Raw genomic sequence first — 288358 nt, 5'->3', positions numbered from 1 at the left:
CATGATTTTCTATCTAGAAATATGTTAGAAATATGTTAGAAACCCTGTAACTTTTTGAAATTCTGTAGAAGTTTTAATATTGCCATCAGAAGCTTCTCAGCAAATGTCACTCAAGCTGAAGTCCCTCTAATAACACAGCAACTTATTCCTTCTGCATTATAGCCAGGTACTCAGCTGAGCACCTGGCTTCCTGCTGCGATATGGTAACCTGGAGCAAATCCCAGCTGGTGCTTTGCACTTTGACAGTTAAATATACACCCATAAAGCTTCAGTATTGATCACTTCTACACTGTCAGCATTTGGAAAGAGCTAATGCGACTTTTGACATAAATGGTCATTTTCCACTCCTTCTCTCCACTTCATCTTTTCTAAATAGATTACAATCAGTGATTTCAACATTCTAGTCATGTAGATCACCCAGTGAAGCCTCAGTAATACCAATGAGGAGTAAGTCCCGCTCATAAATGAAGATTCCAGTTCTTGCTTTCTCACCAGGCTCCTAGCCTTGGAGTATAAACAATTAAGGACTTTTTGCTTCTTCACATTCCTTGGAGCTTTGATTAATTTTGTTCTTAGTGCCTTGATTTTGTGCTAAACGACTGCTCTATTTCTCTTCCTCCTCTATCCTCCCATTTTGTTATTAGTTTATCATCCACAGGCAACATTTGCTAAAGGACCCCACTGCCCTGCTGTCCAGTAAAACGTGCAGTGGAAGTTAGATGGCCCCAATGCAATGCCTGTCAAGGGACTAGAAGTGAATTCCCAATAGCAAGAGTGGAGTGCCGTCAAAGATAGGCAGCAGGAATTTCTCCAGAATTAGGCATCTTCTTCCACATTGATTCATATCCATTAAACATTGTTTAGGATATAATTTCCTGTTATGTTTCTGCCGGTAGTGAAACCACTTGAAAAAGTTCCTGTTTTCCCCACTACCAGGGCCTCACCCATGGTTTATTATCTCCCCAGAGACATTGTACAACTCCACATGGGACGAGGCTGTAAATTAGAGCTGTGAAGAGATCAAGCTTTCCAAAAACCCTCTTCTTCAGCAGGCTGGGAGGGTGGGAAAATCTGCAGGAGAGCAGCACAATAGGCACTTCTGCACAGTGACTACAGAGCTCTCCTGAGCTGACTGAAAGCAGTGCTCTGAGTCACCATCTGAATTTGCAGATCCTCCTGGCCCTTAAGCAAGTGTCTTGGACATTATACAATGGGGAAGACATAGGCAAAGAGGTATCTTTTGTGATAATGCTCTTCTCTTGTACCCAGAAAGCTGGTGCAAAGAACAGAGGAACATTTTCCAGGTACGTGACTAACTAAGTCCATAGAGAGTAGGGAAGGTCTTTAATGGATCAGGTTTTGCTCATCGGCTTAAGAAGTTTATCAAACAACAGCATCACATTTTTTGTCTTGGCAATAAGATAACAGCAAACTATGCTGTGGTCTGTATGTGCTATTTGAAGAAGATCCTTTCCATTTATCTTTCCTGAATGGTGTTTTTCTTCAACTATATAGCTGCAATAGAGATTTAAGGTAGATAAAATATGTAGAGATGGTAGTAACAAGACATTACTATGCTAAAAGAAGATACATGCTGGATAAATATTAAGCTTTCAAAATACTAACTGTATATTAGTTTAGTTATAATAATAATAACCCCAAAACATTTTTTTTTCAGATTTCTTTTCTTTTTCTGTTACAGTACAATAAAGAAAGTTTAGGTCAAACAATTCCTCAGGATCCTTTGGTGAAATGTAGCTGTAACAAAACTGTAAAAATCCTAACATCTCACTATACAAACTGTGAAGTAAACCTCTACCCTGCTATCACCAACCTATCTGAGAGCCATGAATGTGAACTAAGCTTTAATCTTTAACTATGATTCTTTTTTTTCTTTTGTAGAAATGGGCTCTTGAAGTTTCTACCAAGTTGATTATTTAGAAGTAAGTATCTTTCATTTAGCGTCTATTTTGTTCTCTCTCACTCACTTGGTTAGCTTCCCTTCTTTAAACCTTTCTTTAAAATTAATCTCTGACATACTTCTTCCAGCATGAAACATGGATTTCACAAACTATTGAGACACAAGTAAGCTTAAGAAGTAACTACCTGAACACTGAAGCCTGATGTTACCCATTTCAGTTCTTTTTATGAAATACTTTTGTTCTAAGCTGTGGTTTAAATCTAAATTGAATTCTTCAGGACAGAGATTGTGTCTTCAACTATATCATAAAATGTTTAAATCCCTTGGGCATTTAAAAAAATGAACATTAAAAGGGCTAGAACACTAAAGAACTGGGATGTTTAAGCTCCTATTTTGTGCATCTTGTTTTGCTTATGTTGTTAAGATTTATTGCAGAGGTTTTTGGTTGCTCTTAAATTCTCCCAGAATTTCAAAGTGATTTAATTTATTTTTTTTCTTTTGCTGTGGCAGATGTCAAGTCTCCCAGTTTTCCTGCAATTAATACTTTTTCTAATTTTTCATGGTCTGCCTTGAGGTTAGATTTGAACAAGAAAGGTTCGTCAGTTCCTGCAGTCACTGGGTCCAGGACCTTATTTTAATTGTTCCTACATTTTATGATTTTTCTTTAAGATTTGTTATTGCTTCCTTCTCCTTGTGACTTTTATTGAAGGTCCGGCGTATTTCTTTACACTCCTCTCTGGAGAGAGCCATCCTTCTTGAAAGACCTTTTTCATTCTCTTTGTGGACGCAAATCACCCATCTCTATTTTTGTTTTTAGGAAATTATGCATATTCTTTCTTTTTCAGTATTTAAGATCTTGAGGTACATTTCCTCATGTCCTCACCTAATCTCATATTTTCCTCATTCATCCTTCTAACTAGCTATTTTACTATAATTTTACTAACCCATGTACCCATGCTAGAAGCATCACAAAACAAGACAGACTAACTTTGACTCAAAGACTTCCCAGGCAACATGAATTTTACCAGAATTTTTGTACAAGACTGTGCAAATTAAGAAAATTCCTCCTTTTGACTGAACCTTAAGAAACCACATGATATATAACAGTGAATAAGATGCTAAATAATGTAAAAGAAAAGATCATTTATTTCTGAGGATAAAGGTTCAGCACTGTTTCTACCATTATAGTCAGTAAAAGTCCAAAATGAATCTCAACTTCAGTCTTTCTCTCAGGATTATATTGTCTAACAAGGTTTAACCAGCCTGGAGTAATCTTTCATTACTTGATAGGAAGATTTTACATAAATAAATCGTCCATGGTAAGGCAATATTTTCCAATTACGTTCTATTCCTCCTCCTGTTCTTTTTTTTCGGCTATTTTACTCCCTGACACTGTTCACACATATTGACTCACTTTCTTTTTGCTCTCACTGCCTGTAGGTGTTGCTTCTGTAACTGAGTTTTCTTCACTTCACTCAAGTTCTTTCCTCAGTTGCTGAAATCCCTTCAATACCCCAAATTTCCTTAAGAGCTTGTGGTTCATTTGCAGATAATTCCCACAGGAAGCTCTCAAGATGATCTTTTTGCTAGTTGTGGGGCTTTCTTTCCCATTTATTTGGTTTTGACTCTCAAAACATTAGTCAGAGCATTCTGATCATTACTTGAACATAAGGTGGAGGTGGGGAGCAGGAATCACTGCACTGTAGCCTGCGTGACTACAGGGAAAACCAGAAGATTCAGTGATAGTGGAAATTCTTTGTACTTCTTTCCCATTATATCCATTTGTTCGAAAAAAAATTGAAAATACAATCAAGAAATGGAGATACATAAGTCTTGCAGGTTTTGACATTGCCGAATTTCCCTATTATAAGTAAGTCTTTGTCTTGATTCTATTTGTAGCTTTCTTTTTAATTATCTTCAGATGAGATGGGAAATGAAATGTAAGTGATAAAAACAAATATCAGAAGTGAATAACCAAGTTATAAACCTCTTTTTTCCTTATAGTAAGAACTTTCTCCTGCAAATATGCAGAGTAATAATGTTATAACAAAAGAATAAACAATCTTGTTCTCCATGCCCTCTGCAACTATATTACTAAAGTGATTTTCATTTCATTAAACAAGATTCTAGTAGTGGATAGAGCTGACTGGGATAATGCAAATCATTGTGAATAAAGGAATATGATCAGTGTTACTTTTTTTTTAACACAGGCTTGTATGAGTTGAATTCATTTCTCTCCAAATTTGCCTGCTTTATCTCTCCTTGATGTGCTTATTTTGAATGATTCACTCAAGGTGATCTTTTTACAGCATACATATGGCAGCCGCCATCTCAGTCAACATAGTGGGACTGTTTTAAGAATCATTACCTATCCAGAAGCGTATTCAGTCCATAAGATCCTAAGCTTCCCTTCTCTCCCTCATATCTCTGCATATCCACCCCGTATGCCATGCAATCGGCTTATGGATACATCAATTGCACAGCAATAATCTGCTTCCCTGATGGCTGTGACTTTTGCAAAGGAGTAAGACCTTCTTTTTACATTTAAATGGAGCTAAGCCTCCCACCCCTTTTCTGTCTTGATTATTCCTTCCATGCAGGCCCACACAATTTTTAACAACATTGCAGCCAATGGGAATTTCTGATTAACAGTTACGCCTTCATGTGCTGGAAAGCGTAGAGCAGCTCTGCACTTGCCGTGGGCACGACTTTGGTTTCTGAGCTAACCTGTCTACAGCTGCTCAGAAAGAGTAGTTAGCACCTGCATTTCCTTGGTTCATGAGCTTTTTGATTAGCTCAGGTGAACAACGAGCAGAGGGGAAAGGTGACTTTTCAGTGATATAAGCTAACATTTGCTGTTAGTTTGCACTTCATATGGATTCTAAGGCTGCAAAAATAAAAAAAGTAAAAAAATGGATCTCAGAGAAGCAGGGGCTGTGGGGCATCTGGTCTAAAAGAGGGCACCTCAGATGTGTCTATGTTAAAAGTCCTAATTCCACCTGTAATAATAAACTGTGCAAGTTTCTTTTTTTCCTTCTTCATACAAATGGAGTACATAGACACAGGAGAGAAAATAGAAACAACAGAGAGGCTGAAGTTTCTAAGTTTTAAAAAGCTACCCGTATTTCTTTAGTTTGTAGAACTTTTGTGCATTCACATTTGAGACTGACTGCATCTATTGTCTTATATCAAGTTGTATATTTTAAATATGGGTGGTCAACAGAGCATAAATATGTTGTGCATGTGCATTCTGATGGCACATATATCAAAATAAATTTCAAGTATAAAGTGCATAAAAAAAGGCATGAAAACATTTCTTTATATCACAGCTAGTCCTTTACTAGCAAAATGCCAGAAAGAGTGTTAAAAATACTGTATATATGCAACTCAAAGTGTGTTTACATTTGCAATATGTTCTTTTATGTGAAAAAACAGAGACAGAATGAAAGGAGAATCCTCTCCTTGTTAATGACTATTTTAATGTCTGCCTATATCTTTGTACATAATCAGCAATATAAAATATAGTTATAAAAATTAATCATTATCTCTCAATAAAACAGAATAAATTTTTCATTTGACCTGTCATATAAAAGTCTATGAATATTGTATTTATTTTGTTCCTTCTGTTCTGTCCTAATACAAGCAATGTGGAGATTTATAACATCTTAGAAAACTACTCTATAGTATACCTAGTTCCCTATTTTTTTTCCAAAAACTGCAGTCCTGAACAGGGATTTCAGGAATGTTTAATCTTATAACAGAATGGGTCAAAGTCAGAGAACATTTAGGGCATGAAAACTTATTTTGATTACTTACGCAAACTTCCCTCATCAGTAGGATGCTGAGAGATATATTAGTGAAACATACTCTTTTTCATATAGGCCAAATGTTTCCTTGAGGAAAAGGCATGATGAGAAAATAGTGGAAGAGTACATTTTAACTTAAATGAGAAGACTTTTAAGTGTAGCTTAGTCATTGGAAAAATTATTTTAAAAAAAGAGGTGATTATTAAGCAATTTTATACTACCCTATTTTGAGAAAGAGGTGGTAACTGATGACTGATATGCTGTCAAGGAGTTTTATCATCTTGTTTATATGTAGCGTGCTGCTGTTATTTGGTCACAAGACGTGACATATGCTCCATATGCCAAACCGGGAAATATTTTCATTCTATTTGTTGGCATAGTGAATAACAGCACATTTTGTGTGATAAATTACTTACAGTTGGATGAGATCAAATGATTTAATGCAGGGAAGGAAAACAGTAGCAAACGTAGCATGATACAATATAGAATACCAATGTAACAAAGGATGCCTCTGGGGCCTCCTTCAGGATTCTTTCAGGTCAATTTTAAAATGAAAAAAACTTGCATGTTTCCATTTTCAAAAACAATGAATGATGAGGTGGAAGTCATGAGTGCTGCATTGTGACTCAGGCTTGAAGTCCTGATTTACAGAAAGCAAGACACAAGCACAGATGCATGAGTTTAACCTGGTGGGCAAGAGAAAGGCATGCAGCAACTCTTCTCCAAGATTTTCTTTTCCTCCACACAGTCTCCAGTTCTCCTGCAAATTAAATTGGAGTGCAATTTCCAGATGGGATCTCTGGCGCACTCCAAGCAATACCAGCCAGTACATTGCAGGCCTCAGGGCTTAGCATGCTGTGCAGCAGAAGGCAGCAGAGATACACCCCAGAGAAGTCATTAAGTCATGCTTGTGTAGGGAGCTTTGGGGAGTTTTCAGTGTAGGTGAGATAGCAAACTGGAAAATCTTGCTTTGCTGCTGTTGTCTGAAGATTTTACAGATCCATTTTGTGTTCAGTGGGTAAAAAAAAACGAGGCTGCTAATCAAGAGTGTTGATTTTCAGTGCTCTGCCTCTTAGAGTACCAAGAACAGTGAAAGCTTCAAGAAGAGTCTCATTAGAAGGTCTGAAAGAGGTGGTCTGTGTACGGAGCATGTAATATAGTTACAAGCATTGGTTCTTAGATCTTTTATGTCAATAAAAATCAACAGGAAATACTATGAAGTGTAGATTATCTGAAATCTTGCTAGTAGCCACTTCGCTGCAGTTTTCAGTTGGCGTGTATATGAAGATGGAAGCAGAAATGCTTTTCCGCGATTAATCTTTTGTGAATTCCATTTAGAAAGGTATAATGGATCACAGTGATCTTATAAAGTGTGAGCCAATAGGGAAAATATGATTGAAACTCTCTTGTACATAACATGGTTAAATAACTTTCTTTTCTCCTGTTAACAACATAGTTCATACTGTAGCTTGTAGCTACTAGATCTTATGTGACTAATCTGGAGAACCAACTATGTACTACTCTGTTGACAAGGAAACTGTCCTAATCACCAGTTATACCATAGTAGTAAGATGTTTTCTCATGTTCATGGTAAAAATGGGCCATTATGCAAAGAGATGGCAGAAAGGGAAAACCAGCTGTAACAAGCCATTGACAAGAGTGTTCAGCTGGAAAGGAAGATTCTTCCAGCTTATGGTTGCTGCTCCAAATACTGTTGGTGTATTTTATGCTATTATTATTAAATACACAGTCTTGGGATTAGGGAGGTCTAAATCTTCAATGCTAGCCCAAGGACTGTACTGAATTTCAACTACAATTGCACATTAGGGACTACAAACCCCACATAAATATTTTGAAAATAACTTGAATATAATCACAGTAGTTTTTTTCTAAATAAATATGCTATAATTACTTCTAAAGCAAAGAAAGAGAAGTGAAATAATATAATGATCTTATAAGAGGAAAATCTTATAATTGTGCATTGAACAGGTTATCTGCATTGTCAACAGCTGAAGTTAGTAAGACGACTCCTACTGTATCAGTGGCAAGTCAGTCTTTTTTCTTTCTCAAATAAAACCTCAGAAGATGTAGAATAAATGACATCTCCATGATACAGGAGAAAATATATTACCTGTTGTAGACACCACTGAGGACAGAGAGAGTTTAATTTGGGGAATAGTATAAAACACTCCGTACTGTTTTCGTGGTTAGCATTGCTGAGTGACGGGCTGTTTTGGTAGCTTTGTCTGCTGCGGGTTTTTTGTCGGTGCTCTGTGTCGTATGGGTTATTTGTTCATTTGAATCCAGTATTTTAAGTGGATGCACCTTGTTCAGTAAAAAAGTATCATTTGCACTCTCCACCTGAGTGATTTTGGATCGCTTTTGCACCGTGCCAGGATAAAGAGCTCAGCTTTTTTTTTTTTTTTTTAAAGTGGGCTGTAATGTCCATACAAGACAATAGCCTGATTTTCATTATTCTTCAAAGGAGGAACATCGTCAGTAGACAGCAAAGTAGTTTTAGTATTGCATATATGAAAGGAAACAAATATTTCCTTGACATATATAAAGAACATCAACTAACAGGGACATAATTGTCTCTGCTACACTTGAAATACCGTGACCAGTTCTGGGCATCTCTGTATTAAGAAAATATTGGAAAATTGAGGCAGATCTGAGAAGAATCTTAAAATTTTTAGATAGCTTTGAAAGAATAGTCACCAAGAGAAAGTAAAATATTATATACGGTGCATATATAGAAATAAAAACAAACAAATCATTCAACAGCACTGAAAATTGGACCAATATAAATCCCAACTTTAACTCAGAATTCAGAGATTTTTTTTTTGCCAAAATTCTTAAAGAATCTAAACACCTGGAACCTAATCCAATAAGTGTGAACATCAATGCAAAGCTTTCAAAAAACTGCAGCAGGCTCAGCATAAAACTCCAAAATGAAATTAAATGCTTTATATGCTAGTATATAAAGGAAAAAGGATAAATTAGACCTGCATCTAAAATTCCATCTATGGTTATCTGAGTTTTACTTTCTCACTTGTATATACTCTGATTTTTTAAATGAAGATCAGGATGCATTCAGAATATTATTTTGACATGTGAGAGTGAATGAACTGGTGCTTTAAAGAAACAGACCTACAGACAAAAGTCAAAGGAACAAGATACTGTTTTCAATTTTTTTTCCCATACGTAACTGGACTGAACAATTAGACAAATTGAAGTAATCAGTGGAGTCATCTGACAGGAAAAAGGATCTCTGACATCATCATGTGGTATCTCTGCAGTCAACAGAGACCTGATAATTACAATGAAAAGAAGCTATAGGTGCCTTTCCTCCTCAAGTAGATTCTGTGTTGACTACACAGAATAGCTTTCCACTGGCTATAAAGCCAGTTTGTTCAAAGTGATTTTTCCTTATATAGACACCTACATTATAAGCAGTTAAAGTCTGAAGCAGGGAAAGAGGATGAAACTGAGAAAACAGCATTACCAAGTTAGGGTTATGTATGTGGGATAAAGAAGGCAACCTTTTTCACGTCCTTTGCTTTAAAACTAGGAAACTAAAATGTCAGGAGAGAAATCACAGGGAATTTATCATGAAAATAAATGCCTTTCAGTCAGCAGAGCATCAATGGAACTAATATAGGAGCTTGGATGTTTTCCTTTCAGGTCAATTGGCTGCAATCTGGCTTTACTCAACTTCTCCCTGTGCGCTGAGATCAGATATTTTCTCTCTGAATAGACTCAGGTCAGCCTTGTTTCTTTACTGTATGCAAGGGTATACTGTGACAAGGGAGTCTTTGCATTACACTTTTCTTGTAACAGGGATGGTAAGTACAGAAGAAAAATGCCTACATGGGTCACATTTACTCAGATATATTGCCAAGCCCTGTAGTGTTAATGCTTCTGTAATACAGTCCAGAAGAAAACATCCACTTCTTGAGAAAGGAGTAGACTTTGCAGAAGGCAAATTGTAAAGGCCCTGTGGGGTTTCTGAACCCAAAATCTGGAGAAATTAAATTTAGACTGCAACAGATAACTAAATAAGTAAATAAGTTATGCCATAATGGCCCATTAGAGTGTAACAATATGTTGCCTTTTAGATAACTTTCAGGTTGCTAATTTGAAAATTGCAACCATATGAAAGCTTTCAGAGTAACAGCACATTTGTTTGTAGTTCAGTATTTGAATATGCCAAATATTGGTTCTATTAAGCTATTATAAAGCTAAACATCGACATCAGACACATTTTCTTTCTGCACGAACACAAAGGCATAATGTTGCATGTTTTGCTGATATCTGCATGACTAACTACATTTGTTTTCTATTTACCACAAAATGCTGTGTACTATGGAAAACCTATTTGAAACATTCAAACTTAAACTTAGGGACATTTCTCCCTGTATAATGACCAAAGAGCAATAGATGTCAGTAATCAGAGTTCTCTAAGGACCTCGATTTATGCAGCCTCATTAGTTGTGTCTTAATTAGTTGTCACCCAGGTTAGCATTAACTTGTTAAGCTCATACAGAATGCACTGAAGGGCAACTGATGTGCTCTCAAAATGTCATGTCCTGTATCCAGGCTCCATTGTATGATACTTTTCTTTAAAAAGATAGGTTTAAGTAAGAGACAAGTAGTCTTATCTCCTGACCTCTTTTAGCTCTCTTAGTAGGCTCTGTAGCTTTGTCTTTCTTTCAGGATGAAAATAATATTATTTTAGGATATTTCACACAGTCATATTCCTTTTTACAAATGCAATTTCTGCTATATATGTGCATTTACACATCCCTTCATATGTCTGTCCAACTTACGTGTTTATATCTTTATATGTGGTGTATATACATGCATGTAAAGAGAAATGTGTATATGTTACAAAGTTAGCTGAAAAATGTTGTTGCTGAATGTACATAATTGCAAGCTACTAGGTTATTTTACCATGAATGTCTGTCTTTTTTGTAGCTGTCCTGATGCTAATATAAATAAATAATTTGCTTTTTCTCACCTAATTAGTGAATGTATGTCTGTCTTGAGCTGGGGGGCTGGACAAGATAAGCTCCAGAGGTCTCTTCCAATCTAAATTATTCTGTGACCCTGGTTAAACAGCAAAAGTGTGCATACATGCTCACACACATTTCCCAAGAAAAAAATGGGTTACATAAATACCTTGAGGTTAACTAACTTCATGTTTACACGTCCCAGGTGTCTTGATAAGGTGAAGACTGAAAAACACACTCACTTAAAGGCAAGGTATATACAAGTAGCATATGTACCACAGAAACAGGGTCAAAATTTCAGGTGAGTGGAGAGATGGTGCCTTTTGTGACTCTTAATGCTGGTTTCCATGGTTTGGAAGAAGAAGCTTTTCTACAGGGAGTAAGGTGTCCCAGAATTCTGCACAACAGTTGGAACAAACTGGTTTACTTGATATTAATGCTATATGGAAGTTTAATTATGATGATAATTTTGGGATTGCTATGAGTATTGTTGTTATAGTCTTTTAGATTTTGGAATTATTTCAAGTCCTGATTTGTCTATGTCAACAGGAATCTCTACATCTCTATGGATGAGTGATGGATTGTTTGGAAAAGGGCAAAATTTATAATACCTTTGTTTATATTATGTGGATTCTTATAGAAGAGTTATGTGTGGTTTGACACTACTTGTGTTCATTTTTATCTTATAAATGTAATCTAGAACAACTGAAATTATTAAATCTCAAAAACTTCTTTAAAGGATGCTACAAATTTGATCCTTATAAATTACAAGCTATAAAGATATAATACAAAAGATATATACAAGGTCACAGGGCTTGCATGAAAGGCTTTTTTTTTCCTTACTTCTAAGTGTATTTGAATTTCAGTGATCTAAAATTGCCCCAAAGTATTTTTGACTCTGTCAGCTGCCCCTGAGAGATAAAGGGGCCATACATTCTTTTAAAGCTTTAACCAGCAGCAGTAAAACTACCTATGAGATTAAAGAGCTGTGCTACTTCAGATGGTAAAATAGCTCAGACAATTACCAGCATGTGACTCACACAAAAATATGTCGATTTGGCAAACACACTGAATGAAGTAGGCTGCTGAGGCAAGGAAGAGAAGTTCTCAGTGGAAGAAAAGGTGAAGAATAAATTAAAAGTTACTTGAAAGAAATTAACAGAAGTGCCCTCCACCTGCCCCATTGTCATCTGCTGGAGTGACATATTGGACAATATCTGGATGTCTCTTGGGTTGTTGATCTTTTAGGTAGAATAGTAGCTGGCATTAGAACATGTAATTTTGAGTAAAGAAGAATTTTTGTTTCTTTCCTGGAGAATCCAATGATGTGTTGTCAATATCCTGAAGGGATTCCACTCAAAAAAAATATGCTCTTTATTGTATGATAATTTTTTTCAGTAAGGATGTTTATAACAGAAAGTAAAGGCAAAGTAGTGGGAGGTACGTTAGCTCGTTTGCTTGCTTAGGCAGAAATGCTTTATGAGAAAAAATATCAAAGAATTAATCAATTTGCTACTTGATAAACACCTATGCAACATTAAGTTGAAATTGTCTGTCATCTGGCTTATCTCTGAAAATACCTCTTATATACTTATCTTGTACAACAGTTGTCAGCTGATAATGTTTAAAAGGTCAGATATGTTAGAACAATTGTTAATATAATAAATCAAGATCTATTTGGACTTAACCAAAACAAACATATTCAGTTGTTCTACTGTAGTGATCTGAGTCCAGGTGTGCAACAATTTTCTCTGTTCCTGCATGATGGTGCTATCAAGCAATATTATATATTTTGCTCTGGAAGTGAAAATACCCCATTATTGCTTCCCCATCAATCAGACATTTCTCTGAATAGTGATTTGGCTTCTCTTTGAGACCAGTGCTGTCTAAGCTGCTGTTTTGGGGACCCAGCTAACAAATCCTGAGGTAAACCCCTTCTTATCCTTTCGGATCAAAATGGGGCCACCAGCTACCAGAAGAGCTGTTGCAGCCTTGCACACACAAACTCATTTCCGCAGCTGAATAGCCATCTGCTGCACATGCTGTTGCTACTGATTTTTTCACTAACTATTCCAACAGATTTTTCTCAATCTAGTTGACTTCTGGGGCAGGATGAACTCTTGCACTCGCTCTTACATCTAGTCCTTTTAGCTTTCCTTTCCAGTCATAAATTCAGCTAACCTGAACTGTAGTGAGATACTTACAGAGACTTATTGCTATTTTATAGCTTAATTAGTACAGTTAATTATATTTTGTAATTATACTATGTTTTGTTTCTATAAACCTGGATGTCACATTATGTGTAGTCAGACTTACTGTAGAATTTAAGCTAATGGTTATTTAATTATGAGAACAATTTATTTTTGCAGTTTTATGACTGTATACTGTCAATAGAAACTGGGGATAATGTCCTGTATTGACCCACTTTTCGTCATTTTTTTATCAGGCTTGGTCCTTTAAGATTCTTTATTGCTTTTCTCTTTTATCAAAGATGAAAATATTCAATTTTTAAGCTTTCTCTATAGTCTTTTAGATCCCATATGGCAATCCAAATTTATTATTTCATAATAATAACATCTTAAGAGGAATTTTATTTATTCACCTGCTTAAAGATATAGAAATAAATGCAGTAATTGTTGAACACATGGCTGGGGTTTTGGTTATGTTAATGTCCTTAGGCAGTTTTTTGTATGTTATGTACTCTCTGAGGGGGCTAGGGAATTATGCTTCATTGTACAAATTAACATGCACGATAATAATAAAAACTATTCAACTTTTAAAGTTATCTTTTATTTTGGTAGCAGAATAAATCACGATTTTGTATCTAAATGCATACTGATAAGTATACCAGCATAAAATTGCCTTCCTGAAAGATTCTCAGGACATGAATGTGAATTTGAATCAGTTTGGAGAGTAAAAGTTTAATTTTTCAGTTCAACAAATTCAGTTGACATTTTTGATTGCTATTTCAGTTCTATTCTCTTGATGATTTTGGTCATGATAAGGTTTTTAATTTCATGACTATGCAGCATTGGTGAATATGACCATAATTCTTTAATGAGGAGAATTTAGTAATGTACCATCTCTGAAATTTCATAACAATGAATTCATGATATATACTATGTAAACTTTTAAGAGAATATGTTATAATAATATATGTTGATATAATCACATGATTGGATGAATCATTCAGAGAAATTAACAGCATAACAGGTATAAAGTTTTATAAGAACTGACAAAAAATTGGAAGCAAATTTACAGCCAGAATGACTTCACACCACAGTTCAGTACCTAGGTTTACTGTAACACTGCTTCTCTAGTTGCTTGCTTCCTTAATGCCAGAGCATTTCACATTGCTCATTATATTTCAACCTTTTACACTGTCATACCTCTGAACACACTAAATTTCACATGTAAATAGCAAAAAGTTAAAAAAGAAGAAGTCTCCTGAAAGATAAGAAATTAAATTATGTCAGACTTCTAATTCTTTCTCAAAACACTTTTGGTGTCTTTATTCCAGCACGGTCTGTCAAATTTTCTATAACCAAGTACAGAGAAGAGGAACTACCACAGAGGAAGTTCCAGTAAATTAGTAGATAATATCCTTGCTTCTTTTCAGCCACTGTGGGGTATGTTTTAACCATTTTGCAAATGTATGTGAACTTATATTCTATATTTTATGCAAATAATGTTTGCACTTAATATATCCGATGTTGATGAATTTTTTTTTCATATTTTTGTTAATGTGTAGTACAAACAATATTATTTTCCACATTTTGGCTTCAGTCAACTGAAAATATTGTGATTCAAGCTTATGACTCATGTATGAACAACAGTGACCTCATGTGGCTATTGCTTCAGGGATACAGTATCAGGTAGTGCAAAAAGAACGTCTGTCTTCATGGCAGGAATACAGAATAAAAACATTAAGCGGTGCCCATTGCAGGTTGGGGTTTTTTTGTTTTAAGACAATGTTAACTACAATATGTTCACTACAATACTCTTTGAGAATGGAAGTTGATGAATGCAGCCATGAAATTGTCCAATAAGTTCTGTTTTATGTCATTAAAGTTTACTAAATCATGCTCAAGAGTTTCTGACTTCTTCCATGGTAACTCTGGTGATTAACTGTCAGAGATCAAAAAATTTTTAAATTCGTACCTACAGTTTTGTAAAATTTCCTTCTCTTCCTTCCCTCCCTTCTCTTCACCTCTCTTCTGTCTTCTTTTTAATATAATACCATTAAACATGATGTAGGAGTATGTGCACTTAACTATTTTATTTTTTTCAAAGAGAGTATTCCATTAAAATATATTGACTCTTCTCCACGATGGATATTAGAAATAGTTATTAGTTAGGGAAACTTTTAAAGAATACTGATTGAGTCTTTTGCAATAAAAGTTCTGTGTCATTCCACACACTGTGTCTACATTGAATTGATATTTCAGCATGAAAATTACAGCAAAGTAGATGCCAAAGTCTTCCTTACATCACCTGTCTGGGAATAAAGCTAAATGTGGGGAGAAGAGGGTACTCTACATTTTTCTCTCTCCCCCCTCCCGCTGTAGGTTAGGTACAAGGAAAAGCAAATTCAGTGGATTTGCAATATGCACAGGTGCCTGTAGCAAGCCGCTCATGAGAAAGGACTCATCCTGACCAAGAAGAGTACATCTTGCCTTGCTGTAATAGAGACCACGGTGCTTGATGACAATACAGCCAGATTGCATTCTTAGCAATGGGCATTGTGCACAAGGATCCAAGAAGATAACTGCGTATTTCACTAACTGCAGTCGCTGCTGTGGCAATTCTGCCCTCCATTTGACCTGTACTCATTATAACTTGATTGTAATATCAATATAATAGTAAAACACACCTCCATGCTCAAGGCTACCCATCTCCTCCCTGCCTCTGAGGGAAACCACTCCCATAATCACTTCTACTGGGCATGCACAGTCAAATTTTGTCATGCAAAGCGAGACTCTTCTCCCACTCTTAACAGAATATTATTTATAGTTTTTAGTGGGCCTGCACAGTGCTTCTTCTAGGAAAGCTCTGGCAATGAGTGTAGGGGAGCTTGGGGGAGCTCTGGGGTCCAGGTATCTTTCTGCCCCTGCTGTCCCTAAAAATTGTGGCATGTCCTCTCTGGGCAGCAAGCACAGCTGGGCTGTTCGTGAGACTGAGAAGAGTGAGATATAGCGGTGAAAGTCACTGTCTCTGCTGTAGCCTCAACAGTTGTTTAAGGCACCAAAACAAGTGGTCTGAATCAGCCAAAAAGAATCAGTCTCCTACACTCTGTACTTACCACTATGGTCTTAACTACATATTTCCTACCCACATGTCACTCCTATCTATACTCAGCTGTTTGACTATATATTGTTGTTTTACATATTTCCACAAACAATATCTTATCCTCAGCTGCCACCAAACTCTTATTCAGTCACAATTTGTTATAAGTAATTATTTTTAATAAAATTGACTTATTTGCACATATACAAGTCTCAAGATTCTTACTAATTGTTAAGAGGGATTTAAAGGGAGTTTCTATTTAAACTCAATGTACTAGACGAGATTGTCTTTTTGAGATTCCTGATAGGAGCCTAAATGCAGCAGTATTGAGTAAGCTGGATAACGTTAATCATTCTGGCGTGATTGCTCAGCCCTGACAAGAACGGTTTGTTTCCATTCTTGCAAGATTGTCAGAGAAAGGGTTAAGCAGACTGTTAAACTCTCCCTCTGAAGTCTCTTGTATTCTACCTTATATCATAACACGCTGGTATGGAGAGGTTTCATTCACACTTTATGTCCTACTTATTTCACTGCAAAAGTGAAATAAGTAGGCCACAAAGAAGTAATTACATGTTTTGGGTTGTATTTTTTTTCCCTCTAGATTAACTGTAATTCTGTAAACCATGGGATAGATATATGGATAGTTACACAGGTGTGTGAATTCAAATCTACAGAAAATTACTATTGGACAGTACAAAGATCAGAGTTCACCATCTTTGATGTAGATGCACTTGAACTGATCTGATGGAGCATGAGTGAAATTTGGCATGATTGATGAGCCCATACAGCTTCTTCAGCCATTTCCTCAGATGACTGGGAACTAATGGCAAAGAAAAAACTTGGCTACTCCCTGAGATACCAGATATTATTAGGGAGCTTTAATCAACTTTTGGTTTTTGCAGACCCTCTGAGACCAGTATGGAGCAGGCTGGACCTACCTGTATCACAGTCTTCAGCTGTTCTGACACTGGGAAGGAGAATTGGCTTTGAAGCTGCACTATGCAGAGGGCAGACAGTTTCTGGACTGTTGTGGTTTAACACCAGCTGGCAACTAAGCACCACCCAGCCACTAGGTCAGTTCTCACACAGCAAGATGGGAGAGAGGATTGGAAGAGTAAACATGAGGAAATTTGTGGGTTGAATTAAAGACATTTTAATAGTTAAAACAAAAGCCATGCATGCAAGCAAATCACAATAAGGAATCCATGAACTACTTCACATCAGCAGGCAGTTGTTCAGCCATCTCCAGGAAAGCAGGTCTCCATCACACATGAATGTTACTTGGGGAGACAAATGTCATAATTTTGAATGTTCCCTCTTCCTTTCTCTTACCTCCAGCTTTTTTTTGTCCCAGTTGTTTCTCCTCCCCAACTTTTTGTGCACCCCCAGCTTGCTTGATGGTAGGGTGAAGTAGGAAGCAGAAAAGGACCTTTCTCTGTGCCAATGCTGCTCAGCAATAACAAAACCACTCCACATTGTTTACACAGTAGAAAAAATTAACACTACCCCAGTGAAAACCAGTACATGGACCTAAAATGTCCCTGCTTAAAAATGCCATCCCATAAGCTACAACAGTTCAGAAGGATTGTGTAGAGCTTGTGGAAGAGCAGGAAATCGTAAGCTTGTGATTTCCACTGTCAGGGGCTTTCTAACATGCTGGGTTTTCCAACATGCCATTACTGCCAAAAAAGACATTGACTAATTACAGTGTATTCAGCTGAGGACCACCAAGATTATTAAATCACGTGATATATGAGAGGAGGCTGAGAGAACTAGGTTTGTTTAGCCTTGAGAAGAATAAAGGGGAACTTAACGATTATCTTCAACCACCTGAAGAGGATGTGTAGGGAAAAAAAAAAGGGAACCAGACTGTTCTTGGAAGTCAACAATGAAAAGACAAGAGACAACAGGCACAAGTTGCAACACAGGAAATATATTATATGAGTATATATTAGAAAGAACAACACCAGAGTGAGTGTAATCAAAGACTGGAGCAGGTTTCCCAGAAAGGCTGTGCAATCTTGCTCTGAAAATCCTGCCCTAAGCTACCTGTACATTGAGCAAAGATGAACTCCAGAGGTAGAGAACCAAATGCAGAAATATTTAAATTATATGTAGTAGATGACTGTTCCGCCAAGTTATCCTGATTATTGCAACTGATGAGTTTAATGGTTTTGTTTTATTTTGGACTATTGGTGGGAGTGCTTTCACAGGAGATGGCTGAGTAAGTAACAGTCTTCAAATCCTGAACACAAAGCACCCATTGTCACCCAGGTGAAAAATGCGAACTCTTTTCCTGAGTAGGTACATATGTGCGTGTGTGTGCGTGTGCATGTGGGTGTGCATGTGCGTGCATGCACGTGTGCGTGGTAAACATTCTGTGGTTTAATTCTCCTGTATTCAAGATAACATCATGATCTTATTCATATTAATAAGATATCAGAAGCATCCTCTGAATTAGAACTACAAGCTAGATCCTTGTTTTATGGGTAGCTAGGGAATAAATAATAATGTGTATTTATAAGGACTGAGAAAAAATACCTCCATACCTAAATTGTGCAACCAGTTGGATACTCTCATCCAATTTGGACAAGTGAATTCTGTCATTTTTATTCAAATTCTCTACTTTTAAGAATCTCAAAATATTTATCCAGGAAGTGTTTCCTTTAACAACACTCTTTAAAGCAGTTGTGAGGCAATGTCCTAGATTTTGCATCTGCTTTGGCAGACAGCTATGAGCTGTTGAATTCCAGCTGCTGAGGGAAAAAATGTTGCCAAAAATATTAACCTATCTTTATGGCCAAAAAATAATTAAATTTGTTTTAGATTAATGCTTGCTTTCCTCTTCTCTCTGTGTTTTTGCACTAACACTCTTAAGCTGAGAGGAAAAGACAACATGAGAGTGACTGCAGAAAAAAAGGAATAATATACTTTTTTTTTTTCTTTCTGACTCACAGTACCAATCAGCCAAATCTGGCAACTATTGTTCTGCTGTTCTCCTAAAGCATGATATTTTGGTCTAACAACGATCCCTATAAACTAGTGGAATTTGGCCTTAATTAAGCATTTGTCTAATCTCAAGTATTTGAGAAGTCTCACAAGCAAAAAAAACCATTTTCTAGACCAGGATTTTCTGCAAATTTTTGTAGGTTTCCATCCTCAGCTCAAAATCATTCCTATATTTAGCACAACCTTGGCAACAAAGGACCCATCTGAATTCTAAGATGACTGATATCAGTATAGCTTGTTCTTTTAAGTGGTGAAATCTTCTGCCCTCCATGTTTTCTATTTCAAAGAAGAATTAGTAGTCAGGTCCTTTACTCCTGAAGGATTCTACGTGATGATTAAGGGAAGCAGGATTTCACCCCGTCATCCAAAAGAGCTCCTACATGCATTTCCTGGCTGCTATATTGCACTTCAAATGTAAGAAATAAGTCTCAGCAGTACATGGGCATAAAAGATATTTCTCTGAGAAAACATTAGTCTTATGTTCATAACCATTCATCCTCTGCAAGACTCAGGTATTTTCTAGGTGTTGTGGCACTTTCAATTTTAAAATAAAATAACATATATGATATAGACAATGAATTATATCTAAGCAGGCTAACAGGAGAATGGAATAGTTGTCATCTAGGCCCCCTATCCCTTTCCCATGCAAGGCTGGACCAGATGGTCTTTTGTGGTTCATTCCAACCTGACTTATCCTGTGATTTTATGATTCTGCTATTCTGTGACTTTCAGTAATCCCTTTAAAACTACAGGGATGCGCTTTTCACACTGAAGTCAATTGCAAAATTCACTTTGACTTCAAAAAGAATTGACTTCAAAAAGGAATAGGACAAAGTCTGTAAGTTATAAAATACACTTGGAGACTGAATACAGTGTAAGTTTAGGTAATGATTTCAAACTTCTCTAATTGCAGCTTAAGCCCTTAAAATAGTTGATTACCTCTGAAAGTTCTAGCCAGACATGAAAATTCTTGCTACAGTATGGTAAGTTGACATCACACTAACATTAAGTAATTAATGAGCCCTAAAGAAACAAAACACCTTCAAGTTTTGAGTTTTAGGACAGGAAAAACAAAAGGGGACAATCAGCTTAATCTAAGTGAATTATGAATTAAAGTTTGGGTTTATATGCTTTCTACATTTTTTTGTTTGCATTTGGTTCTTTGACCCATAAAACTAGCTAAAGAAAAATTGACCAAAGTGTTTTAAAACAGTGTTAAAAATTACTCAAAAGACAGGTTGATGCTAACAACTAATTGTTTTTTTCAAAATCAAGACTAAAAATAAATAGTCTTTTCGTAAATAAAAATAGTAAAAAAAAAAAATAACGGTTAAAAGGAATAGATATGAATGAATTGTCCTACCCCTCCTTACAATCAGTCTTATGAGGAGCAGCTGAGAGAATTGGGGTGGTTTAGCCTAGAGAAGAGAAGGCTGAGGGGAGACCTTATTGCTCTCTACAACTACCTGAAAGGAGGTTGTAGAGAGGAGGGAGCTGGCCTCTTTTCCCAGGTGACAGGACAAGAGGGAAAGCCCTCAAATTGCACCAGGGGAGGTTCAGGGTTGACAACAGAAAAAAATTTTCACTGAAAGGGTCATTGGGCACTAGAACAGGCTGCCCAGGGAGGTGGTTGAGTCACCATCCCTGGAGTTATTTAAAAGACTGGTGGATGAGGTGCTGAAGGGCATGTTTTATTGTTTGATCGGAATTGTTAGACTCAATGATCCTGGGGGTCTTTTCCAACCTAGTGATTCTGTGAAAGTAAATGTCATGTCTCCAAACCGAGTTTACCAGGAGCAGAATGTAGAGATATGGAATATTCAAATAGGTAATATTTTCCTTAATGCTTTCTATGGAGGTTTTGTCTTAAACAAATACATACATACACATATATTACAATTTTGGTGCTTGGAGATTGCCACTCAATATATGACAATAATCAGAAACTGAAGAAGCCAGCTGCTTTCACAAGCGGCAGCCATAGCAACCAATCTCTTCCTGGGTTAGGAGCAAATTCTACAATTTATAAGGAAATCTGTGGGTTTTTCCTGTATTATAAAGGCAAATGAACAATTCAGCATAATCTTTAGCTTCAGGAAAAGATATTTGGCTATGTTATGTATGGAAATTCTGTATCTTCAGCATGACTAAAGTGGCAATACCTATATATGAGGAAATATTATTGTTATTATTATTATCATCATCATCATCATCATTGTCATTCTCATTGTCAGCATTACAAGGATATCACCTGACAGTATAATTTAGCAGTGATAGTCTTCTGGTGTGTTTCTAGATCCAGTCTTGCAAAAGTTTGAAGATGGGATCTGGTTAAGATTATTATCAAGGCTGCATAGAAGACAGCAGTAAAACTCATAAACGAAAAGTTTGGCTCAGGAATCCATGTGATTAATGTCCAAAATTGAAAGTGTTCAATCAAAGGCTGATTTTGATTTCTAAACATTGTATATAGTAAATGCCTGAGATGATATTCAAGACAATAGAATCATGGCTTTGTTAAATAGTAGTAGCCAAAAAAATATGTCATGACAATTCTTCATTTAACATTACATTACCCAGTTAATAGCTGTTGGGGAAAACCTCTCCATGTGGTGAAAAACATTTGTGTTCCCTTAAATTCTTGGTGCAATAAAACAGTTTTCTCACTAATCTTCAGACAGCTCAGATATGCCTTGCGTAGAGAGGAATTAAAAAGAAAAGAAGCAACTACTCATGTCATTGTTTTGGAAAGTCTCCAGTTCAAGAGAAATGTACAGCAGGTACAGAGATCAAGCTGGTGAAAAATCTCAAAGCTATTGATGAATTTGGGCCAAATGCCCATTGTGAGGACATATGTTCATGACTCCAGAGCTGAAGCTGTATCTGACCACCTATTGTGTTCTGAGACAGCGCTTTAGTCATTTATTTACGTTTGCTTTGTCTGAACTGAAACTTTTCCTAGATACTTGAGTCTGGATACAGTTGTAAAATATTTCTTTTCATCTTCCTTTCATAATTTTAGGTAGGTTTGTAAGCTTACGAAAGGATTTAGCCCAATTTCTAGTAAGTTATTAAAACAGAGGTCAGGCCAAATCCAGACTGTTACTCAAGTCATTAGCAAAGATGTCTGAATCATATCAAGATCAATGGAATGTTTATATCTATATCCTTGCTTTATGCAAACAATTACTTTAATAAGTGCCTACAATGCAGCATATATTAATTTAATTAAGAGATACTATGTATTGAAAAAACATTATCGCAGGATTATAGTCTCTTGCTTCTACATAAATGCTGAGGCATTTGAATAAGTAGTACAAGCATACTGATATATGTTTGAAGAAGACATGCATGTTACGTAGTTCTTTTACTTGGCTATAATAATTTCTACTGCATCGTTTTTTTAATATAAATCTGAAGCTTGAGCTACATCTATGGTAATTTTGTGCTTGCAAATTAAGGAGTTTAATGCTACTATTGTGCTTAGAAAGAAAACACAGAATGCTTGCCTTGAGCAAACTCCAAGTTCTCGTTTTTCCAGAAAGCTTTTTCCCACTTTTTTCCTCGATTATCCCCACCCACGAAAATTACTCACTTGAGTCAGTTTTATCTAATGAACATGGTCATAGACTCATCTGACTGATTGTGAGTGTACCTAACTGTGGTAGATTTTTTTGAATTTTCTATGGAAGACATTATCATAATTTAATCTTTTCCCTAAATAGCTCTCTTTAAACCTTAATGTTATACTGTTATTATTACTACTATGTTAGCTGTATTTGATTCAGATTATTCTTTGCTGTGTCCAAATATATAGTGAGAAGATAATCGCTGCTTAAATTTTAAGCATGTAATGATAAAGAGCAGGCCAAGTGTACAGTTGACAGGAGGATGAGATGGTTGGGGTGTTTTTTCCACTTTGTAGTCACTTCTCAGAACATGAAATTATCATACCACTGCTCTCATAAATTCCTCATGTTCCAGCATAAAATGGATTAGTTTTCTGGGCCACACACTGAGCCTTTTGAAACCTGGCTCCCAAGGTGGATCGGTAGCTTCTAATTACCAACTCGAATTCATTCCTCACCAATGTACACTGATTTGGTTTATGCCAGTTCTGTCCTTCATTGTGAATCCCTCTTCCATCTTTCTGATATTTACCTTACGAGAGAATAATCAGCTCTTTTCTCCGCCTCATGTATTTAATGCCATGTATTCTTTATTAATGTTGGAAAATAAAGATCTCCTGTAAACTGTTTCAGGAATTTTGCCAATACTTTAATAGCAGGGCAGAGTTCTCTACTGTGAAGGTAGACCATACCTGTAAAACTCTTAAAACAACTTCCTCAAAGGAGTTTGACTCATCATGATCCTTCTTTCTCTTTTTGTTCTACTTATTCCCCCGCAGCCTTCTATGGCTTTAACTTTCCCTGCGACCCTCTCTTAGCTGCCTTACATTTTCTGATCAGTCCATACCCTGCAGCAAATGTGCTCCACCACATTAATGTAATATTCAGCCTCATGTCAAGAACAGGATGTTAAAGCAAAGCAAGCATTGTTAGTTCAGTAAATAACCTAAGCCTCATTTAAGGGAGCTTCTTTAAATTAATTAAAAAAAAACCTAAATAAATCAGTTAACTCCAGGTGTCCTTTCTGTAGAGGAAGGAGGAAGTTCAGTAGTATATGAGGACAATCAGATAATGAGTAGAGAAAGTTAACATCATGGGCCTAAATTCTTTGCAGAAATAAAGTTGCTATACAGATGGTGTTATTCTGCATCTGCTCAGCTTGCAGGTACACACTAGGTCCCAATTATTCCTTGCACAGAATTCTTTCCAGGCTGCTCTCGCAGGGAGGAATTTGAAAGGCACTTCCAGCAAGACTCTAACATCTAAATCCCTTAACTGTTTTTGAAAATTCAAAACAGAGTATCTGGCAAGAAGCCTTGGACTAGAAATCTAGGAGAGAAAGATTCTAACAATTCCCTCTTTGACTTGTGATTATTCTTTCATACTCTAGCAGATTTGTGTGACTACTTGATAACATTATATGAAATGCATAATTTCCTTTTATATTATTTTTTTTGTTTTTGAAATTTTTTTTATTCATCTTCTTTGAAAAACATCTTATTCTTTGCAGCACTATATCACTTTAAAATTCTGAATCATCCAAGAGTCATTTAATGGAACTATCATATTCTCTGAGTAGCAGGGGCCAGACAAATGACAAATCAAGGTCTACAATACCAAAGATCTGATTAACCAAAATCAGCATGTAGACTGCAAATAACTCAGGAATAATCCTGGCAGGATTACTTTCTTATAGAGATCAATATACATGAAAATGTTACATTTTAGAATTTGAGATAAACAAAGATACTTTACCACCTAACATCTAGAGCAATGCGGATTAAATAAGATATTAATTTCTTACTCTAACTAGAGAAAAGTGTCTCCTGACACAACATCAGTTTTCCATTCTTGCATCCTATGAGCCAGCCGTTGAATTGATTCTTTATGCTTTGGGTGATGCCCAGCCAGGGAATAGAGAAATGGTGCAGTGTAGTTGCAAGAATGTCATTCCACCTTCTCTTCTGCTTCCTCCTTCCCTATCAAATATCCTGGGGAACAAATTGACCATGCATTTTGGTATACGGCAATACACCTACAAAGGGATGTAGTTCCAGCTAGGTTCACTACAGGTGCATAGAAGTAACACCATGGAACTGTTGGAAATAGATGGATTAGCTTCTCATCTCGGTTTCAGTGGTGAAAAGTGACATCAACTTAGTTATCTTCATAAGATTTAGGCTAGTCTACATCACTGAGATAAATATCTCTGCTCTGAATTCTTTCTGTCCAAGAATGCTATATTACCATTTGTTGTAACTAAATTTGGCCCAAAAATATCATCAGAAAGGCTCTGGACATAACTTAAGTCCCTCTGTGTGTGAAGAAATGTGAAGTAAAGAATGTAGGCAAAATGAAGTTAAGAATAAAGTAAGAAATGTTATTTACCTGGTTCCTCCATGGACAAAGTAGATTGAAAATCCCAAAGAATTCCGACTTAATGTCAACTCCTTCAAGTGTTTGTTTTAATAATAAATGAATAGTGTACGCATGGCATATACAATAAAAGTAGCTAAATAGGCTAATTGGAAACTTGGCTGTTAAAGTGATAAATGCCTCCATCTCTTGCTTTTAATTCGTATATCATTATCAATAGGGTCTAATTTGTAAAATGCCTCACAGGCTTTGATTTACACTGACTGACTGGCTAGCTGTAGCTGTCTTAATGACAGACATTTGCTAGTCTCAAAAGTAAAAAGATCAGTATTACAGAAGTTCTAATATAACTTGCTTGTATGTTTGAGTTTACGAAGAATAAGTTACAACCATGGAATTGAATGTGGATTACCATTTTCTTTCTAACTCACATGTCATTGAAAGGATTTGCTTTTGTCAGAAATATTTAACCGCATTATAATAAAAGTCATTATCTTCAAACACAGGTTCTTCAATTAATGGGTTTGGTTTGTCAATGTAATTATTACAATTGGTTTACTATGCAAATTTTGTGACTCTCTGAATTCATCTCATGCAGAGATTCTTAAGCCAGTATTACACTGACTATGCAAACCTGTTCTTTTCTTAAAAAAAATAAAGAATTATCAAAAAGTTGTCCTTGGAGGTCTGTGGTTAGATCATGTCTGACAAACGAGGGACTTGGCACTTTGCTTAACGAATTAAAAAGAGCTAAGAGGATAGGATATTTCTACCAATTTCTTTCCTGAAAGAAGTGAGATCCACCTCCCAGGGTCCTGCATCCAAGATCTTCGGAGTTGCACTATAACACTTCCACAGCCAATCGTGAGAAATGCCCTGAACAATACTACAGCAGAGGGAAACATCTAAGTGCAAATGGCAGCTTCACAGTTATAAGCTAAAATCCTAATACCACCACTCTTTCCCTCATGTCTTTTAACCTCTCCTTTCCCTTATTCTGATTTTTTTTCTCTTTTGGTCTTCTGCATAAAAAAGAGCCTCATTTTGCCAGCCACTTCTTCATCTCATAGATGTTGCTAAAGAAATGTTCTGAAATAATCTGCTGTTGGTAAAGGTTTTCCCAACTACACACAAACACTAACTATCTGGTAAGCAAATACTTCATCCCATTCTGGCTGACAAAAGTAACTTTGCAGGCAGCACAGCTGTGAGCAGAAAAGGACGTGTGTCACTGCTGGGGAGACCAGACATCCTGGATTAACTAGGGCAGCCTCTTAGTTTTCTCTGTATCCAAGTATGCTAATGATTTTGAAGAACCTCCATATTTCAGAAGGTTCACATCATCTTTCTGAAGGGCAGGTTAGAATGGCATGACCTCTGTCCAGACCACTGGATTCTCTTCTTATTATGGGCAAAGAAACTTAACAATTCTGAAACACCTTGCAAAAAAACAATTAGGGAAGGGAAGCCCTAATCCAGGCTCTGAGTCTTGCACTAGGTCATGCATGCCTGAAAGAGGAATGTGGCCTCTTCGGGTTAGCCAAAAGGAGGTAAAGGAGGTCATGGTTTTCATCATGGTTAAAAAGTTGTTATATTCTAGTCCATAATTCAGAAGTGAAGCTCAGAAGCAGAAGCTGTGTTTTCTTTTCTCTTTTTATCTTCTTTTTATCTGTGTTTATATTCTTTTGTTCTGAACAACACAGACTGCAGCAATAGCATCTAAACTGCTTTTACTTTTTTTTTACTACCCCAAATGGACAGCTATTATCGTCTAAAAGCTGTGATATAAGAACTCTCTTTCTAAAAGCTTTAGAGCAAAAGCCGACAGTAATAAAAAAAATGCTGTTTAAAATTACCCTTGCTTATTTCTTTATATGTCATAAAGTTGTACTATTTTCTGTTTTTATTTCTGTATCTCTAATAGTAGCTAAAAAGATTTTGGATAGCATTTATTATGGTACTCGAATTCTGAACTTAGTTTTGCGTGGTATTATAAAGTAACAAGGTTATGAGAACAACTTTGTAAAGCCCAGCTAATCAATTCCATCTGAATTAATGCAGCAATACTATATTTTTCTAGGTTTTCTATTAACAACTGTCATTGTACTATGCAAGCTCCTAAATAGTCTTTTTAGAAAGAGAATGCCTTTAAATGACTTAAATAATATGCTGGATATAAATTAACCTTATAAAATGGGTATTTCAAGGCTTTCAAATTGTAGTGTCCTCACTGCTTTCAGAATTCTGCTAATATATGTCTTCCCTTACCTCTTCCTTGTAAGATTTAAAATTAATTCATCTCTTAAAAAAATACACTGATTTCAATCCCCCGTCTGCTTCTCTTTCTTCTTGTCCAGCACAGGAGAGAGGCTTCAGCTTAGCTAGATGCACGTATATCTTTGGTATATGTCAACTTTTTATATCCAGAACTGATTTTCAGAAAGTAAAATGTTGATTTTAGGAAAGTTGCATAATTTGAAGGCAGGTACCTAACATAAATCAAACTCAGTTATGCTCGGAAAAATTAACCACCAGCAGAATACATAAAGGATATGCTCCAAAAAGAATTTCCTTCCAGAAACATTATTAGTGGTTCCAATAGCTCTTCACTGGGGTTTTTTTGATGATGTATTTGGTCTTAAAAAGTTACTTTCTAATGAGTAATATTTCCCTCTGAAGATGACCTCCACCAGCTGCTCCCAGGAGGAAAACAGTGGATCCAAGACAAGTGCTTGCCTAGTTGGTCTTGAGGGGAAGAAAAGCCGAATATGAAGAGTGATGTAACCTGGATATTAGTTAATGTTTTGAAAAAGAGAAAGGCAAGGTTTGGTCATACTGTCTGCAGTTAGATGAATATTAAAGTAGTTAGTACAGAATGGCATGTTAACTACGACATGAAAATTGAAGTCTTCCCACATAATCCCTGAACTATGATATCACAGTCTGAGCTTTATTGCTTAAAGACTGGAATTTAAAGTAAATCTTTCCCTCGTACAACCTGGGACAGTCTTTCAAGCATTGCAGTTCTGGGAAAAAGATGGCAACCACAACTGCTTCTTACAAACCAACCCTTTGTTTACTTGTCTTCTATATATATTAACAAAGCAAGATGTATTACCCTATTGCTCACAATTAACAATAAATATTTGTTGTTATCTTACCTGAAGTGAATTTCTTTTATTTTCCTTTTTTTCTTTGATGAAATCAAATTTTAATTTCTTGCATTTGTTTTCTGCATAGCTGAAGTGGGAAACAAACCCTTCATTTCCCAGCCCCTGCTTTCCGATTCGGCCTTCCCTCTGCCATTGTAACAGAACAACCTAGTAAGCATATAGAAAGTAAGATATTGACAGGAGCAGAATCATAAGAGAGCAATCAGATTTAAAATAGGTGTGCTTTAATTTGGCACCATCAATCTTCCTTGAGTTCTATTTATGGGAATGGTTTTTAGGGAACAATAATTCAAAGCATGAACTTAAAAAATGCTCATTTTGTAAACTAACTAGCAGGAAACACACATTCAATCATCACATAAGTATTTACAGAAGGAAAGTGGGTCTTTCGAGGGCAATAAGAAGGCCTGGTGAGACTATTTTGGCAAAAGCTATCAACACTCTCTGAACTCTTGTAAGTGCCAGAATAACATTAAACTTCACATTTTGCCAAATATTTGCATGAAAGAAAGAACAGTAGTCAGAGATAGGGGGCATTAATAAAATGAATGCATACATTTAGTAATTACAAGACTGGTTTTTTGTAAGGTTCTCAGGAGATGTAGCAGGAGAAGCCTTCTGTATCCAAACTTAGCTCTTAGATATATCAAGACTTGAAATATGAAAAAGTGCCTGAACAAAATTTGAATATTTTCTCAATGACAGATAAATTATCTTGGTTTTCCATGATGTTTAATAAGAATGATTGCTAGAGCTTGGAAAGTTTTAAAGTCAATGTAACAGATATGTAAAACAGTTAAGTTTTTAACAGCCAGCAGGAAGGGTAGTTACTTCTATGAAAGAATAAATCGTAAAGAAATATTTCTCATGTCTTTTAACTACCAAGGCAGCCAAACTCTAGTGAAAACTCAAATTTAGCAAATAAGCTAGATAGGTGTTTTGCGATAGGTATTAGAGTGGCCATTTTTTTTGAAAAAAAGCATCAGCTTCTCACACAGCAATGCTGCTACTGCGTCTAAACATATGATCCTTCCCTGTCCTAATAGGAAAATAGGTGCCACATTCCTTTATCATCTCATGACCACAGAATCACTAGAGGAAATGCAGGCAAAATCATTTGATAATTATTCCTAGGGAAAGCGGAAGGGTTAGGGGAAGGGCTTGGGAAAGAAGGGAGAGAAGCTGCTTTTGCCAGAGTGACACCAGGAAGCTGCAGTCATTTGTGAGAGGAGGGAGCAGTGACAGCAACTTTTGGCAGAAGCTTTTTGCACTGGAGAAGCTATCCTGTTTGCCAGGGACCATGAAGTCCTCCACTTGGCCCTGGCTAACCTAAGACAGAAGCAACATCAGTAGATAAAATCACCCAATACTGGACATGAACTTGAGGTAGTTTCCATTGGAAGAAGACCAGAGGATTACGTGTATACTGCAAATAACCTGATAATACTAAGGCTTCTTGTGACAAGCCATTTGCATTGTAAGGAGAGGAGTTAGTACTCAGCAGCTTATGAGAGTGAAATGCAGGTGATATATGGACTGAGAGCCAAGGTCAAACCAAGAGCTGAAGAAAAGAAACAGTAAGCGTATGTTACACCTTCACTGTAGCTGTCTCAAAGCTTTCACTAGACACCGAAACACTTGCATTACTTGTACATGCTTCCCACTGTCAGAGGAGGTTGAACCCAGAAAGATGATTTGACACAGGTAAAAAGCAAACTAATGGCTTTGTTGCAAGCCTTGTAGAAATTAAAAAGGATTGTGTATTTCTTAGTCTAATTACTTGAAGGCATAGATGAAACTCAAACATACTCTCCTCCACCTGAAGGTCACACCTTTCATATAGAATCACATTTCATTTTCATAGAATCATAGAATCATAGAACAGTTCGGGTTGGAAGGGACCTTAAAGATCACCTAGTCCCAACCCTCCTGCCATAGGCAGGGAGACGTTCCACTAGATCAGGCAGCCCAAGGCCCTGTCCAACCTGTCACAGAATCACAGAATCACAGAATCACCAGGTTGGAAAAGACCCACCGGATCATCGAGTCCAACCATTGCTATCAAACACTAAACCATGCCCCTCAGCACCTTGTCCACCCGTCCCTTAAACACCTCCAGGGAAGGTGAATCAACCACCTCCCTGGGCAGCCTGTTCCAGTGCCCAATCACCCTTTCCGTGAAAATTTTTTTGCTAATGTCCAGCCTAAACCTCCCCTGGCGGAGCTTGAGGCCATTCCCTCTTGTCCTGTCCCCTGTCACTTGGGAGAAGAGGCCAGCTCCCTCCTCTCCACAACCTGGTTGGCAGGAGCATCTGTGCGTGCTGCCACCCTGGCAGAGCCTTCCCTATCCTTCCCCTAACTCCCTTACTGAGCCTCTCTCCCCCAGCAGCTCTTTTACTCCTCTTTTAACAGCACCCAGGCCCCTTGCACCAGCCACTGGCGAGCTTTTTTGTCATGCTCCTAGTATTTTCCCCCTTCCTCGTAGTCCAGCTCATTGCTGTCAACTAGCTGGCTACCCATGGCCACCCAGCCCTACCTTCCCATCGCATCCTCAAACCCTACATGTGTACGGTTCCCATGTCTCTGCCCACTGCACAGGTAGTTTTGCCAGAATGGGATGTGCTGTATCACTCTTCTGTTCCTTGTGTCCCACAGTGGCTTTCAGGAGGCAGTTCTGCAGAGCTGTGGGCAGATGAGCCCTTGCAGCGCCCTCCTAGTAGCTACACTGTGCCTGGTGAGGGGAGAGCAGATTGCAAAGAACTGAAACCAGAAGCCAATTCTGATTATGCTTCCTCGTCAGTAAGGCCTGTTTCCACCATCAGAAATTTCCATAGGAAATGGGTTTTTTTCCATTGCAAGAAATACTCGTGATGCTTACAAAATGTTCACTCTGCTGTGAGACATATCTTTGCAGTGAAAAGCCTAGCATCAGCCACATTGCTCAAAAAACTGTGTTATTAACTAGCTTTTAACTAAAATTTTCTTTTAAAGCTGACTGCTTTTTGTGAATATTTTGGCAAGGGGAGGGCAGGGTTGGGTTTCTTTGCTCACAGCTTCACAGAAAATTCTGCTTTCTGGTCTGTCCCTTTCCGTGACCATGCTGCTCCTTCTTTACAGAGGCTGTTAAACCCTTCAAGAGCCGGGTCCTACCTGGGCAGCCTTGTAAAGGAAACACATCCTGTAACTCCCAGATGCTGCTCCCCTGTTTGGGGGAACTATGGAAAGGAGAGAGGCTGGGCAGGACAGAGAAAGTATACAGGGACCCACCAGCTCCCACTGTGAACACTGGTCTTGTCCTTGTCTCACAAAAACGCTAGTTCCCATGTAATTTTTAATGGAACTGGATTGCTGTGAGGACACCTCCATGGCTGCAGAGGAGGCGATGCTGCCTAAAAGCATCCCGGGCAAATGGCTGGAATGGAGGGTAAGCAGAAAGTTTTGAAGGGAGGATGTAGCTGGCACACTGTTTCTGTCTTTGAACACCTTCAGGGATGGGACATCCACAACTTCCCTAGGCAATGTGTTCCATTGTCTCACCACTCACATTGTCAAGAAATTCTTCCTTATGTCTTGTCTAAATTTGGCCCTCTCCAGTTTATGTCCATTGTCCCTAGTCCTGTAACTACATGCGTTTGTAAACAGTCCCTCTACAGCTTTCTTGTATGCCCCCTTCAGGTACTGGAAGATTGCTCCAGGCTGAATAACCCCAACTCTCTCAGCCTGTCCTCAGAATAGAGCTGCTCCAGCCCTTGAATCATCTTTGTAGCCCTCCTCTGGACCTGTTCCCACAGCTCCATATCCTTCTTACGCTGAGGATTCCAGAACTGGACGCAGTACTCCAGATGAGGTCTCGCAAGGAAGGAATAGAGGGACAGAATCACCTCCCTCAATCTGCTGGCTACACTTCTCCTGATGCAGCCCAGGATATGGTTGGCCTTTCGGGCTTCGAGCTGGCTCATTGCTGGCTCATGTCGAGCTTCTCATTGACCAGCACACTCACGTCCTTCTCTGCAGGGCCACTCTCAATTACATCATCTCCCATACTGTATTGAAATTGGGGACTGCCCTGAATGAGATGTAGGGCCTTGCACTTGGCCTTGTTGAACTCAATGAGGTTCTCACAGGCCCACTTCTCCAGCCTGTCCAGGTCCCTCTGGATGACATCCTATCCATCTGATGTGCCAACTGCACTGCTCAGTTTGGTGTCGTCTCCAAACTTGCTCTGTGTGCGCTCAATCTTGCTGTCTATATCACACATGAATATATTAAACAGCTCTTGTCCAAGTATGGACCCGTGATGGGCACTGCTTATCACCGATCTCCATCTGGACTTTCAGCCATCGATCAGTACTCTCTGAATACGACCATTTAGAGAAGAGGATGTTGTGGGGGACCGTGTCAAAGACTTTGCAGAAGTCCAGATAGATCACATCTGTTAGTTTACCTGTGTCCACTCCTGTGGTTATCCCATCATAGAAAGCCGCTAAGTTGGTCATAAAGGACTGGGCCCTGGTGAAACCGTGCTGGCTGCCATTAATCACTCCCCCATCTTCCATGCGCTTTAGCGTAACTTCTAGGAGGAGTAGTCGAAGGCCTCTCTGGGCTGGGAAGTTTCCTGGCAATATCCCTTACGATTTGACGACTATGTTCTTTTGACTTATCATTTAATTAATTTTCTAACAGAAAATGGGCATTATAAAGAAGTAGTACTCCACTGAAAAATCAGGCTGCACAAATTAATGCTGTGCCAACAAACTAGTGCTATTAGTATGTACAGACTAATACCACCTAATGTTAGAACAAGCTCCATGGGCCTTACATATAAACTTTCCCCTTAATAACCACTGTGTGATTACTGTATATTTGTGTACAAGGGTGCAAGCATCAGTATATTCCTCTGCTCTTGGTGTATTTTGTGTGAGTTTCAGGGAGAATGGGGAACAGGAATGCTAAATCTTTCTGGTCACAAGAAGGAAAAAAAAACCAAACCCAAACCACTTCCAAGAATTTGAAGTATTTTGTGCCCTTTTTGGAACTGCTTAACAAAGATCCATTTTTACTTCTTGAAGATAGTAATGGATGGAAGAAATGCATTTGTAGAGTGCTTTTGATAGCAGTCTGGGAAGCATTTACATTGTAATCTGATGGCAGTTGCAGTTGCACCAGAACTGATTTAAAATCAGTGAGTTCAGACACCAATACTTCTGTAACATAGAAATATTCTTGAGTTTTGTCTAGTTGCAGGATTCTAAGTTAGAAGCTGTTTTACACAGCTATTTTTTTTCCAGCCTGTGGTTTCTCCTTCATCTCTAATGATGCACTGTCTTACAGAAGCAAACTGAATAATCCTCGGGGAATATTTTTTTTTGTATGAGTTCTCCTAATGCATTTACTGGACCACAGTTTTTTTTCAAATAGAAAGACACAGACTTCAGTACTGTTGTGGGTTAATCGTGATGGGCAGCTCAGCCCCTGACAGCCACTCCCTGAGTCACCCCACAGTGAGGTGGAGGGGAGAACTGGAAGGGAAGAAGTGAGAAAACTTGTGGGCTGAGACAAAGACAGTTTAATAAGTAAAGCAAAACCTGTGTTCAGCCATCTGCTGGAAAGCAGGGCTCCATTGTACATAACTGTTACTTGGGGATATAAATGCCACCACTCTGACTGTTCCCCTTCTTCCTCCTTCTTCCTCACAGATTTTAGTGCTGAGCATGATGCCATGGGATAAAAGTTATTGCTTTGGTCAATTGGGGTCAGCTCTCCTGACTGTGTCCCCTCCTAACTTCTTGCCCGTCCCCAGCTTTCTTGCTGGTGGGGCGGTGTGAGAAACAGAAAAGGCCTTGACTTTATGTAAGTACGCTCAGCAATAATGAAAACATCTCGGATTTGTCAACATTGTTTTCAGCACAAATCCAAAATATAGCAACAAACAAGCTATTATGAAGGAAAGTAACTCTATAATGTCCAAACACAGTCCAACTGTACAAATAGAATTGAGAAGAAATATGTGAACTCTTATGTACATATTTTTGGGAATAAAAAAAGGTGGAAACTTTGCAAGCAAGCTAACCTAGAAATTCAGTGAATATTTCTCTCCAGAAAAACAATTGCTGCTTGAACCTTTCATTTCAAAAGGTAAAGAAAAATTATTTACTGCAGTCCTGATGAAAGCCAGAAAATGTAATTGCATAGCTCAAAAGAGAAAGCAATTATTTAGGAACTTATAGTTAGAAGTCTCCTTTCTGATAAGATCCATGGAACTGGAATTTATGTCCATCTTTAAAAAATATACATAGCTAGTATCTTACACATTGTACATATACAAACACACAGAGTACATATACAATATAAATATACATATATACATATACATATACATACATATACAAACACACGTATACAAACACACATATACTAACACACGTATACTAACACACATATACTAACACACTACTGAGAGTAGTCTCAAGATTGTTACCTCTAGTCCTCGTGGGAGTCTTCAATTTCCTGGATATCAGCTGGGAGTATAATACAACAGAAAGGAAGCAGTCCCAGAGGTTCCTGTAGTGCGTGGAAGACAACTTCCTCACACAGCTGGTGAGCGAACCGACAAGGGACGGTGCCCTCCTGGACCTACTATTCATGAACAGAGAAGGGCTTGTGGGGCATGTGAGGGTTGGAGGACGCCTGGGACAAAGCGATCATGAGATGATAGAGTTCTCAGTGCAGGGTGAGATGAAGGAGGAGGTTAGCAGAACAGTCGCGCTCAACTTTCAGAGAGCAGACTTTGGACTGTTCAGAAGGCTGGTTGGACAAGTCCCATGGGAGGCGCTCCTTAAGGGCAAGGGAGTCCATGAGGGCTGGGCACTCTTCAAAAAGGAACTCCTAGCAGCTCAGGAGAAAACCATCCCCATGTTCTGGAAAAGTAACCAGCGGGGTAAGAAAACAGCGTGGTTGAGTAGGGAGGTCCTGAGAGACATCAATAAGAAGAGGAAGGTCTATGAGCTTTGGAGGAAGGGGCAGGCATCCTGGGTGGACTATAGGGAGGAGCTGAGAACATGCAGGGAAAAAATAAGGAGGGCTAAGGCCCAACTAGAAATCAGATTGGCCAAGTCTGTGAAAGACAATAAAAAAATCTTTCTACAAATATATCAACAGTAAAAGGAGGACTAGGGAAAACCTCCAGTCCCTACTAGATGCAGAGGGAACAACAGTAACAGGGGATGAAGACAAGGCTGAAGTACTCAATGCCTACTTTGCTTCAGTCTTTAATAGTAAGGAAAGTTGTTCCCTCTGCGCACAACCCCAGGGGTTGGAGGAGCAGAACGAGGTTCCCATGATCCAAGAGGAGGTGGTTAGAGACTTGCTTGCCCAGCTAGACGTCTGCAAGTCTATGGGGCCAGATGGAGTCCACCCAAGAGTTTTGAGGGAACTCGCGGATGTGCTTGCTAAACCCCTTTCCATCATCTTCCAACAGTCCTGGATTACTGGGAAGGTACCACTGGACTGGAGGCTGGCCGATGTCATGGCCATCTATAAGAAGGGGCACAAGGCAGATCCGGGGAACTACAGGCCTGTCAGTCTGACCTCAGTACCAGGGAAAGTCATGGAGCAGGTGATCTTGAGTGCTATCATGAAGCACTTGCAAGAGAGCCAGGTGATCAGGCCCAGTCAACATGGGTTCACGAAAGGCAGGTCTTGCCAAACTAACCTGATCGCCTTCTATGACAAAGTGACTCGGCTGCTGGATGAGGGAAAGGCTGTGGATGTGGTCTTCTTGGACTTCAGTAAAGCCTTTGATACCATTTCTCATAGCATTCTGCTTTGGAAACTGTCAGCCTCTGGCCTGGACAGGCGCACACTCTCCTGGGTGGAAAACTGGTTGGATGGCCGGGCCCAGAGAGTGGTGGGAAATGGTGTGAAATCCAGCTGGAGGCCAGTGACAAGTGGGGTTCCCCAGGGCTCAGTGCTGGGTCCAGCCCTGTTCAATGTCTTTATCAATGACCTGGATGAAGGCATCAAGTGCACCCTTAGCAAGTTTGCGGACGACACTAAGCTGGGTGGAAGTGTCGATCTGCTGGAGGGTCGGGAGGCTCTGCAAAGGGATCGGAACAGGCTGGACCACTGGGCTGAGTCCAATGGCATGAGGTTTAACAAGGCCAAGTGCCGGGTCCTGCACTTGGGGCACAACAACCCTGTGCAGTGCTACAGACTAGGAGAAGTCTGTCTAGAAAGCTGCCTGGAGGAGAGGGACCTGGGGGTGTTGGTTGACAGAGACTGAACTTGAGCCAGCAGTGTGCCCAGGTGGCCAAGAAGGCCAAGGGCATCTTGGCTTGTATCAGAAACGGCGTGACCAGCAGGTCCAGGGAGGTTATTCTCCCTCTGTACTTGGCACTGGTGAGACCGCTCCTCGAATCCTGTGTTCAGTTCTGGGCCCCTCACCACAAGAAGGATGTTGAGGCTCTGGAGTGAGTCCAGAGAAGAGCAACAAAGCTGGTGAAGGGGCTGGAGAACAAGTCTTACAAGGAGCAACTGAGAGAGCTGGGGTTGTTTAGCCTGGAGAAGAGGAGGCTGAGGGGAGACCTTATTGCTCTCTACAACTACCTGAAAGGAGGTTGTGGAGAGGAGGGTGCTGGCCTCTTCTCCCAAGTGACGGAGGACAGGACAAGAGGGAATGGCCTCAAGCTCCGCCAGGGGAGGTTCAGGCTCGACAGAAGGAAAAAATTCTTCACTGAAAGGGTCATTAGGCAATGGAATAGTCTGCCCAGGGAGGTGTTTGATTCACCTTCCCTGGAGGTGTTTAAGGTGCGGGTGGATGAGGTAATGAGGGGCATGGTTTAGAGGTTGGTGGGAATGGTTGGACTCGATGATCCGGTGGGTCTCTTCCAACCTGGTGATTCTATGATTCTGTGATTCTATGATAGACATATAAGATATGGCAATTTGTGTTGCCGATCAAAATAGTCAGAAAAGGAAAGGTAGAAGAGTGCTGGAAAAAATTAATAACTAATAATAATGACTAGTAACAAATAAGAACTGATAACTTGATTTTTAGAGAAGGTCTGCATGTGTCATAGTAATATTAATGAAATGTACAAGTCTTTCTCATTTTTCATTATTAAAATATTCAAATCTGGAGGATGAATTTAAGAATGCTTCGATGGAAATCAATGTGTCATCTCTCAAGTTAGTTCAATAATTTTTATAAAAGTTACATTAAAGACAGCTAAAATTTGACACTAACATTTGAAACTTTAGCATAAATCTATCAGAAGAAATAAGTAAAATTATACAAGAAGAATTTTTGAAACCTTTTTGTTTTAGAAATATTCAAGTATTAATCTTCAATTGGAGTTATTGGAACAGCGATGTTCTCTATTACTTATGTGAGGGTATGGTGATATTGATGTCATAAATGGCAGAAGTGTCTTGATGAAACAATCGTATGGGGGCAGAAGTCCCAACAAAGTGTGAAAAATACTTGCAAAGACAGACTTCTTAGAAATATATATTTTCTCTAGGGCTATAGCCAAAATTGCCATGGTGTACTGTCAGAAACGCAGGAGAATGGTACAATTGCTGAAATAAGAAATTACACAGTCTTAAACCTACAATGTTTTACAGGTCTAGAACATTTCCAATTAGGAGCCAATGCATATAGGTTTCCATGGTGATTAGCTAAATTGTGGAATGAACTTCATTTCATGATAAATTGCTACATATTTGCAGCTGAAGTACATCTTCTCATGTCAGCGTAAGATTTTTTAGGCCCTAATCACAGCTCTGGATCTGAATCTACTGAAGAAACCTATAATAAAATGCAGAGGTATGCTGCATTTGTTTTGGAGGCAGGAGGGTTTACAGGAAACTGAATGTGATTTTTGTTAATGCATTTCTTTCTTTTGGCTTTTGTTTTGGTTGTTCATGTAATCTTTAAGGTAGCAGTACATGTTCTTCTTTTTTTTTTTTTTTAATAAAAACCAGAGAAGCTTTAATGGAAATCCCTTCTTACAACACTCACAAAAAGCAGCCAGTATTTTGACTATCTGTCAGTAACACAGGGCTGCATGTTCCTCAAAGCATATATGTATGCTACAGTAATTGAATTTCACTACAGTTCTGTCATACCCTATACTTCTGCACATTTTACATCACAATACACTTGCCAGCAAAAAGTTACAGCATACCCTTTCACAATTTTATGGCATTGTGAATGTGTGCAGCAATTAAACTGTAATAATAGGATGTCAAATGCTTCTTTAATAGTGATTCTGAAAGCCATCTTTTCTTGGTGGAATGAATGACTATTTACAAACCCATTTATCTTACAAATTCTGGTTGAAACTGTGGAGAAAGGTTGACCTGCTAGATTAGGCCCTCCTGCTGGTTCAGAATTAAAAGTCCTGCTTCTCTGATGAAGGAAGTTGAAATATTCCTTAGATTAGATCGTATCGCATTTTGAACGTGAAATTCAGCTACTTTTTCCACTGGTCTCTGAGCTGATCCTATAGGAAGGAAAAAAAAAGCAATTTCATTCAACTACTAAAATTTCTTCCCTGAATATATGTTTAAAGGATTAATATCAGGTAATTCTTTAGTGACTCATTATGAAGCCAAATTTTATTTCTGTAGATGAAGGCAGTGGAAAAGTGGCAGATTCTACCCTGGGAAAGTGACAGAAATTGCCTGTGCAGACGTACTTGAGAAGAACACTAGAGTCAATTGCAGGGCTCTTGAGCCCTAAAGTTTTGGCCAGTATGCTGCAAATTGGTAAAATCATGACTGTATATGAATATGTAAATGTTTTTTATCCTTATATGCCAAATTATGCTGATACAGAAAGAAGCTGAACATATCTGGATATATGGAAAGAATTTCAAAGACCCTTGATTTTTTTTTAAAACTCAGGTGCATGACATTCACCAAAGGATTAAGTTTTGTAGAACTGGTTATTGTGTTACCTCTATGTAAACTTCTGAAATTTTTTACATGTAGCCCAACATATGGATGCTGGTAGCACAAATACTTTACTTTTGACTATTACTAGCATTATTTTAGTTCCTATGAGCTTTTGGTTGCACTATGGACTCCATGTCTTATTAGAATCCTTTATAAAAAATACTCCTCATATCTGTTCCTATGAATGATTTGTGTACAGCAGTCACAAGACACCAGAATAGTGCTTTTTAAAGTAGTTAGGTCAATTTTACCACAAGTTATGGAAGAGGTATCAAGCTGATTATTATTAGCAAGTCTTTCTGTTGCATCAGGAGGCCTTTGAAAACAACAAAAGGAAATACCCATCTTCATTGCTTTGTCATTTTTCTTTCCTTTCTTTCTTTTCTTAATATTAAAATTTTAAAATGAGTAGTCATTGCTTTAGAATGAAAGACCATTTACACAGAAATGGAAGAGTTGCTAGATCAGATTGTTTAGGACAATACAGGTTGAAAGGTAAGAAAAATGTTGAAAGATTGAAAGGCAAGAAACCACAATGAAGAATTTTCAAAGCAAACCTCTGGTACCCATTTTGTCTATGACTAAAACGTGTCACAGTGATCAGTAAAAGGATGCACTAATGAAATAACAGCTCTCTTAATCACTTGATTAAAGATGCAATAGGACTGCATGCAAGGGGCTGTGAGCCAAATTAACATCTGGCACATTGTAAGAATAGAAAAAGAATATCTGAAGGTAAGTGGATGTCTTTGCAACAGGAAATTATATTCCTCCTGTGATTAAATAAATTTATTTTCTGAATATTTTTGAACTGTTTTTCTTTAAAAATTACAAGGGAAAATAAGCATGTGTTTTGAGGTAAATCAGGAATGGAAATAATTTGTTAGTGAATTTGAGATACTGACAAGCTTAACACTGCAATGAAACATCAAATGCACCTAGTTCTCACTGGATAATCTGACCCATAGTCAGTAACACATTTCTCTTAAAGTTTACTGAAGAGTGTAGACGTGCTCAAAGGAATAACTAGAAGCAATATGATAGTATAAGCCCCTGAAAATCTGGTTCGTATTGCAAATTCTGTTGTTTAGTAATTGATGGTCTTGTTAAATATATGTTCCTCTCTATGATTTTGTTTATCATACCTGCAAATGGTAGTCAATAATGGTATCTCATTTAAGCGCAAGTTGGATGGGGCTCTGAGCAGCCTGATTTAGTTGAAAATATCCCTGTCCATTGCAGGTGAGATTGAACCAGGTGACTTGATCACCAGGTCCATTCAAACTCAAATTATTCCATGATTCTACAATTCTATGATACAGATCTTTGAGAAGCACTGATGAAAAGCAACCTGTAGGAGACACATAAATTTTCACCAACATATGCATATTTTCCACACTACTTTTTGTTAATCATGAATGTTCAGTGCCTTCATAAGTTATATGGAGCTACATAGGAACTATGATTCTGAGTGGACTTCTGTTCTGGTATAAAATTATAATTTTAGGATAGGAAGAAGTAGTCTCTTCCAGCATCTTTGCTGAAAGAGAAAACTTCAAACAAGTGAAAGGGACTACGTTTTGTAACTCCGTGTATGAGATGCAAGTTGAAAAATGATAACAGGACCACTGAACCCTGTCAAAGATTGTCTCTGAAAGCTACTGAGACTGTATATTAATTAGGATATGTCCAGTTTGATCGCACATGATAAGCTGTGTCTCTAAGGAGTTCCAGTTTGTCATGATGCCTTCCCAGCATGTATACATGGCTGCCTTACCTTGTTATTTAAATTGAGAGCACTGAATTTGAGGATGGAAATATGCACTGGAGAAAAGTACCAAAATACACTTTGGATATAAAACTCTCTCTGAAATCTACTTCTCTAATTGCAAATGTTTCTTGTTCATTCCAGCTATTAAAAACATTTACTTCTTCCTATCAGTTTTTGTAAATTGATTGAAAACTCACTAATATTTGTAGAATCATAGAATGGTTCGCATTGGAGTAGACCTTAAAGATCATTCAGTTCCAACACCCCTTCCATGGGCAGGGGCACCACCCGCAAGACCAGGTTGCTCAAGGCTTCATCCAACCTGGCCTTGAATGCTTCCAGAGACGGGGCATCCACAACCTCCCTCTTCCAGAGCAACCTGTTCCAGTGTTTCACTACCCTCATTGTGAGTAATTTCTCCCTCTTTCAGCTAGTCCTCATAGCAGAATTGCTCCAGCTCTCTTCATCTTTGTACCCCTCCTTTGAACCCATTCCAACAGTTCCATATCCTTCTCATGTTGAGGATTCCAGAACTGGACACAGTACTCCAGGAGGTGTCTCACAAGGAAAGAATAGAAGGGCAGAATCATCTCCCTTAGCCTGCTGGCTGCACTTCTTTTGATGCAGTCCAGTTATACACAGCCCAGTGAGTTACTGTTTAATACGTTTTTAATCTATATTCTTTCTGGCTGCCACACAGTGTTCTTTTGTAATCTAGATACAAAATATAAACACTAATGGAAATATGATGATTATTATTGGAGTTCTGGTATTCTCATAAATATGATTCAGAGGTGGAAATACATTTTTTACACTTTATATATGAAGGAAGGAGTGAGATTTTTCATAACAGTAGCTCCTTCTATTTCAGGATTTGTTTTAGAAAATTCGGAATAATTTTTCTCTAAACCTTATTGTTCAGATAAAGAGAGTTGGAAATCCCTCCGCTGTTTCCTCTAGCTTGTGTGCAGGACAGTGAGCAGCTGCTGATGGCCAGTAATGACTGCACTGGCAAAACTCCATCTCCACCAACAAACTCTTTGTACTAGCACACTGTGAACTGAGTTGGCAGGAAGGAGAAATACTGAGTGATACAATCTGTTATGAAGTGTGAATGAATAAATACAGTCACTTACTTAAGGCTGACTTATCATCAATTATCTTGTCTTGAGCAGCAAATGGAAAATGCAACTAACTTTGGTCTTACATGGAAGAAATGTTAGTACTGAAATATTCTTAGAGTTCAGAACACTGAAAACACTAGTAAAGCTATTTGCCTCATTCACAGCAGAGCATTCATTCTCTATTTTTCATGTTTTACCTTTTCTGTGGACCGATTCTCTTCCTTTAGGATGTAAGGACAAGGTTCTTATAGATTTGAAGCTATAGTCACTAATTAAAAGTGATAGATCAATCATTATTTGTGCAAGCAATACATAAAAAAGTAGTCCTGAAAGGATTATCTAATATTTGGGAGGAGGGGGGAGATAACAAAAATACTATGTTTTATAATTTTATATCTGTTGTGCTTGCATACTCAAAAAATTTGCCAGACTCATATACATATCTAATATATTTTATTGAATGTTTTAGAAGGTATTTCCTACTCTTCTTTACCTAAGTAACATATCACAGAAGTATCTACATGGAATAGTGACAGTCATGTAGAGCAAGGGATATTAGGGTGCTTGAAGTTCTAAGGCAATTTTCATTTTCATATCTGCCATTGCATCTTTTCTCTGCCTAGAACTGAACATCTGGTTGTCACTAACACAAGAGAAATTAATTTCTTATTAGTCAAGGTATTCTATTCTGTTACTAGGAAAACTAAAAATATCATAAGAAATACCTGGTGGAAAAAAAATTACAATCTAATTCAGGATGCAAAAGGATTGATTTAGAATAATAGAATAGAACCATAGAATAACCAGGTTGGAAGAGACCCACCGGATCATCGAGTCCAACCATTCCCACCGATCTCTAAACCATGCCCCTTAGCACCTCATCCACCCGTACCTTAAACACCTCCAGCGAAGGTGAATCAACCACCTCTCTGGGTAGCCTCTGCCAGTGCCCAATGTCCCTTTCTGTGAAAAATTTTTTCCTAATATCCAGCCTAAATCTCCCCTGGTGGAGCTTGAGGCCATTCCCTCTTGTCCTGTCCCCTGTCACTTGGGAGAAGAGGTCAGTACCCTCCTCTCTACAACGTCCTTTCAGGCAGTTGTAGAGAGCAATGAGGTCTCCCCTCAGCCTCCTCTTCTCCAGGCTAAACAACCCCAGCTCTCTCAGCCGCTCCTCATAAGGCCTGTTCTCCAGCCCCTTCACCAGCTTTGTTGCCCTTCTCTGGACTCATTCCAGAGCCTCAACATCCTTCTTGTGGTGAGGGGCCCAGAACTGAACACAGGGTTCGAGGAGCGGTCTCACCAGTGCCGAGTACAGAGGGAGAATAACCTCCCTGGACCTGCTGGTCATGCCGTTTCTGATACAAGCCAAGATGCCCTTGGCCTTCTTGGCCACCTGGGCACACTGCTGGCTCATGTTCAGTCTCTGTCAACCAACACCCCCAGGTCCCTCTCCTCCAGGCAGCTTTCTAGACAGACTTCTCCTAGTCTGTAGCACTGCACAGGGTTGTTGTGCCCCAAGTGCAGGACCCGGCATTTGGCCTTGTTAAACCTCATGCCATTGGACTCTGCCCGGCGGTCCAGCCTGTTCAGATCCCTTTGCAGAACCTCCCTACCCTCCAGCAGATCAACACTTCCACCCAGCTTAGTGTCGTCTGCAAACTTGCTAAGGGTGCACTTGATGCCTTCATCCAGGTCATTGATAAAGACGCTGAACAGGGCTGGACCCAGCACTGAGCCCTGGGGAACCCCACTTGTCACTGGCCTCCAGCTGGATTTCACACCATTTCCCACCACTCTCTGGGCCCGGCCATCCAGCCAGTTTTCCACCCAGGAGAGTGTGCGCCTGTCCAGGCCAGAGGCTGACAGTTTCCGAAGCAGAACGCTGTGAGAAACTGTGTCAAAGGCTTTACTGAAGTCCAGGAAGACCACATCCACAGTCTTTCCCACATCCAGCAGCCGAGTCACTTTGTCATAGAAAGCGATCAGGTTAGTATTTACATTCGGACACTCCTACTGTATTTCAGGCCCTTAAACCTTCATCTTTTACTGACTTTAATAAGTTCTTTCTGCTCTTTCCTAATCAGCGTTTGCTGAACCTCTTGTCATGGGGTACCTGTAGTAAACTGCTTTAGGATGATTTTCTCTTAAGGTAAGCAGATGGAGAATTCAGCAGCTTACTTCCAAAATTAATTTCCACTGCTTCCTGTTATCACATTTTCTGTTGATATCTCCCACTGTTTTCTAAAACTGCACTTTACTACAATTTGACTTTAATAACTTTCAAGAAATTGTATTTATTTGCTCCGTTCTTGGGGCCTTTCCCAATGCCATAAAGTATGTGTGCTGCTGCTTTAATTTCTTTAATGATTAGAAAGTATGTTGCCAGTCCCAATACATTGAAATAAATGATTTCTAATCTTTTTGAAGACTTTCTTTAAAACCTTTGAAGTCTAGTTGTGGAGTACACCTTGATGATGTTCTCTACAATTCAAAACTTTAATGAGGTGAGGGAATGTCTGTCTCTTGATTTGCAATTAACTCCTGTTAGTGAAAACTGAAAAATAGTATGTGCCATTTAAAATTATTTGATTAGCCAGTGGTTAGAAAGCCACATCATCCTTTGCTAGGGAGAAGCATTTGGGATTAACAGTTTCTGGCAAGCCATTTGAATAAATACACAAATTTGTTTTCATTCACCACTGAATGATCATAAAAGCTGGCCTCCAAATACAGTAATACTAGCCTCTTCAAGAAAATGCAGTCAAGTGTAAGAAGGATAGCGTTTTAGCACCAACTTAGTGCCTTACAATGTCTCCTAGCTCAGATCTCTCACCTTATTTTCCTTAAACTATCCTTGTCCATAGACAAGTTTAGAAATTTCACCCTAAAGCTGGATTCCAGGCCTGAAGATCACTCCAGTGAAACACATCTTAAAGATACATTTGATTTTTTTTCTGAGTAAATTTTTCAGGCATACATTATTTTCTCTATTTTCTTCTTTGCTGTCAGTGAGAACTTGCAGTGTCTGTTCCTTCTGTACTTCTCGCATATTCTCCAAGAAGTTAGGTACAGAAATGAAGGCTCTGTTGCAGGATGCTTGAATCCACCTTTTAACCAAAACGCTACACACTATCCTTCTGGATTTAAGTTCAGAGCAATAAAAAAGGTAAAAAAAACCCCCTGAATCTCTTTAGAGTGTTTAGGTTTGAGCTACTCAACAATGACTTGATAGAAGACTGCTAAAATCTAACCCTCTGCCTTCAAACTTTCCTTTTCATTCCATGTAAATTTTAGTTCTTTTTTAGTTGCACAAGTAGTTACAATTAAAAAAAAAAGATAATGATACATTATCTATAAGAGGAGAACCCTATGATTCAATCTTTAGACAGTGAAAATTAATAGAATTATTTATGTTCAGTGCTCAGATAGCCCTAGACCGTTTAAGCCAAGTGGTCTGTGCATATTTAAAGCAGACAGAAAGAGACAGCTTACATATTTTTATTTTACGAAGAAGTACAGCAGAAATAAGTAAATTCATGAACCCATTCTATCTTGGCACAAAGAAATGCACGCCAAGTTGAAATCTCAAGTGATGTCAATAACAGGCAAACTAACAAAATAATTTATACCACTTACAAATGTAACATTGTCAATATCAGAGAAGTCTTTAGTACGCACTGAGCCATAAGGATAATTTGAGTCAGGAGTAAAATACACATAAGAATCCTGAGTCCTGAGAGAACGCTTAAACAAAGCACAAAGCCAGAGGACTGTTTTTGAAGGGAATGTTTCTATTTATCACAATTCTCATGAAAGCTTTTTCCCTTTTTCCAGACAAGCGTTAAGACTGCAATGAAGTGTGACATGGGTACATTAGTAGCACTACTCATCCACATTAAAGTTAAAACCTGTTACATTTCAGCCTCTTATAGTGAGAGCAGGAGTAGTTTCATAGGTCTCTTTGGTCCCGAAATGCAGTGTTATAAGTTTTGTTACTAGACTGTATATAATTCCTTGTAATGAAAGACCAGGACAGCTTTTTACAGCAAAATAGAAGTGGTATAGCAAAAATTTTCCATGGGAGTTTTTGTTAGCCACCACCACTTACCATCACTACTACTACATCACTTTCATTCTTACGTAAATTTTAAATTTATTTTTCACTTTCTCTTTTATTTATTTTTTGTCTCCACTTCAGGCTCAAATTTGAAATATAGAGATGACCATATTTTGCATTTTGAGTTTCGATCCTTAAGGAGATTTGTCAGGGATCACTGAGGTAAGCGTGCTGGATTGCTAAAATGGAAAGTGTAGAAACACTGATGCAGCTGTCTCATAAATTAGGCAAGCTGTCAAATCATCTGGAAGCTGGTAGGCATGAGAAGATGGTGAAGGCTTCAGAGCAAGGATGGGACTGCTAGTCCCATAATATTCTTTTTTTGAAAAGAGACAAACCCAGAAGTCAGGGGAATTGGTATTTTGTGGCCTCTTATTTTGGTTGTTGCTTATATTCAGCCTTGTTTCTCCAGCTGTTAGTAGAGATGTTTGTAGGCACTAAAACAACTATGGTTTCTTTATGAAAATACTGTAATCATAAAGACACTGCAGCAGAGCTGCCAGGTCCCTACCTGGTGTTGTGGAGACAAGCTTCTTCTCAGTAATTGGCTCTAGATTACGCTACACACTGTATTCAAGTAAAAAAAAAAAGCCTGCCTCAAGTGACCGGTGGAGGCTCTATGTTGGAAGAAACAGTACCTGGAGATTCACAGAGTGAGAAAAGGCCTGTGGCTATTGTTGCCTGTATCTGGTGAATGTCTGTGGCACAAAATTTTCTAATAGAGACTGAATTAACTCTATGAAATGAATTAATTTCTTCTGCCAAAAATTAAAAGCTAGCTTAGTCTAATTATCGATGTACTAGACTTACTTTGTGTTGTGCTGATCTTTGGGCTAGGCAATCATGCCAAGGGTAGTTGTACAGCCTATTTCTGAGTGAAAGTCAAGGCAACCCGTTGTTGTTTACCAATCTGCTTATATGGCAATCCACCTCATTTCCATACAGATAAGTAATAGATTTGTCTAGGTAGTGAAGGACTTTCACTGCGGCAATGGGGCTCAGAATTGTAGCAGTCCAGTAGTTCTTCATAGGTATCAACTTCCACCAGTACTAGCATTTCCAAACGAATAAGGGCAAAACCTGATGGAACCAGATGAAATAGGACTGTAGAGTCAGGCAGAATGGCTTTCATGTCTCCCCTGGTGTATGTATCCTTGCAGCATAATCAAACTGCCAGAGGGGGACAGAGGTAGCTGCATGAGAAATACAGGGGGAATATTTTATTCCAGTCTTTCTTTTGTATTAGATGATGTCTAAAGCTAAAGGCATAAATGGTAAGTGCAAGGGATTTTTCTTAAAGACTTTTAGATGGAATAGTGAAATAAGGATATCAAGAAAAGACTAACTGCATCTCAAACTCAACGACAGAATCAATCTGACATTGTAAAGATTCAGAAGATGTTTGAAAATCTGAAGACAAAAGATCTAATTTGCGAAAGCTAGGTTTTCCAGAGGGAAATGAGAGACGAAGGAGGCTGTCATTTTATAAATAACTTCTAAGGGAAGTCTTTGTGATCAAGTATAGGTTTGCCTAGTTTTGGGGTTTGCAATAAAAAGGCAAATCCTCTCCTGACAAGTCATCAAGCATAGTAGACTTTCTGATCCTTCAAAATATGGTGAAGATTTTAAAATTTACCAGGAAAGGACTATAGATTAGGAATAGATCTGTGAAGTAGCTGGGCTTTATTGAAATAGTCTCACTAATGAAATAGCATTTTGGCTACAGACCAATTTTTCTAGCAGCAGTAGGAAAACAACATTCTGTTCACACCAACTATCCTTTTTTCTGCCATTCTGGTGTCTTCTGCCATTTTGGGACTACCTTAACAGATATGACCAGGCAATTTGTTTCTACAATGTGCTGAATTCATAGGTAGCTTTGCTTGCCTTTTCATTAGGGTGGTCTTGAGAATGTTCTCCTTTTGCAAAATTAGTGTATAAGCTTCACAGCAGCGAAAGATTAAATATACAAAGCAGGTGCATTCTTTCTGTTACCAGCTTGTCTTTACACAGTGGGATTGCAAGGGGTCTAAAGCTAGATTATGTTAAAAGCTGCGGTGAATATCACCTACAATTTCGAACTCTGCATTTTTTTTGTCTTTTTCCAAGTCAGAAATTGGAAAAATAAGCCTACTACCTTCATCTTGCATATACTAATACATCATGTCCTTTTGGGTTTGCATTTTGACATTCACATTTCCTAAACATACTTTCTCATGCAACCAAGTTTTGTTCTTTCCTTCTGAATTTAGCAGGTACAAAATGCTGGTCTTTCTTTCAGTGGTAATTAGGTGTGAGCAGCAGTGATCTGTTGTAACAACCAGTAAAACTGCAATTGCCACTGGAAACCTCTACCTTAATGACCCTGTACTGTGTAACTGTCAGAAGGGACAGTCAGAGAACAGTATTTCCCTCACCAGCAGCTCCTTTTTAACAGTCTCAAAATCTCTTTTATTCTCTATGTAATGTAAGTATGGACAGTATAAAGACCAAAGCATATATATTTAAGTTTGGCCTACTGGATGTGAATGCAAAAATAGCAGCTTGATTTGAAAGGAGAACTGTTAAAAAGTCTTTCAAGACTAAAGTGTTCATACAAATCACTGTGTTAATTATATATCCTAAAAATTATGCAAGTAATCTTTTCAGTGGTGAATTAATCAATGTTAATCACTTGAAAAATAACTTCTAAGTGTTTTTTCTGATAAAAATGTGTCACAATCTAATTAAAATTCTAATGGTGAACTTACATTATAATAGTTCAGTTTTATGTCTTTTTAATAGTGACAGAGAAATACTCCCTATGTCATTTTGGTGTTAAGCAACAGACACAGCAGGTGATCACATGTAAACTTACACTGGATTCCAGATTCTTGCAGAGGTTTGTGAAATAATAATTTATATTTCACATCTTAACAGTTCATTTTAGACAACTTTGGCACAACAGATATCACCCTAATGGAAATGTAAAAAGTAGATTCACTGAGAATTATTCGAACAAGGCACTTAATCTCTTCTTTAGACTTGTGGACATAAATTGCTGTCTAATCTGAAAATGTGGCAGAAAACATTTCTCAAGACCAGAGCATCAGAATCCACTTGAATAGGACTTTTATTCATGAATTATTTTATATTCCAATATATGTCCTACCCCTGGAGGTGTTCAAAGCCAGACAGAATGAGGTTTTGGGCAACTTGATCTAGTGAAATGCATCCCTGCCCACAGTAGGAAGGTTGGAACTAAAAAGAGGACAGCAAAGTTTGTGAAGAGATGTAACAGAGACGGTACATGTCCTTTTACATTGAGAATATCAAATAATAAAGGATTAAACCTTTAAACATGTGGCTACTATTTATTCATTCATTCATTTACACATTCCTTCCATAACCTGACTCAAAGCCTCTGCTATGTTGAACATCTGAAGAAAGACAGTTGGTCAACTGACTGCAAAAGTTTGGATAACTTTAAAAAAATTTGTTTTTCAATATGATCATAATGTGTACGTATTTTCAATTAATACTTATGTTTACAGTTGTTTATTGCATGTGCACTTTTCTCAAACCACAATAGCAATGCAAGTATGTACACAATACTAATGCATAGCCTGCATTATGCTTTTGAAATTTTGAGCAAGTCCACTTTCTTTAACTGTGATCTTTAACAATCTGAAAACTGGGCTCTAAATGACTGAGCTGAGGGAGTAAATGTAAGTGGTTCTTTGGTGCCAGGACCTCTGCTGTACTGCCTGAGCAACAGATGATAAAAAGCTTCTTCCATTCATACTGTAGCAGGAAAAGAATTGCTTTATTTGAAACGTTCTTATACTTCACACATGACTTCTGTCTGATGAACCACTGAGGCAGCTACTCTTTTAAAGGGGTGCACAGTTTGCTATGCTGTTGTAATACCATTTGGAAGCAGCAGAATGCAGAAACATTCTCCTTCAAACAGAACAGGATACTTATCACAAATAACTTCCACAGCAAAATGATACTGATCTGGCATCATACACGTATCATAGGATATATGTAAGCTGCTTGAAGGAACTAAAACTTGCTTTTCACCCTTCTTAATGACCTTTCATTTTTCCTCCTAGTGAAAGTTCATTGCTGATATGCAAGTAACAAGTGGTGTTCCCTGGGACTCAGTGCTGGGTCCAGTCCTGTTCAATATCTTTATCAACAACATAGATGAGGCAATCGAATGCACCCTTAGCAAGTTTGCAGATGACACTAAGCTGGGTGGAAGTGTTGATCTGTTGGAGGGTAGGGAGGGTCTCCAAAGGGATCTGAATGGGCTGGACCACTGGGCTGAGATCCATGGCATGAGGTTTAACAAGGCCAAATGCTGGGTCCTGCACTTGGGGCATAACAACCCTGTGCAGAGCTACAGGCTCGGGGAAGAACTGCTTGAAAGCTGCCTGGCAGAGAAAGATGTGGGGGTGCTGGTCAACAGCCAACTAAATATGAGCCAGCAGTGTGCCCAGATGGCCAAGAAGGCCAATAGCATCTTGGCTTGTATCAGAAATGGCATGGCCAGCAGGTCCAGGGAAGTGATTTTACCCCTGTACTCAGCACTGTTGAGGCTGCACCTCAAATACTGTGTTCAGTTTTGGGCGCCTCACTATAAGAAAGACATTGAGGTTCTGGTGTGTGTCCAGAGAAGAGGAACAAAGCTGGTGAAGGATCTGGAGAACAAGTCTTATGAGGAACGGCTGAGAGAGCTGGGGTTGTTCAGCCTTGAGAAGAGGAGGCTGAGGGGTGACCTCATTGCTCTCTACAACTACCTGAAAGGAAGTTGTAGAGAGGAGGGTGCTAGCCTTTTCTCCCAAGTGATAGTTGACAAGACAAGAGGGGATAGCCTGAAGTTGCACCAGGGGAAGTTCAGCCTGGATATCAGGAAAATATATTTCACAGAAAGGGTCATCGGACACTGGCAGAGGCTGCCCGGGGAGGTGGTTGAGTCATCATCCCTGGAGATATTTAAAAACGGGCAGACGAGGTGCTCAGGGACATGGCTTAGTGGGAGATAGGAATGGTTGGACTCAATGATCCAAGAGGTCTTTTCCAGCCTGGTTATTTCTATGATTCTATGATTCTATGATTCTATAATTCTATGATTCTATGAACCAAAGATGTTGCTTTCCCCAACTGTGATTCTTTGTTTCTTATTTGCAGAACAGGTAACATGTTACACTGAATGTAATTAATAGAAATATTATCATGGCTGCCTTCTGCAGAGTTTGGGTAAAACCCTAGCTACGTTCCTTCTCTCTAACAAAAAACCCCAAAACCCAACCCCAGTCCCTCTCAAATGCCTGTTACATAAGTGACAAGAAACATGGCTTTTCCTTGATCATCATAAGGTAGCATTGTTAGGTGAAGTGGAATCCAAATATCCAGGTTATGTTTGCTTCACAAAACCTTTCACTGAGCATGAATTTGAGCAAAAGTCTAAACTATTTATGTAACTCAGGAAAGGGGAAGAACCACGAGCGATTAGAGAAGAATGTCTTTATGGGGTCTTATATCCAAATTCTCACTTCAAAAAGTTTCTACGAATTATAAATGAACAACTACAGTTATAATAATTTCCAAGACTCACAAAATTATCTCAAGCACAAACCTTTATAGTCGAGGTCAAATCCCCCTGCTGCAGAAAATATTTGTGTCACAGTCTGGATTGTTTTGCAGTGGCACAGTGGCTCGACACGCTGCACTGCTGAATCTGGCTGCACGGCCCCTTCACCCCACAGGGAACAACTGCCAACAGCTCCTTGGCAGCTGTAGTTTGTGCCAGTTGTACCAGAGCTGTACGGTTTCCTCAGGCTCTGGGAATGCAGCTGGGCACTTCCGAAAGTCCCCAATGTCCTTGTCTTGCCTTCTGGGGACGCAGCTGAGGACCTTCTACTCTGTGTCTCTGGGGTAATACTTTTATTTTCATTTAAACAATAAATTTGGAAAAATAAATTACTTAGCTGACCCTTTAGGATCATTGTATTCCTTTGTATTTGGCCTATCTCTGTTCTGCTTTTTTCAGGGAGAGAGGTGGAAGAGTAAGGAAGACACAGCAAGTCTTTTCGGTAACTGCTTTGCAGACAGATATTCTGTATTGTTTGCATAAGAAGTTGATTTTAGACATATGTTGGAGCTTGGACAGGAATCTAATGTGATTGACAGTGACAAATGGTGATGTACTATTCAAGGAAAATTAGTATATATTTGTTATGATGAGTGGTAAAAATATTAATGCACGAATTTATTCTACTTTTAAAAGTTTATTTTTTAGAGGTACTATTTTCATTGCAGTTGCAGCTGTTAGTACTGACAAGGTTGAATTTACTAATTCATATCTTCCACTTGAACTCTGTAAAGAGGCTATATCACTCTATGAAAAAAATTCCTGTTTCGATTTTCTTCTAAAATAGTAGCAGTAGCAGTAGCAGTAGCAGTAGCAGTAGCAGTAGCAGTAGCAGTAGCAGTAGCAGTAGCAGTAGCAGTAGCAGTAATAGTAATAGTAATAGTGAGTTCTTCATCTGCAATTCTGACATTAATCTGTCCAAGAATGTGCTAGAATGAGGAAGAAAGAAAGAGGAAGCACAAAGGAAATGTATAGCTGTTGTTGAAACAAACATCTTTCTTTTTTCTATAAATCTCATTGCTGTCATGTAATTTATTTCTTATTGCTGATAGTTGCTGAAATATTTGCCTACTTTACCTTTGTTTCTCCTTTCCTCTATCTCTCTCTTTTTATACTTGTGACAAATAACTGATGTCAGTTTTTCTTGAGTATTTTGCATCCTAGTTTTTTATGTTTCTCAGTGAGTGATTGTGGTACACAAAGGGTTACTTACAGCAGCAGAATTTTGTATTTTAGGAGTGAAACACTACTATTCTGTTTCTAAACAAATAGTGCTCAGCTTGCAAGTGACTTTCATTCACATTGCCTAGATGCTCAGTGTCTGCTCTCAGTAAAGCTTGGAAAGAGCCAAAATCCAGATGGACCTCCTGAGGTTTTGGCTGGAGTTGTTTACAAGAGGAATCCTTTGCTAGTGTGACTATGGGAAATGCAGTCAAGCCTGAGTGTCTAAAAAGGCACATAATGTAACATATCAAGCAGTAAAATAATCCATTAAATAGAAAAGAAGCTGATACTTCCTCTTTATTACATCAGCAGTTTTGTGGTATGATATCTAATCAGGAGTATTGTCTATCATAAAGTGAAATACCTAGTATCATGGAAATATTCTTTTGTATCTGCTAAGTTCTATCACATACTTTTGGAGTCATTTCTTCTTGTGAAACCTAACTTACCAAATGCCCCTTAATGAGCTCAGGGTGCTAAGGTGATGTGACCCCAGTATGCTTGTTAGCTGTCCTCGGGCTCAGGATGATTTGCGTTCAGACCAGTCTGCCTACAGAGATAGGGCTTCTTAACTGTTAGTCAGTTCTTTGCACTAAATGTAGGACAAATCTACAACAGACTTCAAGTATCTCCGATGCATTAAAAAAATTGTTTAAAGGTACACTTTATGCGACACTCTAACTGAAAAATTATGCGGAATGATTTATGAGAATATTTAAACATATACCAAACCTTAACCTAGATCAAATATGATAACCTAGGGCTTGTTTAGTTATGTTCTTTGAGTGTACTTTTATATATCCAAAATAAGTGTATACTTTGATCTTGATCCTAAAACTCTTGCAACAGTTATTAATGAAATATCAATAACAAATGTAAAAACAATTACCTTGGAGTTGAGTAATTGTCCATAGAATGTCACAACTACATCTCTGGCTGATTGTGACTTCAAGGGCATCAGATTATGAATGGGTGCTCATCTTCATACTGAAAAACGCAGGCAACTGAATGAAAAATCTCATTTATAACTGTATTCCTAATTTAAAAACAAACAAAAACCAAACAAAGAGTAGAAATGTCTGTTTCAGTGGAGACCAGATGATGTCTCGAACAAATATGAGTGTTTATCTGCATATGTACATCAAAGATCAGTGACAGATGTCACTTATCCTACATTTGCTTCTGCATGTGTCTTTACTATTCACTGGGTTCAGTACCATTCACTCTCTCCCTAGCATTATACTTCCATCCAATATTTATTTCATATCTTAATGTCTAACAATAACAGGATCCACCAGATTTAACAGAGTTAAGGTTGTTTCCATTCCTTGAGTCTGCTGTGTTGCTTAACATACGCTGAGATGCAATGTCATTTTCTTTTGCTTAGTTTGATTTTGTAGAACTGAAATCTGAGAATTCCTCAGTAATGTGTTAGCAGACAAGCTCAAATATTGTTCTGTATTTTCTTGTTGTCTGACAGTTTTATTCAAATCTCAAATCCTTCCTTGTGTCAGTATGAAAGTCTCTTCTCTCATTATCTAATAATTGAATGTGAGCTATTGTCTTTCCCTATTCCATTTTTAATAACATCATCAAGGCAACCCAGAAATCAGGTCATAAAACATTTGTAGACTTGTACTTTGATTATATGAATAACACAACTTCTAATCTAAAAGCAGGAGTTTGTATTAGAGTCTGTCAAATAGTAGACCTCTGACATTTTCCTAAAATAAAATGTTCAATAATTGCTTTTCTTTCATCCATCAGTTAGTATTCTCACTGAAAGACACATTGTCTGAGATCAAGGCACATGATTACACACAAACAGCTGCAGTAGTATTTCCTTCTCCTCTCTTCCTAGGACTGCTGTCTTTTCCCTAAGCAGGCAGTTAGAGAGTGAAGAAAACATTAATTTTATATTCTTTAACCTAGACTTACATATCTCAAGATTCTGGTGTGTGGAGGTATACATAACCTGCTGCTACAACTCCTTCCATCACCGCTGAATGTGAGATCTGATCCTGGGGCAGTTCATTTCCCATGTAGTCCCTGTGAGTGTGAACAGATAACCTATTGCCAACTTGAGCCAAGACTATTACTACATTGTGCCTGGGACCTGATGTGAAGAAAACGAGGAGAAATTTTGTGTGTGCCTGTGTGTGTGTTCAGGTTTGGACATCGCTTGCAAGAACCAAAATAGTTTTCAGTGTTTTGGTTTTATTGAAGTTTGAAATATGAACAAGGATGGAGAAAGAATATTTTACTAAAGGAGAATTCCTAACAGGTTAGATAAAGGCTTCCACTAAAACACATTCTGAGTCAGGTTCGTAATATAAGCTAGGTCAAAGAATTAATCTTTACGTTGTTGGATGAAGAGCTGTACAGATTTTGTGCTGGCTTTCTGATTAAAGAAAGATTAATAGATTTCATAGATTAAAGGGGAAGAAACTTTTAAACTTGATCCAGGAACTAAACTTCTTATGTTAAAAAAGCATTCTAACCATCCCTAAATAAAATTTTGAGAATTTCTCTTGCTTAGACTCCTAACGAAGAAACATAACATTGTGTAATTTTCAGATGGCAATATACATTTTTCCAAAATAAATTTACATGCACATACACAAAAGGTGAACTTTGTTTACCTTTGTTCTGTGCATTTTTGCAAAGGCTGTGTTTATCTGCAATAAAAATGACACCTTGCTCCCTTGACTTTGTCCTTCTTTAAGGCAGCAACTGTGTAACTTCCAATTCAGTTGCCTAAAGCTATACTTGTAAGATATTTGTGCATATGACAGCATTAGCCTGCTTCCCAGAACGAATGTTTTGCATATACAAGAGGTGCAGGGACTACCAAGCGATACTCTTTCTGACCACTGGGCTGATGTTGGGGAAAATTGATTTCCAGTTGGATTCTCCCACTCCTCTCTTATATCTATGTTTCAGAATGTCAGCCCATGACTGAAGGTAAGCACAAACAGCAGCAAAGGAAGTAAGGCATGGAAGAGAGACTGCAGGTGGTAAGAGCTGAAATGGGAACAATGAGGGACAACCAACTGTATGCATACAGTTCTACCAACACATATGTCTTTGCATAGTCCACATCCTCACAATCTTGCTCCATGAAACAAGAACAAAATACAGATGTGAATATTTTCCCCAGTTCTCTCTTCTTATTTACCCAAACTGAGCTTTTACTATTTTATTTCCCATCAAATGGTAATTCAAGAGAAAGCAATCCTGACTTCACAATATGGATTAGCTCTGTGCTTGGGGTATTCAGCCGAGATGATATCTCTCACATCTTAAAAGAGTAGCATAGCTGTCAAAATATAGATGACTCAAAATATTTAACTGTTGATGTAAAATGGAACTGCTCCTACAGAAGACAATGAAGTAATTAAAGTAATAAGTAATTAATTAGTATTGCACATCCTTATGCAATTAGTATTGCAACAGGCCTTACGAGGAACAGCTGAGAGAGCTGGGGTTGTTTAGCCTGGAGAAGTGGAGGCTGAGAGGAGATCCATTGCTCTCTACAACTACCTGAAAGGAGGTTGTAGAGAGGAGGGTGCTGGCCTCTTCTCCCAAGTGACGGGGGACAGGACAAGAGGGAATGGCCTCAAGCTCCACCAGGGGAAGTTTAGGCTGAACATTAGGAAAAAAGTTTTCACAGAAAGGGTCATTGGGCACCGGAACAGGCTGCCCAGGGAGGTGGTTGAGTCATCTTCCCTGGAGGTGTTTAAGGTATGGGTGGATGAGGTGCTAAGGGGCATGATTTAGTGATTGATAGGAATGGTTGGACTCAATGATCCAGTGGGTCTCTTCCAACCTAGTGATTCTGTGATCCTAGCACCCTTTACTAACCACTGAGCTATTGTGGACAGCTGTTTTGTGATTCCACAAAACATTGTGATTCCACAGAACATCTCAGTATTCAAGAAAGAGTATTTTTTGAATTAATAAGGTTTTATCTAAAATCTTTTCATCATCCTTAGTAAGGAGGATCTTCTGAAGGGCAGGCTGAAGGAGCAAATGGAAGGTTATGAGGATGATCATAAAAGCAGACTACTAAACATCAAGCAATCAAAACTTGTCAGTGCAACAAATTAGGTCAGTAGAGCTGAAGAAGAAAGGATTGGGGATCTGACTGTAAGCTTTGACTAGAAACAGCTAACATTTTAGGACACTTGTCAGTATTTAAGTGTGTTAGATGAGAAGCAAGAGAAAAATCCTGGTGTTGACTGTAAACTGTTCAGTGACCATTCACTTCTGCATCTTGTGCTCTGGATAAACAGATTCCTTTTCTTACACTTTGCCACAGAGCCAGGTGTTTATATCTCCTGGGAGGAAGATGAGAAGCACAAATGCCAGCCCATGTAGCACAGACGAGCTGACTATAGGTTCCCTAGTAAGAACTGTTTAAGAGGGTTTCTGATTTCATGTGACGATGACATTTATGTAGAGGTATGCTGGCCTGAGGGCAATTTTTTTGCTAATTTCATTTTCATGCTTTGCCCACACAGAGTATTCCACAACTGTGAAATGGCAAGTAATGAAATGAAATGATTGCTCAGGTTTTTGAATTATTATTCTTATTTAAATTGTTAATAATTTTGTTCCTCTACATTCTTTTAGAAGTCTACTTGTTTTCAGTTTTATAATAGCTTGTTTAAAATCATGGGGTTTTGAACAGTTTACTTCCATGAATCAAACCTAAAAAAATCTTATCTGCTTAATATTTTTGCAAATTACCCTCATGCATTTAAAGTACATAAACTACTATTATTTGCATTTTTATCAGTGTTCTTTAATACTTAGATGAACTTCACAAGTATGGGTGATAATGCAGCAAATCCAAAGAGTACCAAAAAAATCCAAACTCAGGAAGTTAGCAATTTCATTGGTTTAAAGTGGCTCTGAATTATTGGCTTAATTGGCTCTGAACTGTGACTAAGAATCAAAGTGGGGAAAATTACCTAAATATACCCTCCCCCTTAGTCAGCGGTAAGCTTCATAGGACCCTCCCCAAACCAAATAAGGCCAGAAAGAATGTGCTAAGCACTGAGTGTGCTAAGAATAAAGTTGAGCTGGGATGGATAAGGTTACTTTGAACTCTATGTTTCATGTTTCCTGACATACCCCCCAAAGAACTGCAATTATGCGAGTGAGGCTGCAGGAGCGTTAAATTGTTCTTTCCCCGTTCTTTTGCTTTTTGCTGCTTTTCCCTGCATTCCTGTTTAGAGCTGGACCTCTATTTTTTATTTTTAGTATGCACAGTTCTTAGGTTATTAGAAGAAAACATACTGAAGATTCACTGTGAGGCATAGCTATTTTTGTTAGAAGCTGATACTTAAGACTGAGCTTTAAGAATTGCCTTTGGAAGGCCTAAGGTTGCTGTAGGAGGGCAACAGTCTGCAGAGGAAACAGAAAGTTCAGAGGGGTGCAGAAGAAGAAGGAACAGAATTAGAAAAAGCAGAGGACCTCCCTCTTTCTCATTCTGCAGCTCTTGAAAGAGCCAGCGACCGTTATCTAAGCTCCCACAGTAGATCTTGTCCTTTTTAACAGAGTATCTCTTATCATCATCATCATGTCGGAGATTACAGCAGAAGGTATGGTAATTATTTTCAAATACAATTAACCAAAAAAGATATGTAATTTGACAATGTCATAAAGCCAGTGTGTCAATATGATTTGTTTATTATTGCAAATAATGCTTTCATTCCAGAATAATTTCATTTTGGTTTTTGGATTGCCTTCTAATTTTTCCTGGTTTTAAGTTTTCACTCCTGTAGCCTGAGTTTCTACCAGTTACTGAGGCTAGGTCTTTGTACACCTCTAAAAATAGCTTTAGTCTCATTTGCAGAACAGCACTGCTTTGGCAGCTCCATTAGAGTGAAACAAGAAGGGAAACATCTGAATGTCAGGTGGTTCCACGCTCAAGCTTTTGCTCAGGTAAAGCTTTAGTAGTCCATTATAGCTGGAGATTTGCCAGAATCAGAAAAGCTTAGTTTGGTTGCCCTGATTTTTCTATAAGGAGCACAGAGTATTTGTAAACTGTACATGAAGTTATTGAAGGGTGAAAGCTATCAACTGTGCAAGCCTTACTCAGGTAAACTACTAAGGAAGTCGGTGAAAGTTGTGCTGAAATAAGTGTGCCAAAGCTAGGCCTTCAAGAATGAAAGGCAATTGTATTAATGAATAAATACATAGTCTGAAATATGAATATTTTATGTACTTTAATATTTCCTGACCATTCATATTTAAATAACATTTCAGATGTATAACAATATTTCATCAACCACAGTCATACAGGGGATATATTTAAAATGCAACCTTCTTTAAATTTAATACTGAATTTTTTATTTTAATTTCATTCCAACACATTTTTTTTTTGAGTGTGGATTACTCCACTGTTTATACAAATTTAATAATAACACCAGTAAAAATGCTTTTGAACAGTCTTCTGAAAGTTATTTTTACTGTACTTATCAAGGTTATGTGTCATTTCAGTGTATGAAATTTGTACTTTCCATCTTCCATTTTTCATTGTTAGAACTTGTAGGAGGATCTGCATTAAGCACTGTTAGAAAGTGAGCCTGTTGTCTTCTAAAGGGCTCATGTTAGGGCCATGCCAAATTATACAATACTTGCCTGATATCTGGTTAGATACAGCAAGGAGATAATGTCTGTATGATTTTTTAATCTACAGTTTGACTGATCTATAATTCAATTCTGGCAGCAAATACTGCCAAAAGAAGTGGCTCAGCCTGACAGACCTAACCCAAATACTAGCACTAGTTTATCTGGATATTCTTAACTGGGCTCGTTGGAAACACTGGTTATTTTGAAGCTGCTATCAGGGAAATCTGTGAAATTATACTGGTCTTCCCTAATGTATGTATTAATAACATCAGTGAAAGAGAAGCAACATGGCAGTACTTCTTGCAAGGTTCTCCAAGAAAAAAAAGCCCACCTCATTAACAAGATTTTTTAGTCCAAATTTAATAGCAAAAATAGAAGAATTTTCAGGTTGGAAGGGACTTTTCAATCATTTAGCTTATTAAAGAAAGAAAATAAAATATGCAAAAAGAAAATAAAATATGAGGAAAAGAAAGGAAATATATACATTATATGTGTTATACATATATATGTTATATATAATAGTTGTATGTTATATATTGTATGTTATATATTATGTATTATATGTTATATATTACATATTATATATTATTGTGCCTTACAGTGTTCTTGCGGGTGTTTTTTAGATGTCACATTACTTGCCTTTCTGTACTTTCACGTGCAAAGCAATAAACTTCAGTGATAAGGGACATCAGCTCCTCAGTAACATGACATTCAGCATGATGGGTAAATAAGCCATATAATTAGTTTAGCTTAATTGAGTTTTATTTAGTTTTGTTTGTTATTCTTATATTGAGAATGGACACATGTTGATTGTCTGATTTTTAAACACTGGATCCACAAGATGGAAATTTTACTTATGGCAGAAATTGAAGAATTCAGACTGGGGCTAATGTTTCACTGCAGTTTACTTTCCTATGGGGCTACTGCAGGCGCTCAGAAGGCTGAAAAGTTCAGTCTGAAAGTACAGATCTAAACTTCAGCAACATATAGTTTGGACAAATAAAAACCAATTAAAATACCTCTTGCTTCACACAATTCTTTTTTATTTTATTTTATTTTGTTTCAACCTACATCCCAGCCCATGATTTTCTGGGGTCCTTGTGACTTCCCTACTTGCTCCCTGTGGCAGGTATTCCTAACTACTTTACACTGCCAGCCACTCATCAGCTGGACTGTCAAGCAACTCCCCTTTTGGGGTGCTCTGCTGACACTCCAGAGAGCACAGCACAACTATGATGCAGGTTTTAACACTGCCATAGTCAGCATGGTTGCTGTTTTAGAGAGATGGTCCAGCCCTAGCAGAGTGATACTTTTTGTGTGCATCTCAAGACATCGTTTTCTAATCACCTAAGTCAATACCATGACCTGTTCGCAGGTAGATGCGCAAGGCACCTGGGGTGCTTTTGCAGGTTGACATCACGGTGAAGACAATGAGACTAAGTAGCTTAAAAACGTAGCCACCAAGCAATGACTCTGACCTGTTTACTTCCATTGCAAGACACACACACTGCTTATTCATTTCCACAGCTACAAATTGTTAGTTGTGGAAATACTGGTGTACTCAGTGAAAGACAAAAGATCTTTGAAGATGGCAGTTTTATAGATGTCCTTAGAAAGCTGGCAGGACTTAGGTCTTCTGCTGGTGTATATTAAGGAGGAAATCCCAAAGGATTATCTACAGCATCCTCATATTACATGTAATTGCAACCACAAAAAGTACTATTAAAATGTGGAAGTAAAACTGTATGTAAAAAAAAATCAAAATCTCAGTACTGATACCAACACTTTCAGGATCTTTTGTTGTTGTCATTATTGTTTTTATTATTGTTGCTGTTATTATTATTGTTACTTTTTGGATTTACTGAGTATTCTGTAATGGTCAGGGAGTCTGCTGTGATCCTCTTGCCTAGAAAGCCACAGGTATCTGACCAAACTACTCTGCTGTGTTTATGAACATGGGGATAGGACTGGACTCAATGGCAGATGTAGTTAGAGCTGCCACCACTGAAATCCAAATACAGAAACCCGGCCACTTTGAGAATGGCTTCTACCAACATACAACTTAATCTGTCTCTGTACAATAGCTCCACCAGTCGCATAGTTGGTCACTTCTAGTCCAATCTACTGCAGGTCACAGTACAAGGTTGATAGCTGTCCCCTGACACATTTTCCTCCCACGCAAGGAAGAATGAACAGATATTTAGCTCTGCCTGATGCAATGCATCAGAGACTGTACACTGATTTAATCTGGGGAGGTGAGGAGAGGAGAAAGGCTGGCTTCCTATGCCAGCTGTGTGTCTACCACAACTTATTTCCCCAGTGGAGCAAGAGAGAAGCAGGATTCAAACAGAAAAGTGACAGTGAGAAACAATTAGTCCTTATTTGGCTGCTGAGAGCTGTGCAACTACACATATCCTCTGTCTTGGGGCAGGCTGCAGGGAGACAGACTAGCCCCAAGGCCACATACATCTTGTCAGTTACAAAAATCAAAATTAGCTTTCAGATTTCAGCCCTTTTCTCAGGCTATATTATAACTATGAAAAGTTTGAAGATGTAAACCATTTCAAAGGGCAGATTTAACAAGATCCATATGCTTTAAGATTAATATACATAAAACTGATAATGTATGAGAAATAACACACACAAGCCACAGGGTAAAATCATAACAACTTCATGAGTGTGATGGCCAGAAGCTAACAGCAGTCTCCAGTTGGCAAAAAGTTAAGCAAAGTTACACTGTTGGGCAAGAGGGAGATAGCTACTTCTCATGGTAATTCATGAGTTGCTGCTAGAAGTGCTAGTTGTGCCGACTGCAAAAGGCGCCTAGATGAATAAATTAGATTAGACGATTCATTTTGATGGCAAAAGGTGTATGAGGTGTTTCTGGATTTCAGTGTTGATGAAGAAGTAGAGAGCATACATTTTGCAGAGGGCTAAGGAAAATGCAACAGTTCTGGCAATGATTTTTTTAAAGGAATCAGTATGTTCTTGTTCAGAAGTACTCCACAAAATCAACAGTCTGGTTAGCTGGACAGACAAGTCAGAAACTCCAGGACTGCCTGTCAAAAAAAAAATAAATCTTTGGAGGGATCAGAAGCTCCAAATTCTCGTTGAAATTCCTCAGAACTTGGATTCCCCTGTGCCTGTGGACACCAGAGCTAGTTAGTACAGTTGCAGCCTGGGTGATTTCTCCTAGCCTGTGAAGCAAGCAACAGCAAGGCCAAATTTGTTACCTTAAATTTTAGATTTAAGAAGTTATAAGCAATGTTACTCACAGCTGCTATGGTATATATGGATGTTCAGTTGGTATGAAGAAACTCTAACATATTGTTCCCTTAGATAACCCCCTAAAAAGTCAACTAGCTATGGACATTAAGAAGCCTTAGAACCTGTAAACCAGAGGTTTAAGCCGATGTGTTGTGTTGGGTCATCTTGCTTTGCTAGTCCGTGATGGGCTAGAAGTGTGTGTGTGCAGTTAACTCATATTCACTTGTGTGCAAATAGCTGGGCTGTAGGTCTGATAATTTATTCACTTTTTAAAAATGAACCTTGTGCTTATAAGTATTTGGAATGTATTTTAAGTTACTTATGTAAAGAGAAATATATTTAAAAGCCCAGTAGCATTTTTAAATGATTAGAGAGATCAATTCACACTGATTTCAGGATGAAATCTGTGCAAGTACTTAGATTGTCAAAAGTCCTAATCTACACCTTAAGGTATCTAATCCTTGAAAAAAATCTAGTCAATAAATATTTTGAGTACTTTTGCTCATTGCTTACAATAAACACTGAGTAACAGGTGGATTCGTGCTGCTTCTACTGCTCTGCTCCTGAAAGTAGAAACTGGTTTAGTTTAAAATGTTTCATAATGCAGGTCTGGCTTTAGTCCAGGACATGTTGAGGACAGAAAAAAACAGAGTTGCCCTCTTTGAGGCAGGTCAGCTGCTTTCAGAAATGGAGAAGCTTTTATTTTCTTTCTGATGCTAATGTTGACTGGTTTCTGCTCTGTTTAAGCAGATTGAACGACTAGACAGTTCATTTTACCAGATTAAACAACATTTAAAGCAGTAGAGGGTGGATTGCTTTAAATAAAAATGATTGAAAAACCTTTTAAATCACCAATTTTAATCATGATTTAAATCAACAAACAAGAAACCTGGATTTCAAAACATCAATTTTAATCTTTTTTGCGTGTATCATTGATTATTCTTTTCTGCAACAGAATGGGAGAGAGACACTGATTCTTGTTGGCTGATTGCTAATATGGTGACTAAACACAACCTCTCTACCTAAAGTTGCGCCTTTTATTCTTAGAGAGAAAGATAGCCTAAATGTCTGTCTATTATTTCTATAGTTCAGGAGCCATTTATCCAGATTCTTAGCCTTCACATGGTAGGCTTTTTGTGATAGATAATGGTAAATTGTGAATTTCTTTTTTACTAGATAATTATTTCATTTTTACTTGTAATATATGTCAAGCTTCATTAGGATGGAAATTGGAATTCAATTAAAATGGTACAAACCCAGCATTTTAAAGTAGTTTATTAGTGTACTGTAAATGTACTGTATATATAGAAAAAGTCAATTTTAAATAGAACCTGTTTTGATAAGATTTATAAAGCAAATATAATCACAGAATCATAGAATAGTTTGGGTTGGAAGAGACCTTAAAGGTCATCTAGTTCCAACCTCCCTGGTATGGGCAGGGACGTCCCACTAGATTGGGTTACCCAAGGCTCCATCCAACCTGGCCCTGAACACCTTCGGGGACGGGGCATCCACAACTACCCTTGGTAAGTCGTTCCAGTGTCTCACGACTCTCATGGTGAAGAAATTCTTCCTAATGTCTAGTCTAAATCTACTGCTTTCCAGTTTATATTATTATATATTTATTATATATATAGTATATTATACTATTTGTAATTTATTTTCTGGCCACTGCATCCTACAAGAATACATAACTGATAGAGCTCATTTTCTTTCATGTAATTTTTATTCAATGGTTAGAGAAATAAAACTTCTTTTCTACTTTAAAAAAATCCCACTTGCTTCTTGGCACAGATTAATATAATAATTGAGGTTTAAATAGTAAAATAAATTCAAATTAAGAACATATTCTTTGCATTTACAAACAGGTTACAACCTCAAAAAAAAGGCTAGCTTTGACACCATCTGTTTAGCCAGTGATTTGCAACACCTCAGTGATTTCTTTAACTTTCTTCACAATGGTTTGATCATAGCCTTTGATTTTTAAGTTTTATTTTTAAAAGCATTTGAAGAAAACTTCAGTTCGTGATTCAAAAAGCACCAATGATTATATTCCCTGCTCTCGCCCACTGCAGTATCATCTGAGTGGAGCTTAAAAAGAACTATTAAATATTAATATCAAAATGTCTTTGGTATTTGTAAATGTACAAGTAGATGTAAAACAGCAACAATGTTTTCTTCTGCAGTGCTTTTCCACTAACGTAAAACCAATTCAAAGGTATGGTCAAAGAAAACTTTACTGAGAAGTGCAGACTTGACATCGTTACTGCTAAACATGGGCAGACTGATAACAGGGAGCGTGAAGCAGATAAACAGATCTGAACTATAAAGTCACTACATCTAAAGACTCAAATAAAAGCAATGGACAACTGTATTTCCTATACATGTGATACCATTGTCATGTTCTTTTGTCAGCTTTAAACAATTTTATTGGAAATCATGATTATTTCATACTTTATTCTTAGCCCTGTGTCTTAATATAAATCTTGCTTTGTTACACTGCAATATAACCATTCAAACTTTAGATCCCTAGGTGGGAATGTGTTGAAGCAGCATGTGGACAAAAGAGACTAGCAAGATTTATCTTCTGATTTTTTCCCTTATACATGCCAGCAGCACAGGTTATTTATGTAAGTAATTCTGCTTCAGGAATTATGAAGCAAATAAGTGGCTACAAAATATTTGACCAATGGTAGAAACAGCAGCACAAATAGGTAGCAGAAGAGATACCAGATGACCCTACCAACTTATCTTTCCCTATTCTATATTCTGGTCTTTTTCTCCACAACTTCTGATACATTTTCCACTCTGTAATGGTTGTCCTTTTTCTCTTGCCCCCCCCGCCCAGTTCCAAGATCTGAAAGGCAATGCTGCAGGTAATATGCAGAGGATGTAACTCTAGTCCTTTCCCTAAATGCAAAATATGATCAGAAGAACATTGTAAAGCACATAGTAAGCAGCTACATTATTCTTCAGAATCATTAGATTTGGAAGAAAAGAGCTAAGCTAACAAAACAGAACATATAATCTACAAGAGGTTAAACAAAAAAAACAAAAGAAAAACCACCATAGAAGATACTGATTTTTTTCATCCCAAACTCTCTCATCTGCTAAAACTTACCTATGTGTCAGTCATATCTGTTCAGTTGCTCAAAATCATGATCAGTTCTGGGTTTTGCCCTTAGAAATCTGAATGAAAAAGCTGTGACTTTAAGTCCTGAATAAGCCTCATCTGAGCCCTGTGGTCGATTTGGACTTTTTTCAGATTCAGTTCTACAGCACAGTATGAACTTGTCTCTGGCCTAAAAGTTCAGCTTAGTGCCGTGCAAAACCATTTATCATAAGAAAGGAAAATATTAAATTCCAGGCACAGAAAAAACTTTTTCACTGGAGAAGTCTCTTCTTTCTGTCTTCAAAGATAGTTTCAAAAAATCCTTTACAAATATGTAATGAGTAAAGACCTTCTACTCCCTGTACATGCTTATGTTCTCACAACTTCAAAAGTATCTCTGTACCTTTGCCTGGAGTCAAATTGTCAAAGGCACAATGAATCTAAGCCTTTGTAGCCTCCTTTGGTATGCAAATCAACTCAATTTTTTCCTATATTCAATTATGTAAATTTAAGTTGTGGTTCTCTATGCATGTCAGGAAGGCTAAATCTTGTTTCAATCTTCACTAAGAGGTTATTCACAATTGACACAATTACCATAAATATGGTTTTCTGGGAACTATTTTACTGTTTTTAGAGGCATAATTTAATACATCTATTCAAATGTTAAGATCCTCAATTTGCTTTGACCTTTTCCTCCTATAACAGGTAAAACCTGAATTTTGTCTTGAGATCTATGTAACTCCTGCTGAAGTCAACTGAATTGGTACATGAACACATATATTGTAGGATACAACATAACTTCCCAGAGAGGCAATAACACGTGTACATGATATAATTCAGGCTATATACATTAGATATTTTTATAATCCAATATTTAAACTATAGTTGTGGCACGACTTCACTAAAATTTTAGGGTTTGAGAAAATGTTTTTAAGGGAAAACTTCAAACATCCTTCTTCCTAGAGATTTTGTTGCATCACCGTTCATGATAAGATTAAAGAATATTTCACAAGGAGATATCCAAAATTAGACCCCTGTAATTTAATGCTGGTTTAATTTTGGTTTTGTTTTGGCTTATTTATTTGTTTATTTGTTTAATTACACCAAAGATCCATGGTAAAGGTGGAGTGTGATCCTCTCTGGCTGGGACAGCTGCGTGACTAGATGGCTGACTACAACCTATCACTTGGAGCAGAACCAAGATGTGCTCTGCTTTTAATTTGTGTCACAATCTGTAAAGTCAGGGAAGATGTTATTTTAGTAGTAGAGTGTGAATTCTGAGGATACAAGATTTTCTTTTTGCATCAAAAGAGGAAGGGCTCAAAAAACTTTTCTTTTTTCTTTCCATATTTTTAATATGTAAATATATTTTATAAAATCATCACTGTAGTAAGAGGCATGTCAACTCAGAACTTAATACAAGTATTTTTTGCAAAGAAAGACTAGCCTTTTTATCAAATGCCCAGGCAGAATTAATTCATGTGAGAAATATTTATCATAAAATGCATCTTTTGTTCTAGACTTCATAATTTTTTGTTGATTACCTAAAAGCCACCTGAAATACTCTGGAGATTGTAATGCTCAATTCTGCTGTTAGCAAATGAGATGAAGTGATAAGTAATAGCCAAAACTCTTTTTTCCCAATTTACTCTCTCTCTTCCTTCCAGAAACAAGTGCAGCAGAGCACTCTGCCCAGAGGCACACCTCCACACCTTTTTCTGGCATGTATTTTAAATGAGAAATCCATGGAATTTGTAATATAACTTTGTTATCTTTTACTTGCAAATTGCTTTTGAAGCAGAGGTTTCCAGTGATTTCTCTTTGCTTTCTTTTCCTGGTTTGTACAGAGCTTAAGTAAGAAAGATCACAGGGGGAACTTCACTAGGTGTTTTTTTTTATGGAAAGAAAGGACCTTAGTAACTTTGGAAATTATAAAAAAAACAGCTACAAATATGTGAGTATGCAAGTTCAGGAAAGTCTTTTTGCTTTGCACTGTTAGCTTTGCACAAATAGCGATTAGGTTTCAGCACACACTTAAAATAATGTTAATTAAATGTGCATATGCAGGTATTATTGTATTGGGGTGGGAAGGCAATGTGCAATTTTGCCTGAGTTAATGAATTAAGAGAATTACAACTGCACAATCAAAACAATTATGAGGGCTAGGTTTTTGTCTTAAAAGCTAATTAGCAGGAAGTTTCTTTTAAAATATATTCACCATCATTTCATTTGTCACCCAGTAATGGCCAATGTATTTCACACTGAAGTGCTAACAGCAGTTTCATGAAAGACATACAAATGACAAAGTTAGGTTTACAACACGGTTCCAATCCACTCTTTAGTGTGTTGTACTAAGGATAGAAAACCAGAAAAAAACATTGCTTCTGCAGATGCTGCCAGAACTATAAAGCGTTTCGGATTCATTTATGAATAAAGTGATACTGGATTCATAGGATCCATTCATTCATTGAAGAGTTAGTCAATAGGATCCCTGGTATACTTTCCATAAAGCAGAAGAGCTCTCAGTCCCCAGATGTAGAAAATCAGGCAGGGAAGGGAAGAGACCACCATGGCTGAGTTGAGACTTGTTGGTCAAACTGTCTTCAGCAAGAGGGAACTGCACAGGCAGTGGAAGTAGGGACAGGGAACCTGAGAAGAGTATAGAGATGCTGTCCGGTTGTGTAGAGATAGGGTCAGGAAGGCCAAGGTGCAGCTGGAGCTAAACTTGGCAAGGGAAGTGAAGACTAACAAGAAGGGCTTCTACAGGAATCTTAATTAGAAAAGGGAGATTAAAGAAAATGTACCCCAACTGATGAATGATAATGGTCACCTTGTATCAACAGATGAGGAGAAGGCTGAGGTACTTAACAGTTCTTTTGCCTTAATCTTCACTGATGAACACTCTCCTCAACCCTCCTGGGTCATGGGACAACAAGAAAGGGACCAGGGGGGTAAAGCACCTCCCACTGTAGGGGAGAATCAGGTTCATGACCACCTGAGGAAGCTGAGCATATACAAGTCTATGGGACCTGATGCATCCCGGAGTCCTGAGGGAATTGGCTGACGTCGTGGCCAAGACACTCTCCATGGTATTTGAAGAGTCATGGCAATCAGGAGAAGTTTCTATTGACTGGAAGAAGAGTACCATTGTGCCCATTTTTAAAAAGGGGAGAAAAGATGACCTTGGGAACTATTGACCTGTCAGCCTCACCTCTGTTCCTGGGAAGATCATGGAACAGATCCCTGAAGCTATGCTAAAGCTCATGAAGGACTGGGAGGTGTTTAGTGGCAGCCAGCATGGCTTCATCAAGAACAGACCCTGCCTGACAAACCTGGTGTATTTTTATGATGGGGGAACCACATCAGTGGACACAGGATGTAATCTATCTGGACTTCTATAAAGCCTTTTACACGGTTCCTCACAGCATTCTTTTCCCTAAATTAGAGAGATATGAGTTTGATGGGTAGACTGTTCAGTGGATAAGGAAATGGTTGTGTGGTTGCACTCAGAGAGTAGTGGTCAATGGCTTGATGTCCAGATGGAGATGTGTGATGGGTGGTGTCCATCAGGGGTCCATATTAGGACCAGTGCTCTTTAATATCTTCATCAATGATATAGACAGTGAGATCAAGTGCATCCTGAGCAAGTTTGCAGACACCAAGCTGAGTGATGCAGTTGCCACACTGGTAGGACAGAATGTCATCCAGAGGGACTTGGACAAGATGGAGAAGTGGGCCTATGTTAACATCATGAGGTTCAAGAAGGCCAAGAGCAAGGTCCTACACCTGGGTTGAGACAGTCCCTGATTTCAATATAGGATGAGAAATGGCATGATTGAGAGCAGCCCTGTGGAAAAAGACTTGGGGGTTTTGATTGATAAGAAGCTGAGCAAAAGCTGTCAGTGTGCTGTCACAGCCCAGAAGGCCAACCGTACCCTGGGCTGCATCAGGAAAAGTGTGGCCAGCAGGTTAAGGGAGGTTATTATGCCCTTCTCCTCTAGTCCACTCTTGTGAGACCCCACCTGGAGTACTGTGCCCAGTTCTGGAATCCTCAATGTAGGAAGGATATGGAACTGTTGGAATAGGTCCAAAGGAGGGCTACGAGGAATATCAGAGAGCTGGAGCACCTCTGCTGTACAGACAGGCTGAAAGAGTTGGAGTTGTTCAGCCTGGAGAAGAGAATGCTCCAGGGAGACCTTATAATGGCATTCCAGTACTTGAAGGGGGTGTGCAAGAAAGCTAGGCTGGACTTTTTACGAGGGCTTGTAGTGATAGGATGAGGGGGAATGGCTATAAATTGGAGATGGGCAGATTTAAACTTGACATAAGGGAGAAATTATGCACAGTGAGGGTAGTGAAACACTGGAACAGGTTGCCCTGGAACAGGGAAGCTGTGGCTGCCCCATCCCTGGAGGTGTTCAAGGCCAGGTTGGATGGGGCCTTGAGCAGCCTGGTCTAGTGGGAGGTGTCTCTGCCCATAGCAGGGGTGTTAGAACTAAATGATTTTTAAGGTCCCTTCCAAACCAAACCATTCTATGATTCAATGATTATTATTACTTACTGTGGTAGTGCCTAGAGATCTGGAAAGCACTGGATTAGTCACTGTACTTAATGTAGTAAGAAAGAGTCTCTAAACTAGAATCTTAGAATAATTTTAACTTCTAAAAAATTCTTTGATTTCCTTAATATTTCAGTGAATAAAATCCTCTTGGTAATAATTTTAAGCTTTAATATTCTAATAAAGTAAATATTATACTATACAATTCTCAAAAGTGAATACTGAAATTCTTGAGTGTACTTCTACTGTTCACGAGCTCTATTTAGGTGTATAAATCATGTGTCACATTTTCGACTTTCTGACTGTGTTTTCTACATGAGTAACCTAAATAAGAAAAAAAAAATATTACCTCCACTCTGCACTCTGCTGATTTGGTGAGCTTCAGGACCTATGAGCTTCTTCACTGTCCCCTGCCAGAGCCATTTGCAGTGGAACACTTCTCCCAGTGCCAGACAGCTGTGAAGGTCCCCTGTCCCCAGATGCAGGAAGTGGGATACCTGAGACTGTGCTCCCCATAGGCACACATCTCTCCATCCCAACTTCATTCCTCCCTTTGCTCCTCTCCCTGATCACCCTGCAGATTAAATTCTTAGTTCTGCTATCTCAAATCACTGCTACTCCCAGCAGGACAGGAGGCAATCATTGTTCTTGGTTCTTGTACTTACTACTATTTCAAGTCTATTCTTGAGTCTCAGAAATCTTCATGAAAGAATTTTTAACCATAGCAAAATATTGTCTTTAAATAAATGTTTGTCTTTAACAAGTTTTAACGATAAGACTGCAGACCCTTGTATGTAAGTTTAAATTTAAAACTAAATGTTGGTTTTCAATCTTTCCTCTTCTATTTTGCCTTTCATAATTTTATTGTAAGAATCCAACTTTTCTGCTACATTAAATATAGAAATATTACATTTTATTCTCAACAGTGATTGGAGATACTATTGTCAATAATTTTGAATAAAACTGCAGTATTTTCTCATCAGCTGAAAGAAAAGCACCTGTTCTATAAGAAAGAGCATTTATTTTTGTTCCTTTATTATCAGTTAGTAAGATACTGATTTATTTTAGATTGCAGAAACATTTCCTTTGTTTCTTATTTCCAGCTTGCCTAGATGCTAGGGCAATGAAGTGGGAAGCAAAGGAAATCATAAATTATTTTATTCTTTATTGATTTTATAATTAGTGTTTCAGGAACACCTTTTTAGAAATAGATACTAATAATGTGAACTTCTCAACATACAGACTATTAATTTTCTATAGATCTCCTGTACAAATACCATTTTTCATAGCTTGTGCACCTCTGAAGGTACCAGCCAAATTTATTCTGTGTTAAAGTTGCCAGCCCAAATTTTGACTATATGATTCTGCAAATGCTTCAGTGCTCTAACGCTCTTTAATCTATACTTCTCTTTGCAGAGAAGTAGCTTCTGACTAAAGGTGGTTTGAATTAAAATATCAGCTGGGACAGAACTACACTGCATGTGATACAAATCCATACACTATTTTTCCATGTCATTTATATCTCACACTTTCTTATACTTGCAGAGTTTTTATCAACGTTATCAGCATTTGATCACAGGAATGGTGACACTAATAAGTCACAGATGTTTAATGGTCTTCCAAGACCATTTGTGCAGTGACCTGCTAGGGAATAGCACCCTCTGAGGAATGAATACTCAAGAGTCTCTGTCAGGCTGTAGTCTGCCTGGTAAGAGCATTTCTGGAAAGGGAGGGAAGAAATTTGAATTTGCACCTGCCCATTTAGTGACAAAGAGAATATTGCATCTGTCTCCCACAACAGGTATCTCATAAATGTCCCTTAAAGAGTTAACTATACCAGTCTTGCCCCAGTCAGCGGGATGAGCAGAAACGAAGTGTGGATCCTCAGTCTTATTTAAAGCTGAGCCTGTTTCCAAGAGATGTCTTATTTAAATCTAGTTTGCCTGGATTTAAACTAGATTTAAATCTAGTTTACCTTCAATTTTTCTCCACTTATTTGTCAAAAGTAGCCTACCTGTGCAGGTCCAAGGAGACTCAGGATGCACAGTCTGTAGACAGAGTTCTTTAAGTACATAATCCTATAAAGTTTCTTTCACACTTTTTATGTGGCACCTGGCCTAAGGTTTAAATAAAGCACCACCTTAAATAAAAAGCCAAGAATAGTTACAGCAAGAGTAGCACAATGTCTTATGGCCTATTTCTATTTCATACTGTGAATGTTATTCATTATTAGTCATTCAACTATTTTAGATACACTTTGTGTCTATTCTTTTCTTCCATCATAATACTTTAATATAATTCTGAATGCATTGTACTTTTGGGGAGACAAGTTGTGTTAGTGAGTGAAAGATTATCAGTTATGCGACCACCAGAATACGGACAATGTAAGCTGTAAGGCCGATATATCATCTGTAATGTAAATTATCATCTTCAGTAAATGTGAAAGCATGCATTTTTTATTTATTAGCACTTATCTAATTACAGCCGAAGCTGCAGTCTATTGATATAATAGAAAAGGAAATTAATAAAGAAAGGTTAGATGATGAATAGGCCTTTGACTAGAATATAACAGCCAGCAAAATCTTGCACAGATGTATACAGAATAACTAAGCAGCTCTCAAAAGCTTTCTTAAAAATTTAGAAAAGACTATCACCTTCTACATCTGCAGAGGACATCTCTATCTCTTTTCATTATATTGACAAAGTTATGAATTGAAACTGCTGTATTAATATTAAAGAAACTACAGAGAATTGCTTGAAAGTTTCCTGAAAGTAGAAAGTATCAGTACCTTTGGTATACTTAAAATCCAAGAGAGAAAGACTTCAAGAAACTTTATACACATGCTGAATACGTATAAATTGCTTGAAAGGACAGGCAAAGACTATGAACAACTACACAGAGGAAATTTCTCGTATATTTAACTTAAACATTACACATTATACAGCAATGAGCAATTAGAACAGGAGACCTGGCTTCAGCTCTGTCTCCTGCCAGACTTCCAATATGGCCTATACTCCTTCCTTAGTTGCTCCCATGTTTCCTTTCTTTCAAATGAAAGTAGCATTGTCTTACATCAGAGTGTGAACTGGAGGGAAGATAAATGTTAGATGACTAGGGACAAATCCAGATTTTAAGATGTACAAAAATGCGCAGAAGAATTTTAATATTACCAGGATGATGTGAAGGTTTAATGAACAGGAAAATATTGTGCTCATATGGATATGTTTGAGCAACACTAGAAGATCCGTGAATACAGCACAGGCAGTTTGCAATGCAATACCAGACTGAAAAATGTCCTTTCAGTTGCTTCCTCTGTTTCATTGATAAGGAACAAAAAGGTTTTTCTGTTGGATGAAAGAGTGTGGGATGAAATCAGGACCAGTATGCATAACTACTCTTTTCAGTCATCATGTTGAACTTCAGGCATAGGTATGCAAATTTGTTCTTCTTTATTCCTATCACCATGAGAGTCAGGGATTGAAGCACAAAAGACTAATGTTGAGGCAAGATAGCAGGAACATTAAATAGGTCCTGAAAGTGTCTCACATGCATGTAAGCTAGGTGGAAACTTTGCAGCACCGGCTATTGTTGTGGGCTAGGAATACTGAATCCTCTGCTACATGGAATCTGGTATTACAGAGAATGTGGGGAGGTGTTACAGCTTGTGAATGAGAGCTGAATGATTTCACAATGGCTATGCACATGCTTACAGCAGATGTTAACAATTATTTGATTTAGAATAATATAATTTAGGATTATCCTCCATAGGAGAAAATAAGGAAACTATAATTTTAGCCAGGTCAAAATTTTTCCTTGGTGTAGCTCATTTTCTGCTCCAGCCAGCACTAAAAATATGGAAGAGCCACCTTGAGATAGAGGGTTTTTTCAGGGTAGAATTAAGAGAGGCTGTGGACTTCAGAAAGACTCACATTCCAAAACTATAAGTAAATGGATGCCCAATCCAATGAATAGGGCAGAGATATACCCAGAAAGGGTAGCTTGGAGAAGTTTCAACAATTTTGCTTTATTCCTGTGCTAGTGGTGATTAGGAAAAAGCGATGAGAGTGAATTAAAATTAATGGTCAGTTTGCAACATTCTATACTCTGCATAAGCATGAGTAGGTTTTTATTTTGTTTTCTAAAACTTGGAATCTAACATTGTTTGAATAATTTCACAAATATGCCTCTCAGTAGAGATTATTTTTATTTCATCTATATTACAAATATACAGGCCTATCATTAGTGCATTCTGCCTCTTTAGGGTTAGAAGTGTAATATAAGTAGGACAAAGAGATTTTCTAGACAAACTGTATATAGAATGATGTTAAAAATAAATAGCCTTCTGGTTTAGAAATTTTTGATTTCAGAGAAGAAATTTATCTTATCTGTCACTGAATAAGTGTAAAGCACCGTTACCCTACAAGTAAATCTTTCATATGAATAACTTGCAAGATTAAGATGCCACTTCTCTGAGTCACTTAACAATTAAACCGTGGACAACAAATCTTTTTTCTTTTCTAAGTCCAGAATCCTATACCAAAACCATCCTCCTTAGGTATTATAGCTTTTATATGGCTAAATATTTACATTTTTAAGGAGGTAGGGAAAAAACATTTCTATTTTTATGATTCAGCAACTTGACTGAAAAAAAATATATATTCACATTAGGAACAGGTTTTATGCTAGTATTGGCAAAGTTGAGCTTAGTGGAAAAATGTTGCTTCAAAATAACATCATTATTGCTTTATGTAGAAAACATTAATACAGAATGTTGTGGCAAATGAAGTCAAAAAAAGCATTCATTTGGGATCTGGATTTGCTCTGCCAGATGGGAAAATAAGTTAGCACTTTTTTTCAGGAAACAGGAAAATCTTGAGCTACATTAATCAGTTGATAATTCTGCTGATTCTCTCTCTGTAAACCACAAATTTGTATAATGCTATCTATTATTGTCCACCAGGAAAGCCCAAGCAAAGAAAGTGTCTTGTCCATACAATAAAACTAACACGACACACAGACAAATATTTACTGTAATAACTCTGCACTTCTTGATATCTTCCATGCATATTTTCATGACTGTCACAGTATACATAACATTTCAAGCTAGAGTTTATGCAGAAATTGGAACTTCACTTATGGTTTGGAAATAAAACAATTAGCCTTTTTAAGTGCACACATCAAAGTCTTGCTTTTCAGGCACTCATTTTTGCAAGGAAAGGTCATATCTGACCCCTAAAATCTGAATTTAGATTTCATAGTTTCTCAAACAAGCAATAGTGGAGAGACATGGAGCTGTATTTACTTGTGCATACATTTTAATCCAAACTTAACCATAATTTCACGTGATTTTACATGCCACATGGATATCTCATCACATAGTAAGGGATATTTCTATGAATTATTATAGAGAATGGCTCCATTTCTGGAGATAACTAATGCAGCTAGGTAACCACTTCTTGACATTTATCACTGGGATAAATTAGAAACTGCTCTGAATCTCACATCTATTTGGTCACTTGATGACTTTATTATTTTATCTCATTTACTCTGCAGAGATCTGAAGACAGGTAATAGGAAGCTTTAAATTGCAGAGAAGTCTCCGGGGAGACCTTACAGTAGCCTTCCAGTACCTAAAGGGTATTTACAAGAAAGCAGGAGAGGGACTTCTTACACAGGCATGTAGTGATAGGACTAGGGGCACTGGCTTTACATTGGAAGAGGGAAGATTTAGATTAGACATTAGGAAGAAATTCTTCACAATGAGGGTGATGAGGCACTGGCACAGGTTTCCTAGGGGAGTTGTGGATACCCACTCCGTGGAAGTGTTCAAGGCCACGTTGGAAGGAGCCTTGCACAGCCTAGTCTAGCGGGAGGTGTCCCTGCCGTTGGCAGGGGCATTGGAACTAGATGATCTTTAAGGTACCTTCCAACCCAAACCATTCTGTGATTCTGTGATTCTAAGTCAATCTACAGTCCTTTGTAATAGGTAAAATTAGATGAGAAGGGTTTGTAAACCTGATTTCCAGCCCACAAAAGCAAGAGTCCCTAAACCAATCTGTAAGCTATTCATTGTGGTCTTGAGCAACTTCTCTGTGTTCATTTGTTCAGAACATGGTACTGGGAAAATCAGCAGTATCAGAAGTCTTCCAGGCTTAGTTATGGGTATAAGTCATAGTCACCAGCAGTCTCATTTGTTGTTAATTTTCTTGGGGGTAAAAGTCCAAAATTTAGTCATGGCCATGGCCTGCTGACAGGTGTTGATTGATTTGAGCTGGCAGGAGGAAAGGTGCAGGAAGTGGATATGATTACTGAAGTGATTTTGCTTTTTCCTAAGGTAACTTCAAAAAAATTGAAATGTTCTTAGTTTTCTTTCTTTTCAATGTGTAGATGAGGTGTATAGGGAGAAAAGGAAAGTTATCTAAAACTGTGTAGTGATTACTACGTAGTCATGTTTTCTCATTGAACTTGAATTGATAAGTTTTTCATATGTTCCAAAACTTGGTGAGTGAATATTGTGAATAAAATAGATTAAGATTCGACTAATTGATGATAGCTTGTTCAGGAACAACTGTGAGTAAGGAAGGGCACAGTGACTTTTTCCTAGTTGGTCAAAGATTTGCTGCTTAGAATGGGCCTCACTAGTCTTGAAACCATCAAACTTTCTCCAGATTACATAATACTTATCTGAAACATTTTTTTAATTTTGATATGTGAGCATCTGGCATAAACTTCTATTAAAGAACTTTTTGTAAGACAGTGTGAAGATTTCCCAGCTCTTGAGAATCATAGAATCATAGATTGGTTTGGATTGGAAGGGATCTTAAAGATCATCCAGATGCACCACCCCCCCCCCCCAGCTATGGGCAAGGTCAGCTTCCACTAGATAAGGTTGTTCATAGCCTCATCAGCCTGGGTTGTCTGTTCACTCCTCAAAGCATTTTGTTCCCACAAAAATGTGTAAGGAAGGCCATTTCTGTCATGACGGCCACTGCTTCCAAGAATTCTTCTTTTATGGGAACACACACTGAATACAAATATGTTACTAGAAAGCATGTTTGGGATATATTTTCATAGCCTCATGAGTTCCAAAGCAGGCTTTAGAAAAACCTTGTGTCCATGGTATTTTAGGTGCCTGTAGTAACTGTACAGATGGAGTACTCTCATATTAATTAAAGAATAACTTCCTGACATAAGACAGATCTTGGTTCATCTGTTCATGTTTACTAAGTATTATAACTAACTAACATCTCTTATGGAATTGTTTACACTGTCTTGTAAGCCTCATAACAGTTTTCTTCAGTAGATCTCTTTCTGACCTGTGATAGTTTCATACTAAACTATCATTCACAGACGAGATATATTAGTGACACAGATGACTGTCTTGCCATGAGCTCTTATTTTAGTTTTCTGCTTGTGTCAGATGTAGAATTTTGTCTCTCCTTTTTTTTTTTAGCCAAGTCTTTAAAGAGTGTATGTGTGTGTAAATATTTACTATGTAACGGTTATAATAATGATTTCTGTATTCTTGTTGGCTGAAAATGCCTTTTTCTTCTATCTCTGTTAACACAGCTGGGGTCAAGTCTCTTCAGTATGACTTATACATATACTTATTCAAACTGTATGTGATCTCCATATTTGAGGGCTATGATGACTAGATAGTTCAGTGTGGAAGACTTGGTAGACTTGCATTGTGGGATACTGCTTGCGCTGTAAGTTGAGGAGCTTATGAACTACCTTCATTTTCAGAGTCTGTAGACATCAGTCTTTTAAGATATATAAAGCTGGTCTTACCTCCATTGTCATGTTAACTTGGTATAAGCGACATTGAGCAACTGATCTAATTAATCACTAATTGGAGAGATAATGGCAGTTCCAACAGAGGAGGCAAGGATCCGGAATTTTATTTGTACTGGTAAACATGTCCAGAGTGAAGACAGAAGTATTTGTAATCTACAGTTTATCCTATGACTTTCAGTATTTATTAATACTATCATTATTTTGGAGATGAGAACAGGTATTTTTTTTCTTTTTTCCTGCAAAAAGAAGTCAGGTTTTATTTTTCTCTGATGCTCTCTGAAGGTTGCAGGGATGTGTGAAGTTGAGTTTCCAAAAACAAACAAACAAACAAGAACACATACTGTGCTCTTAGTGCAGAAGATATCATGCTATTTATATAAATGGCAACTATCTTCCTTCAACCTTCATTTTGGCGTTTTAAAAGATAAGATACACCACTCAGCTTGTATCAACTCACAAGTACATCTAAATATCCCTTTGTCACCTCTTTCAGAAATGCCAGGTTTCTAAGATGAACAGGAAGGTAAATCCTTTTACTATTTAGAGCACCATTATTTTTCCAAAGAAGGGAAGATATTGCTGCTGATTAATAAAATATTCAGGTGTGAACCAACCAAACAGTAGATTTTTCAAAGTGTGGATAATTTAGAATTCTTTGTTCAGAATTCAGTTACTCTCTTATCTACATACCGAGAAGGTGGAAATGAAACATTTGATTTTTTAACAAATCTTAATATTTCTGAAAGAAAATGTTAGTTCACAGAGAAAAATTAAAATATCTGGCTTCCATATTACGAAAAGGCAAAATCTATTGCCTTTTGGAAAGGGAGCATCTCAATGAGCCTTAACCATGCTTCATCACTAGGTTAAAATGCAGCAAATGGCATTTTTCTTGTTGTTATGACCTGTACCTCCTGTAGCTTAATTTTAGATAAGTAATTTGTTCTGATTGGTTATTGTTAACCCCTGTGGTCTTCTAAGTTCTCAAGAAATTACTACACAAAGTGATACAGTTGTAAGTAAAATGATCTATAAAATTTCCTAATAAAACTTGCATTCTTTTAAACCTGGTCCTTAAGGTTTCCCTTACTTTTCTTTCCAAAGACGTTTCAGATGGGAATTATTGCACAGAGGCTTTCAATACAATCAGTCATATAAGACTTCCAGTAGGGTCAACAACACAGGGGATATTTTAACTACTAATTAACCACTAATACCTTTCTCTACTTAATTTGAAGTATTCATCAATGCTCTACCAAACTATGACATTCAAAATTCTAAGGAAAGATGGAAATTCATCTCCAAACCTAAGTGAGCTCTCTGAAGTCAAAGGTTAGAGATATGTCAGCTGAAAGAGAAGTAACTTATTTTACCACTCATTGTATTTTAAATCAGTGTAATTAGGGTCTGACTGAAACTAGTTTCCATTTCCTCCCCGAAGTTCTCAGTGTTCTTCAAGATATCCATACAAAGGAAGAATTCCTCTTCATTACATGTAATTTATCTTATGCTGCAATTCATACCTTGGCCTATTCCAGAACAAGTAATAGTTAATACTAGTATTTCTTCAACAGGATCCAATGATGCATTCCTCAAAATGCAGCTGTTGCCTATTAGGTTTACAAACATTAAGGCCTATGTTTTGGTTTTTTTGATGTGGAGAGGAAGTGTTTGATAAGATTTTTGTTCCCGCTTTGCTCTGCAGGGTAAGTCTTTTCTCAGTTATATATCTTTATCTTTTTCAGAATCATTTGAAGACCTTTTTTCTCAGTTATCCTTGTTAGAGCAAACTGAATTTCCAGACCGTAGAGGACTTCCTATACCTGCTTCCAAGTTCTGAGATTTCCTAGATGAACAATCCTTAATTCCTTCCACTCAGATTTTTCCCCATAATGAGGAGGCCTCCCATGGGTGTGAAGATCAGGCTGTCCTCAGGTGATTCTGGCTCACCGCATACAGTTAGGGTCCAAATTTGTCATTTGAATCTGTATGTCAAGGAGGTAATCATGTATGCAAATTTGTTACGTGAGATACAATCAATCTTTTATATTAAAAGAATATCCTTCAAGGAATCTTTGTAGCTGTCCTCAGGAAAAAAAAAATGATATATGCATTCAGATAATTTTAACTAGACAGAAAATGTGGGGTTTGAAAGCATTTTGGTTTGCTATTCTTGGAACAGTATGAACAACTGTTGTGCTTCTGTTGATTAATTATTTAAAAAGATATTTGTACTAGGTATACAATGCATTATGTAAGAAAGGGTAAAATACAGTAAGGAACTCAGTTAAAAACATTACAGCTTAGTTACTGACTTTTCCATATTTCTTCTACTGAGAGGAACTAGCACTTTGCAGTAGGCTTTGAAAACTTGTTCCTTTAAAAAAAAAATCCTTCCTTACATTTTATACTTCTCCTTTATTATAAAAGGCATTTGCATAAAAATAGTAGGTTTGTTTCTTAAAAGTTCATTTTCTCTCACTTCTCTCTCCCATTTAGAATCATCTTAGTTCTCACAATAGATTGACATGGAAATGCTTGTAATATCACAATGGAAAAATTATGAGTGCAAGCAGGGTATATGCAGCAGGTTCTTAAAGCAAAAAGATCCTGCTTCTGTACAAGTAGCATTATAAATAAAGAGCAATGAAGAAGTAATAGCAGAAATAAAATACTGTTAAAAATGGACTTTTATTTTGTATTTCTTTTATGAAAATAAGGTCAGCAAAGATATGAGAAGAATCAGCGTGTCAGATGATTGGTCCAGCTGGTGCTTTATCTTGGATTCATCAGGAGACACTAGTCAAAGAAAAAAACAAAAGTCAGGCACTAAATGCTTAACCCCTGCCCTGCCAGTATACTTGTTCAGCATTTAGGGATACAAAATAAAGAAAATCTTTGAGACAGAGATTATCTCTTTGTGTTTGAAAGGCCTTCCTTTCTTTCATGCCGTTACCTATATTGTAATTCCCTATCATAAACTGTCTGTACATAACTGGAAAATAATTTTCTGTTCATAGAGTTATGGAGGTTTTCTAGTTAGCCTTATTTACACTATTTTCTTCACTTTTTTTCCACATAGCACATGTCAGTGTACTGTATCTTAAGAAATAGTTTTTATTATAATCCCAAAAGACATATCACACCTGAGAATACTGCATTTTTAACTTTTAAGCTTCTAGTTTTAAACTCATAGTACTTAGCAGTAGCAGTATGCCATTAGGATTATTTACTGATGCAGTATGAAGCACATGTTTTCTTTCAATGAGATAATGGCATGGCTTGATAGGATGCATCTTTTATTCTACAAATTTCTATTGAAATTGATGAGATCAAAAGATTAGTGTACATAATTTCTTGACGAATGAATAGGAAATATTAATACAATTTACTTCTTTAAACTATCAGATGCTCTCTATTGATCAAAAATCAAACCAATACAGATATAATAAAAGAAAAGGAAATTAAAAAAGTACACAGCACCATATGTAATTATAAATGTCTTTTCTGAATTCAATTGTTCAGTTAATTTTCATGCACCATCCTCTCCATTTTCCATAATCTTTATTCTTTTGCCATGTAGAATTGATTGCTGCATGATCTCCAAACTTATTTTACATATTTCATAAAGAATATTACATTTTTATGATTATCAGTCACCAACAAATCTGCAAATGTTCCCACACAGGCAGTCCCATTCACATTTTTCTAAGCCTTTGGTCTACAGAAAGACTACCTTTTAATTTTAAGAAGTTTGCAAACATATACATTATACATCTTAAGAGGTTTTTCTCTTTGCACTTTAGTTATATAAGCTGTAGAGTAACACTTCAGTACTCTGTGTGATGAATTTCGAAGTCTTTAAATTCTAGTATCAGATGTGAAACTCCTTTTACATATTATGACCTTTTAGTTATTCCAGTTGCACTCATTCACTCATATGTACGAGGATGTAATATGATAGAAAAGAAAGGAAATAGCTGAATGTCAGCCATCTCAAGACAAGAATTATGCTGCAGCTCTAAATAAATGAGCTTTTCTTACAACTGAAACAGCTTGCAGAGGTTGGTTCATACTCAGAAGATTTACATTAGGTGCCCATCACCCATTTATGGGCTGAACTGTAGGTCATCATCTTGCTAAGAACTTGGTGCAGATAATGACAAGAGAGAGGAGATTTCAAAGATAAGCTTAATTTGCCTATTTAAATTGTCTTTTCTTACACCTATCCCTATCTGCTCTTCTACCAGTGTCCAATAGAAAATATAATCCATATTAGTGCATCTGTAATAATTAGGTTCCTATTTATTGAAGGTTACCAGGACTACAAATCCTCCATAGTAAGTGGTTTTAGATACACTGTAATCTCATACTTTATCAACACTTGGAGGAAAGCCAGAGGTTTTGCCCAGTGAGACTCTTCTTGCTCTTCTTTCTCTGAGCTGTTCAGTGTCTGTATCTTTTGGCCTTTGACACTGGCCAGATTAGATGCTGGAAGCTTTTTGTTCAGGTGCATACAGTGGGTTCTGAGGGTCTCTCTTCTCTCTGTTCAGCATATTGTTCCCACATAAACGTATAAAAAGCATGGGTCCAGTCAAGATTTTCCAGCTCTCTGTGCCTATGGAAGCACTGGGAAGTTGGCTGCATGCTCACTATGAAGCAAAAGCTTTCCGGACACAAGAAGTTTGGCCACTTCTGGAAATAATATTGCTGCTGTTACTCTATTGCAAGCTACTATTAACCACAGAAGAAATTCTGCCTTTTTCTATAAACCAAGGGTGCAGAAATGGCAGCAGAGAAATTAAAAGAGAACAATTCCTTAGTCAGGCATCAGTACCACCTGAACAACAGGCATAGGCACAGTCTTTACTTGTGGTAGAAAACATTTTCCCTGCATGGGAAAAGAATGGTTACTGTAAGAGCAGTAAACATCTGTGGACTCACTGCAAGTGGTATGCTGGTCCTGAAAAAATGCAGCAGATTATTTCATATCTATTGCCCAGTCCTTCACTGAAGGCTTCAAATCTCTTGTCCTTTTCTCCCTGCTGCATCCTCCTTACTGTAGGCTGAGACTCCTGCCTGTCCAATCACAACAGTGGAGGATTGATAAGGTCACCAGGTTAAAGCCCAAGGCTCAAGCCAGTGCTTAACATACAGTGCCGATTTATACAGTTATTCTTTCTTTTTTCTTATCCTTTAATCAGTATTTAAATATTCCAAGTGAAGTGGAATAGGTCGAACAGGAGCTGTTAATGACCTGAATCCAGAATACTCTACAGCCTAATTATTGCAGTGTTCACCTGGGGAGTGGAACAGACACGTCAAAATCTACCAGCTCTCTCATTTATAGCAGACTGCAATGAGGCTTCTCATATCCCAAATGAATTGTCCTAGCAATAATATTATTATTTAAAAAAGAGTAACCTCTTTTTTTTCAGTAGCATGACTAGCCACCTGCTTTTATTATGCCCAACCTTAAAAAGTGATTTAAATTAAATATTTAACTTGATGGGGTTTTTTGTGCTATTGGCAGAATGAATAATGTAATGCGTAAAATAACTGTAAAATAACGTAAAATAACTGAAAACTAACATAAAATACAGAAAATTGCTACTTTACATTTGCACAAGTCTGAATAGAGTAGGAGTATTTTTTGATTGTTTTACTTCTTTTCTTTTTGTTTTGCTTCTAGGGTAGTGGGAGGTATAACTGCTGAACTGAAAAACCAAGTGCCCATCCTTAACCGTGGACTCCTATGCTTTTAATGTCTGAATAAGAGCTCAGTTCACAAATATAAAGGGTATTTTATCTAAGCTGCCAGAATTACAAGCTCACCCTGAACTCTTAAAGTCACACAGTGATCTCACAGAATCATAGAATCATAGAATAACCACGTTGGAAGAGACCCACCGCATCATCAAGTCCAACCATTCCTATCAAACACTAAACCATGCCCCTTAGCACCTCGTCCACCCGTGCCTTAACCACCTCCAGGGAAGGTGAATCAACCACCTCCCTGGGCAACCTGTTCCAGTGCCCAACGACACTTTCTGTGAAAAAATTTTTCCTGATGTCCAGCCTAAATTTCCCCTGGCGGAGCTTGAGGCCATTTCCTTCTGTCCTGTCCCCTGTCTCTTGGGAGAAGAGGCCAGCACCCTCCTCTCTACAACGTCCTTTCAGGTAGTTGTAGAGAGCAATGAGGTCTCCCCTCAGCCTCCTCTTCTCCAGGCTAAACAACCCCAGCTCTCTCAGCCGTTCCTCATAAAGCCTGCTCTCCAGCCCCTTCACCAGCTTTTTCGCTCTTCTCTGGACTCGCTCAAGAGCTTCAACATGCTTCTTGTGGTGAGGGGCCCAGAACTGAATACAGTATCCGAGGAGCGGTCTCACCAGTGCCGAGTACAGAGGGAGGATAACCTCCCTGGACCTGCTGGTCACACCATTTCTGATACAAGCCAAGATGCCATTGGCCTTCTTGGCCACCTGGGCACACTGCTGGCTCATGTTCAGTCGGTTGTCAACCAACACCCCCAGGTCCCTCTCCTCCAGGCAGCTTTCTAGACAGACTTCTCCTAGTCTGTAGCACTGCATAGGGTTGTTGTGCCCCAAGTGCAGGACCCGGCACTTGGCCTTGTTAAACCTCATGCCATTGGTCTCAGCCCAGCGGTCCAGCCTGTTCAGATCCCTTTGCAGAGCCTCCCTACCCTCCCGCAGATCAACACTTCCACCCAGCTTAGTGTCGTCCGCAAACTTGCTAAGGGCGCACTCGATGCCTTCATCCAGGTCATTGATAAAGACATTGAACAGGGCTGGACCCAGCACTGAGCCCTGGGGAACCCCACTTGTCACTGGCCTCCAGCTGGATTTCACACCATTTCCCACCACTCTCTGGGCCCGGCCATCCAACCAGTTTTCCACCCAGGAGAGTGTGCGCCTGTCCAGGCCAGAGGCTGACAGTTTCTCAAGCAGAATGCTGAGAATCCAGCAGCCGAGTCACTTTATCATAGAAGGCGATCAGGTTAGTTTGGCAAGACCTGCCTTTCAGGAACCCATGTTGACTGGGCCTGATCACCCAGTTCTCTTGCATGTGCTTCATGATAACACTCAAGATCACCTTCTCCATGACTTCTCCATTACCTGGTACTGAGGTCAGACTGACAGGCCTGTAGGTCCCTGGATCCTCCCTGTGACCCTTCTTGTAGATGGGCACAACATCAGCCAGCCTCCAGTCCAGTGGGACTTCCCCAGTCTTCCAGGACTGTTGGAAGATGATGGAAAGGGGTTTGGCCAGCACATCCGCCAGCTCCTTCAATACCCTTGGGTGAATCCCATCCGGCCCCATAGATTTGTGGGTGTCTGGTTGGGCAAGCAAGGCTCTGACCACCTCCTCTTGGATGATGGGAGCCTCATTTTGTTCCTCTAGCTCCTGGGTTTGTACACAGATGGAACAACTTTCTTTACAATTAAAGACTGAGGCAAAGAGGGCATTAAGTACCTCAGCCTTTTCCTCATCCCCTGTCACTATTGTTCCTTCTGCATCCAGGGGACTGTATGATCTCCCTAGTCCTCCTTTTATTATTTATATATTTATAGAAAGATTTTTTGTTATCTTTCCCAGACTTGGCCAATCTGATTTCTAGTTGAGCCTTAGCCCTTCTGATTTTTTCACTACACAATCTCACTTCCCTCCTGTAGTCCACCCAAGAGGCCTGTCCCCTCTTCCAGAGCCCATAAACTTTTCTCTTCTTCTTGATATCACTCAAGATCTCTCTATTCAACCAAGCTGGCTTTCTCCCCTGCCGGCTTTTTTTCTGGAACATGGGGATGGCTTTCTCCTGAGCTGCTAGGATTTCCTTTTTGAAGAGCTCCCAGCCCTTATGGGCTCCCTTGCCCTTAAGTACTGTCTCCCAAGAGACTTTGCCAACCAGCCTTCTGAAGAGTTCAAAGTCTGCCCTCTGGAAATTTAATGCTACTGTCCTGCTAACCACCCTCTTCACTCCACCTAGAACAGAAAACCCTACCATCTCATGATCACTTTGTCCTAGGCGTCCACCTACTGCCACATCCCCCACAAGGCCTTCTCTGTTCACAAACAGCAGGTCCAGGAGGGCACCTTCCGTTGTTTGTTCATTCACCAACTGTGCAAGGAAGTTTTCTTCCACGCACTCCAGCAACCTCCTACACTGCTTCCTTTCTGCTCTATTGTACTTCCAGCAGATATCAGGAAGATTGAAGTCTCCCATAAGAATGAGAAGCATTGATCTAGAGATTAACCCCAGCTGTTTATAGAAGAGCTCATCAGCTGTTTCTCCTTGGCTGGGTGGTCTGTAACAGACTCCCATCACAAAATCTACCTTCTGGTGGGCTCCTCTGATTTTAACCCACAGGCATTCAATCTCCTCATCACCACAATCCATCTCAATGGTGTCCAAGTCCTCCCTTACAAAGAGGGCTACCCCGCCTCCTCTCCTACCCTTCCTATCCCGCCTGAAGAGTTTGTACTCCACCATAGCTGCACTCCAGTTATATGAGTCGTCCCACCACATTTCTGTGATGGCAATGACATCATAGGCTCCTTGCCCTATGACAGCTTCCAGCCCTTCCTTCTTATTCCCCATGCTGCGTGCATCGGTGTAAATGCACTTCAGCTGAGCTGCCGAGCCTTCAGCCCTCTTAGAGGGAACAGAGCTCATTCCCAATTGCCTGGTAACTGGAGTAGCTCGCACCAGAGTGCCCGTATCTCCCTTAGCACCCCCAGGTGTGTTCTCCCCCACTTTCTGTGTGGTGAGGTACTGGTGGTCCTCACCAGCACACCCTCTCCGAATCACCATTGCCCCATGTCCAGGCTCGTTCCTGTCTAGCCTGGGCTCAACCTCCTCCCCCTTCACAGCTAGTTTAAAGCTTAATTTATGAGCTTAGCTAGGTTTTTAGAAAGGGCTATAGCCCCCCTAGGAGACACACATGTCCCATCCTTAGGAACAAAGCCTGGGGATGCGTGAGCCACCCCATGATCAAAGAAGCCGAAGCCCCTCTCCTCACACCAGGCTCAGAGCCAGGCATTAATTGAATTCTTCTTCCTGACTTCCAGCTCCTCTCTGTTTGGCCTTGGGATGGAGCAGAATACTATCTGAGCCCCAGAGCCCTCCATCATTTTCGCAATGGCCCTGAAGTCTTTCTTGATGGCTCCTCAAAGTTGTCACTAATTGTCAAGGTGTATTTACAGCTATGAGGCCCTAAGTGACAACTATCAAAACGGAAGAAGAGTATGAGTCTCAGAGTTTTAGCTCTTTGGAATTTAGTAAATCAACCTGTTGATGTAAAGGTGACATTTGTGACCTGATGGGGTAGATCTATGTGCATGAGAAATTGTGATGTGGAATCAGAGGTATATCCACAGAATAATCTTCCTTATAGAAATGGATATGTAACTTTTTTAAGTTCTCATCCTCATTGAAAATCAATAGCAATCACAATCCAAGTGCCAGGAACCTCTAGCAGACATGTGGTGACAGATTGAAATTGGATGGCTGAAATTGTAACAGCCTTCAGCTGCACCCTCTGCTCTTGCAACAGATATTGTCACACCCAACACAGGGACAACTGAGCTACTCATGAGTCTCCTGATTCACTACAGGGTTCATCTAAGTGTACTTAAGCAAACTGACTTGGATTCTGGTTGGCTGTAATATTGACTCTGAAATTTGTCTCAGGAAAGAAAATGTGTATTAAATGGGTAGCAGCGATGTCTGGGGAAGTTCAGGAATCTAATTTTAACCTGTTGCAAGTAAAAGTTGGCAGACTTCAACAAGTAGTTTCAAAGCATCACAAATGCCTATATTTCTCATTCCCCCACTGGGGACCTGAAACCTCAATGACCTCCTATGCAGGAGATCTGCTTAACTTTGTCATTTTTTTTTGAGAAAGAGAAGAATTGCTGCTAACTGAATGGATGGAAACATGGCTCATGTGTATGTCACTTCTTTCTGTACTGGTGTAGCTGTGTAAATAGTAGGACACCAGATGGACAAAAGTGCACACAACAACTGGGCACTGCAAAGCAAGAACGTGGCAGAGAAAAGCATCAGACTAGCATTGGGTACTACAATAACAGAGCAGTTGTAGGGAGAAGAGTAATCATCTTGGTGTTATTGCCTCTTCTTTCTGAAGTCATGAAATTGCAATGGTATCAATAAACAATCCACCTCACGTGAGATTATGTAGCAGCAAACAATCTTCCTCAGGAAACCTCATATAAACTCCTCCAGCCAATTTTGTTTGTGTTGGTAGCTAGGGACATGATCTGATTTCTCTTTTCAGTGATTTAGAGCATCCTGTCTGGGTTCCTCTAGGCAGTCCAGAAGTTACTGTCCTGTAGATGATGCCTGCCAGTCCTGTGAGGATGTCTCTTATACTATAAAGCACCTATAACAACATTGGAAGGCTTTCTTAGGCACCTGAATCATCCTGCAAGCATATGCATCAGGAACCTCTAACATTCTTACAACATTTATCTTAGTTATATTTCCAGGCAAATTTGTGTAAATAGCTGTTCATTCCTAATTCAGTGAATGTAAGGCTGGTGATTTTATTGTATGACATTCTGAGTTTTTAAGGGGAAATCTGACTTGACTGTATCAGCAGCCAAAAGCATTCAATAGATAACTTTTTTAGGACACCTGAGATTTGTCTCTGCAGCATTACTCAGACCGATAAATTGTGGGAAAGTATTTTCTTCATTGAAGAAGACACATAGCAGTTTGAATTTGAAATGTTAGGTGTACTAAACAGGAAGAAATGATTTTTACATAGTCACAGACATGGAGGAATGATCTTTTGAATGGTAATATGTGTATGTCTATATACACACATAGAGTTTTAATTGCTTGTATTATAACTGTGTAAATATCTGCCATTAGTATGTCCCTGGAGATAGGCTGTGATACTAATCAGATTTGTCAAGATGACATAGTACTTTTCTATCTTCGTTTACACATCATAAACTCTGACTGATATCCTGAAGGGAAAAAAAATGCTTAATGTGTCATTTATGACCTGTTGCATGCATAAATCACTTGCATTTTTTATGCAGTAGGATAACAAAATGCTCCTGATTCTGAATTTGACTTTAGGAAACTGATCCTCATTGCTCGTTGTCACTTGGCAGATTTTTCCTCCTGTTGTGAAATGTTTGATCCAAAATTTATGTTTGAATAAATGGAAGCAGCGGTGGTTTCATAGTATATATTAAAAAGAGCATAAATTTTCTCTTAGTAGCTAGAAATTATTCATAAGCAGAATAAACATTCTATAAATAAGACTAAATTCCAAAGAAGTAATGAAAAACATGTAAAATGCCAACCTTTTCCTGGTTATACAACACTGTTATTTAGCAAAGCAACTTTCTGAGGCTTTAAACAAAGCAATGTCAGGGTGCTTGTGCAGAAGTAAGCGTAAAAGCTAGTGCTAAGGGAAGTACACACAAATGCAAAGCACAATCTAGTAAACAAAAGAAATGTAGAATAATTCAAGGTATGAATATGAACGCAGATATGACAGATTAAGAGGTAGGGAATCTCTGATACCAGAATTGTGTTTCCCCCTTCTATGGATGTATGTGAGATACATAAAGGTAATTTCAGTATCATTTTTAAGGCACGGGTGGACGAGGTGCTGAGGGATATGGTTTAGTGTTTGGTAGGAACGGTTGGACTCGGTGATCCGGTGGGTCTCTTCCAACCTGGTTATTCTGTGATTCTGTGATTTAGAGTATTGTTCTCAGTTTCTACTTTTTAGTAAATAAAATCAGTATTCATAAGCAAAACGATTGGACAACTTGTTATGCCATCTTCTTGGGATTTTTAGGGAGAAATATGTGTACCTACTGTTAATATAAAAGATCTAATTCTCATTCATTTCTTTAAGAGTATCAATATAGAGATTGTTAAATAGAGTTTGTGATGGCAAATATCTGAAAGGCTTCAACAGCCTTATACCTTAGCTCTACTGATAGGTTTCTAATGGTATATTTGCCATTTCTTACATTAAAAGTGAAAATAAATCTGTTTATCTTTGTATAAAGCAGCTCTGCCACTTTCCTCACCTCTGTCATCCTAGAAGATTATCAGGTTGTATCAACCGTGACAGAAGATAGGTGAACTCAGGGTGAGAAGCAAAAGTCTGAGCAAACCAGGCATCATCCGTTTCTTTGAAATTTCAGATATCTTGTTTTTTTAGGCTCCAAGTGTTAAATTTTATTTCCCCTTCTTTGACTATTTTCCTAGGACGTATGTCTACAACCACAACAATAATAGATGGTAAGAACGGATCCATTCCCTCAGCATCCATGAAAGTGGGCAAGAAATCAGTTACAGAAGACCTTGTGACGACATTCAGCTCGCCAGCAGCATGGCTTCTTGTTGTTGCTCTGATTGTTACCTGGTCAGCAGTAGCTATTGTAATGTTTGACTTGGTGGATTACAAAGACTTTGCAGGTAAAATTCAGCATATTCTATATGATGTCTGATATATTAAAATTTTAAAATTTAAAAACTTATTAAGGAATGTATACTGTGTAACTTTGCATGTTTCTCAGCTTCTTGGAGCCAGCACAGAGTCTCTGTTGAGTTCACGAGAACAAGATATATTGTGAGAAATGTCAGAATATATTAATTTACACTTCATACACCTTTATAATCTGAATCTCTCAAATTTGCAGCCTATCCTCATCCTGGAAAATGTGTATGTTGACAGTAATATAATATGTATATAAGCTTGTACGGTCAGATTCTGTTTCGCAATTCCTATATAAAATTATTGCAAGAAAATTAATTATTAATTCACATTTTCTGAAATATATTTTTAACTCTCTCATACTTTTCTTGAGCTACACTGGCTTACATCGTCCAATGACAAGAAATATGCAAAAGGTCATTTCTAAACATGCTAATCCCAAATTCATCATCAAAAACTATAAGGACAGAGGATCAAAGTCTTAAAATAAACTAATTCACACCCTTGTCTTTAATAAGACAACAATTCTAGCCTAGTTTAAGTCTTGTCAAACTGACTGAACAAGATGAAGTTTGGGGTACATATTGTTTACTAAGGACAAAGATTAAGTGTCTGGTACAAGGTCTATGACAATGATTGAGGAATGAGAAAAAGAAATGAGGAATAGAAATTACTTCATTGCTACGTTACTTTTATGCCTTGTGTCTGGCAATAATATATAATGGAAAACAAAATAGATTACCTACCTATGTTTATAAAAAGTGCTTAGTGTTCAGCAAGCCATTTTGGCAGCAAAACATTTTGAGGTAATCAGGATGTAATGACTAGGAAACATGTAAGTGGAGCAGAAAACAAATGATTAGTGTGCTTTTTTTCTTAAATAAGAACTCTAGGTTTAAAGTTATCACATCTGTCACAGTAGCTAAGTAGGTATTGACATTCAGACTTCAGCCTTTTAATTCTAAACAAATTCAGTTGATGTTTCAAGTTAATTTCCTAGACTTTATTAGTTTACTGATAAATCCATAGATTTCTGCACTGCTATATATCAATATTAACCTCAAGATTTACTTAAATACCTTCTCAGACATACAGCTTGAAAGAAACCAACCAGTTATGAAACAATAGATGACACAGAATCTTGGAATGTAGAGAAAATATATCACAAATGCTCTTAATTGTTTTGCTTCTCATTTGTCTTTGTTTTCAGAAGAAATTCACTTGGGTCACGGCAAAACATAAAGTTCCTTTCGAGCAATTTTCCCCAAACAAGCATCAGATTTTAATTTGTATACAACACACTCACTGTTACAACATAGAAGAAAACCAAGAGAGAGAAATCACCATATTCTGCTTTTAACTTTCCATATTAACTATCAATCAATCAATTAATCAAGTTCTTAATATGTTTTCAGAAAGCATTCAGGAACCAGGGCACAACTCAAGCAAAACTCCTAAGCTAAGTGATTCTTGAACTGGCTGTCAGCTCATACATACCGGACATACTAGTCAGGGTAATGCTAAGACTCTATATTCATACTGAAAACCAAAGAAAACTTTCTAAACAGATGGAAATCTAATGTTCATGTTGTATTGGTTAAATGAGTTTAAATCCCAAAGGTGTTGATGGTAAATGATATTCTCAGACCAAGCTGCAGAAATAAAAATTTGTAAAAGTTTATTTGCAGGGTGAGTTCAAATTTTGTGGAGATGTCTGAGTGATGATAATTTGGTATTTTGTTAGTATTTAGTATTTAGCACACTAATCATTTGTTTTCTGCTTCACTTACATGTTTCCTAGTCATTATAGCCTGATTACCTCAAAATATTTTGCTGCCAAAGTGGCTTGCTGAACACTAAGCACATTTTAGAATTTAGTTATTTTCCTTCCCAAAGATATTTCTGTTCATCAGTGAATAATTAACTAATGTTTAAATCAGGTCTCAAAGGTAAAACATTAAGAGAAGAAACTGCTGTGCTCCTTCAAACTAGGATTTATTAGACTGTTTCCTGTATTTACATAAACATAGTAATGGCTACATAGCTCTTATCTTAACCCTTGGGTTTCAACTCCCATCTGATTTTTCTAGGTGAAACCTGGTGATTTATAAAAATTACATGGAAATAGCTGAAGATTTCACATAGGCCCACCTGGCGGGTCTTACTGATAGTAGAATGATTTTGGCCCTCTGACAGTTTGGCCCTTTTCCTCCACTGGATGCAATGCCATCCTTTTATACAGAAAGTAGAATATAGAGCACATTTTTAAGTGATTCCTAAAAACTAAACACAACAATTTTTTTCTCATGTTTGACACTGTTCTTTGAACAACCAGAACTGCATAAAAAAAACCCCTGAATAGTTCTTTTCAGGACTGCAAGTTTAGTTTTGCAAGCATGATTAAAATCAATTTCCTATTTTTTATATGTGAATTGAAGATGTCAAAGACATTATATTCAAGTGCACATTTTTAAATCTACAAAACACAGTATATTCAGTGTGTTTTTCCTTGAATAACACTTGTATTTCATTAGTTAGCATTCTCAATTTCTTTACCATTTCTTTACCTGAAGTTCCATGTAGTTCACATGCAGAAAGCATGTATAGCATACAAATGAGGCAAGCTGAAAGAACTGAACTCCACTAGTCTGGAGAAGAGGAAACTGAGGAGTGACCTAGAAGCAGCCTGAAGATTTTCAAAACATATTTACAAAGTCAACAAACAGCTATTAAGAGCATGTCCTTGTTCACAAGGGGGATACGGCCAGAAATTTTTTCATGTTGAACACTGCAGTGGGCAATAAATTATTTACTAGGAGGGCAGTGCAGCACTTAAACAGGTTGCCTAGTGGGGCTGCAGATTCTCCACCCTTGGTAGAGTTCAAGACTTGGCCAGGCCATGGCTGGTGGGATCTAGTGTTGACAAAGGTTCCTCACTGAGAGGAATTGCACTAGATCACTTTTAGAGATGCCTACTGATCAGTATCTACATGATTGCAAGGTTTTATTGAAACAACTGTTAGAATCACATAAAGTGTTTAGAAAGCACCTGACCAGAGGTCTCAGTGGAGACGCAAAGATAACTAAGAGGCAAATTCACTCACCCTCACATTTGAAGAGTAGATCTCTGGAGCTGTGTAGTCAGGGTTTCGTTCCCTCATTCATACATTTAATCCTGCTGACTTTTTATAAAATTGTTTCACAGTGATTCCTAGTGGGATGACTTAAAAACACTTAAATGCAGAGCCAGTCCTTTGTCAGATTTCCAGGAAGCAAGGACCTGAGCTGGGAGAGCTATGTAAAATACCACAAACCTCCACACTGGGGCTGGCTCTGACCTGTGGGCTCCTACCAGAAACATCCACAGTGTTTCCATGACAGAAAGGACCATCTCCATAGCAGAGCTGCTAGTAGTGACTATCCAGCCCAGAACTGAGGGCAGAAGAAAACAGGAGCATGTTGACATAGTAAAGCAGGCTGGAGACTGTGTAGCCAAAGAATATATACAGCTTTGTTCATCTGATTACATTACAGAGCTGCTAACCACTGGCCAATCAAGGAATTGCAATACCCTAAATTATGAGTTACCCTAAATTATGAGTTACCTATATTACAGAGAGATTCATGGAGCTCAGTAGAAACAAAACATATAAACAGTATATAAAGTCTTTACTCAAGCATTTTAACTCAAGCATTTTTTTTCATATTTCAGCTATTAAAAGTTATTCTTTCATCTAAAAGGCAAACAATTCTGAAAAAATATGAAGTATAATATATGTATTTTATCTTGTGTATCTTTTAATTTACCAGTATAAACTTGACATTGCCTCTATGATTAGAGTATCAACCCATAAATTTTTCTTCTTGATTACTATAGTTTCATACTCATTTAGAAGTAGACGATCAAGTTTGGGAATTTTGACAATTTATATAAGATGAAATTTGTCCCAGAAGTAACTATGTTAAAACTAAATTTTTGGTTTCATCCTAAAAGAGGCATAGTAAATTACTTTTTGGGGGCTCCTCTCTCTTCATTGTTTGAAAGGGAGATTTAGAACTGAGGGAGGCTGAGGGAGGATAACATTTAGGTTATAGGTGGATAAAGTTAGATTACATGAATTCAAGCTTCTGTCATAGAATGCTTCAAGATAGATTTTGTGTAATTTTACACATTCAAAACATTATTACTAGAAATTCTGTAGTACTCTGCAGTATTTAGGAGGTACTGATTATGATATAAAATATTGCAGAAGGACTCCATGTCGAGGGTTGCACGTGTAAAGCTGTGATTCCTAGAGGTTTATTAGTAAGTTTGTTCAGAGGTTAGAACAGAGATGGGATCTGCAAGTTGGCTATGGCAGTCGATTTTGAGGAAAGCATGAGACAAGAATTATATCAGTGCTGAAAGATTTACCCTGTTCTATCTACCCAGAAGAAGGAAAGGACATTTTGAAATGTTTTTCTTTATTGATTTGTGTTCGTTCCTTTGAGGAAAGAAATGAAAGCTTGCATTCCTATCACGTTCTATCATGTAATTATAAATATGACTGAAATATTTCTAATGTGGTACTAAGGTGACATGCATTACAAATCCCTGAGGTAAGAAACTACAGATCACATGAGGTAAGTAGCATGTATGAATACACCATAGGTAACACATCACATTGGAAAACCTCTTATACATACTCAGTATTTTCAGAAATGAAGAAAATGAATAGTTTTGGTTTGATATGTGCTTTGCAATGTTTTGTTACCACTACCATCATTTGTGTTCAAAAATACACCTTGTTAATTGCTTTAACCATTCATGAATGTATTTCATGCATTTCTTGTATGCATAACTGGATTATATATTTTAATTGGTAAACTTAACTAAATAATTTAAGATTATTTTAGTCATAAAGATTGATTGTCCAGGAATCCAAGTTTGTTAATGGGCTAATAAAGTGTTCAGAATTCCTGTCATTTCTGTGACCAATTACAGCTAATTAAACACTGCTCTAAACTCAGGTCCACAGCATTTAATATTCAGAGTAAATTAATAATCATTTAGCCAGTCATCTAAAGGCCAGGCTATATAAAACCTAATGAAACCTCATTAAATCTTTGGAATTCAAAACTGTTCACAAAATAATCTTAGTGAAAATATAGAACATACACAGCACAGTGAACTTGTCATTTTATCATGACTGCTTTCATAACAGAAAAAATAAGCAGGCTGTTTGTTGTGGATAATTCATTTTGCTCAACAATAAAGAGGGCTTTTAGACACCTGTACCAAAGGCAGATCTCTGTGGAAGTAGTTGTTGTCAATGACTGGAATAGAGAGCTAACAGGGTAAGGAGACACAGAGCTCTCAGCTCCACAAGAAGCAGCAGGGATAGCATTCCAGTCAGATGCTTTCTTTAATGCTTTCTATTTTTTTTCTGGTGTCTTTTTCTTCCTTTTCAAGTTAATGGCAAAACTTCTGGTCAAACTACTGGGGGGGTTTCTTGCATCAACTTCTCACTAACACAGTCTGAATTCACCATGCCCCTGCCGTAGCAGTTTACATTACTGTCTTGTAGCCCCAGAAAGCTTTTGGATGGTCCTGGGTAGTCAGGATAATATAACAATTAATATTCTTCAGTTGACAAAAACAAAGGAAAACTTAGGAGTAATATATATTTACATGAACATCTGTATTTTGGAGAAAAAAGACACATGAAGCTGAAAAACAGGTCTCCAAACAACTTGTAGCATATATTTGGCACATGGACATTTCTTTTCCCAATCTCCTCCATGACAAAATTGTAAGGTGTAAAACTCGTTAGGTGCAGAGTACTTGTTTTGTTTTTAAGAATAGTGGAAGTCAGCAAAATATGGCTATTCTACTGGGGTGGGGTTTTTTTGTGAGATAATCATTATTAGGAACATCCATTGTTCTCCTGTAATGTCATCGCATTGTAGTCATTCTGTTGGGCTCATGTTCACTGGAAACTTTTTAAGAACTGCAAAAACAAGAGTGTTTTTACATTTAGTCTTTTATTTCATGACAGTATATCCACTAGTATTAAAATTGATAATACCTTTACACCTATTCAGAAAAAAGAATGAAAATCTGGCTTACTTTAAAGCACCAGTGAATGTAATGGAATATATCTTTTTGTCTCTTGGTGCAAAACCCTAGACAAATCTCCCACACAGCAAAGGATGTGAAAAAAGAGGTTGATCCTTGCTGTGCTCACCTTAAATCTTATCAAAACACTGTTACAGTCTTTTGAAATAGAATTTTTACTGTATTTACAGGTGTCGGTCCAGAGCATGAGTAAACAGCTTCCCTATTTCAAATTTCTTAATGAAATTCTTATTTGAATCATATGGGACTTCCACTAATGTACCCAAAGCCTACAAAACAATTTTTTTTTCACTGTCTTCAATAATGATAAAAAGAATCAAAGAGATTTAAACCCAATTCCAGTTTAAAGAATGGCTGCCCAGATGACATCTTATTTGTCACATTTCAATCTGCAGCAAATCTCACAGCTGAGTTATAAAACCCTAGAAAATTAGTTTATACTGGAAAGTCTATGAAGTACTACACCGCTGCAAGTACCACATTTATCCCAAATGATCTAGCATAAAATAAATGGCAAATTGTGATCACATTTCATGAGGTCATAAAGTTGAAAGTGTGATATTTCAGATACTGACTCAATGAATAGGGAAGAATCTAAGACAAAATATAAGAACACTTGTATGCTTAAATGCACTTCATGGGTTACAAAACACAAACCAAATTTTCTGCCCATAACGGTATCTGTGAAATTTCTAATTTTAAACAAACAAAAGCAGTAATTCATTTCAGCAACAGTTGCACTAATGTGATTCCTTGGTTATTTGCTGTTGAAGAAATAGAAATAATTCAACTAGAATCAACCACATGTAATATATTCTTTTCAGAAAAGGAACATGTTTGTAACTTGTGAAAATATCTGTGCCTTACTTAACTATTTTTTTACATTGCTCTGATTTGTGTTGTATTATCTCACACCTACAGTGTGTTGTTTTTCGTTTTAATGAACTCCAGTTTCTATTCCACAACAGCAGCCACACAGAGATGAAATAACTCCTCACTTCACTCCTTACCAGCTCCCTTTATCCAAGTGACAACTGAGGATATTTATTATTGCTGACGGTGTTTCTTCCCTTTTTTTACCGGCCTTTCTGGTTTCAACCTGTTGCCATCCACCATAGCCACCTATTCACAACATTGTGATGATCCCTGTTTACCACCTGGTAAAGATGTTCTGCCTGCAGTGTTCTGAATATGTGTGTGAGCGTGCCTTTTGCTGACTGAAGCTAACAAAGCATGGGCCAAAGAATACCAGGACATGGCAGCACTGCTTCTCTGCTAACTCCAAGTCCTTCTGATTTTCACATTGTGTTTGATATAAATCTATCAGCTAGAAGACACTCTCAGTCAGAAGATTCCCGGGAAATGGTGGCAAGCTGAGAAATCCTCATTTTACCCTAAATGCCCTTTAAAAATGCCATTGTGCAATTATTTAACAGCACTGCCTTTTTAATCTGAAGATCTGTGTTCTTAGTCAGTGAATAGAATCCTCAGAATGAGAAAAAATAAAGCTTCAAATTATTTTAGATAAAATGTGTAGTTGTTTCAGAAAACATCACCTAACTAGGGTCTGATCCATCAGACCAGAAGCCTTTCAGCTCAAACCCAGTCTTATCAATTAGATGTAAAGCCAATCCTAAACTACATTTCCATCCACATGTATAGCTATATCAAAAGTACCTGTAATTATTTGATACTTTGTCACATTTTATTAATTCCTTTCTAAATTTTGCCAAGTAGATCCTAGTTGTAACTATTTATTTCTTTATTTATTTAATTCTTATATTATGAAAGGCTGATATTAAAAAGAGACAGACATTTATACTGTAAACTGTAGCCTTCATTTTTATATTTTTAGATCTATAAAATGACAATTATGAGTTAATTTTGAATCTGAGTTTTCCTTGACATAGTTTTTATGCTTATAATTCAATTATACCTGCCAGAATTTGTCCTGGAATGAAGTGCTGTAAGCATGACAAAAATGTTAGTCTATGAGATAGGAAGATAAGACCTAAGGACATCTGTGCTGATAAACTGGAATTCTAATAAGGAAAGATATGATGTGTGTGGTAAATTTTACATGCTAAATACTACTCTACAGAAAACCACACAGTAGAAACAAACTACTACTAGTAATAACAGGCCTTAAAAATACATAAATTTTCAAACTGAAATACAGGTCTCTCTATATCTATAAGAGAATATTTTGCTAAAATTAGGATATATTTTATTATCACAAGCTGGTGTTAAGCTTTTGTGTTTTATCAAACATGACAGAAATTCTCTGTCTTCATCAGCTGTACCTTGTCAGTATCAATGAATTAGATTATATCTCATAAATCAATCTTTACACCAGCTAATTACTATCATTTGTAATTTAATTGCATTCAATTCACTGGAGTCAAAATATGTAATTGATGAGATTCCAACAATTATTAAGTAATTCACTGCAATTCATTATAAACCCCCAACTTTAAAACAGGTTGAACTCTGAGTATATATTTAACTATTTGACAAGCAAAAAAGATTGATAAGAGACTACATTTCTGATGGAGTTATTAAGACTGGAATAATGAGGAAAGTGATTTGCACAGATAAGACAATTAGTCACTTTTTGTTGTACACTTCACAAGCACAAATGACACAGACCATGAAACGTATCCAAATTTGCTTACGGCACTTAACATATTATAGCACATAATTAATCATTCCTATTTCAAAAAAACACTGTTAGAGGATCCATTACCAATCCTGATGAAAAAAAGGGTTTCTTCTGATTGCAAAATAACACAATTTTAGTGAAGTTGAAGTGACTTTGTCACTTTATGAAAACTATCTTCTACCCCAAGAGCATACCTAATGGTGATTGAAGAACTTTGGAAGTCTGTCACTGTCTGATTTCAAATAACCATGTTCGGTGTGAGTTATTAATTACCATTAAAGGTATGAATTCTGTTATCAAATCAATATGAGTTAAAATTGTGAGCAAAGGAGAGTTCAGAACTGAAGAAACTTGTTAGTCAGAATTCTTGTTCTCACATCTGAAATCAAATTATTTTTTCTGTACCAATAATGCTGGAGAGCTACAAAGAATTATAGCGCTTTAATTTTAATGTAATAGTTATGAAAGCCACTTTCAAAACACATAGGGAATTTTCAGAAGTATTTAACACCTACAACACATCTGAAATTATTTCTTAAATAATTATTTTAACCACATTTTTAGTAAAGTAAATCCAAACAAACTTCTAAATTTTCTTACAGATGTGTGCAACTGGTGACAAACATTCTCCAGCCAAATTCAGTAGTGTTTTCCTATTATAAGGTTTTATTGAAAAGTAGTATACAAAGTAATTTAATTTGATTGAGATTCTTTCTCTGCCAGCTACTCCCCCATTAATTATTCTCATAATAATAAAAGTGCAAACACAGTTGGAGCTGAACTTCTACTGAGCCAAAAAACTATCTTTTATACTCTACCAAGTACTAAAAGTCATTGAGAAAATAAAATGTTCTAGAAAACCATTATTGTTGGTATCAATGTTGATTTGGAATACAAGTATTTTATCCACGTGAATAGTAGTATTCACGTGAATAGTAGCATTCTCCTGGAATTAATTAAGAATGTGAAGTTAAAAATTTAAGTGCTTAGCCAAGGTGTAAAATGACAAGAAGAATTTAAATATCAAAGAGCACCGCTAATAGGATGCATGTCACATCCCTCAGTCATATGAAAATAAGATGTCATCCATGCTTATTTTTCAGGCTTCTTTTCTTTCCTAGTCAATGGAAAGGGATGGGCATCTTTGGAAATTAATTCATACAGCTCTAAAAAAGATGGTAGGGGAAAGCAAGAGTCTTGCCTTCTGAAGGTCACAATGTCTTTCCACATTGGCTTTTTAGTGAATCTAGAAATGACCAGGGATTCAACACCTCTCTTTCAGCTACGTGTGGCTAGATAGGATAAACTGACCTAAATTTGTGATTAAATGAAAGTACACACTGTCAACAAAATTCTTCAATATCAACTGCATGTTCCTTCCCTGAGCTTAACCTTTTGAATAACCAGCTGCTTCCTTTCCCCTCCTTCAACAGATATTTAGTGTTTTTCTATTACATTGTCTGAGATGAACAATTGATTCAGTCCCTGTTTACAAGTTCAGCAAAAGATAGAACTTCACAGTCCGTATCTGTCTAAGAAATACTCTGTATTCATAAAGGCTCTTTACAGTTTAAATTCAGGTTACTATCCTTGCTACTCCCAGAGCTATAGATGATATATGAGATATCAAATATTAATCATAGTTTATAGATCAGTTCCAAATTATATACTACATATTGTATAACATATCCTAACAAAAGAAGTATATGTGATCTTAGTTTTAAAATTATCTGTGTTCTAAGGTCTGCGAAAGAAACCAAAACATCAGACAGAGCACAGCTGATCTGGTCCAAACATATTGAATCCAAGATTATTCTAAAAACAGTTATCATACTCTACCATTGCTCCACATCTGTAAATAATAAAAAACCTGTAAACAATAAAAAAATCTAAATTGCACCAAAATATCAAGCTCACGCTTTTTAATGAAAATCTGCATTCTTTCATCTTCACTCTTGAATCAATGGTACACAAATCCTCTGGAAATCATTATCTTTCTTTGTATGTGTGTGAGACACCTTTCTCTACACTTGTTACCCCCTGAATTGCTTTATTTCCTTTTCTTCTTAGGTGCTTTTTTCTACTAGGGAAATAACATGTTGTTGTCAAAGTTGTGGGGAGAGCTAAAAGCAAGGATTTGATCTGTAGTAATTCACTTAGTTGTTATGTGAAGTAACTTAATAATTTAAGGAACTTAAGCATTTTAGGACATGCCGTTACAGTTAGCACTGCTTTTTAAAAATGTAGGAAATGCAATAGGATTTAAACAGATCTATGCACAAGGAAACAACTTTCCAGGCCTGTGTCACTTGCGTCAGACTGCAAGTGGCTCTTGCAGTATGTGATGGTATACAAAATTTAATTTTACAAATATCACCAAAATGTTCTCTACACAGCCTCAAGCCCATTTTTTTTCTAAACTTTTTATGTTAAATGGGATTTGCAACTTGGACCTCTTAGTGTAGGCATGACTAGAGAATTTTGCCTCTGGACACTTACAATTTCTAATCCCTTTTCACAGTTTTCTATGAAGATGTTATGAATTAAAGACCAGGATATGATGTTGATGGCTCTGATTCATCAGCAAAGATGACTTGCCTTGGGGTGGTTCACATAATTTTCTCTGCTCTTGATCTTGCTCTTCTCTGAGCATTTCCCTTGCCTGCCCAAGGGGACAGCTCTGTTACCTGTGAAACCGTTCTTGAACTGCTAGTTGATAGACCAGTATATTAAAATAAAGTGACACCAATTCTTGTTTAGTTTACAGCTGTAGTCCCTGGGGCTGTGAAAGCCCATGGCTGTAAAAGCAACTGAGCCATCCCTAAGCAACCAGTGAGTAAAGAGTACATCGATAAGCAGAGAGGAAATCAAGGCAGCTGTCTGAACTTAAACCATCCTGTTTTATGGATGAAAATCTTAGTTATGCTAAGACCCCTCAGGCCATGTTCATACTATTACTCCACTTGGATTCCTTAGCACCTCTAGATTAGAATAAAGTGCAAATAATTATTTGGGTCAGGTTACAGATTTATTTTTTGTTAGCCTAAATATAGGTATTCATTCTCCTGGCAAACATTTGAGAAGAGCATTTGCAGGAACTCAGTTGAAAAAAAGAAAAGTCTCAATGCATGAGGTCAATGCAATTAAATAAATGCTTTATTATAAGCAAAGTAAATGTTCCCTGTTATACTACTCAATCTTTCTGAACATAGCAGCATACACAATATTACACTAAATGAAGAGATCAAGCATATTTCTTTGCAATTTTGCCATTTCACCATGGCACACAATTATTAGATGTGTCTGGCTGATCAGTATTATATATCTATATAATATCATCTTGAAAAAACATTAACCAAAATATTTCTTAGGTCTACATTATTAAAAAGCAGATGTGAAATATTAGAAAATAATCTTGTTTTCTTCTGTTTCAGATTAATTAATTAGAAATAAAAGGAATTCTTTAGTGATACATTTATATTTCAAATAAATTTATATGTACATTTCATTACAGCACACTTAGAAATAACTATTCATACTGCTGCCATCAAAGAAGTTGCTTTAAGCCTGCACTTTGCCTGCACTCTGTAACCTGCAAGTCCATGTGAGACTACTTCTGATTATTGCTGAGATTTTGCTTGTGAATCAGAACACTGCAACCAGAAGTAGTTCTGAAGAGACTTTTGTTTAAATTTCTACTGAAATATTTGCATACAGAAAGATAGTGGTAAACAGAGATATGGTGCCAATTGTGACACTGTTAAATTCAGTATATATATTTCTACTGAAACTCCAAGAACATGACTAGGCCAACGACTCAATATTTCTCATCTACCTTCAACAGTCTACATCTGTGGGAAACCTTCACACAGACAGGGCAATCATTCAGTTTGCTACTTCAAGTACATTGAACAGAAACACAGACTGCTTGAGAGTTGCTCCCTTTCCTATGCAGTGTTTAGTACAGAATTCAAGAAAATTAAAGTTTGCTAGACAGAAAGGTCAGAAAAGATACTCTGTCAGAGGCTGGAAGGTTCCTCTGAAATATTGCCTCAGCATGAATAGAATAGGGAGAAATTTAGTGAAATCACAAGTGGAAAAGTCTTCAAGGGAATGCTTGTATTATCTACTGATGATTGCTCTCCTTGTGTGTGTATACAGTGAGGAGCAGGGGCCTCACATCTCTTAGAAGTCCCAGGAAGGTGGAGCACATTAAACTGCACGGCTTCCTTGCTTACCAGCATACTTGCCAACAGGAGCAGTAAGACAAGAACTAGTTAAGTATGCAGATGCACACAAGTGTATGTAAAAGGACTCAAGAGATTGTAAGAGAAAAATCGGATACACAGGAATATGTGTTTGAAAGTAGCTGTCTCTGTGTCACAATTGGGACTATTTCCCTCTCAGTCCAAGCTCATGTTTATTCTGGCCCAGGTCAATAGAGCTTTCTTCTTCCCATCATTTATATGTACTTCACGGCAATGATATGACCTGTTTGTATGGTTAAGCCGGGGCTAAGCAATTTTCTCATCCAGTACTTGTGTAAAGCAGGAAGTTTGAGGGGAGATGTAACATAAGGAGTAGAACACAGACAGCAGGGAATCCTAAACAGGCATCCAGAGACAGAGGACTTGGGCCAAAAACAGGCTGAAAACAAAAGATTATTTTTCTTAACCCAATGAGACTTCCAAAGAAGTGCCAGAAGTTCAAGCATAGACACAAGTATCCACTGGGTCCTGAATGACTCTGCTAACAGCAAATACAGTAGCATACAGTTTTATACAAGTCTTGCACAGGAAGGAGAGCTATCCTCAAAGCCTAGAATATTAAAAAACAACATTCTTTTCTCTTGCTTCTGTTAAAGGAGGGAGTATAATTAGTCCTGTAGTGAAGGTTAACTTTAATCACTGAAGGAGTATTTTTTTTTTTCAAACCACTTTTGTTTTAAACTCTGCACTCAGGAAGATCTGTTAACAAGCTCAGCACAGAACCACTGAGAATCATTCATGAGACAATGGAAGAATCCACTGATTGGCTTTATGGCTTTATTTCTTTACTGTCTGACATCGTATGGAGTGATGATGATGATGACAGTGATGAAGGTATTTGTAATGTAAAGGCTTCTGTAACTGCTTTGACTGCTGGTTTACATGCATTAGTTATGTTGGCTTACTCAGCTTTTAACCTCACATGCAAGAAGGTCAAAGAAAATGAAAACTGTATATTGTTGCTAATAAAGCATCTACTAGCTATTCTAATAAGTAAATTGACGTCTGTCAGCTTTTGTCTTGTGTTTAATGCACCATTACAAAAAAGCTGTCAGAATTAAATATTACCATTAGTACATCTTGAAGTACAGAATGCTAATTTACACAAGGCTGTAAAGCCACAACAAAAATATTCTTCAGGATATTGCTTCAGAGAAAGGCAATAATTATTTTTTTAATCAATAAGAATCTAAAGAACCACAGTAAATAAACAAGAAAATAGACTAAAAAACTTCAAACTTTTGTATTTGATATGTTGTTGACATGGCAATATACCAAAAAAACACCCCAACAAAAACAATAACCAGCAAAAAACAAATGAAAAAATAGCATTTTGGCTGAACTATGATGATTTCAGATCATATATTGCAAATAATTTAGTTTACTAGAAATTATGGTTTTGCCATGATAATAACATTCTTCATTTGACATCACCTGATAAATAAAAGTAAACTGCTAACATTTCAAGTTTGGCAATAACTAACTTATAAAAAAGTAGTTCTTTGATATGAGCAGAGCAATAGTAGATCATTATGTCATATCACATTGGTCATTTTGACAAGCAATGAATGTAGGAATGACATTTTCATTTACAGTAGTTTATTTTATATTCTATTTGGGTATAGCAGAATATAACTAAAAAGCAACATGTGGTGAAACTGACTTCAACACATTTGTTCATAAACTTGACATATTAACAAATTCCTACCTTTCAAATGAGTGCGTGGTCTTTCTATAGTAGCACCACATGTTAATACTAATAAATAGGCTGCTACATGTGAGTCTGTAAACTGGGCATCCTATTCTGAGATATGACTTATAACTAGCTGAAAGCCAGTCTCTTATATGACTGAGAAGTAGAAAAAGTAAACTATTAAGAGCTTGTTAAAATTTGAAAAGTGTTCACTTTTACAATTTCATATCTCCCAAAGCAACCGAAAACTTTCAAATCTCAAATGTGTAAATGTTAATGTAAGTAGGAAAGGTCAAAAAATAACTGTCATACAAAAAATCAAGATCAGAATTCGCACTAGGAAGTGTTTGGAGATCTCAGTTCCAGTTTTTGGACAAAGCGGAATTTCATCAATACCTACCAGGAGTATGAAAAGGCAGCAAGCAACTTACTACATTATATCATAAAAAGTATGTGCATGTGAACTTTACTGCCCATCGTGTGCTTCAGTGTTCTTGCCACAGTTTTCTAGGCTCTATCCTTTATATTCCATGTCCCACTTGGAGGTGGAGTGACACATGGCAGCAATCAAATGCTCATAGTTCTCCTGAAATTGAATAATTTTTGCTTTGGATTTCATTGGAGGTGTTGCTAGAGTTACAGTCTTGCTAACTTGCATATGAATGTAGTATTTGGAGATAAAACTGAGTCACTGGGCCTTTCCTTAGAACATGGAAATCTGCATAACTTTAAACAAATTGTAAACTATAGACACAAGATAATATTCAGAAGCACAAATATAGATTTGGTTGTTTAATTGGTTACTCTTGCACACTGAATGTATGTAACCCAGACCCAGGAAAACTGCTATGGGAAGAGAGATATGTAATGAAAATTCCAAAATCTCAGAATAGAGTGCTTGCGATTTTGTATATAAAGAATAAATTAAATTTTAAAAAAATTAAAAATTGGCCAACATGAGAAGTATTCTGGTGTTTTTTTGTTTGGTTGGTTGGTTGGTTTTTAGGATATGTCTTTCTGATATTTTTTATTTTCTCTTGATTTAGGTGAAGTGGAAACTTCCCCAAAAAAAGGTTGGTCAGTTGCCTTACTACAGAGGAATATATTTTGCAATCATTTTAACAATTAACTAGTATATCTGTGATGCATATACTGTCATTAGTCACATGTTAATCTACTGACAACGTGAGATATTCTTTAACAAATTCATTATATAAGAAAGTCAAGTAATAATACTTGCTGTACTGTTTGCTACTCGGTAAGAATTCTTGACTACTTCATTATTATACAGAAGACCTGAAAAATGTTCTTAAAAAAAATTACAAAATTTAGAAATAATATTATCTCTATCTCCTTCATGCGGGGTTCCTATTAATGCCACTACGAGTTACATGGACATCTGGACTGTAAAAATATTTAGAAATAATAATATGAAAGATTATTGAGTAAAATATAAGATGTTGTAAAGGTATTTTATTTTATGCCAAGTAGACAAATGAAGCAAGCAATATTTACGATATAAATCTTTTCAGATGTGAAAACTGTTATGCTGAAACAAAAATCTTGAGTTCAACTTCTATTGAATCTAAATGAAAATTTATTAGAAGGCTTGAAATATCAGTGATAGGACGCAAAGCTTTTCAAAACTAGAGTGTGGGGCTTTTTCTCCAAGTTGAGCACAGCTTGATAATAACAAAATGTGTAATCAGCCCTATGTGATCTGATTTTAGTATCCATCCCATGTGATTACTGTTAGGGATGGACCCAAAGGAGTATCAGTTATACATATTTGGAGACTTTTTGGGTACCAGAATCTTAACAGTTATATCCACAAAATCAGAACCAAATTTTTAGGCTATGAAATGTTGTTTACTTTCAAATATAGGACATTTTCTGCATTCAAAGTCCCTTTCACTCTGTACAGCATTGTTATCTATAACACTGTACATTATCCTTCCTTAGGTGGCTTTTCTTATGTCTGTGGAATTTGAACATCCTAAATAAAAAAACTGACCCAATGAGATAGTGCAGTACACTACCACCATCTCTGGAAGATAAACAGGTTGACGTTCTGCATATATTTATAGGAAACTTCTCTCAAATTTCATCCTGAAATTATGCATTATGGTTGCTATGCCTGATTTTTAAGTATTTGTGGTGGTTCTAACCCACAGTTACTGTGACATTCATGAATAGGCTGAGAGTATTCAAAACAAAAATTCTCCATGCCTGTTTTTGGTGTGTGGACAAGTCTTCAGTCTTTTTCTTTGCTGACTAGGAGATTTTATGAATGTTAAAATATTAACGCAAAAATTACTTTATAATGGAATATAGTAACTGAAAAAATAAGAAGATTGCTAGTACCACAATACAATGACATATTGAAAAATAATTCAAGGGAGTAGAAAGGGCACTGTGTAGTGATGAAGGAAGTAGAGAAAATTGTAATGATAATTAGGAGCCTAAAGGAAACAAAGATCACCTTCCTAGAGATGTAAATTGAAAGAAAAAGTAATAAAAGTAAAGTAATGACAACGGGCTTGCACATGCAAAAGAACTAATATCGGTTTCAGAACCCTTAATAATGGATGAAAATGCCTCTCAAGTGCCTTTTTTATTGGAATTATTTTTGCCGGTCTAAGTCTTATCACTAATATTTATCTTTAATAATTGGAAAACAGTGAACATTTGGTATTGTCTGGAAAGACAATGTTCTCCAGTGGAAGTTATGAAAGATTGTTCCGTCTTTAAAAATGCACGTTCTCAACATGCTAAAACTACAGTCAATTTTCACAAAAGATATTGAGCAGCCTAATAACAGTTTTTTGAAGGGTTAATATGATTTAGGCTTTATTTCTGGCTGTGACTGCTAATCTTAGTTTAATATTTACAGACAAATCCAATTATTTGACAGCTGTATGTTTTTGCATATTTGTTCCTTCTTACTAGAAATTATTGTTAGAGAAAGACAGTGATATATTTACTATTTTTTTGGTGGATGTTACTGGCATCAGTTGTGAGCTTGGAGAAGAACTGAGAAACTTAAAGAACAAAATTGGAAAAAATTATCTGTAAAATATAGGCAAATGTGGGCACTTCAACACCATACATGGCTAAAAATATCATTATTAAACTGTTCTGGAACTTCAGTCCTGTTTACACATGGATAGCTAAACATTTAAAATCTGAACACAGATTCCTCATTTAGCTAGCCAGGGTGTGCCTGACAAGCTGTATATGTGTATCAGTGGGGTTTTTAAGTTAAAGTAGGATCTTCTATTTCAAAGCAGCCAATGTATTCTCACTGTGAAACATGAGTCTGATAGATAGTCATATCGTTTTTGTAAGTTATCCTTCTTTGGTTTTACATTTGGGCTAGTTTCAATCCTTTTCAATCTCTTTTTCTCTCTTAACTCCTTCCCCCATAAATCATGATGTAAGTAAATTTCATTTCAATAAATACAATGACCTTAGAAATCTGAATAAGAAGTAAAGCACCATTTTGGCACTGTTACTGTCTCTTTGTTACCAAATGGAGTTTTATTTGTATAAGATTATTCTATACCAACAATCAAAAGAAAAATTATTTCCTCCAAGTAGATAAGGATCTCTAAATCTAGGCCTATGTATCAGACAGAAAGATATATAAAATAGTTATATGAAATGATACTATTCTCTTCACTTGTCTATAAAATTCTTTTTTTTTTTTAGAAAAACACAGTTAAAAAATCATAGCTTTAAACAAAAAGCCACAAAAAACCCAGAAATCTCTGTTACAGGTTGCAAGAAACTTTGTTAGTTACAAAGAAACTTTTCAGCCGAGCACCTTATCCTTCTTTCTTCAGGTCAGAGGAGAATATGTCTGCCTTGGTATTAGTCTGGTTATCAAGATACAGAAGACATACACGTCATGGTCTTTTTAAAAGCCGTGGCAGTTTCTAAGAGTAGAGTTGGTTATAGTGACTTACCCTCGGCAGCTCTGGCCAAGGTCCAGTTCTGCTGGACCTGACTCCAGACATTCACTCCAATTATTCCCATTACTCCCCTAAAATTAAGTTAAGACAGTCAGAATGTATTTGGCATAAACTATTTGTTTATTCCAATCTGGATATTAATCAGCACTAACATCAACAAACAAAATGCTCCCAAAGTAAAAGTTCTCAGACCAGATAATTTCCTCCAACTCCTTCTAAGAGTGATAAAGCAAACATCTCTGACAACTGGGAAAGGAGAGAGGCAGGAGCAAGTTGCTTAGAGAAGACTGGCAGGGGATTTCTGAACATGGATATGAAAATGGGTTTGATAATATGGTGTGTATAAGCCTAAAAAGAACTGATTTCTTTGTTCTTCCAGGGTAGGGAAAAACATACCAACAAATATTAAAAGTTTTAGTCCTGCAATTTACAATTTCTATTAGATTATTTTTATCTACTAAATCTATAATAGTGGTTATATATGATCAGACTGAAAGTCCAGCTCACCCAGTGGATGGAAGAGAAGCCCTTATTCCTGCCCAAGACTGAGCAATGCAAATGTGTCAGGAAGGGTATAAGAACTGTTAAAAATATAGTAAACATTTCTCAAAGCTGTTGTCCATACCGACCTAGTCCTTGTTAGGGACTCCCTGACCCACAGTGTCACTGAATTCAACGGGAACAGACAGTTCTCACATGGCTGTAATCTGTTTCTTTTTATTTTTAACTCAGTATCATCAAGTAACAACATTTTCCCACAGTGGAAACGGTGGGCAGGATTCAGGTGAATAAACATAGCTGACTAGTGCTATTACAGATACCACATGCTGTCTCAGAGGTAGCATGGGGCTGGCAAATGTGACAGAGCATCTATGGCAGAAGTGCACCCTTACAGGTAGCTGGTGAATGCCAGAGTGCCTTAGGATGTTTAAAATGCCTTGGGATGTTTAAAATGTAAGATTCTTACATTTAAAATACATTTACATTTACATTTCATTAACATTCATTTACATTTAAAATTCTTTACTGAAAGGGTGTCCTGAAATTTATAATAATTGTGAGTTATATATAAATTATCATTTGTCATTACTGTAGTTTATATCAGAAGGATATCTGGAAAAATTCACATTGGCAACTAACACAGCAACTATTTTTATTTCTGGGCAGAACACTAAAAATGGAAAGTTTTTTATCATTTATGAGTCCTTCTGTTATATAGTAACAAAGACTAGTGAGTTTTCTGGAGGTAATATGCATGTTCAGAAACCAGTTTCCAAGCAAAAAATTGGAACTGGATTAGAGAAAACAAATCCAGACTACCAGAGATGCAATTGAAAACTGAGTTGCCAGTGTGGTTGTTATATATGTGTTTTAGAAATTAATTATGCAGTTGCATTCATCGCTGAAGTATTTATCTGTTTGTACTGCTAATGCCTTCTGAATTCAGTTTCTTTTATGTTGCCATATGATAACATTCACTTTTCTGTGTATGAATTGCTATTATAGATCTCTCTAAAAGGCTTTCACTGTCTCCCTAGGCTACACTTTACTATAAAGCATTTTGCATAGCTTTGTGTAAAGTACACCCTGTGTTAAAAGATGAAATTCATGGATTGATTTAATTCTCAGATGTTAAATTGCTTTTCCAGACAGGTATTTTTAGCATTTTGGGGGTTTTTGTGGTATCCGTTTATGTTATTAATATTCTTTTAACAATCTCATCTTGTTTTACTTACTCTGATCAATACAGTGATAGCATATCCACTATAAAATAGCATTTTATAATGTAAAAATATTATTTTCCGTGTTGCATAGATAAAAAAAACAACCCTATACATCACTAGGGAATAGGGATTTTCAATTATAATTCCTTCACCTGTTGAAGAAAAGTGACTGGGTTTCCACTTGAGCTGAGGCATTTTAATCCAAACTTGCCAGCTACCTTTTAAAAATTACACAGAGAACTTTGAATCATAAGGCTAGTAGGAATCCTAGGTAGAAATGCAGCAGCAAGTTTTGCAGCTGTTTAAGGCATCCTCTTAAATCAGGGAAAATCCTAAGGGAAGTTTCTCTTATCGCCCTGGAAATCTTTATTTGTACCCCAGCAGTGGAGCATTGGGGTGGTCCTCACTCTAAGAGAAGAGAGGAGTATTAGGCAGATGCTCCTCTGGCTGGGAGTCTGCTGTGCCTGAGGCAAAGCAAATGCCTGACCTGTTAAGTGAGAGGGACAACCAAAATTCAGTTAAACCCATAGCACTAGAACTGGGGGTCCTGCATGTTTTTGAGAGAACTCAAACCCCTTCACAAGTACAGATGCGCCAAGGAGAGGATATAGTAAGTGGAGTCCCATGCTCGTGACCCACAGACTCCCTTCTGCATGCCAGGCCCCTAAAAAAACCAGTTTGATCTGAAACTGATTGAATTTATAGGAACATATAGGAACATCTGTAGGGTTGATGTTTTTTAAAGCTGAACAGAGAAGCTGTGATTAGTCTTGTGAATTTTCTGTTCTATTTTTAACTCTTTCCACAAAAAAAACCCCACTCTATTGAATAGATTTATATAGGAAAAGATTTCTCTGATGCTAATCAAGGTTAGAGATTTTATGTATTATTATATATATCATGTTACCCTATTTAGAGTTCTATCATTTTTGTCTGTATTTTGTCTGCATGAAGTTACATTCAATTAAGTGCAGACTGATAAAACTGATTATGAAAAAATAATTTAAAACTGGTCCAATAACACCTTTGCAAGCTGAAATCCATGAAGAGGAAACTGTAAAGACAATTTTACTTTCCACAGAAAGAAAGAAACGAAAACTGCTTTTAATCAAATGGCTCTATCTCCCACTCATTTGTATTGGGTTATATGTGTTTATTTTTTGTTGTTTTTTTTTTAATTAAAGTATAATTAGCATTTCTTTTGCATTTCAGAACCAAACTACAGAACTGCAGTCTGTGAATAAAAAAAATAGTCCTAACTTACTTATATAATTGGAGTAATAATTACTTTTATGTGTTAAATATCTAGGGTTGAAAATCTTTTCATATCTTCCACTTTTAATTCTTTCAAAATTCCAGTCATTAAGATTCCTCCATATAAAACAGTCTTCTTGAAGATTTCCAGTGCTGCTTGCAGGATAGTTAGTCAAAGATAATTCCAAGTACCCACCTATGCTTAAAAACCTTTCTATTAAGATATTGCTTTTCTGTTGCAAATGGAAACCTTACCAGAGAGAAGTAAACCCAAAACACCAGAGGGAAAAGTAAACACAAAACATAAAATGTGTTAGGCTTTAGAAGGAAGAGAAAAAAAATAGTTGTGTACTGATCAACTTCCATTTGCCTTGGTAAAGTGAGGCTTTAAAGCTGGAATCGACCACAACAATTTCCCTTTAATTTTTGGGGTTTTTTATGGTGGAGGACATAGTACAACTTTTGGATTTATCTCAGTGAACTAAATCTTAATAAGAACTATGTATCAGCTCCCACAGTTAGAGCTAGTTCTTCAGTTTTTGGGACTACTATCAAACTTTCCCCCTCATCTCAGCTTTTTCATAAAAAATAAATATTTTTTAATTTGCTGAAATACAGTTTTGTGTTTCAAGAGTTTGCAGGATTTAGTTTTTAAGCAGCCCTGGTAGATATATAAAAATACCCAAACATATAAAAACAAAGGGGAAGCATCAACTACACTGATCAGTAACTTTTGTGACAAAAACTGTTCTAAATACCTAGTAATATGCTGACACGTTTTTACTCACCATTAATTGCTAAAGCTATATTATTTTATAGCAAAAGGAATGCTATTTTAAACATATCTATATGTAAAAATATGTACATATTTAATTGCAATTAGCATAATGAGAAAAGTTCAGTTTAGAAAGTTGGAGATAAATAAAGAACGCCTTATAATAAAATCTTCATATGGCCTGGAATGTTTTCCTGTCATGGAAATAACATGCACATTGTTCTGAAAATGGCTTCCTTGCAATGTCTTTCCTTTCCTATACGGTCTTGTAAAAATAAAAATAAGATAAAACATCATCCTGGAATCACCCCTCGGTGAGATGATGATGTCAGTAGGTCACATACAGCGGATTTCTATTATACACCAGAGAAACTACAAGAGACGGGAAGCAATTGAATATCTCTTGAACTGGAATCTAATCATTTTTGTACTTTTCTGGCATTATAAAGAAGGCAATATATATCTAGAAAGCCAAGTTAAATCCTTGTATTCTTGGGGAAGCATAAAGCCTACTTGTTTGCTGTATGCTACTCAAGATAGGTAAATTGTTCAGAAATATTTGAAGGTCATGTTCTCTATCTCTGATAGCTGTCTAATATTAAACAAAGTCTCAAATGGAGGGAATAAAGGGAAGGAAGGTGAAGTAGCTGAACTTTACTGGATAGGTTTAGGACGATTCAATCACTTCACAGCAACGTTTCCTATTTAAAGCAGCATGCTGTTTGGGGTAAATATTGACCAGAGCAAAGGTTTTTTACCAGGAAGAATTAGAAATGCTCTTCTGTGATCTATGTCAAAAGTAGTCTCATACAGCAAATGAAGGAGATGTTGTATAATTCTGCAAAATGTGAAAGAAAACAGAGAAGAGAAAAGAAACTTTTGTCCTCATTCTAAGTTATAGTTGTGATTTCCTAAGAGCTGGACAAGCAATTTTGAAACCATATTTAAGAGGCACTGTGGCCTGCTATGTCTTTCACGCATTGGATGTGCACACAAACCATTCAGCATTTTCAATGGTAAGAGGCAATTCATCTCCTATCATTTTTTCAAGACAGTTCTTAGACACAAGACTTCAGGAAAAGTTGTTCAATACCCCAACCTGAAGTTGCTATGAATCCTCAAAACAGGGCAAGATCTAAAAAAAGCACTGAGGGGCAGACTGCAACTTGCAAGTTAGAAGGGAAGTGACCTAAATTAGTCACATGTGTCACTCAGATTTTCCAATACGAAATTTTAGTACTTAAAGCTTTCTTTTACACTGTATTTCATTCCTGGATATAGACATAATACAGTAATTTAATTGCCTGCCTAAATATTTTCTGTTCTCTTCTCTCTAGCCCCATGTTTTTTCCCCTTGCAAGATTTGATTTCTTTTTCCTCTAGGGTACAACTACATCATGTATTAGTTGTTAGCTGGAAGTTGCTCTAATGCACAAATTCCTTTATTCTCCTAGCCCCACAAGGATAACTGTCATCCTCACCAGCTGGTACCATCTAGATTAAAAATAGATATCAGCTGCACAACTGCAAATTTCTCCTGAGGATACCAGCAGCAAGAGAGCTGACTACGATTTTTCACACAGACAGTGTCTAGAACACATCAGAAATGATACCTTTCTCACCTTCTAAAGCTCTTGACACCATTCACTCTTGCCTTGACCTCAGTATCTATTTCTACCAACTCTTCGGGACAGTCATCCACCTACTACAAATTAGTCTTGATAAATTAGCAAGGATATAGCCCCATTAAATTGCTGACAATAACTGTAAAGGCTTTGAGTGCCTAAAAGCAAATTATTAACCTCTGGTTCACCAGAATTTTTCCTTTTCTTACTTAAATATTTATAAGAGATAGAATGTCAAAGAACTGAAGGTGTATTTCACTGTCTTACTTGTAAGAGTTTTAAAAAAAAATTACCATCTGGTAGAATTTGCTTAGAAAGAACAATGGATAATTATTTTGAGTGAAATTCATCTGTTCAGTTATACCTTTAACATAGTAAATACATTAAACCTATGTTCCATCCTCACTATATTGTTTAAAAAGAAATAGCATGACTCTAAGTATGAGAGGAAAATACAGAATGTTAGGGATCGGAGTTAAATTCCCAGTTCTTTTGCTGACTTTCTGGGTTACGAGTAAAGCATTCTTGTGTTTCAGATGGGGACAACAAACCCTTTTGTTCTCACTTTGCTTCTTATGTCGTTTACATTTTTTATTTGGTTTGTGCGTTTTTGTAAAGTACGTTTCATCCATAAAATGGAAGCTCAGCAGAGTGGGGTCTAGGAGCTGTTTTAGCAATGCCAGGTTGCTACTTGCCACTTCATCCTCCTATGAAGCAAGATGCAGGGTTGTGCTTTCCTATTAAGAGAAGAAATGTAGCCCTCTTAAAGTCAGGTATTACAGAGATGGGATATTACAGAAATAACTCCATATGTTACATAGAGCAATTCATGGGGGCTGAGCCCCTTAAATGTTTATCTTAACACAGTACAATTAAAATGGTTAAGAATTGTACTTTATGCTTTATTATGTTATACAAGGAGATAACAAAATAGCAAATCAGAAACATGAGAGCAGATGAAGACAGAAACTCTGTTGCAGGAACCATGAGAATCTCCTCATACCCCATCATGAGGTGCTGTGCTCTTTCATTTACACTGATATAAACTTACGCATTGCTGCACCACTAGCTCATGTGGATTCAGGAGACTGTAATTTTTTCCTTTCTCCCACCTTGGTCTTCCTGGAGTGAGGTTTCATAGTGCATAGCCCTTGCCAGGCTGTTGTTAGACACTGAATTGCTGGTAATGAAAATTAGCTGCATGAAGGGTGGAGGAAGCTAACCCCAAACTGCATGTTCATCGGTGATTTTCAGTAAAGCCACTTGCAATACTGATTCTTTGCTGATTATGAGGGCCTGCTTTGGGTCAGCAGTAGATAGATATATTGGCCTTTTAACAATATAGTCAAATATATCTCCTTTCAGCATCTTGAAATGGTCAGTGAGAAGAGTACTGACTTCCCTTCTTGGAGTAATTTAAAATGATCACCTTGCATGTTCTGTGTACCTGCACAAGACCTGAGATGTAGAGAAGTGTCAAGCAATATCCAGATTTAAGGAAATAAAGTACTTATCCATTCAAAACCTGAGAAACACAAGAAGAAAGAGAATTTTTTAACGTCTACTTGACAGAAGAAAACAACCTGTGAAATACAGCTTTTAAAACACATACTCCATTACAATAATTTAATAAAACATGCTGTCGTCTCATAAAGAATCTGGATGGTTGCCGTGGTGACAAAGTTTATCCTTGCTGCTGCTTGATTCTGTCATTTTTCTAAACATGAATTCATAATATTTAGGATTTATTAACAATGTGTCACACTGATAGAGATAAATTACATGCTTTAAACTGGCCATTTAAGTCTTCTATGATATTATAGCCACTTTGTCAAATCAGCGATAAGATATGATATGATTACTTGAAAATTAAAGCTATTTGTCATAAGGGATGAGTCAGAGACTCTCAGAAAAAATATCAAATAATCTAATGTGTTTCCTCATTTTAAATATTTTGGAGTTAGCAAGGAGTCACTATTTTCTGTCTTGTAAATTGATCAAGATCAGCATATACATATCACTTGATTTATTTGTGCTGGGAAAATTTAGGTTGTCGTGTATCGGAATTTATGTGTTCTAGGCTGCAATTTTTTATAATATCTCAAACTATAATGGGAGCTTGTGAATAGCTCTTAAAGATGGCATATTTTGCATTATATAAAAACATATATACACATACTTGTGTATTATGAAGAAACATTTCACTTTAAGAAATTTGTATAGTGTTTTTTTGTGATGTGTGGTACCCTAATTATAACAGCAAATTAGACAAGATGCTCAGTAATGCTGTCTAGAAAACAATTTTTGGTGTACCTTACTGAAGTGTTTGTATCAAGTGTACCCCACTGCTAGTGGAGCTGATTTAGGTGGCCAGTTCTACAGTCATTGCTCCACATATATTTTGCAGTCAAGTTGGAGATAAGAAATTCCCTAAAACAGCACTAATTTTAAGAAGCCAATATTTATTTATTCTTTGAAATAACAAAAATTTATACCTACTTTTTCAAGACAAAGCAGCCTGTTTTCTGTAGTGAGACCCATGGGTGTTGGGAACCCAGTGGAGCAGAGGCATCTTTAGGCAAGAAAGAAATATTTGTCTGGGTAGATGTCTCTGCCTGAAGAATGTGGTTTATCATGTAGTGAGCTGTATTAATCTCTGTGTATAGAATGACCCCTTGAGCTGGGTGAAATATGTCTCTGCTGTCTGTTGCAATGCAGAGGAAGGAACTCAGCTTTCTTTAAATGCACTAAGTCAAAGTTTGGAGGCAGTCTGGAGCAGCAACATGGAGAACTGCTCAGATGTGCTCAGAATCGGAGAACAATCCTCCAGCTGTTCTTGTCTTGCACCATTCCTATCAGTTATGCTGCCTAAACTAGCTTTAGCCATCCTTTCAAACAAGGCAGGTGGGAAAAATTTGAAAATCCAACAACTAGATTCTCTCAGTTGATAGAAAGAATATCTTCACATAGTTGCAGGAAAAAAAATAATCTAGGCACAGCAGAAATCCAGTAAATCAATTTGGCATGATTCCTTCCTAAGCACAATCCTTGAGGTTTATAGAACAATAAATGAACTACACTCCCAGGATGCAAAAAATAAGATGAAAACTGAAGAGAAAGCCCTTTTAGCTTAATGACACTGTATAATTAGCTCAGTTATGCTACCATACGTAAGTGGTTAACAGTGATATGTATTGTGGTCATTATTACTCTTTATCTCAGTGAAATAATATTCTCTGTATCGGAAGACAACATGGACTGATGACATAGAATAGTTAGGTTTCTTGCAAACCAGACACAAAAACCAAGTCATTATTTCAGATGGCAAATACTTACCAATGAAAACACTCCATGCTTATTTTCAAGAACCTATGTAAAGATCAGAGTCTTGAGAGGGGAAAATACAATTTTCTACTGTATCTCTTTGGCAATGTGCATCTTGTAATAACCTGGACGAGTAAGTAAGGGTATAAGTGGAAGATTTCAATTGTCTTCAACAGGCGTTAAAGTAGCTCCTTAGAGTTGATGTGTAATAAGCACAACTTTTTCTCTACTGGATTGATTTTGAGATAGGTGTTATTGTTATTTAGACCCTGCAGACCTCATATAATCCTGAAATAAAAGGAAACACCTTCCATTGAGTCTAGTGAGCTTTGTACGTGTTTTTGTCAAAGGTGGATTTGATCCAGTAATTAATACCTGTTTACTACTGCAGGAAATACAAGCACAATACAATAAACCAAACACTCTGTAGTCTTAATGACTTTGCTGTGCTCCTGTAATAAATAGCCTCTAAATTTCTACCATTGCATGCAAACAGTGTTAGAAAGGTCTGATTTAATTCTCTTTTTTTTCTCAAATTCAATATTATGCATTTTTTATATTATGCTTTTTCAGCACAATAAGGACAGTAGGAAAAAAATCAGTTACAGAGGTATATAACAGTGATTTAACATCAATGTCACAGGTGAGGAATTTTATTTGACAGAAATGGTATAGCAAGGGCAGGAAAATAATGCATCATTTCCTCTTTTAAAAAGGCAATCCTCAGTGTGTTGGTATGCAACACGATTAAAATGAGTCATTCTCCAAGGCAGTGATTCCCAACCTGGGAACTTTTATCTCTGTAATTTGTATACAGAGTTGAACACCTTTTATAGTGTGTTGGAGCTACCAATTGAGTATTTGAACTTTAAAAAAATTAGAAAACACATCAAGAAGAATACTTCTCCCTTCCAGAGGTGGTTTGGAAAGCATAAAATAGTAATCTGGTAAACAACGCAAGATACATATAGAAAAATGCTTACTGAAAGCATGTTGTTTTTTGATTCACAATCAAAATGTTACTGTATATGTGGTCTTGACTTTAAAAGTAGCTGTATTGTTCAGTTAAAAACAGTGATTATTAGAGTAACTTAATGATTTCTGTCCATATGTGTTGTCTGCACGTATATATAAAACATTGACATTTATTGTATATGGTTCTGAATATGCAGAGGATAAAGCCATGACTCTGCTATAATATTTTAAGCAAATAGTTATTTCTTACTATGACAATGCATCTATTATTTATGTGTTTGAAAATTATTTTAATATTAATAATTTTACATTACATTGTTTTCAGAAATTCATAAACAGAAGCCAGAGAGACATGAAAAACGAACTCCACAGAAAGGTAGCTATCTTTTTTGTTGGTTTACCTACATATGTGTGCAATATGCAGTTAATTTGTTAACTATGTACGTTACCACTGTTCTGTTATTGAAGCATTCAAAGATCAGTTGGCATAGATTTCAATGATCAAAACTTCATGTATATCTTAGCGTTAATAAATCGTGTCATTTCATGTTTGTGTGGCTATATCAGAAATGCACTAAGTGCATTTCATAGATTCTTCTACCCAAACTTATCCAGGAATCTTTTTCGTAGCAAAGCTGCAAGAAAGAGGAGTGCTGAGGAACTTCCTCCGGTGCAAAAGGCATGAAGTGTGTTGGGCAAGGAAGAAAGTAAATTTATAGGCCAGTGGGTGCCATCCAAGTTAGGAAGACATAGTTAGCAGCTAGCCAGGTGTGTAACAGAGATAAGAAAGCCTCCATTTTAAGAATCTACTCTTTTGCAGACTCTTTAATCTCCACTAACTGGCACTTTACAAAAGTCCAAAGAGGAACTGGTTTGGACTGGTTTTCAGAGGTCACATAAACAAAGAAGCTTTTTGGGATATGAGCAGATTATTTGCCTAAGAAAGCCTCTGTAGAAGTTAAGCCACATAAAATTTGATGAACATCTCTCCAATATGCTATTGATGATCTTAGCAATGCCCAGAAGGAAGTAAGAAGCAAGCCTATTAAAAAAAATATGTATATACATACACCCTCACTCTCACAGTTATACTATATTCTGTATATATTCTTTATATATTTTTATAGCATTTTACACCTCTAATGCTAACTTTCCAGTTCTGTGTTAATCAGGGTCATCTGGAGTGCCTAGAACTGCTTCCCAACCACTTAATGTGTATGAAAAGGAATTTTTTAGGGCATCAGTGGGCTAGCCAGGCAATAACAGACTCAGATCCATTAACAAGGGATCCCAGTTAAGGTCTTTTCAAGCATACTGTTCCAAAAGCACAAGTGAAATTTCAGCCTTAATCAAAACATCCTCTTGCATACCAGTTCATCTGTACTGAAATGCACTTCTTTGTATTGAACGTTGCAAAAAAATATTACTAAGAAGTTAAAAGATGCCTGAGAAATGCTCTGAGACATAGTTCAACAAAGCATTTGCTCGGATAAATTATCCCCTGGTACTCAGCTCTCATGACACTACATCTAGATACTGTATCCAAATCTGGGCCTCCCATTACAGGAAAGACATCAATAAACTGGGAGTTCAGCGTGAGGCCACTGCAATAGTCATGGCTGGAGTAGTTGCCCAGAGGGAAGAGGCTGAGAGATGGGGCTGGCTCAGCCAGGAACAGCTGTCTTGTTAGTCTGTCATTTTGTGACATACACAGACTTTGTAAGGCTCTGAGCTGCTGCTGCAGGCTGTTTAAGAATTCGGTGTTATAATTGCTATTACTACTACCATCAATGAATAAGAGGTAACTATGCAATACTTCAGCAACAAGGAGGAACAACAGTAAAATATATTGAGATAGAAGTAGATATGACTATAAAATTTCTGTCTAATGGAAGGTCCAGTAATAATAAAAATGAATAGATCATTTCTGATTTGTATGGAAAACCAGTATTAGCAGTGAAATAAATTGACCTGCATTTCTGAGAAACAATCTTATTACAAGACACACTGAGAAAGAATGGAAAAAGATTGATCTACTGTGTGGCTTTTCCCACATCCTCTGCACTAATACATTGTTGTTGGGGCTTAGGGATGGAAGAAGACAATGTAACCATGAAATGTTTTCTCTGACAGCGATAGATTATATCATGGTGTTTTAAGGACAGATATTCCTATGTCCCTGAATCAGCACTAGCCTCTCTGGATTTCAGCAGAAAATATCTCTGAATTCAGCCTGATTTGACACAATGAATACAAGACCTTCAAAACTATTCCATTTACTGTGTGTAGCACATATATGTCCCTTCTACACCTATTAACTTGTTAATAGGGTCTTTCTGATAATGCAAATGTTAAATATCACAGAATAAATCTGTCTGTGTTTTAGCATATGGATAAATTATGAGATTCTAAAGACAAATAAACTGCATCCCCATAATTTAATTTGCAGTAGCTGAAATATAAGGTGTTTAAGACAGCTGACTAGATAAATATATAGTGTACTAGAAACCCAAATAAGTTGGCAAAATTAGCAAGTTAAATGGCATACGTACTTTTTACACATGGAGCTGCCTGCTCTGATTTCTGGAGGTGTGGCTACAGACATACCTGAGTTAATTTTAAACTAGGTAATGTGGTACAGGTAACAATGCAGATGCTGTGGCTCAGGTACTGTGTCAAGTATTTATTTAGCTGTATGGTCTTACAGCATTCTAGGGTGAATCTTGCTTCACCCTAGCAGTTTGACTACCACCAATAGTTATCAAACTGAAATCTCAGTTCTGATGGATGTAACAACTTCTGACTGCTGCAATTAAATCTAATTTTAAACTGTACAAACATGTAACTCATGGGACATGGCCTCACTCTTATATAAATATTTACATTTGGTGTTGAAGGGTTAAATCCAGCACAGGTTTAGGCACTGCAGTGTGTGCAAGTCAGGGAAGATTTGGATAATCTCAGAGACAACACTCTTCCCCCTTCACAGGTAACTGAGGGGGTTTGTAATGATTGAAAGTCCCTCCACAGTTCGTTAATTGCTGAGTTTTCCTTTGATTTTTGTTTTGGACCTGCAAGTCTGTGCCCCTGTTCAGATCAAGCCCTTTTATTTTCTTTGAGTGCTCCTTCAAGAAGAATTAAGTTATAGCCATCTAAGGTTACTTTACTTCTGAATAAAAGTATCTACACAGAGCTTTAATGCTTTCTGACTAATACATTCTAACTTCATTGTATTAGTTCATTTATCTTAACTTTCTCAAGTGTTGCTCAGTAGACAAGCGCTTAGTCAGCTGGAGCAAGCAATCCCTGCTTCATGCTTATTGCACTCATCATCTAGCTTTATAGTAAGCAGCAGAGTTGAGACTTACTCAGCTGGAAAATCTTTTTACTTCTCTTAGGCATGGAACTAGTGCCTCCTTGATACACCTCTTATTTTTGCTCTTGCTTTTTTGGGATGGGGAATGTCTCTGTCTCAAACAATTTAAAGAAGAAAATCTAAATCACATCACCCTTCAATATCTCTTCCACTTCATGAAAATCAAATATGCTATTATATAAGTGAAATTTGGAAAAATCTTTCATGTATACACTATCCTTCTTGGTTTTAATTTTATGGGAAATAAATAGGAATATTCTTACATGATTATGGTTGGAATATGTTGTTAAATAACCTTAAAATTTTCCATTATAATCTCCTCTTTTAGATTATTTGTAAACTTACCGCATTCCACTCATTGAGGATGACATTATTCATGCTCATGTTTTTACATCAAGTTGAATTTTTATTCAAAGTCATATAAAAATTATTCAGCAATTTCCAAAATCTAAGCCAGTTAAGTTGAGGTATTATATGTTTTCCAATCCTAAAACCAGTTCGTTTTCCATTTCTGATCTTCCAGGAAAGATTATTCTCTTTTTCTATTTTTTTTTCCGAGATTCTTCTCTTTTATTTGCAAGGAAGTCCAAGAAAATTTCTTTAAAATGTGGTAAAATTGTATCATACACAATTGTCATAAAACTAATTTTAATTATTATTTTTTTTCTGGATGACTCCAGCACAATTTCAAAAAAGAAAAAAAGAGAGAGAAAGAGAAGAGGCGATCTTTTAGTTACAAAGCCTGTCATAAAACAAATCTAATTGTTGATTTAAAGTTGAATTAAGTTGAATGAGTAGGTTTAGTTCAAGCATTTTTTAGCTGAAGAGTGCTTTGTTCATAGCCTTAAAGACATTTTTATGTACTTTCCCATTATTTTTTTATATACAAAAAAGAATATCTTATTGACTCTAGTTTGTTTCACCAAAAAAGTTTGGCCAGTCTGGCTTATTTCTTAAACTAGCACCTAAGCACTGTGGGCTTGAAAAAAGACACGCATTAGGCCCTTTACAAAGAAATAGATATCTAAGTAACTAAATCTGGAAAAGATCTGTAGGCAGTAAGGTATTTTCCATGACAGAGCTTTTAGGACTGCAGATAAAGCTGAACATGAAAACATTTCAGGGGGAAAACCAGAATTAATATGCAAAAGAAAAATCATACAGAAAACCATTAAATCAAAAGTTTCAGTGGACTCTGGTGTCCCTGCTGAACTGTGATTGAAGAGTCCGAAATGAACAGTCATCGCAGCCCTGAAACATGAACCCTTTAACTTCTGGCAATGTTTGCACTCTCCAGGTAAGGTTCTACCCAAAAGCCATAGCTCTGACAGTGTCCATATGAGGTAACGGTAAACATCACAATATGAGATTAGCAAGCTCTGAGGTTATGGGAATATCAACACACAGGATACATCTCCTGAATCAACCAGAGATTGCCTCCAGCCTATTATTGGGAAGAGAAAAATAGCTTTTGCTTATGCCAGCTTGGTCACTGCTTATCCACATTCCAGGCTCCCTGCCCAGGTACATCAAGTTACTTTTATTTCTCAAGAAGGAGCCAGCTGATGCCTTCTCCATGTTTTTAGCTTGGAGTACACACAAGTATTAATATTTCTTGGAATTTTATCCCTTTATACAATTTTGATAATGTGAAGGACCCTTACATTAGATTTTTCTGTCCACTTTAACATTTACTGACACTCAGTTAAGTTAGTGTGATTCAAGGCTCATTAGGGATGTTTTTTACAAAGTAAGAAATAGGAACATGCTATGAGGAAACTAGAATGAATTTTAAAAAAACCTGCAACAGTCTCTTCTACACAAGTAAGACGTTCTGTGGCTAAAAACAAGCTTTCTTTTTGTTAGTATGTTATGCATAGTTCAGCTGTGTTTTTTGGCATAGAGATTACAAAGGCTTTTGTCTGATGTGCAGAAGCTCATGCTTCATGCTGTTGACAACCATAGAGCTATTGTTCACAAAACTATGCTATTGCCCCATCCAAAACTAACAACATGCTGTCTGGAAGTGTTTTCCACACAGCTACCACCTGCTAATACAAAAGTAAGATGTAAAAGCTCATTACAGTTTCTGCAAGAATATTGAGTATAAGTTCTATACAGTATAAGGAGAAAGGAGACTGCTTTTCCTTTGTCTGTTACTAGATGTCTTTAAGCCACTGAATGAGTTACAATTTGTGATTAATTCTGTAATACATTGATGGTGCTGCTGTGTTCTTCACAGCCTGCGTAAACTGGCCATCCACCTTCTTTAAAGGGTTTGAAAAATCTCCCTTCAATCTCTTTCCACTGCACTACTAATTGTTATCAAGAATAGTTTACCTATTATGACTGGAAATGTATTTGGATAGTGCAATCACATACATTACATAATTAAATTACTGAATAATTAGAATTATTTTTCTTAAAGACACGGACCTATTTTTTATGAGGAAATACTTAACCAACAAAAAGTATTTACACCTCTGCGAAATGACATTTGCTGAAAAGCTGGTGAAATTAGCATATTCAAAAACATTACTGTGCTTGTGTATAAAGCTTACCATTGTCTTCTAATTAGAGTTGCATTTTTATGGTTTACTTGTTCACAGAAACCTGAGTATTGTAAAGAAAATATTTTTTTACAAATAATTGTAAATTGCAAAATACTAGACTTTCAGTAGTACAGGTTGACAAGAAATGATTTTGTCTGTCTAAATCATTAGGATGTTGAATAAGACCATAAGGCCTTAAACTTGGATGAGCAATGAAGTTCATAAAGATTCGTATTTGTCTGCTTCTTGCAGGACATGTAGTTGGTTGTGTTTTAAACAGCTACGCTTCCTGAAGTTACAGTCAGATTAAAAGAGATGTTTTCTTGTTAATCCATCCAGTGGCTGAAATAACAGCTAAAAATAAAGGAAAAAGAGCATGGAAATCAATATGTTAGACTTTTGTTGTTGCTGTTGTTAAGAATAGAAAGCAATGCTGTCAAGGACTGAAAATAATTTCCTCTGTCAGAAATCTGTCAGAGCTGGATTGCTTGTGTAACTCGACCAAAAGAGATCCTGTAGATTAAAGTTGCTGAATAATCATTTATTTAGCAAAAATATGGTCTAACATCTGAAGGCTTATTCAAGGAAAAATATTTCTCTTGGACCTGGAATTAAATATTGACATTGATAAGGTGTATACATCATCATACCTGTGACTCAGAGTTAAAATCCATTATTTGATTTTACGAATATTCTCCCTCCATCACTTTGGTGAAATATTAAGTGTATAAAATAACTTCAGGTTATAGATTTATTGTGTTTTTTTCTTTTTTTTTTTTAGTAATTCACAGAGACAAACCTGAAAAACAAGAAAAAATTGAGCGAAAGGAACCCCTGAAGGGTATGTATTCAGCATTTAATGTTCTTTATCTTTTTATTAGTGCTTGAAAACAGTCTCATCTATTGACCCTTAGACCCTTCTTATGAACCCCAATTATGTTTAAGGATGGACAAGTTGTCGTGAAAGCCATCTGGAAAGAGAATGAGAATTTTAAAAGCACTTGGAATTAATCACTGCAGAAAGGCTAAATTGATAATCAGATATTAATGAATAAGTTTTTACTGCATTATAAACTTATGTAAAATACGCACAGAGCATAAATAGGTGCCTTTTTTGTTTATCTTGAATAAATCCAAGCATATTTGTCTTTAGGAATACTTCTGAGCGAAACGTACTCAGTAAATTATACTGTACAGGGCCTGGTTCCTGGAGGCATTCTGCTTGAGAGACCTGCCTTAGAAATATATTTCTCCAAACTCATTTCAGAGATGTCAGGGAGAGTGTGTCAGAGAGAATTTACTAATTTGCTGTTGATATACGCCAACAACAAATTACAGATCCACCTGTTGTAGGAGTCAGAATCAGGATACTGCTTCCTCTCCACCCACTAGTCATAGTTAGCCTCTTGTGAGGAATTTTTTGGCAAATTGAAGTCTTGTTAGAACATACTACTTGTTAAAACACTTTAAGCCTTCTGAGTACATGTCCCTGATCAATGAAGTCTCAGGCTGGAGGAAGAAACCCATTCTGGAAGAGCAAATAGGTCAATGGAAGACTCAATATCCAGCCATGGCATATTTATTTCAGACCAAGAACATGAGTCTCACAAGTCTGCTTGACTAAGCCTGTCTATTGGTCTCTGATTGGAGATTTTCCAGTTTATTTAAATAATTCAAAATACATTAAGTTACATTAATCTCTAGAGTCAGAGATTAATGGCAGGCACGTAAGCTCAAGTATATGTTAGAATGAATATTTATTACTAGAAAATGGAATGGTGGCAACAAAATATTTTTTTCTCAGATTTGGAAAAATTACAGAGCAAACACTACAATGTTCCATACTACAAAATGAATGGACCATTAAGACTCCTGTTATTTTGTGGAAAACTTCGGAAATGCTTCAATTTTATGTGACAGGAGAAGGAAGTCTAGTTTTTTTTAAAGTTTCTTAGAACAAGAAAAAATTATCCCATCTGATCTCAGTTAGCCAATAAAGAAGAATTATAAAGAAGTAGCATACTGCATTATCATTACTCCTACTAATATCCTGTCTACCTAAATGTGTTTTATCATAAAGTGAATGTGTTACTTAATTTTATTTAGTGAACTACTGCTACAATTGTTATTAAAACATCACTGCTTATAGAGATTCTCTGTATTCACAGTACTAAGAAATATTGCTTTCAGACCATGTCTTCCTAAGGCCCATTTCATTGCAGTGTGACTAGCAGACTCCAAAATTTCATTGCATCCTTATATTTAACTGCTTATTTTCTACTTTAAATACATTCCCTTTTCAAGATTGAGGTAATGGAGAAAGTAAAAAATATCCTGCTCTAATTTCTAATCAACTTCTGTGATTAAGTTTAGGAAAGTTACCTAATGACACAAAATAATTGGAAGCATAGCAGTCATGGGACTAAGTTACCTATGTCAGGAACTCATGTATTTTATCACTACATTGCTAAAACCTGGTTAAAGCCTGGATATTCTCCAAGTATCTTCTTTGCTTCCAATTAGATATGGAATTTATGGTACTGTAAAAGAAATTGGTTTTTTTCTCGTGTTTAACAAAGTGACTTTTACTAAACTGGGATGAAATCTTCACAGGAGTTAGAGTTAAGCTAGCTTGCAGTTTTACAGCTGGTTTATCTGAAGTGCTCTAAAATCCACATGTTTATTTCCCACTGTCTGAAAAATTATTGTGTAAAATCCTAAGAAAAGTCAGTGGAAAATGTTATGCGAATAATACATTATACAATTTCCACTGTCATAATGTCAATTTTTACTTTGCGCATGCTGAACATCTATTTATGGCTCCGAGATCATCATTGCCAGGGACTGATCTCAGCTAGTGTCCATTACCAGCTATCCGTACCCATTGCTAGCTATCCATATCTGTTACCGGCTATCCATTTCAAGCCAGCTGGCAAGTGACAGACGTGTCATTTGTGCATTGATGTTCTTATGCTCCAGGGTTTTTACAAGCCTCTGCCTGACAGAGTGTGGAGCGGCCCAGGTGATGTCCTCTTTCTAGTACAGGCAGCAGCACTTACTGTGAGCACTGCCTTAGAGCTTGACAGTTTTCTGAAAAATTCTCTTCAGGAATGGACAGATAATTGCAAGCAACGGTCTTACTGTAGTAAACCGCATGTGACCATGGCTTTCATGGTAAGCGATAACATATTAGGTGGTTGTCTGCACAAAACCATGTACTATGATGTATGATGTGCAGAAATGCATGGGATACCTCAAAAGTAACAGTTTACCACTTTGTCTCCAAAGGCTTATCTTGGTAGAATTATTTTTGAATTTTTTCTGAAGGATGTTGTTTCGGTTTTGTTGGTTTGGTTTTGTTTGGTTTTTTGATATATATATATACACACACATTTCTTCTTTGTTAGTGACATACAAAGACAAACTGGAAAGACAAGAAAAAACTGAGAAAAAGGAAAGGCATGCAGATAATGATTTAATGTCAGAACATCTTTTACAATTCTTGGTACCCCAGAACTGTCTACTCAATTTCCATTCATATATCCCCTTGACTGGAAAAAACGCTACAGCACTTTATGAATAAAACTCGTAAGATGATGCAAAGGTATTCAGACATACAGTGCAGCATTGTTTACTCCTCCTGCATCTTTGTTGTTTTTTTCTGAGGAAAGAAGATAACATATTTTATACTCTGGATTAGTATAATCTCCCAGTAATGTCTGAGTATTTCCAGCACTCGCAGTAAATATGGTTGCTGAAAGAATATGATAATCTAGGAAAAACACCTCACAAGCTGTATACAAAGGTAATGAGGCAGGACACATGAAAAAACCCCTAAGTTTTAAATACAATACTGAGTAGGGATGTTGCATAGGCATTAAATAGGGCAGGACTAATTCTTGAAGTAGTTGCTTGCAATAAATAGGTACCTAGTACTGCTTTATCTTCCACAATTCTTACTTTCTTTTTAAACATCAACACATGGCTAGGGAGCACCTAGCAATGCTCATGCATATATTTTAGTGTTCTCAGTATAAACTCATATGCTGGAGTCAAATAAGCAGCTGAGTGTTTTCACAAACCTGGTACCTCGGAGGATATGAACACATATAAATATCGGTTCTGCCCACCCATGAACAAATTACTGTGTAAACATAAACCACAAAAAAATAACAAATCAGAACCCACATAGGAGAATATTCCAGAGTATGTACCACTCACTGACTTTTGCCCAGCTCAGATATATTCTAAAACCTGAGCCAGAAATCTAGTCACTATAGTGTACTTAATTTCAATTTGTAAAGTGGAAATTAAAAGCAAACAAAAAGCCCCAAAGAGAATTAGTTATAAAGCAATTGCAATTAGATCTGTAATTAATTATAGTGTTTAATCATTCATAGCTGGAAAAACTGTTGTTATGTGGAGTTTAGAAATTCCTTCAGAACTGAACCAAAGTAATAAACAAGAAAGCTCAAAAATAAAAAGAAACTAAAATAATAGTGAACAGCAGTGTAAACAAAACATACAAAATAAGCCAGTAAACAACATAAATAAACACAATTATTTGTGACTAACTTCTTTCATGGGATTAGTTGGAGAAGTGGTCTAGTGGAAACCTCATGAGTTTCAACAAGGTGAAGTGCAAGGTCATGCACTTGGGTCAAGGGAGCCCTCAGTATTGATATAAACTGGGGCATGAAAAGATTGAAAGTGTCCCTGTGGAGAAGAACCTGGTTTTCCTGGAGGATGGGAGGCTGGGCATGATCTGGCAACGTGTGCTAGCAGCCCAGAAGGCCAACTATATCCTGGGCTGTATCAAAAGTATTGTCAGCAGGCTGAAGGACGTGATTCTGCCTTTCTACTCTGCTCTGATGAGACCACACGTGGAATAGTGTCCAGCTATGGAGGCCTCAGCAGAGAAAATACATGGACCTGCTGGACTGGGTCCAGAAGAGGGCCAGAAAAATGATCGAAGGCCTGGAACATCACCCCTCTGAAGAAAGGATGGGAGAGTTGGGGTTGTTCAGCTTGGAGAAGACTGCAAGGAGACCTTATTGCAACCTTTCAGTTCTTAAAGGGGGGCTTAAAAGAAAGATGGGGAAAATATTTAGCAAGGCCTGTCACAGAAGGACAAATGGTAATGGTTTTAAACTAAAGGAGGAGAAGTTTAGACTAGATATTAGGAAGAGATTTTTTTCACTGAAGCTGGTGAAACACTGGAACAGGTTGCCCAGAGAGGTGGTAGATGCCTCCATCCATGGAAACATTCCAGGTTTGGTTGGAAGGGGCTCTGAGCAACCTAATGTAGTTGAAGATGTCCCTGCTTACTGCAGGGAGTTGAACTAAATGACCTTCATGGTCCCTTCCAATCCAAATCACATATGATTCTATGATTACAATTGTGCCAGAAAGGCCATACTTCCTCCAGCCAATGCAGAGAATTCAGGAATGGTAGATGACTTTTTTGAAAGTTTAAATCATGTGTTTTGACATCCAACAGCAGACAGCAGCAGCTGGATCAGTCTTTCCAGTTCTTTGCAGGGATACCCATGATGCCTCGTTGTGTTTCTTGATATCGTTTTCTCCTTTTTCTTACTTAAAATGCAACTTTTTTTTTAAATAACCATTAATGTTGTTCTGTGTTTCTAGCTATTCACAAAGAGAAACCTGAAAAGCCAGAAAAACCTGAAAAGAAAACACCTTCCAAAGGTAATGCAGATCATTATTAGATGTTGCACAGTTCCAGGTGTTCACTGCTTATATATTTTAAGAGATTGTGGAGATGAGTACTTAAAGTATAAAGCTCTTCTAGACCATGGTGTACATTTTTTGATTACTCTCACCTTTACTTGAGCAGAACTTGATCAGCCCCTTGCTCAGCATATATTTCTTGCTTAGTTCTCTTGTTTTGATGCACAGAGGTAATTATGAATCATTCTTGTGCAGCTGAAGAAATAAGCCTCAAACTATTACATTTGCATTCCTTGATATCTTTTCCTCTACAAGGGGATTCAGTAAGTTGCTTGAAAAGCAGGCTTTCTCCTGTGTGTCAGTTTTCAGTCTGGTGCAGACATAACGTAAGAGTGTTTACTGTCTCTCAGTCTGTGTCTTCTATCACATCCAAAAATAGATTCTCATTTTCTCGACTCTCTTTATTTACAATAACATTTTCATTTTAGTTCATGATTTGTACTGTCCTCCATGGCAGAAGTGGCTTTAGTTAAAATTTACGTATCTACTAATTGTCATATATATTCTGAAGCAATATCGTATATGAGAGGTGATTTTCAATAGTCTTTTGACTGATAATCCCTATTCAGCCATTATTTCAGCAGGGACGTTTAAGAATCTAGTCAGCTTGCCCTATGATGTAATTTTTTAAAGAATAATATTTATTATTTCTTGGTATTTGAATGTTTTCACTCCGAGTTTTTCTCTCTTTTTTTACATGCATTTCTTTTTGGAAGCCAGATATTTTTATAATTAATTTATTTTTCAGTCTTTTTCTTTTCTTACTTTTATTCAGTAAATTCTTGAAAAATACACTTTATGCAATGTGTCTTAATACTGGTCAGTTGCAGCATTCAGATTAATCTGAACTAATTAGGTTTAATTTGAATCTATTCAGATAATATAGAGTCAAATGTACAATTCAGTCTTTATTGGACTCAAGAAGAAATATGGAACCAAAAGTAGGAGTGAAGAAAGAGAAGTGGAATGAAGAGTTAAGGTCTTACAGGCTTTGAAAGGTAGCCATTGCCCAGTCTCTCTTTAAAAGGAATTTTTTTTTTTTTTAAAGGAATATCTTTTTTTTTCCTATTTTCAATATATAACTGAAAGGGTATGATTTTTTTTATAAAGTGAACTCACACTGAAGTAATCCAGACAAAATAAATGTCCACAGTGTCTATGCAGATTTGAAAAGCAAATAACTTCGAGAATCATTGAGATATTCCTAGTGAGCAGCCAGGCTGTTCACTGATTTATCTTTTGCTAGCTAACCAAATAATCACTTACAGCTTTAATACGTTTAATGGTCACTGGCCAGAAAATTTTATGAAGAACTGGGCTAGGGAGATTTTCTGCTGCAGTCTGACATATAGACATGCTACCCTCTCTTGAACTGCTTCCATGCCATGCAAGTCTCTATGTGTGGAATTAGTGCACTAGGACATATGTTGCCCTCAGTGCATCCAAAGGCACATTTCTGCTGGCAGTGTACTGAGCTATGCGCTTCCAGGCTCACATCAATTTTGTGTTCTCTAAACTGGATCAGCTACCAGTAGTGCTGAGGGGTCATTTATTCCACTTGCAGTCACTAGAAAATGAGAATGCTCAGGTCCAGGCCAACTTCAGGGAACAGGCATACTGAAAATTGAGTGGCTACTTCCTGCACAGTAGAGATTTTCTCTATCTTCAACAAAAAGACCTCAAGTACTTCTTCCATCCCTTCTTAAAGGCTTGAGGAAGCTCCAGTGATAGGAATGCTATTTAAAGACATCATCTAAGAAAGAGAGATATCTTAAAAATAAATGAAAACAAGTCTAAATATCAATCACAACTTATACATGTAGCAATTCCAGGCTGGAATTCAGTTAGAGAGAATGTTGCTATCATGTAGCTATCATTTGAAAAAAGTGTAATTAAGTCTCAAGACTTGTTTTATTCTGGTGTTATGTCTGGATGGCAGCCAAGAAAGGAAAGATAGAAGTCTCCATGTAAAATTTTGACAGCCTTTCTGGAATATAGCACTCTGTACGTTTACACAGTGTATCCTGTGCAGACATGAACTCACTCAAGCTGAGCTCTGGAGTGAGCACTGGGCTTGTGGCTGCGTTTATATGACAGTGAGCCCAAGTTAATAAAAAACCCTTTCTGTAAGATGAGTGTAGTTGCACAAGTTCCTGTTGGCTGGAGCACAAGAAGATCAAGCCTGTGTCTGCTCAGAGCTTGAGCAGAGCAAGTTTGTGTCATCTGGAATGTGCGGTATAAATATTCCCTACAAGGCTTCAGATCTCCGTGACTGCCTTGTCTTCTGATGAGGTGAGTCTCAACAGATATTTTGAAGATTTTTATGCCGGTGTGAGAATCTGAGATAAAGAAGCAAGATTTTTGCAAACTGAAAAGCAGGAATCATGAAGAAATGTGACAGTGCCAGGGATATGGTTGTGTTTTAGTAATATTTTCTCATTCTTTGTCATTTGTGGGTTTTCGTTGTTTTTCTTTCCTAACACACAATTCTGTTCATTTCTAGTAATCCAAAAAGAAAAACCTGAGAGGCATGAAAAAGCTGAAAAGAAACCTCCTCCCAAAGGTATGTATTTATTTATACTACACTTTTTTTTACCAGAGTTTACACTGAAGTTCATAAACATGATTTTATTGGAGTAGAGACTACAACGTGTATGAAAAATCGACTACATGACATTAATGAAATTAAAATCAAATTTGAATGAAAATGTCTTTAGAACATCCAGGGTTAGTTGTATGCAAAATCTCCTCTGAAATACATTGAAATTTCAAAGATGAACATTAAATGCCCGAACTATTATTTCCCTGAAAAAGGAGTAGGCCTATCCATAAGTGATTTGGCATATATACATTTGAGGAAAGTTGAGTTGAGTAAATTCTTACTTCACTAGCAGCAATATATTGGGTCATACCATGGCTTTGCTAGAAAGTTAGAATTGCCCCTTATAAAAATATCTATACTCTGTTTCAGAATAAATAGAACTATAGAGTTCACATATTGATAAAATCAGTCTAGTCAGTTCTAGTCAGCAGTGGCTTAGAAATGAAAGTCCCGTCTTACAGAAGACATGGATGTTGCATCATTCAAGTTTTGTCTCAAGGATGGAGACAGCCACTAAAGGGAATAGCTTAAACCACATTCAGACGCATTTTAAACTACTGTCGGATTTTTCACTGAAGTGAAGAAGAAACACTCATATCGTCAGCACCCATGTCTCAGATGAGAAAAAGCTGATGATATACAGGAGCAGAAGGAATATGCCTGGTTTCACCAAATTCTAGTGTATCTTCAGCCACTGGTATTTACAGTTCAGTAATTGTCCTTGTGTACCGTAGAATCATAGAACCATTAGGTTGGAAAAGACCTTTGAGAGCATCAATTCCTACCATACCTGTCCACTACTAAAACGCAGAGACCAACACATTCTTCACTGCAATCTCATTTCAGGTATTTGTAAAGAGCAATAAGGCCTCCCCTCAGCCTCCTTTTCTCGAGGCTTAACAGTCCCAGTTTCCTCAGCTGTTCACCAAAAGTCTTGGGCTCCACACTCTACACCAGTTTCATTGCCCTTCTCTGGTTGCACTCCAGCAACTCAATGCCCTTCTTGTAGTGAGAGGCCTAAAACTAAACATAGCATTCGAGATGCAGCCCCACCACCATGAAGTACAGGGGGACAATCTCTTCCCTAGTCCTATTAGCCACACTGTTTCTGATACAAGCCAGAAAACTCTTGGCCTTTTTAGCCACATTGGCACATTGCCATCTTATATTCAGCCAACTATTGACCAACACTCTCAGGGTCTTCTCTGAAGGGCAGCTTTCCAGCCACTTTTTCCCAGGTCTGCAGTGTTGCAGGTGGTTGTTGTGACCGAATTGCAGGACCAGGCACTTGGCCTTGTTAAACCTTATACAATTTACCTGTGTCTATCAATCCATCCTGTTCAGATTCTTCTGCAGAGCCTTCCTTCCCTCAAGGAGGACAAGACTCCCACGCAACTTGGTGTCATTTGCAGACAAACTGAGGGTACACTCACACCCCTTGTCCGGATCATCGATAAAAGATATTTAACAAAACGAGCCCCAATCCTTAGCCACAGAGAACACTACTTGTGACGAGTCACCAACTAGATTTATCTTTATTCACCATAACTCTCTGGGCCCAGCCATCCAACTGTTTTTTTTTACCAAGTAAAGAGTACGCCCATCTGAGCAATGAGCAGCTGGTTTTTCCAGGAGAGCGCTGTGGGAAACTGTGTCAAAAGCTTTACTAAAGTCTAGGTAGACAACATCCATGGGCTTTCCTTCATCCACCTTGTCATAGAAGGAGATATGGTTAGTTAAGAAGACCTGCCTTACCCAAACCCATGCTTTCCTAAACCTTCTCACTCTGCTGCAGGGCATGTCATGAATTAGCCTGTCTTAGACTAGTCTTTCAGCTTGGGTATAGATGTAGACTCAAGAACTCAAGACTTCTTGGTTGGAGATCTAGAACTGGTGCATAAAGCAATGCTTACAGATAGCTGCACTTCAAAATAATGACATTACATTTTTCAACAGAGTTTAGCTATGATCTCTGAAGTCTAAAGTTACTGAGATTTAGCCTGGAATTATGTTCCATATTTGTCTGCTTCATGACCAACATTTGTCTCTGTAGTTTAAACCATATAAGCTACCATATTGCCACTACAAATACTGACTATTTACCATAGGTTATTATCCTTAGCATCAGCCAAATACTTAGTATAGGACTGAAAGTAAAACTTGCTTGCATCTTGTATTTCTGTCTAAGTCTGTCTGGTTTGGGGGGAGTATAGCTTTCATCAGATCTAAACAAACTGATAATGATGAAAAAATACTCATTAGTAATAATATAAGATAAAATAAATGGTATTAAGTAGTATTTGAGGGAAAAAGAATGTCAATGAAAGATTTTTCTTTATCACTTGCAGAGGAGAAGAAAGTAAAAAGCACTAAAGTGGAAGCCAAAGTTAAAAGGGAAGTGAAGGATGGAAAAGGAGAAGCAAAGACAACTGAGAAGGTCAAGCACACAGAGACTAAAACAACAGAAGTTGGGCTAATAAGGGCCAAACCGAAAGTTAAGGAGGAGAAAGCTCTTCAGACTGTAACTAAATCAGAAAAGAAAGGTAAACAAAAGCAAGAGGAAACAGATGAAGATATTGAAAAGGTAGTAGGGAAGAAGCAGAGAGAATGGAGTTAAAACTGGGAAGTAACAAAGCTCACCCATGAAAAAGAAAAGTGCTGTACAAATAAATTCCAGTTGAATCTCACATCACTAGAAAGAGGCTAACAATGATAAAATAAGTTTAACCTAAATAACTAGAATATTCTGGTTTTCATGGCTAAAAATTCATTTTAGTTTAAATTCCTCTTTACCAATGACAAACTTCAGTTAGGCCTGAATCTTTGTGGATTTGCTGAGTAGAACATTATGTAGAGTATTGCTAGTGAAGTTATTTTAGAAAATACGAACTGTCTCACGACCTGCTGAGAGTTATGATTTGTTCCTACATCTACCTACGACTCCGGTAGGAATGCGGAGAGTAGCAGTAGAGGAAAGGGAATGTAATAATTTGTATTACATCAGATTATATGAGGCATTGTCTTGTTGTCAGGTATTTTATGATGCAGTGATCATAGAAAAAGAATTATAAAATCATAGAATCATAGGAATGGACCTTTAAAAGCCATCTAGTCCAATCTCCCTGCAATAAGCTGGGACAGCTTCAACTAAATCAGGTTGCTCAGAGCACTGTCCAACGTGACTTTGAATATTTCCAGGGATGGCTCTTCTACCACCACTCTGGGCAACCTGTTCCAGTGCTTCACCACCGTCAGATTAAAAAATTCTCCCTATATCTCCCCTCTTTTAGTTTAAAACCATTATCCCTTTTCCTATTGCTATAGGCCCTGCTAAATATTTTTCCCCGTCTTTCCTGTAGGGCCCCTTTAAGTACTGGAAGGTCATGATCAGATCTCTGTGGACCCTGCTCTTCTCAAGGCTGAACATCACCATCTCTCTCAGCCTTTCCTCACAGGAGAGCTGTTACACCCCTCTGATAATTTTTGGCCCATCTTTGGACTTAGCAGGTCCATTTCTTTCCTCTGCTGAGGGTCCCAGAGCTGGATACAGTATTCCAGGTGGGGTCTCATAAAAGCAGAGCAGAGGGGCAGAATCACTTCCCTCAAGGTGCTGGCAACATTTCTTTTGATGTAGCCCAGGATATAGTTGGCATTCTGGACTGCAAGCATGCATTATCCACTCATGTCTGCCTTTTCATCTACTGGTACCCCCAAGTCCTTCTCAGCAGGGCTGTTGTCAATCCCTTCATCCCCTAGCCTGTACTGATATGGAGTGCAGGACCTTGCACTTAGCCTCATTGAGCCTCATGAGGTTCACACAAGCCCACTTCTCAAATTTGTCCAGGTCCACCTGGATGGCATCCCATCTCTCAGATGTGTCAACTACACCACTTAGATTAGTGTCAAAATGATATACCTGCCAGATGTAATTTGATGTGAACAGTCTCCAAAATTCTCCTAAAAAGTAATGTCATTACCCTGGTGAAAGGAAGAAATTAAGTGATAAAGAATTGACATACATCAAACACCAAACGGAGGTGTTAACTACATTTTTCTCTTCGTCAGAGTTCTTCTGACCTCGAGTTGCAGTGACTGTCCCCTGATTTCCCTGTGGCTCTTGTGTGGCGTTAGGTACAGTTTCATATGAATGAAGACAGAAGGACCTGCCTCTGTAAAAATTGCCACGCTGCAGGCACAGGATTATTCTGACGTTAATAGAGGCAGCTCAGCATTGCAGAGCACACCTATCTGATCCTTTCAGCTGATAACCACAGATAAATCATTATACCTGGGCATCAAAGCAGTCACTCCTGCCTGGATACATGAATCTACCAGGGCAGAATCTCTCAGGTCTTCATAACGATCAGCTCTGGACTCTTTAGGAGTTGCCTAAAAATGTTTCTACAAATCTAAGAGATTTTGAAGCATAGCACCCTTTCTGACATGCATAGTGTGCTGAAGGAGTATTTTTTAACATTTATTTGTATTCTAGTTAATTTTAGTTTTTACTTGAATTAGTGAAGCCTTTGAGGCACAAAATCAAAGCAGCATCTTTTATGCTGATTGTTGTGACCAAGGGGAAAGTTCAGCAAATTTTTGAGCTCCTCTTGGTAGGTGTAAATCTCTTTCAGTTTTTTTCTTTCTCTGACAGATTTTCAGTGTACAGTGTGATCCACTCCATGCTGTTCAGGATAAGGCTCTCAAAATGCAGTCATGTGCAGATGAGGCACGTTAATCCCTGAAAGCAAAATATTTCAAGTAAGTAGGAGTCAAAGATTATGAAGAGCAATAGAGAGTGGTGGTGGTGGGTTTCTTGTTTGTTTAGGGTTTTTTGTGATTCCCCTCCCACTGTTATAACTGATGAATATCAGCAAAATAATCCACTTGAACATCAAATATTCACACTCCCTTTGTCAGTGGCCCCAATGACTGTGCACTGAACTGTGGCAAGTGAAAGTGAGAAGGAACAGCTGGGTGGGGGAATGAAGGAGCCTCTTCAACTGCCCTTGTCACGGGAGATAAGGCTACACATTCAGAGAAGGCTGACTTTTCTACTTTCATCCTTCCTTTGTCCACCATAAGCTGCTGCTGCCCAGCTGGACGCTCTGAGAAAATTCAGTTCATATTTCAGTCCCACTGTGACCCAAAGTGAACATAATTTTAAAGTCAGTATGGTTTTGCCGAGATTTCCTGATACTGCAATCCTACTTCTCCTTGCTCAAGGGAGTAGTTCTGCCAGCTCTTCTACAGCAATGCAAAAAATATAACAGTAATCACAAAAGGGTTACTATGAAGTCCCTGTTGTTGCATCATTCTTTACTCAAACTAAAATCTAAAAATATATATCATCTCCTAGGAAAAATCAGTTTAGTTCCAATGACAGAAATGTCTATGACTGTTTTATCAATAAGAATCTAGTCTCAAGTTTTGGCATGATTTATTAGTACTAGGATAAATATCTTTGTCACTATTACAGAGTTATAAGGTGAAAATTAAACTTCTCTTAACAGGAGATTTTAAATTAAAATGAATTTTTGGCCATGAAGAGATATTTGGAAAATCATATTTATTTAAAATTCCTCAGGTTTCAATCTTGTCTGATTGGCAGAATTCCCATGAACTTCAATGAGAAATTACTGTGTATATTATTCCTTCAAATACACTAAAAATGCTATTTTTGTTATTCAGATTTTAATATTCTGCTTTCATTTTTTAAATAATCTCACTTATCAAGGGTTGAGTTACTAAAGAAATCCTATGAGGAGAATAATACAAAATCTTTCTTCTCAGGTAAAATAGTAAGCCTTTTAAAAGAAATGCTTATTCAAATTACATCTCCACAAAAAAAATCTCAAAACAAAAAAACAAATCAAACCAAAACAAAACAACACACACCAAACTAATAAAAAAAATCCCAATCCAAATATTCACAGTCTATTTTAATCCTGGTCTACATTGCTACATTTTAAAAATGAATTATTTTAACATCGATGAAATGGTGTGAGCTGCTAGGCCCGCAGACTATGTCTGTATTATAACCTAAATAAAATCACCATAGGATTGTGTTCTGTCCTGTGATTGTCCATACAGCTTGTATCCCCAAACACAGGGTTTTCCACGCCATCTAGCAGTCTTCCATACAAAGCCTCTAGACAGTGCAGGGGCTCTTCCCAGTGGGTAGAATGGATGAAGAAACCTTGGTTTTGCAAAAGGGTGAGGAAAATTCAGCTTTGTGGGCAAAAGCTGTGTCCTGCCTTTGCTTTCTGGGCTAAGGAATTGGCATTGGTCCATTTTAATTATTAACAAAGACTGACTCACTGAGGCCCTATTTGCAAGTGCTTTGAAGTCAGTGCTAACGTTTTGCTGACTTCAATGGCTTTAGATGGCCTTACTGAGAGTACAGATTTGTACATACGTATTTTCTCACAAATACAGTGGTATTTTTTTCAGAAAAATAATACATAGACATAGGGCAGATATCGCAGCCAAATTCTTTAAATTACTCAAGGATGAAATCCAAAGCTGCAGCCTGCCAGAATAATAAATTTGTATTCCTAAATACAAAAGTAGAAACTATTATGAATATTCATTACAGTTTTTAAAAGCAGTGTTTATAGCCACAGTCTTGTGTATGCCCCAATTTCTGCAATATCTACTAGTATTACCCTCTCCATCTTAGTAACCGAGAACAGCTGTATGGGCTCCTATCAACTATTAAAAACAATTGGACATTTGCAGAGGTTGTCAACTCCTTCCTAACCTCTACAGCCATATAGAAAATCATGACCTGAAAACTTCCGCGTTCCAGCTATAGCGGTCAACATAACAGCAGCAGTCACATAAATGCCTCAACATGAACTAATACCGATGCTCCAGTGAACTATGTAAGAGAGCAGAAAATACATTTCATTTTATATATTTGGGAACATAATTTTGCATTTAAATACAACAGTTATAGCATTTAAACAATCTGAAGTATTCCAAAGTCTGTATAATTTTGTTTTGAAGTTGTTAAAGAGAAACTATGTAGCTTTGTAAGTGAGTAGAAGGGTGATACAACAGGAAACGAAGAGACAGGGAGACATGAAACGTAGCCTAGGAAGTGTGCTAGAACAGCCTAGGACAGACGGATGAATATGCTTAACTCAAGCACCACTGGGAACTAATTTAGTTAACCAGGGTTAGCATCTAGTCATCAACATAAACTTTCAAAGCTAATGTTCCTTATAGTGCAGTGGTGCAAAGTATTTTTTTTCTGGCCAACAGGAGAGTGCAGCAATTACATTGCAACTTCTTTGCACTCAGTTACAACTGGTAAGTTTTCTTCACCATTCTTAATGTTAGAAATTTTTATCAAGGTCTTCAACTCTTCTTATGTCTAGAAGAAATCAATAGGCAATCAACATTTCTGAAATTAGTTTCATTTAGATTCAGAAGCCTCAATTTCTGATCAACATAATTTTAATATATATTCAGATTTAATATATACACATATCTATATATTTGTAAAGATTAGTGTTCAGAAAATAATTCTGTAGTGAACCAATAAACTTCTGTAGAAAATCTCAGTGCTAGAGAAGTGTAAGTACACAGAGTTCTTTTTATATTCCCATTCACTAAGTGTACATATTGATTTTATATTTAAAAGAGTATTAACAAAGTGCTATAATACAAAAGTGTATAGAATTTTTCTTTCACCTAGCTGTGGCTATTTGAAATGCATTTTCCAGGATATAAGAAAGACTTTGGGATTTGCGGCCAGGCAGCATACTGCACATTACTTGTGCATGGGGTCAGGGCACCTGCCAAAGCTGAGGCTGCACCCTACTGACCTGGTTTTCCACTACACCTTCCTGGCCCAGAATAATAGTTGATAGCTCTGGGGCACTGGTAGCTCTGAAGTTCTTGGCTAGGAGGCTTGATCTGAACTAAAAGTGCTCTCTTTCTAAACATGTGAATTATTGGAAGGCCAGGAAAAAACCAAACATATAAGCAATAATGTCCTTGAAACATGTCTCTGTACTGCCAAGCTTTATCTTCACCATTAAATAGAAATAGAACTTTACATCTAGAATTTCATTGCTCTTTTTTCCCTTTTTTGCTCTGTTAGATCAATATGCGTTCTGTCGCTATGTGATTGACATGTTTGCGCAAGGCGATTTTTATCCAGGTATTTCCTGCATCATTGAATTCCTTTCTAATATTCTTCTGTTTCCCTGAGAGTTTCTGCTACTTTATTTATTAAAAGTGTGGTTTGTATTGTTGAAAGGTCTCACAAGTGCAAGAAAGAGTGTGCAAATTGTTTTAATAAAGCATAAGAGCTAATGGCTGTATTATTAAAGCTTTTAATTGTCTGTCTACAGTGCATGAGTTAAAATTAAGGTCATGTTAAAAGTAGAGTCAATAGAAGGCTATAGAAATTGCTAAAATTTTCCATGTTTTCTTTGGCTGAGATGCAACAAGAAGTAGTTTATTGTTAATAACGTTGTGGTTTTTTTCCTCAGAAACAGCAAGGTTTAGCCCAGAATGCTTCAAAAATAGGACTACCGTTATTATTCTTAGTATATAAAACGTAGCTTATCCACCACTTCTGTGCTTTATCTCCCCTCTTCCCAGATTTCCATGCTCTTCTATTCAAACATAGACATTTAATAGTTAGCAAAAAAAAGAAGATAGGGCTATTGATGGTGACTGAGCATCATCTCATACTACGGCAGTCTACACTAACTCGATTTAATGGACACCCTTCTGAAATCCAGTGCAAGAGGACATAATTTATGAATGCCAAGCAATGATATTTATGAAGAGAATAAAGAGTAGACTATTAAAGGACACACTAAGGTTTGCAAACTTTGTTTGGTTAGTTATTTGTTCAAGAAGCTTTTCATCAGTATTTCTTCAAACTGAATGTGTTTTCTTATCTCTACCTTGTGGCTTAAGTCATATATTGACATGTCCAGGTCCAGCCAGAGCAGGGAAATCTGAAGGATGTGGCTGAAAAAACAGACACTCAAAATGGGGAAAGGAAAGGCACAGGTTTTTGTGAAGGGAAAAAGAATAAGCTTGGAATTTTGTGTGATCTGTGCTTGAAGAATGACATGGAGAGACAGGAGGTTCCATTAAAAGAGAGCAAAGTATTATACCACCTCTAGAACTTTTAAAGACAGCCAGTTCTAAATGAGTAGACTAGTCTAGGCTCGGAGTTGAAGAAACATTAGAAAAACCTTCTAGAGACCTTCAGTTATGCTTTGATTTAAAAAATAACCCACTGTACCAGATGTGAGTCACCCAGTCTCTGGCTATACACAGCTGTACTATTAATAAATCACAACACAAAGACTTGCATGGAGCTCTTCAAGATCTCTTATAGTTCTTCTGACATTTACAAGCAACTTTGACATGTGTCAGAGCCTTTTCCCAGATGAGTCCCTGGGCTTTTTGACACTTTCAAGGCAGAGAAGACATGCTGTGGAAAGAGAGTTTTGGAGAAGTTTGCTTTTCAGTTTTGACCTTTCCAGTGACAAGTGAACTGGGAAGACTGTGAAAGGGAGATAGAGAGGGAAGTCTATAGTGACTTGAATTTCAGAAGATAAAAGACACGCATGTCTGCTCTTGCCTCCCAGTTTCTGCCTTGTGCCATTTTAGTATGCAGAGACAAATCTGTGTTAAGAAACCACAGGATAAACTCATTGGAACAAATAGTTGATAGCCCTTGGACTGTCAGTTGGCCTAACAGGTTAACAACAAGAGTGACAGCTTGGGGCCCTAAAAAGTGGAAATAAGTCATTAAGCAGCTTTATTCATTCGGTTTGTAGGTGAAAAGGAAGATGACATCGCCTTAACTTAGGGTCTCCAAAGGTCCACCAGTGGCTCCGCTAGTAAAGCAAATGCTTTTTGACCTGTTAAGTCATTTGTCAACATCTGAAGTTAAATGCTGTGAACGATTGTTATAGTGGTGGCTGATGTATATTTGTGAGAGGTAAAATAAAGCATTGTCTTCAAAATAAGCTTCAGGCAATTCTGTGAAAGTCTGTGAAAAGGCAATGCAGACTCGTCCAAATGGTGCTCCTGAGAAGCAACGTAAAAGCCAGGAACATGCAGTTTACTCAAAGTTTTGTCATGTTACAGCAGTCTTATTTTTAAAAAAATTGTTGAAATGTATGTAAACTGCACACAGTCAATTCATAGGAAGCCATCAAAGGCTATTCATTTGAATTCCTTGAGAATTCCTACTAAGTTGCTTCATGAAGCATTAACTGGTTTTCTCATTTCTCTGGTTGTCCCTGATACTGACTACTTTCATGCAGATCCTCCTGAAAATAACAATAATTATATAACTATCAATTAACTTCTGAGACTTCTATTTTACTTTTTATAAAAGCGTCTGAGGTTCTCAGCCATTGACAATGGATATCATCGGAGTTTAAGCCATAAATTCAGACAGTTTTTGCTAGACTAGAAGTTTGTCTTCTATAAGAATAACATGACTGCAAGAGTGACTACCCTGAATTCTACTGAGACACAGATAAATAGCCCTCTTGGGCTCTACTGTACACAGTATAGAAAAAAAATTGCTTTCTGATTTTGTCTGATGAAAAAAGGAGCTTGAAAATATTTTTACTTTCTGTCTAACATGCATGTGATAAATGACAGTTCCTCAGAGGGACTGCTGAACCACCTTTCCGCCAAGTGACAGATTTTCTGATCTTGTTTATCCCTGGACTACAGTTTCTTAGCCAAGTATGGGCAGCACTGTAAAATATTAATAAATTGCTCTGTCCAGATTGCTTTGTACCCCTTTTGTCTCCTTGGAAATGAAGAATTAATATGTATTTATCCTGGGCTTAATTTTCTGAGTTTTACTTCTAAAACTTTAAAATCTAAGGAAAAAAGTTTGTGTTTTTACAGATGCTTTGGTTCTGAGTGTCTCCCCTATTCTTTATCGCACTGGTATTTCTGAGGTCTAAGATAGCCTTTCTGATAGAGAACACCACTGTCCCTAGAGAATCCTTAGAGCATTTGAAATATTCACCCATGTGGATGGATTTCAGGGATGCTAGTTGGTCAGACTTTTAGCATGTAAACATGTGTTTCTCTAAGTTAATGATAACTACTCTGTTTTATTCCCCTGTGCCATACTCCTGTTTTACCATTCCTCCCTTGCTTTCACTGCAAAGTTTTCCAGATTGCTTTACATTCATAGTTCTTGAACTACTCTGGCAGATCAAGATCTTGTTCCAAAAAAATGCCTTTTTTTTAAGTGTATCTATCACAAGTGGATTCTTGTGTGTCTGCTTTTTGCATGCCCGCTTCAGCATGTGGTTGTGCATGCTGCATATTGTTGGATGAAGACTGATAAACATCTCTTGGATATTTGGGTGTAACATAGCACCTTGTTTCCCGCAGACATTCTGTATCTATATGGTCAGATTTCTTCTCTTCATTTTAATCACTTTGAAGTTAATTTTACATGCATAGTTTTACTGTATTCTAGTTTTGTTTAAAAAACTTGCATTTCACAGTACACTGAACTCACTACTGGATGTTCTTTACAGTTACCTAAGTGATAAAAAAGACAGTGGGAACATAGATGTGGTCTTATTGTCAAATCTTGGCACTGAAGCACCCAGTTACTGTGGAGTTTATAACACGACATGACTCTTTCCAGTAATAACCGGATTGCAAAGGAATAAAATTTCCTTTCATTAATTTACTCTCATATGTTTATTGTGTATCTCCATGCCAGGATCTAAAAGCCAAACTGATGTAGATGACTTTGTTAATCTTATTTTGTTGAAAAAATACTTGCCTTGGAGAAATTAATTGAGATTTCTGGCATGTTTACATGACAAGGGTATATCACTTAGAGTAAAACATTCATTCCACCATCTCATTAAAAAATCATCAAAGCCTCAACCTTTGCACATATGCTCATGAAAAAAAAAAAAAAAGAAAAAAACCTCTGCATGACAATCACAGACACTTTAAGAAATCCAGGCAAGTTGTAGTGATAGTCCATAGGGAAATCTACAGTCTGCTTGGTCCCAGAAAGAAGTGGCAGATTGAATGCTGTTAATGTCTACAATGATCTTCCAAGGTTTGTCTCTTCTCTTCTGTTGTCATGAAGTATTCAAAGAGCAAGGATTACAATTGTTACACAATATGGTAAGAGAATTCCAAAACATTGTCTATATGATACTTGCTATTTAATATACAAGAAGATTTTAGAGATACTGGTATAAAAATGCAACAATATTGCAAGATAATGGAGTGTATTACTGCTGAAAAACAGAGCATTAAGTGCCTAATTTTAAAAGTAAAAATACCTGTATTTGCTGTGAGTGGGCTGTAGCACTGAAGCTAAATATTCGTCCTCTGCCGTTCAGATAGCAAAACACTTTAGACTCTTAAACTACTTTTAAGTTTCACTCCTACTTGATTACACAACTAGGATGTGTTGTGAATGTTTCAACGGCAGTGTGTAACCTTTCACCTTGTTACATTACATTTATATGAAGACAAGTTTGATACCAGTGTAGTTTCTCCGGGGATATATTTGATGCAGTGCAATTAAAAAAAATCATTCATAATACATTTGAAAGTAACAAGTTATTTGCTTCTTGTTTGAAGAAATTCAGCATGAAAAAATGTGGACCAAGTTATAAGCTTTCACATTTGAGAGAGAACACTAGAGAATATTCTTTTTTCTAAGAAGAGATATTTTCTGATGCTACCTACTCAATATCCCTTTCCCCTACAGCAGAAAAGAAGCAAATCAGTGAAATGCTGTTTTAGTGAAATGCTAAAAAGAGAATTTGGGAGCTGCGAAACTTTTTCAGTTTTACTTTTCAAACAGAAAAGATACTTAAAAACTAACATGTGTACTGCCCTCTGATGGCAGTACTGTAATCCAAAATTTGCAGAGGCTCATTTGGATTCATCTTCAGAGCTGATAGTTGGTTGTACATTATTTTTTTATTTAAAAAGTTGTTCATATGATGAAACACTTGTCAACATTTCTTTTTCTGCTGATGACATAAATGCAGATGATTGAAAGACAGAAGCATTTATTCCTCTAGTCCTCTGAAAGAAAAGAAGTAATGAAGAGTTATTGTAAACAAATATGCGAGAAACTAAAAATTAAGTTTTAATTATTGAAAAACTTCTGATTAATTTATTGATATGCAGTTCTTGAAATAGTTTTAGCTCTCATTTGGAATCTAAGTATTGCTTTTTTACATTTCTATTCAGTTATGTAAAACTATGAGAAGACATGCACTGATGTCAGTTCAGCAAGGTTCTTGTCTATGACTCCCTTCTCACCCCAAAAGCTGTGTCTATTTGGTCAAACTCTGATCTCTTAATGAAGACGTTGTCAGCACACAATCCTGATGTCATCCCACAGGGGTAAAACAGCTATCCATTATTCCCTGTTTATATCATCTCACTGTGAATCAGAGCCAGATGCTAGCACACAAAGCTGCATCTGTCAGCGCTCTTATGGCACTTTACTGTAATTTTGAAAAAAAAAAAAATAAAAATTTAAATGGATTTCACTCTCTCAGAAGCAGCCCCAGGCAGTATATGTTATTCTGCTTCTGTAGAGATGAAGAGGTCTCTTTCTTTGATAGTTTACTGCAAGTCACTCTGAGGAGTCTGAGTTATATGATACAAAAGAAAGCTAAAACCTTTGTTGGTGTAAATGAGTGTAAATATCTGATTTTAATGGAAGTAAACGAATTGGTGAAGCCAGAGAGACTAGACTAACAGAAGAATTATTACATGTATAATATTTCATTACTACTATTTCATATCATAACCATTTCATATAGTTCAGTAATCAAGTTTCAAAATCAAGGGTCATTTCAAAAGATTCATTTACAATGTCTGGTAAAAAGTTAGTTGTATTGTGGAGGATCATCAAAAGACTCAATCACTTTAGTTTTGACAAGTAATCCATTTAGAAAGTAAAAGCAAAAATTAAATGCCAAAAAGAATGAGCTAATAATAAAAAAAAGAGTTTCATATATTAAAAGGTAAAACAAAGTTTAAGCAATGACCTTGTAAAGCAGTTATTACATTTAGTGACTCATCGTCATTGATTTCCAGTTGGAATTACAACAAATATTGATGGCATTTCAGATAGGTTAAAAAATTGAAGCATTACAGAGCTACACAATCCTTCTTCAACACTCAATATCATTGTCAAAAGTGAAAAGTATTTGCACAAAATTATTTAAGCCAAAAATAGTTTTATCCATAATTTTTGAGACATAGTTGGCAAGGAAGCCACTCAGAAACCTAAAAACCATAAATTCCAAATGTCAGCCTGTAAGAACATATGTTTCTTTCTCAGAGCTTCAGTGGCTTAGAGTATGGGGGAAAAAACAGTTCCCAAAAAGAAAGAGCCTCCTTTTCAAGCCTAGACTTATTAGCTCTTAAATATCAGTATATTGCAAAAGAAGCCAGATAATCACAGAATCATAAAATCATAGAATCATCAGGTTGGAAAAGACCCACCGGATGGTCGAGTCCAACCATTCCTATCAGTCACTAAACCATGCCCCTCAGTGTCTCGTCCACCAGTCCCTTAAACATCTCCAGGGAAGGTGACTCAACCACCTCCCTGGGCAGCCTGTTCCAGTGCCCAATTAACCTTTCCGTGAAAAAATTTTTCCTAATGTCCAGCCTGAACCTCCCTGGCGGAGCTTGAGGCCATTCCCTCTCGTCTTGTCCTCTGTCACTTGGGAGAAGAGGCCATCTTCCTGCTCTCCACAACCTCCTTTCGGGTAGTTGTAGAGAGCAATGAGGTCTCCCCTCAGCCTCCTCTTCTCCAGGCTAAACAACCCCAGATCTTTCAGCTGTTCCTCATAAGACCAGTTCTCCAGCCCCCTCAACAGTCCCCTCAGAAGCTTTGTCGCTCAAATAATGATTTGTACATTTGATTTGTATATCAAATAATGATTATGTATATTTTGGATTTTGCTGATAGTATTTCTATTTAGGACATACATAGGATTACTTATTTAAAGAAATATGATCCAATTTTTTATAGAGATGAGATTGCATCATAAGCAATATTTGTAGAAAAGACTTTAGCTGAAGTAAGGTACATATAACTCTGCCAAATTTCAGCTGGCAGGGTTCATAACTTGCAATGGCAGATTGTCCTTCCAGTAAAGATGGTTAGTTTAGCCAAACATTTCAGCTGTTTACAACACTTAGAAACATGTTTTGTGTTGACCATTTAAAAAGTTGTCTCTTTCAGTCCTTCCCTTTCAAATGTTCTAGGTATTCCAAAACTAACAAGAAGTGGGACTTGTTAAAAGGCTTGACATATTTGTTTCACAGGTTGGAACACCTACACACCTGTTAGTAAGGTGTCATAAGTAAGCATAGTCAAAAAGAGTTTAGGATTGCCTACATGGTTCCATATATACGCATGTACCTTTTGGTTCTTTCATTTTCTAGTATTAGACAGCAAGCTTGACCTGCAGAAAAATTTTGGTTCTGTAATACTGAGCACCACAAAATCTGTATTTTTAACATTTACCAACCTAATAGTCTCTGACTACCTTAAGCAATTGTTTAGCCCCCTTACACAATGTCTGGCAAACTATAAAGGAATTGCTTAAGCCAATCAAGCCACCCAACTACATCTTAAATGCTAATCACTTCAGGAAACTAGGAATCTTACATGGATTACAAGCGAACACCTGTCTTTGACAAGACATGATAACCCACAATTTTCTCCTTCAGTTAGTTGTATAAACCCAGATAATATATGTCTAAAGTATGTATATCTTTTAAATTATAGGTGAGGTAATGAATATATTACCTTTAGAATAGACTCCTGAAACTGTCTTATGGAAGTTAACTACCATACAATTAATCTTTCACAACTTTAATAGAAAAGAATATAGCTGAGATCTATACAAATATGTTTTTAAACACGTCCTGACACTGAATACACTGAAACATCATGAAGAAGGAAAAAGGTATACTGAAGGGCTTCCAGTTTTCTTCTGAATTTTCCATTAACAAGGCAAAATCTATAGCTTCGTTGTGGGATTCAGAGAGGTTATGCTCCTTGTCCAAATACAAATTCTCTGTTGGTTCTGCTGTAAAATAATGGAGCTCGGTTTTAACAACAGAAACAGTACAGAGCCATCATACTGCACAGCTAAGAATAGTGTAGACAGAACCTACAAATGCTTTGACAAGATATATTCCGTCACAAAGTATTTCCAACTTGGTAATAATTCCTCACCATTTCTCTTGTGAAAACATGCAGTGCAGAGAACAGGAGAGTGTTCAGCTGTGACCTAAGCAGTATGTTCTATCCATGACTTTCTTACTTCCACTTCCTTCCACAACTAGTCAGGAGCCCTATGACAGTTAGCTGTGGCTCATTCCGCTGTTCTCTGTTCAGACATTTCTTTCTTTTGTCGTCCACTTTCTTTCTGCATTTATCTGTTTGGTCAAAAAAGACATAAACCTAGAGTGAGTCAAGACGAATTTATTTTTCTCCATTAGGAACTCTATTCTTCCCTCTGGTACTTCACTTTCCTTCCTTGTTTCGCTTAGTCCTTCAATATGGTCAGTATTATCTCACTTGGTCTGTTCAGCCTGGAGAAGAGAGGGATATCATAGCAATATACTGCTTCCTCACAAGGGAAGGAGGAGGAGCAGGTGCTGATCTCTTCTGTCTCGTGACCAGTGATAGGACCCAAGTGCATGGCAGGAAGATGTGCCAGGGGAGGTTTAAGTTGGATATCAGGAAAAGGTTCTTTACTCAGAGGGTGGTGAAGCACTGGAACAGCCTCCTGAGGGAAGTAGTCATGGCACCAAGCGTGACAACATTCAAGAAACATTTGGACAATGCATTCAGACACATTTGTTAAATTTTGAGGTTGTCCTATGCAGGCATGGGAGTTGGACTTAATAATCCTTGTGGGTCCCTTCCAACTCATGTCATTCTGTGATTCTGTGATCTGACAGAGTAAACAGTACATAATGTTCAAAAGACATTGGATGTCCACAAATTTTAAACCTAAACAATGCTTTTTGTCTTTTTCTTTGGTTAAGCTTGACAACAAAATCCTTTCTTCCTACGTGATACTCATTTATATAATTGCTGGAGATTTGGGGAGAACTTTTACTAGGCAGAAGTTACAGTATAAAAAGCACGCACAGATCTTGATTTTAGTCCTGGAAGATTTTGGTGGCATGTAGTTTCATCTTTATGGAGAACTGCAAAATGAGATGTCTGCAGCTCATTGCACCTTACTTAGATATCCAAAAGTTAATGCCAAACTTTAACCTTTAGTTGTCTTTATAGCCAATGGCATGAAATGGAGGCCTCCAGAGGACAATTTCATCCTAAGAAAAATGCCTAAGATAAAAAAGATGAATCACTCTTTGAAGGTACCAATTTTTCTCCATTGACTATAAATGGATCCCTTGGGTGACTTATCCAAATTTAACTGTCTAAAAGTTAACTTTTAAATGTCTGTTTGAGACAGAGCCTGCATGCATTCAGGAAACAAGCTAAAAATATGCAAGCAAAGATTTTCCTCAAATGAAGACTTGAAAGTACAAATTTTCTGTAAGATTTCAAATGATATCATCAGGAGCCACTGTTGGCTCAGCCAAGAAAACAGCAGTGAGACTCTGAAAAGTATAGACATTAATGACAGCATTCCTACAGCATTTTGGGACCGAGAGAAGAGAAAAAGGAAGAAATATAAAGGGAAATATTTTCTTGAATAAATATGGAGGGCATTTGCTCTCCAAATGTGCCAAACAAAACAATCCTGAATAATTTTAACATCAGAACAAGGTCCCAGTCTTTACAGTTTCTGATTTAATGAAATTTACACTTTGGAATTTTTAATTGCTATATGCTTACAGCATTCAAGATTTTTTAGAAAATTTTTATTATATCCATTTATACGTGGAACAGAAAGACATGGTAAGTTAAGTCAGTTTCCCAAATAACATAAAGGAGCCCTTGAGCAGAAGGCTTGGAAATCATGGTAGTGAATCCCAGGACACTCTGTCTTAAAAGCAAGCTCTTTATAGAAAGAAGGAACTTTTCTGGAAGAAGGAAAGGGAGAGAAGAATAGCAATCAACAGAATGTGGTTGGTTTAAAGTAATCATTAACTCCAATAATCCAGTGGCAAGGGGGTGTGTCCATTATTTCTCATAATTTTTCTTACCCTTTACTCAAAAAACAGCAGCTTTAATTGAAATTGGTTTGATTTGGGCTATGTATATTGTCTTGCTCTAGAAACCACAGCTGCTGAGGAGTATTGCCTCAAACCTAGCATCACCATATGTTTTAAAGTGTATAAATTTTTTCCTTGAATTTCAATATTTATTTTATTACTATCATTATATCATAACCTTGTAATTCCCAAAAATATTACAGCCATCTCACTGAGTTTCTTATTTACCTAACTTTCAAAGTATTAGATACTTAACATCTATGTAATACATAGCTGTCATTGATTTCAGCATAAGTGAGTAATCATAGAATCATAGAATCACTAGGTTGGAAAGGACCCACTGGATCATCGAGTCCAACCATTCCCTTTAATCACTAAACCATGTCCCTGAGTACATCAGCCACCCATCTTTTAAACACCTCCAGGGAAGGTGAATGAGTTAGCATCCAACACCACTGCATTTTTGGGCTCAGATCCTGATAATTGATCTAATAAAATCTCTTAGTTCTTTTCCCTCTAACTTCAAACTGCATTATTGATATTCCAACTCTGGAAAAATGGTCATAGATTCATTGTGACTGTCAAGTACAGAGGACGTAAGTAACATAATGATAAATTTCTCGTTTCTCTCATTCTGACAAAAATATTCAGAGAGGTAAAAAACTTCTTAGCTTGTGATCACAGCTATTTGTTTTCCACTGGAATTCCTTTGATTTCTATATTAAAGGTATTAATTATCTACAGATCAACGGTAATTTTTGTAATTTGATTTTATCAATGCTAGGTTGGTTTTGTTTAGCAAGACTTGGCATATACACTCTTTCTTGAAGAAAACATAAAGTTTTAGCATTTTTGAAGTAATGTGTAGTTATCTTTTCTGACTTTAGTACTGAATATTTTTGAGACGTAGTTGGACTAACAACATTTGAAATGATGTTATGTACAGATAAACCAAATACAAATAACTCATAAATTATTGAGCAGTGATCCCATGACATATTAAGTATCTATTGTTTTGCATCATCACAGCTTATCTATACAAACTCCTCATATTCATGTTAATTATGCTAGGAATCACTGTATATGATACCAATTTATTAAAGGTTGCTTGGAGAGAGTCAGGAAGACCAAATACATCTTTTCGTTCTACAATCTGCTTTTACAGTCCCTTTGAACTCCAGTATGTAGCAATGGCTATAATAACCCACCATTTCTACACAATAACCCATCATTTTCACTGTTGTTGGACTGGCTGCTTTGAGATCCATCTATAATGTTTCAAAACATAACACGTAGGATTATTTTTACCTGCTAAATGCATGTGATAAATAATGTGAGGAACTGGAAATAATTCAGTTCCTTTTTCAAATTTTCAATAACATTTTCTTTTAATGTCCAGAAAAGCTGTGTGAATCTTTACTTAACATATAATGACAGAACTGTTAAAACTTAACTTTTAACCCCTCATTGGCTTCAATCTTCTGAAAACTTTAAACATAACACCTTTCACAAGATATAGATGGAGCTAAAGAAGTATTTTGGAGCCTCAATGTAGTAAAATCTCTGGAAAAGAATTCTCAACAGATATATTGTAAGTGGAATTAATTGTGCAGATCTGGTGCAGCTAAGAGATATTGCAAACACTTCTGGTTGGGACCAATAGCATGGACAGCAAAAAAAAAAAAAAAAATCACTCATATCTCTACCTGTACCTCTCTTGCCTGCCTAATTTGTACACTTGATATGCACATTTGCATTGCATGAGGCACAAAGTCCCAGGAAAAGAAAAAAAAATTAAACAAATTTCCAGTTATGACTTTGATTGTTTTTGGTGTCTGAGTGAAAACATACAGACAAACTGATGTTCACACAACCTCCTGGAGTCTGTGCCAATGGAATCTCACACCTGTTCAGTTACCAAATCAAGTACGGCTAAAATAAGCATTTTCTGTTCATAAACATCATTAAATAAATATTTATATTTATTTGTGTATATATGTGCATATATATACAGAGATTCTCATCTGTGCATATATTTAGTATATATGTATATAAATGTATATGAGAATGCGTTGCCAAAAACAAAGGATGAACTCAAATCTCTACACATTAAAAGTAGAAGACTATCAAGTTGCTGCTACTTTCTGTTTGGTGCCTCGTGAAGGGAAATTTAATGCTTCCCCCTACTCCACTCAAAAGTGCATTGAGATTATCGATCGGTGTCCTTCCTTCCTACACCTTCACTGTTAACCTGCTGGTCCTTGCTTTTAGCTTAATAGACAGATGGCCTCCCAAGGCTGTTAGGTTATTTATAACAGGTTTGGTTTCGTTGCCTGCGTGTTGAGGGAGGAGTATCTCTAAATAATACGCTTTATACATAAGTTAGACATTATGTAGAGGTCCAATATTATCTGCAATATTTTTAATGTATTTCAAACCAACATGAAACCTATAGATAGATTTGGTTTCTTATGTGTAACCTCTCCTTTTCTTCTTCTCTTATGCATTGCAGTAGTAACTGACTGATAGCCAGTGTAACAGAATATGAAAATGTGAAGTATTATGTTGCTACTGGTAATCACTGTGTATACTGTAACAGTATTTTCCCCTGGGAAACAGCAACCTCATGCAAAATAAGAGTTTCACCATTTGTTGAGCAATTAACCCCCTTATAAAGAGCCAGATCTTGAGTGTAACTGAGAAACAGAAACATATGTTGGCTACCAGGATAGACATCTTCGAAAGCCTCATTTTATTATCCATTAACTCCAAAAAGGTTTCAAAAAGGGTTCCAAAAAGGTCATTAAGTACCTGCTTAAACTACTTTTTTCCATTTGACATGATTTTGTTATTGCTTTTAAGACTTGTGGGAAACATCTATCTTAGTAAATTAAGCAACTTGACTGTTCTCTGGATGTGATTCCTTCTGCCATAGGGTGGTCAGTTTCAATTATACTTCTGCAAGGTCAAAATGGGCTGGCTGCATCCTGGTTGTCTATTGGGAGTGGTCCTTGGCCTTTGCTAACTCCTGAACTGATCCAAGGAATTGTTTGAGACACTACCATTTGATACAGGTCAAAATTGTTGAATGCTATTTAAAATAATGTTGCAGGGTATGTAAGTCTGGATTGGAGAGACCAGTAACATTCATGGCCACCATTTAATTTACTATTGTGCATAAAACCATCATGTGTTGCTTAGAAAGGAACCTGTATTTCAATTCATTCCTTCCACAGAATGAGCATTTGTGTTGCTCGAAACAGTTACACAGTCTCACCTCTTGATCCTCAGCTATTCCTTCTTAATGAAAAAGCAATTTGCTTATAGTTTTTCAGGCATACTTGTATAAGCAGAGAAACCCTTCCTTAGAATAGTTACAGTCTAATATTGAAGAGAAATGACTAATAACAAGGGAGGCTCATCTTCAAGCAACTTACATGTCAAAATTGGAAGCCTAGACAAAATGATGGGCCTCCATTAAGATTTCAGTCATCTAAAAACACAATTGGCTATCTTACCTCGTTTTGCTGATCCATGTCTTGTTCCAAGTTTCATGAAACATTTGATTTGCATTTATTTTTTCATAGGAAATGACTCTGCAAAGAGCACACTTTATTTTAATTATTTCTACTATCATTAGGGAAAGATGTCACATCTGGGCAGAATAAGATTTATATGAAGATATTTTGCTGTGCTTTTTCGAAGATACTCTAACAATATTGCTTTAAGTAATGGCATTATTTATCACTATATACAATGGGAATATTTAGCCATTTGCAGAGCCTTTACTTGTTTTAGAATAATAATAATAATTTTACAATAATTTCAGGAGTGCTTTCTTTTATTATATGATCTTTTGATTTAGAATGATAAATTTAGAGACTATCAACGTCGATTAAGGTCACTGCAGACAAATTGAACTGGACAGATCAGAGAAGAAAGAAAGCTTACACAATTTGCTGTTATCATAAGAAATCAATTTATCCACAATGCTTGGACACGACACTTTTGACACATGTATAAAGACATTGCATAGATTGAGAAAAGCAAGGTAATTAAAGTTTGTCTTGTAATCCTTATCATGTAATATAAAATCTAAAATATTCATAAACCAAGTCAGAATTAGTTTCTTCATGGTGTCTCAAGAGAATTAATAAACACTGATGACAGAAGAGTCAGAGAGGGCGAGGATTGTAACTTATTTTCAAGTATTCATATTACCATCTCATGTCTTAAAGTTTTACAGATCCTTGCAGCATATTTTTTTCCTTTCAGGAATTTATTCATACCTTAACGTAAAACTTATTCTCTTACTGCACACATTCCTATGAGCTTAAAGTAAAAACCCTTCACTATTTCAGTTTCCATCAGCTGTAATTTGTTGTCAGATAGTTTCTTACAATATTTTGTACCGAGGATTTTCCTGTAGAACAACCGCATGGACAGATTAGTCAAAGAAATGTATGCATGTTTTTATGTTTGCAGTTACATCTTTTGGTGCAATCAAATCCTAATTAAAAAAAAATCAAATCAAATGAAACTTTTCAGCTTATCTCATAATTGAAAAATAAAGTCTACTTTTGAAATATGAAACAAATAAATGTGAAGACACTAAATTTCAGTGCTCTTCTGTGGCTTCATTTTTAAAGCAGTGAGATAACTGTATGTCCAATAATAATAGTGGTAATCTGGATAATGACTTCTCATGATTCATGGAATGATGTGATTGACCACCAGGGCCGTTAGAGTCATCCTGCTTTCCTTCCATTTACATCATGGATATGTGTTCAACTGACCACTGCTGGAGTCAAGATAGTAGACACAATTAATCGTAATGGCCTGATCTGCTGAGGCCAATTCCTCATTTCTATTTATGAGTTCTCTGTGCTGTAGAAAACTGCTGTGCTTTATAACTTATAGAGGAGAGAAAAAGGAAGAGAAAAGAAACATGACTTAGAATAACCCCTTTAACATATTTCATCAAAAGACTGAATAAAATATTTATTCAGCTACTGTCATTCGTATTCCCATCAAAGTGAATAGAGAGACATTTAATAACATATGGAAACATTAAAGAATCTTTTTATCAGAGTCAATGGGAACCTGCTCAGAACAAACATTCTGGCCTAAGGGAAAGTTTTTGATCTATGAAACTTAAGCTGTTGGTACTTAAAACACTCTCATATTGGATCATGTGGTCAATTTGCATGAAATAAATGATTTGCTTAAAACTTGTAAAACTATAAAATAGAACTTGACAAGCCATTAGCAATAAGTAGTATTGCATTGGCATTATACCAATGAACACTGGTGCAATCATTAGAAAACTGGTGCTACAGCAAAGAACAGGAAGATAATGGTGCCAACCTGTACTTTGACCTAGAGGTGCTAGTTCATTGCCCCACACACTACATACCAGACTACAGTCCAAATTATTTACTATCCCTCTTCATTACTGATCTAGTCAACATTCTGAGCCACTGCTTTTTATCATCTTTCATGCAAAACAATTAGTACAAGTTATAAAATTTATTACTTTCTCTATCTAGGGATAAAGGTGGCTTAATTTAGGCAAAAACAAAGAAAAAACCCAACCAAAACTAGCAGAAAGAATAAGATTATTTACCCATTCTTCATATAAAAATCAATATAAAAATTATTATATTGGTTTTTCTCTCATTTTGAACTAGGAATTCAGTTATTCAGTTAATTAAGTTTATCTATCTTGACAGAGGATATGTGTATAACTTTTGTATTCTTGTTGGAGACAAGTGGTATTCAGCTTCTCGTTAGCTCAGTTTGCAATTTCAAGATGTTGGGGTGGTTCTTTTTTTGAGACATAAAGTGTTTGGAATATCATGGCTAAACACCTGGATTCCTGAAGCTTGTCTATGATTTGTTTTAAAGCTAGAGTCATTACGGGATGAGATTGGTAAATATCCACTTGTGATAATTGCCAAGACAGGAAATATATGGAAAACTTAAGATCTTTACCATTGCTGCAGAGCACCTTCAATGCATTGATTTTGTCAATGTGTCAACATTTTGTAAACAGCTCAGGTATCTGAGTCAAGTCTGAGAAGCTCCATGCCCATATTTTACACAAATTACCGGATGAATCTAACTACATGCTTGTAAATTATTTGCCTGCAATTATATATATGCTGATGAGATGTGGCAATACTAAGAACATGGTGCTCAAATCCCATTGCTGTCTTCAAGCTAATGTTTTTCTCATGCATTCCCCATGAGTACACATACTTTTGTAAAACTAGAGAGGTAAGTATGATATTGCAGTTTCTGAGGCTCATTAAGATCTTAATTTCTCTTCAGAGTCTATCACCAAACATGAGGCATGGCTTTAAATTTCTGGTGTGGAGTTGGAACTGAGATTTAACAGCCTGATTGCATGTGGACTCTGGTGCAATGAATGTATGCCGGTGCATATAACTGAATCAATATTGTATATAACTGCTTAATTTTATTTCACAGGTCACAATAAGTTGTGCTTCCCAAATGACAATGATATGATAGCTACTGAGCGTAAATACCAGAGAAAGAAATTAGAAGGAAATAATGAGATTGGATACAGGTGTTAGAAAGCAGAAAAGAAGCAGAAGTTACATGAGTGCAACAGATCTGCTCGTGAATCTTTGGGAAAATGAAAAGAATTTTTTTTAAAAAAATATGTATTTTTTGGATAAAATATGTAATCTGCACATAGGCTAAATGAGTACAGAAAGTGCCAGTTCAATACTATGAGAGAGTACAGTTCAGCACTTTGAGAGAGCAGAGGTGTTTTAGTCAGTAGCTGGAATCAGAACCTTGTCAGTGTTTACAGTGCATGACCTGGTTAGTATAGTCTAATTGAGAATAATCCTTACGGATGAGAATCATAATAATTTTTACTGGTGTCTCAAGAAGTTCATAATAAGTGGACTTGAGGGAACAACTGAAGATCATTTGTTAGGCAGAAGAAAATAGGCTTTTACTGTAGAGGAGGCACAATGAATATGTAACCTTATTATCACAGTATTACTCTTCGGAGTTTTTCAGTCTAATGAAGAAAAATAGAACTGTGAGCAGTTCAGCATATGCTTGAGTTGCTTGGACTTCATTGATTTAAAATGCGTCACTTAAAAATAAATGATTTGTTGAGAAACACATTTTCTTTCTATGCTGTCTGAAAGATAATAGCTTTTATGCACAATGTAATATTTTAAACATGAACAACTCTGAAGGGAGCTCAAGCTCCCAGTGAATCTGCTCAGTCTTTTTTTTAATGCATTGTCTATTCTTTTTATTCTGTATACTCATGTGCAGGACATAAGGAAATGATGCCACCTCGTCTTCTTCTAGAACATAGTCCAAGAAAGAAACCAGCAGATATTGAAGGCAAGTTTAGTTTTTTCCTCCTTTACTGACTTCTACTCATCAACTTGACTCTGTGTTCTAAAGGATTTTGTTTATAAATATAACCTATATAATAAAACTCATCAAATTACTAGGCCTAGCATATGAATGGTGCAGTCATATTTGCATGATTTAAATATTCCCTGTAGTAGTCCCACAGATGGCTCAGAGGATTTCCTGAGTGAAATAGATTAAAAGAGTGAGGCTCAATCTGCAAAATGCTTCAGATGGTGTTCATCCACAAGTTGACATCTAACACAGCCATTATCCTCTCAATATATTTTGGACTACTCTTTCAGCTATTGTTATTCAGTAATGTTCCTGTGTACTTCCTCCAATAATTAACATAATACTTCTGGTTCTACATTTATCAACTTTACTCCTATTTTTAAAACCACTGAAAGAAAAATCCAAAGTCAGATTTTGCCTTCAGAAGGTGAAAACATAACCTCTGCAATTGAATTATATTGTTTACAGTCTAATTATATCAGTTCAATGGTTGAAATATACATTTTAATTTTAAAATGGACTATAACCAATGACTTAATACTACTAGTGTAATATACATTCTCTACATCATATTATTTAATAGTATAAAACACAAGTCTTTTTGCAAAATTATAAAACAGTTTTTATATAATAGTTTTCAGTCACTCAGACACACCATGACACTTGCTAATCTTTCTCATAGCGGTCCTAGTTCTGTGTTATCCAGAAAGCAATTATAATGTAAGAGAGAAACAGATGGGATGGCAGCAGAATAACTAACACGAGCCACAAGATTTGCCTGCATCTGGAAATGGAAAATGAGAGTTATATTTTGACACAATTTAGAACTAAAACAAAGAGTTAAATTAATTAGATATTTCTGTAACATAATTACTGTAAATCTCGATGTCTGGTGAATAATAGTTACGTGACAATTTATCTTGTTCCCCAAATTCTCATTTACCTCAGATGAATTTTTTTTTATAAACACACAGTTTAAAGGCATATAAAACTATGGTCATTGTGACACAAGATTGTATACGAATAGTTTTGCAGTCCTGCTTATTTCAGGGAAAGGTTTGAATCCTGCTTATCAGAAAAAAAGAAGTCCCTTCAATGTTAAACATTACTAACCACAATGGAAAAAGAAGACGTAATGGAAAGAAGACTGCTGCGTTTGTTGAGTGATAAACTTAATCTTTAAATATAACTGTTATACAACATGAACTAGCTTCAAATTAACATTAAGTTCTTGATTTTCAAAATCATGAGGAGCATGCAATTACTGCAATTGCACATGGAAATGACTATCAATGACCAGTTACACATTTGTGTGTTTCATTAGCTCATTTATGCATGCAATTGAGGTAATTGTAAATGTAAATTAGACATCCACTTGGCAAACAAATTGGGGGGCATATTATCTGTTCAGAATCATGTAACTAAATTCTCTTTAAGTCTCAAAGCCAGTCACTAGGAAACAATACTAATCACTCAAGAGTTTGGGAGTAAATGAAGAAGGAATTACTTGCAAAGTGCTGTGGCGAAAAGCTGTTACATTGTACCATCGTGTGGTTTACTTGCATGAGAAAATACAAACCAGTGCCCTTAGGAACCCTAAGCTTTATTTCAGCCCTGGGGAAAATAGTTAAGTAATTTATAGGAAGATTTGGCAAAATGTCAGAAGGGGAAAGGACAAGTAGGCAGAAAAAAATAAATCTCTGAAAAAGCTGAAGATGTATGTCTCTGTGACTTCTTAATGGTTACATACCTTTATGACTGGTACATCACTAAATACCACTGATCAGATGAAGTCAACCAGTTGGAACAAAAGATTGCTGTTATCATAAAAATAGTCGAAGATAATATAATAAATTCTCAGAATAGGAAACAGGTAGAAGAATGTATTAATTGAGAAAGGTACTTAATATAACATAGAAGGACTGGTCCAGCTTTTGACAGAAGCAACCAACTCTGAAGAGGTAAAATTGTAGGAAGTAACAGAACAATTTTCACAGAGAAGAATTATGGAACTAATATATTTGGACCCTAGGCTTTCCAAATTGGTGATAATCAGACACTAGATACAAAACCATGGAGCTGAGAACACCTTATTCTTCTTCTAGATAGACATGGTTTTCGCATTGCCCTGTTTCTCCACTGCCTTCTTAGGCCATCTTTGATGATTCTTGCTTCTGATAAGGTGAAAACAATGGGAGCATATGTGTCAGATGCCTCTAACGTATTAAAATGACCTGACACTTTCAAACTGAAAGCTTTTCCTGGATGATAACCAACGTTCAGTGGAAACTATGCTCTGCTGAACTTGTGAGGTTTTAGAAAATGAGCTTATTGTTATTATATATTAAATATCGACCTTTGTCTTCTTGTCATTGTTATTTTCTTTTCCTTCATCTCCACAGTAAATCTTTTAGAAAAGAAGTGTTTATGTAAGTCAATGTCAATTTGTACACTCTATTTTAGTGGTGTGCAATAAATTGGATGGAAGGGTGTGCATTGAACATTTCAGATGTATCCTGGCTGAAAAGAAAAATGCTTTGTACTCATCTGGTCAGAAGGGATAAAATCAGATCATTACTCTCCTGTTTCATGGGGGCTTGACTCTTTTCATAAAGTATTGCTGTCTTGAGTTCTTATACTCAAAGTTCAATGAAGAATTTGAGCTTGCAGGTCACCAACAGAAGAGAATGAAAAAACAAAACAAAACAAAGTATCCTGTAACAATAAACAAGAGAAAGAGGGAAAAGAAATTTGTGAAGAGGGCATCGATACATAATGTCTACTTGTGTTCCAAGTTTGGAAAGCTTGTTTGGAAAACCATATAGTAAAATAAATAATATTAAATTCTTTAGCTTATCTTTTTGCGGAGCTTTCACGGAAGTAGTGCGTACTCTCAGCTTGGCTGACACTGATGCTGCCATCCAGGGCGGATGTTGATGCTGGCTGTAATTTGAACAGATCCATTCTCTATGGCTATCTGCACTTTGATATGGTTCTTCCTTGACTGTAGCCTTCTCCCCCTCCTTTAACTCTAGTTTTCTTGTATTTTGTTATCCACTGTCATCCTAAAACTACTCTACAGTGTAGATCGATTCTCTGTGAATCTGTCTCTGAGGTCTTGACATTTTTGCTCAGCTCACATAGCTTTTAGCTTCCCCCATTTCTCCATTCACCTGAGAAGGACTCTTCTTTCTGATAGTCCTCCCATGTTATGCTCTCTGACATAATATTCTCTCAGGAAGATGCTGCAGGTAGACAAGGAATCTGAAACTAATCTTAGAAGTTTGTTTAGTTATATGTTTCAGAATAGCAAGCTTTGCTTTCTTACAAGATCACAGCACCTTTGTGAGAAGCTTGTATCAAAATCCTTCTCTCAGTGGAAGGCATCTTAATGTATATTGTGTGTGAACACAAACAGACATTATGCTTTGTACCAGTTTGAAGAGCATTGTATCACAAAAATGCTTTAAACAACATTATATCTGAGTATGATTTTCCAGGTTATACTGCCATTGAAGTCTGTGCTTGTATTTTTGAGTGGGAGAGCATTTATCACGGAAGAGTCATAAACATCTGTTCTAATTTATTAATGGATCAGGATGGCCTCTGAAATACTCTCCTCCTTTGAATTGAAGTATATTAGCTGTTCTTTGCCATCTTGCTGGTATTTGTGGTATTAGATGAGATTAAAAGGAGAAAAATTTAAACTATCTGTAATGTGTTCGGAACATCACTGAGGAAAAAAACCTAAACATATTATCTCTAGATCATTCTGAATCCTTTAATTGCAGGTTTTGCAAAATGCCGTGAAGTGAGTTGCTGAGAAATACGTTTAACTTCCTCCAGAACTCCTGCAGAGGCTAAATTGGCATTGTAATAGCAATCTGCAACTATCATTTTTGCTATATAGAATGCACACAATCTGAATAACTTAAGAAGAATTTCTAGTCTATAATTCACTTCATGAATATAACATTAGGGGATATAACCAAAAGTATCTGAATTACTAAAGTCAATACACATTTTAACAGAGCTTCCTTGATGTATAGAAATGTATAAATCTTGTACAAATCAATCTGCCTCAGTACAGTCTGTCAATGGACTTCTCTACAAAGATTATTCTATAAAAAATTTTCTTGTGTACTATAAAATCAATTACCCTTAAAAAAAGACCTTCTAGTGAAAGACAATGATTCAAGCTACAAAAGAAAATGAAGAATTTTTACATTTTCTCCCAATTTAGAACATTTTATTAATATTGAAATTATTTGTGGATAAATTTTCTGATGATTTCTGATCCGAGGGTGAATAAAAAGAAATAAGAAAGATGTTTCTGTCAGAAATATCCTAGTTCAATGGGCTAGGTTTTACTGAAGTAGTATGCATAAGGTTTCAAAGTGAGTTTAATGATTTAGATTAGACATTTAAGCAGTAAACTCTAATGATTTAACAATGATAAAAAATGCCTGAACCTTCTCTGTTTCAGAAAGCCCTTGACATTTTACTTAATGACATGTGGCTTTTATGTACTACTTTTATTCCTGCATGAGACAGGCATTGGGGAAAAAAAAAGCTTACTAGTACGTAGAAAAATTATACACAAAGATATTTATATTTTGATTAAACCTATTGCTATTATCTTGTTGTTATCATTACTAATAAGAATACAATTGAAATATTAGACTACATATTGTAAAATAAGTCTTCTCCAAAATCTACCCAGTAAAATAAACCCAAATAACTGTGAAGTTTATTTTAGCTTTTGAAATTGTTTTTTAACTGTTACCCATAAGCAATAATCTTTTGCATATGTTCAAACTGCAAATGGAATATACTTACTTGAATTAAGGTTCTTTGAGCTTTCAGAGCCAGAAATTCTGTGTTTCTTTGGACAGAAAAGTGAAACCCTTGAAGAAGAGGTCCTGCATAGCCTGGGCATTCCATTTTCCTACACCTCAGACATTCTTGCTCAAACCATAAAAAGCATCCTCAAAACCCTTCTTGGCATTGATGACACAATTAATACTGCTGTTGATTCATGTTTCTTAGTAGGAATTTCAGTCACAGGAGGGGGAAGGCTAACTCTGTTGCCTTAGCTGTGTTGGTTTAGCTCTTGCTAGCAAAGGTCATACCATAAGAACTCATTGCTTCCCTGGGAATTTAATTCTTCATCCTAACTCTATTAGCATCATGCTTGCCATTGACTATTCTCCAATGAGAATGGAGTTTCTATTCCTGGTCTTATCATGGAATGGCATGATACCTTGACATTCATACTCTGGCTTCTTTATACTGGTATTTGTACTCCTTTGCTCCCCACTGTGTTGTTTAGTGAGAACAACATATAGCTTTATGCTGTTAACAAACAGATTTGGTGCTTAATTCAACAGTCATGAAAAAGCCTATAACCACTAAAGGAAGAAAGGAGGAACACTTACATGGGTTGCATGAAGCACTAGGAATTTCAAGCAGGGTATTACTACTATACACTTTGTGCAGGTCTCAAAAATACTGCCATAAGCAATCTTCAGAAATGCCAAATAGTGTTTTGGACTGGGAGTTGAAAACAGTGAAGCAAAATCAGGCTAGAGAGATTGCCTATGACTTCAGGGTGTACTGTATCTCCAACGGCTGGTGTGCCCCATTAGCCTCTCACTTGCTCAATACAATGACAAATTGCTTCGCACTCATCTGATGAAATGAAATGTAGCAGCTTAAACAAAGCTTTGCCAAAAATGTACTTATTTTTGGTCTTTAGGTTAGAGACAGTATGTGAATGCATGTCTGTGCGTGCACGCATACATGTGGGTTTGTGTATGAAAATAAGCAATTTTAAGAACTTTAGACTGATATTACATTTTCAGATTAATACCTAGGTTTCTTTATTCTTTTTTGACTTTTCAGCATTTTGACTGAGACAAGACAGAATTATTTGTCATAGAGATAATAACTGGACCAATAAGGACACACTCCAGAAAGGCTATTTTTTTTTTTTCAAAGATGCAGCTAAGGTCAATTTTTAATTGAAATTTAGATTTAATTTTTAAAGTATGAGTTTTCTGACATCCTAAACCAAACAGAAATAGTTCCTTCCATTTTTTTAGTTTCTCCAAAATATTTGTAACCCTAAAGGGAAGTTATTTTGTAAATATTTTGCTCAGAATCAGAAGTGCAGTTGACATTGACAGTCCCACTTTAAGCAATATGCAAAGGGGAAAGAAACGTCATTAAAAACTTAAAGATAATGAGTACTATCAACATTTTGTAGGATATCCTATTGCAATCAACAGCAACACTTTCATTGAGTTCAGCAGTGAAAAGATATCAGCCATCATTTAAAACAAAAGAACAAGCATAATTGCATCAAAATTAATAAGGAAACACAATTTTAAAACTATCACTTGGGGTTTTTTGGAATAGTTTTTTTTAAAATTATTCTAGTGAGGGCATGCTTGCAGAAAAATGGAATTAAGTTTTATCTGGAATTAAGTTATTGCACTCAGTCAGAATTATTGTTTGTCGGATAAAGCCAAGTTAATGTTTGTTTTTTTATGCTTTGTGTGTAAGTGAGAATACATGTATCTCTGCTGTTCCTCAATTCTGTCAGGTCCAGAATTATCAAGCAAGAAAAGCTGTGTAGTATTTCACAAAACCAGGCAATATCTCTTACAAGTACTTTTCTCCTGAGATTTCCTGACAACAGTTTTAGATAAATGCAGGTAAGCCTTGTGTAAGTACCTGAGCTTTAGAAGGCTTATCTGTACCAAAGTATCTCCAGATTTCTGGCACTCACTCCAGAGAGTTAGAGTTTGTTGCATTCCTCTCCACAAGAAGGTACTGGTGGCTGTATTTTGCTGCTCTTCTTACCTCAGCTTCTCCGAGATGGAATGAGCTGACAAGTCCTTCCAGAGTCAGTATCACTGTAACCACAAGGAGCATGGAGCATCTGGAGCAATATGGATAAGAAAGTCTTAGAGCACCTTCCTCTTCCAGTTCCTGGGCAGTATTCCTATGACACTATGACCAGTAACTCACGCGCAGCACTATATTTAGATTCCACTCAGCACTGGCACAGTAGCAGACTGGTCTTACCAGGCCTGTTTTTAAGTGCTGCATTGTTAGCATGTTTCTGTTATCTCCCCTCCCCCTGTTGCCCAAGAGTTAGTTGATGTCCCATGAGAATAACAAAAAGACATTGTCAAAGATGGCAAAGACAAGTCAGATTGAAACTCCTCTTGCTTGGCTTCTGTCAAATCTTATTTGGGTTTCCACTGGTGTCGTCAGTCCCTCAATGCTTATTGAGAAGTAAGTAATTCCATCTCTGAAGTTTCTCTCCTTTAGGGCTGTTGTCTTTGCTCCAGTCACTTCTCAAAAAAACTTATTCTATCCTCATTCTCGCTTTTTCCCCCAGGAAAAATTTTTTACCTGAATTTCTCATTTAGTGGTCCATAACTGCTTTAATTCACACTTCGCATACTCACTGTTTTCCTCCTTGTACTACATAAAGCTCCACTTCTGCATAAAATCTACAGAAAAAACTTGACAAAATGCAAAGTGTCTTGCTTGTCTTTCTGAATGATTCTGCCATCTTGTACTCTGCCATCTGCATAAATCCCTCTTTCATTCTTGTATGGGCATTGCTGGCTGGTGAGGTCTTCCTGTATACATATCTCTTACAACATGTATGTAAAATGTGGTTCAGGACTAGTTCTCCTTGTCAAAAAATAGCATTGATTACATTACTAAAAAACAGTACCAATAATGACAGATATTTCAATAGTCAATTGCACTTGAATTTCATATTGTAGTCAACCTATGAATTCTATGAATTCAACCCAGAACCATCAAAACCACCATGTGCTTCCTTGTGTAACCCACTGTTTGTGCATATCATTATCCCTCTTTATGCAGATGATCAATAGGTATTTGTAGTCCTGCTACTCTAATGTTCCTAGATAAAAAAAAAAGTACACATGAGTTTCATATTTTACAGTGCAAAAGTCGCACCTAAACTCATATTTAACTTCCTCTTAATTTAACAATATGCATATTTGGAGAAAACCCAATGCATTTACTGCTTCAGAAATGAAAAATTTTACTAGTTTAAATGTACATTTAATATGAAACAACTTAAATGTGAGCTAAATAAATAAGTTTATTCAAGAAATGTAATTGCTTCCTTAATTAACAAATAGCCCTTTCCATAATACACATTTGCCAAGTCCACCCTTCTTATTTACATAAACTGTTTTCAGTAATAGCTGTAAGGGACATCGATGGTGCTAGGTGCAACTGAGATGTGAATGGAAGATTTAGAATTGTTTTTCTCAGACTTTACCAAGACTGCAAATCTTGCACTCTGCAGTGAAAATGGGACATAGGGTCCACAGTCCTTTAATACCTCTATGTGGTCATCCTCTAGAAAATTCATAATGAATATAGATTTCTCTAGTCTCCCTGGACACTCTGAATATTGCTGCATGAGAACTTGTCAGAAGAAAATTGTCAGTGGAAATAATTGGTGGAATGACTTAGCAGTAAAAGCTCTGCAGCTAGGGATATAGTCTCCTTATGCTTTCAATTACTTGCAGTAAAAAATTCTGCTACCTCCAGTACACCCTCCAGACAAAGCTTTGCTTTTCAAACCTCCATGTCTCAGCTTATGACTCTCAAGACACATACGACTCTGAACCTAGCTACGAAACTTGAGCAGATTTCATGTCACTTAGCTGGACCCCAGAGCATGCAAAATATCACAACTTCAAAGGCAGAAGTAGTCTCTGATTAAAGAGAATAATAAAAAAAATAATCTACCTGGAAGAGTGGAGCTATTATGAGTTCACCAGAACTGAGATACTCAGAAAAATGTGGAAATCACAGAAGTACAAATAGCACTTCATTCTCTAGTTACAAGGAGTAAAGGCTAGTGGAAGACGATTAGAGGGAAGTTTTTTTTCTGACAATAACTGTTAGCCTTGATATGTTTAACAGTTTTCATTAAATCAAGCAGAGTAAGCAAACAATTAAACCACATTTTAGAAATCAGAAGAGTTGCATGTGGAAAAGAAACACTTAAAAGTCATAGGCGGCATGGGAAAGCAGAGCTGTGGAATGGCTTGTGTATCATCCGAGGCTGAAAAGTCTTCCTTTTTGAAGAAGCAGCCACAGTCCCTAGCATGAGTGTCTGGAACAGCACATTAAAGGGAGAGAGTCTCCTGGGAACCCTAGAGATAGACAATAACAAGAATAATGAAATGTGCAAATAAATGAAGCTCCAAACAGGCTTGAATCGTATCAGCACTACTCTGCTGCTCTATAAGTGCTTAAGAAACCTGAGTGCCATAAAGTGCGCTCACAACACAAAGTAATGTGAATCTTTAAGTCCAGTACACTCAGGGTTTCAGCAGGGAGAATTAAGCACACAAAACAATAGCAGATACATTCTGTGAAACACATGCAAGGATTTTCTGCTTCATTTTGTCAAGACAATAACAAGGGAAACACATTGAACATATCTCTTCAAAATGACGAAGAACTGGAACGTGTCAAGATGATATTGAACTTTAAATACAATTGTCAGGAAATTAGCAGAGGTATGGTTTGGCAAGACCCTGAATATTGGTAAATACATTGCCTCCATGATAGGCAAAATAAATTTATCTATGAAATCATTATGGACAAATTATGGAATTCATGTACTCTATGAAAATATCTATTTTTTTCTGTCAAATATACACATATTTTGTTTTGGATTAGGAAGCATGCTGTGCAGTGTTTCAAATGATGTTTTTTCTTTCCTTTTTTGTATATATTTTTTCATGCAGAAGAAAAGGCTATTGTGGTATCGAGAGGAGTGAAAAGTAAGTTTCTTCCCTTTTCTTTTATCTTCATGTTAATTTATGCAAGAGATAACAGCATACTGTCTTCCTGGGTCTGCTGGCTTCAGAAAATATTCTATACAGCAAATAATTTTCAAGAAATGAGAAGATTCTTGCTTAAAGGCTTCTGGCCCTGCATTTCTGCCATTTTGTGTAGTAATAAAGATTGGTTTCTTATTCACATTCATAACAATAAAACCTCACAAAACAAAAAAATAGTTCCGGTAACTACACCAACATCCAAAGTAATGCAGCACAAACTGAAGGTAAAAAAATAGGCTTTCTATGGATGAGCAGTGTAAAAAAATAATTTAGATTTCCTAGTCTTGTACTCCTGTATTCTTCCCCATCAAAATGGGGATTCATTACCCAGAGGAAAAATAAGAATTATAGTTTCCTCATTTCCTCTATTGAGTGCTCAGTTTTCTAATTAATAACATTCATGGAATAAGTAATTAAGTTGTTGTAGTCTTTTGTAAAAAAAAAAAAAATAGAAAAAATTATCTTTATTTCTACAGTTGCCCAATTAATTGACAAAATAAAGGCAGAAGTTTGATGCTTTAACTGCAATTCTCTATGAATACAATTTCAAAGGTTCAATTAAAAAAAAAAGTGTTATAAAGATATATTATATATTCAGGCTTCTCATGGCATTCTGAATTTATTGCCAAGTACCACTTCCAAGTTTTGCTGCCATTCAGTCAGGTTTCTAAAAGAAGCAGAGTAGGTATATGGCTCTTGAATCATTACAACAAACTCTAAGTTGCACCATTTAATTGACATAATTTCTTGAATTAATATTTAAATAATTGTCTGGTCTATACACTGGTTCCAATTCAATCCACAGCTGCACATCCACTCTCTGAGTGCTAACTTGTATTTTCTGAGCTACGTACAGAAACCTCTAAGTCAGTGATCAGCGTATCAAACCTAGAACTTCTAGCTTGTCAAGGATACCCATATCAAATATATACATATATACATATGTGTATATCTGTGTATCTATATGTAAAAAGAATCAGATGCGCTTCTGTTTCATTTTTTAGAGAGAAAAGAGGAAAAGAAAAAGATTGATGCAAAGAAGGCTACAAGTGAAACTAAGAAGAAAGGTATGGTTTGTGAATGTTTCTTACTGGTCTCATGCAGCTTTTACTCCAACTGACTCAAATGCTATTGTTTTTTGTTAGATTGATATTACAACTCCGTCTCTGTATTGTACTTCCTTTACTGGCCTAGTCATGATTTGCATGTTAATGCTTCTTTACAACCTGATGTGTTCAGTGTCCAATATTTTATAGACTCTTTTCCTGACAAATAAATAGTTCTGTTTGATGGACATCTATGGACTTGTTAAACAATTTAATGGAGTCTCTGTACATAGGGGTACATAATGCCACTGTCATACACAAAATTCTTGGGAGATACCACTTGGTTCATGGTTTTAATTTTTATATTTTTGAGAGAATCACAACCAAAACTTTCCATGACAAAACTGCAAAGCCTTGATTTCCATCTAAATGACATTTTGGATCATTCATTTCCAGGAAGCATCTAAAATCCACTAAGATCTTGCTTTCATGGAAAAATATTTTTGTAATTCATTATCTATTAATAATGTTATTGGTACTGAAACTTAAGCTAAAAGGTATCACATTCATACACCGATGATTTTCATCTAGCCTTTGATACATTTATAAAGATCCAAATCATCTATAGTTGATAGATACTGTTTAATTTCATTTTTAGCTGTTTGCTCTCTGGCTAGTCAAGTGCACGTATAAGGGAAAACACAAGGGAATAATCTGAACTAAACTTCCAAATAAGCCACATGTTTTTCAGTATGTTCCCATCAGGACTTGGCTAACTGCATATTTGAGTGAATGATTCAGAGTTCTAGCATATCAAATTATCTTCTTTAATTAAATCTTAGAAAAAGAAGGAAAAAAAGAGAAAACTCACAAGACAGCTGTCCCTGAGACAAAAAAAACAGGTAAGAAATTGAAGTCTGTCTTTATCTGCAGTAGATATGTGACTATTTACCATAAGCATTTTCAGATTTTAAGCATTTGAGATAGGGCTGGATATCATTCATTATCACTTAAGAATTCAAGCTGGGTATATATACATTTACAAGTGTATCACATTATATTTATATGTATGTGTGCCATGTGTTTCCATTACATTATAGGTATATTTTACGCATAATTTATAATACATCTATATATGTCTATGTATATATAAATACATATAAACATGTGTGTGTGTGTATATATATATATACATGCAATTTTCAGTTCTGTGAACTTGGGTTTTTTTGCAAAAACATTAGAAACACTGTTTTCCCTTATATACTAAATCAGTCAAGAGCATAAGCAGTTTCAAAGCATCAATGGCATAGTGAGATTGAATGAAGTACATACGTTTTGCATTAATTATTTTTAAAAATTCAGCTAATTTTAAGTAACAAATAGAAACATAAACATATCAAATCACTTAATGAGGTAGAAAATAGATAGTTATCTTTCTGAGGTTTTATCCACACCCAGAAAATATTTTTTTTAATACTTCAAGGATAAAGTTAGTCTTTGTCATGAATGTAATCCATCAGGTTTCATGCTATTAACATAAAAAGATACATTTTTCAATGAAATTAGAAATTCAGATTTAGGTCATGTGTACACTATAATTGTTGTAACTTTTCTTTCTCATGATTTCATTAAAATTATAATTATGTTTAATGCACAAATGCAAACATATCTCCAGTAAGCAACACAGCCTGTGAAGCTGTCTCATTAAAATCAAGTCTCATTAACATCAAGAAGAAAGAAAATGGTCAGTCTAGTGGTTTGGTCATCATTTTAATACTTCCAAACACTGATTCGACTTGCTGCTTTGTCAGACACTTTCTATATAACCTTCTAAAGCCATCAAGTACTCAGATGAACATTTCTGTAGACTAATGTCTAAAGCTACGGACAAAGTTTTAAAATAGAATTGAAAGAGTCAGGGATGTAGTTACTATGTCGTCAATGCAAGCCTTGTGCTCTTTTATCTATTTACTCAAATTTGTTGAATTTTGTCAAAAGCTGGAAGGATATATATCCCATTGTTTGCTAACAATGTGGATTACATATGCAAATTTCAATATGCAACTGGCATCTTTGCCATTGGGTCATATATGATCTACATAAGCTTTGCTATTTAAGTGTTTATGGATGGGGAAAAAAGGTTAATTTATGTTTGGTACAATTTAAAAATACAGATAATGACACAGACTAGCTTGGAGTTCTATCCTGGTAGCCCCATATTTAAATATGCTTCAGCCTTTTGTTGTAGGGAGTGACACACTGAGGAAGTGATGGGGATGAAAGGGAATATTCCAAGTTATGTTGAATATTTAAATGTATAAACTCAGATTTTAAAATAATATAATCTGACAATTCAAATATCTTTTCTAATTTTATTTTGGTTCTAAACTTGTATTTCACTTGAGAATACAGAATTGTAAAAGATTACATTTCATGGCAGAGCTGCAGCATGAAGTTATTAATATGTTCATCTTCACATGAATCCAGTGACTCATCCTACCAATGCTAGAAAGACACCAATTAGTCAAACAGAGACATTCACACATTTCTGTGCCTTTTATTAGCTCCGTAGGTTGCTGTATTTTGAAGGGTTTACTAGTCTTTGTGTAAGAGGGTGATAAACCATAATATATTCCATCTACACATATTGCTGTTATTCCTTATTCAGCTTTCTCTTTGAATGCATGTGTACTTTTAGCTTTGACTGGTAACACCTATTGTTATCTTTAAAAGGTTTTAAGCCTGAAATAATTGCCACATTTGATCAACAGAATACTAGTGCATAGCCTAGTTTTGAAATGAGGCACCTCAAGGTCTGGTAGTATTTACATGTTTTGAGCAGACAAATGAATCTCAGAGTACTTGAATCAGCAGCATAGATAAGCATCCAAAGGCAAGAGTATAGGAACAGTTTCCAGTGTCCTTACTTTTTCCCATTAAAAGCCTAGGCAGAGGCCACTGTATTCACAATAAACCCTTTGCCCTAGTTTTCAAATCCTCACATTACTTCTAGGCACCCCTGATTTTCTTTCTCCTTTTCCTTCCCTTATACTCTGCAGTCCCTGAAACTGAGGTGTGTTTGAGGCATAGTGTCTCTTCACTGCCACCCACACTCATCCCCATGCAAGTAGGCAGCTCCTTCTGCCAGGCGATCACTGCCTGGCACACTGGTTCCACCTCTGCTTCTCATCCTCACATGCATCCTCCCAGAAGACTCCCACCTCTGACATGAAGCCTATTAACCAGTCTTTCCCCACATGGTGGTATCTGCAAACTGTCAGGTGCAAGATAGATAGTATATGTTCCATATCACTAGCTGATAAAAGTATCTCTAAAATAATGCTCTATTCCTCACCACCACTCTTCCTTTAAGAAGGAATGGTTGTGATTGCAAATGCTGATTTTTTTTGCTGATTAATATTTTAGATTAGCCCTTTTGTCCAGGAGACATTTTTATTTCTAGTGTCATCAGGATGGAGATTTTTATTGCTCTCCATTAACTGCATCCTTGTGATGTATTTGTTTATTTGCATGCCAGCTCACTCTTTCTTCATTCCTCTTTTCCTTCATTCCTCTCTCTCTCTCCCCTTATGCTGCCGCAGAGGAGCAAAAGTCATCTAATGTGAAACGTTCTCAGCCTTTAGTACAGAGTGAACTGAATGATTCTTAATTAGCTTTTAAAAATGCGTTGTAGATAAAACCACATTAATCCCCTGACCTTCAGCTCGTACAAAAACATTGTGTTAATTGTCCTGAAAAATAGATAATTCCATTGTTACAAACTAAGAGGTCTTGCTTAAACAAACATAATTGTCAGACACAAGGGTCTGGCACAGTCACACTTCAAAACATTTTACAGAAGTCTCCCCAGCGCTACTCTGGAAAATGAAAGAGCTGTATCTACAAATTCCCGTGAAGGGGCTTGCTGAGCTTTAGCACAGAAAAGCCTTTGACAGGCTCTCCCAAATCTCCCGACAGACAAGACACATTGACTCAGAGGGGTCCACATGCAATTTGACTAAGAAAAGGGACCCTGTCTGTTAAAGCCTTGGTGCTCAGCCATGCATGAAAACTGATATGCAGAGATCCATGTTTTCACAGGTACTTATAGTTTACTTACAGAGTGTTTCCTGATGGTCCCTATCTCAAAGTCTCAATAGTCTGGAGCTTCTCTGTTCCTTCTTCTGTTGGCTTTCCTAAAAATTCATGCTGTTCACATGCAGGCTTTGTCTTTAAGTTTGATTGCTGCAAATTCTTTGTTTTAGTTCTCACAACAAATAACACAGGTAATAAACAGTGTTTCAGTGCTTATAGAGCACTGAAAATATCAGCCTGTGTCATGACACCATTTCCTAACTAAAGAGCTGTTCATCTGTCATTAATGATCTTCCCTTCCTGTTATTGCTACATAATTTCAGCTAATGATGGTAATAAAAATACCCAGCTTTAATGCAGCATTTTTTGATGGTTAGTCTTAGAACCACTTTACAAGGGTAGTCAGTGCCTTTTCCCCCACTTTCCACATGGGGAAATACAGGTATAGATATGTCACCCAGGTCAGTTATCCACAAGTCTTATAATGCATATCTTCTAAATGCTAAACCATCACTAGCTGGGTTAAAGATCCCAAATTTCCATAAGCTTTCATTATTTCCCTAGTGAAAAAAACAGGGACACTAACCAATGTGAATGATGTTTAGGAAGAAAATTTTTTTCCTTAAAAATGTAAGGCCTGATCAGCTGCACAGATGTTCAGAAAACCCTAGACTCTGTTCCTCAGTGAGGAAAGTTTTACGAGTGTCAAACCCACATACCTCCCTGAGTAACTCTGCTTACAGAGATAAAACAAGTCAAGTTATTGATGCGCAGATCCACTCAACACTGATCAAGGAGCAAGATCTGACTTTTATTTTCTTATGTTGGCACATGCATGCTCCCAACAAAGCATCCAAGCCCTTACTATTATAACTCTGGTTTAAATACAGGACCTTGTCTGCAGTTGTTGTACATCCATATTGTACATGGTTGGACTCGATGATCCAGTGAGTCTCTTCCAACCTGGTTATTCTCTGATTCTATGATTCCATGATCCAGTGTTGTAGACACATCTACAATGCATGATACAGTGTCATATGTTTCACACCAGGCAGTGTTAGCAAAGAATGGGAGTGGTGATATCATTTTAGCTACCAAAGTAAATCTTTGCCTCCTGAATAGGAAATGTCTCTGGGGTTTTATTGTTATAAACTCTGAAGTACATTGTAATAACATCACTGTAACAAGCAAACTCACTTTGCAGACATGAAAAAATAAATGAAAAGGTGGTGTCAGAGGCAAAAATTGAAAATGTTACCTTATGACAACCATAGAACCAGGTTAACTAGGTTACTCCTGCTATGCTGTCATCCAGTGATATGCACCTGTGGGAAAGTCTACATTCAATCACACTTTGAGGAGGGACATTACAGTACTAGATAGGCTGAGTACAGTGGAGGTCATCAGGCAAACACAAAGAAGACCTCCCAAGTCCAAGTGATTTTTGCATTAGCTGACCACAGATGCATATTCATCAGCTATACTTTCTTTGTTTTAAAGATCAGTTTTTGCAGCTTGTGAGCAATGATTTCATAGGAAAAGGAAGGAGGAGTCCATTTTATGCATCAACAGTGTGTTCTTTGTTATTAGGCTCTACACAGACAAGAAGACAAATTTCTTTGATAATTTTTAAATTCCTGACCTGAACAACAACAAAAAATCCGTCTAACTTTATTCCTTCCTTGACTTAAGTTAACCTTCCTGTCTTGGTATTAATCCTTCTGTTACAATTGGAGACCAATTAGTGACACCTGGTGGCCAATTATCTTTTTCTTTCATACTATGTCTGGGGGGGATTTAGTTTGATTTCAAATGTGACTTTAAAGGGTTTTGCTGCTTTAATGATGTACCTATTACTTATTTCCTCAAGATCCTTAACCTATTGTTTTCATGGCTAGAAAGATGTTAGAATCTCATGCAAATTCGGTATCATTCTTAGAACAAACATTTTGGAATGACAGTACTTTCAGCACTGCCAGAGAAGTAAAAATAAATTAAAATACAGCTTATGAGAGGTTTATACCACACTTGGCATATCCACTGATCTAAAAGAGTAGATGCACACCGCACTGACTAAAATTCTTTGAATGGATCCATCTGCAAAGGATTGAACACTTTTATCTGGGGTCCAAATCTTCATCTCAGTTTTTTCTGATGAACAAATAAGTGGTGCTTGCATACAGTTTTAGGAAGACATCTCTGTCATGTCTCAAGCAGTGTTTGAAACTCCTCACTCTGCCCTGCGCACTCCCAGAATTATATCTCCGGTTAGGAAATAACTGAAGTGCTGGCAGCTTTCAGCACACAAGCTTGGGCACTGCCGTGTGTCTCATGTTCCCTGATGTGATAGATGTCACCCAATAGATGTTAGCAGATGGGATGGTGGTGGTGGCTTACAGCAGAGCCCCGATGTAAAATCTGCTAGGGACAGTGCTGTATAAAGGCTTTCTCAGTTTGCGCTACTTGTAAGGGCAAAAGGGAGTTGTGAAGCCAGACCGAGAAAACCCAAGGTATTTTGCAAGTGGCTGGCCACACACAGAAAGCAAAAAACATTAGTTCATTAATTTTATCGTGGCTTATTAGACAAAATATGATGGAAATGTAAAAACTGCAGAGGTAAGAAAGTGGGATGCACATAGTTGTGCTGTTGTGCATTTTGGATTGGCCAGGCCTGTTTTCGGAGTGGTTGCTATACCATGTAGAAGGTAGGTGTTCTGAGGGCTACAATCCTTTCTGACTGTTTCTTTGTTCAATTTTTTTAATGAAAAAAACACACTACAGTGGGTTGACTGGGTCAACTAGTTAAACACCCACACAGCTTCTTGCTCACTATGCCTCCACTGATGGGACAAGGGAGAGAACAGAAAGAGCAGAAGTAAGAAAACTCACAGGCTGAGATAAATGGAAAATGTAAAGAGGCAAAAAAACCCAAGTGATGCCATGGCAATTGTCCACCACTTCTCACAAACAGACCAATACCCTGCTTGTCTGGGCAATGGCCACCCTTCCCCATGTTCTTCTCCTACACTCAGTCTTTATTGCTGAGTATAAAATTATATGGTATGGTATATCCCTTTGGCCAATTTGGATTAGATGTCCCAGCTGTATCCTCCGATCTCTTCCCAGCCTAGTGGGGGCAGGCAGAGTTGGAAAAAAGAAAGCCTCGGTGCTGCACAGGCACTGTTCAGCAATAGACAAAACACTAGTGTGTTAATAAAGTTTGAGCCACAAATCCAAAAGACAGTGCTGTACAGACTGCTGTGGAGAAAATTAACTCCATCCCAGCCAGACCCAGTACAAGCACCTATAATTCATGTTTATTTTCAGTGAGATTTAGAGAGATTAGGAGGAGAGACAGATGTAAAAATTAAGAGAAACAATAAACAATGATTTGCCTAGTAAGGAATGCAGACAAAATTAATGTATAAAAGGAACAATTAAAGGACCACTCTGTGTTATGATTTGAAAGCAACTTAAGCAACTTTAGGATCAAATCATATTAAACCATACACACAAAAAAAAGAGAGCAAGATTTGGACCTTAGTACTGCGTGATTTTTCTCTAGGGTCTTACTTACCAATGTTCTCTTAACAGCTTTCACTGTCAGATTGTTTATCCACTTGTACATCTCTGCAGGGGCCATGGTTTGGCTTGCTCTGTAGTTGCACAACCCTTAGCAAGGATCCTGTCTCTGGCCTCATCTTAACTGTATCATTGTATGAATCCATGCCCATACGCTAAACTCTATAGAAGACTTGTAGTTTTCCCAGCTGGCTGACTGGAGCTTCATATTTCATCTCCTGTAATGCAAGCTGATTCATTTCTGACTAATAACTTGCTCATGACACCATTATGCATGTCAGGCCCATCCTGACTTTTAGTTTCCTACTCCTCCTCTCCTTTATCCTGTTCATTACTCACCTGCTGTTTCCTGACATTTTTGAATTAGTAAAGGCTTCTGCCTTCAGACACAACCTATGCACCCAGCCCTCAACAGTGGTTGTATTTAGCAGCCCACAAAAATGCTGGATTAGTATTCCTGCAAAATTACCAACAGGTGATATTATTCACTCCTTTCTCTCTGACACAGACAGGGTTTAGCGGCATCCCTCAACTCTGCCAACAATGTGGGGCTTTATACCTCAAAATCTCAGAAAGTGGAGATGGAAAAAACCTACTAGATCTTCCAATCCTTCCCTTTGGCAATGCAGAATAATTTCTTGCAGACTAATTTCTTACATAATATCTTTAAGTGCTTTAGCCAGTTTAGTTTTAAATGTCTGAAGTAACTATAGGCCTTCATCAATTCCCATAGAAAATTATTCTACAACCTAACAGATCTCACAGTTAAGAATTATTTCATTCCAGTCTGCCTAAATTTTCCCTTGCTTAATTTTATCTCATTACTCAGAGTTATATTCTCTTGTGACACCCAAATGTAGTCTTTCTAACCTCAGGGTCCAATTCCCTACTGCCTCATGTGTTATATTGCCACTTACATTTACATCTAGAAAGTAGTTTTAAAACTGACAAGGTGAATGGCAAGTTGAGGTTGATATTTTTTCATACAGCCATGGAATTATAAACCTTGCAACAGGGGATACAGACCATGGCCACATATCACATGTGTACAGGGCACTGGAGAGACTGGAACTTGCATGTCAATACAGTATAAGAATTGGACAAAGAACAAAAAAAAAAACACAAGTCACTCAAGTCATTTACAAATTAAGGATGTTATCCACAGAGAGTAATAAAGTAATCCATTCATTGCATCAGAAAAAGATTACTTTGTCATTATGGATGCTAAGTATCTTTACAGAAAAAAAAAACCCAACAAACAAAAAGCCAAAAAACCAACCCACTATGGCTACTATAGCTGCCTTTAATCTAATAGGAAGAGTTTAACAAGAATGAATGACTTGGAGCTGAAGCTAACTGAATCCAGACTGAAAATGAGGTGCATGTTCCTAACACTAAGAGTGATAAACTACTACAGCATAGGATGGATATTGCTTTCCCTGATGTCTACAGATGATTATTTACCTAGTGGAAGATATACATCAGCTGAAAAGGCTCCCGATACGAATATAGGAGTCTCTGACAACAAAGTGTCAGACTAGATAACCTGATTGTGCATTCTAGCCTTGGACATTATGCAGTTATATCCTCAGAGATACACAAGGTATGCTAGAAGAGAATGAAATGGACAGTCAGTGCAGGAATGCAGCTGGAGACAATTGTCATGCAGGCTCATTGGAAAAATGGAAATTCCTTTCTACATTATTTTTATAAGCTTTTGTAAGCTGAACGCATAACTGGTAGTCATCCTATAAGTATTCAGTCTTCCATGGGAAAAGAGACCCTGGCTGACTGATATTTCAAGGAATCATCAAGAGAGATATATGGTTATTTAGCAAAATTCAAACTGTATCTCTCCAAAGAGATAAAAGAAAAGAATGAAAACAGGGTCACAGTGAGGGACAAGGCAAAAAATTTAGCAGAGCAGAGACGCAAACACAGCAGAAAAGCGATTCCCCTGGTCTCCATGTGACTAGCTGTTTAGGGAGTCTGCTCCTGAAACAAGACAAAAGGCAGCTCAAATATGTCCTACACTGAAAGTTTCAAAGCACTCAGCAGACTTTAAATTCTACATCCCATCAGCAGTAGTGGTTGATAACAACATTTCAAAGGTACTTAGGTGCCTAAAAATGTAGCATGGTACCTGGTAGCACTTAGAAGAACGTCAAAGTAGGCCAGGTACAAAACTCTCACTGATTTTCTGTGAGAACCAAGATCCTAAACACCTCTACCACTTTTGAAAAATACAGAGACTAAGTCCACAGTGGTGTTTCTGAAGATGTTGTCCCTTATTCCCTGTTGAAAAAGTTCTTCAGCTGGACATGGTAACATTATTCATAGCAAGACCAAACACTTATGCCCTCCCAGGACATGGTGAGGGTTCAGTGTTCAAGAGCTAGAAATGAGGTGAAATGCAAAGAGGTAGAGAATTAGAAATAAGTTTTTCCTGCCTCCACCTCATCTCTCCCTCACCTTTCAGTAACAACTGGCTCAACATTAAGACTGGCTTTTCATTGTAATAGATGGTGCAACTCTGGGGTGGATGACTGATCTACTTTTTCATTTAGTATGAAATAGGCTTTAGAAGAAGCTCTTTCCCTTCCCACCCTTGCCTACCTCCACGAGTTGCACAAAAGGAAGAAAAGCTCTAGAAGAGAAGAAGGTCTGATTCACTGTCTGAAGCCCCTGCTCTGTCCATGAAATGTTAGAAGTAGATGAATAAGCTTTAAGCAGCTTTCAGTGGCCCCTTTGCTAGCTACTGTGAGTTGAGTGCTTACCAGGCTATGCTGACTAATACGCAGCCAAGACCCGCGTCATTTTCTTCTTTGTCTTTAACCACACAAAGCAGGGAATGATGTGAGAAAGGCAAATGGTGAATGATGGTGGTGAGATCTGGTTGGCAAAGTAAACTAGAAATACCAACACTTTAATACAGAAAAAATGGAGGAGGCTTGGACTTGTGCTACAAGCTCACTTTTGTGATGAGATGGCGACCAAGTCTTCCTATCGCAAAGAAGAGGACTTGCTTTAATGCCTTGTCATTTTTTTTTCTGACACTGCTTTGTCAATCTTATAAAGAAATTCTTGTGGTAATATGATCCTAGAAATAATCAAGCTTGAAGGTGAAACTTACTCAAACTAAAGACCACACAGGTAACCAAATAATCAGTTTACCTCTGAATATTCAGATATGTTAGATGAAGTGCCTGTGCCATGCAAGCAGCTGGGTGGCATAGCTTTAATTAAATAATCTAATTTATTGCATCAACCATGTTTATGTTGGTCTGGGGATTAATTATTGTAATGTTTATTTTTCCAGTCACATGCAAAAATAACAGGATTAGAATATGCCTATGCCTCAGATAATGCAAAGTTAATCTTTTAAATGAAAGAAAACTGTTCTATGCCCTCAAAATGAGATGTACATATGAGTCAGCAGGCTTGATATTTAGGATAGCTATTCTATGTGAAACATACATGCACAGATACATCAGACAGGTTGAAATGACATACCAATGGAGTGCTATCTCTTTTCTGCTGTCACTCAGTGGACAAGTTTAAAACCCACAATATAGATCCATAAAGCAGTAAGAATCTTCAGAGGCTGAGACCAGAATGATTTTCTTTCTTTTTCTTTGCCTTACACTTCAAAAAAAACCAAAAATCCCTTGCCCTTGAAATGAAGTTTGAAAATCTTTTACTGAGTTTTTAATGAACATATTTATCATAAAGAGTTTCAGGTCACTTGTTTGAAAGTATACTTCAGTATACTTTGCATGCCTTTTCCCTAGATAAGTTAAAAGTGTAGAGGTATTCCTGACTTATAATAGAGGATCCTTTACATTTCACTCTCAGTTACAACTGTTTAAACTTTCAATAAATATTCCCAAAGATCATGATTGTATTCTTGATCTTGAGCCAATTTCGTGGCTTTGCTATATGTAAGTCTGAGAAACTAATTCAGACGAAGTATTATTGAATAATTAGGACAATAGAATGGGCAGATGTTCTTAAGTAGAAGAGCCATATGTAGCAGTAGTTATAAGTGCATTGATTTTTTAGCTGGATTGCAGAAGGTTCATCACGAGGTTGCTTTTGCATAGATTTTGCCTCACTTAAGGGAGTATACTTAGTGTGTCATGTACAAAAAGGAACTGAGGGACATTACATTATTCAAGATCTCCCTTTTCATAGAGTGAGAATGTTGACTGCATCTTTGTTCAGAAGTATGAAACATATCTTCACCCTCGTGATAATATAGAATCATAGAATAATAGAATAACCAGGTTGGAAGAGACCCACCGGATCATCGAGTCCAACCATTCCTATCAAACACTAAACCATGCCCCTTAGCACCTCGTCCACCCATGCCTTAAACACCTCCCCGGGCAGCCTGTTCCAGTGCCCAATGACCCTTTCCATGAAGAATTTTTTCCTAATGTCCAGCCTAAATCTCCCCTGGCAGAGCTTGAGGCCATTCCCTCTTGTCCTGCCCCTTGTCACTTGGGAGAAGAGGCCAGCACTCTCCTCTCTACAACCTCCTTTCAGGTAGTTGTAGAGAGCAATGAGGTCTCCCCTCAGCCTCCTCTTCTCCAGGCTAAACAACCCCAGCTCTCTCAGCCGCTCCTCGTAAGACTTGTTCTCCAGCCCCTTCACCAGCTTTGTTGCTCTTCTCTGGACTCGCTCAAGAGCCTCAACATCCTTCTTGTGGTGAGGGGCCCAGAACTGAACTCAGGATTCGAGGAACAGTCTCACCAGTGCCGAGTACAGAGGGAGAATAACCTCCCTGAACCTGCTGGTCACACCATTTCTGATCCAAGCCAAGATGCCATTGGCCTTCTTGGCCACCTGGGCACACTGCTGGCTCATGTTCAGTCGCTGTCAACCAACACCCCCAGGTCCCTCTCCTCCAGGCAGCTTTCTAGACAGACTTCTCCTAGTCTGTAGCACTGCACAGGGTTGTTGTGCCCCAAGTGCAGGACCCGGCATTTGGCCTTGTTAAACCGCATGCCATTGGACTCAGCCCAGTGGTCCAGCCTGTTCAGATCCCTTTGCAGAGCCTCCCGACCCTCCAGCAGATCGACACTTCCACCCAGCTTAGTGTCGTCCGCAAACTTGCTAAGGGTGCACTCGATGCCTTCATCCAGGTCATTGATAAAGACATTGAACAGGGCTGGACCCAGCATTGAGCCCTGGGGAACCCCACTTGTCACTGGCCTCCAGCTGGATTTCCCACCATTTACCACCACTCTCTGGGCCCGGCCATCCAATCAGTTTTCCACCCAGCAGAGTGTGCGCCTGTCCAGGCCAGAGGCTGACAGTTTCTCAAGCAGAATGCTGTGAGAAACTGTGTCAAAGGCTTTACTGAAGTCCAGGAAGACCACATCCACAGCCTTTCCCTCATCCAGCAGCTGAGTCACTTTGTCATAGAAGGCAATCAGGTTAGTTTGGCAAGACCTGCCTTTTGTGAACGTGTGTTGACTGGGCCTGATCACCCGGTTCTCTTGCATGTGCTTCATGATAGCACTCAAGATCACCTGTTGCATGACTTTTCCCAGCACTGAGGTCAGACTGACAGGTCTGTAGTTCCCTGGATCCTCCCTGTGACCCTTCTTGTAGATGGGCACAACATCAGCCAGCCTCCAGTCCAGTGGGACTTCCCCAGTCTTCCAGGACTGTTGGAAGATGGTGGAAAGGGGTTTGGCCGTCACATCCGCCAGCTCCTTCAATACACTTGGATGAATCCCATCCGGCCCCATAGACTTGTAGGTGTCTAGTCAGGCTAGCAAGGTTCTGACCACCTCCTCTTGGATCATGGGAGCCTGATTCTGCTCCTCTAGCTCCTGGGTTTGTACACAGATGGAACAACTTTCTTTACAATTAAAGACTGAGGCAAAGAAGGCATTAAGTACCTCAGCCTTTTCCTCATCCCCTATCACTGTTGTTCCTTCTGCGTCCAATAGGGACTGTATGGTCTCCCTAGTCCTGCTTTTATTATTTATATATTTGTAGAAAGATTTTTTGTTATCTTTCACAGACTTTGCCAATCTGATTTCTAGTTGAGCCTTAGCCCTTCTGATTTTTTCACTACACAATCTCACTTCCCTCCTGTAGTCCACCCAAGAGGCCTGTCCCCTCTTCCAGAGCCCATAAACATATCTCTTCTTCTTGATATCACTCAAGATCTCTCTATTCAACCAAGCTGGCTTTCTCCCCTGCCGGCTTTTTTTCCAGAGCATGGGGATGGCTTTCTCCTGAGCTGCTAGGATTTCCTTTTTGAAGAGCTCCCAGCCCTTATGGGCTCCCTTGCCCTTAAGTACTGTCTCCCATGAGACTTTGCCAACCAGCCCTCTGAAGACTTCAAAGTCTGCCCTCTGGAAATTTAATGCTACTGTCCTACTAACCACCCTTTTCACTCCACCTAAAACAGAAAACCCTATCATCTCATGATCACTTTGTCCTAGGCGTCCACCTACTGCCACATCCCCCACAAGGCCTTCTCTGTTCACAAACAGCAGGTCCTGGAGGGCACCCTCCCTTGTTGGTTCATTCACCAGCTGTGCAAGGAAGTTGTCTTCCACGCACTCCAGCAACCTCCTACACTGCTTCCTTTCTGCTCTATTGTACTTCCAGCAGATATCAGGAAGATTGAAGTCTCCCACAAGAATGAGAGGCATTGATCTAGAGATTAACCCCAGCTGTTTATAGAAGAGCTCATCAGCTGCTTCTCCTTGGCTGGGTGGTCTGTAACAGACTCCCATCACAAAATCTACCTTCTGGTGGGCTCCTCTGATTTTAACCCACAGGCACTCAATCTCCTCATCGCCACAATCCATCTCAATGGCGTCCAAGTCCTCCCTTACCAAGAGGGCTACCCCGCCTCCTCTCCTACCCTTCCTGTCCCGCCTGAAGAGTTTGTACCCCACCATAGCTGTACTCCAGTTATATGAGTCATCCCACCACGTTTCTGTGATGGCAACGACATCATAGGCTCCTTGCCCTACGACAGTTTCCAGCTCTTCCTTCCTATTCCCCATGCTGCGTGCATTGGTGTAAATGCACTTCAGCTGAGCTGCCGAGCCTTCAGCCCTCTTAGAGGGAACAGAGTTCATTCCCAATTGCCTGGTAACTGGAGTAGCTAGCTCCAGAGTGCCCATATCTCCCTTAGCACCCCGAGGTGTGTTCTCCCCCACTTTCTGTGTGGTGAGGTACTGGTGGTCCTCACCAGCACACCCTCTCCCAATCACCATTGCCTCACCTCCAGGCTCATTCCTGTCTAGCCTGGGCTCAACCCCCTCACCCTTCACATCTGGTTTAAAGCTCAATTTATGAGCTTTAGGGCTTTAGCCCATTTTAGCCATTTTAGGGCTAAAGCCCTAAAGCTCATAAAGCTTTTTAAACCCTAAAAAGGCCTTTAGCCCCCCCTAGGAGACACACATGTCCCATCCTTAGCGACAAAGCCTGGGGATGCGTGAGCCACCCCATGATCAAATAACCCAAAACCCCTCTCCTCACACCAGGCTCAGAGCCAGGCATTAATTGAATTCTTCTTCCTGACTTCCAGCTCCTCTCAATTTAGCCTTGGGATGGAGCAGAATACTATTTGTGCCCCAGAGCCCTCCATCATTTTCCCAATGGCCCTGAAGTCATTCTTGATGGTTTTGGTCTTTTTGTTTACTAGACCACCGTTACCAGTTTGGACTACTATCAGAGGATAGTAGTCTGTCTCGTGGACCAGGGAAGGATGTTTTCTAGCTACCTCCTTCACTAATGCCCCCAGTAAGCAGCAGACCTCTCTGTGGAGCAGGTCCAGTCTGCAAATGGGTCCCTCCGTTCCTTTTAGGAGGGAGTCCCCTGTGACAATCACCCTCCTCTTCTTCTTAATGGAGGATGTTTTTATCTTTTTCTGAGGATGGTGCAGCCTAGGGAAGGATTCTAGGGTATGGGAGCCATCATGCTCATCCTCAGGGTTGGATTCCGCCTGCAGCACCTGGTACTTGTTCACCAGGGGGAACTGGGGTTTTGGTGTCTGGGTGAGGGGAGCAGGTTTCCTTCACCTGGCAGGAACTTGCTGCCATTCCCCATCTCTTGTTCCCCCAACCTTGCAGTTTGCAGGTGGATGGTGTTTGGACACACCAGCTCCAGCAGCCTGCTGAGTTAGTGAGAGGGCACTACTCCACTGGTCTATCTCCCTCTCACACTCCCTGATGGTCCTCAGCCTCTTCACCTCCTCCACCATGTGAAGGAGTTCCCCCACTCAAGCGCAGCTTTCACAAGTGGAGCCAGTAACAGAGGCACGAGCCGGTGTGGGAGTGGGGCACTGCCTGCAGCCCAGGGTCTTGGGGAGCTGCCTGCACCCACTGTGGCTCTGGCTGAGTGGCAGCATCCACCCTGCCTGCTGCAGCACATGGAGCAGCTTTAATCTTCTGCCAGGTGGCCACCATGGTCTTCGGTGTCTTCTGTCTAGTCTCTAGGTCCTCTCTGCACCCTGCCTTGACACCTCTTTGCCCCACACCTCTTTGTGATGCTCCCAGGGGCACTGTTTAAATCTCCCGCGGTGGCCGCCGGGACCGCCCCCTCCCGTCAGGCACCGCGGGACCAGCCTGTGGGGCTGTCAGGACCCACGCCCCCGCCTGGGTTTTTCTGGGATTTTCCCGGCTCAGGGAAGCTCCCACCGCCTCAAAAAGTCCACCCCACCACAGAACTCACCGTCCTGCTGCCGGGGGCTGCTGAAGAAACGTATCTACAGATACCATCTGTACATCCATCTATCCAACAGAAAGGAATTAATTGGAATGTGTTGAAAAGTTCAGAATGAGATATTGTAAGAACACATAGCATATGTACACTTACCAAAGCCTATTCTGACTATAAAAAAAATATTATATTGGATCATTTAAAAAATATTGATGCGGAGCTTTCTTAAGAAAAATGTGGAGAGTACTTCCCTGACGTTGTAAAAAGGTGAAAAATGCTGCAGAATATTTTCAGTTGTTATAGTATTTACATTAATTCAAATGGTGGATTATTCCAGAAAAAGATCTGATTCAAAAATTTTAGGAATTAATGTTATTTCCTGCATATGTTATGCAAAAATATTACTTTCTCCCTAAATGACTGCGGCCTGTGTAATTAACTGCATTTATAGCTTCCTGTGTGTGAATGACTGTGATCCCACATCGTGCTCCAGAGTTCTGCTTTTTTAGACAACTCCTGATGAAATCAGAAGGCAGTAGAACGTGTTTCCAGTTGCTCTGCAGTAAGAGAAACTTAATCTATTTTAGCAATATCAAAGTCAAAAGGAGAAATCATTAATTAGTGGAACCATGAATCACTAGTACAGTTGAAATTAGCTATTCACAAAGTGCAGACTGTTTCTTACAAGTGTAGCTGAATCACCTGTTTGCTTGAATCCCTCTCTGCTTGGTTTATTTTTTACTCTGTTGAGCGAACTTCTTTAATGATCTTGGTATATCTGAGGTAGCATTTAGTATTTCAGCCGTGTGCATTGCCACCTCACTTTTTGGAAAGTTTTTTGATCTTCAGGCTATTACCAGCCTCTGATGCTGTGCTGCTGTGGGCTAGCAGGCACTCAGTGGCTGTGCAGAATATTGAGCTCCTTTGTAAATGGTGATGGACACAGTCATGTGAGGAGATAATAGACTGGGGAAGCAATGCACGTGAGGGCTGATGATCCAAAGGGACTCAGAGGCACCAAAATATTAAGAAATTATCAAAAAGCCTGCTACTGTGAATGGGAGGAAAAAGAGACCGTAGTGAGGAGAGAGGGCATCCTCCACAGATAGCAGAAGGGTGGGCTTGAATATTTTTCCTGCTTCAAAATTTTAGAGTACTGTTACCAATTTTCTATTGTAATCAACAACAGAAGAACGTTGGCCAACTAGGTTTTCATAGTCCTAAACTCTTCAAACTCCTTTGTGTCCCATGTTGGATATCAGTTTATTTTGAGAATTGTTTCCTATAGTCCAGTCTCATGTTGCTTGAGGAAACTTAATTTTACCTTCCAAGAGCTCTACTTCCTTTTGTTTTCAGCCAGCAATTTTGTCATCTGCAGTTTCCCCTCACTTCATGTCCTAGGGACTGGAGAGTTTGAACACAAAATGAATGATTCAGGGCTTACTGGCCTCTCCCAGTAAATATCCCTGGTGTACCTAAGTTATTGTCAAAGGAAGTTAGTTAAACTCTGGTCAGAGAGTTTATTGCTGTCACTGAATGGGTGAGGGAACAGTTCTGAAACGGCTGTGGTGCAATGTCTTGCTTTTCCTTGCACACTTCAATCTCACCAGTGCAGTGAGAAGACTTTCTTACGCCCACTAAGTAACGATATTTTGGAAAGGAAAGATTTTTTGTCAATAGTTGTCACAGAGCATATGGCAATATCATGTCCAGCAACTAAGAGAACAAAAGCAAACACAGTTTTCCAGGTGGGAAATCAGTATTTCTAAACAGAACTTTTATGCCAATGCAAAATTTTAGAATTTTAGAGTTTTAGGAAAGTATGTCAAAAATTTAATCTTACATTAGTATAAGCAGTTTTGATAGACTCTCCTAGGTTTTAAGCCCCCTGGAAAGAAAAAAAATTGTTATAATTCCCTGTAATAAGAAATTTTAAAATCCTAATTGTCAAATGGAGACATTACAGTAGAAAGGCACTCGGATAAAAAGTCCCTATATTTGAGCATTTGTTATTTCACAAGTTACTGAAATCAAAATAAAAAATAAAAAAGCTTTGAGATGTGGTAATATGACAATTACTTCAATATTGTCATAGAGTTAGTGTAAAATTACCAAAAATTATGTGAAAAACAACCCTATGCAGTGCTACAGACTAGGAGAAGTCTGTCTAGAAAGCTGCCTGGAGGAGAGGGACCTGGGTGTGTTGGTTGACAACCGACTGAATATGAGCCAGCAGTGTGCCCAGGTGGCCAAGAAGGCCAATGGCAGCTTGGCTTGGACCAGAAACGGTGTGACCAGCAGGTCCAGGGAGGTTATCCTCCCTCTGTACTCGGCACTGGTGAGACTGTTCCTCGAATACTGTGTTCAGTTCTGGGCCCCTCACCACAAGAACGATGTTGAGGCTCTGGAGAGAGTCCAGACAAGGGCAACAAAGCTGGTGAAAGGGCTGGAGAACAGGCCTTATGAGGAGCAACTGAGAGAGCTGGGGTTGTTTAGCCTGGAGAAGAGGAGGCTGAGGGGTGACCTCATTGCTCTCTACAACTACCTGAAAGGACGTTGTAGAGAGGAGGGTGCTGGCCTCTTCTCCCAAGTGACAGGGGACAGGACAAGAGGGAATGGCCTCAAGCTCCGCCAGGGGAGGTTTAGGCTAGACGTTAGGAAAAAATTCTTTACAGAAAGGGTCATTGGGCACTGGCAGAGGCTGCCCAGGGAGGTGGTTGAGTCACCTTCCCTGGAGGTGTTTAAGGCACGGGTGGATGAGGTGCTGAGGGAACGGTTGGACTCGATGATCCGGTGGGTCTCTTCCAACCTGGTTATTCTGTGATTCTGTGATTCTGTGAATCAAAAAACAAGTAATAAGTTCTTAAAAAAAGAGTTAAACACTCTTCACCATGTTGGAATACTAGTTGAAATCAATACAGTTTTGTGAAAATAAGTTTTAATAACTCCAAGAAGAAGAGAAAAGAAATGCCAGACCACAGTATGTTTTGATAGGATGTTTGAAAATACTACTTTAATTAGTGTATGTTCAATAGCAGTTCTTTCTTCGTAATGATCAGCTATCTGGGGTGTCCTGCTCTTTTAACACATTAACTGCAAATCTTACTACTTAATAAACTGGTTTTAAATTCTGGTATGTCTGCTGACTTGGGAGCAGATTGCATTGAGACTGGTCTCTAGGTGACTTTAAGTTTTTCATTCATGTGATGGAAATTATCAGCCATCAGATGTCATCTGCTGTAATTTTTATTTCCACTCATGTAAACTCTTTATCTGCAAAGGGAGTTTAGCTGTTGTGCTTGTAAGGTGCATTGTCTTAAAAGCTCTATATATCTGAATGAGAGATATCTAGGAAGGAAAAGCACAAAGGAGCCTTTCAAGAGAGTATAATCTAAGACCCACTTATTTCACAGAATTTCATTTCATATAAAAAAGTTTTAGTTTGAGTGGTGCTGCTGAAGATCTGCTGTCCTGTATTATAAACCCATTGCTAAAAAAAAGGTGTACTGTGAACCCCAGGTCTAGAAATCACTTTAGAACAATGTTTGAAATATTCTGGCTTGTAATTTTGTTTAAACTCAAAACAACCACACTGTACTAGAGCACTGGGGCATCCTTGTCTAATGGCTTGTTACCAAACTCCTGGGGACTCACTGGCATGAAAGGCATTATATAAGCTTGAGGGATTTTTTTTTTTTTTTGCCCCATATGTAGTTTAGATGTCTTTTGCAGCTACTGTGTACTGCTAGTTTACTTCAAAAGAATGCTGATCAAGGCCTGAGGAAAAGATCAAGCTATGTGCTAAAAAGAGGCAAAAGAATAAAGTACCATTTTGCTGTTTCATTGAGATACATCTGTGCTGACTGCCAGATGTTCATTCCTAGTTTGAATTCAAAATTGATCCTTTTAGCCTGTGCAGATAAGAACAAAGTCAGATAATGTTTGCTTAAATATTTGCCATTTTTTAATAAAATAATAAAAAAGTGTTATCATACTTTAATCTTTTTCAAGAGCCAGTAAAAGTAAGGCCTGATAACTCACCTGGGAAGAGAGGTATTTGTACAACTGTGCTTACTTTTTGAGAATGCAACCCAGAATACAATGGTCTTCAAATATCTCCTGAGAATAACAGTAAATGGAAAAGGATGCTTCGCAGTCCTCAGCTGATGAATCATTCTCTTAGCTATGGTGCTTAGCCTTTAAAGACTGTTACAGTTGCTTTCAAAAAAAGCCTGTGGCTGGGGTTGTGAGAGGTATTAAAAAACTTCGGGTACAAACAGTATTTGGGTGGTCTACACAAACACTTTAAGAAGACCAGAATATCAAATATGTCCTCAGCAACTTCTGAAAAACTGACTGCTTCAGTTTGGGCACCAAATTACCATAAGTATCGGATGTTGAAGTCTTATCTTCAATAGTATGTCTAAGGGGGTTTTATTGCCTTATATCATTGTAGAAATGAGGTTTTTCTTGAAAATAAAATGCATTTGTTGGATATCAAAAAATTCTATTGTAAATACCAAGGAGAGCAGCCACAGTGCCTTTGACCATATTCCTGATCAAGGCTGCTAGAGCACCCAGAGTGATGTTCCTGTGTTAATGGGTCCTAATATGTTACATGGCTCTCAGGAACTGTGATCACCAGTGACACATTCTGCACTTGCCTTCTGTATTTCCAACCTTCAAATATAAAGTTTTAAAGATAAAATAGCCTAAAAGCTCTGGCAATTGTAGGCTGATGATAAAGATATCCTTTGGCTATTATTCATATGTTGCCTAACACTAGTGTTTGAAAAAAAGTCGGGTTTTTTCTGGAAATTCATCTTCCTTACTAGCCTGAAAAAACAGACCCACCAAGAGAGCTTCTTGTTGCTTTTTCTAAGGAAAAGACATCATGGCTATAAAAACCTAATAATATAAGTTGCTTTCCCTGACAACACTCCCATAGTTTAAAAACTAAACCCTAGATCTGTGCAAAGCAAAACGAAATGAAGTAAAATACTCATTGACTTTAATGACTTTAATTTAACTCATTGTTCAATTCATTTTTGCCATTATTTTAATGTGAGTTATTTAGTTACATGTTATTTGTGCCTTATAGCAGATAGCTACTTTTAGGGATTTAAGAATCCTAACCAGTTTTATCTCCTTCTATGACATCTATCAGTTGTTCAGTTCTTTGTACTTATGGTCATTTATTCCATTCAAGTGTGAGGTGCCTGGATTCCTTCAAAGGAATCTCCATGGTTCAAGGTCCTACAAAACCTCCTCTGGACAACTTTCTGAAAAGCTCACCAGTCTAGTTGCATAAGTATGGCTTTAGAAAACAAACTTTAGGCATCTTGGCTTGAAGATAATGCCTAAGAGTAAAATATTTACATTTTCATATCCTGTGATACTGGAATGATTTATTAGTAATTTTTCTGCTCTTAAAAAACAAACCAAATCAAAACTACATTAAAAAAACCCAAACAATTGCAATATTTTCTTAGTGGAAAATTTGTCCAGATGTTTATTCTGACTTAACTACGTGTTGGATATGTGTTGGATGTAATCACATTGATTCTTTTAACATAAATCATGGCTTGAAAATATATTAAAGAGAAAATATATTAAAGTATTTTGTCTTAGTAAATGATGACTTAAAAGAAAAAAAGGAAAGAAAGAACTTAAGGGCTTTATTTAGATCCAGTCTGTTATTATAAATGGTGCAACCAATTTATTTATATTTTTATAACCTCCAGCAACAGAAGATTATTGTGATAAATTATTCATATTACTGCAATATACACCTTTTAAAATTTCCATATCTGGCAACCAATAGGCACTTCTTGAAGGCTTCAATAGCTTCCATAGCCAGATAACGTGGCTGAAAGCTGCCTCATGATTAATTTCATCTAAATGTGGTAATTATCATACTTTGAAGTAATGCCTGCAAAACATGCTTTCACAGAGAGTTAGTGGAAGCAGAGGATTAACCTAGAAACATTTCAGTTCAGAGCAGCATATCATCCAAACAGAAATGTATTTTCCACTGAATTTTTCAAGACTTTTTATTAGACTACTTGGCAGTCATTTGCATTACCTTATCTCATACCGACTTCTTTACAGTAATTTAGAGAGCAACAGAAACTGAAGCAACTTTGTATTATTATCAGTAATGGGATGGTCTTGGTTTTGCAAGCTACTTATTTTGGCTGCTTCTTCCCTGAAGTATTTCTTATATTAATGTTGAAGAGCACAATTAATTTATCATTCATATATGTTGTTGGACATAAACATTTTCCTGCCTATATTCTAGATATGGTATAGATTATTAGAGAGGATGTTAATTTCCTCTTGGGCACTCAGGGGAGAAACTTTTGTAACTACTTTGTGCATCAATCTGCTTCCTGTCTCACAGGGCCACCACGAAACTTTTCTTAGTTGTAGAGGTGACACTAGTGAAAAAGGAAGATAAGGCCCCAAGTATGGTTATCATGACTGATTTTTGTAGCTAGCTAAAAGTCCTGGGGTAGAATAGCATGAAGGATTATAATGGAGAGAGAAGCTATCACTGAGTGCTTCTGTCCAATTACATCTGCTTTGTAAAGATTCTGTATTTTCTCTCTGCCATCAGGAAAAAAGTCCTACAAAAACATGGCACAAAAATGCCACCTTAAAATGCAGATGAGACTGAAAAGCCTAGTGGAGTCTTTCTGGTGTGCTGCCTGGTCATGCTGTATTTATGATATAGCCAAATTATTTTAACTTTATTTAAAGCAATCAGGGACAGATTTTGCCTAGTCATACATCATCCATGTGTAGGACTGACTGAGCTTCTTCAGGTCCATCAGCTACTCCACTTTGGCTCAGTTTTGGTTAGAGTCATATGCGTGCCCTTTTTCACAAACATGAAAGAAATGCACTAGTCTGAACTTTGATTGAACATTTGGAAAAGTTTGGAGACGCAGAAATCTTTCCTCCAGGCTGGACTGGAATGATGGCTCAAATGCTCTCTTCAGTGTTGCTGTAAATCTTCCTTTTGTTTTGGCACATAGGAGATATGTGGCAGATGGAATTTTGGCTAGGTGCTGTGTGGAGCCTTCCAAACTAGGTTGCAGTTGTATGGCCATCAACAATTGTAGGAAGATGATGCCTTTCATTACTTGTCTCTATTCTTACGTTCCTCGTGTGTCTTCCCTTGCATTTCTGAAACCTCACAATGTGCACAGAGCAAGCAGCCATGGCTCAGCTAGCCCATGTAAGCCGTGGTAACTTAATCACATGTCAAATCTCACTTATTACTATAATGCAATTAAACAAAAATGTTCACGTTCACACAGGCTTTGTTGCGTTTACACTTCAGGTTAAATTAATGCAACTGTGCCATGAAACAGAAGTAAACACATTCACAGCATCATTCAAATGTGTTTCACAGCAAAGAAGTCATTTCACCTCTAAAGCAGACACTGCAGTTTTCTATATACCCATGTCCTTCCTAACTGTGTTTTTATGCATAGGTAGGTTTTTTTCAGTCTTACAGAGAAAAAAGAAGCTTCTATGTCCAAAGAACTCAAAAGTAAGAAACTACTATTCCATAGGCTATGCTCTGTTTGTCATGCAGTTTCAAACAGCACATTTCAATAATCCAAAATAATATTTATTAAATTATTGAAAATACAAAGAAGATAGTAGCTACACCATCTATAACTGAAAAAATGATATGTTTAGGCTTCAGCTGCCTCATACTTTTTAAATCATTCTTATCTTACTTCAAATTCCACATTCTTCTTTGTGACTGACAGTTTTGCCTTCCCCAATTTTGCATCACTGTCTTCAAAAGCAGAGGTTTCATAAGAAAGCAAATGTTGAATGAGGCCTCAGCTGAATGTGTTCTCAGTGGCAGCAAGTTTGGTAAATGGAATGAGAAGACTAAGAGTCCAGCATTCTGAGAAACACCAAGTTTATCTTCACAAATGCAAAATGAGCCTTTTCAATCTAATTACTTCAGATTCAGATACACAGATTTCTAAGGCAGAAGTGAGGTAGAGGCTGTGCTCTTTTGCAGCAATAAGCAAAAAATGTTCTGGATACATGCATTGTTAACGAGGGAATTCTTACACCTTCCTTTTTACAAAACTGCAAACAACAGTTCTTCAATGCAGTGAGAATAGTAAGACGGTTTCACTGATAAGACTTTATCTGTTCAGATCTCTGCTTTGAAAGTACAGTAATTTAAAAAAATTAGCGAAATATGGGGTTTTGAAATCTCATTCAAATTCATAATTAAAAAATGCACTGGCTTCCATCTCCATAGGTGATCTGTCCAGATTTGTATGGTAAAAGAATTCCTTGCCATCATTCCTTGTAGGAATTTAGTAAAAAGCTTCTTTTGGCAACCAAGAAAAGCTTGTGCATTGGTTTCCTACTCAAATTTTGCAGAAACAGTGAGCAAAAGATTCAAGAGTCTTGGTCTACAAGTAATGTCCTGTTAGTGACCTAACTGTCTGTTTGCAAACAGTTCTTAAAGGATCTATTGATTTGGGCACATAATTCCTCTCCTGGGAGAATTTCCCAGCAGCCGTCACAGTAAAATTCCCCAGCCTCATCATAAGGGAAATTTCCAGGCTGAAATTTTCAGCTGAGAGTTGCTTATATAAAAATGCAGAGTCATTAGCACCAAAATAATTTGTGAATTACAAACTAAAAAGCATATGCTTCCATAAAAAATTTCAAAACATTTGGCCCTTTTGCTGCAATGCTACTGAAAAGTTAAGTAAATAAATAAATTATAGATAATTTGGGGCAAAAATATCCTTAATTTTAAACTTCTTCCTCAATTAAAATTATTTTAGTTGTTCACAAATTCAGTATTTCAAATTAAAATATAAACCTTTGTCGAACAAAAATAATCCTAACTTAGTTTGTTTTCACCGATGTTACCAAAAAAATGAAAAAAGTCTTGCTAGCGAACAAGTTCTTACTCTGAGCTCAGAATGGAAAAAATGCACAAGTCCTGCAGTTTTGCATTAAGTCCATCTTGTTGCTTGTAGACCATATGTGTTGTACCTCCAACTTCTTCAGGAACAGGCACTCAGGAAAGTAATACTAATGACACTCTTCTTCAAGGTCTTCTATGTATTTCCTTGAAGGAGAGGTGAGAACCCCTAGTAACCACAATGCTGTGGTAGTAACTATGTTAGGACGTAATTATCTGCTGCAAGCTTCTAAATGGATGGAAACAAAACAATCCCACACATGCAAACTGTACTTATTTTCATTCTGTTTCACAAGACAATTAGATACATCTTTTATGAAATTCTCAAAAGACTGGAGAGAAAGAACTCAAAATCGCATTCCTGATTTAGCCATGTTCTTTTTCTTTGAATTACACAGTGACAGATGCGAAGGATTAATTGATTTTTTTTTTTTTTTGCGGGGGGTATTCTGTAATTCAGATTGTGATTAAAATGGTAATTATTTCCTCTCATGGAAATGTGAATTTTGTTGGAGGATCTTCCAGCTGATATTAAAAAAATCCATTAAGATGGGCAATAGAGTTTATCTTATGGATATTTCCTAAATGATCGCATTTAAGTACAGACTGTTCCAGTAGGTCCTGAGGATAAAAATGAGCCTGATTCTCTGCCAGGAGAACCCAGCAGTTGTTCTTTCAAGTGCTCCTCCTTTCCTCAGGATGGAGAGAGATTCCTTGTGTAGCCATGCCTGTGAATGTACTACTTCACAGAAGTAGCCTGATTTTGCTTTTTATCATCAGGGAAAGATTCAGATTAGGGGAAAGGATGACACCCTGAATAGCTGTGAGATTCCAAGATGCATCACTGGTGAATTCATACTTGCCAGCTGCTGTAGGCTGCTTCAGGACCTCCTGTCCTCATAGCTGCAAGACCAAATGCAGAGGTTCCCAGCCCACAGCTGCTGCCTGAGTGGTGAGACCATGCCAGAATCCCTAGGATACGTGTTTTACTCTGCTTTGCTAATAGATATTGAATTACTAGACAGAAAACGCTAGAAGAAGTGAGTCAGTGCCTAATGACAGGAGTTTACTAGCCTTTGGATGGCTATTTTGTTGATCTCTGAGTTTAGCAAAGGCAACATAGCTTTTTTCTCTTTGGGGAATCTCTTTCTCTAATTCTTCAGTAAAAATATTGCTCCAGGCTGTACCTCATTAGAAGCCTTTCCTCGGGTTTCTGTTTTCTTAAGTTACAAGGCTTTGTAGTAATTGGTTTAATTTTTTCATTTTTTTTTTTTTAAGAGACAACAAAAGCTCCTGCAGCCAAACGAGACACAAAAAAAGCAGCAGCACCAGGTAAAGGAATAAAATGTTGGCATTCAGTGTTTCAGTGTGTTTCTTCTATTCTTGAATCAGTTTATTGCATCATAGCACCATCTGCTGGATGATACAAAATCCAGTATTTTGGGGGGTTTTGTTTGCCTTAAATTATTGTGATAAATTGTGTGTGAAATCTGTATTAAGAAGAAAAAAAAAAAACATTTTCCATTAATCTCTAATATTATGGTTGCTTCTTGTCCTCCCGTGGCAGCTATGAGGTGCCATATCAAGCCATTCTGCAGGGTTTGAGAACAAAAAAATAAAATAATCTGAATCTAAAGACTGAATTAAAAACCAATATTAGCACAAATGAGTTTCCATGTGAAGATGTACTGCAGCCCTTCAAGAAAGCATGCAATCTTTCAAAGTGCTAATCTCACAGTAGTTTCTACATATATGGAGCTCTTAGATAATCATAAACATGCACTGAAAAGACAAGCAAATATTTTTTAAACAAAATAATGGCACAAATTCATTCCTGAATTCAGATTGAACTGTAAAAATCCATCACTTTTAATTGATTTCTGATCTCTTGCTTTACACTCATCTTAAAAAATGTCACATCACCTTTCTGCTTACTTTAATAGAACCCATTACAATCAATAACAATCTAAATATTCAGAAGATTTTTAATTTTACTACATTCTAAACTATCTAATAAAAAATCTGAGAATTTTCATATGAAAATGTGATCAATATAAAACCATAATATTATTCTACTCTAAAGTAGGGTGGCTGATGGTGCACCAGGCTCTGTGTTTGCTGCGTTGTGCCTGGCGCTGGCAGTGCAGGAGTGGCTAGTCCCTCCCTCTGCTCTTTCTTGCCTCCAGTTGATCCCATTTCATGTGTCTATGTGAAGCTATGTAGATGTGGGAGCTTTTTATCTTGTTTACTCATTTTTCCTTTAGGATTGTTCTCTATTTGTATTTATCTGATTCAGACATTTTGGTGGTTTGTCCCAGCAATCTCGTCCACTGAATAAGGGAATAATAACTGGCATCAGTAGAGGTGACTGGGAAGTGATTAAGAACAGTGCAAGCCGGGAACATCTTTTGTTGCTTTTGCCATAAAAGGAAATGAGGACTGGGATTACAGTCAATATAGGCTATTGTAGGGCATATTGTACAGCTTTACAATGTACCATGTGAAGAAGCACAATTTCCCACTTGTGCTCCCAGTCCCTGTCTGCTGTGTTTGTTTGATGCTGTGTTCAGTTGTGCTAACACAACTGGGAGAACAGTGTAAACCACACCGTTGCCATGTCCTAAAACTAAAAACTCTCCTAGAAATGTATGTGTGTATTAGAGTGATCAGTCTGCATCATTTCAGTAAGTCTGGCTCTACAAATTTATATATACCTGTGTAACTGATAATTTCATAAAGCAGCTTTACTGTCAAAGTGTGTTGTATAGCTAGGCCCTTAGATATCTCAACAGCACATTGCAGAAATCGTCATGTAAGGCTCATGTGTTTATAATTAATTCATTGCATCTGCTTCAATCCAATATTTGTGTTCATATTTGAAAATATTCCAATAAGCCTACTTGTTGGCACAAATAGTGATAGTAATCAGTTTAAGATGAAGAAAAGGAAGAAAACTGGCATGGCTTATGATAGAAAAATAAAATTAATGTGTCTGTTCCGACACATTACTAAATATGTAGTTTGCCTTAAAAGTGATAAAAAGCAGTAGACTTTGACTTCTACATCGTTGTGGCACTGTTCTCTGAAAATTAATTTACCCCTAAAATAACTAACCATAGCAAAGTACTAAATAAGCTTGTTTGGCAACATCATAACTAGACTGCTGCCTATTAGTACAGTAAATTAAATACATTATCCAATTACATATTTCATTTTCTTCCACATATCTTATTACATCTCAACCTGTACCCCAGAATGCCTAAAGCTGAAGGTTTGCTCCTGTTAACAGACTGAACAGACTGAGAGCACAGCTGGTCATCTTCCAGTGCTTCTACATCACATATGTTCCTGGTCTTAATGTCACTAGGGAAGAAAAACCTGCTGAATACACTGTGCACTATTTTTATCTCTATACCTCCATATGGAAAAAGTAGAGAAAGTGAACATAGAATTTGGAAGTCTATTAGAGCTTCTGCATCTGGAAACCGATAGCTGTTCTAGGAAACCAGCCTCAATGAATATCTGTTACTTCATTTTCGAAGTGGATACTTTTAAATGCGGTGTTTTCTCTAAATGGAAAAAAATTACCTCTCTGTCATCCATCTGAATCTGGGCTGGCAAGCATAATATTTGGCTTTAAAGCAGAATGGTTTCATAGATATGTGTAAGTGATGCTATTCTAAAGGGAGAATCCAGAGTTGAAGGTATCATGACTCTAGTCTTCTTCAGTTATACTGTCTTACGATGTCTCCACCTTAAACCTCTGCCACTTCCTCTTCTTTCACCCCAATGCATCATCTCCCAAGCTGTTTGATCATGACAGGTCTGGGAGTGACCTAGCCTTACAAAATATCTATCATTTTTCTGTGAGGAGAGGCACAGGTTTCTTTCACAGGATTTCCACAGGCACTCCGTGTGTGCTGGGCTCATTGTGTTCTTTGGAGGGTTTCTCAGACCCAAGAGCACAGGTGCTGAGCCTCTGGCCGGACAGGCAGCTGGGAGGCAAAGTTCTCCCTTCTACCCTGTCCCCAAGGCGTCCAAATGGAAAGAGTTCTCATACTGTACTGCATATTGCATCCCACAGCTGTCGCTAACTCTCTGCTGGGCCAGTGGCCAAGGGTGTCAGTGATGGGGCACAGAAACATCACAGCTCATCTTGGTAAGTTTACTGGGTGTGTTTTGGCATCAGGAGGAGAGCAAGCAGCATGGCAGCGCAGGGCAAGGGAGGGAATACATGAGACAGGCTCAAACCACTCAGGGAGCACCTGTAACCAAATTAGCAGAAGGGTGACTGGGTTCCCTAGCAGGCAGCAAGGAGTCTCTGAGCTTAGTGCCACTGGGCTCTATGCTATCCCTTGGCTAGGGTCAGGGGTGGGAACAGCATGTCTGTGAACACTCTTATGGGATAAAACTTCATATTACAGACAACACTCCTGCATCTTCTTTAAGCACCAGTGATGATGTTTTCCCCTGAAGATTTGATGGATTTGAAAACTAGATGTAACTCTTTTCAACACCATAAAAATTAAATCCTACCTGCAGCTTAGAATTTCCCTGGAATGGTCTTACAATTTTTAATTTAATTTTACAGTATGTTTAACAGATTCCATACTGTCACTTAACGGTCTAATTACTGATTTTTAATGCTTAATTTTTTCTATATTCTTCTCCATACACATGCAAAAAAAAAAAAAAAGCCTTATTCATTGCTCCCTTGGCATTCATAACAGAAACTCTTTTTGAGCACTGTTTCCCCCTTGAAAATCAGTGAAATTTAGTTTGGACACAGGAAGAATAATGTAAGTATGACAGATAAATAGATAGTTTTAAGTGCTCAGATGTCAGCTGCATCCAATCTCTCAAACTGACTGTCAGTTGCTCTAGAATTATTATTTTGTTATGTCTCTGTTTTTTTCCACTGTAAGAATTAGATAGGAAAAAAAAGACATTATATAGGAATGGGTTCATTGGCAGGGACAGCATATTAGGGCAAAAGATATACTGAAAAACCTGGTCAGTGGTTCCTAATGCAGGAAGAACTAATGGTTCACTGGTAATGGGCAGCATTTACTTAACAGGCAAATTATTTTAATTCTCGGTTCAAGGTGAACAACAGCAACCCAAATGATATCAGGGAAGAATCTTTCTGTTTGCCATATGGTACCACCAGGGCTATTCTACTCAAAAAGGAAGAAATAAGACAAAGTTTATTGAACAGTATGTATAATTTGAAATGGAGGAAAAGTTTATTAAGGAGATGGGCATATTGGTTGTCTTTCAGTGATCATCTGTAGGACACATGTACATAGAAAGAACACTAAAACCATATTAACATTACAAAAGATAAATAACATTCAGCTTTTATATTGAATAGTTTACCAACACAGTGGAATAGGCAAAATCATCATGCATTTATTTTCAGGTTTCTGAAAGTCGAGTAGCTGTCTCAAGTCATAAATCAAGGATGTATTTTATTCACAACACTAGATCCCCTCCATCATCCATCCATCTGCTTATTAATTTCTTGTGCAGATATACTGTTCAAGAGAAAAGCATTCAAAACCAATGTAAATTTTATGTTGCTCATCCCCATATACATACTTCTAAAAGATGAGAAGGACAGGAAGAGTGTTTCTTCCTTTCTCCCTCTCATCATACAAGCATATGGCCCTAGTAGAGTTTGCTATCCTACAGTCTCTTCAGGATCTTCTGTCTGTGTGTGTCTATGTGCCCTGAAATATCTCTTTATGTGCAGTTGCTGCCCCTGATTATCATCTTTGCATGTATTCTGTGGTATAGGTCTTATCAAGAATATTCTTCTGATAACTAGAATGGATTGTTCAATTTTCTAGTCCCTGAAGTTAAACCAATCAGACTTTTCCGTAACACAAGTACAGCCATTCTCAGGGTTTATTTTCTGGGTTTACAGCTTAACTCTTCAGGGATAAATGATGGAGGTAACTTATTGCATGCCTAAGAATAGGCTTTGCAGTTTATTTCATGGTAAAATAAATCTTCACTCAGGTAGGATGTGTGTATGCAGCAGTAAACAAAACAATGAATTCCTACCTGCATTAATCCTGCTGCTCAGGATCTTTGGATTTAGATCGAGGATCATTCTGTAGTCCTTCTAAATCACAGAGGATTTATTTTTAGTCCAGGCTAGCATAATTCTTCCACTCTTCCACCTTAACTCTTTGGGAAGTCAAACATCATATCTTCTCTGACATATCCAATTTCTTTCTAGTTTTAAAGGGAGAATTACAGGCTTGTCTTTCTTCGCACTGTAGGTGGAAATTATCTGATCTCAGTTCCATGCAACCTGCAGAAGTATAAATGACACTGGGTCTTGGTCCTCACCTGTTTGTATCAGAGAGCTTCTATTAGGCTTAGTGAAGCCTCACAGCCAGCTGTGCTCCTGGTCTGCCATGAATGCACTGAACCCTCAGCAGCTAAAGCCTTGCTGCTATTGCAGTAGTCAGCCACTTCTTAATATCTGCAGGAATACATTAAGTGGATGGAGATGAATTCCACAAATCATTCCAACTCACTGACATTTTCATCCAAACTCAAGTCTGAGAAAATATCACAGACTAGATATTAAATTCTCTGGAGGATTATGTAAGATGGATGATTATCTACCTCTGAATGGGAAAGGAATAATGAGTTCTTAACTTATGTCACAATATACATCCTCAAAGGGGAAGATTTCTCCAGTGTTAGAAGATTTTACTTTACAACCTTTTATTCTTTACATTCCAGATTTATTTAAATGGAGCATGAAATAGCTTATTTTTCACTAAGCTTTCTAATCTGAACTCCAGTTTCTATTCACCATTTTTCAAAATCTTTTTGAGTAAGTGGCTCAGAATTCAGGATATTTTTACTACTTTTGCTAGTGTGTTGAAATGCCTGGCATACTGCTGTTGCTTTTATACGTTCCTTGTAGTAGCCTCTGTTTCAGGATCATATAGAGTCAAAATATTCACTTATGCTTCCTTTCACATAATTTATTACTGTCACAGTCCAGTCTCTGTGATGCAGCAAAGTACTATTGTACTACTAACACAAAAATGGTATTACTTTAAGAGCAAGGCAGGGGGAGCAAGTCAACTACCAAAAAGAAATTATTTAATATATGAAAGTAACAATAATGAGAATAAAAGCAGGTCAAAATTAAACGTTATTTTAATACAGATCAGAGCTAAAAGAATTATTTGAGTGTCCACTCTTTGCAGAAAAGGCATAGACTGGCAATCTTTCATGGCCCTGAAGTTGTTTCATAATTTAAGTGAACTTTTGGCAAGAATTGGGCCCAAATTCAGCAAAACACTTAGCACTGTTAACTCAATCTTCAGTCAGCAAAGCATTTAAGGGCATACTTAAGGTTTGTTGAATCCAGCCTATCACATACACTAGGTATTATTATCTTCCTTTTCATTAGTCTTTTGGAAGTGTCATCACCTTTGCTTTGCTAGAAAAGAAATGGGCCTTGATCATCGAGACCACTATGAAAATGGCACTTCATTTTCAGGGGATCAGTGGTATGATTAGAGTGTTCTATATCATGTATGACTATATTACATCTACAACTTAGGAAGTTCTTGCATATTATAGTGCTATGTGTTGGAGGGAGAGCAAGTGGAAACACAATGTGCTTCACTATGATGTTTCTTAAGTATGAATATTCTTACGTCATCATACAAATCTAAATCAACTATAGATTCGAAATTTCAGTATTAAGGAGTTGCAATTCAGAATCACAAATACAAAACAAGTCATTACCAATGCACAGTACCACTTTAGTCTGCAGAGTGCTTCAGAAAAACTGATGAGCTTTTTCTCCTCAGAAACAATTTCTTGGAGTGCCCAAGTTTAGATCTTTACATATTAGAGAAATAATGGCTACTGGATTTATTCCATGCATGCAGTAGACTCCTCCCATCATTTCAATGACTGTCTCCTTGTGCCTTCTGTCAATGTCCTCCTTCATGACACTGCCTCTGCAAATAGCTTCTGAATAAGTTTCTTCTCCTGCTTAAGGCAATCAAAGAAGCTTTTCAAAATATTTAGCAACATGATCTTTTGATTTGTGCTCTGAGAGAAAATATACCAAAACATTTTCTCACTGCTTCATTCTACCCGACTGCTTTGGGCTAAGTGACATCAATACCAAGCTTTAAGTCTAAATTACCTAATATAATCTGCATATCCTGTTATCCTAATGACAGGCAAAACCCTAGAACTGCTATTTACTTCAAATTTTTCTTTCTCTTCTGAAATATCTATTCCAGACTTCATTCTCAAGGGGTTAGCTTGAAGGAGAAGTCCTTCCCTTGTCAAAAGAAGGAGCAGTATGAAGAAGTTAAAACATGAATGAGTAGTAATAGCTGAGCACTATCCAAGCTATGACTACTCTCAGAGGGTATGCTCCTCATTGATGAATTACAAAGTAATGCAACTGCTTAATAGTGAGAGACTGTTAAGAAAACTGAATTATTTTCACGTTGCTGTGATCTATCAGCATCCGTACAACTGTTGCACCTGATGTCATGCTTCATAATTTGAGCATGTTTCTTGTTGCCCTCCTGTGAGAAGTTCTATCTGAAGTGATGTAGAAATACCTCCCTAGAGGTGCTCCTGGTTCAAACAAATGGGATTCATCACAGGATTTTTCTAAATCCTTTCTTGTACTTCTATTTATTTGGGATTGACTGGAAATATTTGCACCTGAGCAACTTAGTCATCTTATTTCTCAAAAGACTGGAAGCTCCTCAGGTCCCTATTTAAAAGGAAGTACCAATTAAGCTTTTTCACATGTAAAGTTCTCTTGGCAGACACTAGCTCTCTGCAAGAACTACAAGGTATTCATAAATTACTATTTTGTCACCTGAGTGCTGCAATAACATAGCAGATTTCTAATGCAAAGATAGTGATACAGAGAACTGCTGCCTACTTTCCTTTTCTTCAGAAAAATCCATCAGAAATGCTTCTTGTTACCTTACTTACTTAAAAATAATTAATTTATAGAAGAGATTATATACGCATGACATGATCTCACCAAGGGCTTTCCTTGGTGTGTTCCTATTCCAGAAGGAAATGTATATGTCCAATTCATTGTCTTTAAAATCAAAGTGTATGATGGCAATGAGTTTTTCGACATTGATCCAGTAAGTAGAGCAGCAGTCAAATATAGTAGAACAAGTAGCTCTTTGAAGAAGGAGAACCGGAAAAAACTAGTTTGATGCAAAACTTTCTATGTGGACTATCTCGGGTCTAACAATAGCATACTGCAACCTTTCCCTTCAACAGAAGAGACTAAAAGGACCTTCTCTGTATCTAGCTGGTTATGTTCACAATATTCTTAATGAAAGGATATCTTGGAGAGCTTTAGCACTCTGTCTCATTTGATTTTAATTAACCAACATGATAGGAAGGTATGAGAAGGGCTATGACAGGCATATAGCCTATTAAACTAAGATTACAAGACTGTAAGACCAGGCTAGCTTTCTGCTCTCTAAGGATTTAAATATTCAAGATACTGCATGGAATATGACAATAGTATGCTTCACTGAAATACTTGTGGTAAAACTAAATGACAGTAAGGAAAATGCATTTTTATGCAGCTACTGAGTGCAAATAGAGTGGCCTTCATTATTTAACACGCAGTGCATACAACAGAACAGCAAATCCACTTCAAATGCCATTTATTTATACTTTTCTCTATGTGTGATTCTATATAAAATTTTTATTTTTCTGAACGCTTCTTTGACATGAATGCTTTATCTGAATTAGGAGATAACACAAACACACACATCCATGTGTACACATAGCTCTACAAATTAGTATAGGATATCATTTATTCTCTCCTGGAGGATGGCGGAGAGTCACAGTTTGTGAATATTCATCCTGGTAATAAAGAGTAAAGTGCACCATAGCAGATGTTCCAAACTAGTTGTTTTTCAGCACTATTTGTGCATTAGAGAAGAGTGTGGCTCAGGGAAGAGCTGCAGAGGCAGGTTCAGGTTCTCTCTACCCTCTCCCAGGGTGTGTTCAAGGCCCGGTTGGATGGGGCCTTGAGCAGCCTGGTCTAATGGGAAGCATCCCTGCCTGTGGCAGGAGGGTTGGAACTAGATGTTTTTTAAGGCCCCTTCCAACCCAAACCATTCTATGATCCTATGATTCTATGATTTTATGATTCTATGATTCTTCTGTCTCCCACCTGTTCCAGGGATGTCTAGGAGTACGACACTGGTAATGAGGTAAAAAATACATTTATATGGTTTTCTGGGCATGTTATAAATAACTTTCCCAACTTTCATAAAAAATAAAAGCCATTTGTCCAAAGCATCAGAGCTTATAAAGATGGTGAAATATCAAACTAAATAAAATCTCAGTTCTATGCATAGTAGAAAGATAATGTATTAACAGCAAAACTTTCCTGAGTGAAAACATGCTGTGCAGTCCCATATACATATAATAATGGTTAAACATAAAATGAATGACAAATGTCACACCAAATGCCTAATGTGTCTACTGTTGGCAATGTTCTATCATGATAACTTGTAGCAAAAAGCAAAGCTTTAGGTCTGAACTTTCCTGAAGTTTATGCTCATGTAATGAGAGGTTTCGGTTCATTCCATTAAAATATCAGAGTAGGAGTCACCTAAAATTTCATTTTGAGTCAGATTTCCCCAGAAATTCTTGATGTCAAATTCTACGTTATTAATTTTCTAATTTTTCTCATGGGAAAGGATCTTATTTCAAATGCTTCTGAAAACAAACCTCTTCCTTAATGTTTGCAATTTTGAAAAACAGGAAATAAAGCTAAATAAAAGGAAAATTACATACTTTGCAGAAGCACTTGGTGAGTGTTGTTAATGTCATATTGTTTCCTGATTTCATGAGAGCTGACAGAATTTAGAGCGAGAGGGAAAAATAATAGCCTCAGAACCACTAATGGAGTAATAATATTGCCTTCAGTTTCCAGAAAGATGTCCTAAGCTATAGCAGAATAGAAAACCCCACAAAACCAATCAAAATTCTCATTTCACAGAATGAGTCCTAAAATATCCATATGAAACTGGATACTCTGAAGACCACTTGAGCTACACAAAACCACAGCTGCAGCTGTTGTTGTGATTAAGATCATTGACTCAGCCAAACTACTGTGTTCCAAACTTCTGTCCTCTCACTTTTTGCTCTGTTTCTCCTCCTTGACCAATATTAGGGTTGCAACTCAAGGCAGGATGCCATCAAGAAACTATAATGTTTATTTGCCACAGTCTCCATTCCTCTCTAAACAAAAGCCCTGTCTCACTTCTCCGACTAACAAGTTCCAACACGTCCTGTCCTACATTTATTTAGTCAATAATGTATTTAATGCCAACTTGCTTTATTGCTGCATCGCTTTTCTGTGTTGCTGGGAAAATCATATCCCTGACTCATAGCTTTGACCATGTTAGCCTGCTGCATGAGCACTTCCATTGAATCTCAGCTCTCACATAGAATATATATAGTCACATAGAATATATAGTCACATATATATATAGTCACATAGAATGTGACTATAACGCATTTATGACATTTTAAATACATATATGTTATAGAATGAATACATTAAAATCTGCTTTATATAACCAACTTAAATTTAGTTTCCAGATTTCAGTCAGCTACTCTTGATGCTTTAATTCTCATATTTTGTCTGAAAGATAATTCTTATGAAATTGTGATTTTTCATCAATATTTTTGGTTAAAAAAGGAAAAAATCTATTTTCTTTTCCTTAAGATTTTAGGGCAAACCTTTATTTTAGAAATAATATTTTTCATTAAAATCTATGTAAACTGCTTCATCAGATAGATGTAAAATCTTAAATAAAAATGAATATTTGATTTCAGATAGAACTACTTGCATCACTCAATACAAACTTACTGGAAGTGGGAGTGTTGAGCAATGACATATTTTCTTTAAAACTTAGCAACCGTGGAGTATTTTTCATATTTCAGTTCAGTGTGTCCTTTCTAATATCAATAATTTTCATAACACTGTGTGGAGTATACCTCTGTAGATGTCCCCTGTGCATTTAATATTTATATTGATATGAATTAATATTTAATGTGAAGAGTACTCTATTAATGTTATTGATCAACATATCTAATTTTCTATTGATAGTTCAGTGAAAGGATAGCTCAACCTTAAGGACAGGCTTGTTTTCAGTGAGGGCGATATGTTCAGAATCACTTTGAACACAGAATATTATATCATGTTTCTGGAGTAGAAACAGTTTAAACATCAATGTTTCTTGATTGTATACTGCAACATTAATGCAAAGGTATCTTATAATAAGCATGGAGAAAATCTAATCACCAGATACCAGTAAACAACAAGTGTGTATTTAACAGAAACTGTCTTAATCTTGTAATTTGACAGCTCAGATGCTCTTATGTAATGTTCCTGTGTGGATCTAAGCCTGCACAGCAGAGCCTTTCCATATGCTGTTTAAACACATCCGCAGACATTATCTGCAGACAGCAAAAGCTTATGTATTTTTTTTCTACTGCGAATGCCAGCCCTGGCTGCTAGATCACAGTTAGTTTCTGAGAGACATGTTCAGTCACTCTTTCTTGCTTCTGGTAAGCTGCCTACTCATTCTCTGAGGGATGTTTGAAGCACATCCTGGCAAGATACAAAGAGATGTTACAGAAACTACCATTAAAAATATGTAAATTCCAGTTTGCCAGAAAGCACAGAGTTTAGGTGGGTGAATCTTTGCTCCTTCAGATTCCGGATTCTACGTTGGTGATTAGCCATGACTCTCCTCGTGCTGTATATTCCTATAAAAGAGTCAAGGAACACCCCCCCACCCTTGTGCTGTGGCTGTAGAGTGGCAGCAGCTGGACTAGGTACTCTGCTTAGCCTCCAGTCTCTCCAGTGAAGAAAGGCAAGGACCATATCACAGATGTTCTGAGGCACATGCAGATGGTTCGCAGGACTCCATCCTGAAGTAAAACTGCAGCTATTTTAACCTACACTGTTTCTAGAGTTTCCGTTTAGCACCTTATATGAGTCAAATACTTAAGTGTCCTTTACTAGGAGCTGATCTGGCCCTTTCAGTGCAGTGTGAAAGCCACTGAAGAGTTGATGACAATTACAAAGGTTTTATTTTGACATGAAGGAAAATAAGGAACTGAGAGTCCAAAGGAATGTGCCATATCCAGCCACTTACAGTAACATGAAAATGAATATCCAGGGCAGCTAAACAAAAACTTACAAGAAGAGAAAAGTATATTTGATTATTTTCTTTTTCAGAACCACACAAGAAAGAAAAAACTATGGAAACTGATGAATATTCTCCCCTTTTTATCTTATTTTTAAACTTCCTAATATTTTAAATGAATAGAAGTAAATATTTTATTTTTGTTTGCTTTTACAGGCAAAATAGCAAAGAAAGATGTAAAAGTACATGGTAAGACCTCTGAAAGACAATACATTTCACAGCCTTATTTCTCAGGTTTGATATTAAAATGAGACAGGATTAGGTAAAGGGGCAAAATAAGTCAAGACAGAAATAAAGATTTTCTGATTTAATCAAATTTGCTTGATCAAATGTATGGCTGTGGAGCAGACATGCAGCCATTTGGTCGTCTGGAACTGAGATAAAATCAAATGTTGCTGAGAAGAACTACAAGGGTGAGAAATTTTTATTTCAGCTTTTAAAAGGTTCATCTTGTCAAGGAAAAGTGGCTGCTTGGAAGTTACAGTAAATGAATGGAGAACAAAACACAAAATAGGAACTTCAATGTGTGGATTGGAGGAAAAATGCAGGTTGTTTTATTTTGTTTATATTCCAAGCACCAATGCGTTTTGTTGTAGCTAGGTGCTCTTCTTATTCCTGACTGGAATCTGCTTCTCCAGTTTATCCAAATTTGAGAGAGCATAAAGATTTCAAACTCCTTTTACAGCCAAGCTTCATGACTCATTCATCAGATGACTCTATTTTCTCAGATATAAACTCTGAGCAAAAAATACCCACAGAGTCAATTTATAGAAAAATGAATCTGTACTTTTCTGTAGCATAAAAACCTGTCACAGTGCTTCAGAATGAAGGTGTGAATAACAGAGAAAGAGAAATTTAGTAGTTCAATGAATTTTAATTTAGTTAATGCAATTATGAAGAACAGCAAATAAATTAAACTAAAAAAAAGTATTTGTTGCAGGAAGACTTTCCAAAGTTCATCTTCCCCCATATAAATTCTAGTAGAGTTCTGTACTTTGAGTTTTCAATAATGTTTTAAAAAAAAAAAAACTTAACTTCTTTAAATTCATTAAATTGTTAAAAGGATATTTCTATTCTATAACAACCATCTACGCAGATGGTTTATATATGTCTATTCTGAAACCTATTTTTATTACTTCTCTCATCCTCATTACTTGAAAATAGCAGAGCTATTGAAGCTCCATTTATAACTTACCTATTGACCTTGATTTTAATCTGGAGGTTAATTAGTCGTCTGCTAACAAGTAACACGCGTGTGTCAGTTTTTCTCTGCACAAAAAAATGAGGATCTGCTCTGCATAGGTAGGGTGATCACAGGAAGAGGTGTTGAAATCAGTCTTAATTTTTTTTATGTTCACAAAATTTGTTTCCTGGAATATTTTCTTTTACTTTGCAGCATCTGTGGAAACTCTGAAGTCAAAAGGTGGGTAACTGTATTTCTTTTTAAAATTGAAATGGAAGAATATTGGTTTTAACTCTTCTGTTAATGAAAAATCTTCTCGTAACAAAACTGTTAAAAGGTGTGATTTACATAAAACAAAGTGAACCTTTTAAATTATAATGGTTCCTTCTTCACAGCGCCTCAAAGCACCTTCAGAAAACAGGTGTTATTTCCCCCAAGTTGTCCATTGACTAAGAACTGTAATTCCCTAACTATATCAAATTTAGTTTCTAACTGTAACTCAAATTATAAGGTTTTTGAGAAAGGCAGAAAAGAGAAGTAACCAATCTTCTATAGAGACATGACACAAAGAGTAATATTTCTCTTTTTATCAGTCCAGCTGCAGCACAAACTAAGTCACTGAACAGCTTTTCTTGTCTTTACTGAGTCCAGGAATTTTTAGAGGGAGGTTCAGTGAAGGAGTTTTGGCCTTCCTTTAATATAAGAACTGCCAATGGGAAAAGGTGGGATGTGTGGGAGCAACACTGGTTTCTCCAAAGGTTGGCCCTTTTCAGAAGGCATGGGGAACTCGAACTGGTGAGAAACTTCAAGGGCTTAAGTTCAAGCTGAGCAAATATTTAATTGCTTGTATCAAAGTCCGACTTTCCACATACACTTGTACACAGTGCAAGACACTAGCTCCTAATTACTTTCAAGAACATTACAGATGTCAGTTATATTCTAGACACAAGTGGAATGGCAAATTACAAACTGTGCTTCACTCTCAGTCCATGCTTATTCATATCCATGAACAACTTACTTTATAACCATTCCCTTTCAAACAAATGGCACTGCGTGTATCAACTACACACATTTGTCAATTGTGGTCTCCGAGCTGCCCATCACAAGTCAAAGGCAGGGAAATTAGAATTTCCAGGTTTAAATACCCTGCTATTATTCAAGTATTGGCTTTTATTTTGGAGTTAATCTCTGAAACCTCGTTCACCTTGTCCTGTAAACACTGACAGGAGTAGTCAGGCTGAATTGCAAGGCAGTAGAGTGCTCTTCTGGAGCATGAGGAAGACTTGCAGAATTGCAGCTGTGGCAATTAATCTAACAAAATCAAAGCTGATCCATTATTCCTTTTATTGGATGTTCTTAAGTTTCCTGCTTCATGAGCTAAATTCAAAATGCTGTCATTGCTCTGCAGCTAATTGTATTGAGCAAAAGAGATACCAGAGTAATTTAGGCATTTGTTCTCTTTATACTTTCTGCAGACAAAATACAGAAACTAAAGGCAAAAAAAAAGTAAATAAAAATGCTGAGTTAAGCTTTTGCACTTTTAGCAAATTCTGGACAGACAAAGGTGAAAGTAAAGGTAGTCTTGCTGTTATGGGTGATTGAATAAAGTTTTCCCCTGTTGCTTGAAGCCTCTGAGCAATTCTTTTTGATATATTATTATTTCATCTGTAACACTGTAGTATGCATGTAAAGGCCATATTTCGTCTGTGAACCCATTTCTGCCAAGCTTGTGTCCATCAGTGTATGAAAAGAAGCAAAGCAGTTGTTTCTTTCAGAATGACCTCTCTTTCTGCAAACTTGAGGTTTTCTTTGGTCACTACTGGACATGTCATATATCTTGAAATTGTTATTCTCACTGAATATATTTAACCTTTTATTAAAAGTTATTTCATCTAGGTTACTTGTAATGTTTACAACTAGAATTAGCAGAAGTTTTGAAACTACAGCGCTTTCACCTTTATGCTTTATTGCTGTGAATAGTCCCATATTTTTCTGGTGAATATCATACTTCGTATCTATTTAGACAAGAAGAAAACATTCGTGTATGTGATAAGTCTTCATCATGACTCCAGAATATTGCAGTTTGGAAGTGAACTATTCCTTATAAGCTATTGAATTAAGGACACTTGAAAAATTTATAGGAAGTTCACAGTTTGTTAAGGATAGATAGAAATTCAAGGTTGCTGTCATATAAAAGAAAAATCATTGTAGTATTTCTAGTGTCAGAAGAGCAGTCTTACAACTGAAGATGTTGATCTCAGCCATCTTGGTTTCACCAAGAACAGCCTAATGTTGAACTTGAAATTATTCTTTAGTATTTAAGTAAATAAAAACTTCATTTTAATCAATCACCTATCCCCATTAAAGAGAAATAGTTGACCTTAGCTCTGGAGTAATTGTTATTTTCTGAAAAATTACTTGTTAACAAATGATATCAATTCAACATTATGTTGCAAATTTTGAAACTCAAAATGGCCTGTATTCCATGGGGAAAATGTTATTTATATTAAAATGTTGCAATTGTTCTTTTTGCCTCTTAGTAAAAATCATAAAGACATGCTGTTATTATCTTCAGTTTTTATAATGACAGACTAATTCTGGTGGTGTTGAATAGCTGTACCTTTCACTAAGTCTGAACAAAATCATTGCTTTGAAATCTATATTTGTTTGTTCTTTATTGTAGCTTTTTATTTTCTTGTTTCCCATTTTTCTGCTATTAATCCATTTTGACTTAGCAGCTCACTGGATGCAATGTGATTTCCAATATTCAGTAACTGTTGGAAATTTTCAGGAGCTGTTGGAAAGATTCAGTAGCTGTTGGAAAATTTGTAAGCAAATTATGGAAAGTAAATAGCCTTGTTCTGAAAACAAGTGAGACTTTTGATGGAAATCTCTTCTTTAGTGATTAAGAAAATTAAACTGCTGGCATAGAAGGAGCCTGGGCCCTTCCCAGAAGCTTGTACTTGTAAAGAACTATCAAGCTGGTTGAAGTTTTGCTGCATTTCCTCACAAAATGTTCTGCAATGCCAGTATAGAAAGATTTTTTTTCATTTCTCTATGTTAAATTACAACAGACACTTCTTAGGATTAGGATTTCTTGATATTAGTAATGGCATGACAAGTAGCTCCTGCATCTGACCTCAGGGCTCAGAAAGTGTTTATTGTCTCCCATTGGTCTGATTTCTTTCAGCTTGACATCACACCAAACAATGATCTCAAAACAGGTTTAAAATAAGTGACATTTGGGAATGTATGTTTCTGATGTATGCTAGTCATGAACCTGACACTTCTGGGATAAAATTTCTGACAAATTTGATTGTAGCCTACAAATACTGAGACTGCAGAAATATTTGACTGATAAGTCACTCTCTTGGCTACTTTCAGCACAAAACAATGTGTAGTAAGCTCTCTCTCATTTGATTCCAAAGACCTCATGATGGAATCAAAGAAACAATTATCATAGAAATTGTCCATTTGATCTCCATTATGCCGAGTTGTCAAGAATTTTGCTGAGAAATGACAAAATACAAATGGGAGGCCAGACTCCATTTGCTTCCTCTATTTTTTTAAACTATAATTTACTGAAAATATCGATCCCTGACAAATTTCTATATTTACTTTTACGTGCATTCCTTTTATTTTTGGGGTTTTTTTTCAGGGAGGGTCTGTTGGTGGTTTTGGTTTGGATTTCTTTTTTGGGTTTTTTTGTTGTGTTTCGGGTTCTCTGTAGCATCTCATTTTATGCTGAGAAGAAAATTATAACACATTATATCCATGTTACTTAGGTCATAATCAGCTTCTCAAATTGAGAACATTTGCAATGGCATCATATTTTACAAAGAGATCATCTTTCAGGCTACCACATAAGTTGCAAGGATTTGAAAATGCTCAGTGTCAGGAATGAAATCTTGAGCTGTTCAGAAAACTTGTCCTTGTTCTAATGGAAGTGAAACAGAACCTTCTTTAGAGTTTTATCCCAAACACCAGTTCTGTGGTCCCTCTGGGGACACATGATGGCCCAAGCAGGCCAGTCCAGTTAATAAGCTGTGGCCTGTCTGCAACACCTGCAAATAGGATGGAGGCCAAAAAAAGGATCCACTAAGATATTCCTCCAAGATCATCGAGCATACCTGGAGGGGCATTGTAGCTCTATTGAATTCCCTGAATTTCTCAGCATAAATAATAACAGAATAGGATCCTCAGTATTTACCTTGGTTATAAAAGCCAAGCTCATAATTTACAACTGTGATTTGCTGTAATAAAACATTATATTGAAAATATTCTTGTGTTTGACATGTTGAAAATTCAAGCTGAAAGGAACTTCTGTAGAGATAACCCTGTAGCTGCAAAGACATTACTGTACTTATTAAATGTAAATTAATTTTCACCATCCACATTACATCCTTCCATTTATGCTGATTGTTTATTTGTGCACTACTTTTAAACAAGGCAATGGAAGTGAAATGTTTTTTTCTTAATGATAATTTTTTTGTCTCAAGCACTGTAAGGGGATACCTTTTTAAATTAAAGCAACAGTTCTCATTCAGCATAATAGTTATAAATTTGGGCTACAAAATCTTGGTTTTACAAAGCTGAAGTGTTGGCAGCGCCATTTACAGGTAAGCAAACACGCAAGACTTAACCCTGAATGATTCAATTAGATGGGAAAATATATATGTTGTCCTAAATATATTCAGTAATCTACAGGAAGTCTTGTACATTGCCAAACTTGCCAAGTAAATTGTCAGAAACTGTAAAAGATACCCATAGTCATGTTAAGTTTCTGAGAGAGCAAACTGTGAAGGAATTCCTTCCTGCACTTCCTCCTTTTAGATCATTTAATCTTTAGTGTGGAGCCATGAACAAATAATCTCTGTCTCCTGTCTCTTAAACTGTGCAAATCAATTTAGAAATGGTACGAGGCAAATAATCAGTTGGATATGTCCAAGTATGCTGACCTGGGCTGCTGTAAATGCTTCCTCTGGCATCAGTAAATGTCCTTCTGCACAAGTGGTCTGATTCCATCTTCTCTTTTGCACACAGAAATTGCAGTATTCACAAGGACCAGATTAAGTGTCTAACATACAGACACACAGTCCGACTCTGGCCGTCTATCCTCACTATGACTAACTACATGCTTAAAATTACAGGGAATTATTTTGCTGCATCAAGGATGCAAAGTGGAGGTTTCTACTGATGCGAATAGAAAAACATGCTCATGTGGGAAACCCTCATATGGCTGGGCAAATCAGAGACCTGCTCTGTTTGCTCTTTCCTCTGTTATGCTATATGCAACTGCAGTTTAGCTTCTGTTGCACCTGAGATGTAGGAGATAATGCTGTTATTTATTTTCTGAAAGACTAAAGTTTTGCTTTTCCTCTTTTCTTATTAGATAAATAAAAAATATTTATTATATAGTCATATATGGGGGAGGGGGGAAATAAAGGTATCTCATTGTTGCAAATCTTTTAAATCATTTGCCTCAAAGTAATCTTTAAGCATTTTAAAAAGGCTTTGTATTTTGGAACAACACTTCTGACTAGAAATCTTACTTAAAACTTATCTTTGTTTTGCAGCAGTATCTGAAAAGAAGGAAGAAAAAACAAAAAAGGCAGTAGAGCAAGGTAAAAGGAAAACAAATCTTGTTGGCATTATCATTCTTAAAAAACAATAGCATAGAAATAAAAAGTTCAGATTCAGACAGAGGGGATGACAGCAATCTTTTAATCTATTGCTTTGGCAGCATTTGCCCAGGCTCTGCTTTGTTTAACAGAGCAACAGGGAATTTCCACTGTGAAGCTGGCATTGTCCCACTTCCATAAAACTGCAACTCCACAAAAGCTTCAGATGAATAGGACTTCTGCTTCAGCTTATAGGTCCTATACTGGGATTTTGAATCCCATTGTTCTTGCAAGACATTTCCTGCCCCTGAAGCTTAGGCACAGATCAGCCTTCACTGTTGAGACTTAGAGAGTGACTTTCCAGGATGTAAAGGAGCAGAGCTTTCCTCCCCCTAAAAAGTCAGATGAGCTGCCTTTTTTTTTCCCCAAATGAAACATTAGTCCCATGGAGAGCCACAAAGGTCAACTGCAGAGAAATTCAAAAGCTTTTGAGAGCAGAACCTGTAGATGTTTTTAGCAAAAAGCTTAGAACTGTTATGGATAAGGCATGAATGGGAATGTCTGGGAGAAAGAACACCAGAAGAAAGGATAGAACAACTGCATGTGTTGATAGCCCATAGTTCAGAAGGTTGCAAAATCTACATTCAGTTTCCCAAGCTGACCAAAGCAGGAAGATCAAGTGACAGTCTACACGCAGGCTAAAAGAAAGCTCAAGCCACTGAATGATGATGGTGAACATAAAAAGAAAAGAATTGGCATCTTAAAGTAGCTGTATAAAGACATGGGTTTTCATATTAATTAATGTATTTTTATTATTATTGTTAATTTCAGCATTATCTCTTGCTTACTCACTTCTTGTACAATTGTTAAAAACAGTTCATACTTTTTTAGGTTAGTTATGGTAAGGAGTAAAGCAGTAAAACACTGGCATAAACACTCAAAGCTCATCAGCCATGGCTTTCTTTATGTGATTCACATCCTAAGCTATTGTATTCTGTAACTGTCTACATTATCACCCTTGGTATATTGGAGTTCTTTCCAAGCCTGAGAGTAAACTTTAGAATAAGGTATAAAACGTATTTAATAATGTAGCTTTTGTTGGTTATTATGCCTTTCTTTTCTCCAGTTTCCCAGCTTCAGCTTTATTCAGCATTACTCCAGCCAGCACAAGCACCCTGCAGCAGCTGTCAGCTGCTTGTTAGTTGTCATGGAAAATGTTATAATTAGGTGGGCCTTAGCCTAGATTTCAGTCATTTTTAGACCGGGTATCTCCACACAATTTTCTATTGCCTTACAAGTGCTTCCTTCCCCAGCCATCTGCACTGCTTCCCCTCTGTCTCATGCAGCAATGAGGTGGTGTTTGCTGTAAGATTTGTCCCTTCTACAGTTTGCCACTATTGGTTGGGACTTTATCCCAACTAATGGGATAAATAGAGCATGCACTGAGCAGTACAAACCACAGTTTCACGTGGTTGGCATTGAGCAGGGATTTCTAAACTGTGGGCTGTGATGCCCAGCGGACCTAAGCAGGAGACAAACTGTTTCCCATGACAGCAGTCAGCAACAGCTGCACTATCTCCTTATGCCAGCAGCCATCTAGTGTCTGTAAGCCAAAGGAATAAGAGCAACATGTAATGTCTATCACAACTATTTCTGCAGCTCCATCTAAGCACTGGTGGCAGCTCTGTTCCTCTGCCACATAGAAGCAAACATAAACACTTTCAGATAGCAATTGCCTTTGCTTCTCATTTCTGCACCCTGTATGTATGGAGCTACTGCCAACACATTGATCACTCAGAGACAAATAAGCCAAAAATCTTTCGGGAAGTTTTTGAATATTCACATGCACTTACGTTTCTCATGGAACAGTAAAAATGCAAGATAATGGAAGAAGTTCTGAGTTCTGTTTTGAGAGAAGGGAAAACCGTACCTATTTCACTGATCCCAAGTATTTGGAAGTAAGGACTCTTTTTCTTAATCAGGAAAGTATGCATGCACCAGTAAATAGTTTTTAAACTGAAAGGGATTTTTGAGCGTTTTAGACTGAGAAATGAAATCATTTGCCCTACTAGTCATTGTACACCAGGATACATGTCAAAAAGTGGACATGCTCTGACCTGGTCAAAATTTGGATTTGTGATTTAAGAATAAGGAGACTTGAAGAAAACATTGAGTGTTGGCAGCTCTATTTGTTTAGCAATCAGGCCATAGCTTCATTGTTTCAAAGCTGAAGATTTTAATGATCAAACATGCTATTGAAGCTTTTACCTCACAACCCTACTGTCTGGAAATAGGCTAAAAGGTTGTAGTGACATTTCAGCTCACTGATCTTTTACTAGTAGTAAAGCAAAGTTGTGTGTAACATTTTCAACACTTAAAAGGAAAGCAAGAAGGAGAAGAATTGACAGAAGTGTCTTGAAAAAGGCAGTAATTTAACTCTTTGCTCTATTTGTTTGAAGAATGACACGAATGTCAAATGATTGCCAGGTTACTGCTTGTTATTAAGGTAACTGAGAATTAATAGTTAAAAGACATTATGAAAATGCAAAGATTTTTTTTCTTGTGATATCCAATAGTGTTAAGAGATGAGTTAATTACCGTCAGTTAAAGCAGATCATATAAGACGGGGCAGAGGGGGTTATGCTCTGATTGTGTGTCTGTATATTACTAGGTGGAAACCTTGAACTCCTTTCTGTTAAGAAACAATAACATGGAAATCACTTTTAATATATATAGGTTTCCTTAGGCACAACATCTATTTAAATATATTTTCATTACCTGATAGTATTAAAAAAAAATTCTATGTCTGTATGCATTCTAACATTTCTTTTTTCACATTTGCTTCCCTTCTCTTCTCTTTCCTCAGAAAAACCAAAGATGAAACAAGGAAGTAAGCTGTAGTTTTCACATTGCTTCTCCCTGTAGCTGATAAACAGAGTTTTTCAGGATCTCCTGGCATTGAAAAACTGCTCAGTTTCTCAATAGAAAGAATTGTTTATTCATATTCTGATGGCAATCATTGTGATTTTTCTTTCCAGAAAGTACTTGTTGAATAGTATTTCTCAGATAATACGTTTTAAACAAGGTAACCAGTAGTCAGGTAACCAGTATCTGGGTTTTTTGATATTTTGGGACGGTCTCGCCTGTCTTTTTAATTTTGGTGGGAAAAGTTTTTGAGACCTTGGTTTCCTCAGCCCAGAATAACGATCTCACACATTTTATCTGGAACAGAGTTCTTGTTTGCTGTGTGGTCAATTTATTTCTTATGCCTTTTTCAGGGGACTGCCCTTCTGCACGGAGTATTCATTAAGGATACAGTGGCTTAACCATTTTCAATACTTGTCTGTAGACAGAATTAAAAAAGACTTATTTATCCTCCTATTTGTTTCTCTCTCAATTTGATATAAACCTGACCCTTAGGTGAGATAATTTCAGTAAAGAGACCTGTGAACTTGCTTAGCAAAAATGGACAATCCCAGATGATGGAAGTAGGTCACAGACAGTTCTGTTAAGTTAAAACTGACAAAGGATTAGTTTTGTTCTTTCGAGCAAGAAAGTTAGAAAACTATTCTCATGCCATTTTAAGCTGAACCATGTAAATTTTGTAGATGTCATAATTAAATTAATAAAGCACATTTTGTGGACTGAACTCTCTGCAAATGTAAACAGGTGAATTTCATACAACTCTTCCAATCACTGTGATTTTCGTGGTTTCTTCCAAGATACAGTTAGAGTCTCTTGTATAATCTAGATGCTTCATTGTCTTATGACTAAATCTCATTGTTTTACTCAGTTATGGTTTTGACTGTCACTTTATTGGTGTAAAAACTTCTTTTACAGATCCTGGAAAAGAGAAAGAATTGAAATCTCCAGGTGCTATTAAAGATAAAGGTAACATAGCAGGACAGAATTCTATAAAACACTAAGATCTATGCATATCAAGAAAAACAGCTTGCAATGCATTGTCCTTTTTGTTTTTATGGTGTAGTTTAGTCAGGAATTTATGAGCACAATACTATTACAGTAAATTTACAGTGAAATTTCATTGGTATTATCTGCATCAAAAGTACGAATAGAGCCTTGCTAATGTGTAGCATCTGTAGGAAGACTTAGAATTCTAAACTCAGAATTTAGGAAGACTTGTTAATGTTTGCTATAATAGACTGCAAAGTGAAAAAAATTTTGACTGATCTTTGTTCTTTCATCATACTTAAGAAAAATTTGTGGGTTTACCTTGTAAGCATGCTAAAACTGATGAAAAACAATTTAGTACTACCTATTTAATTGGAATCATGTCTCAGTGCAACTATCAACTATTCAATCAATCATTATCCCAGAGGTATTAGATGTTAACGTTTTATCACTTTAGCTTGAAGATTAATAAATCATTTTTTTTACAGAACATACTAAAGACAGAGAAGGAAAGAATCCCACAAATCCTACAGCTTTAAAAGATAAAGGTAAGGACACACAATAGAATATAAAATAGCTTTTAAAACCACACAAAGTAGAATTAAGATATTCATTGTAAAATAATCACTAGATGTCTTTTCCACTAGAAATCTCAACCAATAAATATTAAAATTTGTTAAATATTTTATAGCATTTACAGCATTCAAAAAGGACATAAGTAGAATATGGTGAGCCAATTAATGTTCAGAAGTCTCAAAAATAAATAAATAAATATTGCAAAACCACTCTGAGTAATAGTTAAGAACCTTCCTAAGAGCTTTCCTTTCTGAAGAATCCAAAGTGTTTAAATAGGAGCTGGTTAGTAAAGTTTGAACTGAATGCTTGCATAAATCTGTGGACATAATAAGGCCAAAGTAATTTAGTAGCATACAAGTAGGTAACTTTATTTCTGAGCTCTGTAAAATCTGTAGGTAAGAAAATCCATAGTTTCATCCAGACATCTAGCTTTGACGTGAGAGCTTGTGAGTCTTTCTTTTATCTCTTCTGTTTTGTTTCTTTTTTTTTTATTTGGTGAAAGTACCTAGTTAGGTACTTTGGGTGCTTTTTACCCATCTTATGGCTTTCCTCCTTTTTAGAGATAGCTGGATTTGAAAGAAGTGATTTACGTATAAGTTTTATTATGTTTCTTTATGTTCTTCCAGATAAAAATATCTGGAAAAAAAGCAAAAAAGAGAAATAATCTTATTATGAGACATATTTTCAAAATCCTGGAAGCTATGTTCACTCACTGAATCTTGTTTAATTGAACAACCTTCTCCTACACAAATTAAAATTGAATTTTCATAGTGTGCAAATCCTATGGTTCATGTATTGTTCTTCTGTGTGTATTCTACTCCTAGTTAACACTTGCCCCATTTACATGAGGTTAATTATCTGGACTAGAACTGTATATCCAGACTATCAGATTTCCTACATTTTAGGAAAACAAGGCAAAAATCTCTGTAAAAATTCTAACATGTTACTCAAAGTGTTACCAGCTAAAGCTGAACACCATTTTCTTTTCCCCATGTAATACAGTCACATATGCCCAATGCACTACTGCTGTTAACAAGGTCTCTACTACTCAGTGCTGAATATGGCTATACATGCACCATAGGGTCCTGAGCCCCTGCAGTGAGGTTTATACGCAGCCCAGCCCAGCTAGCTTCTCAGATCCTCAGAGCACTTGCTTACACAGCCACCACTGTTTCCTCTAACAGGCATCAAACATGCACAGTTGAGAGTCTATACCTGAAAATGTAACTGCTAATTAGCCAGTTGAATGGCTCTGTTCAAAATATATTATCAGCAAAGATTCTGTAGGAAGAACTTACGAAGCTGTGAGGGAGAAACCCTTAAAAATCTTGGTGCCTTTCTGGGCTATGTGCTTCCCTTATAATCATAGAATGACAGAATTCCTAGTTTGGAAAGGGCCTTTTAGATCATATCCTTAAGCACTTCATCTACCCGTCTTTTAAATTCCTCAGGGAAAGTGACTCAACCACCTCCCTGGGCAGCCTGTGCCAAAGCCCAACAAAGTTTTCAGTGAAGAAATTTCTCCTAATGTCTAATCTGAATCTCCCTTGTTGTATTCTGGATTACTCTGCTACATAAACATATATTTAGCACTATAAATCCCCCAATTAAGTCACAATATTTGCCTGAACTGTAGGTCGTAAATTAATCAAAGCCTTATTTGTATGCCGTTCTTTCCCCTGCCCATCACCTCTTCAAGCCTCCTCAGTGAGCCTCTGTTAAGGCTGACGAGATTATTGTGGTCTTCTATTCACTCTGTGCAACTTGGTGTCTCACAATCTGTTTCTTAAAGCGGATGTTTCTGATAAATAAAAATATATTAAAGGTCACGGGAAAGTAAGGATTTTTTAAGACTGCATGCACACGCTAATTATATACCTTGGGAATTTGTTACTACTCATGTAAAACCAAATAATGGAACGTTTCTTAGATGAGCTGTTAAATACTTGTTACGGTTAGTGTTTGCTCGGCATCTTATGCAATTAAAGAGGCATCATCATACCTAATTCTGTTTGAAGGGTGGGGTATTTGGATGAACAAGGATGACGCTCATAAATATATGCATCGTGGTTTTATTTAAAGCAGAGACAGGAAAAATAAATTCCTTAATTTGGATTTATTGCTGGAACACTCCACAGATCACAACCTCACAGAGTTACCTTATCTATTTGATGATGTGAATAAAATGTCTTCAATCTTAGAATCTGATTATATTGGCAGAAATTAAGGAGGACACAGGAATTATATACTTTTCATTGTCTTGTGATAAAGGACATCTCAAGACTTCTTAATTTCTAACTAGATTTTCAGCTTTTTCCTGAAATATAGAAGAGCAAAGAAGCCCATTTACAATAATGAATATAAAAGCTGATTTTCTGTTGACATAAGCATATTCAAATAACATGAGACCAATGAAACTCTAAGGACTATTTTTGGTAGACTGGGTAGACATCTTACATAGTTAATCATAGCAGAAGGTCATTCATGCAGTCTCTGATAGTGGTACTAAAACCTCATGATATGCCATATGTAAATCCTTAATGAATTTTTATAAGAAATTCACTACAACTGCACCATGCTAAGTATTAAATTGACAGCATTTGTTCTGTACAGATAATGTAAATTCACTCTTGCCCTGTGTTCCATTATTTGTTTTCGAAACAAAGGCTCATTTTTTCCCTTGTTTGCTTTTTCAATGTTTTAATGTGTATTTGCACTGTTCCTTATGTTAGTTATATGTGGATAATAAGCCTACATATTTTTATGCACAGATTGGGAGGGGAAATAACTTAGTAGTCTGTATTTCTTTATTTAGAATATCTCATTGTCATTAAAGAAAAAAACGAGCTGATTTGCACTAGTTATGCGATGCCTATGCTTCCTTTGAAGTAAAATTAAAATGAAATAACATCTTGCCTGTAATATTATTTATCTTGACTTATAATGCACCTTTTTTCTTTAAAAGTAGAAGATTATGTTTTGCACTTCATCTACAAAAAAAAAAGCAGTGGTTTCTTATGTTTTCTATCTATTTATTTGTTCTCATTATTTGTATGAGAAATAGATCTTTATCCTGAAGAGTTCACTTACTTCTTCTCTGCATCTTCTATACTGTCTTCCTAACCTGGCCAAGCTTCAGCCCTGCAGTAAGATGCAGGAGGAAAGCAGCAAGGTCGATGTTGCTTTTAAGTAAAATTTGTGAGTTTCTCCCTTCTGAAACCAACAAGGAAATTGGTCAGTCAAGAGTAGAAATTTACAAATACTTCAGTGAGTCCCTGTTTAAACTTTCAAAGATGAAAATCTACTCCTTGGAAGGGAAGTAAGACTGGTGATTTCAGTATCTCTCTCTCAGAGGGTGGGGAAGTTGGCGTGTCATGGAAAAGTGTCCTGCATTGATAACTGCAAGCAAAAATTGTAAGATTCAAAAATGCTGAACCTGCTTTATGAGCTACAAATCATGGGAAATCTCAGGGAGACCTGCTACATGGGTGACAAATAGCCCTTGTGCATGTAACACCAAATCCACAAGGTCAGTCAATGGTTTGTGCCTGTGGCTGTAACAGCAGCTGTTGATCTTTGAGATCACAAATAGACACACAGAGTAAAATGGACAATTTGGGTAGGTATGGTCACAAGACTTCCCTATATAGTCAAGGCAGAGACCCCTTCAAAGGGTTTCAGTCTTCATACTGGATATTTTTTCCAGTCCCCTGAAAGAGTCCACCTCCAGCTGTAAATACCAAGCTCCTCATTTCAGTACCTATTCTGGAAGGGTGTGATTTCTCCAACAGCTTCAGCAACCCTGAAAGTGAGCTTTTTCTGTTGCAAATCACACTTAAAGCCAGATGGATAAGTGTTATGCTTCCTGGTACCATGGCAACCAGGCGGATGACCAGAATTAAACTTCTTTTGAAAGGATATTTATCTATTTTACCGGAGATTTAGTTAACTTCCATTTGAAATAAATGGAATGTTTTTTCTAAATGTTTAGGTGCTATATCCTGTCAGATGGATTGCAGTAGGATCTATTCAGCATCCTGCAAGCTGTAATATTCTTTCACTCACACCACATGCATTCATAAGCCTATGAAATTACTTCCTCAATTTAGAAAATAACAATTTCCTCCTAATATTACCCAATACATACACTTATATGTCAAGAGGATATTACTTAAAAAAAAAATTAAATATTAGCTGTTTATACAACATACTGTGTGTTTTCCCTGTGCTTGCTGATCCTGAATGAATGCTCCCGGAAGGACTGAGGAAAAAATTTAGTATGTGGCCCATCAGAGAAGAAAGAATAATCTTTTCTGTCTTCATGAAGTTTTGGATGAGGCCCTAAGAATCCTACATCATCACTTGCATTTTCTCCTTTCCTACTTCTCCCTTCTGTGAGGTCTCTACAGAGAGAGCAATCTATAGTAACTTCTACTCTTACTTTTGCTACTAACGTTATTGCACCTTAAAAATATAAGGTGGTCACTAGGGAGGATGTAAAGACAGGTCAAGGTTGCATCCGTTTATGTTCACAATTTTAGTCTTAATTTTTTTTTTTGTTTTTTGTTTTTCTTTCAAGTATAGAAGGTCAATCCTATCTTCCAAGTCTCAAAAAATTAATTATCTCCTTACAGATATTCTGAAAGGAAAAAATCCCAAGAATCCAGAAGGGTCAAGGGAAAAAGGTAAGTGCATAAGTTAAGAAATTCAGATCTGAATGTCAGAACAGTTGTTCAACACTAGAAATAGGACTGAGTAGCAGTATATGAGGACAGAAAAATAAACCTATCCTGGTTCATATTTAGATTATTTTATACATTAAATTTGTTTTAAGAACATTTGCATTTTACAGATGCCCGATAGGGTCCTTAATAACTAGCTGGGCTTCTTTTAAATGCAGATATTTGAATTTGCATTCTGGGGGAAATACTAAAATGTATTTTTATACCACCTTTGTATGTTAGTCTGTCAGAAAAATAAGTTGCCTAAATCCTATAGTGATGACATTCCTACAGGGAGCTAGACTAAATCTGCTCCATGTCTGTGGCTCAAGAATGTGCTTGACTGAGAATGGGACTGGCTGAGGCTGACAACAGAACCAGGTGTTTAAGGGTGACTGGTGTAAAACAGGGGGTTTTGCTAATTTGTTGGCAACACGGGCACATACATCTCTGATGTTTTCAATTGCAGGAGATTGGCCTGCTAACTGTGCACATGAAGGCCATGAGTTGTTTGATAGTGTCTTTGCAGGAAACCTTGTTTGTTCCAATGTGTTGTGTAATGAACACTAATACAAATAATTAAAGGACTCACAGGCACTGATGACTTTCTGGAAAGTATTGAGACAGCTCAAAAGTTTCAAGGAAACCACAAAAGATAGTAGAACTGTGCATGATTGCTGAGCTATAAAGGCATATCTGAGGTCCAAATTGTGACAAAGTCACATTTTTTCTGGAAGCTGGAGAATTAAGTGCAGTCCAGATGACATCTAGCATCGTGCAGGGTGCTAAATAGACATACAGCAAAGTGGTGCAATGTTAGAAGGAATCTGTTATTCCTTGTGAAAACTTTGGAGAATTAAGCCAGGGCATGAGCTGGATTCTCCTCTTTTGTCAGTGTTGTCAGTCCCTTTGTCTCACCTGGGTATCAAAACTAAATAACAGTTTTCCTTTATTTGTGCTTAGTCAGCTTCTGGGTTTTATTTTGTCCTTTGTTTCTGCCTTGAGAGAAGTAGAACTTCTATGTTTTTTATCATATCCTTTAATATTTTTGATATACTGCAGAAAAATTATAGATACAATTATGTTCTTGCACTATTCATCATAACATAAAATATATTAAGGTAAATTTGAAGGACGTACTTATCTTACACTTTCTTGCCTATGACATTAAAACTATATTTATATGCAGGAAGTAAAATTCTGTTCATAGACAATACCCATATGGCCTCTTTGATATTAAAAGAATAATGGAGTTCTGAATGAGTAACTTGTCCTTTTGTCACTCCTGAATTAAGAAAGCTCCCACTTACCTTTATCAGCAGCCTCTGACTTTCAAGACCAGTAGTCCTATTATTTTAATTGTATCAGCGTGAATTAATTTTTTATTTGGATTCAGCAAAAGAAATATCCATTGATGCCAACTGCTCTGTAGAATTGCTTTCCTCTTTGTAAGTTATTGTTCTTCATTTCCTACTTGAGAGACAGCTTAACTGTTTCCTCAAAATGTGAAGGAACTAATGACATAATGAAGGCTTATTATTTTGCATATCCAAGTCTAAAAGGATGAATGAATGACCTCGTTGTTTTGTCCTGTTCTTTATTTCATTGCTGTAAAATCCATTTAATTTCTGTATCTTGTTTTGATCTCTACATATCAAATTGTTATACTTACTTTCTTTTCAAATGTCATCTTGTTTCTCTAACCCGAGTTGTGATAGATGTTAAATGTTTCTTTCTAGAAACTGGTAAAAGAAAAGATGTGAAGCCTCCAGCAGCCTTAAAGGAAAAGGGTAATGTCTTATCATTATGTGGTTGGAAAATAACTAGACATCCTCATGAAAGGGCCTGCTGGTATCTCAGTGCCGTTTCAATGTACAGGTTTTTTGATGAAAAGGCACTCAGCCTAACTTCTCACTTAATAGATCTGACATACTGAAAGTAGCAGTACCTGACACAATTCAGAAACAGTAAAATTATAACTCTTATTGTGGTGTTCTTTAACCACTGTCTGACCTGCACAGCAAATATTGCAGAAAGAGTGTTGGTCTATTCTGAGTGAATTAGCAACAGAGGTGTTACTGAGTTGACATAACAGGCTGAAGTGATAGGAATGAGTTACAGGAATGAGTGCATGGTTTGAACTGCAGAAACTTTGCTAGCTTATTTAGTAGGAATTATTTTTGGTTTGCTTTAAAATCTTAAATTGAGCCCCTTTTTTTTTTTTTTAAAACAAACAGAGATTCCAATTCTTAACACTTATCTGGTTTGCACGTTTTGCTTCATCAGGAGTTATGCAGGTCTTTAGAGTACTGATGGACACAGCGTATACTTACATTACTAACTTTCTCCTTCTACTTTTGTGTTTAATATATTTTCCAGATTCTTCAAAAGGAAAAGAAATTAAGCCTTTGACTACAACTAAGGAAAAAGGTAACAAGCGCAAGTTGAGCTGAGACTTAGTATAAGATTCTGTTCAGAAAATAAATCTGTTCTACAAGTATTACCAAAAGATATCTTAGTTTCTTCAGTTAGCCACCATAAATATCCTTGACTGGCACCTTTCGCTGCTGGACATTCTTTTAGCTGGATGATAAATGAGAGATACATATGGGGCTATATAAGCAATCTGTAGCAATAGAATTTCATAGCCCCCAAAGTTATGAGCACTTTCCTAACTTTGCCTCATTCTTTCTATTTAAATTCATCATTTTAGATTGTATTTTACTTGTCATCCATTACACATTATTTGATTATGCTTTACTCTCTCTTCTTACATTGAAATATCAGCACAAGCCATCAAATAAAGATAATTATAGCAAATTGCAAATTTTCATAGCACGTCATACGAGGTTCATATCAAATGACCTCTTAAATACTAGGCATTTTTAGGCAGTGACAAAACTTTAATTGTAGTTAACCAAATACTTTCGTGTTTGTTTATTCATATAAAATAAACAAAACTATGTTTAACTTCAGCACTATTTGCATACTGATTAAATACTGCTTGCTCATTATATATCTGTTTCTCAGGTTAAATGTATAAATACTTTAATATGGATAAGAATATGTAGTAACTTGCTGACTAGTAACAGTCATTTGAGCCATGGGAATAGAGTAGTCAATCTCAAAAACACCTAGTTGGTTTTAAGAACTTCTTCAGATAGCTGAATACTATTACTTCTTATCTTTGAATTTTCCCTAAGAGTCACTAGAATTAATGAGACAATATTTTCTCTGACAAAGTTGGGAAATATAGCATTTGCAAGTTTTTAAGTGTAGCTAATTCACATACTGTATGTACATAGTCTATAGCAGAATAGTAGAAAACAGATAGGATGTCACACAGTTGTCTCATTCTGAAGCAAAGTGAAGGCTTACATGCTACAGAAGGGCTTAAATAGTCTGAAATCCTTTGAAGCAGTCAAAGTAGGTGAACCATGACTGTCAGGGTCAAGGGGATTAGAAAAATAACAGCACATTATTGTACCATATCTTTTAGTTTTGTTTAGTCAACAGGCAGAACTGAAGTACAGAGACATTTTTACCTATTGATTATTAGTTTAATAGAACTTAGCATTTGTATTTTGAGCTTGAGGCAAGCAAGGCCTATGTAATTCCTGCTAGGTTCTTGCAAATATGCCTGTGAAACATAAGTAGATTAATAAAGAGTTAAACATTAATTAAACTCTTAATTATTTGTCTATTGATCTTCCCGTTGAGTTTCTTATCTAATTTTTTTCTTCAGGTCTCCATAAATATTTCCAGTTTGAAGACTGATTTATTTAAATTTAAGTGATAATGAAAGGAAAATACTATTTATTACAAAATGTAGAATTTTATAAAGTAATACATGTCTGTAAGAGTTTTTTGGCTGGATTGCTATTTAATTAGCTTCAGTAAAGTATCAACCCACCCAACTATACATAAAAATAAGTATTTAAGAAGAACTTAATTAACTCAATTTGATCAGCCTGCAAAACAACAGCTGAATAGCAGCTTCTTTCAAGTTCCAAATTAGTTCTTTCAGGAAAAGGCATGTTTAATTAGACACCACAGAATTCTACTTCCTGTACATAAAGTGATTTATTCTCAGTACATTTGAGAACAAAACTCAGTATCCCAAAGTGATTAGGTCCACTATCTCTTTTTTAATACATAAAATTAAGTCTTTTCCTATAGTAGTTGATAGGACACACATAAAATTTTCCTTATACTATAACATTAGAAAATACGAGCTGTATTCCTAGAGAACTTTCATATCACGTAGAATTTTTCCACATGAGCTAACTTTTTTAGCTAGAGAACAGAATACTGTAAGAGACATAAAAGATTCTGTGCTGTTGTGTCATCATGTCTTATGGTTTTCTTCTTGTTAAGACACAGGAACCAAGATCTGAATGTTTAGTGCAGGGTATTCTGAGCCTGAACTCCAGTGCAGTGCAAGGTCACATTAGAGACATCTGAATGATTCTGATAAAGAACGAGACTTGGATGAAGTCTGTACTGGAGCTGATCGGGGATTTTATAGTGACAACAGGATAGCTGGATAAGCAATGTAGTAATTTTGTGGATACTAATATTGCTGAGTCTGCATAGCCTTTACCAGCTTTCCAGGTGAGATGAGATGAGCATACTCAGTTCAGTTTTCCCTAGTGTCTTGCATAAGTCCTTGAGTACTATCTTTGAATGTACTTGATGCCTTTGATAACTCACTGAGAGTAACTGATTTCTCACAGCCACGATAGTGTACCTCTTTGACTCTAGCTGGCTCTGTAAGAAGTTAAAATATTTGGATTAGATTCGGTCAGACACATGATTAGGCAAGCTGCCTTCTTTTTAAGTCTTGGTATCAAAGTTAGATCTGTTACATGGCAGTGCTGATCAGGATTCAGATCCTTCAAGGCCACTGGAGCAAGACTGCAACAGGAAAATGCAACTTTAGTGGGAAGATCTCAAGTTGTACACGTGTGTAGTGAAGCTTAGTGTCCACAATAGGATTCAGTCATTTTCTAGTCACCGTTTTTAAAATTGTTTCTTTCTTTTCTGTTTCATGTGACAATCTTCAAAAGCTATTTCTTAGGTACTGAGTTTCATAGAAAAGCAGCACTTCCAAAAACAAAACTAACTCAGTGACATTGAATATGTATGACAAGACATTGACATTTTGTCAGAAGAGTGTAACCTCCCTCAATGTGTAAAGTGGCTTTAAGCATCCATGTGGGACGCTGTGCTTCACTAAACCTCTCTTTCTTAACAATGATGAGTGACATGACTCATAGATCATGCAGACAGTCTGAGAAAAGCATCTGTAGGGAAAAGAGTTCCAGAAATATTGTGGCCATTGCCCTGTGAAGAAGTGCAAACAGGAGGTCACCTTTATGAGCACTGGTACTTTTTTTAGTCAACTGAAAGTACTTGGGGAACTCCTTCAGTAGACATCTCAGTTTAAACTAGCCAGCCAAAAAACGCCTTGAGAAACAGCAGTGGTTTGATTAGCAGTTGTCACTTTACAGGGGTCTGTCAAATCCAGTGTAAATTGCATTGACAGAAGTGGCCACAGTGTAACACCTTTGCTAAGATAAATATGTTTCTGAAACTTGAAAGTCAAATTCACGCAAGCTGGATACAAGATTATAGCAGAAAATCCTGACTAAAGGAGAACCTAAATGTAAGGTAGACATATATTAGGTATATAAAAATTGCAATATCAGTCTGTTTAAATGTTCCACTCATTACACAGCCTCAGTGCTGAGCATTGCCAATAAGAAATACTTCAAGAAAGCTTTGAAAGTCAGACACTAAAATAATGAAAGATCTATAAATACAAAAACTGAGTCATAGTGGGAGGTATAAAATTCCCATTGTGAGTCAGCACTTCTCTGTAAAATATCTATAACAGATATTAGAAAATAAGAGAAAAAAGAACAAAAATAACATACATAATATGAATGAATGCTATTTCATAAAAGAAACAAGATAAAATTTTAATTCCAAAAAGCAGTTTATATCAATTAAAGATGAGGCATATTTTATGGAAAGCTATGAAGTGTAATGTTGTCCTTATGGCTTGCTACTTGATTTTTAAATTATTTTTCGAAGAAAAATAGTCAGACTGAATAAGTAGCATCTACATATATATGCAGAGATATGCATTCAGTAGTCAAAGCATGTTTGTCAATGAAAGCAAGTCTACCAATAGTTAAGGTATTTCCTGGAGGTAGGGGCTGCTATGTGCTGGGGCTCCCCGATCAGTATAATAGCCCTCTAAAAGTCCTCTATACGTTTTTTTTTAGACATACTTATGCAATAAAAAGAATCTTGTTGCATAATATTATTCTTTCATTTAATATTTGATTTCAGAAACCAGGATTCTCTCTGACTGGATAATGTACTTCTCAACAACTCACAGAACCAGGCTTCCTCTGTTTTTTTGTCATGTTATGGCTCAATTGCACTATTTTCTGCACAGATCCAGTAAAAAATCATCCCTGTCCAAAAACACCTAGCAATTTGGGTGCTGCCTCTCAAAAGTGTGATTGGTAGAGGTTCACACCTTCAGATGTGGCAGAGAGATCAGATCCCTGGGTAGCTCTGCCCTACTCCTTGCCTTTTGGAATATTTTCGGTCCCTCAGAACCATCCCTATATATGAGATTAAAGGACTGCTGGTGATATACATTCCAATCTCAGATACAAATTAAGAACTGTTCAACTCCACTGAATATATATTTTTTTTTCACCATGAAAATACTACATTAGTAACCTTTCCACCAGTGGAAATTTGTCTTTATTGTCACTCCATCATTGGAAATTTGTCTTTATTTTTCCTCACTGAAATTTTTTTTTAAATGTCTGAGTCTAGCTTTTAATGTTATTTTTTTCCTATTTCTAAACCGTAAAAGGTGATGGTGCTTACTTCTGTTTTCTGGAGTGGTTGTCAATTTGGATTCATGATCCCTGAAAATGGGATGTGAATCTTTGATAAACATACTTTGCCTTGTGTTGGATCTGTATTTTGTGGAAATACATTATTGGATTTTGATAGCTCTAGAAAAGGAAGACATGTCCCTAACTGCAGTCACTGTGTTTCAAAGCTGCTAAAATAGTCCTAGCTGGACAGGTTTTTAGGTACAAATTCCTAAATCAAGAGCTAGATGATACCTCTCCTTAGTAGAGTGCAAGAAAACCACAAAAAAAAAATTAGTTTAAAGACTGGTTCTTTTTCTGAATAATCAAGGTAAAAAAGAACATATCCAATAGCATCATATATGCTGTGTCATCATTCATTATTTCATGTCCTTCTCCATCCAGCTACAAAATATTACTCACATTTGTTCTCAGTAGGTAATCTGGCTTTATATCAGTTGTAGACCAAATTCCTTGGCTAATCTATCCATGTTTTTGCCACATTTCAGATACAAAAACATTTCTCAGCTTCTAAAAGAGCAATGTAATGATGGTGTTTGTGCTATTTTTCATTTTTTACTTGGCATTTTAAAATTGAGAAACAGGATTTGATCAGAACAATGCTGTTGGCAACACTAGTCAGAATGAGGTCTTTTCTGTCTCTTAAGATTTATCGAGTATTTACAGTTCTTTCCGTTAGAAAAACCATGGCTAAGGTGAAAATTAAGATAAGTGTAACAATAGGATATACAGTAGCATAATTATAGAAATTATAGAAACTAAGTGCAGTGGTAGGCACAGACAGACCTTGCTCTGCCTATGCATGTCTTGGCATCAGAAGCGTGGTGAGCCACATCCCATAAACTGGCAATACAGAAGTCAGGAGAATCCCAGATAAGCTGTATCCAGAGTCTTGACATCTGAGGTTTCTGCTTATTTGGGAATCCTTCCAGTATAGAGCAAGTGGCAATGTAAATTTGCCTTCCAAAAGCCCCTGAGGCTTCTACAGCAGCTTCTGAAAGAAAAGGTACTAAATCCTCTGTAATGGTAGTTTTGCAAAAGTTGCTCTTCACAGCTTTGCTAAGCGCATCACCTAGGAAAGCAACGTGATTGCACAGAGGACCAGATACTCAAACCTTGCATCTGTTTTTCACTAATTCTAGGCATGAAACATTTTTCCACTGCTGAGGATGCTCCTAAGATAAAAGGGAGATATTTCGTTCTCAAAGGAGAGTAAGTGGTAGAAATCTTGGAAAATATTTGAAACCAGAATCTCTTTTTGCTGCAGACCATTAGGTAGCATGTCAGTAATTTCGGGTTTAGTCTTTTCCTTTTTTATTTGTTTTACCCAAATGTACTAACAGTTTGAAACAAAAAGACTTTTCATTTTAAGAACACTGAAGAGGTAGAGATTAGCAAAATGGAAACACCTGAGACTGTGGCCACTCCCTCCTTCGGCCTCATGATCCTTGATTTCTGTCCTGCACCAGAGCAAGTTCTCCAAAGGAAGGGCAGAGCTCCGCCTCTGTTTGTTTTCTTTCCAGTTCCAGTGCCACATCAAGTCTGTTCATACCAGCAGCCTGGTGCCAATTGCTCTTTTCTGAGGAGTCAGAGCCCTGAATTTGAACTCCTCTGTCGTCTTTTTTGCACAAACGCTAGCCTAAGGCAGAGGTTTGCTACCACCACTTCTAGCAGACATTTTTCAAAGCAAAGTGACATCTGTAACTACATTTTAGAAGTTTCAACCATATAAATGTAGGCTGGAAAACGAGTAGTGCAGGTATTTCAAATGGACTTAGGTATGAGTTTAGCTCAGCTCCATCAGGATAGCAGCAGTCAGTCATCTGCAAATGTAGATAGTCTTCTCCTTTTAAGACTTCTCAATCCTTTTAGTAAAATTTGGATGTGTTTTCACAGTACCCATTGCAGACACACACAGCATTTTATTGGAATCCCAGACTGAGCTCTTGGGGGAGTTTTATTCTGTCTCCAAAGTCCGAATACTGGTCACATAGCACAGCTTGCTCTGGGAAACTGATTCCAGGTTGTTTAAATTATGGAGTATGCAGCAGTTTCCTTCCAGTTTCCTTCCAGTCTCTATTCAATATTCATTCCTACAAAATTCACATTATGGCATTTGGAGGTGGGATTGCTCCATTATCAGGTTTTGTAATCCCATGTGTTAGGCAGATGCTTGGAAACCTGAGCATGACTTCCAGTGTTTTGGGGTTTTTACTTCTTATTTTATGCATTTGTTTACCTCTACCTGTTTTAATAGCAAAATGACATACATCTCTCTAAAACAGATGAAGTTTTGTAACCTTCCGCTAGCCTCCCCTTACCTCTTCACGCCTTCACATTCCTGCCTATCCTCTTTCTTCATTGCTGATTTTTAAATATTCATTCTGTGTCTCTGTTTCTCCATATTAGTGTCTAGGAAGAAAAGTGACTTTGTGACTAAAATTAAGGGTTATAATAAAGAAAACTGGAATTTGCTGTGATCAGTAGCAGAGATGGATGTCTGTGAGGAAACACTTCATCATTCTGATCATCAGTTTCTTCATCTAGCAAAGAAATCTATTCCTGTATTACATATTATATGTATGGTTTGAGTTATGTACACAAAAAGCTCATAAATAAGTATTTGAATTATTTTTACTGATGTTATATGTTATTAACTTCAGTTGTGAAAATATAGTATTTTTGTTTCCATTTCAGCTGCAGTGAAAAAGGAAGGGGAGAAGAAAGGTAAATCAATTATTTTTCCTTGACTGAAGTGTCTTTCAGGCTGTGACTGCTGTGAGAAATGATTCTTTCATTCAGTGATACAATTGTGATGACATATACCACCTCATGTGCTACCATCAGCCAGCTTTATCTACTACTACTGTGACAACACAGTTGTCATTTCCAGTATTGTTAGCTCCTTTCTACCACAGGCCAACACAGTCCAGTATCAGACACTTCATCATTTTGATCAGGAGGAAAATGAAAGGCTTTTGTTATCATGTTAAGATTTGTCAAAGAGAACAAAACTTGCAGTGCACCATGCATGCTGACCTGGCTGTTTGTTCTTTGCAGAAGGTGATTTCCTAGGGACATTTAATTTCCTCTTTTCAGATACATATGTAGCATGAATGTAAGTTTTGCCAAAGGCATTCTTTGGTACTTTAAGGGATTAGTAGAAAAAAAATGCCCTGAATCAAAACCTAATGCACTACTTAAAACATTTAAAGATAAATAGTCCCTAAATACCTATTTAAACTGTTGCCTTTCAGGATAAAATTTGCTGAGTTGAAACTTTATTTTGTAGTTTGTTGATTTTATTTCAATTGCAAAAATAATGAAATATTAGCACTAAGGTGGTATTTTTCTTTAATCTATTCAATTTTATTGATTATTTCGTTTATAAGCCATATGTTGCTCACAAAACTGGGAAGTTCCAAAACTTTTCCATAATTTCAGAGGATTATTTGAGATGTAGTATTGAGTAAGTGAGAAAAAAAATCAGCTCTTTATTTCTGAAGTTTACTAATGAGAGGGCATAATTTTCTGGGAATGTTAAATATCTTTTTTTCATTTCAAAATGGTTTGGAAATTCTGTGATTCATATAGTTGAACAATGGAGCCAACATTTTCTCTATATACATTAGGACATTTTCAATCCTGCTAATTTATTATCTTATCTCTATACAGAGTCATTAACTGAACTGGAAAAAAACCTGTAGTCTCAACTGTTTTAACATTTCATGAGTGAAATCTTGGCTGGTTTGATGTTAATGGCAAAATTCCCACTGACGCCACTGGAGCCAAAATTTCACCTCAAGTGTTTAACAGAATAATAAAATTCATTTCACTTATAAAAAACAATGCTTAATAGGTATCAAGCAGGGTGTTTTGTCCAAAAATTAATTTGCAACAACTGAGGCATGAAAGGTAGCACACGAAGCAGGGAGAATCAGAAAACTGCCAGCTACACTTGCAGTCATTAGTTTTCAGACATCAAAATGCCTGCTACATTCACAGCCTTGAATTTATCATGTAGACTGTTACATCCTTAGCAGAAAGAAAGGAGTGAGGTAATTGCTAAGTGTGCTGCTTCTGTCAGCCTTCCCACAGGTTATGGGGCCATTCATTTACAGAAAACACTCAAGGGAATTTGTATGAAATACCTCAGGCTAGCCCTTGGTTCATTTTTTACTGGTTAGGATTTTTTTCCTCCTTAACTATAATCTTCCCCAACAAAACCAATTAAAACTTTTTTAATAATTTTTTTTTTATTGTTCAAATTTGGATCTTTTTTTGCATTTCATTTTCTTTTGTATATATTTTCTGCTAAAAAAAATTTCCTTTCATTTCTTAATTTGTGGAAAGAATTTTATCACCAAGTACATATAGGACACTTTAAAGCATCTGGCTCGGGGTGGAATGTACCTCATCCTTCTGGTGAGAACTAAAATCAACTTTGGTCATTCTTCTGATATCATAACTATATTTAATTTTGGACTAAACCTCTCACTGGTTTTCTGACATAAAGTGGTGGGTTGACCTTGCTGGACATCAGATGCCCACCAAACTGCTCCATCATTCCCTTCCTTTGCAAGACAGGGAGGGAAGAACACATGATGGAAAAAAACCTCACAGGTCAAGATAAAGGCGGTTTAATAAAACAAAAGTAAAGGCCACATGTGGAAACAAAGGAAAACAAAAGATTTTTTTTTCTCGACTTCCCATCAGCAGATGATACCCAGACATTTCCCAGGAAGCAGGGCTTCAGTATACATGGTGGTTTCTCTGGAAGATAAACATCACAATAACAAATGTCCCCACTGCTCCTCCTTTCTTTTAGCTTTTATTACTGAGCAGATGTTATATGGTATGGAATATCCCTTTGGTCATTTTTGGTCAGCTGTCCTGGCTGTGCCCCCTCTCAAGTTCTTGCATACTTCTCAGCTTACTGGTGAGGGAGGGGCATTGGAAAGACAGTCTTGATGCTGTGCAGAAGTTCCGAGCAGCAGCCAAAGCACTGGTGTGTTACCAATACAAAGCACAGCACTATATAAGGGCTGCTATGGGGAAAATTAACTCCATCTAAGCCAGACTCAAGCAGATCATTACCAACATTGTCAGCAAAGAAGGTAATGATTCTAGTGAAAAATATGCTAGTTCATCAAAATTTTCAAGTAACTGAGGAAAACTGGTTCAGCAACGTTCCTGCCTTCAGCAGATAAACCATTAAACTGGACAAATTGAGAGAAGTGACAAGGCCTCTTCCAAAAAATGAACATGCCATGCTTTATCTTTCTTGTCTAGCTTCACAGTCTCTGCAGGCTCCACACAGAAAATATTGCATGTTATAAGCTAAGGTTTTATTTATTTCCGCTTATTCTGTTATTATAAAAAAACCCTGCTCCAGGCTGCATGTGTATTCTGCTGACTGGCAATAAAAACGAGCAATGTTTGCTGGTTTTGCTTAAGGCTACCTTATTTTTTTGCCCAGCTGCAAAATAACAAAAATAGCCAGGAAGTGCTCTAAATTGACTTGCTCATTATCCAAAATATATTGTGGTAGTAGCATGCACAGTTCAAATACCACTTTACCATTTCTCATGCGAATCATGAATCACATAGACACTATACTGTATAGAAAGCTTTCCCCAATTATTGTGTCTTACTCAACTACACAGCCCTCATCAAGAAAAACAAGAATAATGAGCAATGCAGAGTGACAAGCCATCATAAAAAGAAAAGAAAAGAAGATGGAATGACACTTTCTATCAAGGGTACATTCTGTGCATAGCATAAATCAGACATGAAGTTGTTTGAAAGAGACAGAAAAGAACAAAATTAATATTAAAAAATCTTAGGTATTTCAGTGATTTCTCCAAATTTGAGTGGTACTAACAGGAACCTTAAGGTATAATTTATGCATAAATTTATGCATTAACTATTTCTCTTTGAAAGGTTAGCTCTCTAAGACTTCTTGACCACAGTCCTAGAAAATAGTTAGCTTCAGCTTCCAGCATCATACTATGCCTTGTTTCAGTATATGGGGGATAGACTAATCAACACAGAAATATGTAAAAAGCTGTCAGTTTCTAAAGGGCAAGAGGTAGGCACTTTTTGCATGAGGTAGGCACTCCCTAAAATATTCAAGAGCAAATTTGACTGCCTGCACTCAAAAAATTTTAACTCTTGCTCATGATTCAAAGCACTGCAAGCAGGAATTCAAGTGAATTACAATAAACACAGGTACTGATAATGTGAGATAAATCTCATCAGCTTCAAGGCACCTCCAGAACACAGTAAAAAGAGTTGCAACACCAAAATATTTCAGCACTTCTTCAGTTTTAACTGTCCTTTTAAAAGAAAGAAATGTTATTTTTTTAAACCAAAACAATATTTTTATTTTTTAAAAAATATTTCATAATTACAGAGTTCCAAAACTGTTTTATGTGTGAAATGGAGGCAGATTAAAGCTAATTTCAGGGCTTCCTATTTCTGCTTAAAATAGAATTTCTCTTTTCAGTTCATAGCTTTCATACCTTATTGATTTCTTACTAAAGAGGTTATGCACTGAGATGGGGATGTCAAGCAAGCAGCCTTTATAAGCTTAGTAAGTTTATAGGCGACTCCAGGTGACTCTCAGGCAAATGCCAGAATGTTCCTTAGTTCTGTGATTCTAGTGAACCCAAGCAGTATTTAATCATCATGTAACCCTGTGAGTTATACATATGCATTCTTACAGGTAAGACGAACCATCTCATTTAAAGTGAATCATGAACCTGAATTGCCAGAATTCGGTATTTCCAGGCTCCCTGCAGCTAATGAATGAAAGAAAGGGAGGAAAAAGTTCTCTGTTTTGCTTCTGAGAGCAGCTTAAGGTGCCCATCTAATTCAGGGTAGCCATCTTCTGGGAGTCTTAACTCCTAGACAGACCTCCTACAGTTACATGTTATGAGTACACGCAAGCTAGCGAGATGCAGAAGCTAGTTGCCTGCTGATAACATGACTCCTTTTTCTGATTTTCAGCATTTTCATTTTGTCAGCTTGCTCTTAAACCAATTCAATAGTTTTTAGAAAGTCAAAAAACATATTCAAGTTTCGTCAATAATAAATTGATAGAAGAGGGTGCAGGATCGCATTTTGACCTTTTCCCAATAAATGTGTCACAGTATAAAAAAACTGCATATAGTCAGAGGGCAGATAATATGAAAAAAAATGGACAAGGTATATACATTCAAGCTCCAATCTACATATTTTCTCCAGTCCGGTATAAGACAATTTCTTTCAGTTCCTGCTGATAATGGTACTTTACCCATAGCTTGGAAGTTCTTGCTCTGTATACAGGGTGTGGCATAAACTGGCTAAGTCACGGCAGTATTCTTTATCTGTGTACATAATACAAACTGAAAAAGAACTGAGTAGTGATGCATTTCAAAACTGCTTAGTTTTGGAGTCGACCAGAGTAACTGGAATACAGCCTTCTTATTATGCATGAAGCGAAAGGTCATAGCAACATGGGCTTTCTGCTCAGCTGTAAATGCCACTTGTGTGACATGAACTACACCTTCATTATGTATTGCCTCAAAGGATAAGGAAGTGGACTGCTTAATTCTACAACTGCAAAGTGTATTACACAGCCCCTTAATAGAATCTGTATTCCTAAACAGAGACTTAAAAAGTAGAAATACTTTAAAAAGCATTTTCTAAAAGCAATGTCAAAAATTCTGTATTATGCATGAGAAAATAATAAGAACAGTTACATCTACTATACTGTTTAAACAAGCAGTGCTATTTTGACTGTAGTTGAAGGTGGGCATCTCACTCAAGAGGTAACAGTCATTGAATCAACCACAAGATGGAGCCCAAAGGATCTTCAAACTGGTAGTTAATATTGTCTCCCTGAATCAGCTTAAGAACTAAACAGCACAGGTTTACCGAAGGACAGTTTAAGAAAGTCTTAAGCAACAAACAAGGTGTTCCTCAGTGTAAATCCACACCCGCCTAAAGATATTTTTCATTTAATAGACAACCGTCCATACATTGGTGAGCTTTGACTTCCCATGCTGAAGCAAGAAAACATGAGCATTTTCAAGGAATATTGATAAAAGGAAAATTTGCATAAAATAGAGAAAATGTCTTGAAAAGTCAGTTAGCTGAAATTTGCTTTACCTCTGTTTACATTGTCTCAACTATCTTGTGAGGATAAATTATTCATATCTATTTTGCATGGTTATGTGAGACATAATGATCTGTACAACTTCTGTTAAGTAATGGCAGATCTTGAGTACTTAGGCACATGTACTTTCCATGTTGTTGGTGTTTCAGTTGAAAAAGACATGGCCAGAAAACACTCTCCAGAGTACCCACTCAATATAAGCAGAAAGTAGGCAGAGGAATGGAGAGTGCAGTGGACTCAAGGCTTTTCACTGAATTCATAAGTTTTAACAAACTTTTTTTAGACCTTCAGATGAACTTAATCATTACAAAACTTTAAATCATACAAATTTAGATATCTAAAGTTAGTTTTGACATTGAGGCTATTTGCCCTAGTCTCACTTAAGAGTTAAAGGAGAAAAATAAGCATCTGCAGAGAATATTTCATCTATTTGTCTTATATATCTGTCAGAATAGGAAGAGCTGCCCCCTGGAGATACCTAAACTTCTGACTTGACTATAAGAAGGAATATAGTTTAGGTTTAGTAACAAAAATAAAAAACAAATTGCAATGAATATCAGGAATTTATTTTAACCACACTCTCTAAAGATTTAATTATTTTTTCTCTTTTAAGAATCTGACGTTGCAAGACAAGGGTGAGAAAAAACAGAAAGGTGTTTATAGATCTTAATAGCTGATTGAATAACCATTCTCGTTGTACTTAGATGGAGGGGTTAATGCATATACTTAATCTAGAATTCTTAGCATTATGCTGCAAGGTCCACATTTATCTCCCTAGGACCTTGATTTCAGTGTACTTAAGACATGTAGAACTAATTATGCTAACTTGCATCAAGATTTTGTTAAGATTACCTACATTCTCAGCATTTACAATCTAAACATAGTCATTGATTGCACCTTTGTAATCTATCCAACATAAAATTGAGATTATACTTTTTTAGTATGTGTTATGTAACAACAAACATGTGAAACAGTTCACATTGATAGATCTGGCACAGCATTTCAACTGCAGTTATGATTACAACTTGTGTTAATCATTCTTGCTTGCCCTAAAGTGCAATGATAATTTATTCAGCTTCTGGTACCAATAAGTGGAGACAGTTAAGCTAGTATTTTCGTGATTATGAAACAGCCGTGATTTCTGAAGAAATATTGATCTGTGTGTTATGTGCAAGTATATTGGCATCATGTCAGCAACACATTTACCTGTCAATCAGGATAATATGCTAAAACACCTGGATATCCATATAACACATGGTTAATTGGCTAAAAAAATTCCCCATAGGATAAATTATCACTTTATTGCTCTGTGCAAAGACATCTGCAAATGAATGCTCAAAGGTATTCTATTCAAATACAATTACAGAATTAACAGTTCTTCTAGCGATAATCTTCATTTCCTTTTTTAATCTATGCAGACATCAGTTTCAGAAATTTGCTCTTACAATGTTGTAATTAAAGCAAAACCAGTGATCAGTAGCATTTGATGAGGAATGAAGATGGCTCAGGATGTTCTGCCTCTAGAAGCTAGTCATTAGCCCTCTGCTTTAATCACCGTATTAATTTGGGTAGCACGCTGGGAAAAGTCCATCTTTTCAAAAGCTAATTATTTTTATTGTTCTCCACTCATAGTATCAACTAATCTCTGCTCCAAAATTTTTCTTTTCTAGATGTTTATGAAGTCATCTTATTCTTGTGTTAATGATTATTTTGCATTTATTTAATAATATATGTAAATATTTATTCAGCTATGATTGTACTTTTACAAATCCAGTCATGGTTAAGAAGGAGCTCAACAAAAAAGTTCATATTCAAAGTATTTGCATGAAATCTGCAAATTAGTTTGACACATTTTACAAATAATAGGCATTGTGAAATAGGCTGAAGAATCAAATATTAATGAAAATTAACATCTGCAAGAGGTGCTCCTTTTGTCTCCAATTGTTTGTGCAGAATGTTGAATAGCATTATTTTTGCATAAACTAAAGTCAGTACTCAGAAAAAAATGTTATCATCCTAACATCCTACATGCCTCCGTCTGCCCAATTTTTCTCAGTTACCCTTTATTAATCAATAATTTGTGTTGTGATAAAGCATGGCCTGAGCTTGGCTATGTTTTGCTTTAGACATATGCAAATGTAAAGCTGATATTACTAAAAGTGAAAGCTTATGAAGCACATTGTCCCTCATCTGTATGTTCCCATCCCATAATTTCAGGGCAGAGCACATGAAAACGTCAGAAGCTGAGGATGATATTGAGAGGAAGCTCTTCAGGTCTTTCGCCACACGTGCCTAAAGATGAAATGCATTAATGCAGCACATGTACCTCATCTACATTTGTCTGAAATTTTATTCTTTCCAGCTCCGTCGATGGAAGACTTGTTCTCCTGGGATTTTAAGACTTATAGTACTTTAAAGACATTAACTTTCAGTGCTATCATACAAGATTGCTGTTTCAACAAGATTTACATTTCCCAGTGCATTTCTATTGTTTAACTGACAAACTGGGAAACAGAGAAAAATTGGGATCATTACTGATGCTCCCTAGAGGCATGCATCTCAGATTCAAGTTGAAGCAATTCCTCTCATTAAAAATCATTTAAAAATGTTGGAAATGTCTGTATGTTCTTTGCTATTTCTACTATATTTACTCCATGCTAAAGTTTCTGTCTTCCTTCCTCTTTCTGAACTACCTTTTTTCTTTCCCAGTTATATAAAGTATGCTCAAATTAGCAGCTAAAAATAAGTCTAAAAACAAGTTGTTTAGGCAACAACAGCAAAATACCCCAAAACCAAGAGTCAGCTCATTCTTCACCATGCAGCCCTGAGGTATAAGGCAAAAAAAACAGCAAGGACATAAATCTGCTAATTGCATAAAGGCCAATATCTTGGGCCAGGCTGCTCTGGTAATGGAAATAAGGCAGAAGGAACTGCCAGAACAGTCTGGCAGCTTTTCTGGTGAAAACAGCAACAGAAAGATCAGTCTGTTGCAAGTGAATATCCTAGAGACTCTAGTATCAGTAGTTAAGTATTAAGTATAATGGGGTTTATTACTATAGGAGGGTTTCTCCGACCATTTACTCTGTTGTCATTGTTAATCACAAGACCAACACCAAAACAGTGGTCTGAGGAAGTCTGTGGTGCTGCACAGACCCGTATGAGCACTCCCTAATAATGGACAGGAGTGAGAGCATTAGCAGGAAATTCAAGTTCTCTGCTTCCCTGCAAACACACGATAGCCTTAGATACACCACTTAGTATTTCATACTGCTGTGTTAATGTGCAATATTACTTCCTTAATGCATAGAAACATAGAAAAATATCCTGGCAAAAGCTAGGTTTAAAGTAAATCAGAAATATAAAAAAGATTCTGTAGTGATTCTGTAGGGAAAAGGCTTGCACAGCATACGCTTTAACATAATCATAGACATATTTCCTCTATTTATGCCACCACTGCTCTCTTCTTGCTTTCTTTACTTTGACCCATCTATACACTATTGGCCACACCATGTCAAGACAATTGCCTAATGCAGAGCAGAGGGCAGGGCAAGCACACGTCATTCTCTTTTTAGGAAGTTTGCTGCAGCTACTCTGTTTTGCGAGGAGTCTTTTTTTTCCTTTGAACACATAATCATTACATGCATCTTCTGCCCAATCAGTCTGCCAGCTGCTCAGCCAGCCGGCAGGACTTGAGTAGGACACAAGCAGATATGAAGGATCAGGTCTGTGGATCTAGAAAATTCGTGGGAATATTTGTCTTCTCCTTTGAATGATAATGAGTACAGACAATAACTTCACAAGGGTGAGGGCCTGCTCTTGCACAGAGTAATAAATCCTAATAATTGCCTTTTTTATTTTTCTGAAGTTATTATCATCTGAGTCATTCTAAACTAGCCCAATGTAAGGAATATGTTTTATTCTTATTGAATTTTTGATAACACAGCTGCTCTACTGTCTGAAAAATTTGCTCAGGCTAGAATAGAACCATTTTATTCAACCTTAAATTAAAAGTGCATTGATGATTAGGCAGAATTATGTGTTGTCTTAAGTTCTTCACTCTTCTGACTGAATTTTGAAGGAGGAATGTCCATTAGTTTTCCTAAAAGCCCATTTTGTAGCTTTTCTAGAGCTCATTTTCAAGGAGAATGGACTTAGTTAACTTGAACAAGAAAATCAAAGATTTATCCTTCATGATGATGTATAAAATGGAAGGTTAAGGTGCAGTTCTTGAGAATAAAGGGAAACAACTGCACTGGTTGTACTAGAAAGTCAAGGTGTAGTAGTTTCACTTAGAATTCAATGTTTTAAAAGAAATTGCATATCTGAGCTAAGGATGCTATAACAAGAGCTTGTTTGTAAAATTCCTTAAGCAATGTCAATAAAGAGTCTTTAAATTAATTCTGTTCATATGTGGCTTAGCTCTTATCATTGTTAGTGATTACTAAAAGTGCTGCTTGACACAATATTCTGTGATAGTTATGTAACTCGTTATACCAGCCCGTGAAGTTCAGATTTGTTTTGATATTTCCTATGAATTTCATTTTGCAAATTGAAATTCATAGCTAGATAAGCATACCATGCTAAATCTTTTGACACAATGCATAATTAATTTCCTGTACAAATTAAAGACATATTTCATGGCTACTCAGTTACAATGGAATTTACCTAAGTTTATGATGTTTAGGGAACTATTTTCTGTGAATTTCAAAGTGTTTAAGCTAAAAAAATTGAGCTTAAATATACAAGGTTTTCTTACGCACGTAAAGGTAGCAAAAGTAGCTTTCAAAGAATATCCCTGTTTTTCTGCTGTTTCTTTATTCTAGTTCCTCACTTAGGAGCAAAAAATATACACTGAATTTATATCTTTTGTCTCTATTGCCACCTAAAATGTTCTGCTATTTCAATTTGCTCTGCACATCATTTCCAGTTGCTGTCTCCCTAAATGTATAGCAACAACTTGGATTAAATAGAGACTGGATATAAAATAGGAGCGGTTTTATACTGCAAGGAAAACAAGCAAAACAATAACCCACTTGTACAGCAGTTACTTTTGCCCCAAGTGGGAGCTCAGGAACTTGGTGAACCACAGACTGGGAGCTCACAGTAGCAGAATTAATGCTCATGGTGCTGGGCTTGCAAGAGGCAGCTCATCCCCTCTACTACTGCTTGTCTCTGTGGGATTATGTTCCCTCACACACAGCTGGCTGCTACATACAGGTGGTAGAGCCTTTATTCTCCTAAAAACAACAGATGCCTTGCAAAAGTCAAGAATTAAAATCCAGGTGGTGGGCTGGGCTTTGGCATTTTATTTCATTCTGCAGCACCAAGAAAGGCACTGAGTGCAGCTCCCTGCACTCACATTTTACCTGAAAAATGTTCTTTTAAGGTCCACAGAAAGTATTAGCTCAGTTTTGTATCCTCTTCTTTTTTTCTGGAAGAATGTAGAAAATGCAATGGTACAGTTCTTAGTAGCTGTAGCACTGAAATGCTGTGTATAAGTAAGACAATGATAACTGTTCCACTTTTTAATATAGGTTTGACCAAATATTTCTTTTACATGTCTACAAATATCATTAATAAATGCATTACATCTTGTATTATAGTCACAAAAATATTAAAATACAACTTTTTTTTTCTTTTGCTTACTTCTAGCTACCTTAGAGAAACCTCATGAACACAGTAAGTATCAAGCTGATAAAGAATATTGTTACTTCAACTTTTAGGAGTAAGGTATTTCTTTATGTTACCAAAGTTTTAGCAGCTTAAGATGAGATTCATCAAAACAAGATCATCAGACATTTTGACTTATGAAAATGGTTTTCCTTTACTGTAATGCAGGACCAGGTATGTTTTACAGGCCCCAGTGCCCATGTAAACTGTTTTCCAATTGAGGTTGAGCTGTCTCCATGTCAGCTTCTCACTGGAAGTAATCAAGAAAGAAACAGATGAGGAAGGGTCAGTGCAATGTTCTGGTTAGGGCTTGATCCAGGCAACAGAAAAATGTGTCTCTTGGTTTGCTGTAGCCCTCACAAGTTACATAATTTTGACATACCTATGATAAATAAGAATTAAGCATATTCCTAACAATCCTCAGAAATGCCATAGCTTTCTTTTTTCTGTCTCATAATGTTTGGGTTTGGATATCACACTGTTTTTAAGGAGCACAAAATTGTATACAGCTTATATTTTAATACAGTAGAATATTTATGTTTGCTACTGCTTCACAATACATCTATGGGATCCAGGCTAAGAGAGAAAGGTATTTTTTATTTATGCACTATAGTGAACTTTTATTTGGTGTTCTATATGAGACAACTCCAGTTGTAATAAAGTACTTCCATGTCTTCTATACAAAACATCAAGAAGAAATTGCCTATACAGAAACTAGGTGACAACAATCAAAATTAGTAGGAGATGCATTTAATTATTTCAGAACTTCTGTCTTGTGTCTAAAAAAACCAATGTAATTTTGTAATTTCTTAAACCACATTATAAAGTAAAAATTTTTCTTTGGATTTATCTTTATTTTATAGAAAAAAATAAATACTTCTACTCAAGAAAGATATTTATCAGAAAAAACTTCTAAAGTCTAGTATGTAATGAAAATTCATTTTTTCAAAATCATAATGTGAATCTTTTTTAAAATCTTTTAAAAATTAAAAAGCATTCTAATGTCGGAGTTGTTCTTATTTGCAGAGCACAAACGCATTAAACATGAAAAAGCTATCTCTCAGACAAAGCCAGGTAGGTTTGGTAATTAAACTTCCTGTTACTCCAGGCTCCATTCTCTAAAGATCTGTATGGCTTGCAAAACTTGGAGACTTTCTTGAGACAGGCACTTGAGACAGGCCTCGCAGAAAATTCAGCTGTTGGTGTTCCACTTACATCACTCCTGAGTGGTCTTACCGGATGCAGCAGGCACTGAAAAGGAAGTATCAGCGTCCCATTGACCTTTGCCATCAGTGCTGCTGTTTGAGTTTTACATAAAAATGAAGTCCTCATGAATAAGTGATTGGAAAACCACTTAAAATGTGTTTAATGATAAGCAGGCAAACATTTTTCATTATGCTTTTTTCATGATTTCCTGAGGAATTGAAAACAATTCCTCCTATGCATTTACTCCTTTACTCACTTCTTTGTACAAGACAATATTCTTCTTGTAAATTATAGATTTATGTAGACATTTTGGGGTCTCCTTCAAGCCTTGAGTAGCTGATTCAGTGAAATTGTTCTGCTGGTTTTGAGTCAACAAGGGGAAAAAAACCACAATTATTCTCACACTAGCCTTCAAAGTCACAGAGACCAAGCATTTGGGAATTTCTTGTATTTCGAAATGCTTCAGCCGGCAGGTGGGTATGTGTGGGCTCAACCAAGGTATCAATGTCCTAACAAAGCCACCCTATCCATCTCTGTGCATCATAGGAGGGGTCAGTAGTGGCCAAACAGTAGGTTACCTGGGCAGGTAGCACAATCACTCATCTTTCCTGTAAAATTAAATCAGTCCTGCTGTACAGTAAGCCTGACCTCTTTCATAGCAGCATAAAAACATTAACAAATATCAGAGCATCATATCACAAACCAGTACACTGGACTGATTAGGAGCTTACGCTAGTGTAGTACAGTATGTGCCAGACTAAAGGCCATGGAATTTAAATGCTTGAAGTACTAATCTGCAAGCACTAAAAGTAACAATGCTTCTGCTGCTGTGTGCCTATGAGTGCTCTTGAGTTAGTAGACTGAATTGCAAAAGCCTCATTCTCTACAAAGCAGTAGATTCCGTTTTCACCTTGATTCATAGCATATTCAAACTGGTATTCCTATGCCTCCCACCATCAGACTAAGAAGTATCACATTGCTGATAAACCAAAGAATTTCAGAAAATGTATTGATCCTGTGGGGAAATGTTTAAATTAAGGAGTGCTTTGTGTTTGTGAGAGCAAGTAAAGCAAGAGAATTTGTTCCTGATGTAATTCTTCTGAAACTGCCTAAAATACACAAAAAAATGCTCAAAGCTTTATATTTTTCCATTTCAATCAGATACTGAGGGGAAAAAATGAATATTAATGTTTGCAATGCTGCAAAACTAGAACTCTGCAGAGGAAAGACATTCTCTCCAATTAAAGATTTCAGAACATTAAATTTTGGCCTTATTAAAAATCAGAACAAAATCTGATTTTTTCTGAAATATTAAAAAAAAAAAAACATTTTGGAGTTTTTGTAGCTTTCTGGGTCATTTTTTTTCCAAAATTCCTCATGATCCAGTAAACAAAAACTACATGAGACTGTGGAAATATTTCTTCTGATCTCAGCAAAATACTATGTATTATCCTCATCCTATTTTTTTTCACTGCTTTTCTTCATGATGAATTCTAGTGAACATAAAGGTTTTTGTGAAGTGTCCTCTTATCTTGAAGTGTGTTCCCTCATAGAAAGTGTTATCCTTAAGTTTTAACATTCTGTTCCTTTATTTTTTTTTCTGGTTCGCACCAATGTCTAGAAAGTCAGAGAAAAAAACATACTGCCATATCCTGAAGATCAGCCATGGGTCACAGTATTTTGCAGAGGAATCAGCAGATCAATAGTTGCTCTTTGGTTAGGTTGCAGAGTAAGTAGGTGAATGAATACCAAAGAATTACTGCATTTATTACCACATGAATGCAAGTTCCACAGGCCTGTCCAAGACATTCTGTTTTCAGGAATAAATGTTTCTTAAAAAGAAAATCCCTCCCATATGCCATCAGACATGCCATCCACTCACAGGCAAATTTGTTTGACGCCTTTAGTATACAGAATAAACTTTGCTGTAAATTCTCACTAGAATTAGAAAAAGCAAAAATGTCCTACATAGTGTGCAAAACAATGGGGTTAATATCCAAAGAAAGAAAAGCTCCAAAACTCTTGAGCTTTATTTGTCACTAATCCAGTGCATGACACACAGGCTATGTTTAAAGTCGGCATGGTGGGGTTTTTTGTGTATTGATAGATAGAAAGGTTAATACCCTAAACTAAATTAGTGAACTGCACTGTTGTATGTTAAAGCTTATCTAACAGCAGAAATAAGATACTTTATCTCAACAACTTGCATCTTCAAGCTGCTGGTTGTGCTATAAAAATATTTCTATCTTCACAGAGAGCCATGAAATGGAGATGATATTTTTTAATTCACTGCTTTCATAAGAAGCTGAAAATAACAATAGCTGAGTAAGAGGCTGGGAGGGGAGGAGAAGGAGAAGGAAGCCCTAAACTTAAGACAAGTGAAAAGGAATTAAATCACCACTTATTAGATGACAATTGAAAAGCAAAGTAATGCAACTTTATATTTTATTTCTGAAGAACAGAAGAGATCGGTAACCATGGAGCTTTATCCCCTCCCTGCATTTTCCCCCAATAAGTACTATTTTCTTCCAGAAATGAACTAAAAAAAACCCAAACCATCCAAACAAAAAACAAATCACAATTGCCGTACAGACATGCATATGTGCATACTTGCACTGTAGCTTTACTGGATACTGGTGTGTTATGAATGAGAAACATGGACTGTACACCAATGAAGATAGTTTTCTCCATCTATTGACATATGATAAATGCTTTTTAGACCTCTTTGGCAAGTGTATAACTCTGGAAATTTCAGAGAGTTAAATTTAAAAGATCTCAGCACAGAAAAGAAGATAAACCTGATCTCTACCCTCAGAAAAAAATCCTCTGGAAGTTACATGCTAAATTCAAAGGAACTGTTATGTACGTTGAGACTACTCAACAATCTACTCCTCTAAGTACCGTACTATCCACATATTTAGTCAGAATGCAGATTAGAATTTAGCATCCAAACATGGACATTAGGGTTCCGGAGAAATAGCCCCCACCAAAAAGCAGCAGCTGTTGAGGTTGACTGAGATTACATGGATGGACGAAGCAGAGATCTGATAATTCACAGTTGGTTCTAGCCACTCATGACCTTCCGAGTACCTCTTTCCACCATCTTGTTTAAGAACAGAATTGACAGCCAGGCTGAAAAAATTCTCATATTCAGGAGCTTTGTGCATGCACAGACAGACTATCTGGGATGGGGGGCAGTTCTAGCTAACTAGTAATCAGACGAGTCATTATAGGTGTACTATTAGAATACAGTTTCCACCTGAGTGCCTGCCTGAAAGACATTACCAGTTATGTGACTGCTTTCTGGTGGCTGGGGCATTAAGCCAAGTAATTTATTTTTTTCCATGGGGTACGATCTCACCTTTCAGTCAGAACTCATAATGCACACATTCTGTTTTAGAGTATTCCAATGGGATAACTATGTTAAAAACATGCATTTATTTTCTCATTGTGAACCATACATATAATATCATGTATAGAAATATTTTTCCAGTTATATGCATCTATACTAACTCAGTGTGAACTTCTAATTTTAATGCGGCTCTCAACACAGAGGAGAAAATTAAACAACAAAAGACAACTCCCACTGAGAAGTCAGGTAAGAACAAGTCATTCTCTCCTGATTTAGTTGGGGGGGAGGTTGGTATTAAGCACTGTTTGGTACTCATCTAATGCAGTACGTTTGCATTGCAATCATTTTTTTACAGTGTTTTGAAATATGTGACTGATAACACTTCCTTAGAGCAAATTCAGCAGGGTGGCAATTGTACATACCATTCTAAGAATAATCTTTCCTATGACAAAGCCAGGTCAAGGATTTTCAGCTCATGGGCTCTTAGTTCCAGTCTCTCTGCCAGAGCTGAGCTAATGAAATGGGGTGTAGCCGTAAATCAGATATCTGAAATGATCCCAAATATCCTTGTAAATCATTGCTGTTTGGGTTTTTTTCGAACTCAGATCTTTCAAGCAGCTGAATTTATAGTAGAGTGATCAGTGCCCAAGTCGGGAGTCATTCAAGACGATGAATCATCTGTTGGATTAGAAACTTGGATGGGTCTTAAACTGGCTTTCCTATGGGGAAAATGTTTTTTGAACTAATCTCTGGGTCTTTTGATCTATGATTTAAAGTTTGTAGGGTTTGTAATAATGAAGTTGATATTAAAAAAAACCCCAAGTAATATTTACTGTTATAGAATCCCTGAAGGGTCATCCAAGGAATTAGAATATTCCCATCGTCATTGACAGTCCACATAAAACAGTTTTGAAGGATTTTTCTGGATATCAACCTCTTGATTTTCACTTGGGGTAGCTTTGGTCTAAACATAAAATGAAAGACTGCCAGATCTTGGACAACGAAGCCAACAATAGATTTTCATTTGATGTCATGATGATGGTGATGATGATGAATATTTTTAGTAAGATAAAATGCTGATTTGTTTTAAGCTGAATGGTGCTGGTTACTACATAATTTCTATTCCTCTTTTGTGTACAACTTTTCTTCTCTGTTCTAGAAAAATGGATCTTGTACAAAGTAGTATGGCTCTGTCCCTAATTGTGAACACCTGTGTAACTTGTGGGGTTTTGTTTTTTCCTATAAGAGCTCTCATAATCAGTCATTTTACTATGAAGCAATATTTTACAACACTCTTGTTCAATAAATCTACAGTTTTGATAGTTTTCATATGATCATGAACTGTCATAGATTGTTCAAAACCATGTAAATTATGTTTCTCTTAGTAGAAATGGAGAAATAAGTGCAAAATACTTCAATATATTTCTAACCTCAATATTTAATGAGTTAGCAATTGCTAAACGGTAAACAAGTCTGGAGAAGAAAAAATGAAAACTTTTAATTTACAGGATTTGGGGGGTTGGGGTCAGCTAAGTTTCATTCTGAGTTTGTAGACAAAATCAGAAGGTTCAAACTGTGGTATACCAGTGGTTTCCAAACAAAAATGTCAGAAATATCATTACTTGACTGCTTTCTGTAAGACTTTTATAGTCACATTCTTGCCAAATCTTTTCCCTGGTTGTTGAAGCCAAACTGAAAATGCAGTATTTCTGATTGGCTAACGACATAAGTCACTACAGAAATCACTTCTAAGTTTTCAGATCAATGCCTGTTGAGCTTGAAACAGGCAACTTCAAACAGTGGGTAAGCCATCCCATCTTTCTTTAAGAAATATAACAATATGGATTATCCTCTGGAGATGACTCATGCTTTTCTGACTGATAGTGTAAACCAATGTTGAAAATCAATTGAATCCCACACAAAACTTCCAATCATCTGTTGATCAGTCTGGAGCTACTTCTGATTGACACTGTTACACAGGGGGAAAATGGTCCTGGAACACATAAATTTCTTACTGTGCCAAATTACAGGATACTGCATTGTTTGAGCAGGAGCTGACAGCCAATGGGAGTTGTGAAGGTCTACACATGTTAGAGCCTACTTGCATCTTAGTGTCTTAAATGCTGTACTTGACTGGGGGAAGCTAAGATCAAGTGAGCACTGATTGCCATAAAACTATTAGTTTATTAGAAAGGAAAAAAAAAAGTACAATCAATTTTCCTTTTATATCTAAATACTTTGATTTACCTTCTTTTATCTTCTGTAGTCCAGGCAAAGCCAGCAAGTATGTGCTACCTACTTTGATCAGAAAAATTCCTGTAAAATAACTGGATAAGTGTGTGTTGGGTTTTTTTTAACATATGGAAACTGTCACCTATCAACTTCTAGTTTTGCTTAAAATCATAGCTCCTTTATTGCCATGCCTTCCATTGCTTTAATTTAACATAATGTTTTGCCTTTGCTACTAAAAGTCCATTTGACATAACCAGTTGCCTCAGTAAAAGAGTCAATCCATCCTATGCTTCCCATAGCACAAGTCTCTACAAAAAAAATTAATACAGGAGTGACTGGCTTATTAAAAATAACTGTTAACAATTGGTTGAGCTGAAAGAAATGCTCTGCTGAATTAAAAAGAGAATAAGAAAGGTATCATCACATTTTTTCCCTAATCATACATTATTCTAGTATAAATGCATCTAGAATTTTTCTCAGTTAAGAACAACTGAAGAAAATGTCCATAAATTAACTTACTATGCATTTTGCTTGTTAACTTTCTATATGTTTAATGCCTTCAACAAGGAAGGTATACTGCAAAAGTGAAAAAAAAAATATTCAGTTAAATCTTCAAATACCTCTAAACTCAAAAAATCCCAGATGTGGGAAAAATATCGCTCTTCACTGACAAAAGTTTATTTCACACCTCATAAAACTCTCCCATTTGAAATTCCCTATTATGCCTTCATCTGGGCATTTCCAAGCTTATAACTTCACCTGAAAAGGCAGTTGCTAGGAGTTTAGTTGTTCATCTAAGTAACATAAGGGCCAAGGTATATTGTCTCTTTTTCAGAGGCTATTCACAGTTTCAACATTTTCTACTTTCCAGTGCACTTCTGTGTCCTTGTTGCTCAAAATAAAACCTATGCACAGGTTTTTAGCTGTGGGAAGCATCACCTGGAAACAAGGCCAGCACAGCTGTCCATTGCTTCTTTAGCTCTAAAATGTATTATGGTCCCTATTTGCATGTATTTGGCATAGCTGCTACTATGCTATGAGATCTGCAGTGTGGGGGTTTTTCAGTTCTTTTTAAGGAAGTGTGACTTTCATATAAATTATGTAGTGCAAGGAGTCCTTTATAAAACCAAGCTTCTTCACCTTTTCTATTTCCAGCAACCTAATGTAAATTCTCATTTCCAGTAATAATTATGAAATAGAAAGGAGAGCCTGGGAAAACAAAAAAAAAAAAACATTGCCTACTAAGCAGTGATAGTTCTGTAATTTTCCACAGTGAGATATTATTTATTCATTTGGAACAGGATGCATTTGAGACTTTGGGAATTCAGCCCAAGTATTTCTGACTCAACAGCATAAAGGTGGAGTGAATGCTTGCAGAGTTTACACTGTATTGTCCTTTCAAATAACAAAAATGGAAAGTAGATACAAATTACATTTCAGAAATTGAGGGGATCCCTTATTAACTACTTCTTATTTAAGATACATGCATAACTCTTAGTAATATTAACAGTAGCTACATGTATGAAACTATGTGCAGAGCTACTCAACTTCGCTATTTTGCGACAGATCCTTCAATGGATAATGTTAGTAACTAGTCATGTGGCTTTTTTCCAAAATAACAGCATAAAGCTAAGGAAGATTAATATTTATTCCTGAAAAAATGAGCACACAGTCACTCTTAGTTAAAAAAAAACGGGGGAGGCGGGTATTCAAAAGGTAACAGAGAAACATTATGGCAATTTAGTCATGTTGTTACTTTTATCTAGAGCCTGAAGCAGTCAGACACGAAAAAGATGTTACACCTGCAAAACCAGGTAGGCACTCATGTATTTTAAGCATTCATTACTTTTGAAACAGTTATTTAATGAAACTGCAAAATACGATTGTGACAAATGTCAAAATTATGGTCCTTTGATACATTTTGCTGTTCAGAATGGTCCTGATGTGTCATACCAGACACAATGCCATCTGCCATCTTCTGAATATATATATATTTAAGGTCAAATTTCTGCTTTTATAAGTTCACGGATGTCAAAGAAGTTATATAAGCAAGGCATTTGAACTGTTTTCTGAAAGTGCTTGCTTTATATGTCTTCATTTGCTAAGTATTTGTGGGTTTCTACCATTTATTTGGATTCCACAGCCTTCCTATAAGAGCCAACTTCTCAGGACCAGCAACAGTTTATTTTTCCTCCATAGCAGGTATTATAGAGTATACTATTCAGATCATGACCTGGCACTATCCATCATCTGTGATAAATGTCTCTGCATATCATTGCTCCTAAGCAGCCTCACTAGCATGAAATAGAGCAAAACTACTGTAGGTGTAGGAAGCAGCACTGTTCAGTGTCACTGTGAAGCAACCATGATGGGGTTTAAAATGCCTTCTCCTTGTTCTCAGTGAAAGGAAATAACTGAAGAATTAAAATTCTTGTTAATACTATTCATTCTTAGCTCTAGCACAGCAATTATCATATGTAGATGAGAACATCCCTACTATTATAATCCATCATTAGATTGTTTTTAATTACTGTGATGTTACTAAAAATTATGTTTTCGTGTGCTGTAAATACATAGAACAAATAAACCCATTCATCACCATACCAGTATTATGCTGCACCTGACTGTTCTGACCATTTTTCTTTCCTCTTTCTACTTCCCAGTCAAACCGAAAAACACTGCAAGTATGTGTCATGTCTTGTTTCCTGCAGGATATATACCATCTTTTCAGATGCATGTTGTCTCAAAGAGCATTTTTCCGATTATGTCGCTTCAAATAATGCAATTTAGTTGCTATTTATTTACTACAGATATTCCTGTACTTGGTCTGCTTAGTAGAAGCTGAACGCACCAAAACTAAGTTAATTTATAACTTAATATTGTGAAGCTGTAATACTTAAACTCTGTTAATGATTTCTACTTTTTATAAAAGTAAAGTAAATTATGCTAGTAGCGTAATTGATGGTCTGGTGATTTTAAATGAGTGTAGACACATGATTTATATGTATGAAAAAATATTTTTATTAAAAATAACAAAGTGACATGCAGCATAACTGAATTAGACAACCTTTTTCTTTTACCATTTGGAAATTACTTATTTGAAGAATTCACTAAACATGTTCTTGGCCTTGTTTCAATATGCCTTTTTCCATCCATTATTAAAAAACTAAATTAAATGAAAGAAGAGAAAGTAATCTTTCAATTTTAGATGAGTTCTAAGGAGAATTCAAGGGAAATTTCTTACTTAACAAAGACTTTCACTGAAGTCATTTTATAATGTCCTTGTTAAGGTGAGTAAGACTTCTGAATAGATAAAGTCTAGGATCTATGCTTACTGTGGCAAATCATTGCATGTTGCATACTATAGATCAGGATCAAACACCAGTCAGGACAACATTTACACCATATGCTCTGAATTGTGAAAATGTTGAAGTATGGTCTTCTACAGGTGGATTACTTGTAGCCTCTTTAGCACAGGATTTTTGTTATTTTTTTTGTCCTGTGCCTGGCACATCAAGACCAAACCATGTGTTATTCTAACGCAAAATTATCTATAAAGAGCACCTAAACCTAAGGCCAGGCCCAATGAGACACATATCTTGTCCTGCTCCAGATCAGAAGCTGACAACGAGGCAAGGAAAATTGGTATGATTAAGCTTCCTAAATTAATCTGCTAGGTTGGATGCTTGGAGTTATACAAGATGAATACTAGCCCTTAAACACCTGTCAGAATAAAACTGATATTCTGAACCCCAGCTCCAAAGGTAAAAGGGGAACACAAAGCAACTGAAATGTGCCAACACTGAAGGTTCTCCTGCAATCCTTAATTGAAGTTTTTAGTTTTCAGGTCATCAATGCAAAACTGTTACCTCTTGTGAAGCTATTGGTGGATTTATTTCCATTTTCACCAGTATTTTACATATTTTTTCCTCTATTTGATTCCATTATTCAGATTTGTTCAGTCTTATGTTCATGGGATCTGTCCACTGACATTTTGTCTTCTGCATTGATTTATCTTGTCTGAGACACCCATGGTGGTATCTATTCTATTAGAGAACTATTGGAGATTTAAGTGACTAATTCCTCATGTTTTCTGCAATAAGGATCATTTTAACTCAAAATCACTGTTTATGTTTTTTTATCAAGAACTATATTACCCTGACATATCATGACTATAAGGAACAGCCAAGATATTTTCCTTTGACCTTTGCAGAGGGATAGTCATGCCCCACCCTTGAGCTTATATCCTGCTGCTTGAAATCATTATAAAGGTTAACGGTGCCTTTAGAAAAAGAAAAGGTGGGGGGAAAAAAAGAAAAAATATGTATAAAAAAAGAAAGAAATAAAAGTAGCAAGCAGGCTTATGATCATATAGAACATTAAGTCTGCTTGCACTGCTTATTTTGAGCTAACCATCCTTGAACATATCTAGCTCAAGATTTCAAGCACCAGAGTTATCAATTTCAAATAACATAGTTCCTTTCAAACAAGAACAGTTAGTTGGATCATTTTCTTCTTTATTCCAGGAGTTCTATATAGCTTTCCTTCATATATTACTCAGCTAGGTGTACCGTATGTTTGCCATAGCATAAACATATCTATTATGTAATTCACCATGAGACATAGCCAGGGACACAAAGTAGTGGTTTTGAAGTTCAAGCCTAGTAGGAACGTAAAATAACTCCATACATTTTCCTGGGCTAAATTTGTTCAAACATTACACCCTGTGCAGTCTTACTGTAAAAGTAAATGGGGTTTACATTAATAGACTGTGTCATTAAATGAATGACTGTTTATAAACAGAAATACGAGGCTGAATTTTAAAAGTCACCAAATTAAAAACAAAAGCATTCTTGGAGTAACCTACTAAGTGATTTACCATGCAATTATAAAAGTAATTAGTAAAATATCTTATTTCACACTATTTCTGTTTTAAAATGCAGGAGGATCTTTGACAGCAAGTTATCCTATATCAAATTTGCGTAATGAAACTCAGAATTTACTCCCTACATATTGAATAAAAACTGTCAAATTGTGAAATGTTGCCTTAAACTGAGGATAAAACTGGTGACATTTCTTACTCATGCAAGAAATAATACCAAACTGGTTTGCAATTAAAAGGAAGGAATTAGAGAATGAACCCCTTTCCTAGACTTCCTAGATTATTATTTCTTGTGAAAATGAGAAGAGGTATTAATTCATGGGTCATAGTACAGCAATGTACCAGCTTTCGGCAACTATGAGCATGATCGTAAGCAGAAATGTAAATATTAAAGGACTTAAGCATGCTAGCGTGTAATATCAGCAAAACTGGCCTTTGTTGAACACCTGTGGTCCCTGTGCATTAAGCACTGACATTTATAAGTTTCCTTATGAACGAAGACCTGAATGAAAGTTGCCTGGGTTGTGTCAGTGAAAACCATGATTAATTGCTCAATCTGCCTGTTGATAAAGCAATGACTGAAACATTTTCACATTTTGACCCTAGTGTGAGTGGTAGAACATCATGTTCTTCTGAAACCAAAACCTGTCATGAAGAAAAAACAGAGCTAATTCAATAATTCAGTCAAAAGAGATCTTGCAATGTTTTGTGATTATATTCCCTTTTTTCCCAGCTCCAGATTCAAAGAATAAAGGCTTTGCCAGCCCAGTGAGGTTATTCGCTTTCCTTAAAAATGAGTTCTAAAATAAAGCTAGGACCAATGAAGTAGTGATGTGTAAATATCTTTTTATTCCGAATGACAATTTAATTTGTTCCATGATTTGAAAAGAGTAATGATGGTTTATACGATGGAATTACTATTCCATCACATGGATCAATTTTCATTAATTATTATGGGCATTATAATAGCACAGAAATATATGCTTCTTTCTTGCTAGGTGCTGTGCAAAGGTGTAGTCAAAATTTAGTCAAAATTTTGCTGAAGAGCATTCACACTTAAAAGGCAAGGTAAACTGATAGTACAGGAGAAACAATTATAGACGGGTGAATTCCAGCTATTCAAGGTCAATTTCAGTCTTTGGTTGGAATCTGTAGATGATGAGAACAGAGGTAACGATTAGGCTGAATACATTTTTTGGAGAATAGTGTAGTCAGCTATAACCTTGAATGTATATTTACAAAGAAGTCTATTCAAATATTTTCTTGCTGGAAAGCTGTGATTGGCATAGTGCTTGCAGTTGCATGAGCCATCGCATGCTGGATTATAGTACTTCAAAGAATGAGACTCTTAGCTTTCAGTGTGAAATTCTGTGTACCCGCCCATTGTTAAGGCACATTTCTTTGCAAATTGATACCCTGCAGAAATGCTGCAGATGAAAAAGATATATTTAAATGGCTACTTGCCTTGAAAAAAAACACGGTAGTGAACCTCATATTCTTTTTCTTCTCCACTTCCTTTTAATTTCTAATTGTTTTCCCGGAGGGCTAACAAATGAAAACCCAAGAGCAGGTAAATATTACATTTCTCTGGTATGTCTTATGGAAATAATTAACAAATATATCAGTATTGATTAACACATATTGTTCACCAGTAATGACCGATGTTGATGCAAACCATCATTGGTAAACTGACAAAATTGGAGCTATACAGTTCTTTAGCAAAGACTGTTCTAATCTGGTGATTATGTTATTTTCACTGTTAATCATCTGCAGCACATTTGGTGAACTAGATACAGGTGATTAGCACCGACCAAGCAAGTGTTAAGCAGATAACGCATGCTCCAGAAGACATTGACCAAAGCATTATTGCAACTGGTTGGGTGAAATGAAGTGAAAATGGACAATTTGAAAGCAGTCTGCCAGTTTTCTGTGGTAGTCAATGAGGAATGCTGAAATGGGCTTATATTCCTGAAGCAAGACATCTTACTTAATTTCATTCTGCCTTGTTGAATGGATCCACAGACCAAATGTCAGAGTTTGCAGGCTGGGGAAAAGGATGCTGAAAATTAAAAAGCACATGTTCTAAGTGAATGTACAATAGAGAAAGATAAACTAAATAATATAAACCAGAATCTACTGCTGCAGAACTTCAGAATAGTAATATTTGGTAGTTCTGAAGGTCCATCTAGCACTGTATCCTGTGGCTTTTTTCCCTGTTTATTTGTTTCAAAGTATTGAGATTGCTCCAGGAAAGAAAGAAGCAGGCAACAGGAAGAGGGATTCTTTCCTGATGCATTTTGACCACCAAGAATTAGGGGATTCTGGCAGTAGTTAGAATTACAGAATTTGAGTGCCTAGAGCCTTTATCAGGAGTTTCCAAACTACTCTGCCACCAGCAATATTCAAACAAATGCCAGTAGCTGCCCAGTAAGCCCAGAAATATTACTGCCACTAAGGATAGAAGCCAATGTTGTAATATCAGATAGGTTGTATACTTGCCATGAGGCACATTGCCATTACATTTACCAGAGAAATTGCTAAGGTGACCAGGTTTGTGCAATGTACTTATTGTAAGAGCCCCATATTTCTCATGCCTGTCTCTTAACGTTGTTTTCTTTCAAATCTTTCTAGCCACAAAAACCCAAAAGACAGCTAAAGAAAAAGAAGGTAGGAATTTATACATGTAGAAAATCACAAAAAAAAATGCATGAGATTATAATTTTGCATATATTTTTATTTGACAACCCCTAGAAGATCTTTGCTGGTTTTCAAAGAATTTTACTTAAAAACTCTAGGTAATGATGCATTCAGAATACAGTCAATTGACCAACACTGAACTGTGTTACTTTTTCCTTTCTAGAAAAAAAAATTGTGAAGAAACATGTTAAAGATGAAAAAAGCAAAGGTAATTAAGGGATGAAAATCTCTGCAAACAGCAATAAAAATGCAAATATAAGTTGTTTTCATTGAATTAGAATGAGGAGCTTTGTTAGTCTTTCTCAATATGTGCAAATAAGACAAAATGATGAAATTGTGCATAAATCCCCAGTACTTGAATGTCTGATGGCTCCTTTGCATGTGAATATCAAGAATTACACCCACACATCCAAGACAATTGTGGCTATACCCTAGCTGTTACCCTCCCTGACAGGTTCACCATTGGTCTGTATGCAGGGTCCTCCAGCACTGCATCCACAGATAAGTGGATTAATAGTCCACACTTAGTCTGTCAATATGCTCCTTAGTGAGGCGGCGGTGCACAGTTCATCTCCATAACTTGATGCTTTAGATAATGTAGAATAACTATATTGGTAACAGGACTTCATGGTCACCTGTATTCTCACTCATTTATTGGCTGTGGCACTGCCTTCATTGTTTCCCTACAGTAACAGGCAGACAGAGAAATGGTTTGTGCTATACATCTGAGGGTAATTAATAGTAATGTTACACTAATTTATGAAGTCAGTGGTCAAAGACATAAATGTCACCTCTATATCAAGTGACTTGTAGAGGGGCATTGTTTGTTGAAGTGCTGGAACCTCAAAGGATAATAGTTAGTTGTACCAGTGTAAGTTTGCCAACCAGTAGCTAGAAGCCATTTAATTCTGTGGTTTTACTAGACATAAAATTTCTATGTTCAAATAATTTATTAGGAAAGTCATCTGAAAACCAAACCTGTTTTATAGTGATTTCTTTCTGAGAGTTGATTCCAAGAGACTAGCATGTTTCTTACTGAAATTTATTTAAATATTTTGAACTGAAACTGAAGATTAATTTTTATTAATGTTTTGTTCTTGAGGAGTCCCACCAGTGAAAGAAGATCCACGACGTCATAACCTGACATCAGGTACCTGATTTTTTTCTTTATTGTAAAGGAACTTCCTTTTTCTTTCAAAATGTTCCTTTCTGGGGGTTGAGGTTTGGGTTTGTTATTTTTTGTAAAGGAGATCACACTTGCAATGTTTTCACATCTCTTATTTAAGTCTAGGGAACAAGACGTGAGGCAAGGCAGGTAAATCAAGCCCATAAATATTTTTCCTGTCTAGATGATTTGCTCAAACACTATTGCTTCACCACCTTCCTAAACTTTTAAACATATTCAGCAAATTACTTTATAAAGCACATAAGGAGAAGCATGTTCGATTTATTTTCTCTCACGTTAATATTGTCTCCCATCAGAATGTGCCCTCCACCTCAACCCTTCTGCAAAACAAAACAAAGCAGTACAAGCCAGTAAGATAAACAGAAGTAAGGCATCTTACGACAAAATCTCCCTGAGTTGTGTTTTAGGTTACTTTGTTTTTCCAAGTTTACTATAAAAATAAAAAAAAAATTTCTGAACCTTGACTGGCATAAGTGAATCTCTATGACTTCAGTGGAACTGCACTGAGTCATGACCTCATTGCTCTCTATAACTACCTGAAAGGAGGTTGTAGAGAGGAGGATGATGGCCTCTTCTCCCAAGTGACAGGGGACAGGACAAGATGAAATGGCCTCAAGCTCTGCCAGGGGAGATTTAGGCTGGACATTAGGAAAAAATTCTTCACGGAAAGGGTCATTGGGCACTGGAACAGGCTGCCCAGGGAGGTGGTTGATTCACCTTTCCTGGAGGTGTTTAAGGCATGGGTGGAGGAGGTGCTGAGGGATATGGTTTAGTGTTTGATAGGAATGATTGGACTCGATGATCCGGTGGGTCTCTTCCAACCTGGTTATACTACGATTCTATGACAGACAAGGATTGCAGTCTTTAATCTCACCTGTGAGATGTAACTAGTTTACATACGACTACAAACTAAATACTAAATCCTCCTAATGCAACATTTTTGCCTTAAACTACTGGGAAAAGAATGTATATGGGTCATTTTTACCTGCTTTTCTATAAGTGGAATTCTTTAGAGTCCTACATGATATTAAATGTGTAATATATGTGTAGTTTTATGAATCTACATACTTTGAAATATCTCTTTATCCATATGTATAAACTTACATTATTTGAATAATAATAAAAAATGTAGCTAAGTATAAAACAAGTACAGAATAATCTGACATCAATGAAGAGAAAATGCAAATTAAATGCAAAGATCAAGCATCTATGTTTTATATACATATTTTCATGAAAATACTTGCACAAATGGCTCACGATGTTGTATAAGGGCAGCTACATTTACATGTAAGAATGGATTGGCTTTTTCTTTAAGTCTATTTTTTTTAATCAGGAATACAGAGTTATAGAGTGAGATATAGACTTTAATTCCTCTTAATGATTCTGTTGTTAACTGATAGATACAGAGACACAGAAATCAGAATCTATGCTAGAAAAAAGTTATTACTATTTTATTAATATAGTATTCATATAGATCATAGGGTGCTAATCATAATAGATAACCAGTAAATTAAACCAAAAATTTTGCCAGGAGAGAAGAGGAAAATTCCAAATTCATTGTAAATAAGGAAAGTACTAAAAGCTGTCTGCCAATGGACTTACTCCTGCAAAGTTTACATCATTCAAAAACTGTGTTGCTGTGGCTTTCATTTCTACTTATTGTTGTTATAGATTGGTTAATTTAATTGTACATAATCATTGTGCAATTATTGTCAGCTACATGTTTCCCAGATCAAAAGCAGCTTTCTGCAAAGAGCACTTCATAACTGGTTTTGCAAACACAACTTACCATGTAAGCATTTACAAAGAATCCTTTGTCCACTGAAAAGAATAAATTAGTTTTCAGACAATAGATGAAAGGCTTCCAGAAAAATATGAAAGTGATTTTTCTTTATGAATGCTGTTCTTCGGTATACGCTCAAAACAAGAATTTAAAAATTGAGACCAAATCCTAGGTCATGTACACTTGAGCTGGAACGAGGTAGCTTCTGCCTGTTCTATTTGCAGATGAAGCCAATGCATTTTCCTCAGTGCCCTGAATACTAATACTTTTTGCTGATAAATCAAAGGAAAAAGAGATTTATACATTCTGAGGTAATCTGAAATTTTAAATAGTAAATCTTCTTCCAGCTTTCATATAGTCATATGAATAGTCATATGTTCTTAGATTTTGATCAGTCTTTCAGCCTTTCCCTGATATTATAAAGCAATCAGATAAAGAAAAATAGGCAATTTAAAAAAAAGTATATATCTTAAATTTTAAAATGTTCCACATTTAAATAGAATTTTAAGCATTAATGTACCTTTCATAAACAATGGTGATATCTGCAGTAGGTAGTAAATTTCACTCCCCTGTAGAGTTCCAAACAATTTCTTAGAATTCCTTCTCCTTCTTTCTCCTGTCCTAAATGTCAAAACTGACACCTATCTGTACCCAGATTGAAACATACCCCCACACAAAAATAATGGGATTCCTGGAACTCCATTTTTATTCTTTTATCTTATAATAAATGTATTTGCAAGCACACAGAAACAGGATTTTTGACTCTTGTAGTAAAATTCAAGGGGTGCACACATTGGGCTCAGTGGTGAAGACTCTATACTGTAGCTTTTATATGAACAACTCCACACTTTTATGTAAGACTGAGTTTGTTTCAAGGCTTATACCAGAGTATGAAAATCTAAATTGATCAAAACTTGATTACATTTATTGTATTTAGCTTGTAACTGTCCTCACAGCTGAAAACTAAGGAAACAGCGTGTTGCATTTGTCATACATTTAGTAAAAGAAGTTGATGTTTCTATTGTGCTGTTATCTAAGCCCAGAGATGTGCAAATGCTGCAGAAATAAAGAGCGACTGTGATGGAAGAGCACAAAAACTGAGATATAATGAGATTGGTACTAACTCTATATAAATTTCTTTGTTAAATTAGAGAAATGTGTGGATTTTTCTCAAAGTTAAGAGAAATCAAACTGGTTACACTACCTTCCATGTAAACAGATGTTTCTTAAATAAACTTACCTAATTTGTGCATTTACCCTCATACATTATTAGAGGTTTAAAATTTTTTTGGATATGAGAAATTCTATACTTACCGTCTAGTCAAAGAAGTTGTCCATCTGGGAAAACTAAAATTATCATTAAGCAGCGTTGGAAAATCATAGAATCATAGAATAGTTAGGGTTGGAAGGGACCTTAAAGACCATCTAGTTCCAATTCCCCTGCCATTGGCAGGGACATCCCACTAGATCAGGTTACCCAAGGCCCCATCCAACCTGGTCTTGAACACTTCCAGGGATGGGCATCCACAACTTCCCTAGGCAACATGTTCCAGTGTCTCACCACTCTCATGGTTGTAGAGATTTGTATACAATTAGGAATTTCTGTGACTGATTCTCAATTATCTTTTCATTTTTATGAGTCATATTTGGACTCCACTTACTAAGTCCAACTCCCCAGTAAATGATGATAAGTTTTCACAGTTACCAACACAGTAACAAAAGAAGGGTTGATCCTGTTAAATTTTTATGTAGCATCTAAATATTAGCTACACTTTAACAGTACTTAAATTTTACTAGCTCAGTCTGGACATTACTGAGAAATTTTCTTATTATTATGCAATTTTTATCTGTGCCATAACTGTGAATATGCTTTACAGACCCCCCCACTGGCAGAATCCCATTTAAAATCCATAATCAGGACACAAATCCTGAAGATTAATGAGCAGAGATTCTCCTTGCCAATCGACAGAGAAAGCTTCTGTTAAAAATATAAAGTCAAATACAAAGTATTATTTTAGAAGATTTTAATATCCCAAATAGTCCTTCAAAGAGATTCCGTAAAGCTTAAGCTGCCATAGGGCACCTTCCCATGCAAACACAGAATTTTTTGACCCTTACAGCACTGTTTTTGAAATAGGGAATAGCGCTGGTCTAGCACCCAGTTCCTACAAAAACTTCATTAAGATCCAGAAACGTGATTAACAATCTCTGTCTAATAGACATACTTGGAGTTAAACTAACCCGTCAGCAACATCAGGCTCTTGAGAAAATGTAGCTGTAATTACTTTGTTTTTAAAATAATGATGACAGTCATATGTTCTTTATATCTGTTTAGTCATTGTGTACTCTCCGAGGGATTTAGCTGACACTCTCAGAGCACGCATCACCTGGAGGGACTCAAGTTTATATCTTTCACTTCCCAGAAAGGCACTAAGGCTACTGAGTTACAGAATAATATCAGTGGAACATCAGCTGCCTGTTCCTCTTGAATTAGCACAGTTTCAGACCCATTAACACAAGAGTCATTGGTACTAGAGGCTAATAGACAAGATTTATGTATTTGCTATAAACGTCTGCTTCTGCTTCAAAAACCTCTTTACACAAAATACTTCAAAGTTGTTGCTATATAAAATTTAGAAATAATTCTAGGCTAATTATTGTATTATCAGGCACATCTAGAAATGTATCTAGATAGCTCTTGTTGTTCGTGCACATGTACAACACTATGTTTAATATCTGAAGAGCTTTGTAGTCCATAATGGAGACATACTTCCTGTTGTATTTAGAGAGCTGGTTTGTGAACATGACTTCAAATGTAGTTGCTTGTCATTTAACCCAAATATTGTCCAAAGAAGTGTTTGAAATCCACTCTAAATCTTAGATCTCTCCTATTATGCCTTATAATATGCATCCTGATCTTGGAATGGTTGTTTACATCAAAAGGGAATGAGAAATACTCTACTAGGGAATACGCTAAGGGGAAACTCAGAATTCGGAGAGAAATACCAGAAATAAAGAAGGATCTTTGGCAAAAAAATGGGTTGGTAGATAAGCAAAAGTTCACAACAGGGAATGTAATACAAAGTTGATTAATTCTCATGTTAAGCCTAAAAATTATTTAGCATGCTGATCTAGATACAATAATTCAAATCTGATTTGCCTAACTTTGCAAAATGAATCCAATTAGTAACATTATTTATGCCTGTTGGACAATGATTTCATTCCCTTCCTTTTAACTGGGTCAAAACATTTTGCTAAAATTAAACTAAATGGCTCCAAGCATTTAGAAATATATACTAAAACTGTGCCAAGTCAAATGAAAAAAAAATTGAAGAAAAAACCCAACTCAGTATAAGTCTCTGAATGGTTTTGCCACAAATGAAATAACAGTATCAGTGTCTTAATGCTTCTCATTGTTAAGTTAGATTTGCCCTTTAGTTTGACTGGTATATCCTTAAATCTCACTGTAAGACAGAAAAAGTACATATTACATATTTCCATTATGTATCCAAAGAACCAAGGTTCTATGCAAAGCATAATTCTCAACAATTTTCTGTGTCAGAGTTTATTTATCTTGGTTTCAAATAAATGGCCATTTCTTCAAATCCTTCTTGAACTTTAGGAAAGTAATTTTTCTAATGTCATATTCCTTCTCCTCTAATGAGGACATTGTTTAGAGGACAGAGTAACTGTCTTACATTTTTGTCAACATAGATATCATCATTATATATATTTATCAGATGAAGAACAGGCATCCTGCTGTTGGAGTCAAATCTAGTGGACATACCATAATAATATGATTCAATTCTTAATTATTGAAACCAGAACTGATATCAGATCCTTCAAAATATTTTACAGAAGCCAATCTGTTGAACTCCTACAGCTCAGCTTCTTTGTGCTTTGTTCCTAGAACTGTGCAAATTCAGAGTGAGGAAGACTTTTCAATTTATCTTCATCTTTCATTGTAAGCAGCACATAGGCACAGATCTGGTCCTCCTGATCATAAGCAGTTAAATATGGGCATATTTGCACAAATTCCATGGTCAATGGAATTTCTCCAATGGGTTAATCATTCCCTTCAAACTCTGAATTGCCTCCTAGTATTACATCTTGTGATTAGAGTCAAATCCCAAAGGTAGTAATACCTCTAGTGTCTAATGTTAAGTAGGGAGAATTAGGGTAGCATAGTTCAAGTACTGTCTCTTTCCTCAGTTTTTATTGTCATATAGAAGTGCTGCTACTCCCAGCAGAAATGTTCTCCCTGAGGGTGATAAATGTGTACACATAATGATACAGGCATCAAAAAAAAAAATCCTTCATTTAATAAAGATTTCAGTTAGATTGGCAACAGAAATCAAGAAAGCATTTGTATAATTCAAACACCAGCTTCGCTTTCATTAGTTGCTTAACTGCTTCATCATTCACTGTTCATCTCCTCTTCCCTCCTGCATCTTCTCTTCCCTTCTCCTCCCCTTCTCTTTCTATCCCACGCCTTCACAGCTGAAAAAGTACATTATTAACTTCCAGTTATTAGGTATCCATTCTTGTTAACATAATAAGATCATTGATAGTTTTTACCTTCTTCTTTGGTTTTATGTGGGTTTTTTTGTGTGCACATATATGCTTGTATGTAAAGTTTAAACTAATCTTTTAGTGACTGACAGTTCATTAGAAACAATTATTTTACTGCAATATGGTGTAATTGCATTAGTCAAACATGCTGGCCACAGGAATGAGTCGACAGACACCATGTCATGTCAACATGCCTGAGGTCAGATCAGCACAGTGCATCCTGTCAAAATGCTGATGTTTATTGAGCAATAACAATAAAATCCATTTCTATATTGCTGCCCATCTAACACCACTGTATTCTGATTTAATTACCACTGTAAACTGTGACAAAATCAAGCAGATTTAAATAGATTTTGGATCCATCCTGCATTAATTTTTAATCCTTCTTAAATATCATTCCTTGAATGATTCATTCATTTGCTCCTGTGTTACACTGACAAAACAAATGATGCCAATACCAAACTCTTTTGAAAGCTCAACTCTAGAAAAATGATTGTGACCCTGATCATTGCTGTGCTTTGTTGGAAGTGGCTGTATTGCCACATCTGTGTTATACTGTTGTGTCTAGTGTGGTTGTACAGTCTAACAAAAAGAATTTTTTTAATTAAGTTTGAAGAAACATCACATTTGGAGATATTCATACATTTATGAATGTTATGTGGCTTGTGTGCAGTGGTCACAGAATAGAATATAACACTGTTCTCTAAACATACAACTTATTTATCTACTAAGCCTTCTTACTAGACAATGCAAGAGCCAGTTAGCAAAATACAGAATATTTTGCTCTATTAAGTAATTGTTAGGAATCATCTATCACACTCAAGCTAAAAGGTAGAAATAAAAGATCTTACCTTTTGTTGTAGAAATTGGTTTTGTTAGAATAAAGATCTCATTCATTGAGCCTTGTTGTTATGTTTCATAAAGGGCTCTGAGTTTGATAAGTAATAAATCCTGACAGGTTTTAACCAGTTCTGGTCTTGGTTTCTTATATATGTTTTTACTGTGGTGGTTTTTTCCCTCTAGTGACATTAACTATGACAACAGTGACCTTCCTGTAATATTTATTTCATACATTTACAACATTCATTTACAACATTTTTTATACCAATAAAATGTAAAGACATGTACTACTGACTTTGTACTAATAGTATTTTTGTCCCACTAACTGAAACACCGATAAAAGCTGGTTTCTCTTCTGTAATTTGCAATTTTCCTGAGTGAGTTGGAACCACAAACACTCATAAGAAGTGACTAATATTCCAGCTCTTTTTTGCCCACTGTTGAGCACTATTTGTAAGAGGAAGTATATTTATTCTTCTAAGGTATTTTACCTTCTCCAGGCTTGGAATCCCATTATGATTGAAAAAGAGCCATTAAGAAGAATGGATGATCTGAGTTCTCATGGCTGTAATGACAATGTTGTTACTATTAACTATGCTACTCAAACAACTTTAGAAGCTTTTTTTATTAAACAACTTATTATCTGACAGATGCCTGGAAGGAAGAAAAATTGAATTTTTGAAGTAAAGTGTGTTGTTTTGAATAGCCAGTATCTAAAATGGGCCATATTATGAATCAAAGAAAACAATATTTAGTTTCTTGCATAGGCCCTTATCATCTCAGTTTTGCTGTTTAGAGAAATGGGATTTCATTAAATAACAGTTACACCTTACCACTAAGCATAAAAGCTTATATGCTTGTGTTTGAAAGTGTGAAAGCAGAAATTTGTGATATTTAACAAGGATTCCACACCATTTCCCTTCCCCATCTGTCCCCGTGCTTTCTCTGGTTACTTTATCATATTGTAGTTTTACTGAAACATTAAGGGAAAGAGCCCAATTTTTTTCATGGGGAAAGAAGAAGAGCAAAGGGGAAAATACGTGCTTCTCCTTACCCTTCGGTAAGTGAAAAAAAGTTAAGCTCTCCCATCATTGGAACAACTTTTCTTTGTTCTCAAGTGTTTTAGATTTAGTTATCAAACCAACACACAGTATGTGAATTCCTAAGAAGCAATCAGAAAGGAGTGCAACTGTTAATACTTTCCTCTTACTTATAATTGCTTAGTAATTATTTCTTTCTAATGCTATGATTGCCTGAATTGCCCTGTTGAATTTTTTATTTCTATTAGGACAGTCTCTAAGTAAAGAAATTTGATTCAAAGTAGAAAACACTAGTAATAAAAATTATTTCCATACAGGTTCTCTGTAATTTTTCTCTAATAATCAAACAGTTATAGCTACAAGCTATTGTTTTTAAATGAATATTTCATTTGGTGACTACCTTAAAAACAGCTTGGGTTTCTTTAGCCTTGTATAAATGGGATATTAAGTGTTGTAGCACATAAACAGGAACACCTTTACATTCTTTAGGATTAGTAAATGTTATTACCCTCTGAACTTTCAGTGCCCTTTCCTTATAAGATTAATTTTAAAAAGACTATGGTGAAAAAATATTACTTGTCTGTTTGTTTGGATCACCATGATTCCTCACACAAAATTCCCATTGATTGCTTGAGTAAACGCTTGAATGGTGGGTTGGTACTTTGAATGGTAGAAAGGTACACCTAAGCAGTCTTATTTAAAATGATATGTAATTATATTAAATCACAAGAAGCTTTCATGAAAATAATTGCAATGTCCTTGCACATTCTTGGCGTTTAAATATTTTCCTTACTAGACCACACACAGCTAAAGGAGGAAATGAAAACTCTTTTTCATATTTAGTCCCTGAATTACAACTCTCAAACCAAAAATGCTGCTTAAGTGGAGCTAGAGCGTATCATCCTTTGGAAATTGTGGATCAATTCATTGGAAACCAAATTCTTTTCCACTGTCCCAGCACCTTGACTTTCAAGGTTTTCCATTGTATTGATGCAGTTCCCTCATATTTATCAGTATTCCTGAAGAACCACTTCAGCTAAATCAGCACAGAAAAAATTCCAAAATAGACTGCTTAAGATATAAGGACTGATTAAGGCATAAATATCCAGGATGAAAATGAAAAAGTGAGTGCTTACTTAGCACGTAGCTTTTATAGTGTCTTTTCCATCACAGGGTTCATTTAATTAGCTGACAGATGTTTAATAGTCTGTATCCTGGTAAGTGGGGTTCTCTAAAAATCTTTCTGACAGAAGGGGACATATGGTAGAGGACCCGTTTATTCCAATTGTATGGAAGGTTCCTCTGGTGATCTATTCATATTTAAAACTCTTCTGTTTCCCAGCAATGTCTTAATCTTTCTCTCAGCCAAGAGATATCTTATTGCTACTTCATCAGTCTCTGCTTTCTCATGCTTTGGAAATGTAAATGTCTGAGTGTGAATCCTTCTGGTCCAGACAGTAAATAAATACTGTTAACCAGCATAAGCCATCATAAGGCAAAAACCTATAACCACCTGTGAAGCAGTATTCAAACCTGAATGAAGCTATTGATTTTAATATTCTATACAGATTCACATAAATTGATTATTTATGTCATATACAAATGTATTTAACTCTTTGCTGCCTTTGCCAGGATAATCTATTTGAGATAGTACATGACTTGTGAATGACACCGTAACAGTACCTGTAGGAGAGATATGATAGATGTGCATGCATCGAAAGTTAGATCTAATTCTAGGATGTATTTGGACTTCAGTGTGCCTGTCTTCTTGGTTCTTAGCAAAGTCAATTCTGCAGGCATCATCACCTTAAGTGAATATCTGGGAATGGAACAATATCTGTAATCACTATTCAAATACTCCAACAATCTTAGAGCTCTGGGGTTGTTTCTGTTTCCTTTGACACTGGGACTTGTGTCAGCCAGTTGCCTTTTATGCGCTATCTGTTCCATTCAGTAGACTTAAAGAGAGATATTAACAACAAATAGGATGTAATTTGCATTCTAGAACTTTAAATGTTAAACTGGATCCTCAAAGCAAAATTAATGATCTTTGAACAATCGTGGCAATTGGGAGGTGCCTGAGGATCAGCAGAAAACAAATGTTGCTTGTTATCAAAAATGGCAAGAAAAGGAACCAGGGATATATACTCTGGTCATCCTCAAAGGGGAAGTCATAACCTATGATAAAAGCAAAAACCTGTGATGAAATAATTGGCATGGTAGACAACGGGAGAGTACTGTACATTGAGTACCTTGACATCAATCTGTAAGGCTTTTAGCACTGTCTCCCATAGGATCCTCATAAGCTGATGAAATATGGAGTGTATGAGCAGACAGTGGGGTGGATTGAAAACTGGGAAAACTGATAGGCCCAGAGGGTGGTGATCAGTGTCAGGAAGTCTAGTTGGAGGCCACTAACAAGCAGCATATACCAAGAGTCAATATTAGTTCTACGCAAGTTCTTTATCAATAATCCAAGTGATGCAGCAGAGTTCACCATAAGGGAGGTGGCACATGAAACAGTACTGGGGGGCATGGCTGGTACATCAGGTGGTCATGTTGACATCCAAAGGAATCTCAGTAGGCTGGTTTCCTTCTTCATGATGAAGAATTGAAAGCAACAGGAGAGTGTTCTTACAATATTCCTCACATTTCCTTAAACCTGTGTGAGATTAATATGACTTTGATACACCACTCAGTGTTCTACAATTTACTGAGTCTTGGCAGTCAATACAAACCGTGGAGAACATAAAGGGACAAAAACCTCCCTGACTGTGAAAGATTAAGAAAGAGATATTGTCATTTATCATACTTCTGTTCAGAATAAACATAATTAATTTGAAGCCTAATAAAATATTTCATTATCATTATTAGATGTGAGTCCTTCTGGAACTCCTCAATATATCTGAAAGTGGCTGTGATATATAAAATCAGAAAACATATGTGTGAGTTTTGGAGGCTTACATTTAGCTATCTCAAAATGCAAATATTCTGGGAGAAGTAAGACTATAACACTGAGAGGAATAATGGATTTAAATGTAAAATTGTCAATAATTTCTCATCTTGTGCTGCAAAATTTCTAAATGAGCCTTTTAGGTAAAATCTTGTTGATATGTGGGACTTGGCTTATGAGCGCACTAGAGATTTCTGCTGTTACAACTCACTTAAGGTGAATGAAATTGTACAGATGTTTTCTGAAAGAACATGGAATAAGCTCATGGCCTCTGTTTGGAAGCCATAAACATTAATCATGTCTTCCTTGTTTCCTAGCTCCTGTCCGCTACTTTCAATGTGTCTTCCTAAATGGACCTAATGGATTTGGACTGCAATTTCCCACTAGTCCTCCTTCAAACAAGGAAGAAAAGACTCACTCAAAGACCTCCAAGAGAAAGACAAGAAAACCAGGGCAGTAGAGAGCCTAAGTCCTGTGATCACTCACAGTCTGCACTTTATCTTTTCTGCTGAGGTCCACAGTAGTTACAGTGGTACTTATCATTGCAAGAATGTGATCCATTTGGATACATGTACTTAGAAAAAGTTTCCATGAGGCAGAGGTGAAAGAAGTAGTAATGAACTGTGCTTGACAAAGGTAGAAATGTAAAAGTGCCCCATTTATCATGGAAAGGCTGTAATGCTAACAAAGCATTCACCCGATTGTGTTTGTGAGAGTGTATGTGTTTTCCTGCCTCTTTTACTCATCTTGTTTCTCTTTACCTACCTGCTCATCATTAAAGTGAGTCTGTTTTCCATTTAATCTTACCTAGGATGTGAAAGTTGAATGAAGCTCTAAAATCAGCAAGATTGCAAAACTATCTGCAATCCTAAATAACTTTTCTTAATGTTCAATCAAAATGCTGACAGGAAAAAACCTCACTAAGTTATGAAAATGTTCTCTGTGACTGGTGCTATTTTTATGTCTCATTGACCAGCGCAGCCTGAAGCTTACACTTACTCAGAGCAGCTCCATATACTATCATTAAGTTGACTCTGCAAGTCATGTTAATAATGGATATTTCTTTTTAACCTGAAGCAGTAAAACCATGGTCTGTTTGCCCTGTCTGTTGGTGAAATACAACTTTCTCATTTTCTAAAGCCCAAAGAGAGCAAACAAAGTGAAACAATATGGCAAAGCTGAGGAAAACTGGTTTCATACCAATATGAAGTTTCTAAGAAACAAATGAAATAATTTCAGTCCTTCTGCTTTTCTTCTGTGCGTAAATCAGATTGACTTGCAGCAAAGACCATGTTAATGGAAAATATAGCAGCCAACCATTTGCTATTAGCATACATTATTTAAAAAACTATGATGTGATATGCCACTCATGAAACTAAAGCAACCAAAATGTCCAATATGCAAACATGCCAATTTAATGCAATCTCAGATCAGTGAACAAAACATACAAAAATCCCAACAAAATCAAAACAAAACAAAAAGAAAAACACCAAACAAAAAAAAAAACCCAACAAACAGGAGCATATAAAATATTCTGCGTAGCTGATTTTACTAGATGAAGTGAAAGGACTTTCTCACAGCACACTACTGTTGATAACTTAGAGATGAGAACTAGAAGCAGATATGCCAGTCCTTAACCTTCTTTTGTGCATTTCTGTAGAAATAATGGATTCTGCACCTTAAAGAGTTGGGGTGGTGTTTGGTCCATGTGAAGGCACATGGCTGAAAATTGGCGTCTCAATTGTCTGTATGTCTGGCAATGTAAATAATCACGTGTGTTTGCAAGCATCTATTTGTTTGTATTTCCTTAGTATATTTTTTGCATTTAATCTGTGAAATGTACAGCAGTGATCTTACTTATGTAGTTATCTGGTGAGGCAGCACGATGCTCTTTGTACATCTTGGATATTTGTAGGGTTTAACCACAACAGTGACTATATACTGTTTTTTTTAATTTTTAACATGGTTCAAGATAACATCAGCCCCTCCCCCCATTTTCTCTCCCTACCAATCCATTCTTACCTTAATCAAATAATTTAATCACATGACTTCTAAACAACTAAGGCTTTGACAGGTTGCTGCAATTCAGAAAGCTTTGCTGTTAACACTGCTGTGTCACGACCTTACACAAAGTGGGTCCCTTGGTCTTAATGCACTCTCATATTGCACAGGTCCTGTGCTGCAAAAACTGTCATTGCAACAGGCAGTCTATGCAGTGGTTTCTGGAAAGAGGTAGGAGAAGTTCCTGCCCTAGGAGTAGTTCTTCCCATATAGGAGCACATTGCAGGTAATAAAAGTGTTCACAGTGAATGCCTCCATTGTCACCTTGTGGAATCTGATCTGGATATAGAGCTGCCAACAGAGAACGTTTCTTGGTAAAATGGTAATATTTAATTTTCCTTCAGTGGGCCTTTTTTTATTTCCAGTTACTTTTTTCCTTCCTAATTCCTGATTTTAAATGTGTTATTAAGGATGCTATTGCCCTGGGTTTTACAGTGAAAGTTACCTTAAAATGAGATTATAACTTTCTGAAAATCAGCTAATTCAAGACTCTAATTCCAAAAATCAGCACAAAATTTGCATATGGTATAAGCCATTACTTTTTTCAGCTTCTTTTGGCAAAATAATTTTTTTCTTTATAGTCGGCTTTAATCCTTTCTTCCTATTTGAGTTGAAAAGTGACAAGGATGTGTTCCAGATCACATTTCCATAATGTTTCAGTTAGATATCTGAAAGCTTTGGAAACATAAAAAAATAATACCATTGAATAAGTGATATAAAATCAGTCATTTATTGTTGTTTTCTAATCTCAGTCACTGGCTCAAAGAACAGGTGAAACAGGTCCACTCTCAAAGTGGTAAATATTTTACTCCTTAGATTCACCTGGAAACCTCTAAAAAATTACTTGAATTGTGTGTATTTACTCCAAGCAACCTGAAATACTGCAAAATCATATGCTGATTGTTATCCATTTTAGAAAATAAAGAGTATGAACCTAATTCCAATGGCTGTGATATATTTTCCTGTGAATCCAAAAACAAAGGACGAGACTTTACAAATGTAAGTTTTCTCTCCTAGTTAAGTATTTACAGATTTTCTGAATATAAAGATGCAGCATTTCCTACAATTAGGGAGGAAAAATTAACCATTTGGCATTGTATTTATTCCTAATAAGCTTTTTGCGATACTTGGCTAGTCTTCTGTGCACACTGTGGATTATACTCTGACTTACAAAAAGCTTACTGCAGTCATTCAAGGTAGGACTTTGTACCAAAATCATATATGTTCATCAAAATGGTTAATAAATGGTTAATAAATACAACCACACAACCAATACAGACAAGGTTGCAATCTCCAGTGACTAGTCCATAGTCCAGACAGTTGGGAAAATGACCACAAATGAACTGAGTTAAAATTGTGAGACTTTTTTCTGCCTCTCCCCTATCCCAAACTATGGTTTGCTGATATCAGCAATTGCTAAACCAGCTGAGCCAGTGCATGAACCATGCTACAGCATGAAGTTAGCACAGCTGCAATTGCGCAGCTCTGTGTTGCGGTTCAAGAGTCTTTCATCCCATGGAGTTGGGTCAGCCTTCCCCTTGTTGCTCAGCAGGTTTTTTGTGCAGATAGATCAGCATTTCTAACCGCTTCTTCTCAAAAACCTGTACCTTTATCTGAGATGCTAAAATCCTGCTGAGGTCAACAGAAAAAAGTAAATTTCCAGCAGCTGTGAAAATCAAGACTAGATCAAGCCCATTAAGAACATTTTTGCACTGTGTATCCAAGAGTAAGTTGCGTGCCCCAGAGCTACCTGGTCTCAATTTTACAGTCTACGGGCTCTATCCGCAGCCCTCAGTCAGCATTTGGTGTTTCACACTCCTATCCTCATCTCAGTTGGAGTCCAATGTTGTCCATTTAAAATATTTCCAGCAAATGGGAGCTTTTTTCAGTGGCTCATTTCTACTGCTCCAGCTACTGACACAATTGCCAAGGGAAGCCTGCGTAAGAAGATTTTTTGGCAATTAACTGTGCTAGTGTACCAGGTGCAGGTGCCCAGGTGAGGGTGGGGTTCTGCAGGCCAACCTCTATAAGAAGAGGTCAGGGCTGCCTTGTGAAGGACACAGTCAGCTCCAATGCACCGACCGTGGGGCACAGCTGAGTCCCACAGATAAGATAGAGGCACCTTGGGGAAAGCCTGTGTAAGAAAGGGCAAACAATGCCATGGAGAGGGAAGGAGGCAACAAAAAGAGAAGCAGCAGAGGGAGCACCGAGGTCAGAAGATGGGGAAGAAGAGGAGGTCATCCACACTGGAACAGATTCTTCTGTGGTCTGTGCAAGACCCATACTGGAGCAGACAAAAAGTGTGAGGAGGACAGAGCAATGGAGAGGAGCCACTGGAACCACCATGTACCAATCACATCCACTGGAGACGCGACTGAAGGGGTGAGTCTGGGCCTCAGAATGAAGGGAGGAAAGGTGTTGTTTTAATGTTTCCCACCACCCAGATTAGTAATTACAGTTTTATAAGTTAATTTTCCCTGAGTCTGCTTTGTCCATGACAGTAATTTGTAATCAACCTTCCTATATTTATCTCAACCTACAAGCTTTCTTGTTGCTATTCTTTCTATTTTCTCCCCCTGAGGGGAGAAGTAAGCAAGTGGCTGGGTGGGAGTTCGGCTGTTTGCCAAGGCTAATCCACCACAGTTGGTTGTCACACAGATCTTATACATCTCCTACTAAATTGCAACAAATTGTTATTTGTCCTACATTTAGGATCTCCACTTAAAACACAGGACAAAACACACAACTTCTACATTGCCAAAAAGAATTATCCCGTTGATCCTCAACTCTAGAACTACAACGCTAGGTTGTGTTATACACAGCTGTTTATTCCTTGGTATAGTCCAGTGTCAAAGCCAAATTCCCTGTGAAAAACTCTACAACACTTTGTTTTAATCCAACATAATACAAGAAGTCCAGTAAGCACAACTGCAGAAGGATGTCTTTATCTTCCAGGACACAGGCACTCAGGAGAGCACCAGAGTTACTCATGCCTTTCCCATCTTACTTAATGCTCTACTTCCACTTCAGCATCCTACTTTATAATCCACTCAGTACAGTGAGAAATCAGTGAAAATCTAAAGTCTTACTTCCTTACTGCTTCTTTAAGCTGCTTTGGACTTAAAACATTCAGCTGCCAACTGCCCACAGTTATATGCTGTCAATAGCACTTCTTTCCAAGGACTCAAGATTTTGGAAGCCAATAAAAAAAGTAAAAGGTTAACATGAATAGTATTGGGAGAATGAGGAAGTGAAGGTGTGAGGAACTGATGAAGTAAGAGGAAATATTAAATGCATTATGAGGGTTCCTAGGCAAGAACTGTGTGTGACCAGCAGGTCCAGGGAGGTTATTCTCCCTCTATACTTGGCACTGGTGAGACTGCTCCTCGAATACTGTGTTCAGTTCTGGGCCCCTCACCACAAGAAGGATGTTGAGGCTCTGGAGAGAGTACAGAGAAGAGCAACAGACTTGTGAAGGGGCTGGAGAACAAGTCTTACGAGGAGCGGCTGAGAGAGCTGGGGTTGTTTAGCCTGGAGAAGAGGAGGCTGAGGGGAGACCTCATTGCTCTCTCCAACTACCTGAAAGGAGGTTGTAGAGAGGAGGGTGATGGCCTCTTCTCCCAAGTGACAGGGGACAGGACAAGATGAAATGGCCTCCAGCTCCGCCAGGGGAGATTTAGGCTGGACATTAGGAAAAAATTCTTCACAGAAAGGGTCATTGAGCACTGCAACAGGCTACCCAGGGAGGTGGTTGATTCACCTTCCCTGGAGGTGTTTAAGGCACGGGTGGACAAGGTGCTAAGGGGCATGGTTTACTGTTTGATAGGAATGGTTGGACTCGATGATGGTAGATCCCTTCCAACCTGGTTATTCTATCACAGAATCACCAGGTTGGAAGAGACCCACCGGATCATCGAGTCCAACTATGATTCTATGATTATGATAAAAGAAGAATTTAGTAAACAGTCAGCTTTGAGAAGCTGATTTTTCTGCCACCTTTTAGTTCTCAAGAAGGAAGAAACACAAAGGCAAATGAAAATGTGAAGCATGAATTATTTATACACCTGAAAAGGTCACTAGATATCTAGCTTTCATACCATTCATTTATCCTGAACGAAGGTCTCCAGAAATTCCTAATTAGCCAAACAGTTAAGGAGTCACATTGTTCACCTGAGGGCAAAATCTTCTTATACAGAGTGTACTTCTCAATGCAGAAGTCTTAGTCTTTCAATTAAACAATTAAATAATATGACATTTTCTTAGTTTTTCTCTTGGTTTATGGATTTCTGTGTATGCTCATTACCTATGGTAGATCCTCTATACAACAATCTGTCCTATAATACATCTCAAAAATTGTGTTAGATACTGCTGTGAATATTTCTCAAGAGTTTTCTTCAGTTCCCAGTCTTGTCTTTTGTTATGATAGAAATTAGTAAAATTTTTAGAACACTTACACTCCCAGGGCTATAAAAACCAGGCTACTCCCAGGGCTAAATGGTCTTATTTTCTACAGATGAAAGGATATTCTGTTTACTGGTAAACTTCTTTCCATATTTGTTTTTATTTGAAAGTTTATATTAATTTTCTCTCAGAATATCTAATCGTAATAAGCATGCCCATATCCTATACTTTTGGGGTTTGTCTCAGTCACCAACAGGAAAGAAACACTCTTAAGTTATATTGTCTGGTGCCTGAACCAACAAATCACCGAATGTGGTTAGTAGTGGAGGTAATAAGCAGCTTCCTCCTGGTAAGCAGGGTATTTGCTTTTATAATTCTAAATTTCCCTCATTTTTTATGCTTCATGTGCTCAGAAACACACTTATTCTCCCATCTACCCCATGATAAGTTCTAAGTAGCAAAAAAAGCAAACATTCTTTGGATCAAATCACCAAACTGAGCAATTGTAATTATGGTAAAGGATAAAAAGAAGCGCTTTAATCACCTGCTTTTTTATTCTGCAGAGGGGCGTTAGAGTATTAAGGTCTTCTCGGGTTTGGGCCTGTCAGAGAAATGGGAAAATAAAGCTGCTGACATTAATACACCAACACACTGTCAAGATGAGCGACAAAGATATAAATGCACGTTTATTGTGCAACCCACCTTCTGTGCTCTTTTTTCCAGAAGATGAACAATGAAAAGGAGGAGTCTTGAGCACCATGCTGTTGAATTAGAGCTTAGCTGTAGCATTTCAATGAAGAAAAGGCAACATGAAGACAACTTGATGAGAACCTTTCATATACCTCTCTAAATATCGTATCTTCCTGTCAAGTGATATGGCCACTCTTTCTCAGAACAACAGAGTCTCTTTGTTCTCTGACCTTGATATGAGTGGATACAAGTCTGGCTTGAGAAAATCTGAATAAATCACCATTTCTTGGTGAGTTTTTTTTAGGGTCTGAAAATTAATGCAGTATTCTGTTGTCAAATATGTGAGTGTACACATAGGTCTATTATACTTCGTATACCTACCACAGATATTTCCATTGTAATGACAACATGTTTTGTATAGCGCAGATTAGTAAACAAGAAAAAGGAAACTGGAGTCGTAAGTCAAGTAACATAAATTTTCTTTTCAAATTCACAAAAATTGTAAAAATAATAAATTATATAGTAGAAGAGATAAACTACATAAAGTATCTGCTTTTCTAAGAAGATTTTAGTACCCTAACTTCTAAATCAAGTAAATCTTTTTAGTTAATTGTGCAGAGTATTTTTTCCATGATTGCCATGTCAACTTTTTTGTCATCTCTGGGCACAAATAATAGAAGATAATAGATTCCTGTAGACATTAAGGGCATTTGTATCCAACTCTTAATCCACATTTTTTAACTGATTGATCATTTAGCTAATAATTTTGGAAGCTTCCTCAAAAAGTAGGAGAGAAATTGAAGTACCAAATCTTCTGGGTTTTTTCACATATTAGTTTTCAAAACAAAAGCAGAAAAGGCATTTGGAAAATTAGTGCCAATGACAATGAGGTTATTAAATGCTAAATGTCATGAAAATGAAACATCTGGCTGCTTCAGCCTCCAGGAGATAAAAATAAGAGTGTGCCTCAAATTTTTCAGAAACTAAATGATTTAAGGAAAAATAGTCTAGCATTTTCAGTTTATAGCAGTACTGTTGATGTCCTATAGTTTCCGTGTGTTACAATTAGCGAGAATAATAGGTCCATGTAATCTTTGTAGAAATACTTTAAAATCAATCCAAGTATGAGAGACAAATTCACATTTTTCATATGAATATTTTACATATTCATCTGTTTGTGGGCAGCAGTATAGTGGATAGTAGTGACTGGCACACTGCAATAAAAAGAATTTCTGCAATTTGGTTGACCTCAGAAATCTCTGAAAAAAAATACTTGCAACAATAGAGGAATTAGCAAAGTTTGAGTGTGACTCCATTTGACAGCTTTCATCCTTCATGTTGAGACCTCTTCTATGAAGGACTTCTATCATATGCAACCATTGTCAGTCTTTTGCTTCCAAGAATGTACCATTCCTTGCTTTTGTTTAGATATATGAATATTTTTAGAGCGTTAATATCACTGGCTAACATTTGTTCTCTAATATCAATATACTGTGAAAATAAAATCATTGGCTAAGATGCAAAGACTTAGTTTTAGCCTGGAGATGAATATTTTAGGCTTGTAATGGAACAATCAGTATCAGCAAATTTTGTATTTCATTTTTAAATCAGCCAATTCTATTCTTTTACTTTTGCCATATAAGTCTCTTAACCAAATCTTTAAAGTGAAAGTAAATTCTTTAACTTAAATTGGGAGGCTGTTCAATACTTTTACTAAAATCACTGAATAATAGTGTGAAAGACCTTCTCCAGTATTTTCATTCCTCATTTTAAAGATTATTTTTAAAACACAGCAATCACTAATTTAATCCAGAACAGATGCTGTCTTGTGAGATGTCAGCAATGAATGCTTTTCACACTGTGGAAGGTATTTTACCTGATGTCTCAAATACCAATCACTTGAAACGTACATTTAGTGGAGCTACACTATATGAGGACATAGCTTTCACAGTCATTGTGAAAATAGCATGCAAAGACTGATGAGTTTGAATATCTGTGTGTGTGTTGATGCAGTGAGGCACCTGTACTCCTATTGACACACTCATGTGGAGAGGTAGGCATTCTCCCTGTCCCCTTTGGCACACATTTGTACTTTCATGGATTTAAAGCCAAAATAGTCCCTTATATTTCATCCTGTGGCTTTTTATACCAAGCCAAATAACTCAAACTGGTATAAAGTGCAACTGTTTAAAATCCATCTTGGACAACCTAATAAAAGGTTTGTAGATTAACCACTTTCTCCTCCCTATGCTGTCCAGATTTGTAAAAGGTCTCAATCTCCATTGCTAGCCTCTCTCAACTTTTCACAAACACAGATGCCATCATTTTAGTAATGGTTTACAGTAGTGTTCTTCTATTGGCGTTGATGAAGCTAAGTCAATTTACTGTTACATGTAACTCTCAAAATTAGATTTTACCTACTTTGAAGACCCACAGGAGGCACAGACTTGAACAAATCACTTCGCTGTTGTTCACTGATGCAGTTATGCCAATTATTATTGTATTTGACTCTGAAAATAGTTTACCTACCATGAAGACCTGCAGGAGGCATAGATTCAAACAAACCCCATCATTGGTGGTCTTCAGGAGTGGAAAAGATTTAAAAGCTGTAAAGATTTTACTTTTGGAGCATTGAGATGTTTACTTAGGACAACAGCTTAGTTTGTATTAAATAAGCATGTTTGTATGTTAAAATTAACTGACATATATTATTCAAGAGCTTAAACTCAAACTTTCTTTCAATGACAAGCCTTCCAAAGTAACCAAACTAGTGGCTGCTTTATGAAGCCAATTTTAGACTTGTGAGAAAGAGGCCTGGGGGCAAACTATTGAGTGGAAAATCATTTTCCACTTTGATGAGAAACTCAACATGAATCAGCTGTGTGTGCTGACAGCCCAGAAGCCCAACTGTATCCTGGGCTGCATCAAAGACATGTGACCAGCAGATCAGGGGAGATGCTTCTTCCCCTCTACTCTGCTCTTGTGAGACCCCACCTGGATTTCTGTGTCCAGTTCTGAAATCTCCAACATAAGAAGGATATAGAACTGGAATGGGTCCAGAGGAAGACCACAAAGATGATTAGAGGAATGGAACATATTTGGTATGAGGACAGGCTGAGAGAGTTGGGGTTTTTGGCCTGGAGAAGAGAAGGGTCCAGGGAGACCTTATTGTGGCCTTCCAGTACCTGAAGGGGACTAGAAGAAAGCTGGGGAGGGACTTTTTACAAGGGCATGTAGTGATAGGAAGGAGAGAATGCCTTTAAATTGGAAGGGGGAAGATTTAGATTAGACATTAGGAAGAAATTCTTCATGATGAGGGTGGTGAGGCACTGGCCCAGGTTGCCCAGGGAAGCTGTGGCTGCCCCATCCCTGGAGGTGTTCAAGGCCAGTTTGATGGGGCCTTGAGCAGCCTGATCTGGTGGGAGGTGTCCCTGCCCATGGCAGACGGGTTGGAACTAGATGATCTTTAAGGTCCCTTCCAACACAAAACATTCTGTGATTCTATGAAATAAGGTGGGGAGTTACAATACAAGGGCTTACTGATACTGAATATGTGTATTTCATAACAGAGTTACTGAAGACAAGTAAAAACTACCCCTAAGCGGCAATGCTAGCTACTAAGTCCCTGGTCCTATAAGCAACTGCCTGCTTTCCTTTTCTCTTCAAGAATGAAAGTCACCTAGGAAAAAACCTAACAAAAAGCACATAGGCAGCAGCCAGGTGGAATTCAAACAACATGGGCATAAATCAGATCAAACTTTAAACAACATTTTTATAGTATCTTTTGACTGCTCCCATTCCATGGAACTATGTAGAACATAAAGACTGTTTGAATTGCTCAAGACTTTATAAAAAATCAGGGGAAAATCTCTTTTTTACTGGTACTGTTTGTGCAGGGTTTTATTTTCTCTGAATGATTACAATTGCTTTAAATTTACAGAGATGTAAACCACTCATTGCCTGATCAGTGATTCATTCATCTGCAGAGACACTGATGAAACCATGATGGCCAATAATATTCCTGTTTAGGAATAAAATTTCGGCAAAGGCTTTCCTCTCATCTTGGAAGCTTGAATTCAGCTGGAGCATTTCCATTCTTCAGACCACAAGGTTAAATCCTTAAAGTACAGCTAGTGGTACAAAACTGCTGAAAACAGTGGAGGTGTTTGTCAGTGTTCATTTTGCATACTTATTAGATTATAACCTTATTGGAGTTTATGGAACAGCTAGAGTTAATTAGGAACCTGGAAGCACACTTAGAAATAGCTTAGGTAAGTCTGCAGTGCACTCCATTACGTACATCAGGGAAGGAACCTGTTCACGATGCACTTTTCCTAAAACAACTGGACTGGGAGATGCAATTTTGAATGGAAAGTCAGAAGGATTTCAATTTTTCTGTTTCACTCCATGACCAGTTAACTACATAAATTAAGTCAGTCATGCAGCATGCACCAGGAATAAGACAAAGAAAGCACAGTCTTTTTAAGGGGTATACAACAATGCAACACTTAAACAGAATAGACAATTTCTCCACTGGAAAGAAAAATTGACGGTTTTGCTCCATTTAGACCAATGTCTGTTGCTGGCAAATGTACAGGAAATCAAGCGAGTACAGGGCAAATATATAACAATATTTTCCTTGGAAATTCCATAACTTGCAGACATAACTTTCCTAAACTAAGATAGTCTTTCTAAGCAATAACCTTAAACAAATTTTTTTGGTTTTTAATTTCTGTCAAATACAAATACAATACAAAATATTTTGGTGTGACTGAGCACAACTAATAGAATGCTGTATGAAGAATCATAGCATTTAGTTTGTTTTCAACCTTCTAATTGTTAATTTCATTTGATTGACATCCATTTTTGTACTAGAAGGAATGTACAGTCAATTCCCATTTCTGTCTTTTATGTTCCTGATTTCATGTTTTTCTTTTACATTCACAGTCATTTTTATTAAAACTGAAGAGCCAAAGTCCATGTTATCATTCAGCTATGAAGTAATGTTGAAAGAGGATATGTTTATTTGTGCTGTTTTATTGAAGTAAGAATTAAAGCGAAAGTGCAACTAAACATGCACATGTGTTGCTGATGTAATCATCTTTATCTGCAAAAATTTGCCTAGAAATCTGTGTGCTACTTTCTGTTAATACTTGTAGGAATGATCCAAAATATAGATTTCCTGTGAGCATGCTCTTGTTGGATGTTTGCTTATGAACAGATGACTAAATTCTGAAGATCTACTGTTCTAAAGAAAAAGAGATTCTCTTTGCTGATAGCTTTTCAATAATCATCTGGGACACTATACATTAGACTTTTAGCATGCATAGTCAGGGTACTGTGCGGACCGTGTAAATTCTAGCATAGTGAGCAGTTCTGGATGTGCAATGCTGCTTGAGCCTTCACTAAAAAGCACAACTTTGTTACTGATGCTTGTCATAAAGCCTAAGAACAAGCTGTGCATTCTAATAGTTCAGAACAAAATATGTGGTTTCTATGTAGAAGTTCTTGTCATAGACACAGCATCCTCTTAGCAAAAAATTGGCTCTTCCTGAGAAGCATAATTTTAATAAGGCCATTAGGCCAGAAAATAGCATCTTTGTTGTATATGTCACGCCAGCAAACATCAGGGAGACTCTGAGTACTGCCAGTGATTGTCAACATACAGCTAGATTACAATGGAGAGGCACTTGCCTATACCAAAATGGATCACCCCAGGAGCTGTTGTATCTGTTTAGCAGATAGGTAAAATCAGTCACAAAAAGAATCAATGTGTAAAAGATGAACTGCAGTTGACATCTCTATTTCAAGCTATCAAATTTATGTCTGTGAAAATAAAGTGTAAGCCTTAGCGATGAGATAGAAGGCCCAAGAGTGCAGCAGAACAGGACCACCCAATAAAACCAATCTATTTGCTGCAAAAAATAACCCATTATCAGACAATTGTTGAAAATTTAGCTAATCATTTTCCACAGCAGCATGCTCAGAGAACATGTTGTTGTTGGTTGACTAAATTTTATCTTCAAACAGCTGTCAAGGTCAGTGTAATGGCAATGAGATACCAAGACTCAGTACTGAAAGCTGGTTTCAAGCCAGACCTGGCTGCTACTGCCCGAGCAATATTTCCACATGACAGTGCATCCAGCTGTGAAGCCAATTTTTTCCCTAGTTGACTTCCTTGAGTAAAGAAGCACGCATTACAAAAGCCATTACCACTGCTGGCTGTTCTTGGCTGGTTCATCAGGAGTTTCTGCAGTTTCCATCTCCCTGTGCATTAAGGCCATCTCTATTCTTTCAGTGAATGAAAAAGGAATGAATTGCCCTGTTGAGGTTACTTTGAGAGAACTTCACAACATCAACCAATGCCCCTTCCGCATCAACTTGGTGATATATGCAGACACACCCACCTTTGACACACTACTGTTAATAGAATCTTCATAACCTGACTGTATATCTCAGACTGTATTTCCTAGAGGAAATAACATTGAGTTAACAATTAATATTATTGAGTTAATAATAATGTTTGCAAATCAAACATTTCAATCATAATAGGAACAGTAATGGTTTACATTTAATATATGAAGAGAATTTAGAGGTTTTCATGTTCTTCAAGTGTGTAATCTTTTTTACTTTCCTCTATGAAATAATAATAATGATAATCATAATAATAATAGTAATAATGATAAACATTTTTGAGACTGAAGTCTAAACAAAATGAAAACACAGTGGGAGTTCTCTCATCAGTGGCCTTACATATGTTTTCCTCTTCCCTCATTCTTTGGCTTCCTTTTATACTTTTGGTGATGGGTATGGTCTCTGAAATGGAACGGAGGGGATTTCTGATTTTCACCTGTGTTTTAGTGCATGGTATGGTTCTGGTGCTTAGCACAACACTGCCACAATCTTTCAGTGCTTTTAAGCATTCAGAAAATACTTTACTCTCTTCAATCTTCTCTTTTTTTTGCCCTTTCTCTTGCTTTCCTTCAGGAGGGGAAGCGTTTTTTTAAGGAGTGGAAAAGGCGGATCATATTCTTGTCATGCCCTCCACCCAAACCAAGGAATAAAGATATAAACTTTTGTTGAAATGTTTCGAGGAGAACTAAATATACATAGAAGTTACATTCATGAAATACAATTTCTTTCTGATAAACTCTACTAAGCATGTATTTATTTGAGTCTTTTCCTTTGTTCCCTACTGTAACTATTCCTTCACCATTCGCTTAAGCATGTTTTATTGCATAGGAGCTTTATCTCAGAATAAGCTAAAATACAAGTTAAACAGGTACACAGAATGATCATTCATAGAATCACAGAATGGTTAAGGCTGGAAGGGACCTCTAGAGGTCATCTGGTCCAACACTGCTGCTCATTCAGGGATGCCTAGAGCTGGTTCCCCAGGACTATGTCCCATATTCCCCCTCTCTTTTCCTGTCTTCACTATCCCTTTCTTTGTGCGTCTTTCTTCTCTAGTATGAACTCATTTTTCTCAGAAAGGGATTAAGTCTAAACCAAAATCAAGCACTTACACTGCAACAAGGAAGTGCTCATGGCATATATTTTTACTTCCTACTATTAAAATCTGTCAGAAAGAAACTGAAAACAAAATCAAGCATCCTCTGTAAGAGAGATAACATTGTCATGCCCCTAGGAAAAGGATGTTCATTTTCACAAGGAAAGTACCTTCTTTAGTGAACTCCAAGGGGAAATTATTTTTACTTCTGATTCTCAGATAGAGTGAAGTGTCTTCAGATTTAGCCCCCTAGAGCAGTGTTAAGCCTGTCTGCATTTGACCCTTCTGTTGGGAAATTCTGGTTCAAAATTCCCTGATGTTTAATAGCCTGCTAGTGCTAAGCTGTACTTAATCATATAAAATGCTTTTGTTGACTCTCATTCAGAATGTGGTAAAAATTTAATGTTAGTGTCAGGGAAACTTGCCTAATGGGATATGTATCTCAGAACAACAGATTCACATGAAGTAGAAAAAGATCATCACATGAGTATATAAATATGTATATTGCTCTGGCACAGGAACACCTTGGTTCCTTTTAACCAGCACGCAACAGGCTCACCTTCTCTCCATGAGGAATCAGATATATTCAGAAGTGTGATGTGACAGTGGTACCATGTTTTCCTTTAATCTTCTAGTGCACCAGCAAGGAAGATACAAAACTACAGCAATAGCCTCCTATCAAGTATATCCAGATCAGGGTGTATCTACTCCATTCATATATAAACTTTTTATGTAGCTAGATAAGGTAGAAGTTGACTCTGATTGTTCTGAATCACCTGAAAGTGTTTCCCAATCTCCCTGAACTAGTGTGGTAGCCTACACAGACTACATAGCTAACTTAACTACCTACATCAAGTTCCTGACTTGTCCTCAAAGAAAGATCAACAGAAGCTCTGAAAGGAAGAAGTGGCTGAAGTTTTTAGACTGCATAATCTGTGTTTTGATTTACAAGACAGAAGTACAGGAAAAAAGGATCAGAATTAAAATGTGCTAGGCAGACATAAGCCAGTCCTTTCAAAAAGTAAAACTAATGATTCATCAATGTGGTTATTTGCACACTTTTTGGAACTTTCTAGTTTCACAGTGACATTTGATATCTGATATAACCTACTCAATTAATTCATTTATTCCAGTACTGATCATACTGTCCTGCATTTTTAAGCTGATTAGAATGCAAATTGTTACTTTCAAGCAGGACAGGTTTACCACCCTTCACCATTGCCAAGATTCTTTCTAGAACACTTTTGTCATCAGACTTTCTTTTACAATAGCCCAGCAAAGTGCATTAGCTGAATTAGTTCTTTCCATACAAAATTATCATGACACAT

General features: G+C 36.9%; 1 protein-coding gene and 1 long non-coding RNA gene across 15 annotated transcripts; one reads left to right on the top strand and one right to left on the bottom strand.

Moving 5' to 3' along the window:
* Positions 1 to 58159: 58159 nt before the first annotated feature.
* TRDN (triadin) lies at positions 58160 to 275614 on the top strand. 14 transcript variants are annotated; one of them, XM_069851787.1, is made up of 38 exons: positions 58160 to 58657; positions 90704 to 90913; positions 98169 to 98210; positions 104674 to 104814; positions 106720 to 106746; positions 119650 to 119700; positions 126034 to 126093; positions 130902 to 130961; positions 133507 to 133566; positions 135954 to 136148; positions 141716 to 141775; positions 159160 to 159231; positions 169083 to 169118; positions 170183 to 170245; positions 171067 to 171126; positions 196857 to 196910; positions 199663 to 199737; positions 209012 to 209044; positions 210252 to 210278; positions 215618 to 215662; positions 218526 to 218549; positions 219500 to 219550; positions 220060 to 220119; positions 224782 to 224832; positions 226608 to 226658; positions 227248 to 227298; positions 234492 to 234521; positions 245608 to 245634; positions 246652 to 246699; positions 250385 to 250429; positions 252450 to 252467; positions 254182 to 254229; positions 255079 to 255099; positions 258841 to 258867; positions 259929 to 259964; positions 260158 to 260202; positions 261097 to 261144; positions 272686 to 275614. In XM_069851787.1, exons 1-38 carry the CDS (start codon positions 58636 to 58638, stop codon positions 272826 to 272828), a joined length of 2217 nt encoding a protein of 738 aa, XP_069707888.1. In that variant the 5' UTR covers positions 58160 to 58635; the 3' UTR covers positions 272829 to 275614. The 14 variants fall into 14 exon arrangements, with proteins under 14 accessions (XP_069707888.1, XP_069707887.1, XP_069707899.1 ...); XM_069851786.1 differs by having other exon boundaries at positions 215615 to 215662; positions 272686 to 275613; XM_069851789.1 differs by lacking the exon at positions 58160 to 58657 and adding an exon at positions 58911 to 59000 and having other exon boundaries at positions 215615 to 215662.
* Positions 81145 to 110279, bottom strand: LOC138717882 (uncharacterized). Its single transcript, XR_011336974.1, has 3 exons — positions 110155 to 110279; positions 109642 to 109718; positions 81145 to 81224 (listed from the first exon to the last, which is right to left on the bottom strand). It is a non-coding gene; the product is annotated as an uncharacterized lncRNA (long non-coding RNA).
* Positions 275615 to 288358: the final 12744 nt, after the last annotated feature.

The sequence above is a fragment of the Phaenicophaeus curvirostris genome, chromosome 2 (assembly GCF_032191515.1).
Source record: "Phaenicophaeus curvirostris isolate KB17595 chromosome 2, BPBGC_Pcur_1.0, whole genome shotgun sequence".
Classification (NCBI taxonomy): Eukaryota; Metazoa; Chordata; class Aves; order Cuculiformes; family Cuculidae; genus Phaenicophaeus; species Phaenicophaeus curvirostris.
Note: the sequence above shows the minus strand (reverse complement) of the source record. Positions and strands in the feature narration are given on the sequence as shown.

Excerpts from the sequence above, each read along its gene's own strand:
- TRDN (XM_069851786.1), top strand. The coding sequence starts at position 58,636 with ATGTCGGAGATTACAGCAGAAG. Across the intron at positions 126,094-130,901 it reads GCGAAAGGAACCCCTGAAGG|CTATTCACAAAGAGAAACCT; the intron begins GTATGTATTCAG and ends CTGTGTTTCTAG. Across the intron at positions 226,659-227,247 it reads AGCAGCCTTAAAGGAAAAGG|ATTCTTCAAAAGGAAAAGAA; the intron begins GTAATGTCTTAT and ends TATATTTTCCAG.